The sequence below is a fragment of the Dendrobates tinctorius genome, unplaced genomic scaffold (assembly GCF_039654945.1).
Source record: "Dendrobates tinctorius isolate UK_male_01 unplaced genomic scaffold, ASM3965494v1 ptg000116l, whole genome shotgun sequence".
NCBI classification, from domain to species: Eukaryota; Metazoa; Chordata; class Amphibia; order Anura; family Dendrobatidae; genus Dendrobates; species Dendrobates tinctorius.
In genome coordinates this window covers 23,108,041-23,351,982 of record NW_027361784.1, presented here as the reverse complement: position 1 = coordinate 23,351,982, position 243,942 = coordinate 23,108,041, and the positions used below count along the sequence as shown (strand labels likewise).

The window sequence follows — 243,942 nt, the reverse complement described above, 5'->3', positions numbered from 1 at the left end:
TACCTCTACAACAATCAATGTAATTGGTCATATTATAAGTCAACTGGTGAGGTGGATCCTAGAAGTCCAAGGTCGGAATGAGCAGTTCTAGAGCAACACGGACAGGTAGCACTGGTGCAGCAGCACAGTAGAATCGGGGTGAAGTGGTGTTGAAAATGTAACGGTCTGTGAAGGAGATGACAAATTGTTTTAGGAGAGCTGAGATAGTAATGACTGGTGTAGCAGTGCTGGAACATTGATGATAAATGTCGGTAGAGATGGGACAGACAGAGGGGAAACAATCACAGTGGCAGAGGTGGGGGGCCTGTCAACGCCAGCGCAAACTTCAAGTCAATGTGCATCCTAGGACACATATTCAGCTGAAGTGTATTGTATCACAGAGAGCATCCGGCTCCCTGAGCCAATCTGAAGCCAGCAGCTGACGTCAGCGTGCACATGACTGGGGGCGCATGGCAGTGACATAATGCTGCACTCCTGTCACTTGCACGCTGACGTCAGATGCCGGCTTTAGAAGACGACGCCACACGGCGGGGGAACGGATGGGAGAACGGTTGACATATACCAGGATGAGAAACATATTTACCAGCATACCTCCCAACTTTTGAAGAAGGGAAAGAGGGACAAATTGTAAATTGTAGGCCATGCCCAAACCACACCCATTTCACAACTAGTCACACCCATGTCCATGCCCAACCACACCCATTTAGCACTGCTGATCACACTGACTGGTACTGAGGGCACAATGGATGGCATTATGTGCACAGTGGCTGATACTGTGGGCACACTGACAGGTACTGAGGAAAAGAAAGAAAGAAAACAGAGAGAGAGAGAAAAAAGAAAACAGAGAGAGAAAGAAAGGCGAGCGAGAGAGAAAGAAAGAACAGAGAGAGAGGAGGAACAGAGAGAGAGAAAGAAAGAGGGGAAAGAAAGAAAGAAAGAAAGAACAGAGAGCGAAAGAAAGACCTGAGAGAGAGAATGAAAGGGGAAAGAAAGAAAGAACAGAAAGAAAGAAAGAGGGGAAAGAAAGAACAGAGAAAAAAAGAAGTAAAGAAAGAAAGAGGGGAAAGAAATATAAATAAGTAAAGAGGGGAAAGAAAGAACAGAGAGAGAGAAAGAGAACAGAGAGAGAAAGAACAGAGAGAGAGAAAAAAAGAGAGAAAGAAAGAAAGAGAGGGAAAGAGAGAACAGAAAGAGGGAAAGAAAGAACAGAGAGAAAGAAGGGAAACAAAGAATAGAGTGAGAAAGAAAGAGGGGTCAGAAAAAAGAACAGAGAGAGAGAGTGAAAAAGGAAAGAAAGAAAGAAAGAAACAGAGAGAGAGAACAGATAGAAAGAAAGAACATAGGGAGAGAGAAAGAAAGAACAGAGAGAGAGAAAGAAAGAGGGGAAAGAAAGAAAGAACAGAGAGAGTGAAAGAAAGAAAGAGAAAGAAAGAACAGAGCGAGACAGAAAGAAAGAAAGAACAAAAGAAAGAGGGAAAAGAAAGAACAGAGCGATAGAGAGAAAGAAAGAGGGGAAAGAAAGAACAGAGAGAGACAGAAAGAAAGAAAGAAAGAAAGAAAGAAAGAACAGAGAGAAAAAAGAAAGAAAGAAGTGAAAGAAAAAGAAATAGGGGAAATAAAGAGCAGAGAGAGAAAGAACAGAGAGAAAGAGAAAGAAAAAAGAAAGATTAGAGAGAGAAAGAAACAGAGAGAGAGAAAGAAAGAAATAAAGATTCTATAAAGATACTATAGCAGCCTGGCTCCCATTGTAATGCCCACCTGAGCCTCTCGATAATGAACCGCTCACACGGTCGACATCCCTGAGTCCAAGGCGATCTCGCTGTCCGCGCTGTTGGAGGAGGACCTGGGGATGGATCTGAAGCATCCCTGAAGTGCCTCCATGGTTCCGTCACAATCTCCTCATGAAATTACTTAATTTCTGGTCAGCTTCCAACACATCACTTCCGGTGGAACGTCATGTACAAGTTTTAAAGTACTCCTCGGGGCTCCACCGTGTATTCCTGTGTCCGCAGGAAAAGCCTGCTTTGTTTGCCTCATACACACTTGGCTCTGCTCCGTACATCCCGTACACACATGGTTCCACTCCGCACACCCCATACACACGCGGCTCCACTCCGCATACCCCGTACACACACATCTCTGCTCCATACACCTCGTACATGCGTGGCTCCGCTCTGTACACCTCATACACACCAAACCGCTGCATGAACAGCTCTACCCTCACCTACTGTATCCTCACCCACCCCTTGTAAATTGTGAACCCTCGCGGGCAGGGTCACCTCTCATCCTGTACCAGTCGTGACTTGTATTGTTTAAGATTACTGTACTTGTTTGTATTATGTATACCCCTCCTCACATGTAAAGCGCCATGGAATAAATGGCGCTATAATAATAAATAATAATAATACACACGTGGCTCTGCTCCATACACCTCATACACACACGGCTCTGCTCTGTACATCCCGCACCGTACACCTCGCACACACTCGGCTCTGCTCCGTACACCTCGTTCACACACAGCTCTGCTACATCCACACTGTAAACCCCTCCTGATTCCACACAGAAACTTAACCTCATCCAGCACCATGACAACCAGTACAGCAGAGTCCTGCAGACAACGAGGTTCCTGATCATGTGACCCCTGATTCCTCCCCTCCTGTGACCTCATCACAGGTCCTGTAGTTGCTCCTCTCCTTCATCTGTAGCGTCTTCACTCTGGATATCATGTGACCCTTGACTCCTCCCCTCCTGTGACCTCATCACAGGTCCTGTGCCCGCAGGCACAGAACAGCTGAGCCACATCATTGCAGGCTGCGGTCGGTGCATGGGGGCATGGCGGCTCAGTGCAATGCGGGAAAAATATTGTCCACGGCGGGACGTGGGTGGGGGGTGTCAAAAACTGGACTGTCCCGCAAGAATCGGGACGCTTGGGAGTTATGTATACCAGGATGAGGGAAATAGATATATATTCTAGGATGGGGCCCAGGATAAGGAACATACAGCTCTGGCAAAAATTAAGAGACCACCACATCAAAACCCTGTCATGGGCAGCCCATTCTCCAGACCTGAACCCCATTGAAAACCTCTGGAATGTAATCAAGAGGATGATGGATAGTCACAAGCCATCAAACAAAGAACTGCTTACATTTCTGCGCCAGAAGCAGTGTGAAGACTAGTGGAAAGCAGCCAAGACGCATGAAAGCTGTGACTAGAAGTCATGGTTATTCCACAAAATATTGATTTCTGAACTCTTCCTGAGTTAAAACATTAGTATTGTTGTTTCTAAATGATTATTATGAACTTGTTTTTTTTTTTTGGCATAATTTGAGGTCTGAAAGCACGGGGGGTTTTTTGTTATTTTGACCCTTTTTGTTTGTCAGAAAAAAATACAAACTTTATTGCTTGGAAATTCGAAGACATGTTGTCAGAAGTTTATAGACTAAAAGAGCAATTTACATTTTACTCAAAAATATATCTATAAAGAGAAAAATCAGACAAACTGAACATTTGAAAGTGGTCTCTTAATTTTTGCCAGAGCTGTATATACCAGGACGAGGTACATACATACAAGGATGTGCCCAAGATGGGGGACAAATATATGCCAGGATGAGATATATATACCACCATGAGGCCCAGAATGTGGAACATATATACCAGGATGGATGTCATACATACCAGGATGGGCTCAGGATGGAAGTCATACACACAAGGATGGGCAACATTTACACCAGGATGGAGTACATATATATATATAAACTGGAATGGGGCCAGGATGAGGGAGATATTATATATCAGGATGCGGGACATATATACTAGTATGGGCCCAGGATTGGGGACATTACTACACAATGGGGGTGTCAACTTGTATGTCCTTATAGGATTTGGAAAGCTACAAGGCTCCATACATCTGGCCTACATGTGTGGGGGGGTTGGCCAGGTACAAATTTTGCCCATCGGACTCTAATTACGCCACTGCAGACAGAGATGACTAATGTAGCAGTGCTGGGATAGCAATAACCAGAATAGCAGAGCTGGAACCACAATGACTGGAATTGAGAGTGTGCAGAGGAGCAGGGAGCTGTGTCTGAGATGGAAGGAGGATGCGTTACTCAGCACTTAAGTCAGGAGAGGAGAGAAAGAGTTTGGAATCATCATTTAAATGGTGTCATTAAAAATATATCAGTTAAACAGAGAGCAGAAAAAGGTAACGGCTGTCAGAATGAAATACTGTAAAAAAAAAAAATCATTTCACCTTGGAGGCCAAAAAGAGGACTTAATTTGATAAATACTCCGTAACAACGCATCTATTCCTATAAATTTTATGTAAAATAGTATTTTTTTTCCAATGCATATTTCACATTGATCCAGGTACATGGGATGTTGACCCCAGGGACTGGTCCTGCTGTTAGAACTGCTATCGTTTTCCCTTTACAACAGCTGAGAATGAATCTCCTTAAGATGTGTTTAGTTACAGCAGAGACTAATAGAAACCAACTGGAAGAAGAAAAGGCTCAGCACGACTGCGGGACTTAAAAGGGAGCTCTACTAGCACCACGGCATCCCCGGCCCATTAATACTTTCTTCTACCACCACCGCCAGAATAATACATGGCTGCTTGCCAGGGTCTTTGATCCCTTACTTGGTTATCATCTGTAGCGGGGCTACACTGATAAAAATGATTAGAGTGGTACCAATGTATATGTTCCCATGCAACTGTATAGAAAAAGAAAGCTGAAAAGGGTTAAAAAGGACAAAGAAGGGAATGTTTGGGGGTCAAGCGCTTTCATTCACTCTGATTTTCCAATTATTATTAACCCCTTAGTATTTGATTACCATACTATTATTATCACTGCATACCGATAAGTCAGGTTACAGCCATAGTAAATTCATATACTTCCATCACTGTGTACAGTGCAGCGAGGGGGTTGAGATCTGAATACAGGAGATCCTAATACTAAGCACTATAATCTGTGTGCATAGTTTATATTGTTACTGTGCAGGATGATTAGACCTCCAGAAATACATTAGAGCTGTCCATAACCAGAGCACCTTCTGTTAAAAAAAAATAAGAAAACTGAGATGACTCTGCTGACTCTGTCTCAGGCTAAACAGCAAAGCCTGTAAAAAGCAAATAAAAAAAGCAATATTTTAATATTTGTAATAAATGCAAGTGTCAAAAAATGTTTATAACAGAAAGTAATTAATTCATGATCAGATAAGGATGATTAGTTGGCTTTTCAATAAGACTATAATGGTGGTCTCTTTGATTTCTTCATGGGAGTATTTACTTTTGATGGCTTTTGATGGGGCAGGATATCACTGTTTACATTACCAAACATTATCATTACCGATTGGAAAGAGATCATAAATGAGAACTTTATGAGAAAGGGTATTTGGAATAAACAGTACAATGGCCCCGAGGAGGAACTTAACTAAGTGAAATGGTCAAAGTCATAGATTTATAATAATGTTTCATTTGTTTTTTTTCCATTATGATGGAAACTCTAGAGAATGTTATAATTGGCGAAAGTACCTGCGGCTGAATATTATGCAGCTTTATTGGTCTTCATTTTTGGGAACTGACCATTTAGAAACATATGGTATTTGCTTTACATTTACATTTTCCCAAAAATATATATTATGACTAACATACATTGGAAGCTGATGAGACTGCAAAAGGAGATGGATAGGCAAACATCAGAATTGTAGTTAGCAGGGCATCTGTCCTGGCATACAGGCTTACTCAGTCCAACTAGATGTAGGGAGTCGAGATATCTTGTGGGGTCCCTTCAGGTTCAAGGGTCCTGTAAAACCCAAACCCCAAACCTCTGTGTTCCAACTAACTATGACCATGACTATGACCCAATGAAATATGTAAGAGGGTTAAAAATGGATTGGTGGTGTTTTCCCGCTTACAAAATACTGGGCATGTTAAATTATTCATTTATAGCCCCTCACCTAGACTTTGCAAAAAAATTTTTTTGCTTTTCCATATTTTGCGGGGTGGTTAGCTTACCTAATTATTTACAGCAGGCAAAATAAGTTTTGAACACATCACACATTTTCTAAGTAAATCTATCTCTAAAGTTGCTATTGACATGAAATTCTCACCAGATGTCGGTAACAACCCATCCAATCCACACAGGCATACAAATCAAACCATAGACGTCCATAAATTAAGTTATGTGTAATAATGAGAAATGACACAGGGAAAAATATTGAACACATGAGGAAATAGAGGTGCAAAATGATGAGTATAACCAGTGAGCTGTTACAAGACCTTCACAACCTTATTGTTGAAAAGCATACTGATGGCATTGGTTACAGAAGATTTTCTAAACTACTGGAGGATCCAGTGAGCACTGTTGGGGCCATAATCCAGATGTGGAAATACCATCATTTCACCATAAACTGCCCGCGACCAGGTGTGACCTGCAAGGTTTCAGACACAATAGTGAAAAGAAGAGTTATCCAAGAGCTAAGAATCACCTGTGGAGAGCGAGAGAAAAACCTAAAATAAGCGTTTACAATTGTTTCTAAGAAAACTATAAGTAATGAGCTCAACTTCCATGTGTTTAAAGTTTGCTCAACAACATTTAGGCAAGCTTGTGAAATACTGGGAGAATATTGTCTGGTCAGATGAGACCAAAATGTAATTGTTTGATGCCATAATACACACCATGTTTGAATGGCAAGACACTGAATATCACCTGCAAAACAACAAACCAACAGTGAAGTTTGGAGGTGGGAACATCATGATGTGGGGCTGTTTTTCAGTATATGGCACCAGCAAATTTCATATCATTAAAGGAAGGAAGAATGGATAAAAGTACTAACACATTCTTGATAAAAAATCTCCTGCCATCTACCAGGATGATGAGCATGAAACAAGCTCAGACATTTCAGTAAGACAATGACTTCAAACACACGACCAATGAGACTCCCAGTTGATTTCAAAGAAAGAAAATAAAGCTGCTAGAATGGTTCAGCTAGTCACCTGACCTGAATCCAATAGAACATTTATGGAAGGAACTAAAGATCAGAGTTCATAGAAGGAGCCCTTCCTTGGAAGCTTCAGAATTTGAAGAGTGTTTGTGTTGCAGAATGGGCCAAAATCACACCTGAGCAATGCATGCGACTAGTTTCTCTATACAGGAAGTGTCTTGATGCTGTAATCACCAAAAAAAGACTTGTCTAGGAAGTATTAAATAAATTTGAGTTTGACTAGGCAGACTGTTATGAATGAGTCACCGAGGAGGAAAAAACAAAAAGCAAGCTAAGCCCAGAAAACCGGAGAGGTTGGTAACTAGCGGATTGCAGACCCCTGATCCTATACACACGACTAGCAGTAGCCGTGGAGCGTGCCTACGGTGGTCCTAGACGCCTCATCGCGGCCGGAGAACTAAATAAGCCTAAAGAAAGAAAGGGAAAATCTAAACTGCCCCAGAGCAGACCCCAAAGCAATTGACAGCCCCCAACATGTATTGTCGGTGAAACAAGATGAAAAACCGAACACAGATAGAAAGATAGGCTGAGCAAACGATGGGGCCCTCACTAACTAGAAAGGACAGGAAAGAAAAGCTGCTGTCTGCAATCACGCAAAAAACCCTGCCAAAAAATGTCCAACACGTCTGATAGAAAAAGGCCCTGAAGTCGCTAGACTTCAATACCCTATATCAGCACTCAGGTATATTCTGAAGACAGAGCAAAAGAGATCAACTGATCAGAGACAAAAATGGGGATTCAGCCCAGTCCCAGCCAGGGCTGGCTGAACACAAAAACTAAGTAAACCAGTCGAAAACTCATATGAACAATAGCAGAGAAAACTTAGCTTTAAGAAGGCAAGAACCAAACTGGAAACCAGAAGTCACAGTCAGGAGAAATCACCAGCAAGAAACTAGGGAGTCGGCTGCCTTAAATCCAATCAGAAATTCCTGATGTCCAATCACAGTCCTCTTCCTCAGGTGGCCGGTCTCTGCCATTTAGATCAGCTTCATTACCTCCCTTCACCAACAGAGGGAGTTCAGATAGAGAACTCACTACTCCTCTGACAGCACAGCCAGCTCCATAACCCTCACCAGAAGCCAGAGGCAAACCCGAAAATGAGCTCACAACAGCGGACAGTGTGGGCAGCCTTCCACATTTCCAGGTTTTTTTAGATACAAGTTTTCCACCAATTAGGGTTATTTACAGAGGTCATGTGGTGTAGGAAGGAGCTACATTACTAGAGATAGTGCACAATTTTTTCTGCGTGGAGCATGGGCATGATGGATTTTGCCTCAGTGACTGTACTGGGCAATGAAATCAGAGCCTGCCTAGATGAAAAGGAGGAAAAGTCCACCTTTGTGTGAGGAGCAGCAGTTCAGTGCTGGGTGTCTCGGTGGAGAGGGAACTGTTGATCGACTGCGGTGAATGGTGACAGTTATGAATGAGTGGGGTTATGAATGAGTGGGGTGTGTCACGAAAGGATGTAGCATAAAGTTGTCACCTGTAGTACTGATAAGCTGATAGCCCAGGTGTGCCATGATTACATCCAATTGGATTGAACCTGTGAAGCAGTCTACGAGTGAAGTGCGACCACAAGAGAAGGCCAGTGGTTAGCGTGAGTTGCCATGTATGCAAGGTCAAGTGTGACTTGCAGCCTAAGGCCAGACAACATCTTTAAAGACTGTGTCATGCATACCGTACTTCCAAGCCAACCCTAGAGAGGAGTCTTCCGCTAAGGTCATCTTTCATTTCTGTTAAAGGGTTGCCATAAACCACCCAGTGTACCCCTTTCAAACATCTCTAAAGATCTTTATATCATCACCAAAAAACAACTTCAACTCAACATTGGACTCATTGAGGCACATACAGTGGGGCAAAAAAGTATTTAGTCAGTCAGCAATAGTGCAAGTTCCACCACTTAAAAAGATGAGAGGCGTCTGTAATTTACATCATAGGTAGACCTCAACTATGGGAGACAAACTGAGAAAAAAAAATCCAGAAAATCACATTGTCTGTTTTTTTTTCATTTTATTTGCATATTATGGTGGAAAATAAGTATTTGGTCAGAAACAAGCAATCAAGATTTCTGGCTCTCACAGACCTGTAACTTCTTCTTTAAGAGTCTCCTCTTTCCTCCACTCATTACCTGTAGTAATGGCACCTGTTTAAACTTGTTATCAGTATAAAAAGACACCTGTGCACACCCTCAAACAGTCTGACTCCAAACTCCACTATGGTGAAGACCAAAGAGCTGTCAAAGGACACCAGAAACAAAATTGTAGCCCTGCACCAGGCTGGGAAGACTGAATCTGCAATAGCCAACCAGCTTGGAGTGAAGAAATCAACTGTGGGAGCAATAATTAGAAAATGGAAGACATACAAAACCACTGATAATCTCCCTCGATCTGGTGCTCCACGCAAAATCCCACCCCGTGGGGTCAGAATGATCACAAGAACGGTGAGCAAAAATCCCAGAACCATGCGGGGGGACCTAGTGAATGAACTGCAGAGAGCTGGGACCAATGTAACAAGGCCTACCATAAGTAACACACTACGCCACCATGGACTCAGATCCTGCAGTGCCAGACGTGTCCCACTGCTTAAGCCTGTACATGTCCGGGCCCGTCTGAACTTTGCTAGAGAGCATTTGGATGATCCAGAGGAGTTTTGGGAGAATGTCCTATGGTCTGATGAAACCAAACTGGAACTGTTTGGTAGAAACACAACTTGTCGTGTTTGGAGGAAAAAGAATACTGAGTTGCATCCATCAAACACCATACCTACTGTAAAGCATGGTGGTGGAAACATCATGCTTTGGGGCTGTTTCTCTGCAAAGGGGCCAGGACGACTGATCCGGGTACATGAAAGAATGAATGGGGCCATGTATCGTGAGATTTTGAGTGAAAACCTCCTTCCATCAGCAAGGGCATTGAAGATGAAACGTGGCTGGGTCTTTCAACATGACAATGATCCAAAGCACACCGCCAGGGCAATGAAGGAGTGGCTTCGTAAGAAGCATTTCAAGGTCCTGGAGTGGCCTAGCCAGTCTCCAGATCTCAACCCTATAGAAAACCTTTGGAGGGAGTTGAAAGTCCGTGTTGCCAAGCGAAAAGCCAAAAACATCACTGCTCTAGAGGAGATCTGCATGGAGGAATGGGCCAACATACCAACAACAGTGTGTGGCAACCTTGTGAAGACTTACAGAAAACGTTTGACCTCTGTCATTGACAACAAAGGATATATCACAAAGTATTGAGATGAAATTTTGTTTCTGACCAAATACTTATTTTCCACCATAATATGCAAATAAAATGAAAAAAAACAGACAATGTGATTTTCTGGATTTTTTTTTCTCAGTTTGTCTCCCATAGTTGAGGTCTACCTATGATGTAAATTACAGACGCCTCTCATCTTTTTAAGTGGTGGAACTTGCACTATTGCTGACTGACTAAATACTTTTTTGCCCCACAGTATATAGGGTGGTACAAAGCTTTAGGGAACATTGGCAAAGGTGTGACTCTCTTCTGCTCACACAGTCTCTCTAGTAGTAGAAACACCAGGAGACCGTGCAAGTAATGAGCCTGGTCAGTGACTAGAGCAGGGTATGATGGGCAGCAGTGGCTAGCACTTTAGAGTGACACTCATGAAATAGAGAGGTATAGAGAGCAGGTATATCAGCTTCTGAAGCAGAGCATAGTGGGCCGCAGTGCCCGGCATACTAAAGGGTGACATAAGAAGTATCGCTTTACTGGCTGTGGGGTAGAGACAGCTAGGATAGGGTATGGTGGGCAGCAGTGAGATATAAAACTACTCCTATAGCTGTTATATTGGACATTTCTACACTTTTTATTACTCAGTGTTCCTTCCTAGAACTCTCATACCTGACAACCATCTCACCAGGGAAGCAGTAGAAAAGCAAGATTTTTTTCTATGCACGCACAATAATTGGACATGATCTGCTGTGAGTCAACATAGAGTCCAATTCCCTGAAATTCTCCGGTCCCCACGAATGTGATTCGATCCATGAGGGCAGCAAAAAAAAATGACTGCTGAAAACTGTCTTAGGGTGTGTGCGTGGGTCGCCCTCCCAGGGCTGTGGGGTACTCGGTACCGGGCCGGTCTCTCAGATGGGAATGTCACAGCAGCGGTGACCCGGTCCATGGCCCTGGGCGCCCATGTAAAAGGGGTTGAGTTGGGAATAAAGTTTATAAGTGATTCGTGACGCCTCCTGTGGTGTTCGGCAATGAAGGTGTTAAGCCGACGCTGCAGACAGATCCTCTGGGACAGATGGTGGGGTGCAGCAATGATGGTGTAGCCCTCCACAGGCAGGGCTGTAGGTCCCAGGGCAGTGTAGATAAAGGTTTAGGAAGAGGGTGCAGTGTTTGGCACAGAGATGTAGCAGTGCTAAAGATGTTGCAGGAAGGAGGCAAGGACACAACAGGTTGCAGTTTCTTTACCTTTACTCGGCAAACGCAGTCCAGAGTCCTGGTTAAAGATGGCACAGGAGCAGGCTAGCCTGGAAGCAACTCAGGGATCTCTCTATCAGATGGGTTGTGTAGTCTCCTTCCTAGCGCTGGCTTGAGGTACATCCAGTACTTTGTTAAACTGAAGTTCCTCCTTCTTATCTTCTCTTAGAACTACCTCATATGGCAGACAGCTGTAGTCCTCTATCTCTCTTGGCTCACCCGTCGCTGTTGTGCCTCCGAGTCTTAGTTGGGATTAGAGCATTTACAGTTTCATATTCCTCTGGTTTCTGTTGCAGGATCTTCAGTATCCATACAATGGTGGAGACCAGGCTCCAGATCATGCACTCTCACTGGGAGGGAGCTCTCTATCCTCAGCTCAACCTCCAGCTTCTCTTCACACGTCTACACACGTTGCCCTCCTCACACTAACTCCTTTTCCCCTCCTGGCCCTCAGAGAGGACTCCTCCCCCAGTTCTGGTTCAGAGCTCCCTCTGCTGGCCTGGAGTGGGAACTGTGTTGCATGTTATGGTTAACTGTTAGAGAGACCCTTCATTGCTCCCAAGCCTGACATCACCCTCCCTGGAGGAAGGCAATGCCAGTGTGGCAACCATACTCCTCGGGGTGCCACAGGCACAGTTTTTGCTGTGTTGTAAAGTACCATTTAAGTCTATGCAAAATGAAAAACGCAGTGCACACGTTGCAGATTTTTCCGCGCGGATTTGCTGTGGTTTTAAATCCGCAGCATGTCAATTCTCTGTGCGGATTCCGCAGCAGTTTGGCACCAGATCCATGATCAGGTGTCAAACCACAGGGGAAAACCCCAGGCTAATCCGCACTAAATCCGCAAATAAACCGCATGTCTTTTGACCTGCGGATTTAGACAAATCTGCGTGGAAAAATCGGCTAAGACTGCCATTAAGCAGCACTGAAGAAGTAGCAGGCGGCCCTGCACAGCTGCTGGGGGAGTGGCCCGGTGGGCATTTGCCCCTCTGCCCTCCGTCCAGTCCACCCCTGCATAACAGCTGGCATCCACTCACCAGCTCAGTGAGATCAACAATTTATAGATAGAAACTGCAGAGGGGTAAATTTATGAAAAATGTCATATTATGGCCAGAAATAGTGTTGTCCCACATGTACATGCACAGGACAGCATATTCTGCGCCGTCCCCTAAAATGACAATTACGTTTGTACAATTATAACTGCGATTTCACAACTATAATATAAATACAGTATAAGCCGCACTTATAGAGAATGTCAATCTGATAATGTCGATTGAAAGGAAAGTTCGTTTTTTTTTTACGCCATTACTTCATCTGAAACATTACAATACACCCCAGTGTCTGAGTGGCTGCAGGCGCTCTGCTCCTTCTCAGCATTAATGAGCTACTTGTGCAGACAGACATTGCAGCACATGGTATTCTGTTAATAAGATTTACATCAGAGAAGGGACATTTATGGACAAATGCAAATAAAGATTGTCTTTTTTCAGAAATTATGTATTTATTCTGTATTTTGGTTCATCTCCATAGCAATAAGAGAACAATCATAGCCACAAGTCCAGTATATGATGGCATGAAAGCAGGCAGGTTAGAGTCATGCTAACACCCCCTAGTGGACACCTGCAGTAATCACGTCTCACTCTCATGCTTTTCGTCATCACAGATAAAAAACTATATAGTTATGTGACAAGCCTCTCTATTAATTCATCTCTCAGATTAAAAAACGGACGAGTGCCATGCGATTTTCACACATAGCATCCGATTTACATCCGAGTGCAGTGCGATTTTGACATGAGCTTTTACATACAGCAATTCTTTATGTCATTTACACATCGCTTTCAAAGGAAATATTCGTCAAAACATATACACACTATATATATGTAAAGTATTCAGACCCCTTTACATTTTTCACTCTTGGTTTCATTGCAGCCATTTGGTAAATTCATAAAAGTTATTTTTTCCTCATTACTGTACACTCTGCACTCCATCTTGACTGAAAAAAACAGAAATGTAGAAATATTTGCAAATTTATTAAAAAAGAAGAACTGAAATATCACATGGTCATAAGTATTCAGACCCTTTGCTCAGTATTGAGTAGACGCACCTTTTGAGCTAGTACAGCCATGAGTCATCTTGGGAATGATGCAACAAGTTTTTCACCTCTGGGTTTGGGGATCCTCTGCCATTCTTCCTTGCAGATCCTCTCCAGTTCCGTCAGGTGGATGGTGAACGTTGGTGGACAGCCATTTTCAGATCTCTCCAGAGATGCTCAGTTAGGTTTGAGTCAGGGCTCTGGCTGGGTCAGTCAAGAATGGTCACAGAGTTGTTCTGAAGCCACTCCTTTGTTATTTTAGCTGTGTGCTTAGGGTCATTGTCTTGTTGGAAGGTGGACCTTCGGCCAAGTCTGAGGTCCAGAGCACTCTGGAGGAGGTTTTCATCCAGGATATCTCTGTACTTGGCCGCATTCATGTTTCCTTCAATTGCAAATGTGGCGCCCCTGAGGCTTCAGTCGCCATAATGGTACTGCACCTCCTCCTGAGGTGTGGTGCCCCACCATCCAGGTAAGGTGGGAACTCCTAACCACGCTCCAACACCTGCACCCCACACCACAAAGTAGTGTAGCAAAGCCACATTGCGGCTCCTTGCTTAGAGAGTAGCAGAGCACCTTTGGTGGTTCCCTGCTTGGAACATGAAACGTGCTGGGAGTTTAGAATACATAAAGAGCGGTAAGAGTCAGTCAGTCAGTGAGTGGGAGAGGAGTGAGGATCCCTGGAAGAGGGATGGAGGAAGGAGTGTTGCAGCTGCCTCAGTGGTCTGAGCCAGCTGGCACAGGAAAGGGAAGACGGAGAAAGACATTGGACTGAAACTTGACCTTCTATGAGAGAGAAGGATTAGTACGGAATGAAGGAGTAAAAGGGAACACAGAGGACGTGGGTTAGAGGAAGAACCCTGCCTAGAAGTTCTAAGCGCAAGGCTGGGGCCCGGTCCCCGAGGTTGTATGGATACTGAAGGTCCTGCAGCAGACACCGGTGGAGTAGTGGGCTGTAAATGCACTACTCCCATCTAAGACTTGGGGGCACAACAGCAGCTTGGATAGTGAGCCGGGACTCAGGAGTAAGGAGTCCTCGAAGCAGGCTACAGCTGTCTGCCGTACAAGTAGCGTTCTTCGGAACATCTGTCAGGAGGCACTCCTGTGTAACTCAGTACTAGGAGTACTTCACTTAAAGGCACTATAGAGGAGACGTTCAGAAAGGTACATGCTGGTGGAGTGTTGGAAGGGAGCATCCTATCTTGCCTGGAGGTTGACTGAGCCCAGGACCCGGAGGACACGGCACGGAGGCAGGCATCTGTGTGAACTGCAGACTGTGAGTAAAGCTTTGGTACTATATGCCCTGGTGTCCTCCACTTATTCCCGCATCATCACACCCCGCACTACTACATCTGGGCACTGGCCTCTACACTGCCTGTGCCTATCCTCCATTGCTACATCTACACTGCTCTGGGACTACAGCTCCACCTGTGGGAGCTTCACCATCTTGGCTGCAACCCACCACCAGTCCCAGAGGATCTGCATGCAGCATCGGCCTAACACCTCACTTGCCGAACACCACAGGTGGCATCACAAATTATTCATAAACTTTATTTCATTGTTCATTCATCCCCTTTTTGCCATGGAGCCCCAGGGCCACGGACCGGGTCACAGCTTCCGTGACAACTCCCATTGAGATCAACGGGCCCGGTACCGAATACCCCGCTAGGCCCTGGTGGGGCGCTCCACAACCAGTCGTCCTGTCCCTCCAGCTGAAAAACACCCCCATAGCATGATGCTGCTGTAGGAAGGTGGACCAGACCACGGGTACCTGTATGCTGGGTCTGGAACTTGAGAGGCTGCATCCTCTGTCCCCGGGAGGAAGGATTAGGGAGGCGGAGCTACCCCTGAAGTCTGGGGGAAGCTTGAGAGAGACGGAGCTTCCAGCAGTGACAGAAGGGTGGGGGGAAGCTGAATAGAGCGCGCAGCATCGGGAGGATAAAGGAAAAAGGCGCGCGTAGCTGCAGAGCAGCCGGGAGAACGGTGAGAGGCGAGCCCTGCATTTCCCTCAAGAGAGTTCCCGTGTGGCGACGGGCAAGAAAAAGGGAGCTACGGTTGCCAGCAGAGATAGTCTTGGGGAGCCAAGTCGAGCAGAGCAGAGTCTTGCGGAGTCTAACCGCACAGAGCAGAGCCTTGCTGAGCCGTATACTCATAACGGAGCCAACCCGGGTGTCGCAGTGGACATAGTGTGCAGTGCTTCGGCCGGGATTAACAACGCCAGACAGTCCAGCGCTGCCTGCCGCCAAGAGCGGGGACCCGGGGGAGTGGGGCCTACAGTGTGTGCCTAGTGACCGCCAGAGAGTACCGGTGCTGTGCACGACGTGTCCTTGAGTACCATACACGTGCTGCCCAGGAGGGACCACTCATATGCCTGACACCCACATCCCTGACATGGACGCTCAATAGTTGTTCTGACCCTTTGTGAACTGACCGCGTCAGTTAGGACAGACTTTCGAGGGCCACATTTGGATCACACAATTCTTTGGCCCATGCCTTTAATTAGTTACGTTAATATATGGACAAGGTGCAGTGGAAGGTGCCGGAGACCAACCACTGTCACCAGAAGATGGGCCAACATCTACAGCGACCTCCAGGAGAAGATGCAGCACCTGCTGTTGTCAGTGCTATTGAGTATGCAGCAGAAGCTGCAGAAACAGGACTTCCTAATATACCGGTAACACAAATTGTCGTGTATTTGTACTGTTACTATTGTGCTGTGCCTTTAATACCGTTTAACTTTTTTTTATCCCCATGCATGGAGTAATTTCCCCTGTACATAAACCTGCTAACCCTTGCTGTTCCTCCTGCGCCTTGCTGCATCCCGCGTTCCTGCTAATATCCTACACTGCCACCACCATGTTTCACTGTTGGGATTGTATTGGGCAGGTGATGAGCAGTGCCTGGTTTTCTCCACACATACTGCTTAGAATTATCACCAGAAAGTTCTATCTTCATCTCATTGGACCGGAGAATCTTATTTCTCATAGTCTGAGCAAACTCTATGTGGGCTTTCATATGTCTGGCACTGAGGAGAAGCTTCCATCACGCCACTCTGCCATAAAGACCCGACTGGTGGAGGGCTGCAAGTGATAGTTGACTTTGTGGAAATTTCTCCCATCTCCCTACTGCATCTGTGGAGCTCAGCCACAGTGATCTTGGGGTTCTTCTTCACCTCTCTCACCAAGGTTCTTCTCCCACGATTGCTCAGTTTGGCTGGACGGCCATTTCTGGTAGTCCCAAACTTCTTCCATTTAAGGATTATTGAGGCCACTGTGCGCTTCGGAACCTTGAGTACTGCAGAAATTCTTTTGTAACCTTGGCCAGATCTATGCCTTGCCACAGTTTTGTCTCTGAGCTCCTTGGCCAGTTCCTTCGACCTCATGATTCTCATTTGGTCTGACATGCACTGTGAGCTGTGAGGTCTTATATAGACAGGTGTGCGCCTTTACAAATCAAGTCCTATCAGTTTAATTAAACACAGCTGGACTCCAATGAAGGAGTAGAGCCATCTCAAGGACTTTCACAAGGAAATGGACAGCATGTGACTTAAATATGAGTGTCTGAGCAAAGGGTCTGAATATTTATGACCATGTGATATTTCAGTTTATCTTTTTTAATAAATTTGCAAAAATTTGTACATTTATGGTTTTTTTAGTCAAGATGGGTTGCAGAGTGAGTGTACATTGATGAGAAAAAAATGAACTTTTTTGATTTACCAAATGGCTGCAATGAAACAAAGAGTGAAAACTTCTGTATACCGTATATATATTAGATAGAAAGATACAAGAAAAGCCGGCAATTCCTGTGCACGTACAGTAAAATCACACTGACAGGTTAGAATAGAATAGATAGAATAGATATATACACATAGAATACGTAGATATATAGATGTCAGTGACACACACACATATATATGTATTTATATTACATAGATAGATCGAAGAAAGGCCAGTAATTCAGCAGTCTTTTTTTAGTGTCCCCCATTTTAATAGCCAGTAAATGCTAAATATACAGCTGTGAGCTGATATTAATAGCCTGGGAAGCTCATTGGGTATACCCCCTTCACAGGCTATAAACATTGGCCCACAGCTGTCGGCTTACCCTCTGCTGATTATGAAAATTGCGCGGGAGCCCACGCCATTTTTTTCGGAAAAAAAAATCTTTTATTATTTAAATACATGTTCAGTAATTTGCACACACACTGTACTAATTGTATTTGTTACTGACATCAATATATCTTATTTGTATTTACTGTATGTAATCCATCTCTTCCATCCTGTTGGCTCCTGCAGTGGTTTTACAGAACCCAGCAGATGTTTTACTGGCTTTTGTTGTATATAGGAGGCAGTATTATACAACCCCTGGCAAAAATTATGGAATCACTGGCCTTGGAGGATGTTCATTCAGTGGTTTAATTTTGTAGAAAAAAAGCAGATCACAGACATGGCACAAAACTAAAGTCATTTCAAATGAAGAAACACTAAACGAAATCAAGAACAAAAAATGTAGCAGTCAGTAATGGTTACTTTTTTAAACCAAGCATAGGGGAAAAATTATGGAATCACTCAATTGTGAGGAAAAAATTATGGAATCACCCTGTAAAATTTTCTTTCCCAAAACTAACACCTGCATCAAATTAGATCTGCTCGTTAGTCTGCATCTAAAAAGGAGTGAGCACACTTTGGAGAGCTGTTGCACCAAGTGGACTGACATGAATCACGGCTCCAACACAAGAGATGTCAATTGAAACAAAGGAGAGGATTATCATACTCTTAAAAGAGGGTAAATTATCACGCAATGTTGTAAAAAATGTTGGTTGTTCACAGTCAGCGGTGTCTAAAATCTGGACCAAATACAAACAACATGGGAAGGTTGTTAAAGCCAAACATACTGGCAGACCAAGGAAGACATTAAAGCATCAAGACCGGAAACTTAAAGCAATATGTCTCCAAAACAGGAAATGCACAACAAAACAAATGAGGAGCAAATGGGAGGAAACTGGAGTCAATGTCTGTGACCAATCTGTAAGAAACCGCCTAAAGGAAATGGGATTTACATACAGAAAAGCAAAATGAAAGCCATCATTAACACCTAAACAGAAAAAACAAGGTTACAATGGGCTAAGGAAAAGCAATCGTGGACTGTGGATGACTGGATGAAAGTCATATTCAGTGATGAATCGCGAATCTGCTTTGTGTAAGGTGATGATGCTGGAACTTTTGTTTGGTGCCGTTCCAATGAGATTTATAAAGATGACTGCCTGAAGAGAACATTCAATATATGCATCTCAGGTAAAGGCACTCAGGAGATGGCTGTCATTACATCTTCAATAAATGCACAAGTTTACGTTGATATTTTGGACACTTTTCTTATCCCATCAATTGAAAGGATGTTTGGGGATGATGCAATCATTTTTCAAGATGATAATGCATCCTGCGATAGAGCAAAAACAGCGAAAACATTCCTTGAAAAAAGACACATAAGGTCAATGTCATGGCCTGCAAATAGTCCAGATCTTAATCCAATTGAAAATCTTTGGTGGAAGTTGAAGAAAATGGTCCATGACAAGGCTCCAACCTGCAAAGCTGATCTGGCAACAGCAATCAGAGAAAGTTGGAGCCAGATTGATGAAGAGTGCTGTGTGACACTCATTAAGTCCAGGCCTCAGAGACTGCAAGCTGTTATAAAAGCCAGAGGTGGTGCAACAAAATACTAGTGATGTGTTGGAGTGTTTTTTTGTTTTCGATTTTCATGATTCCATGATTTTTTCCTCAGAATTGAGTGATTCCATAATTTTTCCCCTATGCTTAGTTTAAAAAAGTAACCATTACTGACTACCACATTTTTTGTTCTTGCTTTCTTTTAGTGTTTCTTAAAGCCAGAAAGTTGCCATTTGAAATGACTTTAGTTTTGTGCCATGTCTGTGATCTGCTTTTTTTCTACAAAATTACAACTGAATGAACATCCTCCAAGGCCGGTGATTCCATAATTTTTGCCAGGGGTTATAGTAGTTATATTCTTGTACATAGGGGCAGTATTATAGTAGTTGTATTCTTGCACATAGGAGCAGTATTATTGTAGTTATATTCTTGTACATAGAGAGCAGTATTATAGTAGTTATAATCTTGTACATAGGAGCAGTATTATAGTAGTTATATTCTTGTATGTAGGGGCAGTATTATAGTAGTTATATTCTTGGACATAGTGGCAGTATTATTGTAGTTATATTCTCGGACATAGGGGGCAGTATTATAGCAGTTATATTCTTGTACATAGGGCCAGTATTATAGTAGTTATATTCTTGTACATAGTGGGCAGTATTACAGTAGTTCTATTCTTGTACATAGGGAGCAGTATTATAGTAGTTATATTCTAGTACATAGGGGCAGTATTATAGTAGTTATATTCTTGTACATAGGAGAAGGATTATAGTAGTTATATTCTTGTACATAAGGGCAGTATTATAGTAGTTATATTCTTGCACATAGGGACAGTATTATAGTAGTTATATTCTTGTACATAGGGGCAGTATTATAGTAGTTATATTCTTGTACATAGGGGCAGTATTATAGAACTTATATTCTTGTATATAAGGGGCAGTATTATAGTAGTTATAGTCTTGTACATAGGGGCAGTATTATAGTAGTTATATTCTTGTACACAGAAGCAGTATTATAGTAGTTATATTCTTGTGCATAGGGGCAGTATTATAGTAGTTATATTCTTGTACATAGGGGCAGTATTATAGTAGCTATATTCTTGTACATAGGAGTAGTATTATAGTATATATATTCTTGTACATAGGAGCAGTATTATAGTAGTTATATTCTTGTATGTAGGGGCAGTATTATAGTAGTTATATTCTTGTACATAGGGGCAGTATTATAGTAGTTATATTCTTGTACACAGAAGCAGTATTATAGTAGTTATATTCTTGTACATAGGGGCAGTATTATAGTAGTTATATTCTTGTACATAGGGGCAGTATTATAGTAGTTATATTCTTGTACATAGGGGCAGTATTATAGTAGTTATATTCCTGTACACAGAAGCAGTATTATAGTAGTTCTATTCTTGTACATAGGGAGCAGTATTATAGTAGTTATATTCTAGTACATAGGGGCAGTATTATAGTAGTTATATTCTTGTACATAGGAGAAGGATTATAGTAGTTATATTCTTGTACATAGGAGCAGTATTATAGTAGTTATATTCTTGTACATAGGGACAGTATTATAGTAGTTATATTCTTGTACATAGGGGCAGTATTATAGAACTTATATTCTTGTATATAAGGGGCAGTATTATCGTAGTTATATTCTTGTACATAGGGGCAGTATTATAGTAGTTATATTCTTGTACACAGAAGCAGTATTATAGTAGTTATATTCTTGTACATAGGGGCAGTATTATAGTAGTTATATTCTTGTACATAGGGGCAGTATTATAGTAGTTATATTCTTGTACATAGGAGTAGTATTATAGTAGTTATATTCTTGTACATAGGGAGCAGTATTATAGTACGTATATTCTACTACATAGGGGCAGTATTATAGTAGTTATATTATTGTACATAGGGAGCAGTATTATAGTAGTTATATTCATGTACATAGCGGACAGTATTATAGTAGTTATATTCTTGTACATAGCGGACAGTATTACAGTAGATATATTCTTGTACATAGCGGGCAGTAATATAGTAGTTATATTCTTGTACATCGGGAGCAGTATTAGAGTGGTTATATAATAATAATAATAATAATAAATTTTATTTTTATAGCGCCGACAAATTCCGCAGCACTTTACATTTCAGAGGGGATTTGTACAGACAATAGACATTACAGCATAACAATAATCATATACAGTAGATTATAACAAATACCAAGAGGAATGAGGGCCCTGCTTGCAAGCTTACAGTCTATGAGGAAAGAGGTAGACACGAAAGGTGGGTGGTAACAGTTGCCCTGATTGTATGGACCAGCCATAATGTTAAGTGTGTGACAGTACAGACACAGAGGGCTAATGGATGCATAAAGCATGTGGGAACATGATGCGGGAAATCTGGTTATGGTAAAACTTTTGGCTGTGCCACACAGGGATAGATTAGGTTAATGTGTTGAGGCGATAGGCCAGTCTGAATAAATGTGTTTTCAGGGCACGCTTAAAATTGTGGGGATTGGGGACTAATCGTATTGACCTGGGAAGTGCATTCCAAAGAATTGGCGCGGCACGTGTAAAGTCTTGGAGACGGGAGTGGGAGGTTCTGACTATTGAGGATACTAACCTCAGGTCATCAGCAGAACGGAGGGTGCGGGTAGGGTGGTATACTGAAACAAGGGAGGAGATGTAGGGTGGTGCTGAGCCATGGAGGGCTTTGTGGGTGAGGGTAATAAGTTTATACTGAATTCTGGAGTGGATGGGTAGCCAGTGTAATGACTGGCACAAGGTAGAGGCATCGGTGTAACGATTGGTGAGGAATATGATCCTGGCTGCAGCATTCAAGACAGATTGGAGAGGGGAGAGTTTGGTAAGAGGGAGACCGATTAGAAGAGAGTTACAATAGTCGAGACGAGAATGAATAAGAGAAACAGTAAGAGTTTTTGCAGAGTCAAAAGTAAGAAAAGGTCGAATTCTAGAAATGTTTTTGAGCTGCAGATGACAAGAGCGAGCCAGTGATCGAATGTGGGGGGCAAAGGAAAGCTCGGAATCAAGTATGACCCCAAGACAGCGGGCCTGTTGCTGGGGAGTAATAGTGGAACCACACACAGAAATAGCATTGTCGGGTATAGGTACATTAGTAGCGGGAGGAAACACCAGGAGTTCAGTTTTTGACAGGTTCAGTTTCAGATATAGTGAGGACATGATATTAGACACAGCGTTTAGACAATCACTGGTGTTTTCTAGAAAGGCTGGCGTGATGTCAGGAGAAGAAGCGTATAATTGGGTGTCATCAGCATAGAGATGGTACTGGAAACCAAATCTACTGATTGTTTGACCAATAGGGGCAGTGTACAAGAAGAAGAGGAGGGGGCCTAGAACCGATCCTTGGGGGAACCCAACGGTAAGGGGAAGGTGAGAGGAGGAGGAACTGGCAAAAGATACAGTAAAGGAGCGGTCAGAGAGATAGGAGGAGAACCAGGAGAGAACGATGTCCTTGAGGCCAATGGAACGGAGCATAGTGAGGAGGAGCTGATGATCCACAGTGTCGAATGCTGCAGAGAGAACCAAGAGAATTAGCATGGAGTAATGACCATTTGATTTAGCTGTTAGCAGATCATTAGAGACTTTAATGAGGGCAGTTTCAGTGGAGTGTAAAGAGCGTAAACCGGATTGGAGAGGGTCGAGAACAGAGTTTTCTGAGAGATAGCGAATAAGACGGGAGTGGACCAGGCGTTCCAGGAGTTTAGAGATGAAGGGAAGATTAGAGACAGGTCTATAGTTAGCGGCACAGTTTTGGTCGAGGGATGGTTTTTTAAGTAGTGGATGTATGATGGCATGCTTAAATGAGGAGGGAAAAATACCAGAAGAGAGAGAGAGGTTAAATATTTTAGTTAGGTGAGGGGTGACAGCAGGGGAAAGGGACTGGAGGAGATGTGATGGAAATGGGTCACTGGTGCAAGTAGTTGGGCGAGAAGATGCAAGGAGCCTGCTTACTTCTTCTTCTGTGACTGGTTCAAAATCAGAGAGTGAGCTAGATGCGGTGGGGGAGGGAGGACAGTGTGTGGTATGAGGTGATTGGGAGATAATTTCCTGTCGAATCTGGTCAATTTTTTCTTTGAAGTAATTGGCCAGATCGTCAGCTCTGAGCTCTGTGGTTGGGGCCTGTACTCTTGGATTGAGTAGAGAATGAAAAGTGTCAAAGAGACGTTTCGGGTTATTTGACAGTGAGGTGATGAGGGTGTTGAAATAGGCCTGTTTGGAGAGGTGAAGGGCAGTGTTGTATGTTCTAAGCATAAACTTAAAATGGATGAAATCTTCGTGTAGATTGGATTTTCTCCACAGACGTTCGGCGCACCTGGAGCACCGCTGCAGGAAACGTGTTTGCACCATGTGCCAGGGTTGTCGCTGTCTGCGTTGTGGTGTTCTATTTATAGGGGGTGCAAATTCATCTAGGGCACTTTGAAGTGTTTCATTGTAATGCTTCAATGCAGAATCAGGACATGAGAGGGAGGAGATAGGGGCCAATGAAGACTGCAAGTTCTTCATAAGTTTCTGGGTGTTAATGGCCTGTATGTTTCTATAAGTCTGGACAGTGGGGGTGACCTGAGCAGCCTGGCAGTTCTTTATAGAGAATGAAAGAAGATTGTGGTCAGAGAGCGGGAGAGGGGAGTTTGCAAAATCATCCACTGCACAAAGCCGAGAGAAGACCAAGTCGAGGGAGTTTCCGTCTTCATGCGTTGGAGAATTAGTAAGCTGCGAAAGGCCAAATGAGGAGGTTAGAGATAAAAGGTGAGTAGCAGATGGTGAGAGGGGAAGAGCAATGGGGATGTTGAAATCTCCCATGATGAGGGTAGGGATGTCACAGGAGAGAAAATGTGGAAGCCAAGTGGCAAAATGATCCAGGAATTGATGGGAGGGGCCGGGAGGACGATACACCACCGCCACTCGCATGGAGAAGGGGGTGTAGAGTCTGACGGCATGGACCTCAAAAGAAGGGAAGACAAGTGAGGGTACTTGAGGGATAACCTGAAAGGTACATTTTGATGATAGGAGCAGACCAACGCCTCCACCTGCTCTATTGTCTGATCTTGGGGTATGAGAGAAGTGTAGCCCCCCGTATGAAAGAGCAGCAGCAGCAGCGGTAGTGTCTGACTGCTGGATCCAGGTTTCAGTAAGTGCCAGGAGGTTAAGAGAATTAGAAAGGAAGAAGTCATGGATGAAGGAGAGTTTGTTACACACTGAGCGAGAATTCCAAAGTGCACAATTAAGAGAGACAGATGGCAGGCAGGGAATATTAATCAGATTAGAGGGGTTTCTAAGTGTATCAGTTGGGGGATTTGACTTTCTATAACATGGGGGACCAGGGTTGGGAGCAATGTCTCCTGCGACTAGGAGAAGGAGGATAGAAAGAGTGAGCAGATGGTTAAGTGATTTGTGAGAGCGTCTCTGATGTTGAATGGTGGGACTGACTGGATCTGTGCAATTTAACAACGTGAAAAGAGTGTGAGTGCTATACATAGGAGAGGAAAGAAGCGAGGGGCCAATATGGATGGAGTGTAGAGAGTTAATGCCAGGGCAGTGGATGTGTGTGAATGCAGCGGCCAGGATTAAAATTACACAAATGCTTATGGTATATATTTGTTGTACTCCAAATGTACAGGGAGTAGATGTATATAAATGTCTTACCTGTCTCCTGCCCTGTCTAACTGCCATGTTATAACTGCCAATAGTACTTTGATACATGTAAATAAATGCCACCCCTGCATAAATGCTCCCCCTAGCTAGGTCTGAATATATAGGAGGTTAAGGCTAGGTTTTTTTTTTTTTTATCTTTTTTGTTGGCTCTCTCTTCTCGTCAATCAATCACACTAAATTGAGACACCAGGACCCAATAAAATATTGTGGTCAAATAAACACATGTCCAGCACTACATGGATCATAAAGCACTTTGAAAAGTTTCTTGACCTCACAACATAAGGGGACAAGCAGAGTACCGGTAAGTTGAAAAAAAACTATATACCAGATATAAGCTTGCAGAGTTGAAAACACAGATAGCATTCAGGATAAACTGCTTGCTGACATTGAATGGAGACACAGGAGTGGATTCAGAGCAGAGATTGGAAAAACTGGTTACCTGTATGAAGAAAATAGAGATGCGTGTCACATTCATCCATGTTATAACTGCCAATAGTACTTTGATACATGTACTTCGATTACATGTGCATAAATGCCACCCCTGCACCCCTGTTATATTCTAGCACATAGGGGCAGTATTATAGTAGTTATATTCCTGTACATAGGGAGCAGTATTATAGTAGTTATATTCTTGTACATAGGAGCAGTATTATAGTAGTTATATTCTAGTATGTAGGGGCAGTATTATAGTACACTGTGTGCAGAATTATTAGGCAAATGAGTATTTTGCTCACATCAGCCTTTTTATACATGTTATCCTACTACAAGCAGTATAGGCTTGAAAGTCAACTACCAATTATGTAAGTCAGGTGATTTGCATCTCTGTAATGAGGAGGGGTGTGGTCTAATGACATCAACACCCTATATAAGGTGTGCTTATATTAGGCAACTTCCTTTCCTTTGGCAAAATGGGTCAGAAGAGAGATTTGACGGACTCTGAAAAGTCAAAAATTGTGAGATGTCTTGCAGAGGGATGCAGCAATTTTGAAATTGCCAAACTTTTGAAGCGTGATAACCGAACAATCAAGCGTTTCATGGCAAATATCTAACAGGGTCGCAAGAAGCGTATTGATAAAGAAAGGCACAAAATATCTGCCCATGAATTGAGGAAAATCAAGCGTGAAGTTGCCAAGATGCCATTTGCCACCAGTTTTGCCATATTTCAAAGCTGCAACGTTACTGGAGTATCAAAAAGCACAAGGTGTGCCATACTCAGGGACATGGCCAAGGTAAGGAAGGCTGGAAAACGACCACCTTTGAACAAGAAACATAAGATAAAACGTCAAGACTGGGCTAAGAAATATCTTAAGACTGATTTTTCTAAGGTTTTATGGACTGATGAAATGAGAGTGACTCTTGATGGGCCAGATGGATGGGCCCGAGGCTGGATCAGTAAAGGGCAGAGAGCTCCACTCCGACTCAGACGCCAGCAAGGTGGAGGTGGGGTACTGGTATGGGCTGGTATCATCAAAGATGAACTTGTGGGACCTTTTCGGGTTGAGGATGGAGTGAAGCTCAACTCCCAGACCTACTGCCAGTTTCTGGAAGACACCACCTTCTAGCAGTGGTACAGGAAGAAGTCGGTATCGTTCAAGAAAAACATGATTTTCATGCAGGACAATGCTCCATCACATGCATCCAAATACTCCACAGCGTGGCTGGCCAGTAAAGGTCTAAAAGAAGAAAAAATACTGACATGGCCCCCTTGTTCACCTGATTTGAACCCCACAGAGAACCTGTGGTGACACATAAAATGTGAGATCTACAGGGAGGGAAAACAGTACACCTCTCGGAATAGTGTCTGGGACACGCAATGTTGATCGTAAACAGATCAAGCAACTGACAGAATCTATGGATGGAAGGAAGGTGAGTGTCATTGTAAAGAAAGGTGGCTATATTGGTCACTGATTTTTTGTTTTTTTGTTTTTGAATGTCAGAAATGTTTATTTCTAAATTTTGTGTTATATTGGTTTACCTGGTGAAAATAAACAAGTGAGATGGGTATATATTTGGTTTTTATTAAGTTGCCTAATAAATCTGCATAGTAATAGTTACCTGAAAAACAGATATCCTCTTAAGATAGCCAAATATAAAAAAAACCCTCTCCAACTTCCAAAAATATTAAGCTTTGATATTTATGAGTCTTTTGGGTTGATTGAGAGCATAGTTGTTGTTCAATAATAAAAAGAATCCTCTCAAATACAACTTGCCTAATAATTCTGCACACAGTGTAGTTATATTCTTGTACATAGGGGCAGTATTATAGTAGTTATACTCTTGTACATAGGGGCAGTATTATAGTATTTATTTTCTTGTACATAGGGGCAGTATTATAGTAGTTATATTCTTGTACATAGGGAGCAGTATTATAGTAGTTATACTCTTGTACATAGGAGCAGTATTATAGTAGTTATATTCTTGTACATAGGGAGCAGTATTATAGTAGTTATACTCTTGTACATAGGAGCAGTATTATAGTAGTTATATTCTTGTACATAGGAGCAGTATTATAGTAGTTATATTCTTGTACATAGGGGCAGTATTATAGTAGTTATATTCTTGTACATAGGGGGCAGTATTATAGTAGTTATATTCTTGTACATAGGGGGCAGTATTATAGTAGTTATATTCTTGTACATAGGGGCAGTATTATAGTAGTTATATTCTTGTACATAGGAGCAGTATTATAGTAGTTATATTCTTGTACATAGGAGCAGTATTATAGTAGTTATATTCTTGTACATAGGAGCAGTATTATAGTAGTTTTATTCTTGTACATAGTGGCAGCATTATAGTAGTTATATTCTTGTACATAGGAGCAGTATTATAGTAGTTATATTCTTGTACATAGGAGGCAGTATTATAGTAGTTATGTTCTTGTACATAGGAGGCAGTATTATAGTAGTTATATTCTTGTACATAGGAGCAGTATTATAGTAGATATATTCTTGTACATAGGGGGCAGTATTATAGTATTTATATTCTTGTACCTAGGGACAGTATTATAGTAGTTATATTCTTGTACCTAGGGGCAGTATTATAGTAGTTATATTCTTGCACATAGTGGACAGTATTATAGTAGTTATATTCTTGTACATAGGAGCAGTATTATAGTAGTTATATTCTTGTACATAGGGGCAGTATTATAGTAGTTATATTCTTGCACATAGGGGCAGTATTATAGTAGTTGTATTCTTATATATAGGGGCAGTATTATAGTAGTTATATTCTTTTACATAGTGGTCAGCATTATAGTAGTTATATTCTTCTACATAGGGGCAGTATTATAGTCTGATGCTAGTCAGAAATTGGACGCTAGTCACAACCCATGGACAGTCCTTGAGTTAGTGAAGTCAGATGTTCCGGGTCAATACCAAAAGAGCACGTAGTAAACTAAGGGAAAATATGAATTTGTAAGTCAGGTCAGATGCCAGGGTCAGAATACCAGAGAAATAGCGGATAAGCAAAGGGACTATAACAAACAGGTAGTCTGAACATGTTCCAAAGGTCAGCAGCAGAAGATCAGAACTTACTGCACAGGGATCAGGTGAACACACCAGAGAGCACAGGCGTAGAACAAGCTTTTGACCGGCAGTGACCTGGGCCAGAAAGCTCGCCTTAATAGCAGGGCAGTTACCAAGAACATGGAGAATCTGTGGAAATCTCTGCACCTTCCAGTCTCAGATAGGTCAATCGAAGCACCAGCAGCTCATCACGCAGAACATCATCATACACACTTCATCAATCCATGATAAACAGCAATCTCCTTTTACTCATCAAAAAAAATTCTTCAGCAACTGTGGTGCGGATCGTATGGGAAAAGTCGCATTTATTATACAGTATGTGAGACTAGATGTCACCTTACAGTATAAACGTCCTTTCCTGTCTCCTAGTCCCATGGCTCTTGAGTGTCCCCTAATAGCCTTATAATTTACAGTCGGGGGGAGGGACATTATCTTATAAATACTGTAATACTCCACTATGTGAAGCTCTTTATGCCGGGGAGGAAGAATACAGGCGCCATTGTGCTCCCATCTTACATAGCAAAGCAAGAATTCAGAAATCCGCTGAGCTGTGTTGCTCCATTATCTCAGGCCTGGGTGCAAAATTTATAGCGCTGAGGGTGGAGGTTACGATGAGAGTGATACTTCCAGTGCACAGTGTATTTCTGACAAGTGTCCTTATACAGGTCTCCTCTGTACTATATCCTTGCTCCGTACAGTTATGTGACTTCTGATCGCATGTGCGTTGATATAATAAGTATTGTCCCATATGGCGGCACAGTGGGCTGAGTAGCAAAGCATCGGGGTTACCGTTGTGACTTCCCCTTTAAATCCTAAATGATGGAGACAGTTTTCTATTTTTTTTCCTCTTTTTCCAAGAGCCTTAACTTTATTTTTCCCATTGACAGAGCTGTATGAGGACCTGATTTTCTGGAAGACGAGTTGAAGTTGTCAATGACATCATTCATTTTACCAAATAATGTACTGAAAAATGGGGAAAAAAAATTGATGAAATGGTGAAAAAAGGCAAATTCTTTGTTTATACAGTGTTCATCTTGCAGTAAAAGTGACCTGGGAACATGATTCTCCAGATGCTACATGTGTACCAACTCAAACCAAGCTCAATTTTTGTGTTTTTTCTTTGTATTTTTGCATTCTGTGCAAGCCGGGGTGTAGCCTCCCATTCCTGAGCTGGAAATTGTATTTAAAGGCTTCCCCTGACTGATGTCCACTGGTTGGGACCCGTCCTTTTGTCTGACCTTATTCACACACTGACATCAACTTTGACACAAGGTTTTTAATGTTAGACTTTATAGAACCGACCCGATCAGAGTCACCTTGTCGACGGTGGGACGGCTTTTATGCTATATTTGATCAAATGCAATATTACTAAGAACTCTGTATTACTTAGATGCACTTTTGCTTTTTAATTATTTAATTACGGCAGGGTTTTTCCCATTTTGTCTTTTGTAGGTTTTGTACACCCTGAGGTATATAGTAAAGTTGACTGTTGGCATTTAGATCTTCGTCATACTGACCTCGTAATTACTTTTACTGTATTCCATTCTGAATGTGAACCATGAAATAAAGGAAGAAAACTGTCGACTTCTATGGCTTACTGGCTATGACATGTTGCTCCCTGGGCGCTGCCCTTTAGGATTATTAAGATAAATTGATGCAAGTTGCTCTCAGGGTTGTAATTGTATTAACCCGCACAAATTATCACCGCAGTTATCCTTTGTATCCACGGAAAGCGATATTTATGGCAATAGCAGAGACACATCTGCACCTGCAATCATGGTCTGCACATCCAAAACTTCACGTTACCCGCAAAAGAGGAAACTGTGACCCTTTTCAAAGAAAGTTAAGTCATCAAATCTCTTTACAATCCGAGCCAACCAGCAACAAATATACAGTATATACAGTACAATTCATACACACACACATTATGGTGGTCCACCATCACATCAGATTTTACAATATTCTAGAAAAGTCTAGTAGAATTCCTTTTGTCTGATACCAGTGGAACTTGACCGTTGCCAGAATTCCAGATGATATACTGGATTATTAATCAATGACATTAATACTCATAGCAATGAGGAAAATGAAAGAACATAACGGTCTCTATTTTTCCCTAAGCAAATAAATCTTCAATGCCCCATCATTACTCTCCATGTTCTTCATACCTGCCTCAATTCCTTAAAAGCCCCCTTTATCATTCACAATATCATCAAGACAACCATAAAATTCTCTATACCAGCTCCGATGGCCACCAAGATGATCACAAAGACCTGTGTGATAGCCACAGTGACCTTAGTGTCAGCCATAATGTTCTCCAAGACAGCATCAATGTACCCATGTCAAAAAAGACCTCTGTGATAGCCGCAATGCTCTCAATGCGAGTCGCAGTGACCTTATCAGTCACAATTGTTAGATTCACCTGGTGAGGTTCATCCTCCAATCTCAAGGTCAAAGTGGGCACACGGGCCACAGGCGTCAGTTTAGCAGTAAGGTGAGGCACACTGTAGCATAGCAAAGGAACATAAAGCTACAGACAGGTAGTGGAGGTTCTGGAAGTGGCAGGCAGACAGGTAGCTGAGGTACTGGAAGCCACAGGCAGACATGAAGCTGAGAAAGTAGACGCCGCAGGCAGACATTGAGCTGAGGTACTGGAAGCTGCAGGCAGGCAGGTAGCTGAGAACTGAAAGCTGCAAACAGACATGTAGCTGAGGTACTGGAAGCTGCAGGCAGACAGGTAGCTGAGGTACTGGAAGCCACAGGCAGACATTGAGCTGAGGTGCTAGAAGCCACATGAAGACAGGTAGCTGAGGACTGAAAGCTGCAGACAGGTAGCTGAGGTTCTGGAAGTTGCAGGCAGACAGATAACTGAGGTATTGGAAGCTGCAGGTGAGCAGAAGACATCCTGGAGACTGCAGACACGAAACTGTGCAGACAAACTTAAAGTTTTAACACCAACACACAGGTGTGTGTCTTGGTGAGCCTTATATAGGCCCAGGCAGGCAACCACATGGGTCCACGATGGACCATCGGCAAAGCCCGACATGGAGCAAAACTGAGTTTAGTGGGCCACGGTGAGGGAAGAAAGGCCCAGTATAACAGGCAAAATTAACCCCTGCCCAGATTAAAGGGAATCTGTCACTACTTTTTTGGCATATCATGTAAAAATATCATTCAATTTAGTGTCAGCTCTGCATTATACAAGTACTTTTTATACCCCTTGACTCCGCACCAATGATACATAAATACCGTTTTTATTCCTCCTGCGCTGTATGTAAATATGCTCGGTCCGGTCCGATGGGCCGGGCTTATTGTCCGTCTCCGTCTCCACCCCTCCTCATCGTGCTGTACGTATTCATTTCTGTGAATATCACAAATAGCGTACAGTTACCGCGCGTACGCGCGCAGTATGCTTTGCCCAACTGTGGGCAAAGCCGAAAAATAGTATTGCGCATGCGCCGGCGTACGCCATGGCTTTCCATGGCCCGGAAGTATACAAGTATACTTCCGGGCCTTAGAACGCAATCGCAGTCATAATACCATCTAATTTTGTTCTCAATTGTAGGGTCCACCCTTATAATCCCACAGAGGTAGCAACCCAGGTGCAGTGTTCCTGTTCGATGCCCAGTGGGGCCCTATAATGTCTCACTTCCTGCTTGATGTCTTGTCTAGCTGTAGTATTGTTCTACATTCAATGGAATAACATTCATGTTTAGTAGTTTGGTCATGTTGGGGTGTACAGTGGTCTGTTACTTCTCAACACATCCAGCAGGCTCCTGGAGAAATCGATCATCTCCTGGATTCTTGAAGGAGGTGGTAAATTTTCTTGATTCCACTGGAAAAGCCCAAAACTACCCAAACTCTGGCATTTCCTAACGATTTCTTTTTCCGTGGCATCTTGGAGATATATTGTCTCCTCAAAGATAGGGCTATCTCATTTAGCCATCTATCAGTTGGCAAGAAAGATCGTCATTTTCTACAAACTCATTATGAAACTGCTCCATCTAAATCACTAGTGGTCTTCCTTATCTGCAGAGACATCTCATAGCCCCAGTGTCTGCCAGGAATCTTTTGGAGAAAGGTTTTCAGATCCTCCAAACGGTTTTATTTCTTGTAATCTTTTGAACTTACAAGGTGATAAATCTGAGCATGAAGCGGACGACACATGAGGGGTATTTATTTTTCGGCCTCCTATGGCTTACAGACAGCTTAATGCACTTTATGGTAATGGACATTTCATCTAATGTAATTCAGCTCTTTTTATCACTCACATAAAATGGATGACATATAAATATAAGCTTCTGTTTTGCTAGGAATTAGTGCTAATGCTGTGCCATGCTGGGAACCAGCGGCGTCACTAGGCCCGTACACCCCCAGTGATCGCTGCATGATATGGCTGAGAGGTCTATGAGCAGCGGTTACTCGGAGGTTTCAGAGTCTCCAAGCCTTAAACATATTAACTTATGTTCATACAAGTTTTTTAAGGCTTTCTAAAATAACAATTTTTTCAAACTGCTTCAAGAAATTTTCTTTTTTTGGAGGAGTATTTGTTTAAGTTCCCACTGAGATTTTTGAGGAATTTGAAAATCTTGAGTTTTTCAAGCAGAAATCATTTCACTTTGGGGAGTTTTTGAAGGAGTTTAAGGCTTTGTGCACGCAACATCTTTTTCAGGCAGATTCCAACTAAAAAATCTCCACAAAATCACCTAAAAAAATAGATCCACTGCGCAGCAATGTCAGAAGGTGCGTATCTAACATCAGTGTATATAAGCCAAAACCAGGAGTGGGTGATAAATACAGAAGTGGTGATGTGTTTTTATTATACTTTTTCTCTGATTGTTCCTCTCCTGGTATTGGCTTACAAATACTGATGTAAAATACTGACCAAATACTGAATGTGTGAAAATTGTCTAACTCAGCAGATATTAATCTTTTACAGGACCATTTACAGTTTTCTATGCTAGAGAATTGAATGTATCTGTAAAAATTGGATGCCGTATCGATGGTCCATATGGCATGCAATTTTTTTCTCGCACCCATCCCATTTAAGAGTCAAATCGCAGCATGCGATCCACTATAGAAAACCCACTTTCATGTACCCTTTTTGGAAATTCTGAATTCATACAGGGGGGGGGGGACAGGGCCCTGTTTAGGATCCTCATTACTTGGCCAGAATGGAGGATGGATTATGAGTGACTTTCCTCTGCGGAACCCTCAACTATCCTGCCACTTGGCTCCGTCCGGGACTTTCATGACAGTGATTTGATCACATGAGACGTCATGATGTTTCCCACCCCACAACTTCATGAGATCATAAGGCCAAGAAGCCCCTTTTTAAGCCTAAATTTATTATGCTCAGGGCTCTGGCGCAACCTCAGAGCAATAATATTAAACATATTTCAAAAGAAAATTCGATTCACACACAATAAATTAGACAAAAATAGAGTTTTCCGGCCAAATTCAAGCAAATCGGCCAAATTCAAATTTTGGCAGATTCGTTTATCTCTAGTGAATAGAACTCAAATATAACTGATAGAATGTTTAACCCAATGTATCACCTGTAACCTGCACAGGAAGCTAGCGGCAAGTGTTTAGTTCCCCTACAGCGCCCCAACAGGGCAGAAAAGGTATTGCACGGCATGTATTACAATCAATGGTCTGTCATACATGAACATACTTAGTCCTCTAGAAATATGGACACTTTTTTACACTCACTATATTCTCTGGCTAATAGATTGGAGTTGATCCTCTATTCAAAACCCCAAAGAAGTTCTTCACCTTTCGGACACAGTTTTTTTGTTTGTTTGTTTTTTAATATTTTGCATGTATTTGGGGCTAAAAATCATTTTTGCAATTGGGTTTCATTGAAATTTTTGCACTGTTTGGCTTTTACAGGCTCTTTTTTTTCACCACACATTCTGCTTTGATGTAATCTATTATAATAAATCTCAAATCGGTTGATTACGCTATAGAAAATGTTACAGTGTAAGAACCAATGAAAGCAGTCATCAAAGGGTTGTAGACAAGTTTATTGTGATGGACGACATCTCAATGAGCCTTTCCCAGACATACAATTGCGTTATAGTCGTAGACTAGAGTACAGCATTGACCTTCTTTCATCATCCTTTGCACCACTTAATGACATTTCCATAGTCGGTCACTGACGCACGCCGTTTCTTTCCCTAGTTTAGAAGGTGGCGTCGTTTTAGTATCTTTCATCCATCACATGGCCTCATTCCATGGAGCGCGGCTTGTACATGTGCTGCTTATTACATCTCATTTGCAGATTAATGCACAGAGCATCGTTAGCTGCATCAAGTGTATAGTCCAGACTCTTTCTTCCCAGACATTTTAGAAAACTTATACAAGAGTCTGGCAGATGACACAAATCTGGTTGCCGACCAACGACACCAATATATAGGTGGGAAAAGCTTCATCAAACATTTGCCGGTCGCTTGCAACAATCAATATACAATGCCATAGATAGCAACTTTTATTAGATTTAGTATCATTTGTGTTTTAAAGGCAGGAGGTTTTGCAATATTCATAGTTTGGATCAAGGATGGGTAGCATGGTGGCTCAGTGGTCGGCACCATAGCTTTGCAGCACTGGGGTCTTAGGTTAAAACCCTGACAAGGACTACATCTGCAAGGAGTTTGTATGTTCTTCCCGGGAATGCTGCGATGAGTCTGGGAGAAGTAAGGTCAAGGAGGTGGGTGTAATTTTTTTTTTAAACTCACTTTTCTGGGTTAATTAATTAAGGTTTATGCTGTAGCAAACAATCTGCACGAGTCTTGATTATCTCTTAGAATTGAGCAAGGACCTGGTCCAGATGCCAGTTCTGTACTCAGTGGGAGCCAGACCAAAGCTTTGCGTACTTCTTAATACCTGCTGGAATCTGGGACATCTTTTCTGATAAGTAGGACCCGTGACATTGTGAGGTCACAGCGTGGTGCAATCATTATGTAGTCATGACGTTACAGGGGCCTACTAATCTGAAGAGGTGCCTAGAATTTTGTCAGGTAGTAGGAAGTGTGCTTTGGTCTGGCTGCCATTGTGTACAGATGTGGTCAAAGGACCAGGGTCCTGCAAATCATTTTTCTCAACTTCAGGAGATAGTCAAGTAGTGTGCAAATCAAATAAATTGTCCACTAATGGACAAACTCTAATTATTGAACCTAGAAACGTGAAAAGAAATCATTCTCAGCTCCTAGACTAGTGCCACTCCCCTATATTCATCATTATTCTCTCACTTTGGTCTTCTCCATACTCATCGTTTTGTTCCCACTTTGGTCTCCTCCATACTCATCATTGTGGTCCCACTTTGGTCTCCTCCATACTCATCATTGTGTTCCCACTTTGGTCTCCTCCATAATCATCATTGTGTTCTCACTTTGGTCTCCTCCATACTCATCATTGTGTTCCCACTTTAGTCTCCTCCATACTCATCGTTGTGTTCCCACTTTGGTCCCCTCCATACTCATCGTTGTGTTCCCACTTTGGTCTCCTCCATACTCAACGTTGTGTTCCCACTTTGGTCTCCTCCATACTCATCGTTGTGTTCCCACTTTGATCTCCTCCATACTCATTGTCGTGTTCCCACTTTGGTCATCTCCATACTCATCGATGTGTTCTCACGTTGATATTGGCAGGTATGAAGTTTCAACGTGGCTTCTGGAACGGGGTCATGGAAATCATATTTTAATTAACTTAGTGATCCTCCTTATTGTGTATGAAGTGATTGCAGCTGATGATAAACCTGATTATAAAATGATACAGGAATGGGTGTAACCATCCGAATCACATAGCACGAGGCATACGAGACTACAGAAGGATTTTAATTAAAGATCATATAAACGTAAAATATATCTGGCCATATGAGGATACTGATCCATAAACTATGTGGAAGCCCCTGAAGCATATTTCTGACCAGATGTCCTGAGAACATACAGCCACCACATGTGTTCTGACATATGAAGACAAAGGGGAGATATCGATACCAGCTGTCAGAGAAATTCCGTAGATACACATTATAGAAATATGTGGTTACATATGGAATGATTGTTAAGGTCAATTGATAATCACCTCGCCATTATAGGGTGGAGATGATGGACCTTTTCCAGAAACGATTCTTTAGTGAGCAATACATTAGAAATGCTTTGTGATTGTGATAAATTTAGACTTAAAAGATAAAAGACTTAAAAGTTCAGAAAAAAAATCTAAAAACATTTGAAACTTGTGATTATTGGCTTTATATATTTTTGAATTACCGTAAAACTCTTGATGTAGACAATTTAGTGTCATCTAACAAATAGTCGGATTTTGGGTTCTTTGGGTCCACCAACACCAGACCAAGGAAGATAAAGTTGAGGTTTTACCTCCAAGTCATATAGAACATGTCCAGTTTTAATTGTACCATAATCTTGCTGGTTGTCTTGGCGCACACAGGGCAGATCATCAACATAATGGGTCCATCATCAGTATTTGTCAGCCAAAACTAGGGTGGGTGAAAAATGCAGAAGTGGTAACGTGTTTCTATTATACTTTTCTTCTGACTGTTCAACTCCTGATTTTGTGTAACAAATACTGAGGTAAAAAACTGACCAAATACTGAATGTGGCCTTAATCTGATTAATCGATTACCTTTAGGCCTCTTTCAGACATCTGTTTTTTTCACACAAGAAAAAAAACGAGTTCCATGAGTCTTTTTGACTCAACTTAGTTACATCCAAGTTTCATCCAAGGTTGGTCAGAGTTTCATACGTTTTTCTACGATGAGAAAAAAAAAGTTTCTCTACTTTTTTCTGCCTAGCGTTCCGTGAAAAATGGGCAGCACTTGGATGGCATCTTTGGCATTTTTTCACAAACCCATAGACTTGCATCATTGATTGTGATCCGGCATTATGAACAATATCGGATATGTCTCTGCAATTTTACTCAGACCACTCGATCCGCAAAAAAAAAAGGGAACAGCCTCCTAGACTACCACAGATACGAGTTCTATCTATGTGGGTCGCCGTCACACCCAGGGCTGTGGGGTACTCGGTACCGGGCCGGCGTCAGGGGGAATGTGTCACAGCAGCGGTGACCCGGTCTGTGGCCCTGGGCGCCCAATGTCAATGGTGGTTTGTAATTAATGAAATAGAATAGTTTGTGACGCCACCTGTGGTGTTTAGCAAGCAAGATGTTAAGCCAACGCTGCGTGCAGATCCTCTGGGGCTGATGGTGTGTTGCAGCATAGATGGTATAGCTCCCCACAGCTGTAGCCCCAGGGCAGTGTGTAGGCGCAGGTAGTGTAAAGGATGATACCCCGATGTAAGCGGTGCTGACAGTGTTGGCGCACAATGACTGGAAGACACCAGGGCTTGCAGTTTCAACGCTTTACTCACAGTTCTTGGTAACCACTGGTGCCCGCTTCCATGCCGTGTACTCCGGGGCAGAGACTCAATCAAGTTAGGCTTCTCCTCTCCAACACTCCGCCAACATGTACCTTTCCTGAACGACTCCTCTATTGTGCCTTTTAGTGTGAAGAGCTCCAATACCGTGGTTACTCTGAAGTTCCTCCTGTCAGATGTTCCTAACAAGTCTACTTGTATGACAGACAGCTGTAGCCTGATCAGGGACCTCCTGGATCCAGGCTCTCTATCCATGTTGCTGTTGTGTCCCAAGTCTTAGAAGGGAGTAGTGCATTTACAGCCAACTACTCCACCGGTGTCTGCTGCAGAACCATAAGTGTCCATACAACCTTGGGGACCGGGCCCCGGCCTTGCGCTGAGAACCTATAGGCAGGGTTCCTTTTCCAACCCACAACTCCTCTCTGTTCTCCTACTCCTTCATGCTGCGCTGTTCCTTCTCTCTCTTATGGAAGCATAGGTTGCAGTTCTACATCTTTCTCCTTCTGTTCCATTCCTAGGGAGCTCGTTCCACTAAGACCAGTCCTCAGCCTCTCCTGATTGACTGTCTTCCTCCGCCTTGAGCTCCCCTCAGGCTGACCTCCAGACTCAACTGAACTCCAATTCTAAACCTTCCCACTCTTTTATATCTAACTCCACCCACCTCCCAGCCCATCTCGTGTTACGAAGCAAGGAATCACTAGAGGTGCTCTGCTACCCTCTAAGCATGAGCCGCAATGTGATCAGTGCTGAACTATCGTGTGTGTGGGATGCAGGTGTTGGAGTGAGGAAAGGAGTTCCCAACTTACCTAGGCGGTGGGGCACTACACCTTAGGAGAAGGTGCAGTACCTCTGTGGTGACTGAGCCTCAGGGGCGCCACAAACCCCCCGTTAAACACAGCACGTCTGCGGGCTGCAAGATAACAAAGTAGACAGCAAAGAAACATGCAAAAATTTTGTAATGCATAAACATTTCTTATACTAATCTTCCTAGTATAGGAGGTACTCATCTTGAACGTTACAAACAATTCTATCTAAGATTCTATCTAAAATTTTTAATTCAAAGTGCAATTCTCAATTCAAATGCTATTCTCTGTAACACATTTTTCTCTTTCCTTCTTTAGTACACATTTATTTCTCTACTTTCACTGTCTCTTCTAGACGCAAGACGCTGACCGCAAGTACCTGGTCCGTCACCTGTCTACTTTCAATTCTTTATTCACATCACTCATCTCTATATCAGACATTCCTAATTGTTCTATAAAAGCCATTTCTCAGTTACTAATACTCTTATAAAACACATTATCAAATACTTCACAGTAAAACATTCAACAGTTATTCTTGTAAGGTGCTGGACACCACTCCTTGCCGGGATCTCTTGCAGTGTCCTTTGAGGTAGACATCATCTTCAAAAAATGTCCATGCAAAAACATTATCTTCGCAAAGTGTCTCTATATGTAAAGCCAAGAAAGGGCACCTAAAGAGGTGCAACTATTTACAATTAAAGTTTTTGGATCACTCCAAGTTCATGATCGCTAGTTCAAATTTGAAGAACGCAGCCAATCAAACAGGGCAACAAAAGTGCTACCAGAAAAACAAAAACATGATAGCAAAAATAAAAAAAGGCACAACTGGTGCAAACAAACCCTCCTGGGTAACGAGAGTTAAATTTTTAGTGCTGATCCCCTCCTGGGGTTCTGGAAGCTGAACTGGAACTGCCCTCTTTCCCGGTATTCCGCTGCCTGCTGTCGGATGGTGGTCCGGCATCCTGCCCAGTTCTCTTCATCCTCCCGCTCTTCCCGGGAACTGCTCTCACCCACGGCACCAGCATCCCGGTCCCAGACCAGATCCAGGACGACCTGGCCAGCCGCTGCAACTGCGGTACACCCCAGGGCCTTCCCAGGTGGAGGAACGTCCGACATACCTGGGGCCTTCTGGCGGTGCGGCCTCTTCTCCGGTGCAGGTGGTGATGGAGCGGATGATGGCTCCAGGTCCGCAGGGGTCTCTGCAGGGACCTGCGCAGCCGCGTCAGGTCCAGGCGGGAGCTCCGCTTCCACTCCCGGGTCCTCCGATGACTTCTTCGGGCAAGCGGCACTCAGCCGCACGGTCAGGGTAGAGGTGTAGATCAGCGCTGGCCGGGGGCAGTATGGTGCGGCAGCGGCGGGTACCGATGGAGAGGGTACCGCTGGTGTAGGCCCCGCCGGGGCGCGCTGCCATCTAAGGTTCTCTAAGGCTTCCTTCCTCAGCTGCAGACTGGCTGTCAATTCAGCAATTTCGGCTTCTAGTTGCTGGCGGTTCATTCCGGAGTTCGGGTCGGAGCCGTCAGCCATGGCACCAGGGAGATCCGTTTCCCCGCGCTCCGCAGGCCTCCTTCCCTCCCTCTCCAAAATGGCATTCTGGCGTTCTTCTTCCTGCCTCGGCCCCTTTCCCGCCACTGGCTTCTTCTGCCCCTCCTTCCGGGGCGGCGTCTTCTTCCAGCGCCTCCATGCCAAGCCAGTATACGAACCCCTTGGGGGGTGGGCCATGTCGCTGTCACATAGTAATTCAGGCAGGGAAGGCCCAATACTCTTCGCGGTCTTTTCCTAGGACCTCCCATCTCTTCACACCCTTCTTCTCCGCGCCAGCGGCCATTTCTAATGTCCATTTTACAGTCTATTAAATCAGGTCTTCTGCACATTTTCAAAAGTTCAAAGTCTCACAAATTTCAGGCGCACAGAACCCGATGGCATCGGGTCTCGTCATCCTGTTCGTGACGCCAAAATTGGGTCGCCCTCACACCCAGGGCTGTGGGGTACTCGGTACCGGGCCAGCGTCAGGGGGAATGTGTCACAGCAGTGGTGACCCGGTCCGTGGCCCTGGGCGCCCACTGTCAGTGGTGGTTTGTAGTTAATGAAATAGAATAGTTTGTGACGCCACCTGTGGTGTTTGGCAAGCAAGATGTTAAGCCAATGCTGCGTGCAGATCCTCTGGGGCTGATGGTGTGTTGCAGCATAGATGGTATAGCTCTCCACAGGTGAAGCTGTAGCCCCAGGGCAGTGTGTAGGCGCAGGTAGTGTAAAGGATGATACCCCGATGTAGCGGCGCTGATGGTGTTGGCGCACAATGACTGGAAGACACCAGGGCTTGCAGTTTCAACGCTTTACTCACAGTTCTTGGTAACCACTGGTGCCTGCTTCCATGCCGTGTCCTCCGGGGCAGAGACTCAATCAACCTCCCGGGCAAGTTAGGCTTCTCCTCCCCAACACTCCGCCAACATGTACCTTTCCTGAATGACTCCTCTATTGCGCCTTTTAGTGTGAAGAGCTCCAGTACCGTGGTTACTCTGAAGTTCCTCCTGTCAGATGTTTCTAACAACTCTACTTGTATGACAGACAGCTGTAGCCTGATCAGGGACCTCCTGGATCCCAGCTCTCTATCCGTGTTGCTGTTGTGTCCCAAGTCTTAGATGGAAGTAGTGCATTACAGCCAACTACTCCACCGATGTCTGCTGCAGAACCATAAGTGTCCATACAACCTCGGGGACCGGGCCCCGGCCTTGCGCTGAGAACCTATAGGCAGGGTTCCTCTTCCAACCCACAACTCCTCTCTGTTCTCCTACTCCTTCGTTCCGCGCTGTTCCTTCTCTCTCTCTTATGGAAGCTTAGGTTGCAGTTCTACGTCTTTCTCCTTCTGTTCCTTTCCAAGGAGCTCGTTCCACTAAGACCAGTCCTCAGCCTCTCCTGCCTGACTGTCTTCCTCCGCCTTGAGCTCCCCTCAGGCTGACCTCCAGACTCAACTGAACTCCAATTCTAAACCTTCCCACTCTTTTATATCTAACTCCACCCACCTCCCAGCACATCTCGTGTTACGAAGCAAGGAATCACCAGAGGTGCTCTGCTACCTTCTAAGCATGAGCCGCAATGTGATCAGTGCTGAACTATCCTGTGTGTGGGATGCAGGTGTTGGATTGAGGAAAGGAGTTCCCAACTTACCTAGGCGGTGAGGCACTACACCTTAGGAGATGGTGCAGTACCTCTGTGGCGACTGAGCCTCAGGGGCGCCACATATGAAAAACACGCAGAACATAAACAGAAAAAACGAACATTTGAATGAGCCATTAATAGGATAAATATAAGGTGACTTGATCCTCTCATTTGAGGGGCTAAATTGCTGTTCTTTAGGGTCCCGTTACACTAAACGATGCACCAGCGATTCCAACAACGATATGACCTTGTCAGGATCGCTGGTGCCTCACTACATGATCGCTGGTGAGCTGTCAAACAGGCAGATCTCACCAGCGATCAGGACCAGCGAGGACACTCGTATCTAAGGTAAATATCGGGTAACTAAGCCAGCACGTTACTTAGTTACCTGCTGTGTACCTTAGAAACCTGTGTGCTCGCGCAGGGAGCTGGTAACCAAGGTACACAGCGGGTAACTAAGTGACGGCGCGCACTTAGTAACCCAATATTTACCTTAGATACCAGCTCCCAGCATCTGCTTACAGCGCTGGGAGCTTGCTGATCGTTGGTCTCCAGCTGCCACACGCGATGCGTGCTGGCCAGCGGGAGACCAATGATCAAAAAATGGCCCAGGACGATCAAGCACGATCAGCGTCACACACGGTCACACACAGCAAGATCACTGGTGAGATCGCTGTGGCTTCACAAAATCAGCGATCTCGCTAGCAATCTCGCTGTGTGTGACGGGCCCTTTACTCTTCCTAGTTCCTCTGGGATGTCACTCCATTAACCCCTTAAAGACTGGGCTAATTTGTACGTTAATGACCAAGCCTCAATTTTTAAATCTAACCAGTGTCACTTTATGTGGTGATAACTCTGGAGTGCTTCAACAGATCCCAGTGAGTCTTAGCTTGTTTTCAAGTGACTTATTGTACTTCATGATAGTGGTAAAATGTGTTTGATATGACTTGCATTTATTTGTAAAATTCTTTGAAATTTGGTGAAAATTTGGAAAATTTTGCTATTTTAAATTTTTTAATTCTTATGCCCTTACACCAGAGAGTAAGTTCATAAATAACATTTCCGACATGTCTACTTTACATCAGAATAATTTTTGAAATATAAGGTTTTTTTGTTGGTCAGGAAGTTATAAGGGTTAAAAGTTGATCAGCAATTTCTCATTTTTCCAACAAAATTGACAAAACCATTTTTTTATGGACCACATCACATTTAAAGTGATGTTGAGGGGCCTATAAGACAAAAAAACACCCAAAAGTCACACCATTGTAAAAACAGCACTCCTCAAAGTGCTCAAAACCACACTCAAGAAGTTTATTAACCCTTCAGGTGCTTCACAGGAGTTAATGCAACACGGAAGGAAAAAATGAACATTTTCCTTTTTTTCACAAGAATTTTACTTTAGCCACAAATTTTTATATTTTCACAAAGGTAACAGGAGAAAATAGGCCACAAAAGGTTTTTGTTTTTTTTCATTTTCTCCTGAGTATGCCGATACCCTATATGTGGGGGAAAGCTGCTGTTTGGGGCCCATAGCAGGCCTCGAAAGGGAAGGAGCACTGTTTGACTTTTTGAACGCAAAAATAGCTGGAATCAAGAGCGAACGCCATGTCACGTTTGGAAAACCTCTGATGTGCGTAAAGAGTGAAAAAAACAAACACGTGACCCTATTTGGGAAACTAGACCCATTAAGGAATGTATCTAGAAGTTTATAACATAGAGCCGTGAAAATAAAAAAATCATATTTTTTTCCCCACAAATAAATGTTCTTTTAGCCCCAATTTTTTTATTTTCACAAGAGTAACAGGAGAAAAAGGACCCCAAACTTTTTTTGTGCAGTTTTGCTTGAGTACGCTGATACCCCATTTGTGAGGGAAAGCTACTGTTTGGACGCATGGCAGGGCTAGGAAGGCTAGGAGCACCGTTTGACTTTTTGAACTAAAAAATGTCTGGAATCGATAGCTGATTCCATGTCACATTTTGAGAACTCCGGATGTGCCTAAACAGTGGAAACCCCCCCACAAGTGACCACATTTTTTTGAAACTACATCTTTTGAAGAATTTCTCTGGGGGTTTAGTGAGGCCTGTTTCACATTTCCGTTATTTTGACGGGAGGCAAATCCGCCAGAGCGGTTAAAAATGGATCCGCCTCTGTCATGGGCTAAACGGATGATACAGGATCCGTGTTGTGTAATGGATCCGCTGGAGGGGAAATTTAAAGGAACCGCGGTCGAGAGAGAGAATTTTTTTTTCTTTGCACGGCTGTTCCGGAACGTTACTCAGGGGTTAAAAGCCCTGCTCCAGCGAATCTGCCGGACATGCGCAATATAAATTAGCGGACCGTCGCTCGGAAAAAACGTTGCAGAGTCCGTCCCATCCGCCTGGGAGACGCTAACATTTTGACGTATCCATCAAAAAACGGGTGGGACGCACGACCATCAGTCAAGATCCACCGCTAATGTAAGTCTATGGGTGAAAAAAACGGATATGCCCCTTTTTTGGCGGATCCGTTTTTTTCAAGAATTGGCGGATTTTGACTGACGTCAAAAAAGTGAAGTGTGAAACAGGCCTTAAACACACAGTGAAACTCAAAAGGGAAAGAGCGTTATTTGACTCTTGGAGAAAAAATTTTCGTGGAATAGTTTGCCGACTCCATAAATAGAAACCCCAATTTGGAAATTAACCTCCTGGATTCATCTACTGGTGTAGTGATGATTTTGCTAGCAATGAATGTTACTAAGTGACAATGCATTTATGCTATTGTAGTGCCCAGCATGTTGTACATTGTGTTCAGCCAAATGCTTCAGGAGACATGCCCCCTGTAAATTAGGCGAGCTCTCATCGCTACAGTAATAACAAATATGTGGACCCTAACTGTGGATTAGGCACACTGTGTGACTCAGGAGGAGGGGGTCATTTGGATTTGGAAGTACAGAATTTGGATTTCTTTTGGTAGGAGCCATATCACAATTTCAGAGTTTTTGTGCTACCAGTAATGTGGAAGCCCCCTATATTTCTGTTAACAGATGACAAACCAGAGTGGAAATTGTTTTTTGTTTGGTGCGTTGAAGCTTTTATTGGTGTCATTTTGCATCACATTTTCCTGCGCTCTATGCAGAGCACTTATATCGGGGTTTCCATCTAAATATCTGAATAATGTGATTCAGATGAAACCCCAAAGGGATCCATTCCCTAATGAGGCAACAGAGTTACTCTGGACTCCATCTGGCCTCTCTTCCATGGTGTCCTTTTCAGAAATGCACAAAAACTGTGGTGGACAACAATTTTATGCATGCTTAAAGAGAGGGACACTGTCAGATCATAGGCCAGACGGTCTCCACAGTGCCTCCATCTGCCTCATTGTAGGGAATCTTCCACCGGAGGTTCCCTCTGAATCACCTATTTCATAGATTTATACAGAAACCTCGATGTACGTGCTCAGTGCAGAGCGCAGGATAAACGAGGGCTGAGCCATACTGCGATCTTTGGGAGACAGAATGAACAAATCAACAGCAGGTGAAGAATTGGTTTTATATATTTTTAAATCGCTCCTCTTGTGGTATAAGTTATTAGACGACTTTATTCTTCGGGTCGGTGTGATTACAGCGATACCAGATTTATATTTTTTTATGTTTGTCTGCTGAGACCCACAAACGCATTTTTTTTACAAAAACAAGTTTTTTCATCACCATATTCTAAGAGCTATAAATTTCTACATTTCTGCCCACAAAGTCATGTGAAGACTTGTTTTATTCTGTGGGACAAGTTGATGTTTTTATTGGTACCATTTTCAAGCACAATTTTTGATCACCTTCTAGCTTGATTTTTGGGAGGCAGATTAAACAAAAAACAGCAACTCAGAGATTGTTTTTTTATGGGGGGGTTTATGCCGTTTACAGTGTGGTAAAAGTGATAATGCAGCTTTATTCTTTGGGTCAGTGCGATTACAGCGATACCATATTTTTATAATTTTTTATGTTTTGTGCTTTTACAAAATAAAAACTATTTTACTGAAAAAATATTGTTTTTGCATCACTATATTCTTAGAGAAATAACTTTTTTATTTTTCCATTGATTGAGCTGTGGGGCGGCATTTTTTTGCCAGACAAGATGATGTTTTCAGCTATACTATTTTTATTCATGTTTTTGATTTGATTTGTTTTATTCCACTTTTTTTCCAGCAGTATAATGAAAAACCATAGTTTGCCACATTTTCTTTTGTTTTTGGTTTTTTTTGCAGCGTTAAGCCTAGGGGTTAGTAAAAAAAGACTGACCATCACTTCCAAACAGAAAACAGCTGTATACATGAGCAAACTAACAGTCGTCATCTCCATATATAACTAACAAAGTTGTTCTCTGTGGTGCTATAGCATGAAAACATGAAATATATGAAATTTGAATTGCTTTACTACTCTAAAAAATGGCAGAAAACGAGAATACTTAGCGCATAAATTGGCCAATTCATGTGTGCCCAACAGCCGCAATAAGGTGATTATCTTTTCTGGGAACCTATCCCAATGTGAATCCTCTCCTAGGCTGAAGCCTACAATTATATGGGTTGGTAGGATCCTGCTGTGATTAAAACCGCCAGAGGCTGATGGGTGGAGTGCTCGGTCTAGACGGGGCGCTGCCTTGCTACATACAAGTTTATGCAAGCGAGGCTGCACCCACTGCCTGGGAGTATGTATAACTCATACATACCCTCCGGTACCAGGTCTGAAACCAGGGAATCCTTTCAGCACACAGTGTGTTCTCTGGGGGGATTTATATGCCTGCAGTCACTCAAAGTGACTGCAGACTTATCGATTTGGACTGGACAACCCCTTTTATGAAGGGAATAATTTTTGCTGGGTAGAAAGGCAAAATGAGCAATTGTAAGTACACAGTGCTATATAATATGGTGATTGCCCTATATTAAGAGGATAAAAAGTTTGATGGGAGGAGTGCTTCTTCAATCATGGTGTTAGCTTTTACTCCACCTCTCTATAAATTAGAGCGGAGAGTCACTAAACTAATAATCAGTGGGTCCTGATAAACCAGCTTATCCATGTATTCATTATGTTTTAACATTTTATCATTGGTGCTTGGGCCCAGTTCTCATGGACTTTCTCTCCCACACAGTAGAGTGGCAGTTATATGAAGAAATGAACCCTTACATACAGTATATGATACTTAATGAGTCTGAACAAGTAGTAGTCTCCCTTGTAAAATAAAAAGCCCATAGACTTACCACCGACACTGGCACTGATCTAGCTCTGTCGGTGCTGGATCTCCCAGGGTTCACATGACATTCTTATATCACGTGAGTCCTGCAAACAATCAGACAAGTAAGAGCACAGCAGCTAAATAGCAGCAACTGATTGTTATGCTATGTGAGCCCTGCATGCAGCCAATGTCATGCAAGTCCTGGGAGACCCAGCACCGAAATCATGGAAAAGTCGCCAGTGTTTGAGGGGAGTATATATCTTTTCTATTTTACATGAGTGGCTACTTCATCTAAAATGGAGTTGTCCAGGTAGGGACCAGTGTGTCCAATTGTCCAGTGGGGTTCATTGACAAATCAAGGGTCTATATTTAATGGTCATTTTTGGGTCTTGCTCACAAATGAGCTGATACTGAAATCAGTTTGCACGATTTACCGCAAAGAATAATTGAAAGTTTGATTGATCTTTTATCCGTCTTGCAAACACTTTGAACATGTGGTGGCGAAAGTCCCCGCCAGTACAGTTGTTATTTCTGGCCTTCGATGTATCCTGTTCGCTCCATGAACCTCCTTCTTAGTTATGTTGTAGTTTTCGCTCAAACAAAAGTAGACAGTAAGTTCAGACCCCCGCTGAAGGTTACACTGCTTTGTGATTGCTGGGTTGTTATATCAATCGGCAGGAAAGCAAAAATACAACACAATCGGCAATTACCCCATGTGGTGAAGAATTTCTTTTTAGTCCTCCTTGAAAATCACTGGGTTCCATTGAGTTTTCTTCGAAAGCTACTGATGTTCATTCATTTTCTCTTCATGCCTTCCCAGAGGAATCATTAAAGACGGGTTTTTTATGTAATGTATCCTAAAATGAAATACAATAAACACTTTACTCGTATTAAATGTCTTTGATCATAAACAAGAAAAATTGCAAAAACATGCCTGTTTTTTTTCAGTCAGGATATTGGTAAAAGTTGACCATCTGGTCATCAGCCAAGACGACTTTGACCAGATATTAAAATAAACAGTTTCCCTGAATTCACATAGATGTTTGGCTCGTCCAACTGTTTAGACTAAAGCTTTTTTAAACTAATTTATTACTTTTTTATTGTTTTACATAAAGAGGACTATGCCTTTTTGTCTTCACCACCTTGACAAACTGGTAGGCCTCCATTGCTTCCTATCCCTGTTGGCTTTTTAGTTACCCTGTCTAATCAAAAATAGTTTGAGAGGTCCATGTGGCTTAGATGTCTCTACAACACCAAAAATATTCTGTAAACTGACCATGTGGCTGTGCTTTCACATTGCCTTTGTGTTGCTTCGACAGGGAATAAAGTAGGGTCCACGTCCAAGGGTGGGATGGGCATCTCACACACTTATAGAAAACCCCTCTTTGAACAAGGGACAGAAGAGCACTCCTCCCTTCAATACCGGTTCAGAGTCCCCCCTGCTGGCCTGGAGTGGAACTGTGTTGCATGTATAGGATAACTGCGAGAGAGAACCTTCACTGCTTCCAAGCCTGCCATTACCCTCCCTGGAGGAAGGCAAAGCCACCGTGGCAGCCATACTCCTTGGGGCACCACATTCCCCCCTAGTGCAAGTCAGCACTCCTGGGCTGATAAAAAAAAACATGAATAACATAGAAACATGTAAACAGTATGAAGGTTACAAGATTTTGAAAAATGAAAATGTACAAAAACCAAAAGCTCCAAAAACAGTCCTATGATGACAAGTCCAAGCATCAATGTCCATGGTCCATTCCTGGGCAAATGGTGAACTAATTACAAAGAAAGTTTTTGACCACATACAGTCCTGTGGTAAAATGTCCATAAAACAAAACTGGAAACTTCAAAGGAAACTCTTACAGATTACCTGTAGGCACAAAACTTGAGAACAGTTACATATATACACAATTTCAACATTTACATTTACTTTGCTATATACGATATCTGAGGGGCGGTATACCTTGTGTAGTACGGGTAAACCTGCGTAACACCGGTGTGACTGGGGAACTTACTGGTTGTCTAGTGCTAACTACTGGTATAGTTAAACTAGGTAGTATTCGCCTACTGACTCTTAGTCCCACCATGGGTATGACAGATTCACCACTGGCAGGGCGAGGGTTCTCTGGCTCCACTGCTGGTGTGGCATCTGCTGCCTGATTTTCCTGATCTTCAGGATTTTCTTGAATCACTTCTTCCTGTGCTACCAGCTGGGGAAAGATCAACACTGGCACCACTATTGCATCATTTACTTTAGTCCAATTTGCAGGGAATTCTCCAAGTATGGTGCTGACCTTTTCTTCTTCTATAGGTTGGACGTTATCTTGTTCTTCCATTCTTTCTCTTAACTGGTTGGGGCATAATTTCAAATGATCCCTGGATACTGCTGCTGAGATTTCTCCTCCATCTTTACTAATAAGGCACACCTTGGAATTGTCAAAGTTTGAGGGTAGAATGGTGTAGGGTTCAGCTTCCCATTGATCATCCAGCTTATGCAGTCTTCTTTTCCTCTTGAGGACTTGTTCTCCTGGTGACAAGGGAACTGCAGGTGCAGGCTGATTGTAGTGCTTTTCTTGCTTTTGTCTTGCCTGGGCTAAACTCTTTTCCACACATTCTTGTACTCTTCTGTACTGTTGCTGCCTCTCTGTGTCCCAGTCAGCATCTGGTGACGTCACTTCAGGTGTCAGGACTCCCATATCCAAGTCAATAGGCAGCTTACCAGGCCTCGCTCTCATTAGGTAGGCTGGAGTACAGTTGGTGGAATTCATAGGAATGTGGTTGTAGAGGTCTACCAGATCTGGCAACTTTTCAGGCCACAGATTCCTCTCCTCCAAAGGCAAGGTCTTTAGCAGGTGAATCACCACCTGGTTCATCTTCTCACACATGCCATTGGTCTGTGGATGATAAGGGGTTGTCCTGATCTTCTTGCAACCATACAAGTTACAGAATTCCTGGAACACTTCGGCCTCAAAAGCGGGACCTTGATCTGTAAGCACTCGCTCAGGATACCCATGTGGTCTACAGAAGTGCTGTTGAAAGGCTCTGGCTGCTGTCCTGGCTGTTTGATCTTTGACAGGCACAACCACCAGGAATCCTGAGTAGTGGTCCACGATGGTAAGAGCATAGATGTAGCCCGACCGGCTTGGGACCAGCTTCACATGGTTTAGGGCTACCAACTCGAGTGGCTGTTTGGTTACTATTGGCTGCAGAGGAGCTCTCTGGCTGTTTCGATCTTTTCTGCGCAGATTACATTGTCCACACTCCCGGCACCACCTTTCAATGGCTTTCCTCATACCAGCCCAGTAGAACCTCTCCCGGAGCAATGCTTCCAACTTCTTCCATCCGAATTGGCCAGCTCCATTGTGGTATGCTTCCAGGACCATTGATGCCTCTCTCTTTGGGACTACCACCTGCCAGACCAACTCATGAGTGCGGGCATTGATACTCCTCCGACACAGCTTTCCTTCATAAATGAACAGCCGACCTCTTTCCTTCCACAACTGCTGAGTTTCTTCAGGAGCATTCGACTCTGGGCGTGAGTCAGCTTGTGACATTAGCTCCTTCACCAGGCAGACTGCGGGGTCACTATCCTGAGTTTCTGCCCAGTCATGATGGGGCAATGGATTTAGGGTGACCTCTTTCAAGCCAGACCGTCTATTTCTCACTCCTTGAGCACGCTGGGCCGCAAGTGGCCGGTGGAAGGGAGGTAACTCTATTTCTTCAAGAGCCTCAGGGTCTTCTCCTGCATCTGGCAGATTAGGCATTCTTGACAGCGCATCAGCATTGGTATTCTTGTGCCCGGCTCGGTACTTGATGGCAAACTCATAGTTAGACGGCCGAGCCATCCATCGCTGCTCCAGGGCGCCTAGTTTTGCAGTGTCCAAGTGAGTCAACGGGTTGTTGTCCGTGAAAATGGTAAACTTGGCTGAAGCTAGGTAATGCTTGAATCTTTCAGTCACAGCCCAGACTATGGCGAGGAACTCCAGCTTGAAGGAACTATAGTTGTCTGGGTTTCTTTCAGTAGGACGAAGCTTCCTGCTGGTGTGGGAGATCACTCTTTCTTTGCCATTCTGTACCTGTGACAGTACTGCTCCCAGTCCCAAGTTGCTGGCATCAGTGTACAACACAAAGGGTTTGTCATAATCTGGGTAGGCCAGAACTTCATCTCCTGTGAGAGCCATCTTTAGTCTGGTGAAGGACCTCTCCAACTCCTCAGTCCATTCAAATGTGGAACTTATCTGTTTGGCTTTCTTGGACTGTCCCACCAAAAGATTTTGCATAGGAGTGGCTATTTCAGTGAAGCCTTTGATGAACCTTCGGTAGTAGCCTACAACCCGAGGAATTGGCATACTTCATGGAGGTTGCTGGGCTTCGGCCAGTCCCGGATGACCGTGACTTTGTCAGGATCTGGTGCCACACTTTCTGCACTCACTACATGACCGAGGTACTGTACCTTGGGCTTCAGGAGGTGGCATTTGGAAGGCTTCACCTTCAGGCCAAAGTTGGACAAGGCTTCAAACACCTCAGCCAGGTGCTCCAGATGGTCTTCATAAGTCGTGGAGAAAACAATGACAGCATCAAGGTACAACAGGACTGTCTCAAAGTTCATGTGTCCCAGGCAGCACTCCATCAGCCGTTGAAATGTTCCTGGGGTGGTGCAGAGCCCAAATGGCATATAATTGAACTCACAGAGACCCATTGGGGTGGTAAATGCTGTTTTCTCCTTGTCTGCCTCTGCCACGGGAACCTGCCAATACCCACTAGTGAGATCCAATGTGGAAAAGTAGTTAGCAGTTTTAAGTGCAGCTAATGACTCTTCAATTCTGGGTAATGGGTAGGCATCTTTATGTGTAATGCTGTTAATTTTCCTGTAATCAACACACATTCTCATGGTATCATCCTTTTTCTTTACAAAAACTATTGGAGCTGCCCAGTGGCTACAACTGTCTCTGATAACCCCTGCTTCCTTCATCTCTTTCAACATACCTTTGGCACATTGGTATTGTGTTGGGGGTATAGGCCGGTACCTTTTTTTAATGGGTAGATGATTTCCAGTGGGGATATGATGATGAACCCCTTTTGCTTGCCCAAAATCTAGTGGGTGTTTGCTGAATACCCACTCATATTCTTGTGTCACTCTGTAAACCCCATTTTTCTGGATTGAAGGTGTAGAGTCAGTCCCCACCTGCAGTTGCTGGCACCACTCCTCCATCTGCTTCACAGAGCCATTGTCCTCCACCTGATCGGATGAGACCAAGGGCTCTTCTGCCTGCAAAGAGTTGTTATTAACAGTGAGCAGCTTAGCAACTGTGGCGTACCGAGGTATTGTGGCCTCCTCCTCCCCACAATTCAAAAGGCGTACAGGTACTCTCCTTTTACGTACATCAACCACCCCTATGGCTGTCATGACAGTGGACCTGCTATCAGAATATACTGGTTATACCAATGCCGGGTAATCCTTCCCTCTGAGGCCTATGGCTGCCCGACACCAAATCAACATTTCACATCTGGGGGGTATTGCAAAGGGGAAAGCATCACTCACTCTGACACTTCCAATTTCCCCGCCAGAGAGTTCTACCTGTGGTCTTTGCATCAGGGCCTTGATCTCCTTCTGCAGGACTCGTTGTTCACTGGAACCAGCAGTCTCATCCACCTGTTGCAACAAGACAATAACCTCGGAAAGACAATTTTCAATTACATTTGTACCAAGAGTCATCATGGGATTACATTCTCGTCGATCAATATCCACAACTATCAGACCTTGAGATTTCAACTCCACCCTCCCCACTTTAACAGTAATTTCTTTACATCCCACTTGTGGTAAAGACTGACCATTACTGGCAACTACTGTTAGTTCATCAGTTGGGCCACGGGTGAGTTCAGAGTCAGCCGAATACCGCTTGTAGAGGATATAGGGCATAGTGGTCACCTGGGAGCCAGTGTCCAGCAAAGCGTTCATGGGGATGCCGTCAATCACCACAGGAAGGACCGGTCTCCCTCCAACATACTTGGCTCGCCATTTCCTTGGGCCTTGTGGTCCTACTCCTGGGGGTTGGCCCTCTGTCCCAGGGGTTGCTCGTTTAAAGAACAAAATCTTGCAAGATGACCTGCCTTGTAGCAGCGACGACAGATGGGACGTCCATCCTGGTCATAGCGGTCGCTGTTCCTTCCTCGGAGTGGCGAGGTCCTCCTCTTCCGGAGCCACGGGACATTCTCTGGACTGGAAGCAAGCTGGATCTTCTCTTTGGAGGACACCTGCAGGGACTGCACGGTTTTAGTAAGTGCAGCCATACCCCTGGTCAACTCCTGGACCTGAAGATGCAGCTCCTCAGTTGGATCTTTATCCAGAGTCTGTGCATCAGCCTCCACAGGGATGGAAGGAAAAGATGTTGCTTCCTGATGGTAGGTGATCGCTGGGCGCCTAGGGGGCGCTGGACGGCTGTCAGTTGATTCCTGCAGGACTCGAATAGCCCTGTCCTTAAAATCAGCAAAGTCCAGATCAGGGTTTTGCAGGGTTATGATGTGCAACTGTCCTCTGTGGGTACTGGATAGGAGTCCTTCAATGAACTGCTCCTTTAACAGCTTATCTTCCTCCTTCACACTGTCAGGATCAACTTGCTTACCTGCTCGCAGCGCCTCCTGCAGGTTAAGAGCATAGTCCCTTATTATGTCCTGTGTTCTCTGCTTACATCCAAAGAATCGCATCTTGATTTCAGCTGCATTGCGGGTGTCAAAAACTGCTTCTCAGCTTGGCTAGAATATTTTTAACAGTCTCTTTGTCAGTGTCCTGCCAGGCTTTCACCTCTCTCTGTGCTGCACCCGTTAGCTGTCCAATAAGGATGTTCACTTTCTGGCTTTCAGACAGTGGGTATACTTTAAACAAACTGCACAGTCTCTCTTTAAATTCACTCAGGGTATGTGACTCACCCGAGTACTGCGGAAGGTAGGGCATAGACAGCGGCAATATGGGGACCGCTGCGGCGGGCACTACTCCTTGCGGCGCTGAGGGGTTGGCGGAGGCGTCCGCCGCTGCATTGCTGCATGGCACAGACATTCCCTTCCACCCCTAGTTAACGTTAGCCAGGGCCGGGGGTTGAGTGAGCTTATCGGTGGCCGCTTCGCAGGCCCGATGCTCTGGGCTGTAGGCCTCAGCTCCTCCCACTTCTCACACGCTGTCCTCTCTTCCCGCGCGACACTTCACTTCTTCGCGGTCTGCGGCAGGCTCCCCCCACAAGGGCCCGCCTCTTTTGGTTCCAGCACGCGCCAAGCAGTGCGGCAATGGCAGCAATTGGCGCCAACACAGTCTTTTGCACAAACACAGTCTATGGCACACAGCACCTGGGGGGGTACCGGGCTCCGTAATCCTGTTCGTGACGCCAAGTTGGGTCACCCTCCCAGGGCTGTGGGGTACTCGGTACTGGGCCGGTGTCAGCGGGATGTGTCACAGCAGCAGTGACCCGGTCCGTGGCTCTGGGCGCCCAAGTATTAGGGGAGATTGAATGGTGGAATGTGGTTAATGGAATAGTTTGTGACGCCACCTGTGGTGTTCGGCAAGTGAGATGTTAAGCCGACGCTGCATGCAGATCCACTGGGACTGATGGTATGGTGCAGCAAATATGTAAAAGCTCCTCACAGGTGGAGCTGTAGTCCCAGGGCAGTGTAGATGTGGTCGGCACGGGGATGTAGCAGTGCCGGAAGGGTAGGAAGTAGACAAAGACACAGCAGGATGCAATTTCTGTACCTTTATTTGATAAATGCAGTTCAGGGTCCTGATTACAGATGGTACCGGAGCAGGCTAGCCTGGAAGCAGCTCAGGGATTCTCTCTCCGCAGATGGGCTGTGCAGTCTCCTTCTTAGCGCCTATTTGAGTGAAGTACTCCTAGTACTGAGTTACACTGAAGTTCCCCCTAATTCTCTTCTACTAGCACTCCTCGTATGGCAGACAGCTGTAGCCGCTATTCCTCTCTTGGCTCACTCCGTGCTGCTGTGCCTCCGAGTCTTAGATGGGGGTAGGGCATTTACAGCCCCCTACTCCTCTGGAGTCTGTTGCAGGACCATTAGTATCCATACAACCGTGGAGACCAGGCTCCAGTTCATGCGCTCTCACTGGAGATGAGCCTTTCCTCTCCGCTCGATCTCCGCGCTTCCTCCTCATGTCTGCACACTTCACCCTCCTCACTCTAACTGACCACTCCTTCTCCTTGGCCCTCAGAGAGCACTCCTCCCTTCAATTCTGGTTCAGAGTCCACCCTGCTGGCCTGGAGTGGAACTGTGTTGCATGTATAGGTTAATTGCGAGAGAGAACCTTCACTGCTTCCAAGCCTGGCATTACCCTCCCTGGAGGAAGGCAAAGCCACTGTGGCGGCCATACTCCTGGGGACGCCACACGTACACACTGCATACCACTATGTCCGGCGCCATACTTACATACTTACCTGACCGAAAGGAGCGTGTCACGGCGCTTCTCTTCGGCCGAAGACCCGGGCAGGAGTGTGGCCGGAATCGTGCATGCGCATAGCGAGATCCAGCGCCATTTTACTGAAGACACATTTGCAGTGTGTCTTCAGCAATATGGCACCGGACACCGCTATGGGCATGCGCGTACTCCTGCGCCAGACTCCTCCCCCGGCCTCCAGCAGAATGTGGTGACAGCACTGGAGCACAGGAAAGAAGGGTGAGTATAAATGTGTTTTTTTATGTGTGTAGTTTAATAGGGGTGAGGGGACCATGCATACCAGTATTGGGGGGTGAGGGGACCATGCATACCAGGATTGCGGGGTAGGGGTAGCATGCATACCAGCATTGAGGGGTGAGGGGACCATGCATACCACGAAAGGAGAGTGAGGGGACCATGCATACCACAAAAGGAGGGTGAGGGGACCATGCATACCACGAAATGGGGGTGAGGGGACCATGCATACCACAAAAGGAGGGTGAGGTACCATGGATACCACGAAATGGGGGTGAGGGGACCATGCATACCACGAAAGGAGGGTGAGGGGACCATGCATACCATGAAAGGAGGGTGAGGGGACCATGCATACCACAAAAGGGGAGTGAGGGGACCATGCATACCACGAAAGGAGGGTGAGAGGACCATGTATACCACGAAAGGGGACTGAGGGGACCATGCATACCATGAAAGGGGGGTGATGGGACCATGTATATGTCGGGATCCCTCAGAGTACCTCTTTCACCTGAAGGACCGATGTTCTTGGGTGTGAGACACCATATGTCTCTAATTGATTGCTCCGTTGAGAAGAATAACACAGACTTACGCTGTATTGTACAACTCGGGAAGCCTGCTGAGACGCCTCTGGCTTATCAGTTAGGTTTCCATTCTTTATAGCAAAGAAGTTAAACATTTACAGACATGCGTAGTATAAAACAATTTCACAACTGGTTTCAACAAGACAGAGGAAGCCACGTAGGCTGAAAAACAGGAATTCATCTGTTATCTGGTTTTAGTTCTCAAGGGAACAGGTAAGATGAGTCTAAACAAGAAAATACAACATAGACAGAACTCAGTTTAACTCCTTCAGTTCCTATCAGTCCCCCCTTTGACATCTTCATTCTTTCTACCTTCCCTGAACTCTGTGGGTGATAGGGTGTATGAAATGTTTGTTCTACACCTATCATTTGCATTACATTTTGCATTACCTCAGCAGTGAAATGTGTGCCACTGTCTGATTCAATTGTTTCAGGAACACCGAATCGTGGTACTAGTTCCATCACTAGTTTCTTTGCAGTGGCTCGAGCTGTAGCCGTTTTCACCGGGTAGGCCTCTGGCCATCCAGAGAACATGTCAACACACACCAGAACATATTCATATGGTCCACTTCTGGGGAGTTGAATGTAGTCGATCTGTAGTCTCTGGAAGGGATATAACGGCCTAGGACTGTGTTTCCGTGGAGTTTTCACTACCTGTCCGGGATTGTGTGCTAGGCATATGGGACAGGAGATACAGTGTAGCTGCGCCACCTTCCCAAACCCAGGAGCAATCCAAACCTTCGTGACTAGGCGTGTCATTCCATTGGCGGACATGTGAGTTGGAAGGTGAACTGCTTCTGCCATCCTTGGGTACAAAACCCTAGGCAAGCAGTACTTCTGATCTTTCTTCCACATTCCGTTCGTCTTCTCAGCTCCCATCTTTTCCCAAGTTTCCTTGTCCGTCTGAGCGGAGTCTTCTTGGAACCTTTGTAAGTCTGTAAACAATTCTGATGCATCCTTGTGCACTATGTTTACTTTTTCTGGAGTCCCCAAGGCAGCATGCTTCGCCACCTGGTCTGCTTTCTCGTTGCCTTTTGCTTCCATGTTGTCTTTTCTGGTGTGTGCTGACACCCTCATAACGGCCACCCCCTGTGTCTGGGCCACATTCTCGAGGATGTCTCTGATCAGTGTGGCATGTTTTATGGGTGTTCCTGCTGCTGTCATGAAACCCCTTGTGCGCCACAAAACCCCAAAATCATGTACTATCCCAAAGGTATATCTTGAGTCAGTGTAGATATTTGCTGTTTGTCCTTTGGAAAGTTTTAATGCCTCATTCAGAGCTGTCAGCTCAGCCTCTTGTGCGGACATGTGGGGTGGAAGTGCCTTTGCTACAATAGTCTCATGTGGTGACACTACCGCATATCCTGTGTGGAATTTTCCACTTTCATCGGCATATCTGCTGCCATCCACAAAAAATATAAAGTCTGGATTTGACAATGGTGTGTCAGTGACATTGGGCAAGCCAACAACTTCTTGCTGCATCAGTTCTATGCAATCATGTTCAACCCCGTGTGGGGGCTCAAAAGAAAGCGATAATGTGTTCTCATCTATATCCCCCCCTTCAGAATCTGCAATTGGCAACAATGTAGCCAGATTCAGATTCTGAGTTTTAGTAAACGTAACATTAGGAGGCATAAGCAAGGCACATTGCAATCTGAGTTGTCTTGCCATAGAAATATGTTTAGCAGAAACCTGATTCAGGATACCGTATATATCATGTGTGGTACAGACAGTGGGTTATCCAGTACAATATCAGAAACTTTGTCAAGTAGCAATGCGATTGCAGAGACTGCTCTAACACAGGATGGTGTTCCCTGTGCTACAGAGTCTAGTTTGGCAGAATAGTATGCAAGGGGTCTATTCTTTTTGTCATGTTTCTGTGTCAAAATGCCAGTAGCATGCCCTCTAATTTCAGCGGCCATCAGTTGAAAGGGTATATCATAGTTAGGTATACCTAATGCTGGGGCTGACACTATGGCCTTCTTCAGATACTGGAATGAGTCTCGTGCAATGTCAGTCAGTTGGAAAGGTATTGTGTTGATGCAATCATACAGTGGCTGCATGTGTTCACTAGCATGTATGACCCATTGGCGGCAAGACGAAACTAAACCCAAAAATGCTCTCAACTGCTTATGGGTTGTCGGTTCCTTCATTTGTTGTACAATTGTGATTCTGTCATTGGTTAAGTGTCGGGTACCGTGTGATAGACAATGTCCTAAGAATATGACTTTTGGTTGGCAAAACTGTAACTTTTCTCTGTTGACCTTACATCCATTGTCTGATAAAAACATCAGTAGTGAAAGTGTATGGATTCTACAGTTAGCCTCATCAGGTGCACAAAGCAACAGGTCATCCACATATTGTAAGAGCACAACATCAGGTGGGTGTGGCCAGCCGGCCAACACAGATTGCAATGCCTGCGTGTACAGTGTGGGTGAATGCTGCATGCCCTGCGGTAGTCTGGTCCAGGCATATTGTTTGCCCTTAAATGTAAAAGCGAACAGATGCCAACAGCTTTTGTGGAGGGGAACTGAGAAAAATGCGTTCGACAAATCAATCACTGAAAAACATTTCGATTGACTAGGGATTTTTGCCAATAGCGTGTGTGGGTTAGGTACTACTGGTGTCAAAGGAACAAGGACCTTATTTATCTCTCTCAGATCATGTACCATGCGATATTTCGGGGCATCACCTGGTCCTCCTTTCTTTTTGACAGGAAACAATGGCGTATTAGCTTGTGATTTAATTGACACCAATGCTCCATTGTTTACAAGATCAGTGACTTGTGCCTCAATAGCAGCCTCTTGTTGGGCACTGATAGGGTACTGCCGCAGCTGTGGCAACCTTGTGTCTGCGGGCACCTCCACCACAACTGGGGATATGGGAAGTAAGCCAATATCCGCATTCCCTTTTGCCCATAAGGTATCAGGTAATTTGTCTAGGGCTGAGTCCCATGGTTGTGATGTGGTGTCATCATGATTTTGTGACTTGAGAGCTTGAATTATCATGCAAGCCTCAAGAGCATCCTCATCCTCATCTGGAATGGTAAGGTGTACTGTACCATCTTCAGTAAATTTGATGTCTGCCTGCAGTTTCTTTAGTACATCTACTCCCAATAGGCAAATTGGTGCTTTTTTGACAAACAAAAATTTATTCAGAAACATTTTAGGTCCTACTTTAACTGGCAGAGGTTTGCTAAAAGGGATTAAGCTAGATTGTCCACTAAATCCTGAAACAAAGGTCGAGTTTTCTGAAAGGAGATCTGGAGTTATTACTTTGTCATTAACCACTGAAGAGGTTGCTCCGGTATCTACTAGAAAGGGTACCTTTTTTCCATTTACTTTGATTTTAGCTACTGGTTCCCTAGAATCAAGTTGCATTCTAACTGCACCTAGTCAGTTAGTAGGTTCCTCCCTCCTAGGCTGAGATTCTCTATCCGCTTTTCGTTTACGGCAATCTCTCTGGAAATGACCTGGCTTTTTATAGTAATGACATGTAAAAGTTCTCCTCCTAACCTCATTGATTGGATGTCCTTGGTTGTCAAATTGGGTCACCGCTACTCTTGTTTTGGCCGGTGGTGCATTCTTCCTTTCCTGCAAATCTAATTCAATGCCCATAGCTTTTTGTCTTAATCCATGGACATCAGGTACTGATCTCCAATCAGGGGTGCTTATTTTCAGGGGATCTCGTATTTCTTTGAGCAACCCTTCCATAAAGGCTTTTGCCAATAGTCGTGATACCCCCTCATTATTTGTATCAAGACCCTCATCTTGGAACGCCGTTTCCAATATCCGAAAGAAATCGGTCACTGACTGTCCCGGTTTCTGCGGTATGGCTGTCATGTTACCTCTCTGTCTCTGCTTCGTCTGCATAAAATTGTCAAGGGCAGTTAAAAAGGGCTCTCTCGAAGCCTGAGTTTGAGGATTACCTTCTTGATCATTATCAGCGGGTCTATTTGGTCCAACAATCTGTGAAAACTCCCCTTGGGTAGTTATTGGTAGTTTTAATCTGCATAAGTCTTCCCCATCCAACCAGGTCCCTCTGTGTACAGTCAGTACTTGTCTTATGTACCGGGCAAACCCCATAGGAAAGGTAGTGGGATCTGGAGCATTAGACAATAATGCCATACATTCTGGAGCGGACCATGGAGTATAATGGGTAGTCTGAATCTGTCTGGTGCGGGTAACACCCTGTTCATCTGTTTCCCTGAAAGGGCGTGTTTGGGTCCTAACGGGGGCTAATCTGCTAGGGTGATGGTAACGGGGTGCTCCACAGGCTAGACACGTCTCTCTCCAGTCTGGATTTTGTTGACCACAATTATTACAAGTCCATCCTAGATTGCCATTGCTAGGTAATGGTGATTGTACATCAGGGCACAGTCCGGTGGGCAGTGATATAACCGGTGCTGCAGGTGGGGTTGTTATATGGGCTGGGGCAGGATATGGTGGTGGTTCCTGCTTCTCTGACACAGGGCTAAATTCTTTGGGACGAATCCATCGTTTTGTTTTCTCATTATATGCCCAGCTCTCTCGCTTAGCAACCTGTGATACTTTAATGCATGCCTCCACTTGTTCCCCCCACTCATTGTCTGCAATTCTTCCTGATTTTATGTCTTTTATCTCCTTCCACTTTTCTTCATCTAGAGCTTCTTTACCTTTTAACTTAAACTCTCTTAATACTGCTTTTAGGTACTTTGCTGCACTACTTCCACATCTGTCCTTTATTATCTCACTTAACAATTTTCCTTCTACCACTGTTTTCCCCTGACTGTTTCCCATTTTCTTGTCCCGTATCACTTATCCCTTCTGTTAGTCCCCTGCCTTAGGTGGTGTATTGGGTAAGCTCAAGACTCAGCTCTACTATACCTCGTTACCTTCTTCCTAAGGTGCTAACAGACTGAATGGAGTTTCTGTTCCTCTTTGTATTATATGTTTCGTATACTTATACGCTATATACACTGCAAACAGAAGCACTCCCACGATACACAGGGATGTGAACAGGACATCCATTCACTGGGTTTCTTCAGTCATATCTTGTCACAGGCTTATATTGTTATCCTGTGCTCATTCAATCACACTCTTATCTGTCACAAGGTTTATTCGTAAAGGGTGTTGATTTAAGCTTAGGCGGTGACCTCCCCGAAAGGACGCTGTCACATGACCCAGTTAGGCAATATCACCACTCTTTGAACGAATACCTGCTGTGCAGCTTATTTTCTACTTTCCACAATCCTTCAACTCAGAGCAGCCACTCAACAACCTCCCTGATTCCTAACACGGAATCTTCTATTGTGGAAAACTTGTCCGTCTGGGCTTTGTAATATGAACTGTTCACCTAGCCTTATATTCCGTAATGTCTGACTTCTCAACGTATTACTCAATGGGATATGTGTATTCAATGCTAACAGTATCCACCACTGATCTCCCTTTTTGGCATAATGAAACTTTCTTATATTGGTGTCTGGGGTTGTTCCTGCAAATGTCCAATCACCATACCCGTTATGATTTGCATCAGTTCTTCTCCTGAAGATAGCAGTACACAGACAGAATCTGCAATGACCTCTCATTCGAGCAAAAATTACATATGCGTATCACACCCGATTTCCTCAGAGTTCTTATATAGACCTGATCCTACGGCCCCCTCCTCTACTAGATTCCCCTTTATACGGACCTTAGTTACAATGATAGATTATGAAGAGCAGAGAAGAGAAGAATTGATCTCTTACCTGGCCAGGTGTTTAGGTCAGCTGTTCACAATTTCATCAGTAACTGGAATGGTCTGTAGATCGGGTAGTCTTGGAGAGGTGCCTATATCAGGTCCCTGTTCGGGCGCCAGGAAACTGTCGGGATCCCTCAGAGTACCTCTTTCACCTGAAGGACCGATGTTCTTGGGTGTGAGACACCATATGTCTCTAATTGATTGCTCCGTTGAGAAGAATAACACAGACTTACGCTGTATTGTACAACTCGGGAAGCCTGCTGAGACGCCTCTGGCTTATCAGTTAGGTTTCCATTCTTTATAGCAAAGAAGTTAAACATTTACAGACATGCGTAGTATAAAACAATTTCACAACTGGTTTCAACAAGACAGAGGAAGCCACGTAGGCTGAAAAACAGGAATTCATCTGTTATCTGGTTTTAGTTCTCAAGGGAACAGGTAAGATGAGTCTAAACAAGAAAATACAACATAGACAGAACTCAGTTTAACTCCTTCAGTTCCTATCATATACCACGAAAGGAGGGTGAGGGAACATGCATACCACGAAAGGGGAGCGAGGGGACCATGCATACCACGAAAGGGGAGTGAGGGGACCATGCATACCACGAAAGGGGAATGAGGGGACCATGCATACCACGAAAGGGGGGTGAGGGGACCATGCATACCATGAAAGGGGGGTGAGGGGTCCATGCGTACCACGAAAGGGGAGTGAGGGGACCATGCATACCACGAAAGGGGAGTGAGGGGACCATGCATACCACGAAAGGGGAGTGAGGGGACCATGCATACCACGAAAGGGGGATGAGGGGACCATGCATACCATGAAAGGGGGGTGAGGGGACCATGCATACCACGAAAGGGGGGTGAGGGGACCATGCATACCACGAAAAGGGGGGTGAGGGAACCATGTATACCAGGATTGCGGGGTGAGGGGACGATGCATACCAGGATTGGAGGGGGTGAGAGGACCATGCATACCAGGATTGGGGGGTGAGGGGTAGCATGCATACCTGGATAGGGGGGTGAGAGGACCATGCATACCAGGATAGGGGGGTGAGGGGACCATGCATACCAGATTTGGGGGGTGAGAGGTCCATGCATACCAGGATTGGGGGGTGAGGGGGGCCATGCATACCAGGATAGGGGGGTGAGGGGACCATGCATACCAGGATAAGGAATAGGGTGCCATGCTTACCAGGATTGGGGGGGTGAGGGTACCATGCATACCAGGATAGGGATGAGGGCAGCACATACCAGGATGGGAGACCATATACCAATAAAAATGCTAGCCACCCGGGCATAGAACAGGTTCATAGCTAGTATATAAATATTTAGATGTGTTGCAAAATAGATTATCGTGTAATCCTTTGATTTATAGAGTGACCCTTCATTTAAAAAAATGAATTTTATTGGCCCTTAATAGGAAAGTCATTTTGCAAAGTAGTGATGAGTTTTTATGGACAAATCCATCAGTATAAGACAATAAAGTAATAAAGTATTGGAAAAAGAAAGGTCATTGCTTTAATAGAGAAACCAAATTGGTCAATAAAGAGTGAGAAGAGAGCAGAGCCCCGGGGTATATAGTGAATGATCTATTACGAACTGCCTTCATGTGACTTTTTAGAGTACTTTCCCTTTCATGTCAATGGGAGTTATGGCTACAACATTTGTGTTAAGTCATAATGGCTCTTAATGAAACTCCCCACTGACTTCAGAAGAGTAAAATCATCAACAATGTTCCCCAGTGGGAGCCGTCTGTCTGGACAGTGTTGGTTTTGCCTTCTGTCGATGAACAATCAAAACAAAGTTATTGATGTTTTGGAAGATATCCCTCAGTGTGGACGTTCAAAGAAAAATATGATTTGGGGGTGTTCTTTAAAAAAAAAAATCTTGGATTGAGTGTTAATGTTGCATCAAAACTGGCGCTCTCCAAAAACAATAAAAATCGACTGCTCATTTGTTATCTAAAGACCTGCTCAGCTTTACAGTACCATGATGATCAGTTGCTCACATGATGTCCAGTTTCTGTGATCATTTTTGATCAGTGTGGTAACCGGGTCACAAGTGCTCAATTTTTTTAAGAACACCACCTCAGGGGCAAATGAAGAATTATACAGCTTTCAATTAAATCAATGAGCTGTAATACGTCTGCATGTTAGGTCCTCCAGAGAGAGAAACATTCTTTGTAGCAGTTCTCTGCACTGGTTAATAGATGAAGGTCCTCATATGAAAATTTCCCTATCTTGGTATGTGAAAAGAATTGTTGCCATAACGAGAAAAACCTACAGTTACGGCAGAAAATGTTGGTAGCCTTGAAATTGTTTCAGAAAATGAAGAATTTATCTCAGAGAATTATTGACCTTACTCATGTTTAGTTAAGCAGATGGTTATTTCCTTTGTGCGTATTGGAACAACACAAAAATACAGACAAAAAAAAGGCAAAACGGACATAATTTCAGGCAAAGATGGGTCGGACAAAATTGTTGCCACCTTTCCAAAATTGGGGTAAACAACTTTGTTTCAAGCATGTTATGCTTGTTCACACTCACCTGTGGCATGTAACAGGCGTGGGCAATATGAAAATCACACCTGAGACCAAATGAAAAGGGGAGACGTTCGCTCAAAATTTGGATTGCGAGTCTGTGTGTGCCACACTAAGCATGGAGAACAGAAAGAGAAGTGAACTGTGTGAGGACTTGAGAACCAAAATTGATGAAAATATCAACAATCTCAAGGTGACAAGTCCATCTCCAGAGATTTTCATGTTCTTTTGTCGACGGTGCGCAACATAATCAAGAAGTTGCAAAGCAGGATAGTCTGGATGGTGGATAAGCAGCTCCAGTCAAATTCAAAAGAAATTCAAGCTGTCCTGCAGACTCAGCGTGCAACAGTGTCAGCATGAACTATTTGTCGACATTTGAATTAAATGAAACTCTATGGCAGGAGACCCAGGAGGACCCCACTGCTGACACAAAGGCATAAAAAAGCTAGACTATAGTTTGCCAAAATTTATGCAAGTCTGCCAAAATCCTTCCGGTACAAATGAGACAAAGGTAGAGCTTTTTGATAAAGCATATCATTATACTGTTTACCAAAATCAGAATGAGGCCTTCAAAGAAAAGAACATAGCAACTATAGTCAAATATGGTGGTGGTTCAAAATTATTTTGGGTTTGTTTTGCTACCTCTGGAATTGGCTGCCTTGACTGTGTGCAATGCATCATGAAATCTGAAGATTAACAAAGGATTTGCCCAGTGTCAGAAAGCTGAGTTTGCATTCGATGTCATGGGTCTTCCGGCAGGGCAATGACCCCAAATGTACTTCAAGAAGCACCCAGAAATGGATGAAAACAAAGAGCTGGAGAGTTCTAAAGTGGCTAGCAATGAGTCCAGATCTAAATCCAATTGAACACCTGTGGAGAGATCTTAAAGTTGCTCTTGGGTGAAGGCACTGTCCTTGTGAAATATGTGTAGCCGTAACAGGACACCTGGCTAAACAGGGGGGCAGCCTTCTCAGCTTCAGAGAAGAAATTCACACCCCCACCAGCTAGCTAGTATCAAACTCCTACAGGAAGACCCCCTGTGGATACCATGTGGTCTAATTGCTTTGTTGAGTCAGCTATGATTTCATAAGAAGAATATGGACTTACTGTACATGATAGCCACACACCAGTTACATTTTTGTAATCTCTGGAACGGATCAAACAACTTCAAGGGCTCGATCCATTCTCGCACCCCAGGGTGGGAAGTATATAGAATGGGTAGTAGAAGCCAGATAGCAACGCCGTCTTTGGTCTCCAAGTGTAAAAGGTGACTGGCCGGACCCGATGGTGCCAGAACCACTGTCTTATGACCTTCCATTGGAAAGTTAAGATCTTTCATAGGTTTTGGGAAATGAAGCTACAAACCTCCAGGGGAGGAGGAAAAGGAGCCTCCCAGGAGCAGAAAGGGGTGTGACCAACCAAGGCAATAAAGGCTTCTGTAAGGCCATGTGGTCGCACTCTGTTATGTTTGCTGTTCACTTGGAAAATGGGGGCCACGTCAAGTAATGTGCTGTGAAGGAACTAGGAACCAGCTGACAGCCCATGACCCCTGTTGCCCATCATACATATGGTCGAACATCAAACCGATAATTGACATGATCCATCTGCTCATATCTTTTGTACTTCACCTGTATTTGCATATCTGACCATTGTATATGTATAACCATCGTGCATATAGTGTATTGTCTAGTGTGCCCTTAAGGTGATTAAATATATAATTTAACTTTGGGCTGTTCTTTTATCTCAATCCACGAATCCACACGTCCATATTCTCTTTTTAACTTTCCATGTTACTGTAAAAGGAAGAACAAGATCCGGTATACCTTTCTCGCACCGGTTACGGAACAACTGAGACTGTCACTAATGTGGCAGGGGGGAAAATTTTCAGACAAGGACCGACCCTTGCATGTGACTGTGGTAAGTGGGTCCGTGTTGAAAAGCGCTGTGCACGGGAAAGGGTCAGAGTCCAGGCAGGAAAGCTAAGCGAGCTGTCGGGTGCAGTGTCGGCTGTGAAAGCAGAGCATCCCTTGAGCGCAGGCCGACTTGACAGTTCCCCTGTGTACAGGTCCACTGTAGGTGGACGATAGACTGCCAGTTCCCCGCTATCCTCCATGTCGGGAGGTGACTCACAGTTGAAACCAGAGACTGTAACATTCTCTCTTTCACGCTCACAAATTCTCGCCCACCCCAGCTCACTCCTACCTACCACACATTCAGAAATCTACAAGCCATTAACCCTCAGACACTTTCAGACTCCCTACACTCATCACTGTCCCCAATCTCCTCTTTTTCCTGTCCTGATCTGGCTGTTAATCACTACAACGACACTCTTAGAAGCATCCTTTACCAAGTAGCTCCCCTCACCCTCAGAACCTCCAAGCACAGAATAAAACAGCCCTGGCTCACATCGCAAACTCAACTTCTTCAGCGATGCTCTAGGAGCGCTGAATGCTTATGGAGGAAAACCAGCACACCAGAAGACTTCATCCAATTCAAATTTATGTTAAGAACCTATAACGCTGCCCTTCACCTCGCCAAACAGACCTTCTTCACCACCCTGATCTCCTCACTAGCCAACAACCCCAAGAAACTTTTTGACACTTTTTACTCCCTCCTCAGGCCAAAAGCACAAGCCCCTATCACAGGCATTTGTGCTGATGACCGGGCCTCCCACTTTATAGAAAGAAATAGATAATATCTGTGGCGCCTCTGAGGCTCAGTCGCGACAGAGGTACTGCACCTTCTCCTAAGGTGTAGTGCCCCACCATCCAGGTAAGGTGGGAACTCCTTGCCACGCTCCAACACCTGCATCCCACACACAGGATAGTTCAGTAGGGCCACATTGCACCTTCAGGCTCAAGGTGTAGCAGAGCACCTTTCGCGGAACCCTGCTTCGTAACACGAGATGTACTGGGAGGTGGGTGGAGTTAGTATAAAAGAGAGGGGAAGATAGGATTTACAGAGCAGTCTGAAGTCAGTCTGACAGGAGGTCAGTCGGGAAGGAAGTCACTCAGACAGGAGTGAGGATCCCTGGAAGAAGGGATGGAGGAAGGAGTGCTGCAGCTGCCTCAGTGACCTGAGCCAGCTGGCCCGGGAAAGGGAAGAGAAGGAGAAAGACGTAGAACTGTAACCTAAGTTTCCATAGAAAGAGAAGGACAAGTGCGGAACGAAGGAGAAGAGAATAGAGAGGAGGAGTGGGTTGAGAGAGTACCCTGCCTATAGGTTCTCAGCGCAAGGCTGGGGCCCGGTCCCCGAGGTTGTACCGACACTTATGGTTCTGCAGCAGACACCGGTGGAGTAGTTGGCTGTAAATACACTACTCCCATCCAAGACTTGGGACACAACAGCACACTGATAGAGAGCCAGGATCCAGGAGGTCCCCGAGCAGGCTACAGCTGTCTGTCATACAAGTAAGAGCTCTAGGAACATCTAGACGGAGGTATTCCAGGGTAACTAAGTACTGGAGTGCTTCATCCTTAAGGTGCATTGGCGGAGTCGTTCAGGAAGGCACACATTGGCGGAGTATTGGCAGGGAGAGCCCTATCTGGCCTGGAGGTTGGCTGAGTCTCTGCCCCGGAGGACATGGTACTGAAGCGGGCACCGGTATGCACTATGAACTGAGAGTAAAGCCTTGGAACTACAACCGCAGGTGTCCTCCATTTATTCTGCGCCGACATTTTGAGCTCTGCTACATCTGTGTACCAGCGTCTACACTGCCCTGGGACTACAGCTCCACCTGTGGGGAGCTTTACCATCTCTGCTGCACACACCATCAGTCCCAGAGGATCTGCATGCAGCGTCGGCCTAACATCATATTTGCCGAACACCACAGGTGGCGTCACGAGCTATCCATATAAACTACCTCATAAACCACCATTGATTTGGGCGCCCAGGGCCACGGACCGGGTCACCGCTGCTGTGACACATTCCCCTGACACCGGCCCGGTACCGAGTACCCCACAGCCCTGGGACGGGGCGACCCATATCCATCAGGAAATCTGCTCCCAACCACCCAGTGCTGTGACTCTCATCCTTTCCTGCATCTCCCCTGGCTCACTTTCCACATTTGATCCCATCAAAGAAGAAGAAGTCTCCAGACTCCTCTTTTCCTCTCGTCCGACTACATGCACTACCAACCCCTTTCCCTCATATCTCCTCAAGTCCCTCTCTCCAGTTGTCACAACTCACCTAAGTGCAATCTTTAGTCTCTCCCTCTCCTCGGGCATTTTCCCATCCTCCTTCAAAAATGCCATTGTTACTCCATTACTAAAGAAATCCGCTCTCGACCCATCCTGTGCAAACAACTACAGACCAGTCTCCAATCTCCCCTTCATCTCTAAACTTTTTGAGCGCCTAGTTTACTCCCGCCTTACCCGTTACGTCTCCACTCACTCCCTTCTAGACCCTTCACAGTCCGGCTTCCGCCCCCTACATTCGACTGAAAATGCACTCAGCTAAGTGACCACTGATCTTCTGACAGCAAAATGTAAAGATGACCACTCTCTGCTCATTCATCTCGACCTATCTGCAGCTTTCGTCACTGTTGACCACCATCTCCTACTCTCTAGACTCCAGTCACTAGGCATTAAAGACACTGCTCTCTCCTGGTTTTCTTCCTATCTTTCTGACCACTCCTTCAGTGTTATGTTCTCTGGCTCCACGTCACTTTCTCTTCCTCTCGCTGTCGGGGTACCTCAGGGCTCAGTCCTTGGCCCCCTTCTCTTCTCTCTCTACACGGCCCCAATTGGACAAACCATCAGCAAATTTGGCTTTCAGTACCATCTTTATGCTGATGACACACAACTATATACGTCATCCCCCGACCTTACCCCCGCTGTACTACAGAATGCCAGTGACTGTCTGTCCGCAGTCTCCAACATCATGTCCGCTCTCTATCTGAAACTCAACCTCTCCAAACTGAACTTCTTCTGCTCCCGCCGTCTACTAACCTCCCTAAATCTGACATTTCCCTCCCCGTGGGTGGCACCATAATAACACCCCAGCAGCAGGCGCACTGTCTAGGTGTTATGTTTGACACCAATCTCTCCTTCACAACCCATATACAATCTCTTGCCCACTCTTGCCGCTTACACCTAAAAAAATCTCTAGAATCTGCCCATTTCTCACCATGGAAACAACAAAACCCATCACTGTCGCATTGATACACTCCCGCCAGGACTACTGCAACGCTCTATTAATTGGCCTCCCCGTTACTAGTCTATCCGTCTATCCCCTCTCCAGTCCATACGTAATGCAGCTGCCAGGGTCATCCATCTGGCTAATCGGTAATCGGACACGTCCGCTCTTTGCCAGTCTTTACATTGGCTGCCCATTCATTATAGGATCCAATTCAAAGTACTTGCTCTCACCCACAAAGCTCTCCACAGTGCAGCATTCCCCTACATCTCCTCCCTCATTTCTGTCTATCGGCCTAACCGACCGCTGCGCTCTGCAAATTACTTTCGACTAACCTCTGCACTAATCCGTACCTCCCACTCCCGACTCCAAGACTTCTCCCACGCTGGGCCAATCCTCTGGAATGCTCTACCCCAAGAAATTAGGACTATCCACAATTTTCATAGTTTCAGGTGCTCCCTCAAAACACATTTGTTCAAAGAGGCCTATCACGTTCACTAATCAAAGGCATTCTATGTGTGCGTGTGTAGCCCATTCACTATCTCCTTCCATCCCTCAATCCCTCAAGATGGCTGCACCATCATTATAAATACACCTTTGTAAATACACACCTGTACTTTGTATCTCCCCCACCTCATTGTAGATTGTAAGCTCTCACGAGCAGGGACGTCTTATTTTGCTTTAATTATTCTATTGTTAATGTTGTTACTTATGACTTGTGTTTTGAAACTGTCAAACTGTAAAGCGCTGCGGAATATGTTGGTGCTATATAAAGATTATTATTATTATTATTACTACTGTAACGTGCGCGCTCGTCACAGTGAGAAGCAAGCGAATAGGCCAGAGCCCCTTGGCCAGGTACCTCTATGCACCGCGGAGCGAAGCCTTGTTCCGGCGGTCCCTTGTACTGCACTGAGCACAGTGTTTGGCGTTTGTGAGTGCGGGAACTCCCCGCACCCTTCAAAGACTCTTCACCCGCTACATGGATTGGAACCCCATGCTCGACAGACACCTCCGAGCAGCTGTTGTAGGTGCCACCGTAGGAGAACCAAGACGTTGCAATCAAGAAGACTACAGAATGATAAGTTTTGGCCTTTTTCTTCCTATCAAACTTTCGCTCGTTCCTGCCCTTCCCCGTCCAAACTACCAGTTCTGCCCTTCTCCCTAACACACCCCCGTGTCCTGCCACTTCCTGTGTGGAGTTTACTTGTTGTTAATAAACCTGTTAACTTTTGATCTGCCCCCTGTCCGTGATGACATCCCACATTCCTGTGATTTCTACACTACCAGGGCTGGTTTCTGGCCCAATATAATATCATTATCGGACCGGACCAGGGTGATCTCTAACAAGGAACATGTGGAAGTCCTATCGGGCTGACCAGGTGCTGTATCACTGGTGAAAGGGGCCTGTCAGCCTGTCAGGGTTGTGAGCGAGTGTGGTGCCACGTCAGGGACTGCGTGGGCACATCCTAACACTCCCTGTGCCTTCTTAGGTCCATGTGGACAGGGTGTGTCTGTGTAAAACTGTACCAAGCTGACCTTGCAGGTTCATCACTGCACTCTTTAAATGTGAGAGATCTGGAGCAGTTTGCAAAAGACGAGTGGTCCAAAATTCCAGTTAAGAGGTGTAAGAAGCTTGTTGATGGTTATAGGAAGCGATTGATTGCAGTTATGTATTTCAAAGGGTGTGCAACCAAATCTTAAGTTGAGGATACCAACAATTTTGTCTGTTCAATTTTTTGCGTTTTGTGCGAAATTATGTCCTATTTGTATGTTTTTCTCTGTTTTTTTTGTGTTGTTCCAATGCACACAAAGGAAATAAATGTGTGTATAACGAAGCATGTGTAACTAATATTTTTCTGCAATAAATACTTAATTATCTGGAACAGTTTCAAGGGTGCCAACACTTTTGGCCATGATGTAGGTGGGAGACTCATAGTCAAGTAGCAAGGTCAAGATCATTTACATAGGAACAGTCTGAAGTCTAAAGTGTAACAAAAACTGGTGGTCAGTACTAGACTGGGTCAGAATAGAGTGAGGCTGTGTGCACACGCTGCGGAAAAGGTGCGGATTCATCCGCCCGGATTTTGTACAATCCGCAGGTGAAACCGCAGGTCAAAAGACCTGCGGTTTTACCTGCGGATTGCTCTGCGGTTTTGCCCTGCGGTTTTTCATCTCCTCAATGGAGGAGATGGCAAACCGCAGGAGAATCCGCAGAAAGAATTGACATGTCAATTCTTTCTGCGGATTGAAAACCGCAGATAATCCGCGCGGAAAATTCCGCACCGTCTGCATTGCGGTTTTTGATTCCCATAGGGAATCATTGTACTGTACACCGCAGCAGAAACCGCTGCGGAACCGCAGCAAAATCCGCAGCGTGTGCACACAGCCTTATAGCAGTTAGTATAGGAAGGGGGGAAACCCTGTTAACCCCTTCAAGGAGAGGACAATTACGTTTTTTTCCTCCACGTTTTTGCAAGATGCATAACCTTTTTATTTTTCCATCCACATAGCGGAATGAGGGCTTGTTTTTTGTGATAAGTTGTAGCTTTGAATGACACCATGCATTTTATTATCTGATACACTTGAAAACCAAGAAAAAAAATTCCAAGTGCATTAAAATTGAAAAAAAGTGCCATTCCACAATTTTTTAGATTTTAGAGTCTTTTTATTTACCATGTTCACTATATGGTAAAACTGACCTTACAATAGAATTCTCTAGGTCAGTACGAATATGCACATACCAAACATGTATAGTTTTTTCTTATTAAAGGGAATCTGTGACCACTTTTTTGGCATATCATGTAAAAATATAATTGAATTTAGTGTCAGCTCTGCATTATACAAGTACTTTTTATACCCCTTGACTCCCCACCAATGATACATAAATACCTTTTTTATTCCTCCCGCGGTGTATGTAAATATGCGCGGTCCGGTCCGATGGGCGGGGCTTATTGCCCGTCTCTCCCCCCCTCCTGGCTTGCTCTATGCATTCCTTTCGGGTAATTCCTGCGTTAGCGTAGAGTTACCGCGCGTGCGCATTCAAATGATCCCTCTCGCATGGCAGTCTGCTTTGCCCAACTGTGGGCAAAGATGAAAAACAGTAGTACGCAATTGCGTTCTATGGCCCGGAAGTAAACTTGTATACTTCCAGGCCATAGAAAGCCGTGGCATATGCTGGCTCATGCGCAATACTGCGCAAGTGCAAGGGACCATTTGAATGCACATGCGGTAACTGTACGCTATCTGTGATATTCACGGAAACGAGTACGTACAGCAAGACGAGGAGGGGGGGTGGAGACGGACAATAAGCTCCACCCATTGGACTGGATCGAGCATATTTACATACACCGCGGGAGGAATAAAAACGGTATTTATGTATCATTAGTGGGGAATCAAGGGTTATAAAAAGTACTTGTATAATGCAGAGCTGACACTAAATTGAATGATATTTTTACATGATATGCCAAAAATGTGGTGGTGACAGATTCCCTTTAGGGTGGTGAAAAAAATTTTCAAGACCCAGAACATTTTCTATTTTCAGGATATGGGGCTGTTTGAGGACTTATTTTTGGCGCCTAGAGCTGAAGTTTTTATTCATACCATTTAAAGGTAGATATGATGTTTTGATCTTTTCTTATTGCATTTTATTGCAATGTTGTAGTGGCCAAAAAAAAGTAATTCTGGTGCTTTGATTTTTTTTCCTTTACGCTGTTTAGAGATCAGATTTATTTATTTCATATTTTGATCGATTGGACATTAACGAACACAGAGATGCCAAATATGTATTTTTTTTATCATATTTTCATTTTGAATTGTGGGGAAAGGGGGGTATTTTGAAGTTTTGCAGTTTTTTAATTTTTTTATACTTTTAAACTTTTTTTTCCTCAATTTTCATTGAGTTTAAGTCTCCTTACGAAACTGGAAGCCATGATCGTCCGATCGCCTGTGATATCCATATCAGTGCTGCAGCAAGCTGTCACAGGAGTATCGTAATGACAAGCATTTGGGTCATCAGCAGACCCCCGGCTATCATTACAATCCATCGGTGCCCCTTGATCATGTCACAAACATGCCGATGGGAGCGTGGAATGATGCGCTTTTGGCCGGCGCGTGTTAAATCTTGCTGTCAGTGATTGACAGTGGGATTTCACTAGTTACCCGCTCCGATCCACCCGCGGCTGTTAAAGACTTCAGAAGCGTCTCAGAAGTTTAATCAACTCTGTTTAGTGTTTTCAGCGCGTAAAGGTTTATGAAACATGACATTTCAGAAGAAGGACGGAGCTCCGGCTCCTCTATTAAAGGAATATAGTGACACACATTGATCAAGCTGCGGAGAGCCCTTGATGAAGCCATTGCAGATGTGGAGAGCTGTTGGCTTTCTTATGCTAGATCGGAAATCACTAAACTTATGAGACCTCCCTCCATTGTATATGAATGAAATTCTCAAAAAACCTAATATCTTATCCCACTTTTTCAGCCATGGCAGCTTTCACTGGAAACTATCCATGGGTCAACCTTTCATTGCTCTTCCCAATGGGTCATCTACAGTACATAAAGTCCATCTCAAAATATATAATGTTGCACGAGAAACGATCCCGTGATTCCCAGCCTTATATGTCTACATTTGCCATCAGAACCTCAATTTCGGGATTTAATCTCACCGAGTTCAGGGATAAGTCACTTTACAGACTGGAAAAATAAGTTAATACTTTCAGCTGTCTTATCTGGCTAGGCTTGTGCCCTATAGGAGAAACACTAAAAGGGGTATTGAAGAGGAAACTGTAAACCACAAATTTAGTTCACATGGAATCGGAGAGGGCTGGGATTACCGGCGCTCGCTTCCAAATCACTGAAAGCATGTGCACTAAGAAATGTTTTCATGCAGCCTTTCTGTCTGGATGAGAACTTTTAAATATCAGAAATGAATGATTACGGCGAAAAGGAAAAGTCACTGTTGGATTCCAACCAAACGCAGATATTGAGCAGACTCACCTTCTCTTGTATGAAGGGTATCTCTTTCCTTAAAATGGTTACCACAGCTAGCGGTTCACTCACCGGCCAAACCACATCATATTTTTAAACACGGCGGTATCCTGACAGTACAAAAGCTTTACAAGCCCTTACTTCTGCCTTTAGGAACCCAATGTCATAAAACAATGGAGCGTTATTTCCATCCTGAGAGATTTAGTCGAATATTTGTGATGAAGACCCTATCGAAAAAATCGGATGTCAAATCCCATTTGAAATGGGAATCCCATAAAATTCCTTCCGTCATCTGTCCGAAGAAAGAAGTTTATTGCAGATCCTATGGCCAAACATTCCTTGCCAACAAAAATAGAAGGTGAGACATTCACCCGCCAATTGCACAAGGAGGGACCAATACTTAGAATTTTAAGAAATAAATAAAAAGGGGCATTATGAGTACCTGCAAATATCCAAAATCTTCTCTACTGTGTCCGTCAGTTGGGGAAGAAACATTAAATCTAAACATTTAAATTTGCTCTTGGTGCTCATTGGTATTGGCAGTCAGCCCATAAAGGGTCCACGCGGTGTATGATCACACATATCCCAGTCTCCTAAGCTGAGCAATTTAAAATAAAGGACTCTGACAGGTGTGTGGCATCTCACATGTTAAAGAGAAGATATCAATAGAACATTACTTATTTTTTAAATCAGGTTTTTGTTTTAAATGTACTGTATTTGAAAAATATTTAAAAAATAAAAAAACATAATTATTTGTATTAAAAAAAAAAATATATATATATATATATATATATATATATATATATATATGATCTTGTAATTTTCCTACTAACTACAGGGCTTATTTTAGACTTGTAATCCTTTGTTTTACACTTTTCAGCTGTCTGATTATTTTCCCAGACACCATTACAATGACTGATAACACCCCTATATACAGCAGATGAAACAGGATCCACCATTCACAATAGGTGATGTCACAACTCACCTCCTCCTCCTGTACAATGACTGATGACACCTCTATATACAGTAGATAACACAGGATCCACCATTCACAATAGGTGATGTCACAGCTCACCTCCTCCTCCTGTACAATGACCGATAACACCTCTATATACAGTAGATAACACAGGATCCACCACTCACAATAGGTGATGTCACAGCTCACCTCCTCCTCCTGTACAATGACTGATAACACCTCTATATACAGTAGATAACACAGGATCCACCATTCACAATAGGTGATGTCACAGCTCACCTCCTCCTGTACAATGACCGATAACATCTCTATATACAGTAGATAACACAGGATCCACCACTCACAATAGGTGATGTCACAACTCACCTCCTCCTCCTGTACAATGACTGATAACACCTCTATATACAGCAGATAGCACAGGATCCACCATTTACAATATGTGATGTCACAGCTCACCTCCTCCTCTTGTACAATGACTGATAACACCTCTATTTACAGTAGATAACACAGGATCCACCATTCACAATAGGTGATGTCACAGCTCACCTCCTCCTGTACAATGACCGATAACACCTCTATATACAGTAGATAACACAGGATCCACCACTCACAATAGGTGATGTCACAGCTCACCTCCTCCTTCTGTACAATGACTGATAACACCTCTATATACAGCAGATAGCACAGGATCCACCATTTACAATATGTGATGTCACAGCTCACCTCCTCCTCCTGTACAATGACCGATAACACCTCTATATAAAGTAGATAACACAGGATCCACCATTCACAATAGGTGATGTCACAGCTCACCTCCTCCTTCTGTACAATGACTGATAACACCTCTATATACAGTAGATAACACAGGATCCACCACTCACAATAGGTGATGTCACAGCTCACCTCCTCCTCCTGTACAATGACCGATGACACCTCTATATAGAGTAGATAACACAGGATCCACCATTCACAATAGGTGATGTCACAGCTCACCTCCTCCTCCTCCTGTACAATGACCGATAACACCTCTATATACAGCAGATAGCACAGGATCCACCATTTACAATATGTGATGTCACAGCTCACCTCCTTCTCCTCCTGTACAATGATTGATAACACCTCTATATACAGTAGATAACACAGGATCCACCATTCACAATAGGTGATGTCACAGCTCACCTCCTCCTCCTCCTGTACAATAACTGATAACACCTCTATATACAGTAGATAACACAGGATCCACCATTCACAATACGTGATGTCACAGCTCACCTTCTCCTCCTGTACAGTGACTGATAACACCTCTATATAAAGCAGATAACACAGGATCCGCCATTTACAATAGGTGATGTCACAACTCACCTCCTCCTGTACAATGACTGATAACACCTCTATATACAGTGGATAACACATGATCCACCTGTCACGATTTCACCATGCTGTGAGTGATAGATCAGCTTCTCTAAAGGATAGGGATGGGCTGAGCTGTAGCTATAGTGATTAACAGCCCAATCTGGCCTGCCTGAAGTGTGTTCCAAGTGTCACCTTGCTGATTATCAGGGGTCAGGCACACATTTAGCACATGACCTGGGTGAGTCTGAAAGGGTTAATTTATCACCTCTCACTCAATCCAGCACGCATCCTCTGTTTCAGGCCATATAGTGAGTATAAATCACACCCCGACACAGACAACAGACCCTGGAAAGCACAACACTCATCAAACACACAAAGCGATGAGATCACTATCAGCATATGCTGACCCCCGCATGTGAACACCTTTCTTTACCTGACCTTGGGCTCTTGATTCCAGGATGGCCTAGATTGCAATATTAAAATTGCTCTATTGTAATTGGACTGTGGGCTAATTAGAGGCAGGTACCTTGCATATTAGAACTTGTGTCTCCCTATTCCCTCTCCATAAAATGAATGGAAAATATTCTGCTTGGTAACAGACCATCTGCTAACTCTTTGAAGCTCAGAGTCCGGGCTGAGGTGTCATAGTTGACACCTCTGTATTCCTTGGAAAGCACCCTTTGTTCCCGTAATCAAAATATCTAGAAGTTGTGCCTTTTAATGTAGACGCAGTCCTAAGGATGGCAGATTCAAAACCATCTGATTTTACTGCTGTTATACATTCATGTTACCTTTATATATATTTTTTATATTTTTTTAGCTGGCTGGCTATTATCAGACCTTGCCTGGTGTAGTTTGTAGGTCAGTGATGTGTTTTCTCTGGGCTCTGTATTCTGATCTTTGTTGCCAGACCTTGGATTTGTCTTTTTGACTATGCATTTGTATTATCCCTTTTGCCTTGATGCTCTCTAACGTTGGTTTGCTGATCCCGGACTTTGCTATTGACTATCTGTTTGTATTATCCTTTTGCCTATGATGTACCCTCTTGGCTTCCCCTCCTCACGACTTCTCAGTGAGAAGTGACCCAGGGTCACACCACCATTCATAATAGATGATATCACAGCTGACCTCCTCTCCCTCCTGTACAATAACCTTTGCACATGCTCATTGGATGCTGCAATATAATTATATAGCATCTGAGTCACTCTATTGCTGCAAATTTACATTTTGGATTTCCTGAAACTACATAAAGTTAGAGTTTACAATTTTACATTAATTGAAAATGAATTTTTTTTTTTTACTTTAATTTTTTTCATTTTTATCTGTTTTTGGAAACATTTCATACTTAAACAAATGCTGCAATTGTTGTTTCAGGTGAATTTGCCACAGTCTGGTTTTTGGTTGTATTTTTGGAAGGATGTGGTTGCTATTCAGGATTTGTCTTCTGCAGTACGGATCCCCAAAAGTTATTCAGGTCATATTTATATTGGTCTCCTGGAAAAAAAAAGGAAATGAATTGAAAGTTATTATGTAAAAATGTTAAAATCTAAGACTACTTAGAAAGGAAGTTGAATAGGGATGGAGTAGCTACTTATCTGAAATTTCACAGCTCTCAGGACGTTTATATAAGTAGTTAATGTTGGTTAATAAGCTCTTAGGCTGCCCCTAGTGGTGGCTAAAATTTTACAATTTTCTTTTAACCAATTGGCGCTAGATTTTATTTATGTTTTTTTATCGGCGCTATCTTAATGCATTTTACAGTTTAAACTATTTTTAACTAAATCATTATGTTAAAATAAAATCATCTGTTATTTTCATTCCCCAGGTCCAGTCGCAGCAGAGACGCAGCCCCTTAAATTTATGTGATATACCAATACAAAGTAGCAAGTATTTGTGAAGTGTAAAGGAAATTCTGCCGCACTTTACTAGTAAGTGAAGACACGTACAGAAAAGAAGAACAAAGTAACACATAGGTCAACAGTTACAGGAGGAGTGAGGGTCCCGCTGCTCGTGTAAGGCGGGTTGCAGTGACAGACAGAGGGCAGAGCAAGGGTTAACAAATTTAACAGTTTTAATTTAGCAGGGGGTTAACTCCTCGCAGGTAGATAAATGGTTAAAAGAGAGTTAAAAAGGTCAATGGCAAGCAATAGGAAAGTTAATAAGCAAGAAACAAGATAACAGCAGTTCTTTAAATCACTTATCATGTCAGAGGCTTCCCAGTCCACAACTGAAGCTTTCAAGGCAGTGGCGCCAACAATGGCTGACATGGTGCTGTTCCAGTGGGGTCCTACAAACAACGGTCTGTCTTCTGGCGGCAGCGGTTGGTCTCCGGCACCTTCCGCTGAGCCCCTAGTCCATAAGTTGATGCGGCCAAAGCAAACAGGGTCGCAACACTGACAGAGTCCAACGTGGATTGGCAAGTGTCAACTGGACAGGTAGGCCGCAAATATCTGTCCAGTACTTGGCTTTCTCTATGTGGCACGTGCGCTGTACTCACAGTCATGGAGCGCACAGGTCTCTCTCTGAGCAGCTGCCATCACCTGAATGGCTGCTCTGCACGGCTCTGCTCGGTTTGCGCTGCTCTGCGCGTCCACCGATACCAGTAAATCTCTCACGCAGTAAGTCTCTCACACAGCTGTCCCAGATCTGTGCTCTGCAGCTGGGAGCTTTTCCCAACCAACTCCCGATCGGAGTACTCTGACCAACATGGGTGCTGCTGCGTGTCTATCAGCCCTTCAGGAACACACCTCAGGATCCTGCACCCGACCCCCGCTCCTCCGTGCGAGCACTGCACATGGCGCTCTGCACACACACTGTCTCACCAGAGTGCCCGCTGAAGTTCTGCTGGAGCACAGCTCCGCGCTGTCTGTCTCGCTGCGGAGCGCGCCGCACACCTGCCCCCACTCTCACTGCCGGCAGGCAACTGAGCCTTTCTTCGTTCGCTTTCTCCTCACTGACTGGCTTAGCCACACCCTCTCTTCCTGGTTCATGGGGCCTGTCCTGTCCCCTATTCTTTCCCCTAGGCAACATGGGATGCAGCCTCAGCAGTTCCGGACTCAGTATGATGTAGGCACCTGCAGATTGGTCTTCCTCCTTACACTCACAAGCTTACAATCTACAAGGAAATAGGGGAGATGCAATAGGTAGAACATACCATTATATCTGGTCCAGCCATAATTATAATAAATAGGACATAAAAAAAAATCTGCATAATCCGATCATCAACCTGTGTATGCCGGTACCAAGTGCTATTGGGTGCATGTATGATGTGGAGACAGATGAATAGGATGGACCAGTTCCTGAAAGGGGAACAGGGAGAAGTTAGATTAGTGAAGCGAAGTGATTGGCCAGTTAAAGGTATGTTTTTAGGGCACGCTTAGAAATGTGGGAACTAGGTATTAATCAGATAGTCTAGGGTAGTGCATTCTAGAAAACTGGTGCAGAAGTCTTGGAGACGGAGGTGTGAGGTTCAGATTATGGAGGATGCTATTCTTAGATCAGTTGCAGAATGGAGGGAGCGTGTAGGGTGATAGACAGAGATGTTGGAGGAGATATAGGGTAGTGCAGAACTTTGGAGATCTTTGTGGGTGAGGGAGATCAGTTTATATTGTACTCTCTAGAGGATGGACAACCAGTGCAATGATTGGCACAGGATGGAGGCATCGGTGTAGTTGTGGGGAAGGTGACTTGACGGACAGACTTGACTGGAAGTAGGAGGGGACGATTTGTGCACTACAAACAGAGATTGGCAATGACAGAAAGGTAACAGCAGGGAAAGACAGAAAAGGGAGTGCAGTACCAGGATTTGACCACAAGATGGCAGGGGGGAGTGTAGTTCAGGACTTGACATCAGCTTAGTGCTATAGAAACTGCTTAGTCATAGGGGGCGGGGAGATAGGAACCCAGGAAGGAAATTCCCAGTGAGAGAGGGGATAAATAGGACTGGTTGGGGTTCCAGAGGCTAGGCTAGTCCCGGGAGGAGCTCAACAGAGGAGGACTCAGGACAGAAGACGGAGAACAGTGAAGAGCTTGACCAGGGGACTGACAAGAGAAGACAGTCAGGGGGGTGGCCCTGACACGACGTACTGCAGGACAGACGAGGCCCCGGGAGTACCAACTGGATGACGACCTCGGGCAGGTGAAGCGCTGGCGGTAGATTGGTCTAGGACAGCCCCAGCAAAAGATCCATGAGGGATGTCATCATGACTAAAGGAGAGGTAAAGGTACCCGGGCCTGGATACAGAGAGCTGTAAAGGAACTGCGGTGCATGGCTAAGGTCGTCAGGAGGACGGCAAATAAACCCGGATCTGTTACTACTGAATTCTGCCTCCCACTCATCTTTGCCACGTCCGCTCGTGGTAAGCAGTGAACCACCCCCCAATCTGGGCCCCTACTACATTTGGCGTAGTCGGCAGGATCGCCGCCGCCAATACTACAGCTTCTGCGGCAGGCCTGCGCTAGGAGAATCCAAAAGGACTTGAGCTGTTCACCTGTGGATTACAAATTTGCTCACTTGTGGATTACAAATTTATTCGCCTGTGGATTACAAATTTGAGACTTGGTTCCGGATCTGAGGTGGTACCAGAAGCCGGACAACATGGTCATGGTACTTCAACGCCGGGAAGAGGCCCGGGCGTTTGTAGCTGCTCTGGACGCACTGGGACCGTCTCCAAATTACCCCTGGGGGGAGCGGTGTATGTCTGGAGATCGCCACTCCCTCATATTGGACCCGGGAAGATGAGTGGAGAAGCCGACCATCGCCCCACCCAAGGGCGGGAGTGGCCCGGGTGGGAAGACCGGCTGCGACTGTTTGGCGCCATTTGAGTGCTGTACACCGGACAGGATGCGACGCTGCAGCTGCCATGGCCTCGGACGCCTGGAATGGCAGTGGCGTCAAGAGGTCGAATCTCGCTGGGAGACCTGCTTTCTGGAGCCACTGACAGCCCCTCAGACACCGGGCGGACAGGAGAAGCGACTGCGGGCCCTGCGGGAGCAGCCGCCGAAGACATCGCCTGGGAGCCTCCCTGCGGGACCCACGAGCCTGGAGGCTAGCCCTGCCGGATGGCGGGGTGAAGATCGGAGGCTGCGGGAGGAGCCGCGGGGTGGCCTGTCGGAGGCCGCGGCGGCGGGGAAGGTGAGAGGCTCCCCGGCTCGGCCGGCAGCTCCGCAACCAGTCCCCATCACCCGGCCTCCCCGCGCGGCCTCCTGCATTCCTGTGGGTCCGGCTGCGGAGGGCTCTGCGGCCTCCGCCGGGCTGAGCGTTGCCTCTGCACACGTCCCCGAACCACCTCGCCTGGCGGCGCCACGTCCGGTGTCGCCGGTGCGGAACTCACCTGTGGCCGTCCCTGCTACGTTCCATCTGGTGGCAGCGGCCTATCCACCAAAACCTGCCGCCACTTCGGTCCCAGCTGCGACTCCGATTGCGGCCTGCCCCGCGGCCACATCTGCTTCACCCTCGGAGTCGGCTGCGGCCGGCTCGTCGGGCTCTGCGGCCTACCCGCCGGGAACCACTGCTGCCCTTGCCCGTCGCTCGGACCCAGCGGCTGCTGGGCCGCCGGAATCTGCGGCCACCTCTGCCCCGCTCTCAACCCTGGCCGCGTCCCGCCCACCGGACTCCGAGGCCTACACCGGACCCTCCATCTGGGTCGCGAAGGTCATACAGAAGAAAAAGACCAGAGAGCAGGAGGTCTGGAACCTGCTCCACGAGAGAGGGGAGGCTGGCATGGCGGCTTCCCGATCCATGGGGCGGCTCGTGTATACCAATCTGGAGAAAGGATACGGGTTCATTCGGGACCTCGCAACCGGCCAAAAGGTATACATCAACGTGACTTCCATCCGTCAGGGCCGGGCTTTGCGGGAGGGGGACTTGGTGTCATACTACAAGGAGTACTGTCCCCGCGGCTACTACGCGGTAGCCGTGACTGCTGAACCCGAAAGCCACGAGCCCTTGTAAAAGGACCCCTAGAGACACTCCCAGCATCCTGGGAGCTCCACGGCTGTGGAGCCCCCTTACTACTGATGAGACATCGGCTATCAGGAGATGGCCCGGACTTCCGGGATTTCGCTGCACCGTTGTGCAGGCCAAAAGGACAGTTACGCGTCCAAAGTTAAGGAAAATGTTTTTATTGTTTATTGTTTTCTCCTGATATAGCAGGGATGTGGAAGGAAGTGTCAATGTTAAAGGAAGGGGGAGTACTTCCATTTTACGTTTGAAGTAATGTGTTTAAAAAAGGACTTAAAGAAAAAAGGGAAAAAACAAAAAAAAAGAAAGAAAAAGGGGTTATTCCGGTTGAGTAACTCCTATTGTTATTAAAGTAGAGGTAATGGTAGACTAAAAGTTGAATTAATGTGTAGTATGTATAGAAAAAAATGTGTGTGTAACAAAAAGAAAAATGTGTGTGTAACAGGTCCCGGGTACGAGGTAGATGTGACGAAGACGCCGACCATGACTCTTTTAAGTGAAGGACGAAGAGACGAAGAACATTGAACCAGACAGTGGTCCGTCAGTCAGGTCCCCGACACCACGGACACCCAAAAAGGACGTGCGGGCGCCAATGATGACCTGGTAGGCAAAAGGCCTCTGTCATGGTGTACCGGACAACTGAAGGTAGTAGAAGGGGAGAGTAGTGGGAGGTACACACCGTAGTGTAGTCCGGGTGGACCTCGCCAACCTGAAAGAAGTTGTCAAGTGGCTTGCGCGCCGACGAGTAGCAGTAGACTGCTTGGAGTATGGTGCTCCCGGTTTGGTTCGGCCCCCGTGGGTGGCGGGTTTGGCCCAACGACCGGTCCGACAACAGACGTTGGACAAGCTTTAGGACGACGTAGGTAGAGAGTACGATTGTCGGGACGACAATGGGCAAAAGAAGGGGGAGTGTGGGGAAGGTGACTTGACGGACAGACTTGAGTGGAAGTAGGAGGGGACGATTTGTGCACTACAGACGGAGATTGGCAATGACAGAAAGGTAACAGCAGGGAAAGACAGAAAAGGGAGTGCAGTACCGGGATTTGACCACAAGATGGCAGGGGGGAGTGTAGTTCAGGACTTGACATCAGTTTAGGGCTATAGAAACTGCTTAGTCATAGGGGGCGGGGAGATAGGAACCCAGGAGGGAAATTCCCAGAGAGAGAGGGGATAAATAGGACTGATTGGGGTTCCAGAGGCTAGGCTAGTCCCGGGAGGAGCTCAACAGAGGAGGACTCAGGACAGAAGACAGAGAACGGTGAAGAGCTCGACCAGGGGACTGACAAGAGAAGACAGTCAGGGGGGTGGCCCTGACGCGACCTACCGCAGGACAGACGAGGCCCCGGGAGTACCGACTGGACGACGACTCTGGGCAGGTGAAGTGCTGGCAGTAGATTGGTCTAGGACAGCCCCAGCGAAAGATCCGTGAGGGACGTCATCATGACTAAAAGAGAGGGGAAGGTACCCGTGCCTGTATACGGAGAGCTGTAAAGGAACTGCGGTGCATGGCTAAGGTCATCAGGAGGACGGCAAATAAACCCGGATCTGTTACAACTAAATTCTGCCTCCAACTCGTCTTTGCCGCGTCCGGTCATGGTAAGCAGTGGACCACCCCCCAATCTGGGCCCCTACTACATAGTTGTCTTTGTTGTCTTCTAGTGATGGGCAGATCGATTTTGTAGGGCTTCTAAGTTAGTGGTACCTGGCGGCTAGACAGTAGTCTCAATCTCTTACCTTCTGGCATCAGCGGCATTTGATCTGTTAGGGCTGGCGCAATGTCTTCTATGTATGTGACATGACGCACAGATGACGTGATGCCAGCTTTGGCTAATCAGAAGCTGCCTCTGGGATATCAGAAGGTGAGAGATTTGCTGGACTCTTATCTTACTGCCATTTACCACTCAGGGTTGCCAACTTAACTTTTTACTTTTTCTGGACAGCTTATCAGAAAATTAGGAACAGACAATATTGTGCGATAGATTACAAAACCATAATAAAAATAATAAATCATTCTGATTATAAATGATATTTGCCTACAGCCCATAATTCTAATATGGAGACATCAGCTGCAGTCACAGGGAACTGTAAAATGATGATAATTACAGTCAAAATAATCTGTATAAGTTTCTACAGCATCAAAAAAAATCATGGAAGCCTTGTATTTTTTTACAGACAGTGTAAAAAATTGCCCTATTTTTATGGTCTTTCCTGGAATTTCTGGACGGTTGGCAACCCTGGTACCACTGACCTGGAAGCTGGACCTGTGTCCCGTGAATCGATCCGTGCATCTCTTTAGACTTCCCTGTCATACATTCACCCAACCATTGTAGCTTATCATTGGTATCAATGGTAATACAAGCATTTATGGCATCAAATCATTGAGGTCAGTGATAGTGATTGGCTGCAGCAGTCATATGAATGTATGACAAGTTAATTCTCCAGCAAAGTAAATGAAAACAGATGTGGACCACCAGCACGTCAGCGATGGAGCACAGATGAGAGATATACCAGGTGAATTATGGTAATTTTAGCACATTTCCTACTTTTATTTTTTTTCCCACAGTCCTGAACAATCCCTTTATTGATTTGTGTGCAGCAAAGCTGAGATTTGGACCAGAAAGTCAAATTAATCATTACAGAATTTTAGAACTTAAATTACAACTTCTGTCTCAGAATAAGAAGTAGGTACATTTTCTACTCTCACCCACTGGATGTGGTTGGATTTTGTGGGTGCGAGATGACTGAAACTACTCCTGATAAAGTGAAGAAAATCCTTTGCCAAGGATAAGCCGACAATTTTCCACCTGTATCTGCCAGAACAACTACTGTCAAACAGGTCTGAGCCCTCGTCCAAAGTCAATTTTCTAACTTTAGTAAAATGAACTGGAAACATAAGTCACCACTGATGGACGGGAATAAATGGTGGATTTTACAATTGATAATCATCCCGGTCGTGGCAGAAGGGCCTGTCTTATATAGACAATATTTTCATTTCCAGATACAAGTATTAAAGAGTAAATTGACAAAGGGGCGTGATCCAACGGGCAGCAAGACCCAAGAAAGTTTGGTCACCTTTTTTTTGATCCCAGGAATTTAAGACCTTATGCATCTGAACACAGGAAGGGGGCCCCTTCTACCACTATAACAGTGCCCACAAGATTTCTAGATACCATTGGGTTGCTACTGGAGTTTTTTTTTGTACTAAACAAGACCCTTAAATTTGTAATGTACATGTCTATTTGTGCCATAGGTTGAAGCTCACGGGCCCCAAAACTTCCACAGGGCCCCTAACTATCTATAAAGGTATTGTCCTTCTGGATAGCCCGCCAGGGCAGTGGGGTACTCGGTACCGGGCCGGTATCTCAGAGGGAAGTGTCATCCTCATGGGGCGCCACATACCCCCCCATTAAACACAGCACGTCCGCGGGCTGCAAGTGAAACAAAGGATGTTACATAAGGAACATACAAAATTTTTATTTTAACAATACTGCCTGCAGTAAACATTACTTATATTACTATAAAACATCTTCTCACAGGACAGGGACCTTTTACTTTTAACGTTACCTATGATAACTTTGGATTTACTACTATGATCTGAAGTGCTACCTTGGTGACAACCACTGACTCCTAGTTCGTCACCTGAATTCAAATTTTTATTCAAAACTTCACATTTTTTTATTAAGCATTACTACGAAGCTAAATTCTGCAAAATATTCACTCCTGATCTGATAGTTAAACATTGCTACCAACGTTTTTTTTTTTATGAGGCACAATATAAAAGACTTCACAGTAAAAAGAAACAGTAATTCTTGCAAGCGCTGGACACCGCTCCCAGCCGGGATTTCTTGCAGTGTCTCTATAGCTGAAGTAGAACTCGGGTCTGAAGTAGTCCTTGTTGAAGACTGTTCATGTAAAACCAAGAGAGAGCACCTTAAGAGGCGTAAACTATTTACAGCAAAGTTTTTGGATCACTCCAAATTCATGATCGCTCAGTTCAATAAAATTGGTGCCAACTGGGCGAACTGGGGAAACACAGAAAATGAGGGCACAATGGTGCCCATACCCTCCTGGGTAACAGTTCAGTTAGAAATGTACTCAGGGGTTTCGTCTCTTGCATGATGAAGTGCGAGGATAACGAATCTCTGGAAGGGAAAATCCATGATGCATGGTAACACCCATCAGCTGCTCAGGCTCCTCCGCCAAGATCAGAAGCCGCCGAATGGGACGCGTCTGCTCCAGCTTTGCTCTTTTCAGCAGAGACTTCTTTCAGTTCTCCATTGCGATCAGCTTAACGTCTTGGAATTGAGAACACAACTCCTCCATTTGTTCCATGCGAAGTACTGGCCTGTTGCACGCAGTAGCTGGGAACTCAGGGGTCAACCCGGTTGCAGGGGCGGCGGCCATACCTGACGCTTCCCGGTGGTGTCTCGGCTCTGGTGCAGGCACTGGACGGCAGCCGGTGGCAGCGGTGGTTGCTGGAGCTGCCTGGTCAGCGGGCAGCGACCGGAGTGGAGCAGGTGCTGGTTCAAGATCTGCTGAGGCCTCAGGTGGGACCTGCGCGGCCGCGCCAGGTCCAGACAAAAACACAGTCTCTGCCTCACATTCAGATCCTGGGTCCTCGGGTAACTCCTTCTGGCAGGCAGCGCCCAGCGACAGCAGCGGGGAAGTGGAGACAGGCGCTGCCGATGGCATAGCAGCGGCCGCAGGTTTCACAGGTGCTGCCTGGGGTGGAACTGGTTCAGCGGCTGTGGAGGTACCATTTCTGCAGGCCCCTCCTGGGTGCACTGCTGATCCAAGGCCTGCAGAGCCTCCTGCTTCAGCCGCAGACTGCAGTTCAGCATGGCGATTTCTTCCTCCAGCTGCTGGCGGTCCATCACAGAAGCAGGGCCGGAGCCTTTCAACTATTGCGCCGGGGAAGGCAAGCTCCTCTTCCTCGCGATCTTCAGGCCTCCGTCCTTCTTCCATCATGGCGTCCTGGCATTCTAGCTTCTCTCTGGGCTCCTTTCCCGCCACAGGGCTTTGCTCCTCCTTCCTGGGTTGGCGCCTCCTTCCTCTTCCTCCATACCAAGCCAGTATATGAACCCCTCTGGGGGTAGGCCATGTTGCGGTTGCATAGAAGTTCAAGCAGGGGAGGCCCAGGACAGTTCGCGCTCTTTCCTTAGGGCCACCCATGTTGTCACGCCCTTCTTCACCGCGCTGGCGGCCATTTTGAGAGTCCATTTTACAGTCTATCATTTTGGTTCTTTTGCACATTCTCAGCTATTTTAAGTCCAATAAATCTTCAGCACACAGGACTCGGTGGTACCGGGCTTCGTCATCCTGTTCGTGATGCCATAATTGAATCGCCTGCCAGGGCAGAGGGGTACTCGGTACCGGGCCGGTATCTCAGAGGGAAGTGTCACAGTAGCGGTGAGCCGGTCCGTGGCCCTGGGCATCCATGTAAAAGGGAGTTAAGCGTGGCTGATTAAAGTTTATAAGTGGATGATTCGTGATGCCACCTGTGGTCTCTGGTCAGTTTGACCAGCGCTGCAGGGTTGCTTCTCTGGGACAGATGTTGTGGTGCAGCAATGATGTTGAAGCTCCCCACAGGTGGAGCTGGGGTCCTAGGGCAGAGTAGATGAAGGTGGTAAATGGGGAGATGGTGTAAAGACGTAGATGTAGCAGAGCCGGGTGCAAGGCATAAGAATAAGTGGAGGACACAAGGGCATGTAGTTCCAAAGGCTTTACTCACAGTCTGGTGCGCACAGGTGCCCGCTTCAGTGCCGTGTCCTCCAGGTCAGGGGCTCAGCCAGCTCCCAGGCAAGGTAAAGTACACCTTTCCGGCACTCCTCCAACATGTGCCTTCTCTGAACGTCTCCACACTAGCACCTAATCTGAAGTACTTGTAGTTGCGTATTAACCTCAAGTTCCTCCTTCTTGATGTTATTTAGAACTCTACTTGTACGGCAGACAGCTGTAGCCTGCTTCGGGGACTCCTTGCTATCATTTCCTGGCTCACCCACGTTGCTGTTGTGCCCCCAAGTCTTAGATGGGAATAAAGTGGTGACGACATCTATTCCTCTGGTTTATGCTGCAGGAACATCAGTATCCATACAACCTCGGAGACCGGACTCCGGCCATGCGGTTCAAACTTGAGGAAGGGCTCTGCTTTGACCCCAGTCCTTAGTTCTCTTCTCCTTATGTTCCACACTAATCTTTCTTCCTTCAGAAGAATCAGGCTTTCTATGGCTCTTTCCTGTGCCAGCAGCTCCAGGTCACAGGAGTCTGCTGCAGCACTTCCTTCACTCCATCCCTCTCAGGGGATCTCCTCTTACCAACTGACCTTTTCCTAATATTCTCCCGCTCTCTTGTGCAGTCTAAGCTCCACCCACCTCCCAGCACTCTTCGTGTTCCAAGCAGGGATCGACCAAGGTTGCTCTGCTACACTACTGGTGTGCGTAAAAAACAATAAAAAAAAAATATATATATAAAAAACACTGGTGTGCGTGTGGGATGTGAGTGTTGGAGTGTGGTCAAGTGTCTCCACCTTACCTGGATAGTGGGGTACTACACCTCAGGAGGAGGTGCAGTACCTCTGTGGCAACTGAACCCTCAGGGGCGCCACACTTCTAATATGGATCAAATTGAACTTTTGGCCTCCTTTTAGCTGCTTGGTTTTTATGCATTTTTTTAACACTGCTTTTTGGAATGTGTTTTTTTTTAATTTACAAATACATTTTTTTATTCATCTTATACATAAACCTTTTTGAATGCACAAGAAAAAAAATAACAAACTTAGAGCATCTGTCATGTTTAAAAAATAACACCACTATCTCAAGAAATGCAACAAAATGGTGGAAAAAAATGCGGGGAAAAAAGCAGCCATTCTCTTTATATTGCTTTTTATATTAATCAAGTTGTACAAAAAGGTTTATAGAACCCTGGTCATGTGTCCAAATTGGTACTCTGTGGCAGTCAAACCAGGGCAGCGCAAACTTTCTAGTCTGGTTCTCGAATGTTGACATAGCGGGCACCTTTTTTGAATATTAGGTCCTTGTGTGGGGAAGGTGACTTGAGGGACAGACGTGACTGGAAGTAGGAGGGGACGGTTTGTGCACTAGAGATGGAGATTGACAGGATAGAAGGGTGACAGCTGGGAAAGGTGGATAGGAGAGTGCATTACCTAGAAATGACCACAAGATGGCAGGGGGGAGTAGCTTAGGACTCAACATCAGCTTATGGCTAGAGTTGAGCGATACCGTCCGATACTTCAAAGTATCGGATCGGAATGGATCGGCCGATCTTAAAAAAAAGTATCGGTATCGCCGATTCCGATACCGGAAGTCCCATTCAAGTCTATGGGACTTCCGGTATCGGAATAAGAAAAATCCTGTTTTTCCCTTGTACAGCCTCTCTGGGGTCTGTACGGGCCTTTCGGGGGGCTGTGCCGGCCTGCCAGGGGGTCTGTGCAGGCTCCGGTGGTCTGTGCCGGCCTGCCGGGGGGCTGTGCAGGCTCCGGGGGGCTGTGCCGGCCTGCCGGGGGGCTGTGCCGGCCTGCCGGGGGGCTGTGCAGGCTCCGGGGGGCTGTGCCGGCCTGCCGGGGGGCTGTGCCGGCCTGCCGGGGGACTGTGCAGGCTTCGGGGGTCTGTGCAGGCATCGTCCGATGGGACTACAAGTCCCATCGGGCGATGCCTGCTACCATGACAGTGATTGACACATTAGCCAATGATGGGACAGTAGTAGTCCCATCATCCGGCTAATGTGTTGAATGTAAAAAAAAAAAAAAAAAATTACATGCTACATACATGCTACATACATACAACATGCATACTACATACATGCTACATTCATACTACATATATACTACATGCAACATACATACTACATATATACTACATGCATGCAACATGCATACTACATATATACTACATGCAACATACATACTACATATATACTACATGCAACATACATACTACATATATACTACATGCATGCAACATGCATACTACATATATACTACATGCTACATACATACTACATATATACTACATACATACTGCATGCTACATACATACTACATGCTACATACATACCACATACATACTACATACATACTACATGCTACATATATACTACATATATACTACACGCATGCAACATGCATACTACATATATGCTACATACATACTACATACATACTACATATATACTACATACATACTACATACATACTACATGCATGCTACATACATACTACATGCTACATACATACCACATACATACTACATACATACTACATGCTACATACATACTACATATATACTACATGCATGCTACATATATACTGCATGCTACATGCATGCTACATACATACTACATACATACTACATGCTACACACATACCACATATATACTACATACATACTACATACAATACATTCATACAATACATACATAGACATACAGTACATATAACATAGAGTAACATACTTACCAATACTTGTCACATTGTTCCCCGAAGCCATTGTCTTTTACGGAATAAATATTAACATAACAAACCACAAAAATACTCACCCACGATCCGAAGCAGTCCACGAGTGTGTCCCACGACGATCTTGGGTAGAGAACTGCAGCATCAGCTGATGCTGCCGTTCTCTACGGGCTGCAGGAATCCAATGACGGAAGGTAGGTATCCTTCCGCACTGTATTCCTCCGCCACTTAAAAAAAAAAAAGTCCCTAGTCTCACTTTATGCCATTGCTGCGTGGGAAATTCCCACACAGCAATGGCATAAAGTGAGACTAGGGACTTTTTTTTTTTTAAGTGGCGGAGGAATACAGTGCGGAAGGATACCTACCTTCCGTCATTGGATTCCTGCAGCCCGTAGAGAACGGCAGCAACAGCTGATGCTGCAGTTCTCTACCCAAGATCGTCGTGGGACACACTCGTGGACTGCTTCGGATCGTGGGTGAGTATTTTTGTGGTTTGTTATGTTAATATTTATTCCGTAAAAGACAATGGCTTCGGGGAACAATGTGACAAGTATTGGTAAGTATGTTACTCTATGTTATATGTACTGTATGTCTATGTATGTATTGTATGAATGTATTGTATGTAGTATGTATGTAGTATATATGTGGTATGTATGTAGCATGTAGTATGTATGTAGTATGTATGTAGCATGCATGTAGCATGCAGTATGTATGTAGCATGCATGTAGTATATATGTAGTATGTATGTAGCATGTAGTATGTATGTAGTATGTATGTGGTATGTATGTAGCATGTAGTATGTATGTAGCATGCATGTAGTATGTATGTAGTATATATGTAGTATGTATGTAGCATGTAGTATGTATGTAGCATGCATGTAGTATATATGTAGTATGTATGTAGTATGTATGTAGCATGTAGTATGTATGTAGCATGCATGTAGTATATATGTAGTATGTATGTAGCATGTAGTATGTATGTAGCATGCATGTAGTATATATGTAGTATGTATGTAGCATGTAGTATGTATGTAGCATGCATGTAGTATATACAGTATGTAGTATGTATGTAGCATGTAGTATGTATGTAGCATGCATGTAGTATGTATGTAGTATGTTTGTAGTATGTATGTGGTATGTATGTAGCATGTAGTATGTATGTAGCATGCATGTAGTATGTATGTAGTATGCATGTAGTATATATGTAGTATGTATGTAGCATGTAGTATGTATGTAGCATGCATGTAGTATATATGTAGTATGTATGTATGTAGTATGTATGTAGTATATATGTAGCATGTAGTATGTATGTAGCATGCATGTAGTATATATGTGGTATGTATGTAGTATGTATGTAGTATGTATGTAGTATGTATGTGGTATGTATGTAGTATGTATGTAGCATGTAGTATGTATGTAGCATGCATGTAGTATGTATGTAGTATTTTTTTTTTTTTTTTTACATTTAACACATTAGCCGGATGATGGGACTACTACTGTCCCATCATTGGCTAATGTGTCAATCACTGTCATGGTAGCAGGCATCGCCAGATGGGACTTGTAGTCCCATCGGACGATGCTTGCACAGACCCCCGGACATCAGCACAGCCCCCCGGCAGGCCGGCACAGCCCCCCGGCAGGCCGGTACAGACCCCCACAGGGTGCACAGACCACCGGCAGGCCGGCACAGCCCCCCGGCAGGCCGGTACAGACCCCCACAGGGTGCACAGACCACCGGCAGGCCGGCACAGCCCCCCGGCAGGCCGGTACAGACCCCCACAGGGTGCACAGACCACCGGCAGGCCGGCACAGCCACCCGGCAGGCCGGTACAGACCCCGGGCAGTCCACACAGCCCCCCGGCAGGCCGGCAGAGACCCCCGGAAGGCCCGAAATGACGGCGCATCATGATGCGCACACACCGCGCATCATGATGACGTCAGGCTGTCAATCAACTTTGAACTTCCGATTCCGATGCCGACTTCCGATATTGAAAAAATATCGGAAGTCGGTATCGGAATTCCGATACAGCAAGTATCGGCTGATACCCGATACTTGCGGTATCGGAATGCTCAACACTACTTATGGCTTGAGAAATGCTTAGTCATGGGGGGCGGGGAGATAGGAACCCAGGAGGGCAATTCCCGGTGAGAGAGGGGATAAATAGAACAGGATAGGGTTCCAGACAGGCTAGTCCCGGGAGGAGATCGGTAGAAGACGGTGAAGAGAGAAGAGCTTGACCAGGGGACGGACAGCAAAGAGACAGTTGGGGGAGTGGCCCTGACCCATCCAAAGAAAACCCAAATGAGACTCTGTGCCACTGCAACAGTGGTGATCTGCGAGCAGGAGCGGGGTGGCGCTGAAGTGGATTACCCAGGGCGGCCACTGGAGGAACTGTCGCCGGCCGTCCCTGCGGAACTATCCGGTCTGGAGGCTGGTCCTGCCGAAGGGTGGGATGAAGAGTAATGGCAGGCGCCAGATGACGGGAGCGGGAGCTGCGGAGGAGCAACGGAGGCCAGCTGCTTCCCGGACGGACTCCTGGGAGAGCAGAGGAACAACCTTCAGAAAGCCGCGGCGCCGAGGAAGGTGAGAGTTCCCCCGGCTCTGCCGGCGGCTCTGCAAGCGGCCCTCACCACTCGGCCTCCCACGCGGGCCTCCCGTTTTCCAGCGGCCCTGGTTGCGGAGGGCTCTGCGGCCTCCGCTGGGCCAACCGACGCTCTCACCCACCACCCTGAGCCACCCCGCCCGGCGGCGCATCGGGCCGCATCGCCGGTGCAAAACCAGCAAGTGGCCGACGCTGCTGTGTTCCACCTGGCAGCAGCGGTTTACCACCCGAAGCCTGCCACCACTCCAGCCTCCCCTGCGGCCTCCCACTCCGGCCCCGTCTGCGACTCCGGTTGCGGCCTGCTCCGTGGCCGCCTCTGGTTCGATTGCGGCGCTGGCCGCTGCCTACCCAGTGTGTTATGATGAGTCACTGAAGGAGGAAAAAACAAAATACCAGCTAAGTCCAGAAAAACCAGAGAGGTTGGCAGCTATCGGATTGCAGACCCCTGAACCTATCCACAACAACTAGCAGTAGCCGTGGGGGGTTCCTACGGTGCCCTAGACCCCTCAATCACAGCCGGAAAGCTACATAACCTAAAGACAGAAAGGGGGAAAAACTAAACTGCCCCAGAGCAGACCCCAAAGCAATAGGCAGCCCCCAACATATAATGACGGTGAAGCAAGATGAAAACACTAACACAGATAGAAAGATAGGTTGAGCAAATGATGGGGCCCAAGCTAACTACATAGGACAGGATAGGAAAGCTGCTGTCTGCCATCCGCAAAAACCCTATCAAAATGAGCCAACCGACTGATAGGAAAAACAGGCCCTGAAGTCGCTAGGCTTCAAAAGACTATATCAGCACTCAGGTATATTCTGAAGACAGAGCAAAAGATCAACAGATCAGAGACAAAAATGGAATTCAGCTCACCCCCGGCCGGGGATGGCTGAACTCCCAAAAAAAAAGGCAAAACAAAAACAAAACTGAAGAGTACAAAGCAGAGCAGAAAACTTAGCTTTGAGACGCAGGAATCAGACTGGTCTCCAAGAATCCAGCAGGAAAATCACCAGCCAGGAAGAAGGGCGTCGGCAGCCTTATATCCAGTCCTCAATTCCAGCCACCCAGTTATCATCTAGCTACCCAGGTGTTTGGTAATCAGTCTCACTACCTTCATTCACCAGAGGAGGGAGTTCACCAGACCTCAACGGTGAAGGGAAAAATGAACTCACAACACCGGTGGCACCCGTGGCCTCTGCCTCGCTCATGGTTCCAGCTGTGGCCTGCTCACCGATGTCCGGGGCCACCTCTGCCGCACTCCATACCGCGGCTGCGGCCTGCCCATCAAAGTCCGTGGCTGCTCCGGCCCTGCTCCGGATTGGGGCTTCAGCTGGGTCGTCGGGCTCTGCCGCCTCTGCGGAGCTGTCTGCCATCCACACTAGCAGGCCCCAGCTTCACCGCTCCGCTTCTCACCAGTCAACGACCCCGGTCCCTCCCCTGCGGTTGAAACTGCAGGAGCTGGGGGCCTGATGGAGCAAAGCCACCACGTCGACAGAGATGAGCGCGTCCACGCCACCACCGGTGGTGGACTGCTGGTTCCCAAGCAGAGAAATGGCGCGGAACACGCGCCGTAGAAACAATTTTGGCCCCTTCTACCCCTTTTGACTCATCTCTCAGGAGGGAGGTGACCCCTGAGCCCTGGGCAAAAAGAACACTCGGGGCTCAGGAACAGTCGAGACATCCCGGGAACCTCACGGCTGTTAGGTTCCCCTGCTGGACTGGCGCAACATCAGCCATCAGGAAATGGCCCGGACTGTCGGGATTTCACTGCACCGTTGTGCAGGCCCCAAGAGGACAGTTCGACGTCCAAGATAAGGGATATGTTTTATTGTTGATTGCTTGCTCCTGGCATAGCGGGGATGTGGGAGAGGAAGTACTCATGTTAAAGGGAGGGGGAGTAATTATGTTCTGTTTTAAAATGTAATGTTGAAAGAAAACAAAAAAAACGAAAAAAACAAATAAGGGAAAAGGGGTTACCCCTGTTGGGTAACTCATATTGTTATTAAGGTAGAGATAACAGTATGTTAAAGTTATTTAATGAGTAGTGTGTTTAAAAAAAAAAAAATGTGTGTAACAGGTTCCTGGTACTAGGTAGATGTGACGAAGACGCCGACCATGACTCTTTTTAGGTGAAGGACAAAGAAGAGACGAAGAACATTGAACCAGACAGTGGTCCGTCAGTCAGGTCCCCGACACCACAGACACCCCCAAAAGGATGGGCGGGCGCCAATGATGACCTGGTAGGCGAAAGGCCTCGGTCATGGCGTCCCGGACAGCTGAAGGTAATAGAAGGGGAGAGTAGTGGGAGGTATACGCCGTAGAGTAGTCCAGGTGGACCTCGCCAACCTGAACGAAGTTGTCACGTGGCGTGCGCGCTGGCGAGTAGCAGTAGACTGCTCGGAGCATGGTGCTCCCGGTTTAGTTCGGCCCCCCGTGGGGCAGCGGGTTTGGCACAATGACCGATCCGACAACAGACTGTGGACAAGCTTCAGGACGATGTAGGTAGAGAGTACGATTGTCGGGACGACAATGGACAAAGGGAGGAGGAGTGTGGGGAAGGTGACTTGACGGACAGACGTGACTGGTAGTAGGAGGGGACGGTTTGTGCACTAGAGATGGAGATTGACAGGATAGAAGGGTGACAGCTGGGAAAGGTGGATAGGAGAGTGCAGTACCTAGAAATGACCACAAGATGGCAGGGGGGAGTAGCTTAGGACTCAACATCAGCTTATGGCTTGAGAAACGCTGAGTCATGGTTGGCGGGGAGATAGGAACCCAGGAGGGGATTTCCCTGTGAAAGAGGGGATAAATAGAACAGGATAGGGTTCCAGGCAGGCTAGTCCCGGGAGGAGCTCGGTAGAAGACGGTGAAGAGAGAAGAGCTTGACCAGGGTACGGACAGCAAAGAGACAGTCATGGGGGTGGCCCTGACCCGATGGACCGCAGGACAGACGAGGCCCCGGGGGTACCGATTTGACGACGACCTTGGGCAGGTGAAGCGCTGGCGGTAGATTGGTCTAGGACAGCCCCAGTACAAGATCCACGAGGGACGTTACTTTGACTTGAGCAAAGGTGCAGGTACCCGGGTCTGGAGACAGAGAACTGTAAGGAGGCTGTGGTGCGTGGTTGTGGTCGTCAGGAGGACGACGAATAAATCCGGAACTTGCATCGCCTGGTGTCTGTGTCTTCCGGACAGGGTAAGCAGTGGTCCACCCCCCATGCCCGGACCCTACCACACTTGCAACGTCATGGGAAAGCACGTGGACTAGTGACTAACCTTCATGGTGTGCAAAAGCGCTGCAACGTCCTGTAGTTCCAGTAGCCTAGAAGTCACAAGAAAATCAAGTAGCAAGTGACGTTTCGACCCCATTCGAGTTTTCTTCAAACATCGCTAAAAGACAAGTGAAGATATATACGAAAGATTTTTATGTTATACATATGAAACACATAATAAACAGAATTTACAAAAATAAATGATATGTACACACAAGGAAAATACACTGGTAAATGAGACAAAGCTGCTAGCAAGCGTTAGGAAAAAATTGTTAATCAAATAAATAAAGAGTACTTCAACATAATAAATTTCCATAGCAGCAGTGAAAAAAATATATACAAATAAAAGACAATAAACAGAAGACATGAGCTTGCAAGTATAAGGTCATTAATGAAGGCTATGCACTCATCAGTCTTATACACTCATGACATGAAAAAGGTTAACCATATAATAAAAGGTATGAATGGAGTAACTGACCATTATTTGACTTGGTTAACTGCCTGGTCTGTACAGTCGTGTTTCTTTGTTTGGAGTGCTGGGGGATACTAAGGAATAGAAGTTTATAACAACCTAGGTGGAGGTACTGATCTTGGGATGTAATGTCCATGGAGCCCTGTGTGGAAGCGCGGTTGTGCGCTACAGCGGTGGTAGTGCAGAGGAATTGGTGGCAGTGGGTCAGTTTAAATAAGTGCCAGGAGCCGCACTTCCAGTTGCGGCATGCAGGAAGCGGCTGCTGAGGGGGATGTCAGAATGAGGTCTGGAAAGCATGGCGTAGTGCTCATCCGCAATGTAGTCACGGCACCGCGGTGGGAGAAAATATTGCAAGGCATCGTATGATGCTGCTAAGGTTGCTAGGGAAAGTAAGAGGTGCTACGAAGAGGAAGGGGAATCTAATGTGGATATAAAAAGGTGGAACTGTTCTTAGTTAAGGGGGACAGACTTGTGTGATGAGTTATTATTATTATTATTATTTATTTATATAGCACCATTGATTCCATGGTGCTGTACATGAGAAGGGGTTACATACAGATTACAGATATCACTTACAGCAAGCAAACTAACAATCACAGACTGATACAGAGGGGAGAGAGGACCCTGCCCTTTCGGGCTTACATACTACAGGATGGTGGGGAAGGAGACAGTAGGTTGGTGGGTTGCAGCAGTTCCGATGTTGGTTGAGGTGATATCACCGGTAGTGGTGAGAGGGAAGGAGGTAGCGGGGTCATTGCAGGCTGTAGGCTTTCTTGAAGAGGTGGGTTTTCAGGTTCCGTCTGAAGGATCCAAGTGTGGTTGATAGTCGGACTTGTTGGGGCACAGAATCCCAGAGAATAGGGGCTATTCGGGAGAAGTCTTGGAGGCGGTTGGGTGAGGAGCGAATAAGTGTGGAGGAGAGAAGGAGGTCTTGGGAGGACCGGAGATTACGTGAGGGAAGGTATCGGGAGATTAGTTCAGAGACATATGGGGAGACAGGTTATAGATGGCCTTGTAGGTCAGAATTAGTAATTTGAACTGGATACGCTGAGGGAATGGGAGCCAGTGAAGAGATTTGCAGAGGGGAGAAGCGGAGGAGTAGCGAGGAGAGAGATGAATTAGTCAGGCAGCACAGTTAAGGATGGACTGGAGAGGTGCGAGGGTGTTAGCAGGGAGACCACAGAAAAGGATGTTGCAGTAGTCGAGGCGGGAGATGATGAGGGCATGCACAAGCATTTTAGTAGATTGCGGGTTGAGGAAAGGACGGATTCTGGAAATATTTTTGAGCTGGAGGCGACAGGAGGTAGAAAGAGCTTGGATGTGCGGTTTGAAGGACAGGGCAGAGTCAAAGGTTACTCCGAGGCAGCGGACTTCCGGTACTGGGGAAAGCGTGATGTCATTAATTGTTATAACTAGGTCGGGTAAAGAAGATCTGTGAGATGGAGGAAAGATGATGAGTTCAGATTTGTCTACATTGAGTTTGAGGAAGCGAGAGGAGAAGAAGGAGGATATGGCTGATAGACACTCTGGGATTCTGGACAGCAGAGAGGTAACGTCTGGGCCAGAGAGGTAGATCTGAGTGTCATCAGCATAAAGGTGGTAGTGGAATCCGTGGGACTTTATGAGTTGCCCCAGACCAAGTGTATAGATTGAGAAGAGTAGGGGTCCTAAAACAGAGCCTTGGGGGACTCCAACAGAGAGAGGGTAGGATGAGGAGGTGGTGTGGGAGTGGGAGACGCTGATTATGCGGTTGGAAAGGTATGAGGAGATCCAGGATAGGGCAAGGCCTTTGATGCTGAAGGAGGAGAGGATCTGTAGTAGGAGGCAGTGGTCAACTGTGTCAAATGCAGCGGACAGGTCTAGAACAGGAGTATAGAGTATTGTCCATTTGATTTGGCTGTAAGTAGGTCGTTAGTAATTTTGGTCAGGGCTGTCTCAGTGGAGTGATGGGGGCGGAAATCAGATTGTAGATTGTCAAAGAGCGAGTTAGATGATAGGTGGGAGGAAAGTTCATCGTGGACATGCTGTTCCAGGAGTTTGGAAGCAAATGGGAGCAACGATATTGGGCGATAGCTGGACATAGCGGTTGGGTCGAGGGTTGGCTTTTTAAGGATAGGCGTGATTGTGGCATGCTTGAAAGCAGAAGGGAAGGTACCAGACGTTAGTGATAGGTTGAAGAGGTGGGTTAGGGATGGGATAAGTGTGGTGGTGAGGTTGGGGAGGAGGTGGGATGGGATGGGATCAAGTGCACAGGTTGTGAGGTGCGATTTGGAGAAGAGGCGATTAAGTTCCCCTTCAGTGATGTTGGAGAGGGAGGTTATGGGGTTTGGGCATTGGTCTGGTATACAAAGGGGTTGTGGTGGTTGAGTGATGAATACTTGCCTTGTTTGGTCAATCTTGTTTTTGAAGTGTGTGGCAAAGTCCTCGGCAGAGATGAGGGAGGTTGGAGGAGGCAGTGGTGGGCGGAGGAGGGAGTTAAAAGTTTTGAATAACTGTTTTGGGTTGTAAGATAGGGAAGATATGAGGGTTGTGAAGTAGGCCTGTTTAGCAGAGGTGAGGGCAGATTTGAAATCGAGTGTTGCCTGTTTGAATGTAGTGAAGTCATCTTGCGAATTTGTTTTCTTCCAGCGCCATTCTGCAATCCTGGACACTTGCCGGAGCTTTTTAGTGGTGTTATTGTGCCAGGGTTGTCTGTTGATACGTCGCATTCTGCCATGAACGAGAGGGGCAACCGTGTCAATAGCTGATGCGAGAGTGGCATTGTAGAAAGCAGTGGCACTGTCTGTGTCATGGAGTGAGGATATGGATGCCAGTGGTAGAATAGAGTCAGAGAGCGCGTGGGTGTCTAGGTGTGCAAGGTTTCTGCAGGGGTGTGCATGTTGCTGTACATGGATGCCAGGTGAGGAGGACAGGGATGAGAAAGTGAGTAGATGATGGTCAGACAGAGGGAGAGGGGAGTTGGTGAAGTTAGAAAGAGAGCAGAGACGGGTGAAGACCAGGTCTAATGTGTGTACATCTGTGTGGTTGGCTGAGGAGGACCACTGAGTAAGTCCAAAGGATGAAGTAAGGGACAGGAGTTTGGAGGCTGCTGACTGAAGGGTATCAGTGGGGATGTTGAAGTCACCCATGATGATAGTGGGGGTGTCAGTTGAAAGAAAATGAAGCGAGGTAGAGAATTGGTCAATGAAGGCAGTGGTCGGGCCTGGAGATCGGTATATGACGGCCACTTGGAGGTTGGAGGGGGAGTAGATGCGGACAGAGTGGACTTCAAAAGAGGGGAGGATTAGGAAGGGAAGAGGTGGGATTGGGTTGAAGGTGCAGTTGGAAGAAAGGAGAAGACCCACACCTCCACCATGTCTGTTGCCAGGGCGAGGAGTGTGGGTAAAGTGGAGGCCGCCGTAACACAGCGCAGCAGGGGAGGTGGTGTCAGAGGGTTTCTGTGAGGCCGAGGAAGGCAAGATTGTGGGAGAGAAAGAGGTCATGAATCACATGGAGCTTATTGCATATGGAGCGGGCATTCCAAAGTACTCCCGAGAGAGAGCAGGGAGTTGGGTGTCAATGGCACAGGTTTTAAGTTGGAAAGGTTGTGGTAGTTCTTATTAAAAAGGGAGCGGTAGGAAGGGGAAGTAGTGGGGGGTGAGAGCTGTGGGGGTCCAGGATTGGGAGATATGTCGCCAGCAGTGAGGAGAAGCAGAGAAAGGGAGAGCAGATGGGAGAAGGAGAGTGGGCAGCTTGTTTTATGTTTCATTTGGACAGATTTGAGGTTGAGGAGCAGTTCAGCAGAGGAGGTCAGGTGGGGAGGAAAGAGGGAAGGGGAGATGATTATTTGGTTAGAGGGTGCTGGGGTTTGGGGATAGCGAAGGAGAGTGAGGACTAAAGGAGCAAACACTGTGAGGGCATATGTAAACATGGTGAAGAAATAAGATAGGTTGAGAGAAGCTAGGTCCAAGCAATAAGAAGGGCTTACTCAGCAGACACACCCAAAAGAGACAGGTAGATAGTGTGGGGTCCTGACTCCTGCCGAGACTAACTGCCGTAGTAATAACTGCATTTTCGAGATACTTTTGCTGCCATGATACTTATGCTGCAGGGAGACACACGTGCCTGACCCGCACACGTTCCCCCCTAGAAGGCATCTGAATATATAGGACTGAGTAGAGGATCAGGTGAGAGGGATTGTGGGAACTGATTTGGGATAAATTACCAATTGCCTAGCACACCAGGGGATGTTAGACAATCAAAGGCACAGGGCCTGGCTACATCTTTAATGAGTTAATATAAGAAACAGTTCATTAGTTTATTCTAATGTAAACAGGGATTAATTGATGCCCATAACGGGGGGGGGGGGGATAAGAGGTATGTAAAAAAAATTGATAAACGAAAGAGTAAAAAATGAAAATAAAAATTAATTTAAAAAATATGAAATAAAATAATAATAATAGTAATAATAATAATAATGAAAGAAACAAGATGCTTATGCTGATGATGTAAGAAAAAATAAAGAAATCAAAAGATACAAATACCAAAATCTAAATAAAAAAGGGGAAAATCCAGAAAATTGGAGGATAAGTAGTAGTGTCAAAGAAAGGGGCCTGTGGGCAAATGGTCTATGTATAATAATTCCTTTGGGAAAAGTAAACAAAGAAATACTGTGACTAACAAATTGGTAATAAATATGAAAATAATAAAAATTAAATCAATAATAAAATAACAATATAAAAATAAAAAATAATAAAAATAATGGAAAATGAAAATAATGAGTGAGGAAAAGATAAAAAGGGTAAAAAGGGGGAAAACAGGAAAAAATGAAAAAAAAGAGGAAAAAGAGGAAAAAATGAAAAAAGGGGGGGGATAAAACCGGCTGCCATGAGAGGTGGTAAGTTCTCCTTCAATAGAAGTGTTCAAACAGAGGCTGGACAGACATCTGTCTGGTATGATTTAGTGAATCCTGCATTGAGCAGGGGGTTGGACCAGATGACCCAGGAGGTCCCTTCCAACTCTACCATTCTATGATTCTATGAAAAATAAAAGGAAAGAGAAAAAAAGTAAATGGAAAAAAATGAATGGAAAAAAAATAATTAAAACATTTTCATAAAACGAGTTTTCTTTTGAAAAAGAAAAGCAGAAAAAGAAAAGGAAAAAGAGAAGGAAAGGAAATGTGAGACTATCCAAGTGTACTTACCCCCTGTTGGTATGTTGGTATCAGTGGGTCTGAAAAAGTTAACAACATGGAGGAACTGTAGAAAGAAAGGTTCAGACTCTTATGTTCACGAGAGAAGGGTGTGCTGAAGCAGAAAACCCAAATGTATTGTATAATACTGTTACATCTCCTGGAGTGGACCCTCTGGGCCGTGATACCGACCCACCATGGGCGATCTAACCTAATGAGGACCACCCCTTATACAGGGAGCATCAGGGGCAGACCCAGGGGGGTAAAGAACCACGACTGCTGGTACCAGGAGGCCGGCTCAAAGGAGGCTAAAGAAGGAGGCATGCGAGAAACCAAAGTTAGCAGGGCGAGTATGGAGAAGCACAATGAGTTCTGGAGGAAGCACGCGGAGTACAAGTGCATGCAGAGTATGTACGGGAGAACGTGGAGCATGCACTGGGAAGCACGCTGGATGCAGGGGAGTGCAGAGCGCACACTGGGAAGCACACTGGATACAGGAGAGGGCAGAGCGCACACTGGGAAGCACACTGGATACAGGAGAGGGCAGAGCGCACACTGGGAAGCACGCTGAAAATAGGAGAGCAGAGTGCACTAGGATGTGTGGTGCCTGTGAGGGTTCAGTCACCACAGAGGTACTGCACCTCATCCAGATGTGTGGTATCCCACTCTCAGGTAAGGAGGGGGCACTACCCAGGACTCTAACACCAGCATCCAGCACCTCACCACTCCAGTCAGGGCACCTGGGTGTACCCTATGGAAGGATGGCCTCATCCCAGTCTGAAGAGGGTTACTAGGTAGAGGGTGTGGGTGGAGAGAGTAGAGATGTCATGGAAACAAGATGGGAGGAGCAAATTAGGAGGGAAAGTGAGTAGTCTGAGAGACAGGGGCGGAACTACCGCCCGTGCAGCCCGATCATTGTACAGGGGCCCCGGGGGGGAGAGGGGGCCCCTCCAGCCTCCTACAGCACCACATGGCTAATTATTCAATGCCATTTAGCCATGTGGAGCATGAGCGCCGCAGAGCCGGCAAGGAGGAGAGCAGCCCTGAGGGCTAAGGTGAGATCATCAGCCAGCAGCGTCAGTGCTTTGCTGCCGTGTGGGGGAGGAGAGAAGGAGGAGACAGACTCACTCACACTGCCTGCCCTGTGGTGCCAAACAGAAGGTGGCTGCAGTTCAGCCACAAGTCAGTGTATGATGTCTTGTGTCTGTCTGAGTCTGTGTGAGTCACTACTGTGTGCCATGCCCCTGCACATAGCAGCAGCTCAGGAGGAATGTGCGGGGTGCGGACACTGTGACTGGAGAGTGGAGTGGACAGTGTGGATCCTCTTGGTCTGGGACTTTGGCCTGCCCTGCCTGCCCCAGGTAAGAGTACAAGAGCTGAGCAGGACTGAGGGACTGGGACCGAGGAGGCAGGCATGAATTTGGGGGGCTCCTAGGGTGGGGGAGAACTGAAGCATGGCAGGCATGATTTTGGGGGGCTCCGTCCTGGGGGAGAACTGAAGCATGATGGCCTGGCTGCTCATGAATGGGGGGCCTGGCCTGGGGAGAAGCATGGCCTGGCTGCTCATGAATGGGGGGGCCCCTGGCCTGGGGACAAGCATGGCTTTGGCTGCTCATGAATGGCGGGGCCCCTGGGGAGAAGCATGGCTGCTCATGAATGGGGGGCCCAATAGTGTGGTATTATTATCACCCCCATCATTGCTGCTTTGCACAATAGTGCAATATAATCATGACCCCCATCATTGCTGGTTTGCACAATAGTGCGGTATAATCATGACCCCCATCATTGCTACATGGCACAATAGTGTGGTATAATCATCATACCCATCATTGCTGCTTTGCACAATAGTGCGGTGTAATCATCACCCCAATCATTGCTGCTTTGCACAATAGTGCGGTACAATCATCACCCCCATCATTGCTGCTTTGCACAATAGTGCAGTATAATCATCACCCCCATCATTGCTGCTTTGCACAATAGTGCGGTGTAATCATCACCCCAATCATTTCTGCCTGGCACTACAGTGCCGTATAATCATCACCCCCAGCATTGCCACCTGGCACTACAGTGCCATGCAATCATCACCCCCAGCATTGCCGCCTGGCACTATAGTGCCGTATTATCATTACCCCCAGCATTGCCACCTGGCACTATAGTGCCATATAATAATCACCACCAGCATTGCCACCTGGCACTATAGTGCCGTATAATCATCACCCCCAGCTTTGCCACCTGGCACTATAGTGCCATATTATCATTACCCCCAGCATTGCCGCCTGGCACTATAGTGCCGTATTATCATTACCCCCAGCATTGGTGCCTGGCACTCTAGTGCCGTATAATCATCACCCCCAGCATTGCTGCCTGGCACTATAGTGCCGTATTATCATCACCCCAAGCATTGCCGCCTGGCAATATAGTGCCGTGCAGTCATCACCCCAGCATTGCCACCTGGCACTACAGTGCCATGCAATCATCACCCCCAGCATTGCCATAGCCACAAAGAACCAACACAGGCAGACCCACACACCAGCATTCAGCTTTAGGAGCTTTCAGAGGGGAGGATGCGATGCCACGTCAATAATGGAGGAGCTGACGATTCCAACGCTGACGATGCAATGTAGGAATGAGGCGGAGGTATTTCCGGGAGGCGGAGAGTCGCAGATAACCACTGTGCATGCCTGAGAATCCCAGACCCGCAGTGTGAATAAATCATAAACGACTGTGGGGCGGGATCTCAGGCCCACGCGATATGAAAGGCCGGGATGTTATCTGACACCACGGGCACGTCGGGCAGCGCCAACTGCGCAAGCCCACTAAACTACAGTACAGCGCAGGCGCCAGCATTTCAAAAGAAAATGGAGGAGGCGGCACCAAATACGAAATGAGTGATGGATGCAAGGCATCTGTCAGAGGAGGAAAGACCTGCCCCACTGTCAAATTTCAGGTATTTTTGGACAATTATATAAACAATTATTTCAGCGGTGGAACGGAAGATAAGTACCAGAGACACCTTGACAGAATGCAGCATTAGTGCTGCACAAGGTGGCTCTTTTACTTAAAAAGGCCTGCGGGGGGTGACAGGTTCCCTTTAAAGCTATGCTGAACTGTATAAAGTGGAGGCTTTGCTGGGCTGTATATGTTACCTGAAGGCTGTGCTGGGCTGTATATATTAAGTGGAGGCTTTGCTGGGCTTTATTATATATTACCTGGAGTCTGTGCTGGGCGCTGTATATATTACCTGAAGGCTGTTGCTGTACTTTATATATTACCTGGAGTCTGCTGGGCTGTATATATTAACTGGAGGCTGTGCTGGGCTGTATATGTTACCTGAAGGCTGTGCTGGGCTGTATATATCACCTGGAGGCTGTGCTAGGCTGTATATATTAACTGGAGGCTGTGCTGGGCTGTATATGTTACCTGAAGGCTGTGCTGGGCTGTATATATCACCTGGAGGCTGTGCTAGGCTGTATATATTAACTGGAGGCTGTGCTGGGCTGTATATATCACCTGGAGGCTGTGCTGTGCTGTATATATTAACTGGAGGCTGTGCTGTGCTGTATATATTAACTGGAGGCTGTGCTGGGCTGTATATATTAACTGGAGGCTGTGCTGGGCTGTATATATCACCTGGAGGCTGTGCTGGGCTGTATATATTAACTGGAGGCTGTGCTGGGCTGTATATGTTACCTGGAGGCTGTGCTGGGCTGTATATATTAACTGGAGGCTGTGCTGGGCTGTATATATCACCTGGAGGCTGTGCTAGGCTGTATATATTAACTGGAGGCTGTGCTGGGCTGTATATGTTACCTGAAGGCTGTGCTGGGCTGTATATATCACCTGGAGGCTGTGCTAGGCTGTATATATTAACTGGAGGCTGTGCTGGGCTGTATATATCACCTGGAGGCTGTGCTGGGCTGTATATATTAACTGGAGGCTGTGCTGGGCTGTATATATTAACTGGAGGCTGTGCTGGGCTGTATATATTAACTGGAGGCTGTGCTGGGCTGCATATATTACCTGAAGGCTGTGCTGGGCTGTATATATCACCTGGAGGCTGTGCTAGGCTGTATATATTAACTGGAGGCTGTGCTGGGCTGTATATATTAACTGGAGGCTGTGCTGGGCTGTATATATCACCTGGAGGCTGTGCTGGGCTGTATATATTAACTGGAGGCTGTGCTGTGCTGTATATATTAACTGGAGGCTGTGCTGGGCTGTATATATTAACAACTAGAGGCAATGCTGGGCTAGTGGGCTATATATGTTATTTGGAGGCTGTGCTGGCCTGTATATATAATTTGGAGGCTGCAACTGGCAAATAATAAATACAGCCCAGCAGCACCCTACAGATATTATATCCAGCCCTGCATAGCCTCAATATTAGATATACAGTACATTTACGGTGGGAAAATCTGCAGCAAAAATTGACATGGTGTAGATTTTCCTGCTCGAAAAAACGCAGCATATCCGCTGTAAATTTTAGTGGCACCATGTAACATGGATCTAGCACAACTGCACTTGCCGCAGCCGGCCGCAAGCCTGATAGAGAATGAATGTGGCTTGCCGGATCGGTGCCACAAGTCGCCCGTTAGGCGGCAGAGGTGCAGAATTCTGCCGGATCTGCTGCTAGTGTCGAAAAACGCCAGTGTGAAAGCATCCTTAAGGGCAAAAAGAAAAACCATATCAAGTCAGATGCAGTTTTCGCCTGATCTCATCGGATACAAAAAACTCGCCTATGTCAAGGCACCCTAACTTACATGTTGCATATTTAATAAAAAATTAAACAGCTTTACTATTTAGATTTGATAGTTGCGTTCTAAATAAATATTACAATGTATTTTTACATAACTTTGTTGCCCTATGAAGGGCGGGGGGGGGGCCCGAAAAATTTTTTGCACAGGGGCCCACTACAGTCTGTGTCCGCCCCTGCTGAGAGAGGAAGGAGATAAAGTGAGGACACAGCACCCCGGCTGGGGATTGTAACATCGAACTGTGAGTAAAACCTGTGAAGACAGCACATTGCTGTGTCCTCCAATTTATTGCCGCGTCGCTTGCCCTGCTCTACAACCACCATCATCACCGTCACACTGTCAGGCATACAGTAGCAAACTGTTATATAGAAATATTGAAATATATTATAGAAGTGATCAAAGGATTGCATGTTTGAAAAGTTGAAAAGTCATCTGGACTTCATATTTGGACCGAAAAAATATCCAAACCTCTTCGACTGGTGGAAAAATGTTATATGTCTTTGAAGGCAGTGAAACAAAACAAATTGGTGAAAAAAAAGTGTTTTATTGAGTTAAAGTGGAAAACATAAAAAAATATATAGATTAGGTGTCACTATAATCGGGAGGTTATGTGCCAGACGGCAACTGTTTTGTCTCCATCCGAGGAAATCGATCAGATTATGCTAATCACACACTGATCACAGTGGGATCCGATCTTCTCAGAGGTGGAGAGAAAAAAAAACAAATTCTCCACCTTCTCCATTATATCAGTTCGTGAAAATCTATTATTCTGTTGTATAGAGCGGTGATATCAAGAAGTCGCTTAATTGTAAACAGTTTTCTCACCCAATATATTCCATATTTTCCACCAAAAGTTCCTTATTTGCCCACTAATTTATTGCAGGCTTAGGGCTTTGCAGAATTTTTAGGATTCTGTAGACTAAACATGCAGCAGAACATGTGTGCAAACCTATTAATGAGACCATTTACTGCACAGATCTGGCGTATTACTACTGGGAACCCGGCAGTCGCGCTTTACCTCGATTGCCCTTTTATGCATTATCAGTCACTTTACGGTCTGATTGTTGTTACTTGATAGCCCTAATAAATATTCCTGTTATTGCTTCAAACAGAGCGTAGAATTATTCTTAGAATATTCCATCTGGGCACAGATATTGATGAAATTCGAGCATGACGTTAACATTAGTGATGAGCGGGCTTGCTGGGACAAGGTGTTATCTGATCATGCTTGGGTGCTGTAACGGGGTCTAACCAAGCTGGGGTACCTCTTGATAGTACCACCCCGTGTTTTCGGAGGTCCACTCTGCATTGGCTGGAGTCTGAATGAATGACGCTGGCTGGAATTCCTTCATTACATGGGCGCATATAAAAGATCACTGCTTCTCCACGTATTTCCAGTCTGACAACACTTTACTCACAGGACACAGAATATATCACACAGATACAGAGGGCAGGCCAATAGAAAAGCGGCAGGCCAGACATGCATTACAAAAGCCACAGGTGGCCGGAGCCTGCCGAGGTTTACTGTGGGAATTACAAAGGTGGGGGGAGGGCGGACAAAAGGAGAATATCGTGTCCCCTCTGCCCAGGGGCGCCGCCTGTGGGCTGATGACATTAGGGACATGCATCTCACATAGAACCTATTATACATACATATACTGCACAACATATTCTGGGTGCTGAGTGGTTCTGTAACACGTAACAGGTGCTAACCAAGTGTCTTCGACGTGCTCGAATAATATGTTCGAGTCCCCGTGGCTGCATGTCTCAACAGGCGCAACACATGCAGGGATTGCCTAACAAACAGGCATCCATCCCTGCAATTGTTATGGCTGCCACAGCTGCGAGACATACAGTCGCGGGGTCTCAAGCATATTCTTCGAGCTTGTCGAAGACACTCAGTTAGCACATGAGCATGCTCAGATAACACCTTATCCCAGCACGTTCACTTATCACTAGTTAACATCTTGATATCTAGACTTTTTTTAAATTTCTAGCAATACTGTTTGGCTAAAAATACCTTATCGATGGTGTATGGGTCAAATTGTGCATGACCAGTCCCACTTTTCCATGCCATCGCCTTGCTCGTCCCTTCAACCTCCATCATCTGAAGGTTATACAGTATAGGCCCTTCATTAGGTGCTAATCTTATGTAATGGAGATTTCTGCACTTATATTTTATTCTATGGTGTTGCTGAAGCAAAAAAAAATATTGCTTGCCCTATTGGATGCCTTATGGATGTAATAGCAGTTATTAGAAACTTAAAGGGAAGCTGTTCACATTTTTTTTAACATAGGGAGGTAATGGGTTCAACTGTATAATCAGCACATGAAGAGTCCCTGCACTGTGGTCTCAGTATTGCAGGGCTCTAAACCTGTTTGTCAAAAACCAAACCAAAGTAAAGGAGGGAAAGTTTATGGACAGTGGGATAACTGTCCAAAAACTATATGCGTGTGCCCATTAGTCAGTTATGAAGGTCAAGAGTTACAGATAACATGAAAATCAAGTTTTAGTAGTTACCCATGGCTGACAGCAATGTTTGCCTTGAACCGCTAACCCCAAGGCACGTTTCGCTGGTGTTGCTTCCACAGGGGGCGTGCCAGCTCTATAATCACTTGTCCCCTAATAAAAAAAAAATGCCCCCTTTTTTGCAGAGATCTGATGTGCCAGTCTTGAGAAATGTAGCTTAGAAGTCACAAGCAAATCAGGCTGAAAGTGCGCAGGGGGCGTATCCACCCAATCTCATTTACATTTGACTTCACTAGATTTATCATGACTGGAAATTTGGATTTCTACAAAAGAGGTGACATTTTTTGGTTGGAGGGGCAATCACCTATACAGAAGTTAAGAGACAAGCTGGTGTCTCAAAGGTCCTAGAGGGCCTAATAAAAGGACACTAGGTAATTGAGAGTCCCTGTATGATCCTAAATTTATCTCAGGGGGTAGTGTTGCTGAGGTTGATAATTTGTGCGGAACCTGACTCAAGTGGTTAATTTATCCATGGCACCACTTTTACCTTCCAAAACCAAACACATGGTTGGGTAGGTCTTGAAAATACAACATAATGTATGTTAACTGTTTGACTCCAAACTTCTGAGAAATCCAATTTTGAACATACCGTATATGGTAATGAGGCTGAAATTTTCTTTTGAAGTTACTTTATTATACTTTTTTGGAATATTACATAAACATGAAAAGCAACTCTCAGCGCAATGCTCAAGTATGCCCTAACAAGGATCCTCACAGGGGGTCACTGCCAGGCCCATTGCTGTCCCTAAAAACCATGAGCCACATCGATCATAACGGGTGCAGCTCATTATCAGGGAAACCTCTTCCTTTGTCATTGCCGTTATTGATTGAGGGTTCACAAGAATTAAATATCCAATATGTGAGTTTTCTACAATCCTGGTAGGGTGGCTACAACCAGTGTTCCCATTTGATCACAGCATCAATATATGTTTCTGACAGTACATCAGAAGCTCCCAGGACTGTACATTTATGGCATAGGGTAAGAAGGAATATTATATTTCCAAAAAACTGTATAATAAGAGTAACCTTACGAGTCTCGACATGTGAATATGCGTATATACACAATATCCTAAATCTTTTAAAAGCTTTTGACTTTACTTCCACCTTTACTATTCCCGTTTGAACAAGTTGGCCTTATATAACTTTTCACCTCCTCTATTAGCAGATTTCATGTCGAATCTCTTAAATGTTTAACTACGCTCATTTGATTTTCTGCTTCCTATCATAACCATATATCGGAGATTAAATAGCATTTTAATGGATTTTAGGATTCTTAATAAGCGGAAAATTACACCAACAATTTATATACCCTGAAGGGTACTGCGAGCGCGGGAAGCAGACGGAGATTTACATGACTTTTATTTTTAAGTTAACGATATCACATTCTGGCAAAAATCTTCCAAAACAGTAAATAGACCACAGAATGGGAGGTCCTGGATCACATCCATATTGCCTTCTAAATGGCAGGATCAGTTCTGGAGTAGTGCAGAATTTGCAATCAAGCAGAACATGATGGGAAGTGTGGACTATCTCATAGCTGGGTCGGTGGGGTTAAATGGAATGGAAGACATCCAAGTTACCTCTATTCTAGTTGGTAGTGCTGGAGGGCAGTCATCAATAACAACTGTCTTCTAGCAGGTGATCTCACATTAACGTTGTTTGCGTTCCCTGCGCAACCACCATCATGTACATCTGCGTGCTAATGCAGGAAGGGGAGAAAGATTATTTTAGCGATCATTCACACAGCCCCTCTTATAAATGTGTTCAATAACCTAGTGGGGTATATCATTTAGACCTAATATTGTGTAGGCCACCAAAACCTTTTCAGCACTTTGTGGTACCTTTTCTGTGGGATCAGACCAGATGGGCTAGCCATCACTCTACATACATCCAGTAGCCTTGGGCACACATGACCCTGATATCGGTTCATCAGTTTTCCCTTAATAGGTCCTTACCACCACTACATAAGATCTGGTGATGCTCTGACCCAGTTGTCTATCCATCATAATTTGGTCCTTATAACAGTTGCTCATTGTTTTTGCTTCCATCCCATTAACTTTTAGTATCGACTGATCACTTGCTGCCTAATATATCCCATATATCCCGTACCACTGAAGGTACCATTGTAACTTCTGTTTTAATATTATGATTGGTCAATAGATGAGTTTACAATATCCAATGATATGTTGTAATGATTCAATGTATTCAATGGCCATAGCCAGAAGAGGAACCCCTTCCAAGTGAATTTAAAATGGCACCACTGCCTCCAAGAAGAAATCATCATGCTGGTGGCAAAGCCAGGAAAAAGTAGTGGCATAAAGCTGTGGTGGTCAAGCATTAAGTGTACGAGCCATCTTGGTTGGCCACAAGAAAAAGTTCCTGCCTACTTAGGTAATAGGAAGGCCAACAAAACTCATCTGCTCCAACAGTCAGCAGATCAGTCAGGACTGGAAGAGATCATAGATAGGTGGGGCTGGCAAGCATGCTCACCTACAGGGGTCAGGTGAGATCAATGCAGAGATTCTTGACTGGACCTTAGAAGAGCCACCAGTAGGCAAGTAACCTACATGTCCCCTCATCACTTCTGTCTGCTAACTGTAAGTGAAAACAGCCATGGTAACTGGAGGCTGCTTTGCTCACCATCCATCTTTTAAGATGTTGGCCAATGTTGGACCCTTCAGTTTGAAACCGAATCCTCCCATTATATATTGAGGACAATAGATCCATAATTAGTGTTGAGCATTCCGATACCGCAAGTATCGGGTATCGGCCGATACTTGCTGTATCGGAATTCCGATACCGACTTCCGATATTTTTTCAATATCGGAATTCGGCATCGGAATCGGAAGTTCAGTTGATTGACGGCCTGACGTCATCATGATGCGCGGTGTGTGCGCATCATGATGCGCCGTCATTTCGGGCCTTCCGGGGGTCTCTGCCGGCCTGCCGGGGGGCTGTGCCGGCCTGCCGGGGGGCTGTGTGGACTGCCCGGGGTCTGTACCGGCCTGCCGGGGGGCTGTGCACCCTGTGGGGGTCTGTACCGGCCTGCCGGGGGGCTGTGCCGGCCTGCCGGTGGTCTGTGCACCCTGTGGGGGTCTGTACCGGCCTGCCGGGGGGCTGTGCCGGCCTGCCGGGGGGCTGTATGGACTGCCCGGGGTCTGTACCGGCCTGCCGGGGGGCTGTGCCGGCCTGCCGGTGGTCTGTGCACCCTGTGGGGGTCTGTACCGGCCTGCCGGGGGGCTGTGCCGGCCTGCCGGGGGGCTGTGCTGATGTCCGGGGGTCTGTGCAAGCATCGTCCGATGGGACTACAAGTCCCATCTGGCGATGCCTGCTACCATGACAGTGATTGACACATTAGCCAATGATGGGACAGTAGTAGTCCCATCATCCGGCTAATGTGTTAAATGTTAAAAAAAAAAATACTACATACATACTACATGCTACATACATACTACATGCTACATACATACTACATATATACTACATACATACTACATACATGCTGCATGCTACATACATACTACATACATGCTACATACATACATGCATGCTACATACATACTACATGCATGCTACATACATACTACATGCATGCTACATACATACTACATGCTACATACATACTACATGCTACATACATACCACATACATACTACATACATACTACATACTACATATATATTACATGCATGCTACATACATACTACATGCTACATACATACCACATACATACTACATACATACTACATACATACTACATACATACTACATGCATACTACATACATACTACATGCATGCTACATACATACTACATGCATGCTACATACATACTACATGCTACATACATACCACATACATACTACATACATACTACATACATACTACATACTACATATATACTACATGCATGCTACATACATACTACATGCTACATACATACTACATGCTACATACATACCACATACATACTACATACATACTACATGCTACATACATACTACATATATACTACATGCATGCTACATACATACTACATGCTACATACATACCACATACATACCACATACATGCTACATACATACTACATGCATACTACATGCATACTACATACATACTACATGCATGCTACATACATACTACATGCTACATACATACCACATACATACTACATACATACTACATGCTACATACATACCACATACATACTACATACATACTACATGCTACATACATACCACATACATACTACATACATACTACATACATGCTACATACATACTACATATATACTACATGCATGCTACATACATACTACATATATACTACATGCATGCTACATACATACTGCATGCTACATGCATGCTACATACATACTACATACATACTACATGCTACATACATACCACATATATACTACATACATACAATACATTCATACAATACATACATAGACATACAGTACATATAACATAGAGTAACATACTTACCAATACTTGTCACATTGTTCCCCGAAGCCATTGTCTTTTCCGGAATAAATATTAACATAACAAACCACAAAAATACTCACCCACGATCCGAAGCAGTCCACGAGTGTGTCCCACGACGATCTTGGGTAGAGAACTGCAGCATCAGATGATGCTGCCGTTCTCTACGGGCTGCAGGAATCCAATGACGGAAGGTAGGTATCCTTCCGCACTGTATTCCTCCGCCACTTAAAAAAAAAAAAGTCCCTAGTCTCACTTTATGCCATTGCTGTGTGGGAATTTCCCACACAGCAATGGCATAAAGTGAGACTAGGGACTTTTTTTTTTTTTTAAGTGGTGGAGGAATACAGTGCGGAAGGATACCTACCTTCCGTCATTGGATTCCTGCAGCCCGTAGAGAACGGCAGCATCAGCTGATGCTGCAGTTCTCTACCCAAGATCGTCGTGGGACACACTCGTGGACTGCTTCGGATCGTGGGTGAGTATTTTTGTGGTTTGTTATGTTAATATTTATTCCGGAAAAGACAATGGCTTCGGGGAACAATGTGACAAGTATTGGTAAGTATGTTACTCTATGTTATATGTACTGTATGTCTATGTATGTATTGTATGAATGTATTGTATGTATGTAGTATATATGTGGTATGTATGTAGCATGTAGTATGTATGTAGTATGTATGTAGCATGCATGTAGCATGCAGTATGTATGTAGCATGCATGTAGTATATATGTAGTATGTATGTAGCATGCATGTAGTATATATGTATGAATGTATGTAGCATGTAGTATGTATGTAGTATGTATGTGGTATGTATGTAGCATGTAGTATGTATGTAGTATGTATGTAGCATGCATGTAGTATGTATGTAGTATGTATGTAGTATATATGTAGTATGTATGTAGCATGTAGTATGTATGTAGCATGCATGTAGTATATATGTAGTATATATGTAGCATGTAGCATGTATGTAGTATGTATGTGGTATGTATGTAGCATGTAGTATGTATGTAGCATGCATGTAGTATATACGTAGTATGTATGTAGCATGTAGTATGTATGTAGCATGCATGTAGTATATATGTAGTATGTATGTAGCATGTAGTATGTATGTAGCATGCATGTAGTATATATGTAGTATGTATGTAGCATGTAGTATGTATGTAGCATGCATGTAGTATATATGTAGTATGTAGCATGTAGTATGTAGCATGCATGTAGTATATATGTAGTATGTAGCATGTAGTATGTATGTAGCATGTACTATGTATGTAGCATGCATGTAGTATATATGTGTTATGTATGTAGCATGTAGCATGCATGTAGCATGCATGTAGTATGTATGTAGTATGTATGTAGTATATATGTAGTATATATGTGGTATGTATGTAGCATGTAGTATGTATGTAGCATGTAGTATGTATGTAGCATGCAGTATGTATGTAGCATGCATGTAGTATATATGTAGTATGTATGTAGTATATATGTAGTATGTATGTTGCATGTAGTATTTATGTAGTATGAATGTAGCATGTATGTAGCATGTATGTAGTATGTAGTATGAATGTAGCATGTATGTAGTATGCATGTTGTATGTATGTAGCATGTAATTTTTTTTTTTTTTTTACATTCAACACATTAGCCGGATGATAGGACTATTACTGTCCCATCATTGGCTAATGTGTCAATCACTGTCATGGTAGCAGGCATCACCCGATGGGACTTGTAGTCCCATCGGACGATGCCTGCACAGACCCCCGAAGCCGGCACAGCCCCCCGGCAGGCCGGCACAGCCCCCCGGAGCCTGCACAGCCCCCCGGCAGGCCGGCACAGCCCCCCGGAGCCTGCACAGCCCCCCGGCAGGCCGGCACAGCCCACCGGAGCCTGCACAGACCACCGGCAGGCCGGCACAGCCCCCCGGCAGGCCGGCACAGACCACCGGAGCCTGCACAGACCCCCTGGCAGGCCGGCACAGCCCCCCGAAAGGCCCGTACAGACCCCAGAGAGGCTGTACAAGGGCAGGAAAGGGTTTTTCTTATTCCGATACCGGAAGTCCCATAGACTTGAATGGGACTTCCGGTATCGGAATCGGCGATACCGATACTTTTTTTAAAGATCGGCCGATACCATCCGATACGATACTTTGAAGTATCGGACGGTATCGCTCAACTCTATCCATAATACAACATTCAAAGTAAAGTCAAATTTTTTTCTCAATTCATTTTTTCCTCAAAATCAACTTCTATGGAAGATATATTATGTCCAAATAGGTAAGTATCTCAGCACTCCATTTTAAAATGATGCATAGTTTCATTATGCAATCCAAAAAAAGTATAGCTCTGTAACGTTTTGGTCCACAATAAAGAACTTTCCTTAGCCAACAATGGATTGCATGTGATATCTGGACAAGATACTGTAGATGTGCGGTTAACAAGGGTGACAGCAGTTTGCAACTCAATCGCTAGTGAGATAACAAGTCAAAAGCTGCAGGCACCCTAGTATACTATGCATCATTCTTGCCCAGACATCACACGCAATCCGTTTTTAGCCTGAAGAAGGTTCAGTATTGTGGACCCAAGCATTACAGAGATATAAGTTATTGGTTTGCACAACAAAAACATGCATCATTTCAAAAAAAGGAGTGCCGAGTTACGTATCTGTTGATGCACGGAGTGGAATCCTATTTTGGAACCTGCTCTCCAGCAACTCTTCCAAAATAATATGTCCTGAGCCATAATATTATTGTATAAATGAAAAATTATAGAAGGACCCATCGAAAAATAACAAAGCAATAGTGATGAGCGAGTGTACTTGCTGCTTGGGTTTTCCCGAGCATGCTCGGGTGTCCTCCGACTATTTTGCCGTGCTCAGAGATTTAGTTTTTGTCGACGCAGCTGAATTATTTGAGGCTGTTAGACAGCCTGAGTACATGTGGGGATTTCCTAACAAACAGGCAACCCCCACATGTATTCAGCAGCCACAAATCATTCAGCTGCGTCGACAAAAACTAAATCTTCGAGCATACCCGAGCAACGAGTATACTCGCTCATCACTACAAAGCAATAGTCATCTGTAAGTAGATATACTGTATCTGTGAAATAGGAAAGTTGGAAGACCATTCATAATGGGTTATATTGGCTGTTACTCAGCTTTACCATGCAAATCAGCTCTCCTCCAGGAGGAAGAGTACTTTCCCAGAACCAGAAGTGTCTAAGAAATGTAATGTTTTGCAGCATGTCTACTGGATGGATTTACAATATGTCTTTTGGTGACTTTTTTTGGGGGGAATGCTCTTTAGGGTGTACTTGGTTAAAAACCTTCTTCTGATATAGACCCATTTATAGTTATATTGTAATATCCTAATAATGGATTTACTTGCTCTTTAAACAACAACAAAAAAAGTCTGTTAGCCATCTGTTTCCAGTTATGGAGCCGTCCATTATAAATGTGCTGGAATCGCCCCAGGCTCTAATGAATACCTTATTCCATTGGCCATCGTTCTTCCATCTGTCAGTAAAGAAAAAAAAATCAATAAGTAACACATCTCATTCACCAACACACAAAGCAATCATTAAAAGGTGAAACTTTTTTCATATTCACATCCCAATTCCAGAGCGAAGGTAACGCACACGACATATGGCGACGAACAAGTAAATCAAGAACATGTTATTTTATGAACGACCGCCAATAAGTTGCAAATGGAGCAGAAACTAAGTTTAATGACTATGTTTGATCATGTTTGATGCCTTGCTCATAATATCGACGGGGAGCTGCAGAAACCAAAAGGCCACATAAAAAATATATGGTAGTTAAGTGGCACCGCATGGGAGCATAAGAGATTTAGAGGTTCAAAATAGAGGAGGTCAGATGAAGAGATGTCATAGTCCTTCCAGAGCCCTTTACCATCTAGACCAGTGTTCCCCAACTCCAGCCCTCAAGAGCCACCAATAGATCATGTTTTCAGGATTTCATTAGTATTGCCCAGGTGATGGAATTATGGCCTGTGCAGGCACTGCAATTATCACCTCGGTCATACTAAGGAAATCCTGAAAACATGAGCCAATGGTGGATCTTGAGGACTGGAGTTGGGGAACACTGATCTAGACTATGGACTATCAAATTATAATCTATAGCTTGTGACGGATAGATTAATTACATCCTGCTAATAGGCATTGTCTCTAATGTTCTTCCAAAATCCTAATTTTTGTTGATGAACCTCCAAACCAGTCTTTTTAGATAATTTGCTGATTTACAGCAAACTCTGATTCATCTAGGTATAATTAGCCGTGTGCACAAAAATATAAACCGGTAGCTAGGTTTTCTTTGACCCTGGTCAAAAGATTGGTTTGCTGCCATAGTCCTCTATCTAAATATCATGACCAACAAGGCTAGGTAGCTTGGTACCGCCTCCTTGGAACTCAGCATCTGTGGCACATAACCTGGTTGACCCTCCCTCTGGCTACACACCTGTAGAACATGGCCACCATTCATTCGACAGAGGACAAAGTGTGTCCCTCTGGCCAATGTTCAACCAGTATATTTTTTAATTACTGTATAGTATAGTGTACAGTATAGTACGGGCGACAGCACTCTTCAATAAGAAAGCATTTAACAAAGACTAGATTTTTTTTTTTTAATATGGAAGCTTATGGCCATCATAAACAACTGTACGCCAACAGAGTGGCATACGTCCGAAGTATCCATTGGGAAATACTCTCAATTGCTTTTATGTACAATGACTTTGTGCCTTTTTACGAGACCTATAATGAATGTATTTTCTGTGTTTTGGGTCACTCATGTCCAATGGAGGGGTGTAGGATGCAGGTGTAAGAGCTGAAATCCCTTCCTAACATTTGAGTCACATTAGTTGACATTTCGGAGAACAGAAGCAAGACTATATTTTTTTAACTCCCATTCTCCTCCATGCAGCTGCATGTTACATCTGGTCTCCTTTTCTGAAAACCAAAACTTATTGGCAAGAAGACATGACACAAAACGAGTTCACAAATCGTAATATTTACAGAAGTGCAGCTGTCTATGGCCATTCATGCAATCAACAAGACAGTATCTCCATACATTAAAGTCTGCTGCTCTGCTCCAAAAATGCAAAATGGAGCTTCTCTTTATGAATACAATCATCATCCATAAATATATTATTAGGAGCAACTAAATATAATCCCTAAATGCATTGTTTATTGTCCTGGATCAGCACAATAAACCTCAATCTGGGTAAATCTTCTGTTTGTCTAAAATCTTTACTTTCTCGAACCACTAAAGTGAGGTAGAAACATAGAAAATGGCTAACTCTTGAAATAAACCCTCCCATTCCTCCCTTTATAGCATTTGTGGGTGCTCTCCCTTAAATTATGCTATTGCTTTGATTGTTGTTTCCCATTTTTGTCCCTTCTTATAATATATGTCCTTAGTGCTTGGGGTTCTGCTGTCCTGTTAGATCCTGCCAGTGGCATACTTAACCACTATACTGTTGATAACATTGTGATGTTTGAGCCCAGTCCTACTCCCACCCAGGAGCACCCACGATCCAACCTGGAATGCCCAGACCCTACGCCCCAGCCTAGTCCCACCCAGGAGCACCTACAACCCAACCTGGAATTCCAAAACCCTAAGTCTCATCCTAGTTCCACCCAGGTGCACCCATGACCCATCTTGAAATGCCTAGACCCTAGGCCTCACCCTTTTCCCACCCAGGTGCACCAATGACCCAACCAGGAATGCCCAAACCCTAAGCCTCACCCTACTCCCACCCAGGATCACCCACGACCCAGCCTTGAATACCCAGACCCTAAACCTTACCCTAGTCCCACCCAGGAGCATCCACAACCCAACCTGAAATGACCAGACCCTAAACCTCACCCTTGTACCACTCAGGAGCACCCACGACCCAACCTGGAATGCCTAGACCCTAAGACCCACCATAATCCTACCCAGGAGCATCCACATCCCAACCTGGAATGCTCAGACCCTAAGTTTTACCCTAGACCCACCCAGGAGCACACATGACCCAACCTAGAATGCCCAAACCCTAAGCTTTCCCCTAAATCCACCCAGGAGCACCCAAGACCTAACCTGGAATGCCCGGACCAGGTAATGAAATACAAATGCAAATAATTTGAAAGATGGTACAAGTATGAAAACTTGGATCCACAGTTCTTGGAACCAGTCCAACAATCAAGGACAGTAGATATTTTTTCTTAATTAGCTTTACTTTTTTCTATTTTTTATACACATTAGAAGTATACCTAAGACATTAAATAAATAAATGGAAGAAATACCTGCGCAAGTGGAGTTGTCCAAAATATGAATCGACCACAGTCCTGCCTTACTGGTAGCGATGTAGCGAGCACATCGGGATAAACTGTGTGCGGTGGTGGATGTGCCACAGCGGTGTGATTTGGAGATGTAACGCTGAAGAAAAGTCGCCCCAAAAGGCAATGTGGTCGGGTAATCTCCAACGCTAACAACCGCTGACGAAGAAGGTCCGTAGACCTTGGAAACGCGTTGGCTTCTAGTTTGGCCTGCACACGCTCCCTTCCTTCCCCGGTGATGTCACCCAGCCTCGCCTCCCCGCCTCCCCCCCTCCCCTCCACGCCACAGCTGCTGCATATTGGCGGCGCCTCTCGGCCGGAGCGCGCCGCCATTCATCTCCATTTCCAGCGGTTGTTAGCGTTGGAGATTACCCGACCACATCGCCTATTGGGGCGACTTTTCTTCAGCGTTACATCTCCAAATCAAACCGCTGTGGCACATCCACCACCGCACACAGTTTATCCCGATGTGCTCGCTACATCTCTACCAGTAAGGCAGGACTGTGGTCCGATTCATATTTTGGACAACTCCACTTGCGCATGTATTTCTTCCATTTATTTATTTATTTTCTTTGCATTTCTGGGTGAGCACAGACCCAGTATATACCAGCAGCAGGTAATCCCCTATTATCCATAGCGTACAGACCAGGAAGCGCCAGTGTACACTTGTTACCTTATACCTAAGACATGTTTTCATGACTTTGCACAATCTATCACATTACTATTACTTCATCATCACCTTTGTTTGCGAAAACTTACTGTCAGCCCATGTGGCCGCAGAAGTTGATCTCACACTGATTTTAGTGTTCTCCTGACAAAAAATAGACGTTTAGATTGGGAATGGAAAAACAAATACGCCTAAAAGCAAAATCGCTGAACGCAAACCACCATGGGCATATCACTCATTTTCCTCAAAGAGACCCAATCTCTTCAAATCAGTGTCCTCCCTTTACCAGCATTCATCTCTTGAAATAAAATAATTTGTCCGAAAATAACAGCTATTGTGGTGGCTGGAAACCAAAAAAAAATGTTTGTCTAATCTCCACGGAACTGAAAAATCTTTCATGTTGTTTCAATAGGAAGGGAATTGATGTGGCACTAATGTGGTGGCTTTTGTTATACTTCTGTGAAGACCTCGTATTCTTCAGTGATGTCTGCCAGAAGTCTTCACCTCAGTTCCACACCACAGACTAATAATCTCCTTTTTAAAATCTCATTTTCCTCCATTTATAAAGACTGCCCCTATCGAGTTCAAGGAACTCTCAAGATTCATGCCAGGCAGGGATCACAGCTGGTAATTATATAGTCATTTGATGACTTTTGTTTTGTTTTTTTAAAATATGTCATAGATCTGGGGCAATTAAAGGTAAAGTGTGGGCGTGTAATCTAAACTTAGCGTATTCACATTAGTTACCACTTTCTCAGAAGGCTCAAAGGTTGGTCAATAATTTATTCTGAAGGGTCTCCGCCTCAAACCCTGTGAGACCATCATCCTGTGATGAGCTTGGCAGACTAAGACTTTTCAAGAATTTTGCAATGGAAAAATGCAAATAATCTGAATGTTGTATGGTAGATGGATTAGAGAACATCATACATAGTTACATAGTGACATAGTACTGTTGAAAAAAGACGCATCTCCATCAAGTTCAAAAGGGGAATAACAAAGTATAAAGAGAATGGAGAAGAGGAACATCTAGAATGCAAGCTCCAGTATGGCCTAAAAGAGAACATTTCCCTTCCTGATCCTTGGTGTTGTCCAACTGAACTAACATACAGGACAAGAATTTCACACATTATGTATTTATGTTATTTTTTTTTTATAGAAAACCATCTAAACCCTTTTTCAACCTACTGTTGATTCCCGCTGAGGGGCTGGTTCCACAGATTAATATTTTTTATGGTTAAGAAGCCTTGTCTACTTTGGAGATAAAACTTTTTTTTCTCCAGGCAGAGGGAGTGCCCCTATGTCTTTTGAAGGGGTTTCACATGAAACAGATTTTGACCATTTTTGTATGGACCATTTATATACTTGAACAAGTTAATCATGTCTCCCCTTAGACATCTCTTCTCCAGACTACAAAAATTTAGTTTGTTTCATCTTCTTTCATATCTAAGATCTTCCATGCCATTTATCAGTTTTGTAGCCATTCTTTGTACGTTTTCTAGTTCCAAATTTTCGTGAACCGATATCCAGAACTATAGTAATAAATATATTAAAATTTTTATTTCTATAGCGCCAACATAATCCAGATCACTTTTACAATTCAGAACTGAACTGGATATTTTATATGAGGCCGTACTGACTTCATGTTCTGCAGGTACATTCAGATCCTTCTCTACAAGTGACTCTCCTAGTTTTACTCCCACTAGAACATATGCCGCCCAGTATTACTAACCAGTGGAATAACTTTGCGTTTGAAGACCTTGAACATGATCTTCCAAGTGAATGATGAAACACTCAGGTTATGCAAGTCAGCTTGTAATCATCTTTCATGGTGTGTGTCATAAAACCAAGCCGGCTATCAATGATAATGTTATTCTCTATCACATACTCCTATATATAAATCCCTCCAACCCGCTCAAGCATGTTTCCCGCAATGGATATTAAGCTTCAGTCTTGAAGGAATCATCTAATGTATTTTCTTGAGTTAAAGTCTTTGTAAGAAAAAAAGTGAAATATCATTTTGGAGAAGTGAAAAATATCACTAACCAAACAAACCTAGACACATTCTAGGCAGTATTTAGGGTCACGTTACTTTTCAGGTAAGATTGGTAAAGGTCTGGTTTTGGTTGATATGTACTATGGGGTCAAGCACCTTTAAAAAGAGTTGAAGGATGATATGTACTTTTAAATAGAATATGATGTAGTGGCTTTACGAGATAGTAGAACGTTTCCCACTTATTGATGATGGAGAGATTGAGGGCGTAAGCAGATGAAGATGATGGTTCAATATCTTTACCTACAGGGTAGCAGCAACATTAATGGCTACATGGTCTTACATGAAACAACAAGTTTTGTGAAATCAATAAAGGTGGGTTTACATTCATTACCTTTGCTTACACATTCAATAATATGTTGACACTTGCAGTCATATGCTGGCAATCTCTTTCAGCAACACTTCCTTCATACTGCAACAATGTCTGTGTCACTCCCACAGCAAATCGGCACACAATTCACATGTCTGGTCACTACATCAGTCATGGTCACCTTTCTTGGCAGCAATGACAATGCAAACTATGCACACTTTTCTACCCTTCACAGTTACTACATCACAGCTCCCTATGCAAAGGCACCAGTAACCTAGCTGTCTCTGTTGTGGTACTCCTCTTCAAACTTAGCTTACAGGTTCCTCTGGTTTGGCTACTTATGGCCCCTTTTTGACAGATAACCTTTCACAGCCACAAATAAACAGCTATACTCTCTTCTGCAGGAGCAGTTCTTTTGCCCTAATTTATCACAATATATTTGGGAAATAAATTACTGTGGACAAGATATTATATATGGCCAGCCTTAGTACCATTGACTGGGATTCAATAACACTAGCTTGTGAAAAGCAGATCTTGTCAACTTTACTTGGGATATTCTGGCACTGGTATCACAGAAAACAGTACTCTGTCCAATTATTTTTTTTTTAATAATTTCTAAGTATTAATTTTTAAGTGTGCATACCTAAATATAATTTTAATTTAAGTTTTATCAGCACTTGTTGCAAACTTAATCACACGAACTGCCCACTATATTATGTCTTCTCTAGCACCAACACATAACAAAAAATACCAAATATCACGATTCGTGTTAGACTTTTTGTAATAGAAACATGATTTTATTAATCATTTTAAAAAGCAAGATAAGATTATAAAAGATGGTTGCCAACTTTGCCAGGCTCTCCCATTAAATTGTGCTACATTTTGACATTCTATTTAATCGGCCAAAAACAATGGAGCAGATTTTTTTTCAAAACTGTCTATGGCTATGGGCACATTTTCCCAAGTTTTCCCATTAGAAGGCATTTCAGGGAAAGCTGGTGGTCATTTTGCTGGTTTTGTCATCATTCTCGCGGCGTTCCTGCCACTGGTGTCTTTCACTCGATATTGTCAAGTACAACCGCTTTAGGGTTTCCGAACCTTGAATCAGTTAAAAGAAGTGACATAGGACAGAACACGTGCACAGCAAAATTGTTTTGACATTGCTGCGCACCATGGTCATTTTTTGGGATGCCTTTTTCTGGCAGATCTTGGGTGGAACAGAGAACGGGTAGCGGAGGAGTGGTTCAGACTTTCACAGTGCTTCCCATGACATAGAAAATGGGGCACCGATGACAGATGGAGACAGCGACAAAAGAATGGAGTGCATTAGGTTTGGTGACCATACATTGAAAGTATATAGTAACATTTACTATTGGGGGTGTAGGGTCTCTTTAAATATATTTTATTGCTACCTCTACTTCCACCCAGATCCCTCCTTCCTCCTACAGTCTAGAGGATGACATTCACTATCGAGAGTTGCCACAACTATTGTCCATATTGCAGGAAAAATAATTTACCGAGTTAATGGAAATGTGATGTAGGTTGCTGTGATCTCTTTCGGCATTGGAAAAGTTAAAGAACATTTTTGTGAAATGAAATTGAAAAAAAAAAAAAAAGCTGTGCCACAATTTTTTGTATATTTGAAAACCACTGCTAAGTATATTGAGCCACCAGCAAGAAACATACACATAATGTGACTCCTCCTCCTTATAATAAACTTAAGCCCTGCCCCAAGAGCTAAAGACCGCCCCCGAGGATGCACTTTACTTTACCATGCAGTGTAAAGCCCAACTTTTCATTCTTTGTGATAATTACAGTAGACATATACAGCTTTGAACTGTAGGAGTCCTCCACAAGTATAGTCATACACAGTGATTCAAGTATTATCTTCAATTTATTTTTGTTGTTTTTGTTGTATTATTTCTAGAATTGTGTTTAGTATGTTTTCTCAGTTTGTAATACCATTCTCTGCAGCTTTTGTCTGTTTTTGGACAGTAGCTGATTAGTTCTCATTTGGGAGTCATTATGAATATTCTTATCCATTAAAAACTTGATTAATTCATATTTTTTAGCCGAGTCACATATGTATTGTTCAGGCTATAGCTGGTGGCAATGATTTTCCATTTGAGAATATTCTTGTTTATGTAAGATTTCTATCCACTTAGATCTCTTACTCATTCATGTCTTAACTTCTGGCTCATACGCCCAGTGATTCGACAAGTAATCTATTGGGGATGGGTGGTGTCCCAAAATATCTGTGGTGGGGGAATATTGTTAAAAAAAAATCTTTAGCTTTTTTTTTTTCAAGTAATTAATATTTTATGAGTAGATTTATGTGAAACTTGAGACCTCATTTTCCTATTACTTATAAGGTTTTACACCCATCGACTTAATTTCTGTTATGTAATAATCTCCACGCAGAACGGTGACCTTTATACAAAAACGAAGCAATTGCTTTGTAAAATCTGCTGTCTATTATTGATAACATCACATGTATCATAATGAAGACGAAAATGAAAAGCAGAGGATATGAACATTGCAAAAATTATGAAAACATGGTTGTCTGACCACCGGTGAAGCCAATTTTGTTGGGTGTCTGCACAAAAATAGACTATTAATCATTTTTTTTGTTAGGATGTTGTCAGAGATGGTGGATGATAAATTGTTTTTAATACGTTGCTATAAACAGTGGATCTAGAATACACACTAGCTGTGGTAGGAAAATTTAAAGTATAAAAGTAATTATTATTAATATTATTTTTGCAGTGTATAGCAATGATGGCACAAGTTGATATAGGCAAATTGTTAGGCTCACCTGGTGAGCTGGATTCTCTAGGCCAGGGGCGGACATATCATTGGACCCAAGAGGTAAGGAGGCCCATTTCTACCTTCAAAGCAGGTGCAATTCTGTATTTTTAGGAGCTCTTGGGCTGCAAATGGCCCATATTTTGATCTTACACAGGGGCCGTTTTCTGTCTGTGTCCGCCAGTGCTCTAAGCTACACGTCTGAGTGGGCACATGGACCCTAGTCGTTAATACAGTGAAGCAGGGAGGCACGCGGAAAGCGAATCTCAGGAGCAGCAGGATGAATGAAGAGGAACCCAGCAGGGATACAAGCAAGTTAAAAAACAATATGCACAGAAGATGACGCACACCAGACAGGGAAGTCTACAGTCTCACTCCCAAGTCACAGGGGTGTGTGTCTTAAAGGGCCAAGGGAGATAATGTCATTGATTTACTCCAGGCAACTTGCAAAACCCAATGTGGAGCACAACTAATGGCAGCCAACCAGGGAGAAGGAAGCGGAGCCCGGGGATATGTGGCGCCCCGAGGCTCAGTCGCCACAGAGGTACTGCACCTTCTCCTAAGGTGCGGTGCCCCACCATCCAGGTAAGTTGGGGGCTCCTTACCACGCTCCAACAATCGCACCCCACACAATAGAGTAGTTCAGCATAACCACATTGCGGCTCCTTGCTTAAAGAGTAGCAGAGCACCTTTGGTGGTTCCCTGCTTGGAACACTAAACGTGCTGGGAGGTGGGTGGAGTTTAGAATACATGTAAAAGAGCGGGATGGTTTCAGAATTGAAGTCAGTCAGTCTGAGGAAGGTCAGTGAGAGAGCCACTCGGAGAGGAGTGGGGATCCCTGGAAGAAGGGATGGAGGAAGGAGTGCTGCAGCTGCCTCAGTGATCTGAGCCAGCTGGCACGGGAAAGGAAAGAAGGAGAAGAACATTGAACCGAAGCCTGAGCTTCCATAGAAGGGAAAGACAAGTACAGAACGTAGGAGTAAAAGGGAACACAGAGGATGTGGGTTAGAGGAAGAACCCTGCCTAGAAGTTCTAAGCGCAAGGCCGGGGCCCGGTCCCCGAGGTTGTATGGACACTAATGGTTCTGCAGCAGACACCGGTGGAGTAGTGGGCTGTAAATGCACTACTCCCATCTAAGGCTTGGGGGCACAACAGCAATTTGGATAGAGAGCCGGGACTCAGGAGTAGAGAGTCCCTGAAGCAGGCTACAGCTGTCTGCCGTACAAGTAGAGTTCTTTGGAACATCTGTCAGGAGGAACTCCAGTGTAACGCAGTACTAGGAGATCTTCACACTTAAAGGCGCTATAGAGGAGACGTTCAGAAAAGGCATATAAGTTGGCGGAGCGTGGAAGGGAGTTTCCATCTTGCCTGGAGGTTGACTGAGTCCCTGACCTGGAGGACACAGCACAAAAGTGGGCACTACAGACTGTGAGTAAAGCTTTGGAACTACATGCCCTGGTGTCCTCCATTCCTTCCTGCATCCGTCCGCCTGGCACGGCTACATCCCCTGCGCCGGACACTTTACCATCTAAGTGTCTCCACATCTACACTGCCCTGGGACATCAGCCCTGCCTGTGGAGGGCTATAACACCATTGCTGCACCCCACTATCTGTCCCAGAGGATCTGTCTGCAGAGTCGGCTTAACACCTCCCTTGCCGAACACCACAGGTGGCGTCACGAACTATTCATCTAATTACATTCCACCATTCACCATTTCACATCCCCCGCCATTGCTTGGGCGCCCAGGGCCACGGTCCGGGTCACTGCTGCTGTGACACGTCCCACTGATACCGGCCCGGTACCGAGTACCCCACAGCCCTGGGAGGGCGACCCAGATACCCAGGACACAAATATATGAGATTGTTATTTGGACCATGTAGGGCACCTGAAAATGTGATATTTAAACACCATATGGAATGATTTCTTGTACATTGTATAATGGTACATTGGAATAGAGGTACATAACGGTACCACATAAAAGAAAATGCAGCTTAAGTTATAAAATTGTACGCCCTATGCACAATACCATATTACAACTACGTATGCACAACCTCCGAGTTGTATGCATTGTAACACAGCACTCATAAAAATCTATGGTGCTCTAGACTTAACGTCTGAAATGTTATTGTATTTGTTCATTTCTTTGTCTAGTTTTTGGTGTCTTTAGCCTGTATTTTATTTGTGCCAAATTTTCCTTTTAATTTGCTCCCTTTATAACTATTTTATATATGTTTCCTTTGTAATTCATATTGGTGTGGATACAGCAAAATGGTGGCCTCTGGCCACCATTTATCTGAACCATAGTGAGCCATCAAGAGGTTAAAAAAAATCCTTATATTCACCCCTGCACTTTCCTATGTAGGTCACTGCCCCCCACTCAATCCGCTCCGCACCTTCTGATTCTCCACCACTCACAATGAAGATCTCAGGCTTCTCACACTGCACCGGACTTCCTTTGGTCATGCGCCTGCGCATGTGAACAGGAAGATCATGGTGCACGTTGTGTCGTCGCTGACATCTCGCGAACTAGTGCAGAACCCTTCCAGGTGCCACAACAGCTGGAAGTCCTGTGTAAGTCCAATGTAAAAGGCCTGACAATTCCAACTTGAGTGTCGGGGGATCAGGAGACGCGGCAAATACCTGCTCGGTGGCGGTGAGAAGTGGAGGGGCCAGAAAGGTGAGCAGAGGGTGAGTCTAATTTTCCTTTTTACATATTATGTTTATTATGGAGAGAGTGCAGAACATAATAAATTTACTGGGAAATTCCATGCAAACATGAATTTAAATTTTGCCTAATCTGCTTGTTTTTTATATCTGCCAATGTGGACATGTTTTTTGGTTTTCAGATGGTTGCAGGCAGTACGTCAACTGCAAATTTTTAAAAACCCTTAACATTTTTATGAATATGTAGTCTAGAGGAACTGAAGTTATTGCATGTGTGTCTGAAATTTTTGTGCACATTTTGCGACTATTGGAATGGAATGTGGGACTATTGCTCTAAAAAGGCACAAAAAAACGTACAATACAAAACAGAATATTTTACATTTTGTACAAAATTCATGAACCACGAGCGCCATTCTGATGAACTTGACGCTTAAATCTTAAGAATGAATACCTCAAGATAAAAGAAAAGGGACTTAAAAACTTTGCGAATGATGAATCGGGCTCTTGGTAATGTTATAGAGAATCCAAGGTGGTCGATTCCATAATCTGGTGTCAGATATGGTGAGTTCATAAGGATGACAAAGACACGTCTTCAGGGAGAATGGATCAGAGATAGGAAGAACCTACCTGGTTTACAGAGCGTACATGTCTAGGATATTGTACAAGTTCCCGGCTTTGTATATTACTACCACCACTTAATCGATTCTTCTCTGTAAATACTACACCAAATGTGTGACATTGTAAAATTATGTCCTCAGCATCCTATATATTAAATAAAAATATATATTCTTATTTTCATAGTATTTGCATATTTAAAATAAATAACATGAAACTTTGAGAAGCACTGACAAATTTAGGAGTTCTTGGATGGATCTGCTACTCACAAGACCAAAAAATAACTAAATCTCCAGTTGCAAGACACTGACTTGGTCGGGTGACAAATTTGACCAAGGTACTATCTGATAGTTTCCCAAAAACCACCAAGGACACCTACAGTTGAAGGGGGCTACAGGGCCGGTTGCTGTGGAACGGATGTGAGTTCTCTTTGACCTGAAACCCCTGCTCTAAACAGGAATCAGAGTTGAGTGTGATGTGCTGTGGGAGGCTTTATTTACTCAAATGTTCAGGAGTCCTTGTTATTTCTCCCGTTCATGGGACCGGTTACAGCTACAGACAATACAGGAGACCTTAGGTCCAGTTAAAAATATATAGCTTTACTGTGCTATTCGAATATATGTGGTAGTGGCACACAGAGCGAGACAGAATCCCCTCTGGATGATGTTTCCTTTGTCCAGTGTCCGTCAAGGAAAAATTTGCAGCTTGCACTAGTTTCTTCCTTAAATTGGATGAAACTCACACACTCAAGTCTATGGGTGTGGAAAAAAAGATTGGATGCCACAGTATAGCATCTGTTCCTTACGAATACATTGCAATTCTGTAACACAGTAAATTGTAAAAGGTCCTGTAAGTCGTTAATAGCTGCTGCTGAAAAAAATGTCCTTTAGGCTAGTTTCACACTTGCTTTTTTTTGCAGCGCGTTTTTCCCGCAAAAAAACGCATTGAAAAAACGCATACATAAGCATACAACTGCTGCGTTTTTTTCAAGCATTTTTATGAGCATGCATGAAAAAAACGCAGCGTTTTTATGCGTTTGTATGCGTTTTTAGCGCGTTTTTACCGCGTTTGCGTTTTTTTCCAACATTTTTAGGTGGCCCCTCACACTACCCAAACCATGACTTTACTAACCCTAACCCTGACCCTAACCCTAACCCTAACCCTGACCCTAACCCTTAACCAAATCATACTTAACCCTAACCCAAACCCTAAACCCTAACTAACCCTAACCCTAACCCTGACCCTAACCCTAACCCTAACCCTGACCCTAACCCTGACCCTAACCCTAACCCTAACCCTGACCCTAACCCTAACCCTGACCCTAACCCTTAACAAAACCATACTTAACCCTAACCCTGACCCTAACCCTAACCCTAACCCTAATCCTGACCCTAACCCTGACCCTAACCCTAACCCTAACCCTGACCCTAACCCTTAACCAAACCATACTTAACCCTAATCCTGACCCTAACCCTGACCCTAATCCTTAACAAAACCATACTTAACCCTAACCCTGACCCTAACCCTAACCCTGACCCTAACCCTAACCCTGACCCTAACCCTAACCCTAACCCTGACCCTAACCCTTAACCAAACCATACTTAACCCTAATCCTGACCCTAACCCTGACCCTAATCCTTAACAAAACCATACTTAACCCTAACCCTGACCCTAACCCTAACCCTGACCCTAACCCTAACCCTAACCCTGACCCTAACCCTAACCCTAACCCTGACCCTAACCCTTAACCAAACCATACTTAACCCTAATCCTGACCCTAACCCTGACCCTAATCCTTAACAAAACCATACTTAACCCTAACCCTGACCCTAACCCTAACCCTGACCCTAACCCTAACCCTGACCCTAACCCTAACCCTAACCCTGACCCTAACCCTTAACAAAACCATACTTAACCCTAATCCTGACCCTAACCCTGACCCTAACCCTTAACCAAACCATACTAAACCCTAACCCTGACCCAAAACCCAACCCTAACCCTGACCCTGACCCTAACCCTAACCCTAAACCCCCTTAACTAACCCTAACTCTAACTCAAACCCCTAAATTCCATGGTTAAAAAAAAAAAACGCATATGCAAAAAAACGCTTACATGAGCATGCCAGTGCGCACATATGCGCATCCATAGGCTATAATGGCCATTTTTAGCGCAAAACGTGCGCATATGTGCGCATGCGCTTTTTTGCAGGGCCAAAAAATGCAACATGATGCGTCTGGAAAATCCAATCGCACACCCCAAAAAAACGCAGCGCATGAAAATCGCATACATGCGCTTACAAGCGCGCAGGTATGCGCACCCATGTTAAATATAGGGGAAAAAACGCATGCGCAGGTTAGCGTTTTTTTCCAGCGCTAAAAAACGCAAATGTGAAACCAGCCTTACTCCATTCTGCCCAGCCTGCCCCAGCCTCAACAGCTTCTAATGGGATCAGGAACCTTCTATCTGACATAGCAGCTTCCCCGAGGCCCACCATCCTTCCCTTTCACTGAGACCCGGCCAACATCTTCCTGACAGAGGAAACAGAGATGTGGCACTCAATACCCCTTCCGGGCCCTAGGCCAAAAACTGCCCTGGAGTCCTCACGAAGCATAAGATGTGTCCTCATACTGCTTGGAGACCAGCACTGACGGGACTTTCACTTCTGCTGCATCTGCTTTCTTGGAACCTGCAGAACGCTGTCACTATCTAGCACTTCCTTTGAACTCCACTCACACACTTGACTCTGAACTTGACTCTCTCCTAAACTCCACTGACTAAAGCAGGATGCTTAATAACTGATCTACCCTTTCCAGCTAGTGGGATAATCCGAAGCTGTTAACTGTACACTACCGTGTGCGATGCAAACAATATCCCATGTTTTGTAATAGTTCACCTAGTGGACAGACCTCCCAAATCCCCCAGATCGGACTTGAGGCAGAGCCTCCAGCAGAACCAAGACACAAACTATCCATAAGGATAAAATTCAAAACTCTTTAGTAAGCATACGACATTCATGTAACAACACTATACACATCAACTCCTTCTTGCCACAATATCATCATCTAAACCCCACCACAGTGACCATATCTCTGAAGGGTCCATACTACCTTAATAATAGCCATCCATGATCTCCTTGATGCCAGCTCATGTGATTGGTAATAAAAAAAATCCCAAGCCCTCACATCACCAACCAACATATCTATTTCAGGAAATCGCATCAGGCAGGCTGCTTGCTGGTCCGGGGATCCATAAGTGTGAATCTGCAGCTCCATCTCTTTTTTATAAAAGTACTCATGACGAACCTTTCCTCCTAAACTTTTCTATGCCTATGTTTTAGAAAAAAAGGGGGTTAATGTATTCAGGCCCGCAAAATCTCAGTTAGGGCTCATGCACAAGACCGTATTTTTGGTCCAAGTTCTGTCTGTAAAAAAATGGCGGCACTCAGTCTAGTTTTATTCGATGGGGAAGTGCAGATGAGCGATTGTTCTCACTGACCCAACCTGCATGGAAAAAATTTGCAGCCTGCACTAGTTTCTTCCTTAAATCAGATGAGACTCACCCACTCAAGTCTATGGGTGCGCAAAAAAAAAGACTGGATGCCACAGTACGGCATCTGTTTCTTACGAATACATTGCAATTCTGTAACAGGAAATTTTAAAAGGTCCTGTAAGTCGTTAATAGCTGCTGCTGTAAAAAAAAAAAAATGTGAGAAAAAAATCATCAAATTTTTCTGGATAAAACTCTGAATGACTTTTTATACGATCGTGTGAACCTACCCTAAGCTGGGTAGACTCGGATAGTGTTTTTTTGTTTTACTTAATATGAAGCTTTGACTTTTGATTTTTGTTGTCATGTACCAATATGTCTACATTTACCTACAGAACGTCTATATTCATGAAGGGTATAAATACAAGAACACTCCGGAAGTCCTTGGAGATTATGGGAAATCACATGCCGATGTATTTCTTCTGTTTTCACCAGTGGTAACCGGATTCCTTGGTTTCCAAGTTGAAGTGAGGGCAACTCTTAAGGTACTGTCACACTTAGCGATGCACCAGCGATATGAGGCGGTCAGGATCGCTGGTGCATCGCTAAGTGGTCACTAGTGAGCTGCCACACAGGCAGATCTCACTAGCGACATCGCAGGGGTCGGGGTCGCTACTTACCTGTCAGACGAGGCAATCCTGACGTCCTCCCGCCCGCGTCCACACATCGCTCGTCTCCACAGCAGGAAGCCCAGCAGGAAGCTGATGACGAGAAACAGTCCAGGACGTTCTCGCTTGATCAGCGATAACCAGCGGGGAGCCGGTTGGAGGTAAGTATCACACACAGCGATATCGCTGCTACATCACAAAACCAGTGACGTTTGTTACGCTGTGGACGCAGGTGACGAGAGTGGACCCACTGGGCCGTGGCGCCGAGCCCTCCCCGAGCGAGCGCACCAAGTGGACCGACCCCTATACAGGGACCGTTAGGGAATAGACTCGGGAAGTTCTAGCGCCACGGCAGCCAGGACCAGGGGTCGGCTCAGGAGGGTGAACAGATGATGAGGAACAGAGGAAGGTCCGGAGAGGAACCAGGATGACCAGGGTCCAGAGGCTGAGGAAGAAGGAGAAGGACGGAGGATGGCGGGGGTCCAGGAAGAGGCGAACTGAAAAGGGAAGGAGACACAGGGGTTAGCAGGAGGCACGGACCGGAGAGTCAGAGGAACACTGGGGACACAGGCGGAAGACACAGGGACTAGCAGGAGGCACAAGACACAAGGAGTAAACTAGTGCGCAGCTTGCAAGGGACTAGCAGCAGGGAGCGCGGCCTAGACAACCGAGAGGCAACTCAATAATCAGGCGCCTCCACTAAGGGAGGGCGGCCTGAAATACCTGGTGGTGGCCTCTGATAGGTCGGGAGGCTGGTCCGGGTCAGGTCACGCCAGACAGGTGGCTGCCGGCAGAGGCGTGCGGCTTATCCCTCCGGCGCGTGCGCAGAGGCACAGTGCGCGCGGCCGAGGGAAGTGGAGGAGAGTGTCGGGACGCCGGACGCCGGAAAGCGAGGGGAGCGGAGGCGCGCGTGCAGGACGCATCAGAGGAGAGAGTCGGGGCAGAAGCAGGAGCGGTGAGTATGGCAGCGGGGGCGGCGAAACGGGGAGCGGTGCTAACAGTACCCCCTCTCTTACACTCCCCTCCACTGCGTCTGGCTAAAAACCTCTTAAGAATGCGTGGGGCATTGATATTCTCCTGCGGCTCCCAAGATCTCTCCTCGGGACCAAAACCTTTCCAGTCGACCAAAAAAAAGGTTTTACCTCTAACTTTTTTCGAGGCCAGAATGTCTTTTACCTCGAAGACGTCATCAGACGTGACAGGAAGAGGAGAAAGGTTCGGGGCCGGGTGAAACCGATTCAGGACAACCGGTTTAAGGAGAGAGACGTGGAAGGAGTTTGGAACCCGAAGCGACGCAGGCAACTCCAGTTTATAAGATACGTTGTTAAGACGTTTGAGAATCTTGAAAGGCCCAATGTAGCGCGGTCCCAGCTTGTAGGAAGGGAGCTTTAGCCTAATGTACTTGGCCGACAACCAAACTTGTTGACCTGGGAGGTAGGTTGGAGCATCCAAGCGTCTTTTGTCAGCGTGCCTCTTCATGCGCTCCCCAGACCTCCGGAGGGCCTCCTTAGTTTCGGACCAGATCCTAGAGAACTCTTGGGTCAGGGAATCGGCTGCAGGCACACCGGAGGAACCAGACAAAGGTAGAGGGATACCAGGGTGCATGCCAAAGACCACGAAAAATGGAGACTTGGCTGATGACTCGCTGGGATGGTTATTGTAGGAGAATTCTGCCCAGGGAAGTAGATGGACCCAGTTATCCTGATGAGCGTTAGAGAACTGCCGTAAGTAGGACGCTAGTACCTGATTAACGTGTTCAACCTGACCATTGGACTGGGGATGGTACGCGGATGAAAAGTCCAGTCTTATCTCTAGAAGTTTACACAAGGCCCTCCAAAACCGAGAGGTGAACTGTACACCTCGATCGGAAACAATATGCTGTGGAAAGCCGTGGAGGCGGAAGATGTGCTGGATAAAAATCTTCGCCAACTCTGGAGCGGAGGGCAGCGCAGGTAGAGGAACAAAATGGGCCATCTTGGAGAAGCGGTCGACCGCTACCAGGATAGTCGTAGATCCGGAAGATTTAGGCAGATCCGTGATGAAATCCAAACCTATATGTTGCCATGGAACCGAAGGAATCGGGAGAGGAAGCAGAAGGCCGGCGGGTGGTCGCCTAGGAATCTTGACCTTGGCGCAAGAGGGACAGGAGGCCGTGAAGTCTGTCACATCCTGGCGGAGTGAGGGCCACCAGTAAAAACGAGCGATGAGCTCAAATGTCTTCTTGACTCCGACATGTCCGGAAATTTTAGAGGAATGTCCCCAATGCAGTACCTTTTTTCTTTCAGAGTCAGGGACGTAGGTCTTGCCGGGGGGAGGAGTAATCAGTCTCACCGGGGCCACAGTGATGATCTTAGCGGGATCGATAATGTGAGTTGGTTCCTCCATCAGATCAGGGGACTGCAGAGACCGGGACAATGCGTCCGCCTTGATTTTCTTTGGCCCGGGACGGAAACGCAATTCAAAATCGAACCGACCAAAGAAGAGGGACCATCTGGCCTGCCGAGGGTTAAGTCTCTGGGCTGACTGGAGATATGCAAGGTTCTTGTGGTCGGTAAAGATGGTAAACGGATGGACCGACCCTTCAAGAAGGTAATGCCACTCCTCCAGCGCCAACTTTATGGCCAACAGCTCGCGATCCCCGATGGGGTAGTTACACTCAGCCGGCGAGAAGGCCTTTGAAAAGAACCCGCAGGTAATCAGTCGGCCGGACGGGGACCTCTGTGAGAGCACTGCACCTGCTCCGGTGGAAGAGGCGTCTACCTCCAGGATGAATGGCTTATTAGCCTCGGGTCGGTGTAGAACAGGTGCAGTCGCGAAGGCTTGCTTCAGGCAGGAAAAGGCCTCTTCAGCCTCCGGAGGCCAAGACGAGGAGTTGACGCTCTTGCGAGTGAGACTGGAGATGGGTTTGATGATGGACGAAAAATGTGGCACAAATTGACGGTAATAGTTGGCGAAGCCGAGGAACCTTTGAATCGCCTTGACCCCCACAGGGCGAGGCCATCGAAGAATAGCCGACAGTTTCTCAGGATCCATCTCCAGCCCAGAATCTGAAACGATGTAGCCCAAGAAAGGCAAGGAAGACTGCTCAAAGAGACACTTCTCAAGCTTCGCGTAGAGGCGATTCTCCCGCAGACGTTGTAAGACCAGACGAACACTCCTCCTATGGGACGCCAGATCCGGGGAAAAAATAAGGATGTCGTCCAGATACACCACCACGCAGGAGTATAACAAGTCTCAGAAGATATCATTGACAAACTCCTGAAAGACCGCGGGAGCGTTGCAGAGACCGAAGGGCATAACCAGGTATTCATAATGCCCGTCCCGGGTGTTAAAGGCAGTCTTCCATTCGTCACCAGGGCGAATGCGGATGAGGTTGTAAGCCCCGCGTAGATCCAACTTCGAGAAGATGCGGGCTCCCCGCAACCAGTCAAAGAGTTCAGGAATGAGAGGCAACGGATATTTGTTCTTCACAGTAATGTCGTTCAGGCCCCGGAAATCAATACAAGGACGGAGAGAACCGTCTTTCTTCTTTACAAAGAAAAACCCGGCTCCGGCCGGGGAGGAAGATTTCCGTATGAACCCTCGAGCTAAATTCTCACGAATATACTCAGACATGGCCGTAGTCTCTGCAGGGGACAAGGGATAAATTCGCCCTCGGGGCGGAGTGGTCCCGGGTCGCAGATCAATAGGGCAGTCATACGGGCGATGCGGGGGAAGAACCTCTGCCTCCTTCTTATCAAATACGTCAGAGAATGCCCAGTATGCGGCTGGTAGAGCCTCGGGACCCGAGGAGGCTGGTGGGGGGTTGGCCGGGCGGACAGACCCCAGACACTTCTCTTGGCAGGGATGCCCCCAGCGGAGGACCTCACCGGAACGCCAATCCAAGACAGGTTCATGTGTCCTAAGCCACGGAAGACCTAGCAGCACAGCATGGGAAAGGTTGGGAAGGACGTAGAAAGCGATCCGCTCCTGGTGCAAGGCCCCAATTTGCAGACACACCTCCTCTGTTACCAGGAACACAGATTCTCGTAGGGGTCTACCATCTACTGAGGCGATGACATGTGGAGTCTTCAGGGAGATCACGGGAATCTGATACTTCTTCACCTCCTTCAACCTAATGAAGTTCCCTGCCGCGCCCGAGTCCACATAGGCCACCTCCGAACCACGTCTCTGACCCAAAACCAACTGAACTGAAAGGGTAAGGGGGTGAGAGGAGTGAGACACACCTAGATCGGCCTCTCTTACCTGCCCTAGGTGGAGGAGTTTCCCGGTCTCTCAGGACAGGAGCGTAGGAAGTGAGACGCGCTGCCGCAATACAGGCACAGACCCTCCATCAGTCTCTCCTTACGGCGCTGTTCTGCCAACTTGACCCGATCCACCTGCATTGGCTCAGGCGCCGGACTGGAGGATGCCCCAGGCGGACGTGGGCTGGACGGCCTGTGAAAAGAAGCAGATGGTCTAAGCGGTCTCCTATCCCTAGCAGTCTCCCTAGCGCGTTCCTGGAACCGAAGGTCGATGCGTGTGGCCAACGAAATTAAATCCTCCAAGGAGGTTGGGGTGTCTCGCCCTGCCAGCTCATCTTTAATTTTGCCAGAGAGACCACGCCAGAAGGCCCCAACCAAAACCTCGTTATTCCATCCCACCTCAGAGGCCAAGGTACGGAACCGGATGGCGTATTGTCCGACCGTAAGAGTGCCCTGGGTGAGGCAAAAAAGAGACTCCGTGGCGGAAGCCAACCGTCCGGGCTCGTCAAAGACCCTACGGAAAGTGTCAGTGAAGATCTGGAGACTGGAGACCACGGGATCGTCCCGCTCCAACAGGGGATTTACCCAGGAGAGTGCCTCTCCCTCCAAATGGGAGACAATGAAGGCAACCTTGGCCCGATCGGTGGGGTACTGTTGGGGCAGGAGTTCGAAGTGCAACCTGCACTGATTCAAGAAGCCTCTGCACAACTTGGGGTCGCCGCCATACCGAGGCGGTCTACCAAGCCTGGGAGGCGGAGAGGGTCCGGGATCAGAACTGCGGGACGAATCGCGTCCGGCGGCCGATTGAAGGGAAAGCAGCCGATCGTCGACCGAAGCCATGTACGAAAGAATATGGGATTGGGTGTCCCGTTGTTGAACCAGCTCCTGCTGGAGGCTGGGCAGTTGGGAGGCGTTACCAGGGTCAGCGGCCTGCAAGGCCGACAAGCGGGAATCCATGGTCTTCATAAAAGACATAATACGGGTCTGGTTCTCCCTAAGGAAAACCAACTCCTTTTGGGCAGCGGCCCCGGCGGGGTCCATGGCCTGACTATACTGTTACGCTGTGGACGCAGGTGACTAGAGTGGACCCACTGGGCCGTGGCGCCGAGCCCTCCCCGAGCGAGCGCACCAAGTGGACCGACCCCTATACAGGGACCGTTAGGGAACAGACTCGGGAAGTTCTAGTGCCACGGCAGCCAGGACCAGGGGTCGGCTCAGGAGGGTGAACAGATGATGAGGAACAGAGGAAGGTTTCGGAGAGGAACCAGGATGACCAGGGTCCAGAGGCTGAGGAAGAAGGAGAAGGACGGAGGATGGCGGGGGTCCAGGAAGAGGCGAACTGAAAAGGGAAGGAGACACAGGGGTTAGCAGGAGGCACGGACCGGAGAGTCAGAGGAACACTGGGGACACAGGCGGAAGACACAGGGACTAGCAGGAGGCACAAGACACAAGGAGTAAACTAGTGCGCAGCTTGCAAGGGACTAGCAGCAGGGAGCGCGGCCTAGACAACCGAGAGGCAACTCAATAATCAGGCGCCTCCACTAAGGGAGGGCGGCCTGAAATACCTGGTGGTGGCCTCTGATAGGTCGGGAGGCCGGTCCGGGTCAGGTCACGCCAGACAGGTGGCTGCCGGCAGAGGCGTGCGGCTTATCCCTCCGGCGCGTGCGCAGAGGCACAGTGCGCGCGGCCGAGGGAAGTGGAGGAGAGCGTCGGGACGCCGGACGCCGGAAAGCGAGGGGAGCGGAGGCGCGCGTGCAGGACGCGTCAGAGGAGAGAGTCGGGGCAGAAGCAGGAGCGGTGAGTATGGCAGCGGGGGCGGCGAAACGGGGAGCAGTGCTAACAACGTTATAGCGATATCGCTTAGTGTGACAGGCCCTTAACACCATTAAGAAATTTCTTATCTCACCCCATATTATTTTCTAGGCTACAGTCTAGATCACGTGAAGTCATTATTTCCCTCTACTCCTTTTTGGTCAGACCTCATCTGGAATACTGTGTCCAGTTTTGGGCACCACATTTTAAAAAAGACATCAACCAACTGTAGCAAGTTCAGAGAAGAGCGACCAGAATGGTGACCGGTCTGCAAACCCTATCTTATGAGGAAAGGTTACAGGATCTGGGAATGTTTATCTTACAAAAAAGAAAACTGAGAGGAGACTTAATAGCTGTCTACAAATATCTCAAGGGCTGTCACATTGTAGAAGGATCATCTCTATTCTCATTTGCACAAGGAAAGACTAGAAGCAATAGGATGAAACTGAATGGGAGGAGACACAGATTAGATATTAGAAAAAACTTTTTGATAGTGAGGGTGATCAATGAGGGGAACAGGCTGCCACGAGAGGTGGTGAGTTCTCCTTCAATGGAAGTCTTCAAACAGAGGCTAGACAGACATCCGTCTGGGATGATTTAGTGAATCCTGCTGTCATGTCGGACACTGTTCACACCAGGGTGTCCGGCAGACAGCGGTAATACCCTGTTGGGTATTCTGTTCCAGTCGGGATAGGGTTAACCAGGTTGTCATGCTGGCTGAGGGCTGGGCCACGCCCTTGGTCTTTAAATAGTTCGTCCTGACTATGGGCGTCGCCGACTATAGCTTTAGCCTAGTGCTAGCAATACCGGTCAGCAGTGGTGGTGTTGGAGCGTCTGATATCTGGTGCAGTATATCCCTCAGTGGTTCTTTCTGCAATCTGTTATATATATATTTGGTTGCCCTTGCACATTATTGTATTCCCTTGTGTATTAACTGTGTGGTGTTTCTTTTACCCCTTTCCATACTTATTTGTGGGGTCTGGTGTCTGGTCCCCTCACTGGGTGGAGGGAGGTGGGTTCAGCTTAGGGCTGGACAGGAGACAGGGACAGGGTGGAGGCTCAGGCAGGCACACCTTCAGTGTAAACCCTGGGTAGAGGGACAGACAGGGTTCCCCTAGTCTGAGGGACATCGCAGGGGTCCCGGGGTTTTTGCCTAAAGTAACCTAGGCATACCATGACATTATAGTCGGCCCAAATAATAAAGTGAGAGAAAAAAAAAAAGAGGTATAGATAGGGAATATAGGGGTTACTTACTATGGATCCTATACTTTCCCTAACCAAGCAGCTGGAGGCTCTATCCATACAGGTCACTGAACTTAGGGGGGCGGTCCAGCAACAAGGCCTGTCAGCTCCTGCAGTACCTGCTGAGGCTGCAGCCAGGGCAGCTGAGCCCAAGTTTCCCCTTCCTGAACGATTTGCTGGTGATCGTGGTAAGTTCACGGTGTTTCGTGAATCATGCAAATTGTATTTCCGTATGCGTCCACATTCCTCAGGTAATGAGGCTCAACGCGTGGGCTTGGTGATTTCTTTGCTGAGTGGTGACCCACAGGCCTGGGCCTTTTCACTCCCTTCAGACTCACCGGCATTTGAATCTGTAGATTTTTTTTTCTCTGCTCTGGGTTTGATCTATGACGATCCGGATAGATTAAACTTAGCAGAGTCTAAGATACGCTCACTGCTACAGGGTGATCGACCAGCTGAGGATTACTGCACGGAATTCCGGCGCTGGGCGGTGGACACGCAGTGGAATGACCCTGCGCTTAGAAGTCAATTTTTGCATGGGGTTTCTGGAAGGGTTAAACAGACTCTCCTAATGTACGAGACTCCCGCCTCTCTGGAGGCTGCGATGGCACTTGTAGTACGCATAGACCGACGTCTCCGTCAGGGGGCGCTGGATTTGTTGCCTCCGGGAGGTGGGGGAGTGGTCGGTGAGGTTGCCGCGGGTGAATCCGTGGAACCCATGCAGATCGCTGGTATAGCACAGTCACCGAGTAACAAGCCTAAACGTCCTTGGCACAGAAGGCAGGGGCTGTTTTTTTTGTGGCAAAGGAGGACATTTTATTAACGCTTGCCCCCTGGTACCTAAGAAGGGCGCGCCGGCGGAAAACTGATAGGCTCAGAGGGTTTGGAGGAGTCTAGTCTGAGCCTTTGTGTATCCTCCGTCATGGTTTCCCAGTGTATGCTCCCTGCTAGGGTGGTACTTGGGGGGCAAATGCTCTCTATTACAGTATTTATTGATAGTGGCTCAGCTGCCAATCTCATTGATGAGAGGTTCGCGCATACAGCGGGATTTCCGGTGGAGAAATTGCCGAACCCCATCCGGGTGGTTACCATCAATGCTTCCCCGTTGTCTCAAGGGGAGATCACAGAGTGTGTGTTGGATATACAACTCCACATCGGAGTATTACACTCAGAGCGGGTAACTTGTAAGGTGCTTAGTAACTTACCGGCTCAGATGGTTCTGGGCTTTCGATGGTTGTCAATGCATAATCCTGTTATTGATTGGAAGACCCAGGACATAATTCAGTGGAGCAGGGAGTGTCAGGAGAGGTGCCTGGCTACATGTATTTCCGCTTTGACCCCCAGTATCCCGGAGCCGTTGCTGGATTATGCTGATGTATTTTCTGAGAAGGGTTGTTCGGAACTACCACCGCATCGCCCCTATGACTGTGCTATTAGGTTGAAACCAGGGGCCAAGTTACCCAAAGCTAGAATGTTTAATATCTCAGGTCCCGAGAGGCTAACTCTCAAGGAATACATTGCGGATAGCCTGAGCAAGGGTCATATTAGACCTTCCTCTTCTCCTCTGGCTGCTGGCTTCTTCTTTGTTAAAAAGAAGGATGGCGGTTTACGCCCGTGTCTGGATTTCAGAGAACTCAACCAGATTACGGTCCGTGATCCTTACCCTATGCCACTTATACCCGATTTATTCAACCAAGTGGTTGGTGCCAGGTGGTTCTCCAAACTGGACCTCAGGGGGGCGTACAATCTTATAAGAGTCCGTCAGGGGGATGAGTGGAAGACAGCGTTCAATACCCCTGAGGGTCACTTTGAGAGTTTGGTAATGCCGTTTGGGTTGACTATGGCACCGGCGGTCTTTCAACACTTCATTAATGATGTCTTCTCTCAGTTGTTGGGGAGGTTCGTTATAATTTATCTTGACGACATCCTCATTTTCTCTCGCGACCATGATACACATATAGAGCATGTTAGACAGGTTCTGCAGTTGCTCAGAGAGAACAGGCTCTATGTCAAGCTTGAAAAATGTGTGTTTTTCGTACAGGAGCTACCGTTCTTGGGTTATATAATCTCCGCCTCAGGTTTTAAGATGGACACCGCAAAGGTGCAGGCGGTACTACATTGGGATCGGCCTGATAATCTTAAGGCGCTTCAGCGATTTCATGGCTTCTCCAATTACTATAGGAAATTTATTAAGAACTTCTCTATGATTGCCAAACCACTGACTGACATGACTAAGAAGGGTACTGACTTTTCTGACTGGTCTGAGCCTGCGAGACAGGCGTTTGAATTCCTCAAGAATAGTTTTGCCTCAGCACCCATTCTGGTGCAGCCCGATGTCTCCTTACCGTTTGTCGTGGAGGTGGATGCGTCGGAGGTTGGAGTGGGGGCTGTACTGTCTCAGGGCCCTTCTTGGGCCAAGTTGCATCCATGTGCCTTCTTCTCCAAGAAGCTGTCGCCTGCGGAGCGTAATTATGATATTGGCAACAGGGAACTATTGGCCATCAAATTAGCATTTGAGGAGTGGCGACACTTCTTGGAGGGGGCTGTTCATCAGATTACTGTGATAACCGACCATAAGAATTTGCTTTATTTAGAATCTGCTAAGCGCCTGTCTTCCAGACAGGCTCGCTGGGCATTATTCTTCACCCGGTTCAACTTCATTGTTACCTATCGACCTGGGTCGAAGAATGTTAAGGCAGACGCTTTATCCAGGTGTTTTCCTGGTGGAGAGTTATGTGAAGAGCCGGTGCCTATTCTCCAAAAGGGTGTGGTGGTATCTGCCATCACGACAGAGATTGAGGCAGAGATTGCGGAGGCTCAGGAGGTGGTACCGCCGGGGTTGCCTGCTAATAAATCTTTTGTGCCGCTACATCTACGCTCTAGAGTGTTGGGCGAACATCACGACACGGTACTGGCAGGTCATCCAGGGGTTAAGAGCACTCTGGAACTGGTATCGCGTCGTTTTTGGTGGCCTAAAATCCGGCAGGATGTGGCCTCATATGTGGCTGCCTGTACCACGTGCGCACGGGCCAAGACTCCTCGTTCCCGTCCCGCTGGTAGCTTGCAGCCTCTCGGGGTGCCCAGTAAGCCATGGACTGAGATTTCCATGGATTTTATTACTGACTTGCCCGCCTCGGCAGGGAACTCGGTCATTTTGGTAATTGTTGATAGGTTCTCCAAAATGTCACATTTTGTTGCTTTACCGTCTTTGCCCAATGCTAAGACTCTTGCTCAGATATTTATTCGCGAGGTGGTCAGACTTCATGGTGTCCCGTCTGACATTGTGTCTGATCGAGGTACGCAGTTTGTGGCAAAGTTTTGGAGAGCTTTTTGTTCTCGCCTTGGAATCAAATTATCTCATTCATCGGCTTTCCACCCTCAGTCGAATGGACAGACTGAGCGGATGAACCAAAACCTGGAGCAATACTTGCGCTGCTTTATTTCCGACAATCAGGAAGAGTGGTCAGCGTTTCTTCCTCTGGCAGAATTCGCAATAAACAACCATTGCCAGGAATCGTCTGGGGAATCTCCTTTTTTTTTTTGTGTGTGTATGGTCAACATCCTCAATTTTGCACCTTGCGTCAGGGGTGCTCAGTTGGCATCCCTGAGGAGGACCAGTTGGGAGCTCAATTGTCGTCTGTTTGGAGGAGAGTCAAGCAGCGCTTGTTGAAGGTGGGTTCCAGGTACAAACGGGTGGCTGACTGCAGACGTGTGCCAGGTCCGGACCTGTGTGTGGGTGATTGGGTGTGGTTATCTACTAGGAACATTAAGCTCAAGATACCGTCACTTAAGTTGGGTCCCAGGTTCATTGGCCCATTTAGAATCTCCACAGTGATCAACCCCGTGGCATTTTGTTTGGAGTTGCCAGCTGTGTATAAGATTCATAATGTATTTCACAAAGCATTGCTAAAGAAGGTCGTGGGTTTGGTGGATGGTTCCCCCGGGCCACCACCTCCCGTCTTGGTGAATGGCGCGTTGGAATTTGAGGTGTCCAAAGTGGTGGACTCTAGGGTTGTGCGTCGCACTCTACAGTACCTGGTCCACTGGCGTGGCTATGGTCCTGAGGAGAGGACATGGGTGCCGGCCTCTGACATTCATGCTGATCGACTGGTTACTATGTTCCATCGTCGCCATCCGGACAAGCCAGGTCCTCGACATGGTGAGGTTCCGGAGGTCCCTCGTAGAAGGCGGGGTACTGTCATGTCGGACACTGTTCACACCAGGGTGTCCGGCAGACAGCGGTAATACCCTGTTGGGTATTCTGTTCCAGTCGGGATAGGGTTAACCAGGTTGTCATGCTGGCTGAGGGCTGGGCCACGCCCTTGGTCTTTAAATAGTTCGTCCTGACTATGGGCGTCGCCGACTATAGCTTTAGCCTAGTGCTAGCAATACCGGTCAGCAGTGGTGGTGTTGGAGCGTCTGATATCTGGTGCAGTATATCCCTCAGTGGTTCTTTCTCCAATCTGTTATATATATATATGTGGTTGCCCTTGCACATTATTGTATTCCCTTGTGTATTAACTGTGTGGTGTTTCTTTTACCCCTTTCCATACGTATTTGTGGGGTCTGGTGTCTGGTCCCCTCACTGGGTGGAGGGAGGTGGGTTCAGCTTAGGGCTGGACAGGAGACAGGGACAGGGTGGAGGCTCAGGCAGGCACACTTTCAGTGTAAACCCTGGGTAGAGGGACAGACAGGGTTCCCCTAGTCTGTGGGACATCGCATGGGGTCCCGGGGTTTTTGCCTAAAGTAACCTAGGCATACCATGACACCTGCTTTGAGCAGGGGGTTGGACCAGATGACCCAGGAGGTCCCTTCCAACTCTACCATTCTATGATTCTATGTTCCGAAACACTACTTCCTTGTAAATGCCTTTGGCCTGTACCTAAGACCATTGACTATATCCAATCTGTGATGAGATCCAATCATGCTTTGGCAAGAAATATACAGTACATAAGGCCATCATGTAGATACCCAAAAAAGATGTGAATGCAGCCTAGCAAAATTGTAGAAGCCAATCACTATAAGACAAAAAGTTAGAGTTTTTCAGAACCTTATTAACAATATATATATATAGTGTATAATGTATGCCAAGCAGTATGGAAGAGTCTTAGGCAAGTCGCTTATTGATATTTTTCTTAGTGGTAAAAATCTAAGAAATTTTAACAACTGTTATTAACATTACACTAACCAGATGCAAGATATTTCCCAATGTATGATGATGTATGGCTGAGGAAGATAAGCAGAGAATGAAAGCTGTAACCAAAGAATCCTATATTCCCTCTGAGGAACACTGTCCTTCACTGACCCGGATAATGGACCATTTCTATACTTATTATCCGAAAGGTATACGAAGCACCTTTATTCTTGTAAACATGGGGCAGTATTATAGCAGTCATATTCTTGTACATTGAAACAGTATTATAGTAGTTATATTCTTGTACATAGGGGCAGTGTTATAGTAGTTATATTCTTGTACATAGGGGCAGTATTATAGTAGTTATATTCTTCTATATAGGGGAAGTATTATAGTAGTTATATTCTTGTACATGGGGCAGTATTATAGTAGTTATATTCTTGTACATAGGGGCAGTATTATAGTAGATATATTCTTGTACATAGGGGCAGTATTATAGTAGTTATGTTCTTGTACATAGGGGCAGTATTATAGTAGTTATATTCTTCTATATAGGGGCAGTATTATAGTAGTTATATTCTTGCACGTAGGGGGCAGCATTGTAGTAGTTATATTCTTGTACATAGGGGCAGTGTTATAGTAGTTATATTCTTGTACACAGGGGGCAGTATTATAGTAGTTATATTCTTGTACATAGGAGCAGTATTATAGTAGTTATATTCTTATACATAGGGGCAGTATTATAGTAGTTATATTCTTTTTCATAGGAGCAGTATTATAGCAGTTATATTCTTGTTCATAGGAGCAGTATTATAGTAGTTATATTCTTGTACATAGGGGCAGTATTATAATAGTTATATTCTTGTACATAGGGGCAGTATTATAGCAGTCATAATCTTGTACATTGAAACAGTATTATAGTAGTTATATTCTTGTACATAGGGGGCAGTGTTATAGTAGTTATATTCTTGTACATAGTGGCAGTATTATAGTAGATATATCCTTGTACATAGGAGCAGTATTATAGTAGTTATATTCTTGTACATAGGGGCAGTGTTATAGTAGTTATATTCTTGTACACAGGGGGCAGTATTATAGTAGTTATATTCTTGTACATAGGAGCAGTATTATAGTAGTTATATTCTTGTACATAGGGGCAGTATTAGGCTATGTGCCCACGCTAGCGTTTTTAAACGCTCAGGAAAAGGATCCCCTTCCCAGAAATCGCGCGTCTTTTTCCGCGTGTTTTTTTGCGCGATTTTTTACGCGATTTTGACGTGTTTTTGACGTGTTTTTTGACACGCAATTTCTGGGATCGTTGTGGATGGCTAAAAACGCTGAGCAATGCGGGAATTAATGAGCATGCTGCGTTTTTAGCCGCTAAGCGATTCCTGAGCGGTTAAAAACGCATGCATTGGCACAAAAAGCCAAAAACGCATGCTAATTAATTTGATGCATCTTTTAAGTGTTTCTGCAGCGTCTGATCCGGCTCAAACGCTGCGGAAACGCTTAACAAAACGCATCGTGGGAACACAGCCTTATAGTAGTTATATTCTTTTTCATAGGAGCAGTATTATAGTAGGTATATTCTTGTACATGGAGCAGTATTATAGTAGTTATATTCTTGTACATAGGGGCAGTATTATAATAGTTATATTCTTGTACATAGGGGGCAGTATTATAGCAGACATAATCTTGTACATTGAAACAGTATTATAGTAGTTATATTCTTGTACATAGTGGCAGTATTATAGTAGATATATTCTTGTACATAGGAGCAGTATTATAGTAGTTATATTCTTGTACATAGGGGGCAGTGTTATAGTAGTTATATTCTTGTACATAGTGGCAGTATTATAGTAGATATATTCTTATACATAGGGGCAGTATTATAGTAGTTATATTCTTGTACATAGGAGCAGTATTATAGTAGTTATATTCTTGTACATAGTGGCAGTATTATAGTAGATATATTCTTGTACATAGGGGCAGTATTATAGTAGTTATATTCTTGTACATAGGAGCAGTATTATAGTAGTTATCTTCTTGTACATAACGGCAGTATTACAGTTGTGATATTTTTGTACATAGGGGTCAGTACTGAAGTAGTTATGAGGTATTCTTGTATATAGGGGCAGTATTATAGCAGTCATATTCTTGTACATTGAAACCGTATTATAGCAGTTATATTCTTGTACATTGGAACAGTATTATGGTAGCTATATTCTTGTACATAAAAGCAGCATTACATTTGTGATATTCTTGTACATAGGAGCAGTATTATAACAGATTTATTTCTGTACATAGTGGGCAGTATTATAGTAGCTATATTCTTGTACATAGGAGCAGTATTATAGCAGTTATATTCTTGTACACAGGGGGCAGTACTGTAGTAGTTAAATTCTTGCACATAGAAGCAGTATTATGGTAGTTATATTCTTGTACATAGGGGCAGTATTATAGTAGTTATATTCTTATACATAGGGGTGTAATGTAAAATGTCTGTAAGATCTGTATGTTAAAGTAAAGTATGATGTTTCTAGAACCTTCTAGAAATCCCCCATTGCTACACACTGAGGAGACGAGCCTGTCATGTAGCTGCAACACCCCTCCATATCAGCTCTGTGCTTGCTGGTAACATGAAACCGTCCATTTCCTCTCGAAGCACAGCTAGGGGGGAAAAGATCTCTTTGTTCTGAAAACACGAGGCTGTATGCCAGTATATGGGAAGTATTAAAACAAGTCATATTGTAAAAACCATACACCTCAGAGATATAATAACCATATCCCTGCGTAGGCAACGAAACCAGCTTACTAATTCCTAATTTTCACAGTTATAACCTCTCCAGAAACTGATCTATGGATTGCTCCCCTAAATGGAGGGACTTAATTATGGCATGCTTGGTGTCTTTGGATTCTATTTGGTAAATCACAAACAATGATGCCCTATGTGTGTTGGTACGGGCTTTTCTCGCTTAGATATAGTTATTCTAAGTTTTGCAGCCAAATCATAACTTAGAAAAAGGGGAGTGGAACTTCCCCAGCCGGCCCCTTTTGCTGAGGTCACACAGCACAGACCATAAGGGATGCGAGGAGACAATGAGCCAGTTGGAGCTACAGAGTCCCTGCTGACAAGACGTGCAGATGAGTTGAGACGTGTGGCTCCGCCTTCTCCCTCCACATGGTCTGCCTGATACCGACTGAACACATCCAAAATACCCCCCTGCGGTAAATTGTTAGAGCAAGATTAGCTTGCTGTATTTTTGTCACGTGGTGCCAAACCCGTGTCGGTGGTGGGATCGTGACCTAGTGGTGGCACAGGGTCCGCTGCCCGTCACAATTTGGCTATAGCGGTCCGCCGTTCGTCACATATTGGTGGCAGCGGTGGGCTGTTCGTCACATATTGGTGGCAGCGGTGGGATAATCCTAGAGCATTAGTGATTTGGTTTGAGCAATCATTCCTCTCACTAAAGACCTGCACGGTTCCTGCGGGAATCCTGCATCGTAGGTTTTGGAGAACAGACTCAGTGGTTACTAGTTCTGAGACATTGTTGTGTACTTGCAAGTATTCCCTTTCTTTCTCTTCGTTTTTCTTTTCTATCTTTTATTTGGCTACACACTGAGGAGATGAGCCTGTCATGTAGCTGCAACCCCCCTCCTTATCAGCTCTGTGCTTGCTGGTAATCTGAAACCTGATACCGGGCATTTCCTCTCGAAGCACAGCTAGGGGGAAAAGGTCTCTTTGTTGAAAACACGAGGCTGTATGCCAGTATATGGGAAGTATTAAAACAAGTCATATCGTAAAAACCATACACCTCAGAGATCTAATAACCATATCACTGCGTAGGCAATGAAACCAGCTTACTAATTCCTAATTTTCACAGTTATAACCTCTCTAGAAACTGATATATGGATTGCTCCCAAATGGAGGGTCTTAATTATGGCATGCTTGGTGTCTTCGGATTCTATTCGGTGAATCACAAACAATGATGCCCTATGTGGGTTAGTACGGGCTTTTCTCGTTTAGATATAGTTATTCTAAGTTTTTTAGCAATGGGGAATTTCTAGAAGGTTCTAGAAACATCATACCTTACTTTAAAATATAGATCTTACAGACATTTTACATTACAGCACTGTTCGAAAAATCATGTGATGCTTCTCTAATTTGTGTAATTAACAGCACCTGTAACTTACCTGTGGCACCTAACAGGTGTTGGCAATAACTAAATCACACTTGCAGCCATTTGACATGGATTAAAGTTGACTCAACCTCTGTCCTGTGTCCTTGTGTGTACCACATTGAGCATGGAGAAAAGAAAGAAGACCAAAGAACTGTCTGAGGACTTGAGAAACCAAATTGTGAGGAAGCATGAGCAATCTCAAGGCTACAAGTCCATCTCCAAAGACCTGAATGTTCCTGTGTCTACCGTGCGCAGTGTCATCAAGAAGTTTAAAGCCCATGGCACTGTGACTAACCTCCCTAGATGTGGACGGAAAATAAAAATTGACAAGAGATTTCAACACAAGATTGTGCGGATGTTGGATAAAGAACCTCGACTAACATCCAAACAAGTTCAAGCTGCCCTGCAGTCCGAGGGTACAACAGTGTCAACCCGTACTATCCGTCGGTGTCTGAATGAAAAGGGACTGTATGGTAGGAGACGCAGGAAGACACCACTTCTTACCCCGAGACATAGAAAAGCCAGGCTGGAGTTTGCCAAAACTTACCTGAAAAAGCCTAAAACGTTTTGGAAGAATGTTCTCTGGTCAGATGAGACAAAAGTAGAGCTTTTTGGGCAAAGGCATCAACATAGAGTTTACAGGAGAAAAAAAGAGGCATTCAAAGAAAAGAACACGGTCCCTACAGTCAAACATGGCGGAGGTTCCCTGATGTTTTGGGGTTGCTTTGCTGCCTCTGGTACTGGACTGCTTGACCGTGTGCATAGCATTATGAAGTCTGAAGACTACCAACAAATTTTGCAGCATAATGTAGGGCCCAGGGTGAGAAAGCTGGGTCTCCCTCAGAGGTCATGGGTATTCCAGCAGGACAATGGCCCAAAACACACTTCAAAAAGCACTAGAAAATGGATTGAGAGAAAGCACTGGAGACTTGTAAGGTGGCCAGTAGTGTTGAGCATTCCGATACCGCAAGTATCGGGTATCGGCCGATACTTGCTGTATCGGAATTCCGATACCGACTTCCGATATTTTTTCAATATCGGAATTCGGCATCGGAATCGGAAGTTCAAAGTTGATTGACAGACTGACGTCATCATGATGCGCGGTGTGTGCGCATCATGATGCGCCGTCATTTCGGGCCTTCCGGGGGTCTCTGCCGGCCTGCCGGGGGGCTGTGCCGGCCTGCCGGGGGGGCTGTGTGGACTGCCCGGGGTCTGTACCGGCCTGCCGGGGGGCTGTGCCGGCCTGCCGGGGGGCTGTGCCGGCCTGCCGGGGGTCTGTGCAGGCTCCGGGGGTCTGTGCCGGCCTGCCGGGGGGCTGTGCCGGCCTGCCGGGGGGTCTGTGCCGGCCTGCCGGGGGGCTGTGCCGGCCTGCCGGGGGGCTGTGCCGGCCTGCCGGTGGTCTGTGCAGGCTTCGGGGGTCTGTGCAGGCATCGTCCGATGGGACTACAAGTCCCATCGGGCGATGCCTGCTACCATGACAGTGATTGACACATTAGCCAATGATGGGACAGTAGTAGTCCCATCATCCGGCTAATGTGTTGAATGTAAAAAAAAAAAAAAAAAAAAAAAAAATACTACATACATACTACATGCATGCTACATACATACTACATGCTACATACATACTACATATATACTACATGCATGCTACATACATACTGCATGCTACATGCATGCTACATACATACTACATACATACTACATGCTACATACATACCACATATATACTACATACATGCTACATATATACTACATATATACTACATGCATGCTACATACATACTACATATATACTACATGCATGCTACATACATACTGCATGCTACATGCATGCTACATACATACTACATACATACTACATGCTACATACATACCACATATATACTACATACATACTACATACATACTACATGCTACATACATACTACATATATACTACATGCATGCTACATACATACTACATATATACTACATGCATGCTACATACATACTGCATGCTACATGCATGCTACATACATACTACATACATACTACATACATACTACATACATACTACATGCTACATACATACCACATATATACTACATACATACAATACATTCATACAATACATACATAGACATACAGTACATATAACATAGAGTAACATACTTACCAATACTTGTCACATTGTTCCCCGAAGCCATTGTCGTCTACGGAATAAATATTAACATAACAAACCACAAAAATACTCACCCACGATCCGAAGCAGTCCACGAGTGTGTCCCACGACGATCTTGGGTAGAGAACGGCAGCATCAGATGATGCTGCCGTTCTCTACGGGCTGCAGGATTCCAATGACGGAAGGTAGGTATCCTTCCGCACTGTATTCCTCCGCCACTTAAAAAAAAAAAAGTCCCTAGTCTCACTTTATGCCATTGCTGCGTGGGAAATTCCCACACAGCAATGGCATAAAGTGAGACTAGGGACTTTTTTTTTTTAAGTGGCGGAGGAATACAGTGCGGAAGGATACCTACCTTCCGTCATTGGAATCCTGCAGCCCGTAGAGAACGGCAGCATCATCTGATGCTGCCGTTCTCTACCCAAGATCGTCGTGGGACACACTCGTGGACTGCTTCGGATCGTGGGTGAGTATTTTTGTGGTTTGTTATGTTAATATTTATTCCGTAGACGACAATGGCTTCGGGGAACAATGTGACAAGTATTGGTAAGTATGTTACTCTATGTTATATGTACTGTATGTCTATGTATGTATTGTATGAATGTATTGTATGTATGTAGTATATATGTGGTATGTATGTAGCATGTAGTATGTATGTAGTATGTATGTAGTATGTATGTAGCATGCATGTAGCATGCAGTATGTATGTAGCATGCATGTAGTATATATGTAGTATGTATGTAGCATGTAGCATGCATGTAGTATGTATGTGGTATGTATGTAGCATGTAGTATGTATGTAGCATGCATGTAGTATGTATGTAGCATGCATGTAGCATGCAGTATGTATGTAGCATGCATGTAGTATATATGTAGTATGTATGTAGTATGTATGTTGCATGTAGTATTTATGTAGTATGAATGTAGCATGTATGTAGTATGTAGTATGAATGTAGCATGTATGTAGTATGTAGTATGAATGTAGCATGTATGTAGTATGCATGTTGTATGTATGTAGCATGTAATTTTTTATTTTTTTTTTTTTTTTTTACATTTAACACATTAGCCGGATGATGGGACTACTACTGTCCCATCATTGGCTAATGTGTCAATCACTGTCATGGTAGCAGGCATCGCCCGATGGGACTTGTAGTCCCATCGGACGATGCCTGCACAGACCCCCGAAGCCTGCACAGACCACCGGCAGGCCGGCACAGCCCCCCGGCAGGCCGGCACAGCCCCCCGGAGCCTGCACAGCCCCCCGGCAGGCCGGCACAGCCCCCCGGCAGGCCGGCACAGCCCCCCGGAGCCTGCACAGCCCCCCGGCAGCCGGCACAGCCCCCCGGCAGGCCGGCACAGCCCACCGGAGCCTGCACAGCCCCCCGGCAGGCCGGCACAGACCACCGGAGCCTGCACAGACCCCCTGGCAGGCCGGCACAGCCCCCCGAAAGGCCCGTACAGACCCCAGAGAGGCTGTACAAGGGCAGGAAAGGGTTTTTCTTATTCCGATACCGGAAGTCCCATAGACTTGAATGGGACTTCCGGTATCGGAATCGGCGATACCGATACTTTTTTTAAAGATCGGCCGATACCATCCGATACGATACTTTGAAGTATCGGACGGTATCGCTCAACTCTAGTGGCCAGCAATGAGTCCAGACCTGAATCCCATAGAACACCTGTGGAGAGATCTAAAAATGGCAGTTTGGAGAAGGCACCCTTCAAATATCAGGGACCTGGAGCAGTTTGCCAAAGAAGAATGGTCTAAAATTCCAGCAGAGCATTGTAAGAAACTCATTGATGGTTACCGGTTGGTCAAAGTTATTTTGGCTAAAGGTTGTGCAACCAAGTATTAGGCTGAGGGTGCCAATACTTTTGTCTGGCTCATTTTTGGAGTTTTGTGTGAAATGATCAATGTTTTGCTTTTTGCTTCATTCTCTTTTGTGTTTTTTCATTTAATACAAATTAAATGAAGATAATAATACCAAAGAATTTGTGATTGCAATCATTTTCAGGAAGAAACTGAATATTATCTGACAAAATTGCAGGGATGTCAATACTTTTGGCCACAAATATATATTCTTGTGCACAGGAGCAGCATTATAGTGGTTATATTCTTGTACATAGGGGCAGTATTATAGTAGTTATATTCTTGTATATAGGGGCAGTATTATAGTAGTTATATTTTGTAGATTGTGATCCCTCGCAGGCAAGTTCCTCTCTCCTCCTGTACCAGTCGTGACTTGTATCGTTTAAGATTACTCTACTTGTTTCTTCGAGTGTATACCCATCCTCACATGTAAAGCGCCATGGAATAAATGGCGCTATAATAATAAATAATAATAGTATTCTTGTACATAGGAGCATTATTATACTTGTTATTTTCTTGTACATTGGAACAGCATTATAATAGTTATATTCTTGTTAATGACGGCAGCATTATACTTGTTATATTTTTGTACATAGGGGCAGTATTATAGTAGTTATAGTCTTGTGCATAGGAGGTAGTAATATAGTAGTTATATTGTACATAGGAGGCAGTAATATAGTAGTTATATTCTTATACATATAAGCAGTATTATAGTAGTTTTATTCTTGTACATAGGAGCAGTATTATAGTATTTATATTCTTGTACATAGAAGCAGTATTATAGTAGTTATATTCTTGTACACATGGACAGTATTATAGTAGTTATATTCTTGTACATAGGGGCAGTATTATAGTAGTTATATTCTTGTACATAGGAGCAGTATTATAGTAGATATATTCTTGTACATAGGAGCAGTATTATCGTATTTATATTCTTGTACATAGAAGCAGTATTATAGCAGCTACAGTATATTCTTGTACCTAGGGGCAGTATTATAGTAGTTATATTCTTGTACATATGGACAGTATTATAGTAGTTATATTCTTGTACATAGGAGCAGTATTATATTAGTTATATTCTTGTACATAGGGAGCAGTATTATAGTAGTTATATTCTTGTACATAGGAGCAGTATTATAGTAGTTATATTCTTGGATATAGGGGCAGTATTATAGTAGTTATATTAGTGCATTTCGGGGGGCATTGTGACAGCTATATCTTTCACAACCCTTTCCTGATAACCCTAGCCCTCTTTAAATTAAAATCACACTCCATAGTTGGACAAGTCATATAAGTGTCTAAAAAACATGATAAAAATCTTATTCATGAAAGACAGTTTTTTGGCATAAATTACCCCAGAATTTGAGAGCATTTAGCTTGATAAATATGCCCCAAGTTTTATTAGCACACCGATGCTTCAATACTTAGGCTGGTTTCACACTAGCATTTGGCAGGGCTGCAGATGGCAGCCTACTTCCTTCTTCCGTCCTCCGTTAAGCCCCGCCCACTGCCGCACCTCTTCATTTAGCTCCGCCTACATCTGCATGCGGCCTGCGTACCCTATCTTTAACATTGAATAAAAAATGGTGGATCCAGAGCTCGAAAAAGCAAGTGTTTCTTTATTTTAAAATTTCAGAAAATTGTTTTATTTTGAACACATTTTAAAAATGTCAAGTGTGCAGACGGCCAGAGCTAACATTAGTTAGCCGCATGTAGCATAGATAATCCTACGTGTTTCAGCATAGAGCTTTACTCATCTAGTCTCTGGAATCTCCACTCCCGTCAGTGACACTATGACTTAAAGGATCGCGTCATGGCATCATAATGTCGTCATGTGCATATATCCACAAACACTACAGGTCATACCTTTTGTTTCATATAAGCTCCCTCGAGGGCCACAACTCATTACTTCCTACGTGTGGCAGCAAAACATCTGGAGGCCGGTCATTCCTGACGGTAGTAGTGAAATTGCGGCAAGACTCTGTCATATTGCAAACCTCATTCCACTGCACTAAAGCAGAGTCATTAGCGAGACCCAGCTGCCGGCCCAAAAAGACATAGGAAAGCCCAAAATTCATGATAAAGGAAATACTTGAAAAACACAAAAGGAAATATCATTAACAACTCCAGGGCCGGACTGGGACTAAAATTCAGCCCTGGCATTTGAAGTTACACAGGCCCACTAGTCACATGGTGACTATATAATATCTTTGTACACTTGTAGTTTACAAGAAGTGAGGAGATTAACACGACTATATAACATGTAGTCATAGCTGTGCTCAGTATTTCAGCTCAGTCCTATTTATTGCTTTTAGGTACAGTACTCCTCCCAAATCTCTGTCCCCTTTTGTATGCATGATTACAGAATTCCTGGCAGAACTGCTTTCTATTGGGCAACCAGACCCCCTGGTCATAGCTGCCCCTATCATACCTCCCAACTTTTGAAGAAGGGAAAGATGGACAAAGACTGCGGCGCGCGCCGCTGCAAATTTTTGGCCACGCCCAGCCACACCCATTTCACAACTAGTCACACCCATGTCCACACCTAATCGCACCCATTTAGCACTGCTGATCACACTGACTGGTACTGAGAGCACAGTGGCTGGCATTATGGGCACACTGACTGGCACTAAGGAAGAGAGAAAACAGAGAGAGAGAGAAAAAAGAAAACAGAGAGTGAGAAAGAAAGGGGAAAGAATGAAAGAACAGAGAGAGAAAGAAAGAAAGAACAGAAAGAAAGAAAGATTAGAGAGAGAAAGAAAGAACAGAGAGAGAAAGAAAGAAAGATTAGAGAGAGAAAGAAAGAACAGAGAGAGAAAGAAAAAGAGAGAAAGAAATAAAGATTCTATAAAGATACTATAGCAGCCCGGCTCCCATTGTAGTGCCCACCTGAGCCTCCCGGTGCAGGACCTATCATGATCCGCTCACATGGCCGACATCCCCGATTCCAAGGCGATCCTGCTGTCTGCGCTGTCGGAGGAGGACACGGTGATGGATGTGAAGCATTCCTGGTTCCGTCACAATCTCCTCAAGAAATTATCTCATTTCCGGCCAGCTTCCAGCACATCACTTCAGGTGGAACGTCATGTGTGTGTTTTAAAATGCTCCTCGGGGCTCCGCCGTGTACTCCTGTGTCCATGGGAAAAGCCCGCTTTGTATGCTTTGTACACACTTGGCTCCTCTCCGTACATCCCGTACACATATGGCTCCACTCCATACACACACGGCTCCACTCCGTCCACCTCGTACACGCGTGGCTCCGCTCCGTACACCTCGTACACACGGCTCCGCTCCGTACACGCGCAGCTCCTCTCCGTACACCTCGTACACGCGGCTCCGCTCCGTACACCTCGTACACGCGGCTCCGCTCCTTACACCTCGTACACGCGGCTCCGCTCCTTACACCTCGTACACGCGGCTCCGCTCCTTACACCTCGTACACACGGCTCCGCTCCGTCCACCTCGTACACACGGCTCCGCTCCGTACACCTCGTACACACGGCTCCGCTCTGTACACCTCGTACACACGGCTCCGCTCCGTACACCTCTTACACACACGGCTCCGCTCCGTACACCTCTTACACATACGGCTCCGCTCCGTACACCTCTTACACACACGGCTCCGCTCCATACACCTCTTACACACACGGCTCCGCTCCGTACACCTCTTACACACACGGCTCCGCTCCGTACACCTCGTACACACGGCTCCGCTCCGTACACCTCTTACACACACGGCTCCGCTCCGTACACCTCTTACACACACGGCTCCGCTCCGTCCACCTCATACACACGGCTCCGCTCCGTCCACCTCGTACACACGGCTCCGCTCCGTCCACCTCGTACACACGGCTCCGCCCCGTCCACCTCGTACACACGGCTCCGCTCCGTACACCTCGTACACACACGGCTCCGCTCCGTACACCTCTTACACACACGGCTCTGCTCCGTACACCTCTTACACACACGGCTCCGCTCCGTACACCTCTTACACACACGGCTCCGCTCCGTACACCTCTTACACACACGGCTCCGCTCCGTGCACCTCTTACACACACGGCTCCGCTCCGTGCACCTCTTACACACACGGCTCCGCTCCGTACACCTCGTACACACGGCTCCGCTCCGTACACCTCGTACACACGGCTCCGCTCCGTACACCTCATACACACACAGCTCTGCTACATCCACACTGTAAATCCTGACCCCACATATACTTACCTCAACCAGCACCATGACAACAGCAAAGCAGAGTCTTGCAGACGGTAGAGGCAAGGCTGAGAGCACAGGACCTGTGATGAGGTCACAGGAGGGGCGGAGTCAGGGGTGACATGATCGGGGGTCTGGACAAAGGCTCCTGATCATGTGACCCCCTGACTCCTCCCCTCCTGTGACCTCATCACAGGTCCTGCGAGCAGGCAAGCGAGTGCGACACTGTGAGTGGCTGCGGGGGGGAGGGGGTCTCATGCTAAGGCGAGGATGGGGTGCGAGGGGGGGCGTGGCGGCTTATCTCCCTGCAGTGCGGGAGGAACTTGAAACTATCACCGCTGTGCCCGCAGAGGGCCGGCGGCAGGAGCAACAGTGGCCGCAGCAGCTGGCAAGCGGCCCACGTGACAGCGGCCCAGCGGGAAAATGCCCGGTTGGTTATATTGCCAATCCGGGCCTGAACAACTCGCACATCTCGAAAAACCCAACCCTGGTACTAAGCACTTTAGACCAAGAACAACTGAGGACAGTAAGTACATACTGTACTACTGTATTCATGTGTAAAGGAGGAGAACCGGGCCATTGGTACCTGTCCTGTGCCATGTCCGGAACTGTCAGGGCTGTCTCCCCTGTTGTCCGGGGGAAGGATTACGAGACCAGATGGACCTTTGCACTGGGAAGCAGGGGGCGTGGCTGAGAGAGTACAGGGACAGCGCGCGCGGAAACAGTCAGTCTTGGCGGGAGCAGGCAGCACGCAGCTGAGAAAAAGGTGTGCTCCGCCCCTTGAGCAACAGGACCGTGCCAGCCTGTATCTTGGTACTCCCACCGTCACCAGCGTGGACCACAGAGGAAGAAGCGCGGTGTGCCCGGTAACTGGCAGAAAGCGAGGTGCCGTGAATGTCGTGACCGTGACTACTGCGCACATATCACAGAGAGGGAACCAGGTGCGGGATAGATGTCTGCGGCCCACCTTACCAGCATATCCCTGCCCACCCATGGTGGACCCGGATAGTGCTGCGGCCTTGTTTGTGTCGGCCGCATATGCCCATGGACCAGGGACTCAGCGGAAGGTGCCAGAGACCGACCGCTGCCGCCAGAAGACGGACCATCGTTGCCCACAGAATCTCCTTGGACCAACACCGTGCCAGTCGTTGCTGGTACTATCAACCCCCAAGTAGTGCCTGCAATTTCAAGGATTCCTGACACGATAAGTGCACCAAAGAACTGCTGTCCCGTTGTTTATTAACTCTTCATATCCTTTATAATTGGACTGTTATTTTCCCAGTTAACCTTTCATCTCCCTGTGAGGAGATAACCCCCTGTTACATTAAAACTGTCCAACTTGTTAGTCCTTGCTCTGCCTTCTGTCTGTCACTGCATCCTGCAACCTGCTTTCACAAGCAATACCATGAAGACTTTCATCTGCCTATCTGCCATGCTATATCTTTACCCCAGAGAAAGGACAAGGTGTAGGCAGGGTAGGAAGCTAACATCTGCCTGCCTGAGAGGAGCGCATTTTGAAATTAAAAAAAAATCCTGACATTGCTGAATACCTGTGGCTGCCACCTTCCTCCTGCCGCAGGCATTCAGCGCAAAGATGGCTGGGGCGCAAGCACACAGGGGAGCAGTGTCAGTCACTGCACCGCTCACCCCTCTCTCTCCCTGCGCCTCAGCCATTCTTCCTTCCCCGCGCACAATTGTATTCACGTCTGTAAGTTGTGAATACAACTGATGTTGGTGACACCTGAGATAAGAACAGAGGTGGTGTAAACAGATCAGTGCTCTGCCAGGAACTCCGGTGCACACAGAGGATGTCCAGCACTAACTGCTGCACCAGATGGAAGAATCATAGAATCGTAGAATTGGAAGGGACCTCCTGGGCCATCTGATCCAACCCCCTGCTCAAAGCAGGATTCGCTAAATCATCCCAGACAGATGTCTGTCCAGCCTCTGTTTGAAGACTTCTATTGTAGGAGAACTCACCACCTTCCATGGCAGCCTGTTCCACTCATTGATCACTCTGTCAAAAAGTTTTTTCTAATATCTAATCGGTGTCTCCTCCCATTCAGTTTCATCCCATTGCTTCTAGTCTTTCCTTGTGCAAATGAGAATAAAGGTGATCCTTCTACAATGAGACAGCCCTTCAGATATTTGTAGACAGCTATTAAGTCTCCTCTCAGTCTTCGCTTCTGCAAGCTAAACATTCCCAAATCCTGCAACCTTTCCTCATAAGACATGGTTGGCAGACCGGTCACCATTCTGGTCGCTCTTTTCTGAACTTGTTCCAGTTTGTTGATGTCTTTTTTAAAATCTGGTGCCCAAAACTGGACACAATATTCCAGATGAGGTCTGACCAAAGAGGAGTAGAGGGCAATAATGACTTCACGTGATTTAGACTGTATGCTTCTGTTAATACATACTAGAATTTCATTTGCCTTTTTTGCTGCTGCATCACACTGTTGACTCATATTCAGTCTGTGATATATTAGTATACTCAAGTCTTTTTCACATGTGCTGTTGCTTAGCCCTATTCCTCCCATTCTGTATATGTTTTTTTCATTTTTATTGCCCAGATGTAGTACTTTGCATTTTTCCCTGTTAAAAACCACTCTGTTAGTTGCTGCCCACTGCTCCAGTTTATTTATATCTTTCTGAATCCTCTCTCTCTCTTCTCTAGTATTAGAAATCCCTCCTAGCTTTGTGTCATCAGCAAATTTCACCGGCCTATAGTTGCCTGGGTCCACCTTCTTCCCCTTTTTGAAGATAGGAACAACATTTGCTCTTCTCCAGTCTTCTGGGACTTCTCATGTTCTCCAAGAATTTTCAAAGATTATGGAGAGGGTTTCAACAATTTCTTCTGCTATCTCCTTCAGTACTCTGGGGTGTAATTCATCTGGACCTGGAGACTTGAATTCATTTAGGTTAGCTAAGTGTTTCCTCACTATATTTCTGTTTATAGATATCCTGGATTCTTCTATTCCCTTAATAGGACAGTGAAGAACAGTTGATGTTACATTTCCTTTCTGAGAGAAAACAGATGCAAAATAGGAATTTAAAAGTTGGGCCTTCTCAGCATCCTGTCTTACCATTTCATCATTTTCATCCTGTAAAAATCCTATAGCATCTTTGACTTTTCTTTTACTTTTGACATATCCCCAAAATCCTTTATTATTGCTTTTGACATTTCTTGCAAGCCTCAATTCATTGTCAGCTTTAGCTAATCTGATTTGTGCCCTGCAAGTTCTGCAGACATCATTATATTCTTCTTTAGATATGCCTCCCTCTTTCCATTTGATAAACATTTCTTTCTTCCTTTTTAGCATGTGCTTAAGTTCTGTGTTCATCCATCCTGGTTTTCTTAAATGCTTCCTATTCTTCCCTCTTTTCGGAATTGATTACAATTGTGCTTTGAGAATTTCATTTTTCAAGATTTCCCATCCTTCCTGGACATTTTTGCCCTTAAGGATATCCAGCCATTTGATCCCTCCAATTCTCTTTCTGAATCCCTTAAAATCTGCCTTTCTGAAATCTAACCTTGACATCTGAGTCTTCACAGGTCTTCCTCCTCTAGTTATCCAAAATTCTAAAATAGCATGGTCGCTACCTCCTAGGGTCCCAGCCACTTTTACCTCCTCAACCATTTCCTCCCTGTTGATAACGATTAGAACCAAGGTAGCAGATACCCTTGTTTTCTCCCCTACCGTTTGCAAGATAAAGTTGTCAGCAAGAGAGGATAAGAATTTCCTTGACCTGTTAGTTTTGCCTGAGAGAGATTCCCAACAAATGTCTGGATAGTTGAAATCTCTCATGACAACTATGTCATATTTTTTGGAGAGCTTGGCCATTTGATGCATAAAGAGTTCATCCATATCTTCAGCTTGCACAGGCGGCTTGTAGTAAATCAGGATACATGGTATTATGATTAAGAGTGCTTAGCCACTCGAAACGCGTAGATCGATCGCTTGCCTTGTAACTCATGCTGGCTTTTAAACCTCATTTCCATTGAGTGAATAAAGAATATTTTTCACTACATCGTGGAGCTGGACAAAGTTTTTTCTCATTGCCTTGGCTTTGTAGTAAATGCCTACAATGGTGTCCTTTCCATTGTTCTGTCCTTGTATTCTTACCCAAACAGTTTCCACAGAACTCCCAGTCTCTGAAGTTTGGATCTCTGTGCAGATATACGCATTTCTAACATACAATGTGACACCTCCTCCTCGTTTATCAAGTCTGTTTCTAGCAAATAAATTGTATCCTTCTAGCCTTGTATTCCAATCATGTGTATTGTCCCATCAAGTTTCAGTCATTCCAATGACATCATATTTCTTTTCCTGCGTTAGTAGTTCCAGTTCTCCTTGTTGGTTGCCCATGCTTTTTGCATTAGTATAGAAACATTTTAGTTTGTGATTGGTTTCTCTTTCTCCAATATTTTTATTATTTAGATTCTTTTGTTCTTCCTTTCCACTTCTAATAGCAGAATTCTCAATAGCATTTGTCAGGTGTATGGCTTTTTCTGGCCTTTTGCTTCCCTTCCCACATTGTTCTAGTTTAAAGCTCTCCTGATGGGTGTAGCAAGGCGGCTTCCAAATACCTGTTTTCCAGTCTTAGTAAGGTGCACCCCATCTCTAGCAAGTAGTCCATCGTATAGGTAATTCCCACCGTGATCCAGAAATCCAAATCCTTGCTGACGGCACCATTGATGTAGCCAGTTGTTCACCTGTAGAATCTTATTTCCACCTCCTTGTTCCATGGCCATCCACTGGGAGGATGGAAGAGAAGACCACCTGCGCTCCCAGTTCTTTCACTTTCTTATCTAAGTTTTCAAAGTCTCTGCAGATGGTTTCCAGGTCGTTTCTTGCTGTGTCATTTGTCCCCACATGTATTAGCAGGAATGGGTAGTCATCTGTAGGTCTGAAGAGTCCTGATATTCTATCAGACACATCTTTTATTTTTGCACCTGGAAGACAGCACATTTCTCTTGAGGTTATATCCGGTCTGCAGATAGCGGCCTCTGTTCTTCTCAACAGGGAATCCCCCATGACCACCACTCTCCGTTTCTTCTTCACAACATTTTTCTTTCTCCATCCAGGAGGATTCTGAAGGCGTACAAGGTTGCAGTTTGTGGGCAGAGTCTTATCCTGATGTATTTCTTCATCGTTTTCCTGCGTGAGAGCCTGGTACTGGTTTCTGAGCAGTATGGGCGCTGACTGCCTCCCGATCCTCCTGCTTCTCTGGGTCACATGTTTCCATTCCTCTGTTTCTTCAGGTGCACTTCGAATTTCTTCTCTTTCTGTAACATCAAGAGATAATTCTGCTCTGTCTAACAACTCTTAACCTTCCTTTATGATTTTCAATGTAGCTAACCTCTCTTCGAGATTTTGCAACTTTTCCTCCAACAGGAACACAAGCTTGCATTTGTGGCATGTGAAGTTTGGCTTTTCCACTGGTAAGTCTGTGAACATGTAGCAAGAAATGCAGCTCACCAAATGGCTCCTAGCCTCTTCCATATTGTTATTGTAAAGAGATTTCAAAGCGATGAAAAATTTGCCAAAATTTATAGGCGCACGGTTTACTGATTTGATTTCCTCTTTTCAGCTGCAACGGCCAAGATCCACTGATTGTTGAGCTCGTGGAGACTCTTCACTTATCCCAGAAGGCACTGGGAATATGCAAATTATCTCCTCAGGACTCTTCCCCTGGTTTTTGAAGGCGGTGAGCCTGGATTAGGTGAGTATGAGCTTTTTTATTTTTATTCTGTTATTTAACATTTAATAGAATGGAGGCTATTACTGTATACTTAGGGCCTATGGGGACACTCCAAAAGGGGCTGGCTAAGGGGTCATAAGGGTTTGGCTATGAGGAATCTAGAAGAGGAGCTGGCTAAGAGGACATTAGGGGCTGGCTATGGGGACATTCCAATAGGGGTTGGCTATAAAGACATATTGGGCTGTGGGGACATTACAAGAGAAGCTGGCCATGGGGACCTGAGGGGCTGGCCATGGGGACCTGAGGGGCTGGCTATGGGGACATAAGAGGGGCTGTAAAGACATCACAAGAGTGACTATAGGGGCACAAAAGGTTGGCTATGGGGACATTGCAAGAGGGGCTGGCTAATGTGAACATGAGGGACTGACACCATTGTGACACAATTTTACAAACTACACCTTTCAATGAATTCAACTAAGGGTGCAGTGATCAAATTGACACCATGGGTGTGTCACAGAACATTATACCACTGGGCAGTGAAGACAAAATGATTACATTTTTACCACAAACATTTTGTTTAGTCCCAGATTTTACATTTTCACACAGGGAAATGGGTAAAAATAGCACCAAAATTTGTCACACAATTTCTTATGAATGTGGAAATACCCCACATGTGGCTGTATAGTACTGCTTTGCCACACATGGAGATTTGCGCTATTTGCCTTCTGGTGCTCAGATTTTCCTAGAATATAATCCATATGCAGAGCCCCTCAGTTCTAGAAGAGCAGAATCCCCCCTCAAATGACCTAATTTTGGAAATCATACCTCTTTGGGAATTTGTCTACAGGTGTAGTGATGATTTGACCCCAAGGTTGCTTTCCAGCAGGCAGCAGTGGATGTTACTGAGTGAAAAATGCAAATCTGCTGTTGTAGTGACCAATACATTGTAGTGACCAGTACATTATGCCCAGCTCATGCTCGTACTGGAGGGGAGATATGTATCACTGAGGTTGTTAGCTTCAGTGATATGAACCTACAAAATGCTCCAGCACACTAAGTGCTGAGAGGGGTTAATCGGCCATGTTTAGTGCTAAGTTGATTGAAGGGCTGTAGAGTGGAGGGGGGCTGTTCAACATATCTCCACCCCAGGGTGGAGTCCCGAGTATAAGTGCACCACCTTCTGGCTCAGTAGTGGTGGGTGTGTCTGGAGATGTGAACTGTGTGTGAAGATAAAGGAAATTTGGACCTGCTTTTCCTGTGTTTGCGTCCTGATCTGGCAGATCCCCACAGCAACACAGACTGCACCATCTGTTTTGTTTTGTTTTTCTGTTAGGCCAGAAAAGTCGTTTTTATGTTGCTATCGCTGCACTGGTTTATGCTGTACCTAAATAAACCAGTGGTATATTTAAAGATACAACATTCCTGAGTCTACCTCTATGAACAGTCGAGTGACGCAATCTACCACAGTTAATATAAATCAACTTTTTAATGTACCTTAATCTGTCACCTGTTTTTTTGCTACCTCATCTGAAAAAACCCAAGACAGAAACAAAATGACCAAATACCCTGCTGTAAGTAAATAAATAAAAGCAATAAGGGTGAGGACTCCCTTCCTCTGAGTTGGATATTACATTTACAAAGCTCCCCACTAGCTACGTGTCCATGTTTCAGACCCGATCCTGCTCGGCCTTTATTCACGCAGGACATCACTATGACTCATGGTAAGGTTTTAATGTTAGAGGTTTTACCATCCCAAACTTGGGTGCACCTTGATGCTGGTGGGATTCCTTTTACAATTTTTTCTTTCATCAAAAACGGTTTTGTTATACACATGTCTATTTCCTTAATCTGCATTGTAACAACACAAAAAAACATAAAAAAAAAACAGTAAATTGGACATAATCTTACACTAAACCCTCAAAATGGGCCAAATAAAGTTGTTGGCACCTTTCAAAAATTGTGGGTAAGCAACTTTGCTTCAAGCATGTGATGCTCGTTCAAACTCACCTGTGGCAAGTAACAGGTGTGGGCAATATGAAAATCACACCTAAAACCAGATAAAAATTGGAGAAGTTGGCTCAAACTTTGCACTGTGTGTCTGTGTGTGCCACACTAAGCATGGAGAGCAGAAAGAGGAGAAAAGAACTGTCTGAGAACTTGAGAACCAAAATTATTGAACAATACCAACAATCCCAAAGTTTGAAGTCCATGTCCAGAGATCTTTATGTTCCTTTGTCCACGGTGCTCAGCATACTCAACCCATGGCACTGTAGCTACACTCCCTAGACGTTGATGGCAGAGAAAAAATGAGGAAAGTTTGCAACACGAGATAGGCCGGGTGGTGGATAAGCAGCCCCAATCAAGTTCCAAAGAAATTCAAGCTGTCCTGCAGGTTCAAAAGGCATCAGTGTCAGCGAGAAATGTTCGTCTACATTTGAATGAAATGAAACACTATAGCTGAGACCCAGGAGGACCCTGCTTCTGACACAGAAACATAGAAAAGCTAGACTGCAGTTTGTCAAAATGCACGAGAGTAAGCCAAAATCAAGGATTTTGGCATCTTGAGGACAGATGAGACCAAGATAGAGCTTTGTTGGTAAAGCACCTCATTCTACTATTTACCGAAAACAGAATGAGGCCTACAAAGAAAAGAACACAGTACCTTCAGTCAAATATTGTGGAGGTTCAAAGATGTTTTGAGGTTGTTTTTCGTCCTCTGGCACTGGGTTACTTGATGAAAGGCATCATTAAATCTGAAGATTACCAAATGATTTTGTGTTGCAATGTACACAGAAAGCTGGGTTTGCATCCTAGGTCAAGCATCTTCCATCAGGACAATGACCCTAAACAGACCTCTAGAAGCTCCCAGAAATAGATGGAAACAAAGCGCTGGAGAGTTCGGAAAAGGCAGCAATGAATCCTGATCTAAGTCCCATTGAACACCTATGTAGAGATCTTAAAATTGCGGTTTGGAGGAGACGCCTTCAAATATGAGAGACCTGGAGCAGTTTGCAAAAGAAGAGCGGTCCAAAATTCCAGATGAGAGGCGTAAGAAGCTTATTGGTGGTTAGGAAGCGACTGATTGCAGTTATTTATTCCAAAGGGTGTGCAACCAAATATTAAGTTGAGGGTGCCAACAATGTAACCCCTTTTGGGGGTTTCTGTGTGAAATTATGTCCAATTTGCTTTTTTTTTCTCTGCTTTGGGAAATAAACATGTGTATAACAAAACATTGTGTAATTGCAATCATTTTCTGGGAGAAATACTTCATTTTCTGGGAGAATTTCAAGGGTGCCAACACTTTCGGCCATGACTGTACACATGCCTTTAATTTTTTTGATAATTTTTAGACTTATTTTAGTTTTTATGTTTGTTTGTCTGTTTGTTTTATGTCAAGTTCAGTCCTTGGGAGCAGAGATGTTTGTTATCGTTGCCCTTTTTTTTTCTTATTTTAGTTATAATACTTTAAAATATCTAAAAGGTCTGTAAAAGCAATTTCTCCATTTCACAGGTAACTGGATCACTTTAAATTTCCAAAAACATAGCTTAAAAAAAGAAAAGAAAATTTCTAAAACAAAACAAGCTATAATTTTTTTGGTAAAATCTTTTTTTTTTTCTTTTGAAAGGACGCCTATGTATGCCTGTTTTCCTAGACAGTGGAATAATATAAGTGGCGCACTTTCACAGGAGAACCTTTCCAGGCTGTTCACGCTTTGTCTGAAATGTTTGTGTTGGACAAGGGAACCCCATGTTCTTCGAGTTACAGCGCAGAAGGGCCGTCTGTTGTTCCTGGCATGTATTGGTTAATCAGGCTGACACTGAAACCTGCAGTTATTAGTGGGGTTATGAGGATACTAGCAGGGAGGGACCTCCGCTGTTGGTATACACATTATATCTGCTTGTACAGATGGAGCAATAAGACACACAGGGGCCTCTGTCTTCCGAAATTATTGAGAACGGCCCATCTGGGATATAGGATTTGGCTTTCGCTGACATAACTGAAGATTCTTCCCTTATCCCTGTTATTAAACGCTTGTTTGAATTTGTTTAAGCTTTTTCAATAAACCGATCACGATATAATTTTACCATTTTTTTTTTTGCAAAAAATCAAAATAACTATGGAATATGGATCATAAAAACAGTAAATTCAATTTTATAGATATTATTATTATTATCATTATTAGAGATAGGTGGAATTGAATTCTTCTCGAAGTTTACAAAAATCCCAGAATACAGAATTTTTTTTCAATCCACTCTTCGTGAATTCGGCAAAAGTGACAGTCAGCTGTGGACCCCATTTTGTTGAACTGTAGACTGCTGGGAAAGGGTTAAAAAACAAAAAGAGAAAACATAATGCTGACCTCACTGCTTACCTGTCATGGTACCCACGGCGCCTCCAGTGCCCACTACCCTCCGTCTGGTCCTCAGGGCCTCTTCTTTCCGCAGTCGCGCTCCAGTGTCTTCACTCTAGAACGGGACCAGGCCTGGGGTATAACAGCACGTCATAAGGTCGTGACCTCTGAGGCCTAATCGCTGCCGGAATTCCTGTTCTAAAGTGAAGACCCTGGCGGAAAGAAGAGGCCCTGTGGACCGGACTGGCAGGCAACCGGCACCGGAAGGCAGCGGCGCAGATTTATCAACCAGCCAGAAATTCAATTACAGTCCGTAAAAATAAGGCACTTTTTTGCCATGTACATGAAAAATTGGACCTTTTTTAGGTTGCAAAAACCTCTATAGATTAAAATGACTGTAATTTTCATCATTTTCCAGTGAACGCAGTTGATGTCTTCATACCAGAATTATGGGCTGTAGACATGTAACACTAAGTTCTAATCAGAATGATTTATTATAGCTTTTCCAAAGTGTCCGTAAAAAAAATTGTCTGTCCGTGATTTTTTTGATAATCTGTCCATAAAAGTTAAAAAGTCAAAATTGGCAACCCTGCAGCGGAGGTGCTGGGACAGGCGAACAGGGAGGTGAGCATTACGTTTTGTTTTTATGTCTTAGGTTACTTTTATTGTGCTCTGGGGTCTGGAGAGACCTCTCCGAGCCTAGGGAACATTCAACTTCGCTGCAAATTGTATTTCCCGGTAAAATCTGCGCGATTTGGTGATTTTTAATTTTGTTAGATCCGCTCATCTTTCATTATTTGTTATCCTAGCATGAAAATTAGCAGGTTTGGCTGTGCCAGCATTTCTTCTGCGGTGATGCTATCAGTGTGTCAAGAGTGGGAGAAAAGGGTTGCATTGACAATCCAACACAATGGGCAGCACTTTGAACACATTTTATAAGTGGTCATAAACTTACATTAAAACCAAGCACACCATTGTTTTTCTTGTGAAATTCTCAATAGGTTTGATGTGTCACATGACCCTCTTCTCATTGGAAAAAATAAAGTTGGATCCAAAATGGCTGACTTCAAAATGGCCACCATGGTCACCACCCATCTTGAAAAGTTTCCCCTTTCCCATATACTAATGTGACACAAATAGGAAGTTGATATCACCAACCATTCCTATTTTATGTAGGTGCATCCGTTTTAATGGCCCACCCGGTAGAGATGAGCGACTTTTCCTTTTTTCGGGTCTAGTCGGGTTTCATGAAACCCGACTTTCTCAAAAGTCGGGTCGAATGAAATCGGCCGACTATAGGAAAAAGTCGGGGTCAGACTGAAACACGAAACCCAATGCAAGTCAATGGGGAAGCAAAGTCGGCAGTGAGTGGAGGACAGGAAACACACCTACAGTGCCCATTTCAATGCCAACAACATCAATTCTTATTACTTAAGCTTGTCAACCTTAATTTACTTTATAATAATAGTTACGCATTGAAAACTGAGGGTTAATTGGCTAAAGCTGAGGGGGGGGTAGGGCTGGCGCCAGGTTTTCGTGTGCCCTGGGCCAAAGAGTGTCAGTGCGCCCTTTTAACACATACCACAATTCATAATGTTCCGATACGTCACAGAAATATAGGTATAGTACAATGAAAAATACTTCACTGCTTACATGACATGACTGATATTGTCTATTTTAAATTCAACAATAGCGCAAAAAACGGACAGTATATTACTCCATACAGTATTATGGACACCACATTGTGCGCCATACAGAATAATGAGCCCCATATATTTCTTCATACCGAATAATTGGTCACATATAATGTTCCATACAGTATATGATGAGCTCCACATAATGCTACAGTATATGTTGGTCCCTATGGATGATGCTCCACTGTCTTATGAGCCCAAATAATGCTCCATATATAATGGGCCCCATTTCTAATGCTCCAGTGTATAATGGGCTGTAAATGCTGCTCCAGTGTCTGATGTCCCCCATTTGGAATGCTCCAGTATATGATGGGCCAAATGGATGATGCTCCAGTGTATGATGGGCCCCATATTTCATTCTCCAGTGTATATTGCTCCCCAAAAAATGCTCCCAACATTTAAAAAAATTAAATACCTCTCCTCGCTGGGCAGTGCTGTGCTCTGGACTCCTCAGCATTGCCATCTTCAAGCTCTCCGCACTTGTACTGTTTCGGTAGACAGCATACAAATGTGATGTCAACACGCTCTCTAACCTGAATGTCACTGTCAGGAAACGCGGATGTCACAGTGGTGGAGCAGGGAGAGGTAACTATTGCAAGTGCTGTGTCCCTGAGCAAGCAGGGTGGTCCCACTCATGGGCGCCGGTACTGGCACAGGGCCCCTAAGTACAGCAGTGTGTCTGACGGCGAGTGGGCCCCCCACCATCAGAGACACTTTATTGTACTATGAGAGGCCCTGTGCCAGTGCCGTCGCCCAAGGGTGGGCACACACACCTGTTTAGGGCAACAACACTTGTCTGTGTGCGCCAGGTGGTGACCCCGATCCTGGGGGGGCAGCACAGTTAGGGAGGTTTAAAAAATGGCATATGTTGATGTGTAGGCTGGACTTTCAGCAGCTGCAAATGGAGGAATTGGAGAAGTCCGAGGAAGAGGAGGACAAAAGCAAGGCTTTTCTCTGCCAACCTATGTGCTATCAGGGAAAGGTGGGACAAGATCCTTGGAAACCCATGCATGGTTCATTTTAATAAAGGTTAGATCATCAACATTTTGGGTCGACAGATGGGTCCTTTTTTCTGTCAGGATTGACCCAGCTGCACTGAAGACTCTTTCAGATAGCACACTACCAGCAGGGCAAGCGAGCGCCTGTAAGGCATATTGTGCCACTTCAGGCCATGTGTCCAGTTTTGAGGCCCAATAATCAAAGGGGAATGACATGTGAGGGAGAACCTCGATATGAGAGGAGAAGTAGTTTGTAACCATAGTTGACGACTGCTGTCTCCTGTCACTTGCAATCGATTCTGTGTTAGCTTTCGATTCGTCTGCGCGGAACTTGAGAAATCAGACAACATGGTCAGGAAACCCCTGTCTCCAACGCCAGTTCGGCTGTGTGCACCACGAACACCTCTTCCATTATGCCCACTACGGCTCGTGGGAGAACCAGCTCCGCTGCTGTGTGCTGGGAATGCCTCAAACAAACGGTTTACCAGAGTTGCTTGTTTGTTAGCCAATATTAGCTCTAGGTTCTCCTGTGGCATGATGTTGTGTAGTTTGCCTTTATAGCGTGGATCGAGGATGCTGGCCAACCAGTAGTCGTCATCCATCATCATTTTGGCAATGCGGGGGTCCCTTTTTAGGATCCGCAAGGCAAAATCACACATGTGGGCCAATGTCCCAGGTGTCAATGCTGCACTGGCAGTGGTGGGTGGAGGAGCACTTTCTGGCAAATCCACATCCCTCCAGTCATGCACAAACCCTGTACCTGACCTTGGCATGCCCACATTTTCTCTTGCCCCCTGAGAAGCATCCTTATCCCCAAAATAATCATCCCCCTCATCCTCCTCATCTTCCTCTTCTTCCTCCACCTCTTCCATGACAGTTCCCTGACCAGACAATGGCTGACTGTCATCAAGGCTTCCATCCTCATCCTCCTCCTCCTGTTGCTCCTCAGCTGCAGAAGCCTGATCCTTTATGTGCGTCAATTTTTGCAAGAGCAGATGCATAAGTGGTATGCTCATGCTTATCATGGTGTCGTCTGTGCTTACCAGCCGTGTGCATTCCTCAAAACACTGAAGGACTTTACAGAGGTCTTTCAGCTTTGACCACTGCACACCCGACAACTCCATGTCTGCCCTCAAACTGTCTGCCCATGTATCCTCCCACAAATGCATTACAGCCTGCTTCTGTTCGCACAGCCTCTCAACCATGTGCATGGTGGAGTTCCATCTTGTAGCAACGTCTATGATTAGGCGGTGCTTGGGGAGGTGCAGTGATCGCTGCAGCTTCTGCATACGATTGGAGTGTACGGGCGAGCGACGGATGTGCGAGCACAGTTTTCGCACCTTATGGAGCAGGGCTGTTAACTCAGGATAATTATTTAGGAAGCACTGCACCACCAGGTTCAAAGTGTGAGCCAGGCAAGGTATGTGTGTGAGTTTTGCAAGGGCTATGGCTGTCATAAAATTCCACCAACTATCACTGACTACCTTGCCTGGCTCAAGATGTAGACTGCCCAGCCATGACTCAGTTTGTCGATGCAAGTAGTCGGCCAGCACCTCCGTGGTGTGTCTGCTGTCGCCCAAAGACGTTATTTTTAAAACAGCATGCTGCCGCTTACCACTAGCTGTCCGATAGTGGGACACCTAGTGTGAAGCACTGACAGATGTGGATGGAGTGCTCATGCAACTGCGCTCTGTGCACGAACTTTTGCTTATGGAGGAGGAGGAGGGTCGAACGCCTACAGCCAACTGCTTCCTATACCATGGGCTAGGCAGCACTGTTCCACTGCCACTGTCCCCTGTGGACCCTGCATCCACCACATTAACACAGTGAACAGTGATGGACACATAACGGCCCTGGCCATGCCTACTGGACCATGCATCTGTTGTGAGGGGCACCTTTCCACTCACTGATTGTTTTAGTGCATGGGTAATGCGGTCTTTCACATACCGGTGAAGGGGATGGCTTTGCGAGAAAAGAAGTGCCGACTGGGTAGCTCATAGCGTGGGACAGCGTAGGCCATGAGCTCTCAGAAAGCTTCGCTTTCAACCAAACGGAAGGGCATCATCTCTAATGAGATCAGTTTGACAATGTAGGCGTTCAAAGCCAGCGTACGCGGATGAGATGATGAGTACTTTCTTGTCCTACTGAGAGTGTCTGGTAGGGTGAGCGGGACTTGAGAGCTGCATATGGGGGAACTAGCGTTGGACCGGACGGACTGAGAAGGGGTTGGTGATGGTGAGGGTGTTGATGGCCTAGATGCAGTGTTTCCTTGCAAAAATATTGTGATTCCCTGACTGCTTTGGCCTAGCAACGACACCTCAACATTACTTGATGGTGGTGTGCTTAGCGGTGGCCTTACAGTGGGGGAAGCAATGGAGTGTTGGCGGCAACCTTCAGTAGGAGCAGGTGCACATGTGCTACCTGAGTTTTTGTCGTCCGTCCACGCTTGCAAGTGCATGTTGGTTAAATGTCTAAGCATGCAACTGGTATTCAAATTTCTTAGATTTTTCCCTCTGCTAAAGGTCCTTCGGCACTTCTTACAGATAACCTTTGCATCATCAGTTGGATTTTGTTCAAAAAAGTGCCACACTGCACTGTTCCTACTATGGTACAAATTTTCAGGTCTTTCACACTGTGGTAATTTAACCGTCTGGCCAAGCTGTCCTTCAACTCTTTTAGTTTGTTTACCAAGTTTTTTGGCCGCTACGGGCCGGCCGGATAACCGCTGCTGCGATGATGATGACTGCTGCAAATCCTTTTCCTGTTCTGACCTTTTTTCTCCGGCACCCTCTTCCCCCAATGGATGCCAATCCGGGTCAATAACTGGGTCATCCATGACCTCGTCTTCAATGTCATCTGCACCTTCCTCTTTACCTTCCTCTGTGTCACCGTGTACGGTGGTATAGTATGCGGGAAAGGGCACCTGAGTTTCATCAAGGTCTGATTCGGGCTCAGTAGACTGCGAGGGCAATGTAGTGCTGTGGGTGAATGTACCAGCATAATCATCTAGCAGTGGCTGTGCATCAGTGCACTCCATGTCAGATTCATCTTGGACTGGGGAATTCAGGATTTGACTTGATAACCCAGGCATGGTATGTGAAAAGAGCTCCATGGAGTAATCTGAAGTGTGTGCTGTGACATCCTTCACTTTTGGTGTGGGTGAAGGACACAAGGAAAGGTGTTGTTCTGGACCAGAAGCCTGCACTGATGACTCTGTGCTTGCAGTTGTTGTAACTTCAGAAGAGGAGGCAATAGAGCTGGAGGCTGTTTCGGCAATGTAAGCCAAAATATGTTCCCGATGCTCCAGCTTTAAAAGCGTTTTACCTACTCCCAGAAAAGGGAAAGTTAAAGGCCTTCTTGTGCCAGACGATGACGCAGGCTCAACACCTCCTGCTTTAGCTGCTATTGTGCTTTTCCCAGAAACAGCTGATGCACCACCACCACCATCAGTACCAGCTGCGCCCCCCGCCCAAGTCTGCGGTCTCTTCCACCATACTTCCTCATGTTTGGGAAAATGTACAAAAAGTACCAGCAGAGAAATGGTACTGTATGAGGAGCGTACAGCGGTGTAAGGTGTATGTAAAAAGTGAAATCTCCGTATATATTTTGTGAGTCACACACGCTCACTCATTATGTATTTCACCGTAATCAAACAAGCAGATATATGGTCCTGTATCAGAAGTGTACTGCTGTATACGTTGTTGGTGAAAATGTCAATCTCCGTATATGTATTTACGGTGTCACACGCACACACTGACTCTGTGGAGATGTGACCGTAATAAGAACACCAGATATCCGATACTGTTTGATAATCGTACAGCAGTCAATACGGTGTATGGAGAAATGGAAATGTCCGTATATGTATTTATGAAGTGTCACGCACACACTGACTCTGTGGAGATGTGACCGTAATAAGAACACCAGATATCCGATACTGTTTGATAATCGGACAGCAGTCAATACGGTGTATGGAGAAATGGAAATGTCCGTATATGTATTTATGAAGTGTCACACACACGCTGACTCTGTGGAGATGTGACCATAATAACTAAGAACACCAGATATACGATACTGTTTGATAATCGGACAGCAGTCAATACGGTGTATGGAGAAATGGAAATGTCCGTATATGTATTTATGAAGTGTCACGCACACACTGACTCTGTGGAGATGTGACCGTAATAACTAAGAACACCAGATATACGATACTGTTTGATAATCGGACAGCAGTCAATACGGTGTATGTATGGAAAAATGTTAATCTTCATGTATTTTTTTACGGAGACACACAGATAGCATGTATTTGTCCGTGATGCCAGCCGGTACACCGTAGTGTGTGAGGAGCGTACAACTCTATACGGTGTGTGAAAAAATTTACGCTCAGTATCTACTGTGCAGAAAAAAAGGATTAAAAGGATTTTTGCTTTTAAAAAAGCAGTCTGCACAGCAGTGTGCAAACAGCAATGCAGCTATCAGGGAGCCTTATAAGGCAGCCTAATAACCAACAGAACTGATGCACAAAAATATATCCTCCACTGTCACTGCACACTGTACTGTTGTGTTTTACAGTGACAATCGCTATCAGCTGAAGGAATTTTTTGGACTTTTTCCCTGCCTAAACACTCTCCCTATTGAGAACGATAAGCAGCACCTCTCCCTAATGCTAAGATCGGCAGAAGTAAGATGGCGGTCGGCGGTCACGGCCTTTTATAGGCACTGTGAGGCCACACAAAGCCACCCAATCACTTGCATGCCGTTCTGTAACATGGTGGGGGCCGCTGCTGACGTAATCGCATTGCCCATAGTGTGCATCCTTGATGATTGGCTGAGAAAAGACTCTGGAAGGATTGTGGGAAACACGACTTTGGCGCTCAAGTCGGCGACCTCATGGCCGACCTCATGCTATGGTCGGGTTTCAGTCGGCGAAACCCGACTTTAGCAAAAGTCGGCGAATTTTGAAATTGGCCGACCCGTTTTGCTCAACTCTGCCACCAGGTATTACATTGACAAATATTGGATCATACTGGCAATACGATCCACGATTATTTCCCTCATAGATTTTTTTTTCTTTTTACTAAAGACCCATTTCCAAAATAAAAACAATAAATATAAAAAAATTAAATACATTTTTCTACTCCGGAAACTTTAGAAGATACATTTGAAATTAAGAATGAGATGACAGATGAGAAATAATTGGCCCACCAACTCTGCACTTTACCTAAGGAGGTCATTTTTTGGGCAAGCTCAGTTTGTTATCATGTAACTGTGGAAAAAATTCCAAGTGTGGTGAAATTGCAAAAAAAAGTGAAATTCCACAATTGATTTTTTTTTTTGGGTGGGGGAGTTAACCCCATTGTCCCATTGCTAAAATTGACCTTCCATTATGATTCCCCATTTCTTTTCAAGTTCAAAGATACCAAACATGTATAGTTTATTTTTTATTTAAGTGATGACACAAAGAAAAATCCAAAATCGTATTTTTCGCTTTATAAGACGCACTTTTGTTCCCCCAAATTTTGGGGGAAAGTGGGGTGTGCGTCTTATAAAGTGAATCTGTGTGCTGCTGTGCTATAGAGTGGGGGGGCGGCTCTGGCATGGAGTCAGGGGGCTGGGGTGGGCCAGATGGGGGATGCAGAGACAGCGGGAGGTCCTGTGCTCCCGCTCATTAGGCTCATGTAATATTCACTGCACCCGCTGTCCATCACCTCGCTGCTGAAACAGCGCCGAGTTGGTAGACAGGGGAGCGGTGCATATTGCATGTGCCTGCACTCACCCCCAGTCACTATAGACACCTACTGATGATCACTCCTGCTCCCAGCTCCCCCATGGCTTTTCTGTGACCAGTCTGCTGTCATCCTCCTCCTGCAGGGCGAGCGGCAGCAGCAGCTCATTCAGGCAGCTCATTGCTTCAGGACTTTGCATGATGTGACCATAGGACCTGCAGTCACATGACTCCCAGTGTGCACTGCGAGTCACATGACCGCAGCTAAGCAGCTCCTATTGGTCACATCATGGAAGGTCCTGTAGCTACAATGAGCTGCCTGAATGAGCAGCAGCTGCGTGCACCCTGCAGGAGGAGGATGACAGCAGACTCAGCACAGACACCGGTAAGCCAGGGGGAGCTGGGAGCAGGAGCGATCATCAGTAGGTGAGTTAACTGTTTATTATTTTAGTATGTGCTTGCCAGCAGGGGGGAATATAGGGATGGGAGGGGGAAATACTGTATGTGCCAGCAAAGGGGAATATATGGAGGGGAGGACAATGTGTGCCAGCGGGGGGAATATATGGAGAGGAGGACAATGTGTGCCACCAGGGGGGAATATATGGAGAGGAGGACAATGTGTGCCAGCAGGGGGGAATAAATGGAGAGGAGGACAATGTGTGCCACCAGGGGGGAATATATGGAGAGGAGGACAATGTGTGCCAGCAGGGGGGAATATATGGAGAGGAGGACAATGTGTGCCACCAGGGGGGAATAAATGGAGAGGAGGACAATGTGTGCCAGCAGGGGGGATTATAGGACCGTGGGGACAATGTGTGCCACCAGGGGGGAATATATGGAGGGGGGACAATGTTTGCCAGCAGGGGGAATATATGGAGGGGGGGACAATGTGTGACAGCAGGGGGGAATATATGGACGGGGGGACAATGTGTGCCAGCAGGGGGGATTATAGGACCGGGGGGACAATGTGTGCCACCAGGGGGGAATATATGGAGGGGGGACAATGTTTGCCAGCAGGGGGGACAATGTGTGCCAGCAGGGGGGAATATATGGAGGGGGGACAATGTTTGCCAGCGGGGGGAATATATGGAGAGGAGGACAATGTGTGCCACCAGGGGGGAATAAATGGAGAGGAGGACAATGTGTGCCAGCAGGGGGGAATATATGGACGGGGGGACAATGTGTGCCAGCAGGGGGGATTATAGGACCGGGGGGACAATGTGTGCCACCAGGGGGGAATATATGGAGGGGGGACAATGTTTGCCAGCAGGGGGGACAATGTGTGCCAGCAGGGGGGAATATATGGAGGGGGGACAATGTTTGCCAGCAGGGGGAATATATGGAGGGGGTGAGGGACAATGTGTGCCAGCAGGGGGGAATATATGGAGGGGGGGACAATGTGTGCCAGCAGGGGGGAATATATGGAGGGGGGGACAATGTTTGCCACCAGGGGGGAATATATGGAGGGGGGGACAATGTTTGCCACCAGGGGGGAATATATGGAGGGGGGACAATGTTTGCCAGCAGGAGTAATATATGGAGGGGGGAGGGACAATGTGTGCCAGCAGGGGGGAATATATGGAGGGGGGGGACAATGTGTGCCAGCAAGGGGGATTATAGGACCGGGGGGACAATGTGTGCCAGCAGGGGGGAATATATGGAGGGGGGACAATGTGTGCCAGCAGGGGGGATTATAGGACCGGGGGGACAATGTGTGCCAGCAGGGGGGAACATAGGGACTAGGGGCTGTGTGAATGCCAGCAGGGGGGGAATATAGTGATGGGGGGGACAATGTGTTCCAGCAGGGGGAATATAGGGACGGGGGGCCGTGTGCGTACCAGCAGGGAGGCATATAGAGAGAGGGGGGGCCATGTGAGTGCCAGCAGGGGGGCATATAGTGACCGGGGGGGCCATATCAAGGATAGGATGGGGGGCTATGTGCCAGCACAAGGGGGCCATGTGCCAGGATGGGGGTTATATAGATACCAGGATGAGGGACATATATATGATTTGTAAGATGGACACTGCATAAGAAACACCTCCATTTAACATAAAAACATTTTTTTCTCTTTTTCTTCACCAAATTTGGGGGTGCGTCTTATAATGAGGTGCATCTTATAAAGCGAAAAATACGGTACATCATTTTCCAAAACCCAAAGTGTCTCCATTTTTTTAGGATCTGGGGCTCGGTGAGGGCTTATTTTTTGCATGCAGAGCTGACGTTTTTATTGATACCATTTTGCTGTAGATACAATGTTTTGATTAACCATTATTGCATTGTAATGCAATGATGCGGCAACAAAAAAACGTAATTCTGGCGTTTTGATTTTTTTGTGTCATTACACCGTTTACCAATCAGATTAATTATTTTTATATATTAACAGATCGGGCGAGTCTGAATGTGGCAATACCAAATATGTGTGGGGTTTTTTTATTTTGAATTTCTGAATGGGGGGTGAGTTAAACTGTTATGTATTTATTTTAATATTTTTAAAACTTTTTTTTACTGGTTTTAATAGTATACATGGGAGACTAGAAGCTGCGACCTTCCGATCACGTGCTACACATAGCAGGTCTGCAGTCCTGCTCTATGTAGCAGAAATGCTCACTTGCTATGAGCGTGGACCGCTTGGTGATCGCAATTTCAACCGCAGCTGTGAGGGGCACATGTCAGCTAAAGAAATCTGCTGACATGTGCTGGAAAAGATGTGGGCTCAGCGCCGGAGCCCACATCAAGTGGAGAAACCCGACAAGCGTGATACATGTACGGCGCATGTCGTGAAGAGGTTAAATGGATTTAGTTTATTCTGGTGCTGAAGAGGTTAACAACACTTTCTATGCTGGTCAGAAACATGCAGTTCCATTTCAGCTGTTTCTTATTTGGTCAATACCTTTTCCTATAAAAACTGGTCAGATCTTCTTGTCCCCACTGGTGAAAGATTTGCCTTCCTGTGCTGTGTGCTAAAGCTAAGTGGTTGGAGTAGAGTTGTTGCAGTAATGTTCTGTAGTTTGTTGTAGTTCATGTGTGTTTATCTCCTGGTCCGTATTAACATTTAGTTTATTCCTCTCTGTCCCTATCCTGCTCCCTAATGTTAGTGCTTTTGTATGATAGAAGTTTTCTGTTATCCTTTTTTGTCTTTGTGCCTTGCTTACCTTGCATTTCTGTCCCATGTCTCAAGGGATGGAAGAGGGGACAGATCAGGAGGATTTAACAGGAGGTTAGTAAGGTCAGAGACTCAGGCCTCTCTACCTTCAGAAGATAGTAAGGGCTCTAGTTTGAGGCCACCCTTCGTAAGGGGTACTTTACACATAGCGAGATCATTAGCGAGATCGCTGAAATGTCACAGGTTTTGTGATGCAACAGAGAGCTTGCCAGTGATCTCGCTACGTGTGACACATAGCGGCAACAGGCCCCCCCGCTGCGATATCACTGATCGTGCTCGACTGTCCTAGGCCATTTTTTGAATGTTGGTGTCCCGCTAGCCAGCATGCATCGCTGTGTTTGACACCATTATGTGGCGCCCCTGAGGGTTCAGTCGCCACAGAGGTACTGCACCTCCCCCTGAGGTGTGGTACCCCACCATCCAGGTAAGGTGGAGACACCTGACCACACTCCAACACCTGCTCCCCCACACCACAAATTAGTGTAGCAAAGCACCTTCGGCGGCTCCCTGCTTGGAGTGTAGCATAGCACCCCTTGGTGGCTCCCTGCTTGGAACACGAAACGTGCTGGGAGGTGGGTGGAGTTTTAGTTCTCACAAAAGAGCGGGAAGAGTTGAGTCAGTCAGTCAGTCTTTCATTCAGTCAATGAGTGAGGATGTAGAAGGACAGAGAGTGAGAAAGAGAAGATCCCCGGGAGAGGGATGGAAGAAAGAAGTGCTGCAGCAGGCCACAGTGATCTGGGTCTGCTGGCACAGGAAAGAGACAGAGAAAGGAAGCTTGATTCTCCATTGGGAAGAAGGATTAGCACGGAACGTGAGGAGAATAAGAGAACAAGGACTAGGGTTAGAAGAGAACCCTTTTCAAGTTCTAAGCGCAAGGCCGGGGTTTGGTCCCCAAGGTTGTACGGATACTAATGGTCCTGCAGCAGACACCGGAGGAATAGAAGTAGTGACCACTTTATTCCCACTCAAGACTTGGGGGCACAACAGCAACATATTAGTGAACCGGGACTTAGTAGCAAGGAGTCCCCGAAGCAGGCTACAGGTGTCTGCCGTACAAGTAGAGTTCATAGGAACATCTGACAGGAGAAACTCCAGTGTAACTCAGTACTAGGAGTACTTCATTCAAAGGCGCTATAAGAGGAGACGTTCAGAAAAGGCACATATGTTGGCGGAGTGTTGGAAAGGAGTACTTCATCTTGCCTGGAAGTTGGCTGAGCTCCTGACCCGGAGGACACGGCACGGATGCGGGCACCTGTACCTGCAACAGACTGTGAGTAAAGCTTTGGAACTACATGCCCTGGCCTCCTCCACTTATTCCTGCGTCAACCTGCCCAGCACTGCTACATCTCTTGCGCCTGACACTACACCATCTAAGTGTCACTTCACCTACACTGCCCTGGGACTACAGCCCTGCCTGTGGAGGGCTATAACATCACTGCTGCACCACACCATCTGTCCCAGAGGATCTGTCTGCAGCATCGGCTTACATCTTCATTGCTGAACACCACAGGTGGCGTCACGAATCACTTATAGACTTTCACCACCATAAGCACACTGAAACGTAACCCCTTTTGTAATGGAGCCCCAGGAACACGGACCGGGTCGCTGCTGCCATGACAACCCCCACTGAGAAGATCAACCGGCCCGATACCGAGTACCCCACGGCCCTGGTGAGTGAGGGCGCTCCAATAACAACGACGAGCGACCTCGTTGGAGACTCAGAACTCACGCCTATCGAGGTCTGAGTCATCAGAATAGCCGCTGTGTGCCAAGGTTACAACGACCGTCGAAGTTATTATACGGATTCCCGTATTGTTGCTGCGTCATTAAGTAGATCTGCCTGTTTGACAGCTTACTAGCGACAATGCAGCGATGTACCAGCGATCCTTACCAGGTCGTATCGTTGTCAGGATCGCTGAAGCGTCGCTATGTGTAACGGGACCCTTACTGAAGACGGTCACATTGTGACAGCTGTACATGTTTGGTGGAGTCAGGAACGTGTTTAAGGGGAATTCCTACCTGTGAAAGTTATCATCTATATATGGGATTATTCAATGAAAGGGGTCCAACTGATGGGACCGCCTGTGATCCCAAGAGCATCGCTCTGAATCCAGAGAACCGGGCTCATGTCTACTTTATTTGACTGCCAGAAGAAGCCTTGTTGGTAGTGTAGGGGAGAGAACCCCGGAAAAAAGGCCCGCCGTGTGTCCGGGCCGGAACTAGGGGGGCTGTCACCCAGGTTCCCAGGAGATATGTTCCCGGGGGAAAGAATAGCAGGCCAGGACTGACAGTCGATCAGGAAATGTGGGGGCGGGAAAAAGAGAGGGGGCGGGGCGACTACAAAACGAGCGATGGAAACTAGCTGAAGGGACTCGGCAGGGAGAGAGACGTGGGAGACGAGAGACTGGAGGGAAGAGCTTAAGTGGTGTCCCAGGGCGAGAGTGAGTCAGCGTTTTCCAGACAAATCAGACGGAGGCTCACCTGACCAGGGGAGAGGATGGTGCCGAGCAGCATGAGGAGGAGACCCTGCGAGACCCGAGGCACTACTGCCCCACTCCATACCGCGACTGCGGCCTGTACGGTGAGACCCGCGGCCGCCACTGCCCCGCTCCGTGCTGTGGCCTGCCCGGCGAGACCCGCGGCTGCCTCTGTCCCGCTCCATACCACAGCTGCGGCCTGTGCAGCGGGCCCCGCGGCCACCACTGCCCTGCTCCATATCTGCACGAGCAGACCCACAGCTGCCTCTGCCTCACCACCCGTCGAGGCAACCCCGGTAGAGGGGAACCGGCCTGGGGCCTGTCTCGTCCCCCCCAGCACCAGGGCGTGGGAACGCCCGAAGCCTGTGACAACTCTTTCTTGGCTGAGACGCCGATCAGACATCTCCCGACTACAACTCTGCAGGATGTCAGAGATCGATAAGTGACATTTCGTTTGCGTTTATAGCTAGTCCAAGGATCCGTAGACGGCCATAGCGTGGCCATATAGTTACCACCCCTCGCCGTACTGTTTAGCATTTTGTTATCTGGGTATTTGTGTCTGGATTCCCTGCGTGGAAAAAACGTTGTTAGCTTTCCTCGCTACATATATAAAAGCCAAGTTTAACCCTTGCTCTGTCTCCTGCTCGTCACTGCATCCTGCGTACCTGCAAGTACCACAGTAGGATGGTTGGGGGTCCAAGCGGTCAGAATCACAGTGAGATCTTTAAATTATGTGAATATCCCTTTAAATAATAATTAGATAAAGCTCTCATCTGATCTGAATTGCAGCAAATATAAACTAAATCAGGGAAACATCCTTCATTTCATGCTGACCCACATCCACAGCCGCCTCCGGGCACAAGTATGGGATATATTTCTGACTATTTAGACTTGGACTGCACTCTGTATTTTTCATGTTGTGGTTTAGGGCGCATACAATGTGACACCAGCATGTGCACGAGTTCTAGTTCAGACTTTCTTTCTAATTGTTCTTTTAAATACAAGTGAAGGTTGTCCTGACTTCTACACAAATTATGAAAACCCAGAATTTTGAGTTCTCCAGGTTTTTTTAAGTTACTGTCAACATTAGAGTTGGTGGCATGGAGACTAGAGATGAACGAATAGATCCGTGGAGAATCGACTTTAAGTCAAATTTCCTGAAAATCACAGTTTCATGCGAATTTGAACACTCTGAAATTCAATTTGCGGTTCACAAAAAAAAAAAAACTTACCCAGTGCCATTTCCACACTGCTGAAGAGCGGGCTAATGTCCCCATAAAGAAACCACTGGAGCCATAGGCGGAGGAGGACATGACTTGGGGATGGGTGGACCTTTACTCCTGCAGCTTTTTTGGTATAGTGGTGTAGATTTTTAAGCACGAGGGATGTTGCTTTAAGAGTAAGAAGCACAGTATGTCTGTGCCTGGTGGGTTACTGTGCGGAGGGTGAGGCTTATATAGAGCAGTAAATCTGTGTCTCTCCCTCTTTCTTACACAGGATGAACAGGAGGAAGCATTTCCCGCCCTCCCACCCCTGTTTATAATCATTGTCCTAAAACGTTTTAATTATTGCTTGTATGATGAATGCTTTATTGTATTTTAAAATTACCATTGTATATTTTGTTCCAGGTTCAATTTTATCATGGCTATAAAGAGTTAACAGCATTAACCTTCTAAGCCCAAGGGAAGGGCCATCCTTCAGCCATGGTTCCCTAGAGGTTTCCTCCACAGGGGGTTTTTCCTCTCCTGAGTGCTGTAGGATGACTCTTTGTGAGTCGGAGGTTTGCCAAGTTAGTCCCCTTAATGCTTTTGCAGAGACTTCTAGTTTATAAGTTTACTAAAGTGATTTATTTAAAAAAAAAAAAAAAAAAAAAGGTGTCAAATGTGAATTTATAACCGTCACAGCTTTGCGGTTTAGGAGTCAGGTGGAAGTAGCAGACAAGTTAAGGTGGACTCATTTTAACTAATAGAGGATGTAAAACCTCATGGTGGTGAACAGGCTCAGCTTTGGTGGCCAGCCTCAAGGACGTTGTAATGGTAACGTCAGTCAGGGGCGGGCACAGTGGTTAAGCACAGGAGTGAGGATAATAGGGTCATTGGAGCCCTGAAAGTTTACTGGCTCTGCTTGAATGGCAAGCCAGTGCATGCCGCCCCTTTATGGCTGTCTGGCCTGGTTCTGTATGTCAGACAGCTGGGATATCACAGTACTTGTGAATCCCAATGTACTAGCACTTCACCTGACTCCTACTGTGATTGTTTTAATCCTGTGATTTAAATAAAGCTGTGGCCATTTTGACAACCAAAATAATGTGTTGTGTATTTATTCTAGTGCCTAGGTTTACTGTAGTTATGGTGGTTTTAAGATGGAGTGGGGGTCCGTCCCATATCCATAAGTCATGTCCTGCAGCTATGATATCTAGCAGAGTGGATTACCAGCATAGCACAGATTGTACGGCAGAGTAATTTTTCATCTATAGAATCACTGGGTAAGTCTCTCTCTCCTGGTCAGTGGGGTCCTCTTTCTATCCTGTAGAGTGTAAGCTCTTCTGATCAGTGGAGTCCTCTCTCTCTCTCCTGTAGAGTGTAAACTCTTATGATCAGCTGTGTCCTCTATCTCCTGTAGAGTGTAAGTTTTTATGATCAGCGGGGTCCTCTCTCTCTCCTGTAGAGTGTAAGCTTTTATGGTCAGTGGGGTCCTCTTTCTCTCCTGTAGAATGTAAGCTCTTATGTTCAGTGGGGTCCTCTTTCTCTCCCGTAGAGTGTAAGCTCTTATGGTCAGTGGGGTCCTCTTTCTCTCCTGTAGAGTGTAAGCTCTTATGGTCAGCGGGGTCCTCTTTCTCTCCCGTAGAGTGTAAGCTCTTATGGTCAGTGGGGTCCTCTTTCTCTCCCGTAGAGTGTAAGCTCTTATGGTCAGTGGGGTCCTCTTTCTCTCCCGTAGAGTGTAAACTCTTATGGTCAGCTGTGTCCTCTATCTCCTGTAGAGTGTAAGTTCTTATGGTCAGCGGGGTCCTCTCTCTCTCTCTCTCTCTCTCTCTCTCTCTCTCTCTCTGTCTCTCTCTGTCTCTCTCTCTCTCTCTCCTGTAGACAGTAAGCTCTTATGGTCAGTGGGGTCCTCTTTCTCTCCTGTATAGTGTAAGCTCTTATGATCAGCGGGGTCCTCTCGTTCTCCTGTAGAGTGTAAGCTCTTATGGTCGGCAGGGTCATCTCTCTCTCCTGTAGAGTGTAAGCTCTTATGGTCAGCGGGGTCCTCTCTCTCCTGTAGAGTGTAAGCTCTTATGACAAGCTACTGTAGCTCCACTCTCTGTCTCTGCTTTTGAATGTAAGTTACTTTGACCAGCAGAGTCAACTCTCTCGCTTCTGTCCCCTACATGTATCTTTTGAGCAATTACAAACTTTCCTAGTATTTTGGGAGAAAATTAATTGAAGTTATCAAACTTCAATTTCATAACATCCACGTATCTCGAATGGAGATGTTTAAGCTGTGCATCAGTCCTGCCCAGGAACCTCAGATGCTAGGAAAACACACTTTTGGTCCTGTTTTCTGTGTGCCCTATCCATTTTCCAGCCTGAGCTGGTATTAAATTTGTCAGTACTGTATCTGTAAGACTGTTTCAGTTTGTCAGGTTTGGGAGATTTTTTTTTACTTTATACTGAATTTGTTAGTTCCTTTAAGGGACTTGAAGCTGCGATTGTCTGATTTCTTGTGTTAAGCCGGGGTCACACTAGAGAGGAATACGGACAAGTGAGAGGGTTAAAAGCATGCATTACACACGGACCAATGATTCTCTATGGGTTTGCTCCCAACAGCCGTATATTTCTCGTCCGTATTCTACGGTCTGTGCCAATCGCAGCATGCTGCGATTGTCAGCGTACTACGCCCGTAGTACGCCAATGCAAGTCTATGGGTGCGCAAAAAATACAGAATACACATGGACCACAAGTGTGACTTGCGAGAAATACGCAGGTCTTTTGGCTGGTGACAGGAAATGGGCCAATCCATCATCAGGAAGCTTAGACATGCAAATGAGCTCAAAAAGCGCTCCAGACATCCAGGAAGTCAGCCTCCACGGAGTACATCAGCGTCATGGCGCCATATTTCCTCAATGTGGATATGCTCATTGTACTGGTGCAGGAGCGGCCAGAACTCTGGGACCAACGTGATGCCCATATGCGAACTGGGCAAGAAAGGAGGCGTCATGGAGGCGCATATGTCGGCAGATGTTCCATGATTTTGGTGATTGGCCACGTGAGGAGCAGCAGAAACTGAGTAAGTACAACCCAAAAACTAATTAAAATTACCTCACATCAAAAAATGCATATAGAATCAGCCCCCCCCTTCCTGTGCTTGTACTTTTTTCCTCATGAGGGGGGTAGATTTTGATGTGACACATGGTTTGACACTGTCATAATTTGGCACAGGCCACAAGCTCCTCATCCTCCTAGCCAACCAAGTTATTAAGTGTAGTTACTTGATACATGAACTGTTGTGACCCTGTGTATCTGGCCTGGATGCCCCAATTAGATATGCCACCCTGGGTAGAAAGCACACCCCAGAAGGCCACATACCTAGACTACTGGTAGCAAATTTGACCAATCAAATATGTTAAATTGAGAATATTTCCTGTCACATTGCAGTGGAAGATGTGATGAGACGCTGGCGCAGCATCCGCGATCAGTACAGGCGGGAACGTCAGCAGCGGTCCAGGAGTGGTGATGCGGGCCACGTAAAGCGAAAATACATCTATTAGCACCGCCTCTCCTTCCTCGCCCCTATTCTGGATCTGAGACCGTAAGTAGATACCTCACACCACATTACACCGATACTTTACAGGGCCAAAAATATTGATGTATTTTTGGCTCTGTTCTATTTCATAACAGAACTCAGTCCAACCTTACGGATAGAGGAACGGGCTCAGATACAGAGCCCATCATTGATCCTGTAGGGGATGAGGTGGCTGGCCTATCTTCTCCCCCTACAAGAAGCATGGATGAAGAATCCTTTCAGGAGAACCCATTGCCTGCACCACAAACCCCATCACCAGGACAGTCTGCTGCTGCACCATTAGCCATACTGGAGGAGCAGGGCAACATGAGCAGCAGCCCAACTGCCCAGATCCGGGGCTCCCCACAGCCTGCTGGAACATCCTGGCAAGGACAAAGAAGGCGCCAGATCCCTGCCCAAGATACCCGGACCAATGTGGACACGGGTCCTCAACTATCTGGCTAGAGTGAATACAGATGATGGGGAGGAGGCATACTCACGTAGCCTGGCCCTTTATCTACGTGCCCTTTCCCGTGAGGTGAGGCTCCTTATTAGAGGATGTTTTCAGATCCTGCTTGATGCAAGCACACCCCCCAATACCCCATATGAGCTGTTTGAATATCTGGAGAGGTGGCAGCTTTCCCCCAGAAATCTAATGCGCATGAGACCACCCACACAGATGCTTGCTCAAGCAGGCTCTAAGGATCCTCAAATACATGGGCCTACACCTCACCCCCTTCCTCCCACTACCCAACCTTTACAATACCAGCAACATATGCCTGCCTCTAGCCAACCCCACCAATATGGCCACTTTTTCCCACCCAGTGTTGGAGGCTGGTCCCTACCTGGTTGGGGACGACATGGCTATACTGGTGGGTATGAGACACGGGCCTACCCGAGCCTACAAGATGCCCCTCTTCATTATTACTCTGGCCAGTACCCCCCACAATCCCAGGAGGAAGGACACTACCCACATCATGGGCAACAGTATGCCCCCACACAGGGCGATGTTGGGCAAAGTAGCCAGCAGCAACCACAGGCTGCTCTTCCGCCTTCTCCTTCCCCAACTTACCACAATTTAAAAGAGCATAAAAACATGCAAATTTTTTACGCATACCGTACATCAGTGTCCATAAGTGGTCTGATGCCAGGAGAGGTCCAGTGTGGTTCAACTGGTGCTCTGAATCCGGATACAAAGGAAAAAAGAGGTGTTCTCCAGCATCAAAATTATATAAAAAAGATAAAACTCACATTTATTAGGAAGGTTTTCAAATCATTAATAAGCCACCATGACAGGCAAGGCTACCTTACGCGTTTCTGACACATATTACATGTCAGTAAAAAAGACTATATTTCACCGCGCTATACTGGGAAAGTCAAAGGATCAAAATAGACTACTCACTTGATAATACATAGAGAGAGCGTGATGTTCTTCAGGCTGTTCGCCTTGATTTGGGAATATAGTTAGCTGCCAAAAAAGAGACTAATTGAATCAGGACAGCATGCCTCTTCTATGCACTATCAAGTGAGTAGTCTATTTTGATCCTTTGACTTTCCCGGTATAGCGCAGTGAAATATTGTCTTTTTTACAGACATGTAATATGTGTCAGAAACGCATAAGGTAGCCTTGCCTGTCATGGTGGCTTATTAATATGATTTGAAAACCTTCCTAATAAATGTGAGTTTTATCTTTTTTATATAATTTTGCTGATGGAGACCACCTCTTTTTTCCTTTGGATTCAAAATGTCTAATGTAGCAATTTTGTTATTGCATTATGGTTTTTTTTGATATGTGTGAAAATTGTATTTTTCTAAAATGTTCACATCTGCAAAAAGGCCAATTTGGCCCATTGCCCCAGTTATCATATGGCAATAATATGTTTGCCTTTAAAAAAAAACAAAACAAAAAAAAGGCAAAAGTAAAAATTTGTCTACTATAGTTTACGTCTCTGTCTCAATTCTCAAAAACCGTGTCAGCATACTAACATACGCTTACCAATGCAATTAAACAGTTATAGAATCAGAAGGGGTAGAAATATATATATTTAGACGCACATAAAACCAAATATTATAACATAGATACAGCATGCTCTTGCAAGAAGTTTCCCCCTCAGGTGACATAAAGTAATTAGTGAAAATATCACGCACTTTCAGCCCAGAGAGCGGTCTACGTTGAGGGTTGATAGGTGGTCTCACCCTACGCACATTGCCCGGCCTATGCACAACACCAGCAGAGGAGGAACAATCATGTATCCTGGTGAAGTTATTAAGAACCACACACGCTTTAACCACTTCATTAACATTTTGTTCACTCAACTGAATGGCAGACTGGAGTACCCGCCATTTAGCACAAAGAATGCCAAAGGAACACTCCACCAGTCGCCTAGCACGTGATAGGCGCAAGTTAAAAATTCTGCGCCGGTGGTCAAGGTTGCGCCGGCGATATGGCCTCATGACATTGCGTGTCATAAGGGACCGATTCTTGAGTGGAGCCTGGTAGCTGGCATGGTGGTGGTAGATCCAACTGGTTGGTGCGTAGCCGCCGACCCATAATGGAAGTATTGAAGACTCTAGAGTCTCCCGTCCTTCCATAGGCCCCAATGTCAACAATTATAAACTTGTATTGAGGGTCGGCCAGAGCCAACAATACAATAGAAAAGTATTGTTTATAATTGAAGAATTGGGAGCCAGAGTTTGGCGGCTTACGCACCCGGATATGTTTGCCATCAAGGGCCCCAATACAATTAGGAAACTGGCATTCCTCCTCAAAGTCCCTTGATATCCTCAACCAGTCTTCCATCCCGGGCTCGGGCATGATAACTTGATGTAGTCTTGTCCAGATTTCAATACATTTTGACCTGACTATGCCAGAAATGGTAGATCTTCCAATGAGAAACTCATGGTGGAGGGCGGCATAAGACAGGCCAGTGGACAGGAAGCTGAAGAACAACAGAAAAGGAAGATTGTCGAATGCACACATTAAAAAAAAACAGGTACATACATAACAAACTTGTTAGGAATTCAGAGCGACTAACACACACATATTTGGTTGCACAATTACTAAGTGATATTCAGTACATATTACACATAACGTTCTGGTCTGTAAGTTGAAACATATGTGGACTAAGATGAGGGCAATAAACTTAGTCCAAGAAGCCAAAAATACATACTTTGGGCAACACATCATGAACATAGAGAATGTGGTTGTGTAGTACATATCGTAAAGTGAGTAGAAGTCGCTCCTCTGCAGATATGGCTTTGCGCATCCTTGTGTCCTGAAAGGTGATCCCAGGGCGCACTCAAAGAGTCGATCAAATGTTGCAAGGCTCATGCGACAGTATTGGTAGAATTTGACAGGATGCTCCCGCATAGAAGAATAGAAGCGGTGAAATTGACCTCTTGTCAGTCGTTGCCTCAAAAGTGGATGGACCCACATGCGTCTCCTCCTCCGCGGATCCACTATCACTGGGTATGGTTGGCCAAAGCGGCGTGACAAAAGCCAGTTGTAGAGAACCTGCTCAGTTGTATTGAAACTCAGACCCTCTGCCATGTTGCACAAAGAACACCAGCACACCTAGTCAAGGCAAGGTGACAAATGGACAGAATGGAGACAGCCACCTGTTCCTGAGCCAATAAATAGGGTGTAGGCTAATGATTTAAATAGTTAGCAGGCCTCAAAACCGTTAAATGCCCATTTTGCAAGGCTGCGAGAAAATCTCGCCATACGGATTGCATACGGATGCCATACGGATTACATACGGATGCTGACATGCGCAAAATACGCAACCACACCTTGCTTACGGTTGACATACGGAGCACTATTTAGGGGTCATTCATCCGTATTACGCATGTAAACTACGGACCGTATTTTGCGTCGGTTAGTGTGACCCCGGCCTTATACTGGACATATCACGGCATCAGCACTGCTACAGTATATAGAGCGAAATCACGGTCTCCTATGAACACCAATTAAACACTGACCTTCAAAGTAGAATTGGCATGACAAGCACGGAGGTCTTCGACAGACCCCCGACTATCATGGCAACTCACTGCGATTACACCGATGGGTAAGTGGAATGCGATGTTGATGAAATGCCAATGTCGGCTCTGCCGATGGCATGAGTTGTCATGATCGCTGAGCTCATTTTTTTATTTTTTTTATAGCAGCTGCTCAGTAGATCGAGAAATTTGTAAATTTCCCGTGAAGTGATGGAAACAGCCCATCCTTCCAGTTGAAGCGATGGCCTGGGAACCACGGTACACAAGATGAGGTGCAAATAACAAAGGGTAAATTTATTGGAAGGCAATGAATTATGTGGATAAGGAAGATGCAAACAGGGGTATGCAATGGCAAAAGATAGTTTACAAGAGTTTGTATTCTTTAGCTGGGCCATCAAACAGCAGGGTGCTTCAACTATTACAGGATCAATATATATCACACAGGCAAAACCAAACAATATACAAAGAATGAAGCTACTCTACGTATAACCTCCCTGGCCTCTACTAAACAGGCCACACAGCTGCCGTGTTCTGTCTGTTGAAGCCTGCACTATGCCCTGACATGAGCACAAATAGGAGCAAACTTACGGTGATGTTGGGGACTCAGGTCCAATCCCGGGGGCCCCCAACAGTCTTGAACGGTGGTGCACACATCTGTCTTGCAGATCCATGAAACGTGGTCTATAGCTTCAGGGTTCTGGAGTTGCTCCTGTAAACTGTATATCCCTTTCTTGGTCTCTTCGTGGCTTCTCAAAGGAGCACAGGACAGCCACCTTTGCTACACCCGACGAGTCTGTTCAATCTCACAAGTCCAGTAAGTCTCAGGCTGTGCGACCTTTTTGCACAGCTCCATGCACAGCAGCTCTCAGCAGCAGCTTCCAGCTCACATGCTCTCACAGGCTCAACTCCTCCCCTCCTCAGCCTCGGGCAGTTCATTAACACAGTCCTTTACAGGGGGAGCAGATCATTCCATCACAGCAGACAGCGGGGCGCTGTCAAAGTTGCAGCGTGTTTATGTGCCGCCCCTGAGGCTCAGTCACCACCGAGGTACTGCACCTCCTCCTGAGGTGTGGTATCCCACTATCCAGGTAAGGTGGAAGCACCTTCGGCGGCTCCCTGCTTGGAGTATAGCAAAGCACCCATTGGTGGCTCCCTGCTTGGAACACGAAACGTACTGGGAGGTGGGTGGAGCTAGATTACATTACAAGGAGCAGGAAGAGTTTAGGATTAGAGGTCAGTTGATTAGAGAGCTGGAGAGAAGAAGATCCCCGGAGAGAGGGATAGATGGAAGGAAGTGCTGCAGCAGATCCCAGTGACCTGGGTCTGCTGGCACGGGAAAGGAAGAGAGAGAGCAACATAGACTGAAAGCCTGATTCTCCATAGAAAGAAAGGATTAGTACGGAACGTGAGGAGTAAAAGAGAACATAGGACATGGGTTAGAGGAGAACCCTTCCTAGAAGTTCTAAGCAAAAGGCCGGGGCCCGGTCCCCGAGGTTGTATGGATACTAATGGTCCTGCAGCAGACACCGGAGGAATAGAAGTAGTGACCACTTTATTCCCACACAAGACTTGGGGGCACAACAGCAACTGGATAGTGAGCCGGGACTTAGTAGCATGGTGTCCCCGAACAGGCTACAGCTGTCTGCCGTACAAGTAGAGTTCATAGGAACATTGGACAGGAGGAACTCCAGTGTAACTCAGTACTAGGAGTACTTCATCTAAAGGCGCTATAGAGGAGACGTTCAGAAAGGCACAAGTTGGCGGGGTGTTGGAAAGGAGTATTCCATCTGGCCTGGAGGTTGACTGAGCCCCTGACCCGGAGGACACAGCACGGAGGCAGCCACCTGTTTGCACAACAGACTGTGAGGTAGGCTGAATGCAGATGGACTTTTTAGCCCTGCAGATTTTTCCGTGCAGAATGGAAGAAATCCGCAGGTCAAATGACCTGCATTTTTCCTGTGGATTTCTTCCATTTTTCCTGCGGTTTTCTTGCGGTTTTCCCCCTGCGGATTTGGAGACAGGGGAGATGGAAAACCGCACAAAAGAAGTAACATGCTGCAGATTTTGTACCGCAGGAAAACCGCGCGGAAAAATCCACAGCGTCTGCACAGCATTTTTTTTTTCATTGCTTTTAATGGTACTGTACATCACAATGCGGATATGCAACGTTTCTGCACGGTAAAATCCGCTGTGGATCCGCTGGATATCCGCATCGTGTGCACACAACCTAAAGCTTTGGAACTGCATGCTCTGGTGTCCACCACTTATTCCTGCGCCAACACACCCGGGCACTGCTACATCTTGGTGCTCGACATTGCCTCACCTACGCCTTCCCTTGGCTTCTACATCTACACTGTCCTGGGACCACAGCTCTACCTGTGGGGAGCTATAACATCTTTGCTGCACCATACCATCAGTCCCAGAGGATCTGCATGCAGCGTCCGTTTAACACCTCCCTTTCCTGAACACAACAGGTGGCGTCACAAACTATTCATTTCCACTACATTTCACCATTCAATCTCCCTTTTACTTGGGCACCCAGGGCCACGGACCGGGTCACCGCTGCTGTGACATTCCCCTGTGAGAGACCGGCCCGGTACCGAGTACCCCACAGCCCTGGGAGGGCGACCGATTTCTTACTGTCCATAACAGCACCACCTCCTTACACAGTGACTAAAGAGTAGTTCGGAGCTGTACACCTAGCCCTATCTTCTACGGGTGCAATGTAGATGTCCTGCCTTATTTATGCCTCCAGCAGTGCTATGGAGTTGTTATTAAATTATGGCCCTCTGCTGATTCTGTCCAGGTCTAAATTGCAAAGCTAAAAATTGAGCTAGAAAAAATGCCAGATTATTGCATGTGCCCTGGTGGCTAATGTGAAATTATTAAATTCTTTCAGGAATTTTTACACAAAAAATATAAAAAAATCTAAAAAAAAAATCATGAAAATTTTATATAATAAAAATTGTATGTTTTACCCCGTTACTCTGTCTAGAGCTATTGAGTATGTAGTGAAATTAAAATGAAATTATCGCTTGGCTCAGTACGCTGTGCGTCTCATGTTTATCCCCTCCCAGTAAATGGAATAGTAATGTACAAGAGCCAACACACGTAAATAAAATCCACCGGCGGCCTTGTTAAATTTCCTTACTGTGTAGGACTCTGCAAAACACGGATAAACCAAGGGTTGAATTACAAAGGGCTCAATAACTTTCAGATGTGGGAGACAGGACCGAATGACATATGGGAAGGAAGACATTAGGCTCGGAGGGAAAGATGAGAAGCCGCCTCAGCTGGAGCTTAGCACATAAGACAAGGAGATTTTGGCAAAGACCCTACATGTTAGGTGAAGGTTATAAGGTTATAGGTATTGTCTCCGGGTCGTGTATGCGACACTAATAGATCATATAGAACAGCAATCACGTATTTTCCCCAATTTGCGTTATAAATACTGTACAACGAATTAAAGCAGTATTCCCATGTCCACGATCTTACCCCAATATGTAGTAGGTACAATAATAATAATATTAGCAAATAACTCCAATTAGAAATGTAGTATTGTTCTTCTGATTAGCCATGTCACTTACCACATGTGCAGGGCATTGCAGTAGCTTAGGTATCCATGGTTACGACTACTAACAGCTAACTAACCAGCTGTGGAGGCAGCACGGTGGCCCAGTGGATAGTACTGTTGCTTTGCAGCACTGAGGTCCTGGGTTCAAATTCCACCAAGGACAACATGTGCAAGGAGTTTTTATGTTCTCCCCACGTTTGTGTGGAGTTCTCAGTTTTCCTACCAAACTTCAAAGACATACTGATAAGGAATATGATGGTGCTACAATGCTAAAAAAATAAAGGGAACACTCAAATAACACATCCTAGATCTGAATGAACGAAATATTCTCATTGAATACTTTGTTCTGTACAAAATTGAATGTGCTGACAACAAAATCACACAAAAATCATCAATGGAAATCAAATTTATTAACCAATGGAGGCCTGGATATGGAGTCACACACAAAATTAAAGTGGAATGTAATGTCCTTAAAACAAGTCAAAATGAAGCTCAGTATTGTGTGTGGCCTTCACGTGCCTGTATGACCTCCCTACAATACCTGGGCATGCTCCTGATAAGGTTGCAGATGGTCTCCTGAGGGATCTCCTCCTACACCTGGACTAAAGCATCCACCATCTCCTGGACAGTCTGTGGTGCAACGTGACGTTGGTGGATGATGGATGTGTTTAATCGGATTCAGGTCTGGGAAATGGGCGGGCCAGTCCATAGCTTCAATGCCTTCATCTTGCAGGAACTGTTGACATACTCCAGCCACATGAGGTCTGGCATTGTCCTGCATTAGGAGGAACCCAGGGCCAACCGCATCAGCATATGGTCTCACAAGGGGTCTGAGGATCTCATCTCGGTACCTAATGGCAGTCAGGCTACCTCTGGCAAGCACTTGGAGGGCTGTGTGGTCTTCCAAAGAAATGCCACCCCACACCATTACTGACCTACTGCCAAACCGGTCATGCTGAAGGATGTTGCTGGCAGCAGATCGCTCTCCACGGCATCTCTATACTCTGTCATGTCTGTCACATCTGCTCAGTGTGATCCTGCTTTCATCTTTGAAGAGCAAAGGGCACCAGTGGAGAATTTGCCCATCCTGGTGATCTGTGGCAAATGCCAAGCATCCTGCAAGATGTTGGGCTGTGAGCACAACCCCCATCTGTGGATATCGGGCACTCAGACCATCCTCATGGAGTTGGTTTCTAAGCATTTGTGCAGACACATGCACATTTGTGGCCTGCTGGAGGTCATTAAGCAGGGCTCTGGCAGTGCTCCTCCTGTTCCTCCTTGCACAAAGGCGGAGGTAGCGGTACTGCTGCTGGGTTGTTGCCCTCCTACGGCCCCCTCCACATCGCCTAGTGTACTGGCCTGTCTCCTGGTAGCGCCTCCAGCCTCTGGACACTATGCAGACAGACACAGCAAACCTTCTTGCCACAGCTCGCATTGATGTGCCATCCTGGATGAGCTGCACTACCTAAGCCACTTGTGTAGGTTGTAGAGTCCGTCTTATGCTACCATGAGTGTTAAAGCACAACCAACATTCAAAAGTGACCAGAACATCAGCCAGAAAGCATTGGTACTGAGATGTGATCTGTGGTCCCCACCTGCAGAACCACTCCTTTATTGAGGGTGTCTTGATAATTGCCAATAATTTCCATCTGTTGTCTATTCCATTTGCACAACAGCATGTGAAATTGATTGTCACTCAGTGGTGCTTCCTAAGTGGACAGTTTGATTTCACAGAAGTTTGATTTACTTGGAGTCATATTCTGTTGTTTAAGTGTTCCCTTTATTTTTTTGAGCAGTGTATATAAGCAAAGCATGATAAATAATAATAACAAACTGTCGCTATATGAGTGGCCGTAAGTAACCATGGATATCTAAGCTACTGCAATGCCCTGCACATGGGTAAGCGACATTTCAAATTAGAAGTACTATACCCCATGTGCAGGGCATTGCAGTAGCCTGGGTATCTATTCCAATAGTGACAGTTAGTTAGTACAGGAAAATCCAGTACTGGTCAGATCCATGGTCTGTGGGCCATCCATATGTACGTATGTGACATCTGTCTGTGCAGTCCGTATTTCACATCTGTGTTCTGTGCGTGTGATACATACCTGCGCCTGGTACAGTACAGTACAGATCGTGCTGATCCCTGGCACCACCTGCTGACAGAAGCTCTCATCATTGTTGCCTGATCTCGCTGAGATCAGAGTTGTTATCAGTGTGGCAAGTACCAGTGCCTGGGAAGGAGCAGTACAGTTCACACTGTTGCCAGGCACCAGCCGTCTGCTGAAGGTAGCTCTCATTATCGTCGCTTGGTCACCCTGAGATCAGTGCGACCAGGAGACAATAATGGGAGTTTTATTAAGCAGCTGCTGTGTCCTTCCTTTGTAAAACAAAGAATTAAATTAGAAAACGGCGTGAGCTCCTGCGCAACTTTCACAACCAGCCAAGGGAAAGCCCCAAGCTGAAGACTGATGCTAATAACCCCGAAATGGCGCATCAATAAGATGTGTCAAATCTGGTGCTTAGCCTCGCTCTTCCCACGTGGCAGTGACAAGTGGGGTGATAGGGTTGGGGTTGATATTACCTGTGTATTGTGCATGTCTTAGGGGTTGGTAATGGAGAAGCAACTATAAGAAGCCCCCATTATTAACCACATAATAAGTATTGAAATAAACACACAGCAAAAATATAGTCCTTTATTTGAAATATTACAAAACATCAAATTTTACACATTTATATGAAAATAAAAAACACTCCTGGAGATGGGAATACTCCTTTAAAGAGGACCTCTTCACTCTCCTGGCACAGGATGTTACAGTTGCATGTATAAGTTTGGGCACCTCTGGTCATAATTACTGTTATTGTGAACAATTAAGCAAGTGGAAGATGAAATGATCTCTAAAAGGCCAAAAGTTACAGATAACACATTCCCTTTGCATTTTAGGCAAAAAATATATACCGTATACATTGCCATTTTTTACCTTTTAAAAATTACAAAAAAGTATAATGGGCTGATGCACTTGTTCGGGCACCCGGAATGGTTAGTACCTAATATAAACAGGAGGAAAATTTGGAGATTGAATGGTTAAAATATACATTTTATTGGTTACAAAATATTAATAGAAAAATAGTAATTACAAAGTCCAAAAAAAATAGACAGACGGGTAACAATTGCTGGAGAGATGTACTTGGAAATAGATGTCAATTTATACCTACTAGGTAAACCTGGGATCTCCGAAAGTGGTGACACAATGGTCAAAACTATCCACATTTATATCGTGTATATCATATTATATCCTCAAATGAGAGGACTCTAGTTTTGACCATTGTGTCACCACTTTAGGAGATCCCATGTTTACCTAGTAGGTATAAATTGACATCTATTTCCATGTACATAACTCTTCAGTAGAGATGAGCAAATTTGTTCGGATTTTGTACCCGAATCTGATTTGACCTATTCGAGACATGTTCAAACAATATTCATGCCAAATCTATGTCTTATGATCGGTTTCGAACATATTCGGTAATTTCTACTCCCATTGATTCTAATGACATTCGGATGTGTTCGACAAATATTGCAAAAACAATATTCGATTCCGATCGTCTTCGGAACTCAATCCGAACAAATTCGCTCATCTCTGCTCTCCAGCAATTGTTACCTGTGTGTCTCTCTTTTTTTATTGTATTTTGTCATCTATTAACCCCTTCACGACATTGGGATTTTCAGTTTTTGAGTTTTCGATTTTTGCTTCCCTTCTTCCCAGAGCCACAACATTTTTTATTTTTCCATCAATACGGCCATGTAAGGGCTTGTTTTTCTGAGACAAGTTTTACTTTTGAACAACACCATTGATTTTACCATATAGTGTACTGGAAAATAGGAAAAAAATTCCAAGTGAGGTGAAATTGCAAACAAAAGTGCAATTCCACAACTGATTTTGTTTTGGGAGGGTTTACCATGTTCACAAAATGCTAAAACTGACCTGGCATTATGATTCCTCATCGGCTGCACCACAAGCATGCAAAGCATGATTGATCCACCCCATTCTTCATGGTTGGCGAGATGTTATTTTTCTGAAATTCTGTGACCTTTTTTCTCCACACATACCTTTGATCATTGTGGCCACAGGACCTATTTCCAAAAATGCATCAGGCTTGTTTAGATTTTCTTTGCCTACTTCTGATGCTGAATTTTATGCTGAGGACACAGGAGAGGTTTTATTTTGATGACTCTTCCATGAAGACCATATTTATACAGTTGTCTCTGAACAGTAGAACAATGTGCCTCAACTCCAGAGTCTGCTAAATCTTTCTGAAAGTCTTTTGTTGCCAAACGGGGGTTCTGATTTGGCTCTCTAGCAATGCTATGAGCAGCTCTCACTGAAATTTTGCTTGGTCTTCCAGACCTTATATTGACCTCCACTGTTCCTGTTAACTGCCATTTCTTAATTACATTTTAAACTGAGGAAAGGGTAACTTGAAAACACTTTGCTATCTCTTTATAGCCTTTTCTCACTTTGTAGGCCTCCACCATTTTCATTTTCAGAGTGTTAGGCAGCTGCTTAGAAGGACCTATGGCTGCTGGTTTTTGGCACAAGGTTAGAGGCAGCTGGGATTTTAGAAAGCTGGAAAATTTGCATCACCTGGCTTTTCCTAATGATAACAGTGGACAAGTCATAACTGTTATGAATGGGTCACCGAGGAGGAAAAGACTAAACAAGCTAAGTCACAGAAAACCAGAGAGGTTGGTAACTATGCAGATTGCAGATCCCTGATCCTAACCACAACAACTAGCAGCAGCCGTGGAGTGTACCTACGAAGGTCCTAGACGCTTCGTCACAGCCGGAGGACTAAATAAGCCTAAAGCAAGAAAAGGGGAAAACTATCTGCCCCAGAGCAGACCCCAAAGGAAAGACAGCCCCCTCACATGTATTAATGGTGACACAAGATGAAAGCACAAACACAGGCAGGAAAATAGGCTGAGCAAATGATGGCTGGCTGACCACACAAAAAACTGAATAGACCAACAAAATCAAGTGTGAACATTAGCAGAAAAACTTACCAATCACCAGCACCAGACTAGGGCGTCGGCTGTCTTAAATCCAGTCTGAGATTCCTGAGGTCCAATCGTCATCCTCATTATCAGGTGGCATATCTCTACTGATTAAATCAGCCTCACTACCTCCAGTTACCACCAGAGGGCGCCTGGAAGGAGAACTCACAACAGGTGGACCGGAAAATGAACTCACAACACATAACCCTAACAGGCTAATTAAGGTCTGAAACCTTGGTCAAAGTCATCTGAGCACACACCTCCATGGGTGGCCAAACTTTTGCATCGGCCCATTTCCTTGTTGCAATTTTTAAAATGTTAAAAAATGGCTATTTTTTTGCCTAAAATATAAAGGAAATGTAACATCTATAACTTTAGGCCTTCTAGAGATCATTTCATCTTCAACTTGCTTAACAGTTCACAACAACAGTAATTTTGACCAGGGGTGCCCAAACGTTTACATGACACTGTAGTAAATACTTGTATTCCTTGGGTATTTTTTGTACTCCCATGAATTTCTCCCTGCCATCCTTTTGTTAATACTCCTTGAAATCTATAAGTAAATAATAATTGGACATTTTCATACCCTACAAGGCCGAATTCACAAGTCACATTTTAATAAGCGCACTATGTCCATTTTTTGATCCATTGTTGTTATTATTATTTATTATTATAGCATCATTTATTCCATGGTGCTTTACATGAGAGGAGGGGTATACATAATGAAAAACAAGTACAGTAATCTTAAATGATAGAAGTCATGACTGGCACAGGAGGAGAGAGGACCCTGCTTTCAAGGGCTCACAATCTACAAGGGATGGGTGAGGATACAGTAGGTGAGGGTAGAGCAGGTCGTGCAGCAGTTTGGTCAATCAGTGGTTACTTCAGGTTGTAGGCTTCTCGGAAGAGGTAGGTCTTCAGGTTCTTTTTGAAGGTTTCCAAGGTAGGCAAGAGTCTGATATGCTGTGGTAGCGAGTTCCAGAGTAGGGGGGATGTGCGGGAGAAATTTTGTATGCAATTGTGGGGAGAGAAGATAAGAGGGGAGTATAGAATGAGATCTTTGGAGGATCGGAGGTTGCGTGCAGGTAAGTGCTGGGAGACGAGGTCACAGATGTATGGAGGACATAGGTTGTGGATGACTTTGTATGTCATGGATAGGGTTCTGAACTGGAGTCTTTGGGTAATGGGGAGCCAGTGCAGGGATTGACAGAGAGGAAAGGCCGGGGAGTAGCAGGGGGACAGGTAGATAAGTTGAGCAGCAGAGTTTAGGATAGATTAGAGGGTTGCAAGAGTGTTATAGGGGAGGCCACCGAGCAGAAGGTTGCAGTAGTCGGGAGATGATGAGGGCATGGACTAGGGTTTTTGCAGATTCTTGGTTGAGGAATGCACGGATCCTTGAAATATTTTTGAGTTGAAGTTGGCAGGAAGTGGAAAGGGCTTGGATATGTGGTTTGAAGGAAAGATCAGTGTCAAGAATTACCCCAAGGCAGCGAGCTTGTGGGACTGGGGAGAGTGAGCAGCCATTTACTTTAATGGATAGGTCCATTGGGGGAGTCGAGTGAGATGGGGGAAAGATGTTGAATTCTGTTTTGTCCATATTAAGTTTTAAAAATCTAGCAGAGAAGAAGGATGAAATAGCAGACAGACATTGTGAGATTCTGGTTAGTAGGGAGGTGATATCTGGTCCAGAGATGTAAATCTATGTGTCATCAGCATAGAGGTGATACTGAAAGCCGTGAGATTCTATGAGCTGTCCGAGACCAAAGGTGTAAATGGATATGAGCAGAGGCCCTAGGGACTGAATCTTATGGGACTCCAACAGATGGGGGCGAGGCAAGGAGGTGATGTGCGAGTGGGAGACGCTGAATGTCCGGTCTGTTAGGTATGATGAGATTCAAGATAGGGCCAAGTCAGTGATGCCAAGAGATGAGAGGGTCTGTAGTAATAGGGAATGGTCCATAGTGTCAAAGGCAGAGGACAGGTCCAGGAGGAGGAGGATAGAGTCGTGTCGCTTGGCTTCGGCGGTTAATAGGTCATTGGAGACTTTACTTAGGGCAGTTTCAGTGGAGTGGTGTGGTTGGAAGCCAGATTGTAAGCGGTCAAAGAGGGAGCAAGAAGAGAGGTGGGCAGACAGTTCATGATGGACATGTTGTTCCAGTAGTTTTGAGGCATAGGGGAGAAGTGATATAGGGCAATAGCTAGATGCAGGGGATGGGTCAAGAGAGGGCTTTTTGAGGATAGATGTGATTGAGGCATGTTTAAAGCTTGAGGGGAAAGCACAAGTTGTTAGTGATAGGTTGAAACAATGGGTTAGGGTTGGAGACTGTGGTGATATTTTATATGAAGTGGGAAGGATCGGGTCAAGTCCACAGGTGGTGAGATGTGATCTTGAGAGCAGAGTGGAGAGTCGATCTTCTGTAATGGTGGAGAAGTTGGTTTTGGGAGAGGAGGGCTGAGCACTTGGGAGGAAGGGCTCTGGGGGTTGTCGACCAAAACTGTCTTTGATGTTATCAATCTTCTGCTTGAAAAATGAAGCAAAGTCTTCAGCTGAGATGAGAGGAGAGGGAGGAGGTGCTGGGGGACAGAGGAGAGAATTGAAGGTGTTGAATAACTGTTTAGGGTTGTGAGACAGGGTGGATATGTGAGAAGAGAAGTAGGTTTGTATGGCCTTGAAATTAGTGAGGGACTGTTTGAATGCGATAAAGTGCTCGTTGGAGTGGGATCTTTTCCATCTCTGCTCAGCAACCCTAGTAGCTTGTCTCAGTTGTCAGGCTGGTGTGCCAGGGCTGTCTGTTGATTTTGGGAGCTTTGGTATGTGTGAGAGGGGCAACCTGATTCCAGAGCTTCAGCTATTGTGGTGTTATATTGAGCGGCAGCGGCATCTGCATTGTTTTGGGAACTTATGGCTCTAAGAGGGAGGAGGGATTCAGACAGAGTGTAGATTGAGGAGTTTAAGATTTCTGCGAGGGTATGCAAGTTTGTGGAGTGGGGATTGTGGAAAGAGGTAGAGTTGAGTTAGAGAGGTTAGAAAGGGAGCAGAGGTGAGTGAAGTTGAAGTCCAGTGTGTGGCCATCTTTGTGAGTGGCTGCAGAAGACCATTGATTGAGGACGAATGAGGAAGTGAGAGATAGAAGTTTAGTGGCAGCTGAGAGGAAAGTGTCAATGTGGATGTTGAAGTCAAACATAATGATAGTGGGGATGTCAGTGGAAAGGAAATGAAGTAGCCAGGTGGTGAAGTGGTCAAAGAAGATGGTGGCTGGCCCTGGGGGGCAGTAAATGACAACCAGTTGGAGTTGAAGGGGGAATAAATGCACACAGAGTGCACTTCAAAGTAAGGGAGGGTAACGGAGGGTGGTAGTGGGATTGGGGTGAAGGAGCAGTTATCTGACAGGAGAAAACCAACTCCACCATGCTTGCTGCTGGGGCGGGGGGTGTGGGAAAGGTGGAATCCACCTTACAAATGTGCAGCTGCAGAGGGGGTAAGCCAGGTTTCGGTGATGGCGAGGAAGGAATGTTTATTAGTAATGAAAAGATCATGGATGTAGGAAAGTTTGTTGCAGGCAGAGCGAGCGTTCCATAAAGCTCCTGTTAGTGGGACTGGGGAAGCAGGGGCTGGGCGAATGGGTATAAGGTTGGAGTGGTTACGGAAAGTTGTGATAGAGTGTGGATGGGAGGTAGAAATGACAGTGGGAATGTGGTGAGGAGGACCAGGATTTGGAGCAATATCATCGGCAGTGAGGAGGAGCAGAGAAAGTGTTAGCAGGTGGGAGCATATGTTGGTCCATATGTCAGTTTTTACCAACCCTGTGATATCCTTTTTTTCTCATAAAATTAAAACAAAAATTGATGGAGGTTTCCAAATCTTCTCCTAGCATGTCAGTGAAAAATGGGCAGCACCCAGATACTTTACAGATGGTATGTGTGCAGTCATAACTCACTTTAAAGATAACGTTTGGCCTGCAAATTGATGTATCTCAATTTTTTTGAGACACTTTGGTCCTCAAAAAAAAATGATGGATGCGTGAAACGTTTCATTGGCTAAAATATGTTTGTGTTCTACTCTCCCCCCAACCGTAAAGAAAAAGAATAGAAAATGTACATGAAACGCTGATGTGTGCATGAGGTCCCTTCAGTGCAAATGTGTGAATGATAGATCCTGTGTTATCTACTGTATATAGCGGTGTTATCAGTTATTGTATAGGAAGAGGAGGAGGTGAGCTGTGACATCGCATATTGTGAATGTTGAATCCTGTGTTATCTACTGTATATAGAGGTGTTATCAGTCATTGAACAGGAGGAGGAGGTGAGCTGTGACATCACCCATTGTGAATGGTGGATACTGTGTTATCTACTGCATATAGAGGAATTATCAGTCATTGTGTAGGGAAGGTGGACTGATGGACGGACCTGTCTGCAATAGGAAGGTAAAGTGTGTAGTGCATTGTAGGTGGACTGTTATAGTGAGAGATGGAAAACAGCTGGAAATAAAGAGAGTGTAATAGTAGAGTTTGACCATTAGAGGGCAGTGGAGAGGGTGAGGATAGGACTAAACATCAGCCATTGGCTAAGAAAACTGTCAAGTCATGGGGGGCGGAGTTACCAGAAAGGGAAGGTTATAAAAGGTAGAGAGAAGGTTCTGGAAGGTCCAGTCAGCGAGGGGAGCACAGGAAACAACCAGGTCTGCTGAGGAGAGAAAAGAAGCTCCAGAGGGGGACTGACAGCTGAAACAGGTCACGGAGGGTGGCCCTGACAGGAAGGGCCACAGACAGAGACAGCCTGGGGTACCACAAAACGAACGAACTCGGACTGGTGATATGCTGTGGTGGTAGGCCTAGGGCAGCCACAGTGAAGGAGCCGCGAGAGACGTCTATTTGTCAAAGGAAGAGAGTAAAGGTACCCAGGCCTGTGTACGGAGTCGAGCAGCTGCTGTGTGAGGCTGCGGAGATTGTCAAGCAGCTGCTGTGTGAGGCTGCGGAGATTGTCGCGCAGCTGCTGAGTGCTGCTGTGGGTCGTGGAGAGAGTGATCAATAAAGAAGACCTGTTGGACAGGATCCTGTCTCTGTCTTGAGTCTGTCTGCGGCCAGTAACGGACCACCCCCGTCGGTTGCCCCTACCGAGGAGGTGAGATGTGACTTCACCCATTGTGAATTGTGGATCCTGTGTTATCTATTGTATATGGAGGTGTTATCAGTTATACAACACAAAGCAAATGAACCTCTTCTATTAAATGGAATTTATCTGTTGGACTTATTTATGCCAATGAGTTTTTATAATCTAGATAATTTGTGTAATCTTAGAATATATTAAAAACTGTACCCAACTGTTGAGTGCAGATTGTGGCCCACCAGTAGTCTTGAAGGTTCACACTTGGCCACCATGTTGCTATCTACATAAATCAGCCTGACTTGTTCAAGCCCTTAAAATAATGAACCTAACAAAAGTTCAGATGATTGAGATGTATCTAAACTGAGATAATCTTTGGTACCTGACAGTTGTATCTATATGTTATTTCCAGATTGTGACCCATCGGGTAGCCTTGTAGATTCTTGTCTGTCAACCATGACTACTCTTATCAGTAAGGCCTCCCTTTGTACAGATTTTGGCCTGCCTTGTCATGTCTTGTCTTGTTTTTTTTTTGGTCTTTCTTCCATATTCTCATATCTTCAACATGGATTTTGTGATGTCAGTACCATCCAACATCCAGGATCTTACTACCATCATAGTCATTCATGGTGCCATTTTACGGAACTAGACAGTCTTGAGAAATATAATTTGTATGTGTCCTTAAAAAAATGATTATTAGTTTATGGAATTTGTGGCAAAATACTTCCAAATATACAAAACGCCGCACAATGGTCCTTAGGAACACAAAGAACATGAAGCAAAAACACAGAATTTTTTTTTAAATAAGATAAAAATTGATTTATTTAATAACACAAAGTATTAGCACAATCACTGAAATAGATAGTACAGAGTAATCCGTTTTAGGCCACAGATGCCTAAAACTAGAACAACATGGGAAGGGAAGCAAAAGACCAGAAAAAGCCATACACCTGACAAATGCTATTGAGAACTCTGCTATTAGAAGTGGAAAGGAAGAACAAAGACGAAAGAATCTAATTAATAAAAACATTGGAGAAAGAGAAACCAATCACAAACTAAAATGTTTCTATACTAATGCACAAAGCATGGGCAACAAACAAGGAGAATTGGAACTACTAACACAGGAACAGAAATATGATGTAATTGGAATCACTGAAACTTGGTGGGACAATACACATGATTGGAATACAAGACTAGAAGGATACAACTTATTTGCAAGAAACAGACTTGATAAACGAGGAGGGGGTGTCGCATTGTATGTTCGAAACGCGTATATCTGCACAGAGATTGAAGCTTCAGAGACTGGGAGTTCTGTGGAAACTGTTTGGGTAAGAATACAAGGACAGAACAATGGAAAGGACACCATTGTAGGCATTTACTACAGGCCGCCTGTGCAAGCCGAATATATAGATGAACTCTTTATGCATCAGATGGCCAAGTTCTCCAAAAAATATGACATAGTTGTCATGGGAGATTTCAACTATCCAGACATTTGTTGGGAATCTCTCTCAGGCAAAACTAACAGGTCAAGGAAATTCTTATCCTCTCTTGCTGACAACTTTATCTTCCAAAAGGTAAGGGAGAAAACAAAGGGAACTGCTACCTTGGATCTAATCCTTATAAACAGGGAGGAAATGGTTGAGGAGGTAAAAGTGGCTGGGACCCTAGGAGGTAGCGACCATGCTATTTTAGAATTTTGGATTACTAGAGGTGGAAGACCTGTGAAGACTCAGACGTCAAGGTTAGATTTCAGAAAGGCAGATTTTAAGGGATTCAGAAAGAGAATTGGAGGGATCCAATGGCTGGATATCCTTAAAGACAAAAATGTCCAGGAAGGATGGGAAATCTTGAAAAATGAAATTCTCAAAGCACAGTTGTTAACAATTCCGAAAAGAGGGAAGAATAGGAAGCATTTAAGGAAACCAGGATGGATGAACACAGAACTTAAGCACATGCTAAAAAGGAAGAAAAAAATGTTTATAAAATGGAAAGAGGGAGGCATATCTAAAGAAGAATATAATGCTGTCTGCAGAACCTGCAGGGCACAAATCAGATTATCTAAAGCTGACAATGAATTGAGGCTTGCAAGAGATGTCAAAAGCAATAATAAAGGATTTTGGGGATATGTCAAAAGTAAAAGAAAAGTCAAAGATGCTATAGGATTTTTACAGGATGAAAATGATGAAATGGTAAGACAGGATGTTGAGAAGGCTGAACTTTTAAATTCCTATTTTGCATCTGTTTTCTCTCAGAAAGGAAATGCAACATCAACTGTTATTCACTGTCCTATTAAGGGAATAGAAGAATCCAGGATATCTATAAACAGAAAGATAGTGAGGAAACACTTAGCTAACCTAAATGAATTCAAGTCTCCAGGTCCAGATGAATTACACCCCAGAGTACTGAAGGAGATTGCAGAAGAAATTTTTGAACCCCTCTCCATAATCTTTGAAAATTCTTGGAGAACAGGAGAAGTGCCAGAAGACTGGAGAAGAGCAAATGTTGTTCCTATCTTCAAAAAGGGGAAGAAGGTGGACCCAGGCAACTATAGGCCGGTGAGTCTGACTTCTATACCAGGAAAGATCTTTGAACAAATTATTAAACAACATGTATGTCAATACCTGGATAAGAATGAAGTGATTAAACAGAGTCAGCATGGGTTTCTAACTAATAAGTCATGTCAGACTAACTTAATTTCCTTCTATGACGGTATCACTGATTGGGTGGATCAAGGAAATGCTGTAGATATAGTATATCTTGACTTCAGCAAAGCATTTGACAAAGTCTCTCATACAATCCTTATTGAAAAAATGACTAAGTATGGAATGGACAAGGCAACTGTTAGGTGGATTCATAACTGGCTTAGTGATCGGACCCAAAGAGTGGTCGTAAATGGCTGCACATCCAGTTGGAAGAATGTCTCAAGTGGGGTACCACAGGGCTCTGTCCTGGGCCCTGTATTGTTCAACATCTTTATCAACGATTTAGATGAAGGAATTGAGGGTAAACTGATTAAATTTGCTGATGACACAAAGCTAGGAGGGATAGCTAATACTAGAGAAGAGAGAGAGAGGATTCAAAAAGATTTAAATAAACTGGAGAAGTGGGCAGCAACTAACAGAATGGTTTTTAACAGGGAGAAATGCAAAGTACTACATCTGGGCAATAAAAATGAAAAAAGCATATATAGAATGGGAGGAATAGGGCTAAGTGACAGCACATGTGAAAAAGACTTGGGTATACTAATAGATCACAGACTGAATATGAGTCAACAGTGTGATGCAGCAGCAAAAAAGGCAAATGCAATTCTAGGATGTATTAACAGAAGCATACAGTCTAGATCACGTGAAGTCATTATTTCCCTCTACTCCTCTTTGGTCAGACCTCATCTGGAATATTGTGTCCAGTTTTGGGCACCACATTTTAAAAAAGACATCAACAAACTGGAGCAAGTTCAGAAAAGAGCGACCAGAATGGTGACCGGTCTGCAAACCCTGTCTTATGAGGAAAGGTTGCAGGATTTGGGAATGTTTAGTTTGCAAAAGAGAAGACTGAGAGGAGACTTAATAGCTGTCTACAAATATCTAAAGGGCTGTCACATTGTAGAAGGATCAACTTTATTCTCATTTGCACAAGGAAAGACTAGAAGCAATGGGATGAAACTGAATGGGAAGAGACACAGATTAGATATTAGAAAAAACTTTTTGACAGTTAGAGTGATCAATGAGTGGAACAGGCTGCCACGAGAAGTGGTGAGTTCTCCTTCAATGGAAGTCTTCAAACAGAGGCTGGACAGACATCTGACTGGGATGATTTAGCGAATCCTGCTTTGAGCAGGGGGTTGGACCAGATGGCCCAGGAGGTCCCTTCCAACTCTACGATTCTATGATTCTATGATTCTATGCCTAGATGTACGACATAGTACCACAAATGAGACATCCCCAAGGAAGCCATTGTGAAACGCGCGTCGGGGTGCATGACTACCGATGGACATTAATATGGGTGAGAGTTACTTTGTTATTTAAGGCCCCCTAGTTTATTAGGTAGTGAGTCCTATTTGAGTGGTCATTGACCAAGGACTGGGAGAAATCTCCATGCAAATTTAGTATTCCCTACCTATATGGCATTTAGGTTTTTTCCCTACTAATGTTGGAAGTTTGCACTAGGCCCTTTACTCTGTATTGATTATGTGATTAGGGGATTTATTTTGATTCACTATGTATCACCTTGCCCTAGTTTCATGTCTCATTTGTGGTACTATGTCATACATCTAGGCATCTGTGGCCTAAATCGGATTACTCTGCATTATCTATTTCAGTGATTATGCTAATAGTTTGTGTAATTAAAGAAATCAATCTTTAGCTTATTTGAAAAAAAATTTCTGTGTTTTTGCTTCATGTTCTCGGTGTTTCAATATTTTTCAGGAGCTTCACAGGGATAGTACCCATATGGGGGTTTGATAGATCCTGTTTTTTGATTGTGTTATCTGTTTTTGAGCTTGTGTTACGCACTTACACAATGGTCTTTAGCATAATAGTAATTATTGTATTTTGAAATCACACTCGGTAACAATTCCCACTTAGCTATGTAATTTAATTTGCCAATGATTAAATGTCAGTAAAATTACTTAATAATTGATTAAATGTCAGTTCTAGAGAAAAAGTCCTCCTGTAACAAACTGATCCTTAATGATGTGAAATTGGGTATACTCACTTTTTTGGAATGTTCCTCACTGCATAATGCACTTCCTTATGTTAAGAAAGGTGGCACAGAAAGTTCTTCAATCTCAAATTGGAGACCCACCAAAATCTTCAGTAGGTTCAGTATGCTCTTTTATGATTTGGGATTTAAGAAGAAAGACTTCAATACGGAAAAAAAAAATACTAGTGAGAACATCGTTTCTTTCCAATGACTGCAAGAGGGTGTGGCGGTCTATCACTCCGCTATCCCGAAGGCACAATGGGAGTCATTAAAACTTGTGAAATATCAAATCCTTTAATGAAATGGAATCACGTGTACTCAGCTCCTGCCAGGACAACAGCGTGGTATCTACGGCTCTGCATCTTACAGTCTTATTTTTGTATAGGAAGCTGCATGTGAATCGGTTCTTTTATGCTGACGAGTATGACGACTTCTATTATCTCTGCAGTCATCGACCTAATATAGGGGGGACAGTAAATCCGCACCTACATTCTTTCAAAGACAACACATTACATTTGGCCACTCTCTGCTGCTCGGATTCACCTCTCCAGTCCCTCCATGTCACCCATCTTCGCCATGTTCACAGATCTCCTCCTCTTACGCTGGACCAGGACATCCTTTTTTGCTGAGACCCAGGAGGATTCTGTGCAAGTGAGTCATGAAATTCTCGGGCTACGTGAAACCCAGAAGTCCCAGCCCAGCGTCAGAGGCCCGTGAATTTCAGTGCAAGCGGCTGGGATTGGAAGATGTGCAAGGACCAGACGGGTGAAGGTTAGGAGCTGGAGAGGTGAGAGGTGAGTATAAGGATTTTTTTTTCATTTTTTACATATCATGTTTATTAAGCTCCGGGGTCAGACTATAATAAGGGACATAAAATTAGTAAAGTATAGCTTTTATGCATATCGATTTTCCTGGGCCAAAAAAGCGCACATAATCAAATTCGAATGTTACCTGATCCATTCATCTCTACAAAGGACCAAAAATATTTTCTAAGACAAAACTTGAATCTTCTGAGATACAATCTGTTACGTGGCCCCCTCTCTACCATGTCTCATTTATGATACTGGTGTCTTACTAGGTGGCACAGGGATCTATCCTCAAGGTCCACGGCTCAAGTGCAACCTATGCTTCCAAAAAGCTGCACCCTTGTGCGCAAGATATGTTATCTATTATTCTATGAATATATTGTAGATTTAGATATCCTAGCACAGTGGTCTCCAAGCCAGTCCTGGTGGCCAGGGCATGATATGAGTTTTCTATTCACGACAGCTGTAAAGACTGAGTTTGGAGATAGTTCTAGAGGTATAACTGCTGGAACCCCGCCATAAAAACAATAGCTGAAGCGAGACGTGCCTTAGGCTGTGTGCACATGCAACTTTTTTTTGCGTTTTCACGGTGTTTTTTAACGCGCGATTTTGCCGCGAAAACGCAAAAAAAAAGCATCCCATGCAAACCTATGGGATACCGCAATTGCTGTGCTAATGCTGCGGATTTTTCCACTGCGGAATCACATAGCGGTTTTTTTATTTTTATAAACAGCATGCTCATTCTTTTTGCGGAATCGCGGCGATTCCGCCGTCCTAGGATTGCATTGAACTGCTCATTTTACGCATGTGGCTGTGCCCACCATGCGTGAAGTTAGCGCTTCATGTGCGGATGGTATCCACGGTGTGGAGGAGAGGAGATTCTCCTCCAGGCCCTGGGTACCATACCCCTGTAAAAACTAGAATAAAAATAAAAAAGATTGTTATTCTCACCTTCCAACGGCCGCCGATCTTCTTCGCGCCTCTCTCCACGCTCCCGGCATCTTACGGTCCCAGTAATCCTTAGCGTGAATGACCGCGATGACGTCGCGGCCTCACTAGTCGCGATGTCATCGTGGTCTCACGAGACAGCGACGTCATTGCGGTCATTCGTGCTAAGGCTTACTGGGACCGGAAGATGCCGAGAACGTGGAGACAGGCGTGAAGAAGATCGGCGGCCATCGGAAGGTGAGAATAACAATCTTTTTTATTTTTATTCTATTTTTTACATCCTATATTTTACTACTGATGCTGCATAGGCGGCCTCAATAGTAAAAAGTTGGTCACACTTGTCAAACACTATGTTTGACGAGCGTGACCAACCTGTCAATCACATTTCCAAGTGATGCTTGAAATTGTTTGGAATGCGCAAGCATTCTGCAAGTGAAAAACGCTTGCAAAACGCTTGTTTTTAGAGGGAAAAATGCATTCGATTTCGCGTGTGTTTACCCGCAGCGGGAATTGCGGAAATGCTGCGGAAATTTCCACGGCAATTCCGCAACGTGTACACATAGCCTTAAGGATCACATTCGACTTTGCTCAGGATATGCCACTTCATGGTGTAAGGGGGGCCATGGGTCTGCTCAGGTGTAAGGAGGTGGACCGGACTGTGGGTACCTGCATGCCTGGTCCGGAACTGAGGGGGCTCCATCCTCTGTTTCTGGGGGGAAGCCTGAGGGAGGCAGACCTTCCCCTGCTGCAGGAGGGAAGGAGAGGAGAGACAGAGTTTCCTGCTGACAAAACGGGGCGGGGAGAGCCCAGAGAGAGCACGCTAACACAGGGGTATAAGAAGGAAAAGCTTTCGCTGCATGAGTTGGCGCCAAGTAAGTGCAGTGTGCATAGCAGAGGAGAGCATGCTCTGCTTCTTTCACCAGAGAGTGCTGGCCCTGTGACAGGCGGTGCTGCTGCCCGTAATAGGAGCTGTGGTGCTGGGGGAATTAGCCGTGTCAGCAGAACAGAGTGTGCAGAGCTGTGCCAGCAGAGCGGAGCGTGCGGCGCAAAGCCAGGTGCCGTACACTAGGAGACAGTGAGTACCGCACCCGCTCTGTCCAAGAGTTACCGTATACTCAAAAGAGACCTCCTGTTGAGGACTGAGACAGTGGCTAGTGCGTTCAAGCCGGCGTGCGCAGTGACAGATCTGAGCCCCTGACAGTAGTAGCTGGACTGGCCAAGGAGCGCGGCACTGTCTCTGCGGTGACACGTTCTGAGTGTGGACTTGTGACTAAGTGGTGAGAGCAGGACCCCCGCTCACCACCCAGTATGCTGTTGTTTTCCCTGGAGGCTGTTTCCTTATCGTGGACAGAGACTTGAGAGACTGCATGTGCCGCTATTGTCGGTGCCACAGTTGGATTCCCGCCTGTCAGAGACTGCGACGAGACGAACCGTGCTGCTGTTGCCGGTGCCACCGTCAGAACCCTGTACTCCCTCACAACAGAAGACTACAGTCCGATAAGTTTAACCTCTTTATTACTGAACTAACTCTCGTTCGTCCCTCACCTACCCTGCTATCTTTCCAGTTCTGCCCCATTCCTTGCAATCACCCTACAGTCATGGCCAAAAGTTTTGAGAATGACACAAATATTAATTTTTACAAAGTCTACTGCTTCATTTTTTCTAATGGCAATTTGCATATACTCCAGAATGTTATAAAGAGTGATCAGCTTAACAGCAATTACTTGCAAAAATCAATATTTGCCTAGAAAATTAACTTTATCCCCCAAAACACATTTCAACATCATTGCAGCCCTGCCTTAAAAGGACCAGCTAACATCGTTTCAGTGATTGCTCCATTAACACAGGTGTGAGTGTTGATGAGGACAGGGCTCGAGATCAATCTGTCATGATTAAGTAAGAATGACACCACTGGACACTTTAAAAGGAGGCTGGTGCTTGGCATCATTGTTTCTCTTCTGTTAACCATGGTTATCTCTAAAGAAACACGTGCAGTCATCATTGCACTGCACAAAAATGGCCTAACGGAAGAGTATCGCAGCTAGAAAGATTGCACCTCAGTCAACAATCTATCGCATCATCAAGAACTTCAAGGAGAGAGGTTCCCTTGTTGCCAAAAAGGCTCCAGGGCGCCCAAGAAAGACCAGCAAGCGCCAGGACCGTCTCTTAAAAGTGTTTCAGCTGCGGGATCGGGCTACCAGCAGTGCAGAGCTTGCTCAGGAATGCAGCAGGCAGGTGTGAGTGCATCTGCACGCACTGTGAGGTGGAGATTCTTGGAGCAAGGCCTGGTCTCAAGGAGGGCAGCAAAGAAGCCACTTCTCTCCAGGAAAAACATCATGGACAGACTGATATTCTGCAAGAGGTACAGGGAGTGGACTGCTGAGGACTGGGGTAAAGTCATTTTCTCTGTTGAATCCCCTTTTCGATTGTTTGGGACATCTGGAAAACGGCTTATTCGGAGAAGACCAGGTGAGCGCTACCACCAGTCTTGTCTCATGCCAACTGTCAAGCATCCTGAAACCATTCATGTGTGGGGTTGCTTCTCAGCCAAGGGAATGGGCTCTCTCTCAGTCTTGCCTAAAAACACAGCCATGAATAAAGAATGGTACCAGAATGTCCTCCAAGAGCAACTTCTCCCAACCGTCCAAGAGCAGTTTGGCGATCAACAATGCCTTTTTCAACATGATGGAGCACCTTGCCATAAAGCAAAGGTGATAACTAAATGGCTCAGGGAACAAAACATAGAGATTTTGGGACCATGGCCTGGAAACTCCCCAGATCTTAATCCCATTGAGAACTTGTGGTCAATCATCAAGAGACGGGTGGACAAACAAAAACCTTCAAATTCAGACAAAATAAAAGCATTGATGTTGCAAGAATGGACTGCTATCAGTCAGGATTTGATCCAGAAGTTGATTGAGAGCATGCCAGGGAGAATTGCTGAGGTCCTGAAGAAGAAGGGTCAACACTGCAAATATTGACTTGCTGCATTAACTCATTCTAACTGTCAATATAACCTTTTGTTACTCATAATATGATTGCAATTATATTTCTGTATGTGATAAAAACATCTGACAAACACATAAAAACCAGAGGCCAGCAGATCATGTGAAAATATAATATTTGTGTCATTCTCAAAACTTTTGGCCAAGATTGTACAACCCCTCACTCCCTGCATGGAGCACATGCCCCTGTAAATAAACCTGTTTAACCCTTGCTCTGCCTCCACGTGAGTGACTGCATCCCGTGTTCCTGCAGGTTATTACACAGGCACCAGGGCAAAGGTGTGATTGTTACTTCTGAGCCCCCTATAAACCTTTTCAACCAATTTAAATAAACCCATACATAGATGTACATTAGCATAAACACAATACACCTTTGAGAAGACAAGGAAAAATACCATAGTGCCCTCAAAGTTGACGAGGTCACAGAGGAGTTTTTCTGTTCTTTGTGGTTGGACAGAGTGTTCTTATCTGATCATGTTCAAAATGTACAGCAGGCCCCTCAAATATCTCATGTCACGGAAAGTATTGGTTTCCACATATGGGACACAGGTACTACAATACTTATATTTATGCTCCTGACTATGAGAACTGTATGTAGCCCCAGTAATGTACCACTTCTTCCTTTTGGCAAACCTCCAGAACTCAGAAGACAGACTGCCAGATTACAGCTGCCTACTGAAGTCTATGGAGAGGGAAGGGAGAAAGAGGAGTGGAAAGCATGAAGAGACACAGACAGACTCAAAAACATTTGTTCGAAGTTTCTGGTAAGTTTTTAACTCACCCGAGTGCTAGATTCTCAGCTACACTGCTCAATACTGATGTAGTAATGCCCCCTATGCTGCTGTAGCTGCTTTCAAAATGCAGGACACAAGTCATATAACATCCAGAAAAACTGTTATTCCTCATCTACACAAACAGCAGTTTATTAAAAAAAAATCACCAGAAATAATTTTTTTTTTGCCTTTGATGTCACATTGTATTGTTTAGATTTGATACTCTGTACAAAGAAAGCATTTTAGACATATACCACCAGCTATGATTAGACTGGTTATAGGGTCTCACTTTCATCTGAATTGTTTTGGAGTGCTGCCCCACTAAATAAATTATTATCATATAGTCATTTCCGCTCTAGGCTCAATAACTGTTAAATTTCTTTTCTTTCTCTAAAGTGGGACTTATGAACTTCATGTAACCTCTTTAAAACCAGCTACCTACATGATGGAGGATTTCACCATAAATCCAAACTCCTGAAACAAATAGTAAAATAAAAGGAACACATCTTTAAAACGTCTTTCATAGAACAAATGGCTTTGAACGTTATGGGATACGCCGAGTACTTAAAAGAAATAAAAATATTTACAATGCAATAAGGATGTGTCCTAGTGTTATAGGAATGCCTTGTACCATGAGTCTGAGTCAGGGATCCTGCACATACCTCATTGTGTAACGTTGTCCCATCTCACAACTTTTCCAAATGTCCTTGATGCCAACAGTCACCTGGATGTCACCCTTGAATGATGAAGATCCCTTGTGGACTTTTACTAAATTTCGTATATGCATTTAATAGGAGCCCCCTCCTCTACTGTAGCTGAGCCTGACGCTGATCTTCTCCGTATCTCTGCTTCATCTAGGACACATTGAACAATTCATTATATGAGCGCTCCTTGTGCCTCATGACTTTTAATTAAATGGTCTCATTACGTTTTAACAACTTCATTTCATTTGATAGATAATGTGATAAATACGGTAAACAATCTGCATATCACTTTATTTAAAAATTATCCTAAGTTCTAAAAAATCACTCCAACGTGTTGGCCTCTAGGTCTCGAGTAATCTGTCTTTCAAAGAGACACCAAAACGGATAACAGAAAGTGAAGGTGAAACATTGTTATTCCACAAGAAGTTGGGGAGGGTCTTTAATTACAGGAAGAGAGAAGGGTCTTTATTTCTCTACAGGAAATGGGGGTGGGTCTTTATTTCATTACCGGAAGCAGAGGAGGGTCTTTATTTACCTACAGGAATTGGGGTGGTCTTTATTTCATTACAAGTAGTGGAGCAGGTTTTATATTTAAAGGAAGTGGGGGAGGGTATTTATTTAATTACAGGAAGTGGGGAGGGTCTTTTGGAAATAGGGGTGGTCTTTATTTCATTACAGAAAGTGGGGAGGGTCTTTATTTCTTTACATGAAGTAGGGAATGATCTTTAATTATATAAAAAAAGTGTGTGGGTCTTTATTTCATTACAGGAAGAACGGGAGGGTATTTATTTTATTACATGTAGTGGGGGAGAGTCTTTATTTCATTACAGGAAACGGGGGAGGGTCTTTATTTCTCTACTGGATTGGGGTGGTCTTTATTTCATTACAGGATGTGGGGGAGTGTTTTTAATTACAGGAAGTGAGGGAGGATCTTTATTTCATTACAAGTAGTGGGGGAGTGTCTTTATTTGAGGAATTGGGGGAGGTTTTATATTTAATTACAGAAAGTGGGGAAGGGTCTTTATTTCATTACAGGAAGTGGGGAGAGTTTTTAGGAATTAGGGGTGATCTTTATTTCATTACAGGAAGTCGTGGAGGGTCTTTTTTTCTCTACAGAAGTTGGGGGTGGTCTTTATTTCATTACATGAAGTGAGGAGGATCTTTATTTAATTAAAAGAAGTGGTGGAATATCTTTATTTCTCTACAGGAAGTGGGGGAGGGTCTTTAATTCTCTACAGGAAGTGGGGGAGGGTATTTATTTCATTACATGAAGTAGGGAATGATCTTTATTCTCTAAAGAAAGTGTGGGTGGGTCTTTATTTCATTACAGGAAGTGGGGGAGGGTTTTTATATCTCTGTAGGAAGTGGGGCTTTTAGTTCTTCAGCAATTGGAGGAGGCACTTTTTCTCTTTACCGGGGGGGCGGAGGCAGGCCTTTGTCGCGGTAGTGGAGACGGGGTTAGTATATCAACTAAAAGTTGATAAGGGTCTTTGTCGCTCTATGTTGTATACCTATAGAGACAAATACCCAACCCTACTTCCAGTAGAGTCTACAGGAAGTAGGAGCAGGTATTTGCCTCTATAGGAAGTGAGGGTCAATTTTTGTCTCAATAGGAGGTTGTTGAAACTCTTTTTCTCTCTGCTCCTGCTCTCCTGAGATGTGGGCTTTCAAGTCAGATCAAGCAAGCTATTTGACAATGGCAGGAGCAGAGCATGCTTGGTTATTAGGGTTAAGGACATTCCAGCACACAAAATGCTGATAGAATTGTAAGGTAATGCTGGAACGTGGGATGCAGTGACGAGCAGGATGCAGATCAAGAGTTAACCGGTGTTTAATACAGGAACCACTCCACACAGGGAGAGGATAAGGGAGGTATGGGAAGTTAAGGTTCAGGAAGAGGTTAAAGGTTCAAATAACGGGTAAACTTATCAGTCTGATGTTTCCAGAGGATGGAGGCTTGGAGATCCCGCGGTGACGTCGTAGGAGACGTGAGAAGTCTCTGACATGGTCCTGGAGGAACGTGAGGCACCGTCTCCTGACAGCCACGACATATCCTGGCTCTCATAGGTGCAGCCTTGTGGTACCGGAGTGAACTGTCCATGGAGGAGGTGCCTTTGGCGCCGGTGCAGAAGGATGGAGATCAACGGTGAGGACCGGGAATATCCTGGCAGTCTCTGCTTGTTTACCCCGGTCTGGCCCACAGCGCTCACCGTGAATAGACAGCGGCACGATCCAGGACGTCTCCCCAGCGTCGGAGGTGTGAGGGCTCTGCTTGAAGTCTGGCTGCACGTGCGTCATCCGTCGGAAAAGCGGCCTGGTCTCCTGGTGTCACGCTGTGGAGAGTGAGTAAACCTCCTGCTGCGCACACTATCTTCTCGCCAAAGAGACTGTTTTGGCGCACTTCGTCTCTTTTATCACGGACCCCCCTCCTGTAGTCACGTGCGAAGGTCCGTCCAGTTCAGAAAGTCCTCCCCTCGGCAACAATGGTGACAGCCCCACTAGTTCTGGCGCTGATGTGAGAGAGGTACCACTAGCCCAGTCTATCGCCCTACAGAATGAAGAGAAATCACAGGTGACAAGTTACACAGCATGAGAATCAGGACAGTTCTTTGACATATTAGACCAGTATGTGCAGAAAAACTGTTTTATCTGGTTGTTTGGGAAGAGGGAAGCAAGGGCATATGGTTTTTACAGGCTTTGTGCAAAATAACGAGAACACTATAAAGTCAGTGAACATGACTCATCTGATTTTGTACATATAATTACTAAATTAGGTTTGTTTTTATTGACCTCAGTTGTTCCATAAATAACCTGTATGTGTATTTTATACTGATACAAGTGCAATATTTGGGACATGGACATGTGAATGGCAACAAAGCCCATGTTATACCATATTTTTTACCAGTATTTTGAAGTGGTACACATGATCGTAATGCTACAAGTGTGCCCATGTTACATTGACCACCCTCAGTAATCACCAATAATCTCCTCAGACTATGCCACCAGCATCTCACATTGGTCCTTCATCCATCCTGGTGGTCTTTACTCTCCATCTTATTTATTTTCCCTCCACTACATTGTTCCTTCAAGTCAAGACTAAGCGTAGCTTTTGTTTCTGACCTCACGCCTCTATTTTTATTTTTTGTATATTTAATGTAAGGCCATGTTTATTTCTCTGGAGCGCAGATTGTGCATTACATATGTCTCTTCCACCGCCCACAAGCCAGAAATACTGTATGTGCATTTTATTAACTGGTGTAGCCGGTGAAGCTTGTACACAGGTCTGGTCCGTTCAGAGGTGGCAGTAGGGTGACAATGCGCACAGAGACTTGGCTATAAGGGGTACATAGGTAGCAGTTGCATCCAGACCTTGGTTCCTAAAAGATTTAAAAACCCCTTTGCCACGAAAAAAGACAGCAGTGTTATAAACCTACTCCATGGAAGGTGGAAGTCCTATTACAAATTTTTTCGCTGAGACCCATGATTATCCAGACATTATGCCCTCTTTGTTGACCTGGCTTCTAACATTGATGACCTATTCTTAGAATAGGTGATCAGTATGAGGTTGGTGGGGGTTCAACACTCATCACCACCACCAACCAGCTGTTGTTGGCTCCGTTGGCAGCCGGAACAGCACAACTTCGTTCTAAGAGTAGATACCACTGCCAAAATGTACAAAGCAGCTCCTATTCATATTGCACATGACATTTCCTTTCCAATACTCTGCACCAATGGCCACAAGGCTGGATCTCCTCTTCTCATAGCTCCATTTTTCCACCAGGAAGTGCTGGATTTACAGCAACATCTGAGTGTTACAAAACAATGGTGGATTCGAGTTATTGGTATGGTAGCAGTGTCTGCCACCGATACTGGAACCTCCAGTTAAGCAATTAGGGCTACTTAATCTGCAGTGGCGTTGTTAATAAGCTTTACCCTAAAGCTATTTAGTTGTCTCAACTTCTTAAATGAGTAAAGTCGAAGTGCTTGGAAAAGGAAGTAGTTTTGCACATCCTACAAGTGCCACTCTGAAAATGGTCAGTTCTCTGTATTCAACCAGCCTCAGTCACCTGTGGTTTTTCTATGTTGCAGATGAAAAGCTGAGTCTTCTGGCAGCCTGTGAGAGCCCTCAGTTCAGACCAATGATGCAACCATACTCAACTGTAAATCTTCAGGAGCACACCACCACCGGCAAGCAGGAAATCAAGAGACAGGAGAGCGGTGCACTCCTGAAGAAACAACATGAGAAAACCCCATTAATGTCAACACTTACCAATTCCATAGCAAATGTAACAAAATATAATGCACATACAAGTACTTGTTGGGTCTTGACGAAACATATATTTATGTGAAATATCCTGGAAGAGGTTGGTGAAGGATTTTTACTAATTTCGGGTACTATATTGGTGAAATAGAACACTTTATTTTTATTTCTTCAAATGACCGGGACACAAAGCTCTAGATAGTTACAGTTCAGTGATGGGCACAGAAATCTATTTGGTTGCAATACACATTAAATGCTGCTATGCTACTATTCTTCAAAGATGCTGGTCATCAGAGGTGAAAAAGAACATATGAACATTCTAAAGAATAGATTTGTAATAAATAAATGCTCTCTAAATTTGGACAGGTCAATGGTAACTTGACGCAGACTTCAGATCAGTGTTGCCTTCACACATATCTCCAGAACAATCTATATATATAAAGCTGAGTGTATGTGTTAGGGCTGGCGGAACACACCAAATTATAAAATAATGGTGCGTTCGCCGCCCGGGGTCCGCCGGTGCTACTCTGCTGCTAAGTAATGACGGACGCCCTATATGGCAGTATAACACATGTGGGTTAAACGTCACCCGGTGTGCACTGGGCGGACTCTGTTACCTCACAGAGCCGCACTTTTGCTAATACACAAATGCCGAGCCTGTTCACACAGCGCTCGAGGAGATGAACGCTCGGTATATGGTCACAGAACTCTGGCCCCAGGACATAGGACCAGCGTCCCTCTAAACCTACCGAGCGTGTGGCGTCGCAGGTGCGAACGCCGCTAACTGAAGGTGACTGCCGCGGAGCGACAGTGCTAGGCGTGGTATGATGGTGCCCAAAGGCAGGCGACACCATCGGATGCTAGTGCTGGGAAGTGACGAGCACTTGTGGCCTATGGCTAGCCACTGAATGGTGCTGACTCTGAAACTAGTTCCCTATCACATACGTAATATCCAAGGGAGGGGAAACAATGAGTCATTCACCTGGTACATGCATCCGTCATCATCCACACATAGCAACAAGAGTCTATACTAGCGCATGGCCGAGCGGCCATGCGGACCTTTTATAGGCGTGCGCTTCTGGGACCTTCCTGATGCTCCAGATGGACCAATCGGAACAGGAGAAGGACCTGAGCATGTGACTCCCGATTCCCAATGGGAGATCGTCTCATGAGCATGCTCAGCGGGCCGAAGGAAAGACTTAGCCTCTGGAGTCTTTTGCTGCTGGCCAGGTTGCATTGCCATAACTGAACCGGAGGTGGCAGAGGCAACAGAACCCACAATGCCGGTGTGGGGTGAACGCTGGGATTGTGAAGTCTGCTGAGTAGACTCCACTGCGGCCAGAGAGGAATGGGAGACCGAAGGTGGCAAGGCTTGGGATTCCCACTATGCAGCACCCAGAACCCGGCGCCTAACAGTATGTATGTGTGTGTATGTATCAAGCCATGCCCACTCCACAGAGCCACATTCTCTCCGCATAGCCACAGGGAAAGAACCCCTGGTCCAGGGACACCCAGCTTGGCCTCCATATATTGCACACATAGCGCTGCTGGGACCCTCTGATCCCATGTATACGCGGTTACTATACTTCCCCCGTGATGTGATATAAGACCCTGCTCTGTGACAAGAGCTGACACTTCTACTCCAGCACCAGCACAGCCCTGCATCTGACTCCTCCACCTAGACACGTGACTGGTCACATGGTCGTGACATCATCACAGGTCCTTTAGCTGCCCAGGATCTCTCATCTATCGAGAGTTCAGACAGGCAAAAGAGGAAAAAAAGCAACAGCAGCAGGCGGTGTGTGGCGGTGCCATCCTCTCCGGCAGCAGTGACAGCCCCGCTCCGGAGTTTCACTCTGTCTGCACTGCTCGCCACTGCCAATGTGCTGATTGAGACATAAAGCCCAGAAACTCTCCGGACCCGGGATTGGATCTGTACACCAGCTGCTGGCCTGGAAAGAAGGAGGAAAGAAGAAACCCACCACACACTGGCAGAGCCCCCGCTGTCAGTCTGTGCTGGAGAAGAGCAGCGACATGAACACCAACATCATGTACGCCAGCAGGAAGAAACGCAAACCGCTACGGGTTCTCACAGGCCTAATGGGATTAATGGGAATGACCTGAGAGCGGCAGAGGGCCACTGCTGGCATGGAGGGGACGGGGCAGTGCTGGCATGGAGGGAACAGGGCAGCGCTGACTGCCCGGTGACACTGCCTGCCACTGTGTATATATAAAAGCTGAGCTGCAGAAAAATGCTGTGTATAAAGGAGGATTGTGAGGTGCAGAAGGAGGCTGTGTAAAAAGGAGCATGAGGTGCAAGAGGAATAAGGCACAGTGAAAACCGGACTCCTTCCCAGAAATCGCGCGTTTTTTCCCGCGCGATTTCACCGCGATTTTACCGCAATTCTGTTTGCGATTTTGCCGCGATTTTCTCAAGCACTTTCCAAGCGATTTGAAGCATCGCTTGGAAAGTGATTGACAGGTTGGTCACACTCGTCAAACATAGTGTTTGACAAGTGTGACCAGCTTTTTACTATTGAGGCTGCCTATGCAGCATCAATAGTAAAAGATAAAATGTTAAAAATGATAAAAAAATAAAAAATCGGGGTATATTTACCTTCCGACGTCCCGCGCAGTCTCAGAGGCGCTCCCGTTCCTAGCGATGCCTTGCGAGACCTGTGATGACGTTGGTCTCGCGTTGCTATAGCGATCTCACGAGACCGCTAGAGTCACGCGAGACTACGTCATCACAGGACCTTGCCACAAGGCATTACTGGGAACGCTAGGCCGGGAATGCAGCGCGGGACGTCGGAAGGTAAATATACCCCGATTGTTTATTTTTTATTCTTTTTTTTACAGGGGTATGGTACCCAGGGCCTGGAGGACAGTCTCCTCTCCTCCACACCGTGGGTACCAACCGCACATGAGACGCTTAACTTCCCGCATGGTGGGCATAGCCACATGCGGGAAGTAAGCGATTCTCATGCATTCCTATGGGTGCGGAACCGCGGCAATTCTTTGCGATTCCGCACAAAAGAATGAGCATGCTGCGATTTTTTCCGTGATGCGATTCCGCCGCGGAAAAAAGCGCAGCATTAGCACAGCATGTGCGGAATGCCATAGGAATGCATGGGGGGCGTCATGTACAAGATTTTTAAACGTTTTTGCAGCGTTTTCACGCCGAAATCGCTGCAAAAACTCTTAAAAATCGCATCGTGGGCACAGAGCCTTAATCTACTGCACTACAAGAGTGAATATTCAAGGTTTCTAAGTAACTTCAACTATATGAAGACTACTAGTATTTGCGGTCCTTCTGGGCATAATGATAACTTCTCCAAGGGCGGACGTGTACCAAAGCCCAAACCCTTTTGGTTCCCCTCTGAACTGATGTCGCAACGCAGACTGCTTTTTGAAAGCCCGCACATAGTCACATGCTGACCCTACCCACTGCTATCCCATTACAGCCTACTACTCTAAAGAGGCAATGATTACAATTGTCAACCTCCCACCTCCACTCCTCAATTACATGTATTTCCCAATAGTTCTTTGCCAGAACAATCCTGGGAATCAAACGAGGGACACAGTTTAGCAAGCAACAGTCCAAAAGGGGGGTTTCTTGGAAGCAGAGCTTGTATGTTCCAAATTTTGTGTTCTAAATGTTAGTAAGTTTGGTATCCTTCTCCAAAGCTAGTTGCCACCACAATGTTGTGTCTTCCCAAAGCACACTAAGTCACCCACTACCCTTTGACATCAGTTCTTCTAGGTACACTTACACATACTTTTTGAGGAACTTTTTAGGGAGATTATTCCAAACAACTAGAAGAACTAACCACAGATCTGTTGATGTTGCGCGCTGCCCGAGAACCAACATCAGGCTATTGCGCCTGCGTGTTGTGGAGGCCCCAGGTCCCTCCCCACAGTGTGTTATGATGTATTCACACTGCGGGGCTAGGACCTCCGCAACACGCAGGCGCAATAGCCTGATGTCGGTTCTCGGGCAGCGTGCACTGCGCATGCCCGAGAACTCTTGTCACAGCGCAGGCGCCGGCATTCAAACAGAAGGAGGCGGCGGCGAACAGGGCCATCATGATGGATGGATGGTGGGCGGCGCCGAGACACCGGACAGGCATGATGGACGGATGGTAGGCAGCTGATACAGGGGGGACACAACATACCTATGGGACACATTACAGGTATGAGGAGCTAGTTATAAAAGTCAATATTTAAGCGTTACTAGGGTTCAGAAAAAGAAGAGCCACCTTCAAATAATGCAGTGCTGCTGAAGGTGGCTCTTTAACTGAAAAAACGCCTGGGGGGGTGACAGGCTCACTTTAACCATCATGTGCTCCAATTGTGCAATATTCTGATTGGCTCCACATGAATTCCGCAGCAGGACAATGATCCCAAACATACAGTCCATGTCATTAAGAGCTTTCATCAGAGTAAAGAAGAACAAGGAGTCCTGGAAGTGATGATATGGCCCCTGCTAAGCCCTGATCTCATCCAGTCTGTCTGAGGTCACATCAAGAGATTAAAGGATTTGCACAAGCAACATCCACAGGAGATGTTTGGTTAGTTCTCCAAGATGTTTGGAATAACTTTCTTCAGTTCCTTTAAAAATTGTGTGCAAGTGACAAGTACCGAGAAGAAGTGACGGCAAAGGGTGAACAGGTCACACCAAAAATTGATGTAATTTATGTTTCCCTTTTGTTCATTCACTTTGCTTTTTGTTAGATAATAAAAAAAATAAATTATCAAAGCTTCTATTTTTTTTTAAAGAATTCTTACTTGCAGCAATTTTGCACATTTGCCTACAGTTTTTGCACAGTACTTTATGTCTTTAGACTATTGTGTAAAAGTTCCAGGAAAAGGACATAATTGAGCATTATACGAATGCTTATTCATTCTTTTTAATGATGGATTTATTTTCCCTCACTATGGGGAATCCGGAGAATTGTGCAGCTGTGTTTGACACACGAGAGGCAGAATCTTTTTTGTGAAGATTGAACCTATAGTGTAACATAAAGCTCACTGTCATATTAATTGTATAGACAGATATATGTACACTGATCGGGATTAAACTGAGAAAATTACCATCTAGGGGTCAACAGCAGCTCCTCTGATGCATCTGTTAACTCCAAGGAGAACTTCCCAATCGTATTTTTCTCCCGGCCTTCCAGCCAAATTGTGCAGATTTGTACCTTTTAGATGATGAATTGGGGAAATCCATAGATTTATTATGTGCAATAGATGAAATCCCACAAACTCGAGCTTCCTGACTTGCTATAATCGTCTGAGTCTCACTTTGGCTGGAATCTGTGGACAATTTCTGTCTTGGGTCTTTTAAGTCTATTATTTCTGTGTGGAAGGAAATCGAAAGCCAAATTGTGAGATTTTACTACCTAAATATTTCCACATACTGTATGTATAAAGAAAATTACAGAATATAGATGCATAAAATAAATGCGTATGAAGAATCTTAGATGGACGCCATTTTCTTATTCTTGGCTCTGTGAAACTTGTTGGCTTCTACTTTATAATGTATTCTTTCAATTAAACAGTACAAAAAGTTTGGGAAAGGTCTGACCTCTTCTTCAGGAAATAATATGCTCTTTAATTGAATGTTTTGGGACAGGGGTTTCAATGTTCTGACCCCTCACCCATCAGCTGAACCCACCCATTTACCACCTATCTTTCCCACATACCTCTCATGGTGGTCATTGTTGATTACTTGGATTTTAAGAGCCAATGTTGTATTTTTAAAAAAACTCTTGCAGAAGTCGAAGGACAAGTAAACCCTTTTCTGAAGCATCTTCTTTCCTTTATGTCTCCTGTCATTTTTGCACCATTTTTTACAAATGTCATCAATAAGGAATCGGTGGTTTCCAAGAAGAAGAAAATTCATGAACTGACGTGCACCTCTTAATGACTTAGCCGCATCTTACTCCAGCGTACCTTTAATAACACGCCATACAATAAGTATTTATGTGACCTCAGTTTCTATGAACGCCACTTTTTTGGATTTTCTTTTCACACAAAATCCATTTTAGGGTTGTATATGAAGAACACACTGAATGACTTATGCTTTTAACAGCATTATCTTCTTCCATTGTTCTCTGTAAACAAAAATACAATTGCTTGGGGAACCCACCAGCAAGTTCCTGATTGTATTGCCATTGTAAACCACAAGTCTCATGATGTTAGTCATTGGCTACAGTTGTTGTATTATGATGTGTTAAATGATTTAGGAGGTTTGTATTGTGTCACGATGGTTTTGGTTCACAAATCTGTATCTGCAGTGTCCAAAAACATATGGGAGACTTGAGACCCAAAAAAGGTGAAAGAGATGTTCCACCAATAAGTTGGCTGAATGCCTTATTTCCATTTTGGGGTCTATTATGGGATGACAAAAAGGAAAAAAAATAGCGATGAGCGGCCATGCTGCGATAAAGTGTTTTCCGAGCATGCTCTGGTGCTAACCGAGTGTCTTTGGCGTGCTCGAAAAATATGTTCGAGTCCCTGGCTGCATGTCTCGCGGCTGTTGGACAGCCTTAACACATGCAAGGATTGCAGCTGCTGGGACTCGAACACTCGGTTAGTACACGTAGATGGTCGGATAACACCTTCGCTCATCACTAGAGATGGGTGAACCTGAACAGTAAAGTTCGGTGTCCGTACTGAACACCTACTGTTCGAGCATGGACACCGAACACGGACTTCACCAGGAAGTATGTGTTACTGTTCGGGTTCGGCTACTCGAACACTGGGTGTTTTTGTTGCACTGGGCATGGCAGCGCCGCAAACACCACTTCTGATCGGCAGTGAAATCATCCCTGCCAGTCAGAGAGCCGTGGTTCCCATGGTGTTAAAAAGCAGCATGAGCTCTCAGCTGTGATCGAAGGTATAAAGTTTACCTCCGGTCACTGGTGTCAGGTGATGGGACAACTGCTCCCATCATCCGACACCTGCAGCTGCTAATAACAGTGAGAGCAGGAGTGGATGATGGGAGTATAAGTCAGCCGCTCATGCGCTGTAAATAAATAATTTTTTAATAAAACGGCGTGGGTTCCTTTGCATTTTTGCTAACCAGCCAGGGAAAGCTCACAGCTGGGGGCTGCAACCTTCAGCTGTCAGCTTCAGCAAGGCTAGTTATCAAGAATAGTGGAGTCCCCATGCTGTTTTTTTTAATTATTTAAATAAATAATTTTAAAAACTGCATGGTGTCCCCCCCATTTTTGACAACAGCCTTGCTAAAGCTGACGGCTGGGGGCTGGTAAGAAGCCATGGATATTTGTCCCTGCAGCCTAAAAATAGCAGCTCTCAGTTGCCCAGAAAAGGCACATCTATTAGATGCACCAATTCTGGCACCTTGCCTGACTCTTCCCACTTGCCCTGTACCGGTTGCAAGTGGGGTGATAGTTGGGGGCTTGATGTCACCTTTGTATTGTTAGGTGACATCAAGCCTCCAGGTTAGTAATGGAGAGGTGTCAATAAGACACCCCCATTACTAACCCCATACTCACACTGTAAGAAAGCACACACACCCAGAAAAAAAGTCCTTTAATTATTAAAAAAATGACACAGACTCCTTTAATAATCTTAATTAAACCATACTTACAACCTCACCTAATTCCACCAAAGCCCTCGATCTCCTGTAATAAAACTAAAATAATAAAACAACAATATACCATACCTGTCCATTGCTCTGTCCCATGCCGTAATCCTTGTCTGCTGATAAAGAGTTTTCAACCTGGATGGTGCCAAGATGCACCTGACCATCCAGGCTGAGAACCACTAGTGAATGAGCACCTGCGACCACGGCCTCAGTGACCGGTGGTGACGTCATTGAGGTTACGTGCAGTCACTAAGGCTCCATTCCCAGCCGGGCTGAACTCGGTGAGATCCCCACTAGCAGCGTGAGAGTTTTTCTTATGGTGCTATCGGGGATCTCACCGAGGTTATCGCAGTTCAGACTGGCTGGGAACACAGCCTAAGTGATGTCACCACTAGTCACTGATGCTGCGCTCGCAGCAGCTCATTCACTATTGGTTCTTAACCTGGATGGTCGAGAACTATTTCTCCCCCAGACATGGATTATTGCATGGGATAGAATGACGGACAGGTAGGCATATTGTTGTTTCATAATTTTAGTTTTATTACAGGAGAACAAGGGCTTTGGTGGAATTAGGCGAGGTTGTAAGTATGGTTTAATTAAGTTGTCAGAAATGGGGGGGACCCCACGCCTTTTTTTTTAAATTATTTATTTAAATAATTAAAAAAAATAGTGTGGGGACCCCTCTATTCTTGATAACCAGCCTTGCTGAAGTTGACAGTTGAGGGTTGCAGCCCCCAGCTGTGAGTTTTGCCTGGCTGGTTAGCAAAAATACAGGGGAGCACACGCTGTTTTTTAAAAAAAATTATTTACAACGCAGGTGCGGCTGATGAATACTCCCATCCGCCATTCCTGCTCTCACTGTAATTAGTAAGAATGAAAGACAGCAAAATGTGCTGGAGTGGGTTATCAAAATCATAGTGATTTAGATGTGTTGGTAATCACAACCAAGATTCCAGCACATGAATGGATAGTGCAGAACACACTGCATATAACCATAGCAACTGACGAAAAGCAGTGAAAAAGTCCTCATATCACAAAGTAAAGTGCAAAGTAGGTTTTTATTGAAAGGTGAAACAAACAGAACATGGCTAAAAAGTGACATTGGTAGGAAAAGAAAGGCCGGGTGACCATGGCAGCTCCAAATAAATAGTCATGAGAAATACATGAACATTGTGAAGTGTCTAACTGTCTAAACATAAATAATGTTTGCCCATGGTCGTGACCATAACTACAGGGAAAAAATTCCTACATGAATGATGACAGGCAAAAACATACAATATGGTAATAAAGGAGGCACTTACACAAGAAGGAGCAGCAAGGGAGACCACAGCCATACCCCAACGCGCGGCGTTTCGGCGATAATGCCTTCCTCAGGGGGCATGTGTAACTGCTGACAAAGGCCCATTATATAGGGGAAGTGAAAGTGAAAGTAAAATCATGCCCAGGATCAAGACACACCCACCCATCGGTCACAGCTAATGCATACAAATCACAGGGGATGGTTGCAAGTGAAAGCACCAATCACGTCCAAGCACCGGACACACCCACCATCACAGCCATTGAACACCGCTGACGCATCCAACACTGTAATTAGCAGCAGCAGGTGTTGGATGATGGGATTAGTAGTCCCATCAGCTGACACCAGTGACCGGAGGTAAACTGTATGTATACCACTGATATCCGCTGAGCGCTTACAGTGTCTTTTGACAGTATGGGAACCGTGGCTCTCTGACCGGCGGGGATGATTTCACTGCCAATCAGAAGCAGCGTTTGCCACGCTGTCATGTACATGACCGCGGGACAAACACTAGATGTTCGGGCCCCACATTGAAGAGAATGGGGTCTGGGTTCGGGTCTGGGCACTGTTCTGGTACTAGAACCTGAACTTTTTGTAACTGTTCGGCCGAACCCGCAGGACCCGAACATCCAGGTGTCCGCCCATCTCTACTCATCACTAAAAATAAGATAATGTATTCTAGGACCCCATTTATTTGATGGGGGATGGAAATGTCCTAAAATGTCTTCCACTTGACTGCAATCCATTTATTAGCTGGATCAAAAAGAACATTCTCTGTAGAACTCCTTTGCCTGGCCCAAAGAAAAAAATAGATAACAGCTGCATCAGTTTTATTTTAACATTGAAGCCAATGAGAAATGGATAATAATAGATGGTCATTTCTTATGTCATTGGATAACAGATCCGTTTTTTAAGCACTGTGCGTGCCCAGATCGCTAGCGGTATTAAGAAACACCTGTAGAAAAAGTGCTTCAGTTGCAATCAGAATAAAAAAACGATGCAAAATGGAATCTAGAGTGTGCATCTGTTTTTGGGCCAATTCTAACAGAGACAGTTTTTTTAATACTGGATTTGTTATAAAAGGATGACAACTTGGATCCGGACACATTGTACACTCTAAAATTCACTCAGGAGACATCCGGTTGACTCAATCCAGTCAATAGGTCAACCTATGGATTGCAATCAAGGTCTAAAATAGGTGTTGTAAGGTCCATGTGCCCAACAGTGCTTTCGAATTGTATTTTTACCAATGAGTAGAAAAAATCCCGCTGTTTGGACCCGCACCAAAAAGAAGAAAACTTCTTTAGTGTATGTGCATACAAAGCTTTTCAAGGTGGAGAAGCTTCAGGAAACCTTTGTATAGTTTTTTTTAGGTCGTTTCCTGTGCGTTTTCCCAACAGTTTTGGTCGTCTGTTTTTTTTTTGGAGGGTTTTTACATGTTTTGTGATGTCCTTTTTCCTGTGAATTTCCAGTTGATTTTCTCACTCCATTGAATATGAAGAAACCATTAGCATTTTTTAAGCAAAAATGATGGCAAAATGATCCAAAAACACATCTTTCGAGTGTCTTTTCAGTTTTTCCCATTGACTTGTGTTGTAAAGTACAGAGAATCTTCAGAGCAAAAAAACGCCAGAAGAATGAACATGTCACTTCTTTTAACCACTTGGCATTTTTTGGAGACCTGAAGAGATTAAAAGAAGCTCAAAACCTATGAACACACGCACAAGTCGTTTTTAGATAGAAATACTTATGTTCATTCTTTTGATCATTTTTCATGTGATTTCCGCAGCAGAATCTGCCTGAAGAAGATGCCGTGAGCAGCATTACTCCCATGGTTCAGACGTCCCTGTGGAAGAGATGAGTTACCCACAAGTTCCGGATGGGAGGAACTTGGTTGCTGTTTTGCTTTGACTTTCTCTTGTTCATAAACAACATTGCTCTGAACCCCCATAATTCTAACTGTCTCATTGTCTAGAGTTTCCCTTTAATGTAGACTAGATGCATAATTGTACGAAAACATCCTAAGTGACTAGTGGAGTAGGGGAGGTGAGGAGGATGCCGCTGCAGCTCTTACCTGCATAATGAAGAGAAAAGATGAAGGGTATCAGCAGAGGGAGGCATGTGATTGGCTCAGTTCTAACATCACACCGGGACTGCCCACAACATTTCTGGAACTACTACATCTAATATACAATAATATAAAGCTGCCTAAGGAGGGAGTGTTAATTTTAAACTTTGGGGCTTCTTTTGTGTTATCACAAATCTAGATGAAAAATTTAGCTTCAAAGGATCAATGATATCATACTACTAGTACTCTGCTCTCCTGGCTCTAGTGCCGGGTTTTGCTTTATTCTACTATAACTGGCTCACTCTGTGCTAGTTTATGCCGGGTTATTAAGGTAACCTTTCAAGCACACCTAATGTTATCATCCAAGGTTTGTCAAGGCGGACTCAGACATCTACTCGCCACCTTGGTATTACGGTAGTATGGCTGTGCTGGCCACAGTGTGAGCATTCTCCTACACATTGTATGTATACCAACTTAGGCTCCGGCTCTTTTTTTTGGTTTTGCTGTAGTTTCTTGTACTTTGTACAAACAGGAGCATGGCTTCCCCTTTTTGAGCTAATCATTTTATTTACGAAGCTTCCATGACTGGGTGCCTGAGTCCTGCTCTGCCCCATCAATATTCAAGTCAGCTGACATGAGGTGATGCTTTATTACTAGAGATAAGACCATCCCAATTGGGGTACACCTTGTGGCGGTGGGATGGCTTTTACACATTTTTGATCAAAATAGTGTCAACTAAGTAACTTATGTTATTTACTTGTACTATTTATTTGCTTACTACAGGGTATATGCTTATTTTGTTTTTATCTTAGGTATTGTTTTTTAGTATTGTGCTACCGCTTAAAGCCTGGATTTTAGATACCTGTTCCAGACATCTATCCTGCAACCAGCTAATACTAAAATCTCAGTTTAGCTATTCCAACTGCTGTCCACACCTTCTACTCTACTGAATGAAGGCACCTGATAACCAAGGGCCATCTGGCCATGTGGCAAATGCCAGTTATACTGGTCCGACAGTGGGATGAACCTGCTATTCCTGGTGCTGAATCTGCTCAGCCAAGTTACCTGATAACCAACACCTCTCAGCATTACTGGTGCGGGCCACCCCTTCAACCCTGCTGTTTCTGCCTACAACCACACTTCTATAACAAGGTTAAAGATTGCCTTCACATCCTCTACTATTCCAGTGCAATCTGCACATTTGGCTCTGCTGAATCTAGTGCTTCCAGCTCTGCTTATCTACCCGCCAATGCGGCATATCAATCTTGACTGGTCCTTGCTGTTTCCTGAGCAATCCGACAAGTCCAGCTCTGTTGCATCACTCACGCTAACCTACAGCTCAGAGAAGCCGCTTCACCAGATGAGCTATATCAACTACGGCATCCACTATTTAACTGATTCCCATTAGCTAAAGACCAAGAGATCATCTGGCTCCCGTTAAGCAAGATTGGGCTGCATCTCTTTTATTATCCTTCTGAAGTCGAATTATATTATACATTGCGAGACACCACAAAATCTGTGAAGTTTTAAGAAACAAGAGGGTTTAATTATCACCATTTACATTTCGTAGGAGGATGCGCCCACCTGTGACTTAGACTAAAATATCAACGGCTCAATAAATCAAAGAAACTGATGATGATGTTGATGATGTTGTTGATGTTGATGATGATAATGATGAAAAGCCTCAGGAAGGTTATTAACTCACTTTTTAACATCCATTCTCATTGTACTTTCATTCTTATGTAATTATAACTGTTTATAGTTCCGGCAGCAAACAACGTAACACCAAATACTGTGTATGTGCCACATCTAATAAACTCTGCTACATCTGCGAGTTAAAGGTCACATCTGCACCATCTGTGTTTGTTATACAGGACACATCTGCTGAATCTGTAGAAATATTAGTCGTCATCTAAACAATGATACCGATATGATGATGATAATAACTATAATCAAGAATCAGGAAGGAGAAAAGATTTCTTATTGTATACCCTCACCATTGTCAAGTATTACTACCATATTGTCTTCTATAAGAAAGAATACAATTAATATACTGTATACTGCTCATTGGCAATTATCAAGACACCCTCAATAAAGGAGTGGTTCTGTAGTTGGGGACCACAGACCACATCTCAGTACCCATGCTTTCTGGCTGATGTTTTGGTCACTTTTGAATGTTGGTTGTGCTTTCACACTCGTGGTAGCATTAGACAGACTCTACAACCCAAGTGGCTCAGGTAGTGCAGCTCATCCAGGATGGCACATCAATGCGAGCTGTGGCAAGAAGGTTTGCTGTGTCTGTCAGCATAGTGTCCAGAGGCTGGAGGTGCTACCAGGAGACAGGGCAGTACACCAGGAGATGTGGAGGGGGCAGTACACCAGGAGATGTGGTCTGTGGTCCCCACCTGCAGAACCACTCCTTTATTGAGGGTGTCTGGATAATTGCCAATAATTTCCATCTGTTGTCTAATGCATTTGCACAACAGCATGTGAAATTGATTGTCAATCAGTGTTGCTTCCTAAGTGAACAGTTTGATTTCACAAAAGTTTGATTTACTTGGTTGTTTAAGTGTTCCCTTTATTTTTTTGAGCAGTGTAGTATTATTCTGTAAGAAGTAATACAACCCAAATTCCCAGTAAGTTAGTACAATGTGTAAAATGTAAAGAAAAGAAGAATCACATGATTTGGAAATCTCTTCTACCCATGGATGTAATGACCGGTCCCATGCAGGAGGGCGGCCCACCGACACCTACGCTTTTTTAGCTTGATGTGTGTCCTCGGATGCACATTCAGTGTAAATCTATTTTAGCGCAGAGAACCCCCAGTTCCCTACACCGTTATTAGGTAAACAGACCACTAGCCAATCGGAGACCAGCAGATAACGTCGGCCTTCTCAGAAGGGAAGGAATGCCATATTAGAGCGCAGATTGTCCTGGAATGCTTTGCGGGTGTAATGTTACTGTCATGGTCAGCCTCCCTGGGCCAACAATGGAGGAGGAAGAGGACGTACCTTGAACATCATGGGAGCGGGGACAGGTAAGATGAGTCATTTTTTTATTAATGTGTTGCACAAGAGCTCCAGGACAGGGGAAAATATCACAGTAAGGGGCCAGGATGAGGGATATTATGAAAGAAAGGTGCCAAATGGGGGACATTACAAAAGAAAGGTGTAAAGAAGGGGGACATTATTACAGGAAGGGCCCAGCATGTAGGAATATTATTACAGAAAGGGTCCAGGATGAGAGAAAGAAAGAGGCCAGGAAGGGGACATTATTAAAGAGAGAAGCCAGGATGTGGGACAATATTAAAGGCTGGACGCAAGGATATTGAACACTATTATAGGAAGGGGCCAATATCGAGGACTATATTAAAAAAAAGGAGCCACTATATTAAAAACAGGAGCCAATAAGGGGGGTATTATTAAAGGATGGGGACGTTTCATTATTTCAAGATGAAGGACACTATTTCAGGATGGGAACATTATTACAGGATTGGGGCCAGGTAGAATAAAATTATTACATGATGGGAGGACATTATTACATGGTAAGGGCCAGGGTGGGGGACATTATCACATGATTGTTATAAGATGTGGATATAATTACTGTATAGGGGACAGAATTAGAAGGCCAATTGGAAGATGTTATAATTATATAGGGACAAATTTGGGAAACACTGTATGGGACTATTTGTGGGAAAATACTTTTTCTGTCTCCGACATCTAATTCACAATCTTTGACTGTCTATTTGATAATATTTCCAATGATGTATTGAGAATATATAGAATGTTCAGTTTTCTATAGATTCTATTGTTTTCATTGTTTCTGGCTCCATCTAGTGGCCAGAGTCATAACCGCAGTGTTATTCTATTTTACTTTCATTTTTGCTTCTATTTTTCCCTCCATTCACAATGTATTCTGGGAAAGTTTGCAAGGCACCCTGGTAAGTTTTGCAAAGGATCATGGTTAATCCAGCCCCCATTTTCCTTCCAGTTCTCCATTTTCTCTCAGCCTGCATTCTGGAAGCATCTCATTTCTCTTCTCCCTTTGCGAAAGCATCACTGGTAAGCTAACATGCTTCCTATATCTAATTCCTGTCTCAGATCAGCCTGCTCAGTTAGTTTCCCCTCCTCAGCTAGTAGTGCAGATGTTGATTCTTAAAGGAGTTGTCCGGGCTTTTCACATAATCTCAGTACATATCTGGGCTGCAGAATTATGACAATAAGCAATTTACTTTCTGTCACTAGTTTGCATGGTTTTCTAGATATTCTGAACAGAACATCCAAGGGGGGTTGTGTTATGGCATTGAAATGAGAACTGGTTGTAACCTCCTACTCTACTCCAAACATGCCCTCTGTAGCAACAACCCCACCCTCCATAGCTACAGGCCCTCCCCGTCCACATGAAGAAGCCCTCATCACACAGTAACAAATCCTCCCCCTCTAGCAGTCTCACTGCAGATAGCAGACCACCCAGCTGCTCCTCCCCCAGACACATGCTGAACAGTGATCTATGGAAAGAGAAACTAGTGAGGAGGAGGGAAAGTCGTCCTGTATTCTGGGCCACTCCATGATTACAATACATAACTCATTATCAGTAATTCCTTCCCTCACTGTCCCAGGCTGCTGGCAGCAGTGAGAACAGACTGTGTGATGGCCAGTGATGGGGGTCTGCAGCTTCTAATCTGCACAGGGGATGGCAGTCACTGATGTAATCTGCTGTGTGACAAAGCCTCTGCTGTGTGAATGAGACAGCTCTGTGTCACTGATGTCTTCACACAGCAGCAGATTTGGTGCAGTGTATGTGTGAGCACTGTGTCTCTAATGACACAAATACTGATGGGAGCAGCCTGTCCAATCAGCAGCTGTAACAGTGTGAAGTGTTGGGGGGTGTATGCATGGAGATATACAGTATATGATACTAAGGATTCTGGTACTATAAATAAAGGGCTTGTTTGTGTTGTTGAAGAGCCCTTCCTTCATTCCTTCCTAGCTTTTCACTATTCCTTTCTGATCCTGGCATACCTCCAGCCTGTGTAAGGTGTGTACCTATATCCTATCACTTTATAATGTTTCTAGCAGAAATACATAAGCGGTGCACGTGGACCATTCACCTCTGCCAGTGCTGGGAAAGACAAGCTGCAATTTATTTATGTATTTTCCCATCACCTCCGGGCAATTTTCTGTTTTTTCTGTTTTTCGTTTTTCCCTCTCCTTCTTCCATAACTTTTCTATTTTTCCGGCAATACAGACATATGAGGCTTGTTGTTGTTTTTTGCAGGACGAGTTGTTCTTTTAAATCATGTCATTTATTTTACCATATAATGTACTGGAGATTGGGAAAAAATTCAAAGTGCAATTACACACTCCTCACTAGTTTCACTTTCCATAGATCACTGTTCAGCGTATGTCTGGGGGAGGAGCAGCTCTCTGCAGTGAGGCTGCTAGAGGGGAAGGATTTGTTACTGTGTGATGAGGGCTTCTTCATGTGGACGGGGAGGGCCTGTAGCTATGGAGGGTTGGGTTGTTGCTACAGAGGGCATGTTTGGAGTAGAGTAGGAGGTTACGACCAGTTCTCATTTCAATGCCATAACACCCCCCCCTTGGACGTTCTGTTCAGAATATCTAGAAAACCGTGCAAACTAGTGACAGAAAGTAAATTACTTATTGTCATAATTCTGCAGCCCAGATATGTACTGAGATTATGTGAAAAGCCCGGACAACCCCTTTAATGTGTTATGTATGATATATATCCCTGATGTACCCTGTATTGACTCAGTGTATGTATATGTTTTATATGTAGTTTCACAGCATCAATATACCACCATGTTCAATAAAATACAGATTCCACATACAGTCTCCTTGGACCCCGGTATAGCGGTTTAGCTGCCTGTTTAAGCTATATGAAGTCTGCTTCAATTAGTGAGGACAGAACAGTGAAACAGTGGCTCTCCAGCTAGTGGGAATACAGAGAGAAGAGCCTTCCATCTTTCAGGACTGCAGTGAAACAACGGCTATCCAGCTAGTGGGAACTCAGAGATAGAAGAGTCTTCCATCCTGCAGAGGCCAGTTACACAGCGCCAACCAGCTATTGCAATTCAGGGAAAAGACAGCCTTCCATCCAGCTTTCAGGAACTAGTGAAACTGCAGAAATCCATCTAGCGAGATTCAAGTCACTGGCTACACAGAGACTAATACAGCTACAGCAATCTCTGCACAGCCAAGCATTCCCCCAAGACACCATGTCCCACAAATCACACAGGACAAAATACGCTACATCCGTGGAATAAGATTCTGCAGGTGAACAACTGGCTACGTCGATGGTGCCGTCAGCAACGATTTGGATTTCTGGATCACGGAGTGAACTACTTATACGATGGACTACTTGCTAGAGATGGGGTGCACCTTACGAAGACTGGAAAGCATGTATTTGGAAGTCGCCTTGCTACACTTGTAAGGAGAGCTTTAAACTAGAACAACATGGGAAGGGAAGCAAAAGACCAGAAAAAGCCATACACCTGACAAATGCTATTGAGAACTCTGCTATTAGAAGTGGAAAGGAAGAACAAAGACGAAAGAATCTAATTAATAAAAGTATTGGAGAAAGAGAAACCAATCACAAACTAAAATGTTTCTATACTAATGCACAAAGCATGGGCAACAAACAAGGAGAATTGGAACTACTAACACAGGAAAAGAAATATGATGTCATTGGAATCACTGAAACTTGGTGGGACAATACACATGATTGGAATACAAGACTAGAAGGATACAACTTATTTGCAAGAAACAGACTTGATAAACGAGGAGGGGGTGTCGCATTGTATGTTAGAAACGCGTATATCTGCACAGAGATTGAAGCTTCAGAGACTGGGAGTTCTGTGGAAACTGTTTGGGTAAGAATACAAGGACAGAACAATGGAAAGGACACCATTGTAGGCATTTACTACAGGCCGCCTGTGCAACCTGAAGCTATGGATGAACTCTTTATGCATCAAATGGCCAAGTTCTCCAAAAAATATGACATAGTTGTCATGGGAGATTTCAACTATCCAGACATTTGTTGGGAATCTCTCTCAGGCAAAACTAACAGGTCAAGGAAATTCTTATCCTCTCTTGCTGACAACTTTATCTTCCAAAAGGTAAGGGAGAAAACAAGGGGAACTGCTACTTTGGATCTAATCCTTATAAACAGGGAGGAAATGGTTGAGGAGGTAAAAGTGGCTGGGACCCTAGGAGGTAGCGACCATGCTATTTTAGAATTTTGGATAACTAGAGGCGGAAGACCTGTGAAGACTCAGACGTCAAGGTTAGATTTCAGAAAGGCAGATTTTAAGGGATTCAGAAAGAGAATTGGAGGGATCCAATGGCTGGATATCCTTAAAGACAAAAATGTCCAGGAAGGATGGGAAATCTTGAAAAATGAAATTCTCAAAGCACAGTTGTTAACAATTCCGAAAAGAGGGAAGAATAGGAAGCAGTTAAGGAAACCAGGATGGATGAACACAGAACTTAAGCACATGCTAAAAAGGAAGAAAAAAATGTTTATAAAATGGAAAGAGGGAGGCATATCTAAAGAAGAATATAATGCTGTCTGCAGAACCTGCAGGGCACAAATCAGATTAGCTAAAGCTGAAAATGAATTGAGGCTTGCAAGAGATGTCAAAAGCAATAAAGGATTTTGGGGATATGTCAAAAGTAAAAGAAAAGTCAAAGATGCCATAGGATTTTTACAGGATGAAAATGATGAAATGGTAAGACAGGATGTTGAGAAGGCTGAACTTTTAAATTCCTATTTTGCATCTGTTTTCTCTCAGAAAGGAAATGTAACATCAACTGTTATTCACTGTCCTATTAAGGGAATAGAAGAATCCAGGATATCTATAAACAGAAAGATAGTGAGGAAACACTTAGCTAGCCTAAATGAATTCAAGTCTCCAGGTCCAGATGAATTACACCCCAGAGTACTGAAGGAGATAGCAGAAGAAATTTTTGAACCCCTCTCTATAATCTTTGAAAATTCTTGGAGAACAGGAGAAGTGCCAGAAGACTGGAGAAGAGCAAATGTTGTTCCTATCTTCAAAAAGGGGAAGAAGGTGGACCCAGGTAACTATAGGCCGGTGAGTCTGACTTCTATACCAGGAAAGATCTTTGAACAAATTATTAAACAACATGTATGTCAATACCTGGATAAGAATGAAGTGATTAAACAGAGTCAGCATGGGTTTGTAACTAATAAGTCATGTCAGACTAACTTAATTTCCTTCTATGACGGTATCACTGATTGGGTGGATCAAGGAAATGCTGTAGATATAGTATATCTTGACTTCAGCAAAGCATTTGACAAAGTCTCTCATACAATCCTTATTGAAAAAATGATTAAGTATGGAATGGACAAGGCAACTGTTAGGTGGATTCATAACTGGCTTAGTGATCGGACCCAAAGAGTGGTCGTAAATGGCTGCACATCCAGTTGGAAGAATGTCTCAAGTGGGGTACCACAGGGCTCTGTCCTGGGCCCTGTATTGTTCAACATCTTTATCAACGATTTAGATGAAGGAATTGAGGGTAAACTGATTAAATTTGCTGATGACACAAAGCTAGGAGGGATAGCTAATACTAGAGAAGAGAGAGAGAGGATTCAAAAAGATTTAAATAAACTGGAGAAGTGGGCAGCAACTAACAGAATGGTTTTTAACAGGGAGAAATGCAAAGTACTACATCTGGGCAATAAAAATGGAAAAAGCATATATAGAATGGGAGGAATAGGGCTATGTGACAGCACATGTGAAAAAGACTTGGGTATACTAATAGATCACAGACTGAATATGAGTCAACAGTGTGATGCAGCAGCAAAAAAGGCAAATGCAATTCTAGGATGTATTAACAGAAGCATACAGTCTAGATCACGTGAAGTCATTATTTCCCTCTACTCCTCTTTGGTCAGACCTCATCTGGAATATTGTGTCCAGTTTTGGGCACCACATTTTAAAAAAGACATCAACAAACTGGAGCAAGTTCAGAAAAGAGCGACCAGAATGGTGACCGGTCTGCAAACCCTGTCTTATGAGGAAAGGTTGCAGGATTTGGGAATGTTTAGTTTGCAAAAGAGAAGACTGAGAGGAGACTTAATAGCTGTCTACAAATATCTAAAGGGCTGTCACATTGTAGAAGGATCAACTTTATTCTCATTTGCACAAGGAAAGACTAGAAGCAATGGGATGAAACTGAATGGGAGGAGACACAGATTAGATATTAGAAAAAACTTTTTGACAGTTAGAGTGATCAATGAGTGGAACAGGCTGCCACGAGAAGTGGTGAGTTCTCCTTCAATGGAAGTCTTCAAACAGAGGCTGGACAGACATCTGACTGGGATGATTTAGCGAATCCTGCTTTAAGCAGGGGGTTGGACCAGATGGCCCAGGAGGTCCCTTCCAACTCTACGATTCTATGATTCTATGATTCCTCAAAGACTGTATCTATCAGCAGCACGGTCGCCATTGCACATGCGAATGCTGAAGCTGCCAAAAGCGAGCAAGCTATGCTGAAGAAGAGATGTAACTTAAATTAGAGAAAGCACGCCTAGAAGATCTAGAGAGTAAGTCACGCATAGAGAGAGAGGCTCAACAGAGAAGGTTACACTTAGAAAGAGAGAAGTCACGCTTAAAAAGTGAGGAGCAAGAGAGAAGGTTATGCATAGAAAGATGAGCAAGAGAGAAAGACCCAGTTAGAGAATGCACGTGTGGATGCCACCTTAGAGAGCCTAGCAGTAAAAAGAGAGGCTGCTGCAGCACTAGCCGAGGCAGAATCACTAGAAGCCACGCACAACCCTGAGCTGCATAACCATAGCAGTACGTCAAGTCTGAAGTTGCCGATGCAAGATTCACCACATCGAACATCCCAATATGTTAATGAACTTCCTGATCCAAACTATAACCAAGAACACGAAACATCCAGTGAAGCGAGTGAGAGTCATCATGAGGCTCAGCTCCAGGAAAACGTGGAGCAAAACAACTCTGCTAATGTCTACCTTGCCCCTCGCCAGGTAACCAACGTGAATCACCTTGCTGACACACTGCATGTCAGACAAAAGCAATATGACACTGGCTGGCACCACCCTGAGGATACTAACAGGTATGAACGCACCGCACATCACTATCAGGGTGACCCATCACCAGTATACTCTGCTGACAATCGGTTCACAACAGAATTTGCTAAGTTCTTCACATGACGTGATCTGGTTACCAAGGGACTCATGAAATTCACTGACCACACTGAAGGTTACAGAGCTTGGAAAGTTTCCTTTCAAAATGTCAATAGAGACTTGGGGCTACAACACAGGGAACAGATAGACCTCTTAGTCAAATATCTAGGAGAAGAGTCAGTCAAACACGCAGTAAGGATCAAAGACATTAATATAAATCACCCTCAAATTGGCCTCAAAGAGATCTGGAAGAGGCTAGATGAGTGTTACGGCTCAGTAGAGGTAATAGAGAGCCTTGTTCAAAAGAATCGATGACTCTCCTAAAATATCTAACAAAGGTCTCCCAAAACTTAGAGAGCTAGGTGACCTGCTAAAGGAGGTCCTAGTTGCCAAATGTGCAGGTGACCTATAAGGACTTGCATACCTTGACACAGCCAAAGGTGTTAACCCTATAGTCCAAAAGATGCCCTACAATCTACAGGAGAGGTGACTCACACGTGGTTCCACGTACAAATACAAACGTTTTTGTAGACTTTGTACACGAACAAGCGACAATCAGAAATGATCCCAGCTTTGACTTTGCAATGTCATATGCCACACCGCCACCAGCTGCAAACCCCACGCAGAACATCTGTGGCAGTGCACAAGACTTATGTTTCTTTTCCAAGTTCCAATTACAGGTCTGCTGGCTGCTCTCAATCAGAGACAAAGGTACAGGACCCTGACAAGCAATGCCCGCTCCATCAGAAGCCTCATCATCTCCTGAAATGCAGAGCCTTCAGAGGAAAATCTATGCCGGATCGCAGAAGCTGCCTGAAAGAGAACGGTATCTGCTACAAGTGCTGCTCATCCACCACTCATCTTGCCAAGGATTGTAAGGTAATGTGTAAAATGCACAGAATGTGGCACCACAGATCATAACACTGCCCTACACCCTGGCCCAGCTCCATGGAGTGCACAGAATACGCCAGCTGACAGTGAGCATGGCGGGGAGGAAAGGAGCACTGATGCAGCTATGCCAGAGATCACTTCACAATGTACTGAAGTCTGTAAAGGGACAAGAGACAGTAGGTCCTGTTCTAAAATATGCCTCGTCAGAGTGTACCCAAAGGGCCATAGAGACAAAGCTGTAAGACTGTATTCTATCTTGGATGATCAAAGTAATCGATCCCTGGCTAGATCAACATTCTTTGACCTATTTAACACTAAAGGACCAAGCACTCCTTACTCATTAAAGACATGTGCAGGTACTGTGACAACAGTGAGCAGGAAAGCCACTGACTACCAAATTGAGTCCTTCAACGGACAATTCTGCCTACTACTACCTACAATCATCGAGTGTAATCAGATCCCAGACAACAGATCTGAAATCCCTACTCCAGATGTGGCAATCCATCATGCTCACTTGAAACGCATAGCACACCTTATACCGGAACTCGACCCTCAGGCACAGATAATACTGCTGCTGGGAAGAGATATCCTACAGGTTCATACAGTGAGAAGTCATATCAATGGACTCCACAATGCTCCCTATGTCCAAAGGCTAGACCTAGGATGGGTCATAATAGGAAACGTATGCTTGGGACATATGCACGCCCCATCTTCTGTGACAAATATGCTAACAAATACATTGGAGAAAGGGCGCCCATCTCTGTTTCAACCTTGCAATAACGAGTTCCATGTCAAGGAACTACCACACAGCATCCAACTACCCAATCATTTAATAGACTTTACTCATGACAGCAGTATAGTGTTAGGAAGCTATGAGGATCAGCTGGGGTGCACAGTCTTCCAGAGAACTAAACAAGACAACCAAGTAGCAATGTCGGTAGAGGACAAGTTGTTCTTAGAGGTAATG

General features: G+C 45.1%; 1 long non-coding RNA gene across 2 annotated transcripts; it reads right to left on the bottom strand.

The window, feature by feature from the left end:
* Nucleotides 1-78,236: 78,236 nt before the first annotated feature.
* LOC141101277 (uncharacterized) lies at nt 78,237-210,551 on the bottom strand. 2 transcript variants are annotated; one of them, XR_012234925.1, is made up of 4 exons: nt 210,420-210,551; nt 118,142-118,169; nt 97,258-97,371; nt 78,237-80,064 (listed from the first exon to the last, which is right to left on the bottom strand). It is a non-coding gene; the product is annotated as an uncharacterized lncRNA (long non-coding RNA). The 2 variants fall into 2 exon arrangements; XR_012234926.1 differs by having other exon boundaries at nt 78,237-78,443.
* Between the last annotated feature and the right edge of the window lie 33,391 nt (nt 210,552-243,942).